At 36.1% G+C, this 288358-nt stretch overlaps 3 protein-coding genes and 4 long non-coding RNA genes across 10 annotated transcripts; 4 read left to right on the top strand and 3 right to left on the bottom strand.

Annotated features, from left to right (window-relative positions):
- The first annotated feature begins 64947 nt into the window (after positions 1 to 64947).
- Positions 64948 to 164243, top strand: LOC139971993 (N-alpha-acetyltransferase 40-like). The gene is made up of 7 exons (XM_071978861.1): positions 64948 to 64956; positions 157039 to 157142; positions 158820 to 158915; positions 160360 to 160518; positions 162048 to 162131; positions 163213 to 163290; positions 163874 to 164243. Exons 2-7 carry the CDS (start codon positions 157102 to 157104, stop codon positions 163992 to 163994), a joined length of 579 nt encoding a protein of 192 aa, XP_071834962.1. The 5' UTR covers positions 64948 to 64956; positions 157039 to 157101; the 3' UTR covers positions 163995 to 164243.
- Positions 99618 to 106365, bottom strand: LOC139970859 (uncharacterized). The gene is made up of 3 exons (XR_011794236.1): positions 106259 to 106365; positions 101147 to 101176; positions 99618 to 99639 (listed from the first exon to the last, which is right to left on the bottom strand). It is a non-coding gene; the product is annotated as an uncharacterized lncRNA (long non-coding RNA).
- Positions 164244 to 169170: 4927 nt separating the features above from the next.
- LOC139971988 (acetyl-coenzyme A synthetase 2-like, mitochondrial) lies at positions 169171 to 189866 on the top strand. Of its 3 annotated transcripts, XM_071978856.1 has the most exons (11): positions 169171 to 169347; positions 170479 to 170631; positions 172255 to 172402; positions 173112 to 173249; positions 174432 to 174524; positions 176791 to 176900; positions 178553 to 178652; positions 181463 to 181590; positions 182817 to 182880; positions 185942 to 186063; positions 187160 to 189866. In XM_071978856.1, exons 2-11 carry the CDS (start codon positions 170482 to 170484, stop codon positions 187325 to 187327), a joined length of 1221 nt encoding a protein of 406 aa, XP_071834957.1. In that variant the 5' UTR covers positions 169171 to 169347; positions 170479 to 170481; the 3' UTR covers positions 187328 to 189866. The 3 variants fall into 3 exon arrangements, with proteins under 3 accessions (XP_071834957.1, XP_071834955.1, XP_071834956.1); XM_071978854.1 differs by lacking the exons at positions 185942 to 186063; positions 187160 to 189866 and adding an exon at positions 185798 to 185895 and having other exon boundaries at positions 169213 to 169347; XM_071978855.1 differs by lacking the exons at positions 185942 to 186063; positions 187160 to 189866 and adding an exon at positions 185510 to 185601 and having other exon boundaries at positions 169213 to 169347.
- A 13277-nt stretch (positions 189867 to 203143) lies between these two features.
- On the top strand, positions 203144 to 209770 carry LOC139972120 (uncharacterized). 2 transcript variants are annotated; one of them, XR_011794590.1, is made up of 7 exons: positions 203144 to 203486; positions 204038 to 204127; positions 205000 to 205164; positions 205331 to 205521; positions 206667 to 206824; positions 207634 to 207752; positions 208378 to 209770. It is a non-coding gene; the product is annotated as an uncharacterized lncRNA (long non-coding RNA). The 2 variants fall into 2 exon arrangements; XR_011794589.1 differs by having other exon boundaries at positions 203146 to 203486; positions 207634 to 209770.
- A 1134-nt stretch (positions 209771 to 210904) lies between these two features.
- Positions 210905 to 234344, bottom strand: LOC139970417 (uncharacterized). The gene is made up of 8 exons (XM_071976071.1): positions 234309 to 234344; positions 234100 to 234102; positions 232573 to 232575; positions 232259 to 232261; positions 231832 to 231834; positions 230491 to 230526; positions 230094 to 230129; positions 210905 to 211135 (listed from the first exon to the last, which is right to left on the bottom strand). Exons 1-8 carry the CDS (start codon positions 234342 to 234344, stop codon positions 210905 to 210907), a joined length of 351 nt encoding a protein of 116 aa, XP_071832172.1.
- A 288-nt stretch (positions 234345 to 234632) lies between these two features.
- On the bottom strand, positions 234633 to 266260 carry LOC139971997 (uncharacterized). The gene is made up of 4 exons (XR_011794568.1): positions 266198 to 266260; positions 236940 to 237035; positions 236352 to 236387; positions 234633 to 235441 (listed from the first exon to the last, which is right to left on the bottom strand). It is a non-coding gene; the product is annotated as an uncharacterized lncRNA (long non-coding RNA).
- LOC139971971 (uncharacterized) lies at positions 245542 to 249216 on the top strand. The gene is made up of 3 exons (XR_011794544.1): positions 245542 to 245930; positions 246654 to 246827; positions 247231 to 249216. It is a non-coding gene; the product is annotated as an uncharacterized lncRNA (long non-coding RNA).
- Positions 266261 to 288358: the final 22098 nt, after the last annotated feature.

Below are 288358 nucleotides of genomic sequence, written 5' to 3'. Positions count from 1 at the left end.
CATGGGTGCTAAAATGTTGTAGTTCCAAGTTCATTTCAGAAGAATCATTTCATCTTCATTGACATTACCAGTAACAGAATCGATAATAGATAATAACACTGTTCCACAAACGTTAATCATGATAACTACTAACCGAATGAAAAGAAACGAACAGATAGAAAGAACGAAAGAACGAATCAATATTTAATAGAGAAAATAGTCAAAACACAAACACGGTGACTTTAAAATGTTACTTTATTACAATTGAAATAAATAGCTTTCCTTAGCTTTTCCGCTGTTTTCGGCCTTTAACCTTATTAGCTGATATTTGCAATAACTAATGGTAGAATTACAGATTTATTTAAAAACAATTGATCTATCTTCATTGATATATATTGCGATCCATGGGAACATTAAACATGTTATTGTCTTAGATTGTGCATAATCAATATTGTAAATATTACAATATTTCATTCAAAATTTGTAACTTATAAAGAATTAACAGGAATAGGTGGGTTTATTGAAAGGGGAATTGATAATAAAACGCATCTACAAATGTTAATCAAGAAAACGACTTACGTTCTGCAAAGAAACGAATATATAGAAAGAAGAAAGAACAAATCGTCACATAAAAGTTTTAAAAAAAAATGGAAAAAAAAACACAGTGAATGTGAGTTTATTACAGCTGATCCAACAAACTTTCCTTAGCTATTCCGTTTTCAATCATCACTTCACTAGATTATACCACAAATGGTTTAACGTTGTAGTTAAAATTTCATTTGAGAAGAATCGTTCTATCTTCATTTAGACATTGTCATTCATATAATTGATAAACGTGTTAATGATTTAATTGTACGTACTCAATGCTGTGTAAATTATAAAGAATTAACAGGAAGTAATGGTTTCGTTGACAGTGGAGTAGATAATGACATATATCTACAAATTGTAATCAAGAGAATACTTACCCCCTGCAAAGAAACGAATAGATAAAAGAAAAGAACAAATCATCATAAAAGAGGAACAAGAGTCACTGTGGAGCACAACCACAGTGAATGTGAGTTTATTACAACTGAACCAACTAGCTTTACTTAGATTTTTACTCATAACCTCACTATATCATACCATGGGTGCTAAAATGTTGTAGTTCCAAGTTCATTTCAGAAGAATCATTTCATCTTCATTGACATTACCAGTAACAGAATCGATAATAGACAATAACACTGTTCCACAAACGTTAATCATGATCAATACTAACCGCCTGCAAAGAAACGACCAGATAAAAAGAAGGAAAGAATGAAACAATATTTAATAGAATAAATAATAGAGAAAACTAGGCAAAACACAAACACGGTGACTTTCAAATGTTACTTTATTAAAATTGAAACAAATAGCTACAATTGAAAAACAGCTACAATTGAAACAAATATCTATCTTCCTTGAAATGGTAATCCATGTAAACAATAAAAAATTTATTGTCTTAGATTAGCGTTATAATTGGTAGTTATTTTTGAAATCGGAGAAGACATTGAAACGTATCTACAAACGTTTATTAAGAAAACGACTTACCGCCTGCAAAGAAAAGAAGAGATAAAATTAAAGAGAAAATCATCATATAATAGGGATAAGACTGGAAACATAAACACAACGGATGTGAGTTTATTATAACTGAACCAACTAGCTTTACTTAGCTTTTCACTCTTCACCTCACTATATCATACCATTAATGGTAAAATGTTGTAGTTCCAAGTTCATTTCAGAAGAATCAATTCATCTTCATTGACATTACCAGTAACAGAATCGATAATAGATAATCACACTGTTCCACAAACGTTAATCATGATAACTACTAACCGCCCGCAAAGAAACGAACAGATAGAAAGAAGGAAAGAACGAGTCAATATTTAATAGAAAAAAAAGTCAAAACACAAACACGGTGACTTTAAAATGTTACTTTATTATAATTGAAATAAATAGCTTTCCTTAGCTTTTCCGCTGTTTTCGGCCTTTAACCTCATTAGCTGATATTTGCAATAACTAATGGTAGAATTACAGATTTATTTTAAAACATCTGATCTATATGCATTGATGTATATTGCGATCCATGGAATCATTAAACATGTTATTGTCTTAGATTGTGCATGATCAATGTAGTGAAAATTACAATATTTCATTTAAATTTGTAAATTATAAAGAATTAACAGAAAGAGGTGGGTTTCTTTGAAAGGGGAATTTAACATACAACGTATCTACAAATGTTAATCAAGAAAAAGACTTACTTCCTGCAAAGAAACGAATATATAGAAAGAAGAAAGAACAAATCGTCATAAAACAGTGAAAAAAAAACTGGAAACACAAACACAGTGAATGAGAGTTTATTATAGCTGATCCAATTAACTTTCCTTAGCTATTCCGTTTTTCGCTCATCACTTAACTAGGTTATACCACAAATGGTTTAATGTTGAAGTTAAAAATTCATTTCAGAAGAATCGTTTATCTTCATTAAGACATTGTCGGTCATACAGTCGATAAACATGTGAATGATTTAATTGTACGTCATCAATGCTGTGAAAATTATGAAGAATTAACAGGATGTCATGGTTTCTTTGAAAGTGGAGTAGATAATGACACATAATTACAAACGTTAATCAAGACTAAGTCTTACCCCCTGCAAAGAAACGAATAGATATAAGAAAAGAACAAATCATCATATCATAGGAAAGAGACTGGAAACACAAACACAGTGAATGTGAGTTTATTACAACTGATCCAACTAGCTTTCCTTAGCTTTTCCCTGTTTTTCGCTCATCTCCTCAGTAGATCATACCATTAGTGTTTCAATGCTATAGTTTCAATTTCATTCAGAAGATTCATTTTATCTCCATTGACAACAGAATCGATAATAGACAATAACACTGTTCCACAAACGTTAATCATGATAAATACTAACCGCCTGCAAAGAAACGACCAGATAGAAAGAAGGAAAGAACGAAACAATATTTAATAGAGAAAATTAATCAAAACACAAACACGGTGACTTTAAAATGTTACTTTTTTGTAATTGAAATAAATAGTTATCCTTAGCTTTTCCGCTGCATTCGGCCTTTAACTTCACTAGCTGATAACTTCAATGGTTAATGATAGAGTTACAGATTTATTTTAAAACAATTGATCTATCTTAATTGATGTATATTGCGATCCATGGAATCATTGAACATATATTGTCTCAGATTGTGCATGATCAATGTTGTGAAAATTACAATATTTCATTTAAATTTGTAAATTATAAAGAATTAACAGAAAGAGGTGGGTTTCTTTGAAAGGGGAATTTAACATACAACGTATCTACAAATGTTAATCAAGAAAAAGACTTACTTCCTGCAAAGAAACGAATATATAGAAGAAGAAAGAACAAATCGTCATAAAACAGTGAAAAAAAAAACTGGAAACACAAACACAGTGAATGAGAGTTTATTATAGCTGATCCAATTAACTTTCCTTAGCTATTCCGTTTTTCGCTCATCACTTAACTAGGTTATACCACAAATGGTTTAATGTTGAAGTTAAAAGTTCTTTTCAGAAGAATCGTTCTATCTTCATTAAGACATTGTCAGTCATACAGTCGATAAACATGTGAATGATTTAATTGTACCATATCAATGCTGTGAAAATTATGAAGAATTAACAGGAAGTCATGGTGCTTTGAAAGTGGAGTAGATAATGACACATAATTACAAACGTTAATCAAGCCTAAGTCTTACCCCCTGCAAAGAAAAGAATAGAAATAAGAAAAGAACAAATCATCATATAATAGGAACAAGAGACTGGAAACACAAACACAGTAAATATGAGTTTATTACAACTGATCCAACTAGCTTTCCTTAGCCTTTCCCTGTTTTTCGCTCATCTCCTCAGTAGATCATACCATTAGTGTTTCAATGCTGTAGTTTCAATTTCATTCAGAATATTCATTTTATCTCCATTGACAACAGAATCGATAATAGACAATAACACTGTTCCACAAACGAGAAAAATAGTCAAAACACAAACACGGTGACTTTAAAATGTTACTTTTTTGTAAATGAAATAAATAGTTTTCCTTAGCTTTTCCGCTGCTTTCGGCCTTTAACTTCACTAGCTGATAACTTCAATGGCTAATGGTAAAGTTACAGATTTATTTAAAAACAATCGATCTATCTTAATTGATGTTTATTGCGATCCATGGAATGAATAAACATGTTAATGTCTAAGATTGTGCATAATCAATGTTGTAAAAATTACAATATTTCATTCAAAATTTGTAACTTATAAAGAATTAACAGAAAGAGGTGGGTTTATTGAAAGGGAAATTGATAATAAAACGTATCTACAAATGTTAATCAAGAAAAAGACTTACTTCCTGCAAAGAAACGAATATATAGGAAGAAGAGAGAACAAATCGTCATATAACAGTGAAGAAAACTGGAACCACAAACACAAACACGGTGACTTTAGAATTTCAGTTTATTATAATTCAAATAAACAGTTTTTCTAAGTTTTTCCGCTGCTTTCGGCCTTTAAATTCACTAGCTGATAACATCAATGGTTCATGATATAGTTACAAATTTATTTAAACACAATTGAAAATGTGCATTGACATGGCGATCCATGTAAACAATAAACATGTTATTGTCATAGATTGTGCGTTACCAGTGTTGTGAAAATTATATTTCACTCAAATTGTGAATGAAGCTTAGGGATTAACAGGAATTTATATCCCTGTTGGTTTTATTAAAAGGGGACTCAATAATAACACGTATTTATAAATATTAATCACAATAAAGACTAACGGGCTGCAAAGAAACGAATAGACAAACGAAAGAACAAATCGTCATATAATAGAAAAAAAAACAGTAAAAGCACAAACACAGTGACTTTAAATCGTAAGGTTTTAAATAAGTTAAACAATTAGTTTTCATTAGCTGTCCTTTTCGGGCCCAAAATCTGGTTCACTTATACCATTCATGTGTAAATATCAAAGTTACAAATTCATTTCCAAACAATCGGATTATCTTCATTAACATTTCAATTGAAGTAATCAATAAGTATGTTATTGTATTCAATTGTACATTCCTAATGTTGTGAAAATTGTCACATTTCACTTAAAAATAAAGAATAAAAAGGGATTTGACTTCCCTTGTTTCTTCTATGAAAAATGGAAAAGATCATTATATATATATCTACCAACGTTCATCATGAAAAAGACTTACCATCTGCAACGAAACGAATATATCGAAAGAAGAGAAAACAAATAGTTATATAATAGAGAAAAATGTAAAAACAGCAACACAGTGACTATAAATTGTTAGCTATATAATTGTAACAACTACATTTACAGAATGTGTTTCATGTTTTTGGCTCATCACACCACTAGCTCATATCTTCAATGGTTAAATATTATAGTGATAAATTCATATCACAACAGTCGATCTCTCTTTATTGACATTACAAATTATGTACTCGATACACGTGGTTTTAAACTTGTATTAAATTTCGCGTTACCAATGCTGTGAAAATTATAAAATTTCATTCAAATAGTGTATGAAACTAACGAATTAACATGAATTTTTAAATTCCCTTATGTCACAAGATAAAAACACTGTTTAAAAAAGTTAATCATGATAAATACGAACCACCTGTAAGGAATGGAACAGATGGAAAGAAAAAAAGTAATAACCAGTATATAATAGAGAAAAACAGTAAAAACACAACCACGGTGATCCTAAAATTTCAGTTTATTATTTGAAACAACTAGTTCTCATTAGCTTTTTTTGCTGCTTCTGGCTCTTAACTTCAAAAGCTGATAAAATGAATGGTTAATGTTAGAGTTACAAATTTATTTTAAAACAGGTGATCTATTTTCATTGATAGTTCATTTCATATTAGCGATAGACATGTTATTGTCTTAGATTGTGCGTTACCAATGTTGTGACAATTATTCACTCAAATTGTGAATGAAACATAAAGAATCAACAGGAATTGATATCCTTGGTGGATTCTTTGAAGGGGAATAATAATAATAATAACACGTATCTACAATCGTCAATCACGATAAAGACTAGCCCCTTGCAAAGAAACGAACAGATAAAAGAAAATAACAAATCGTCATGTAATTCCTTAGCTTTCCCCTTTTTTGGCTCGAAACCTGGTTCACTCATACCCTTCATAGTTCAATATTCATTCAGATTGTGTATGAAAACAAAGAATTTACAGAGGCATTCAATTTAAAATTTATTCTTTATGACATTGACGCATTCTTGTATAAACAAGAAATTACAAAGGGAGCATGTGATTTCTGGAATGACTAGTAAAGTTGTTATGGTCGGAATTTTTGTGAAATTTGATATTAGCAAGAGCGGATGAGTAGTCCGAGAGGTACAATTTAGATGGTGAACAGTACATGACACACAACTGAACCATATGGGACTACAAACGTAATGTTGAGAAGCGTAGACTGTTTTCCATTATAAAAAAGTGATTCAATTGTGTCTATGAGGTCAGAGTACAACTATTTGTGACAACAAATTAGCCAAAAATAGTAAAATTAATAGATGCATGTTCACCAAATATCCAGTCCCGTGTAAAATTTTGGTGTGATGTAGGTAATATCGCCTATTCGAAGGTACCTTCTCTGTGTAAACCATAGACACTGAACCAAAAAATGCTATTTTATGATGAATTGTGTAACATGTACTTGTTTTCATATGATATAATCCTACCTTCTTGAAAGCAACCAAAAGTGTGAATCGTAGTTCAACACATGTCATGGATGGTTCCTTCATAGACGTCATAATGAAATGATCTTTCCGCATCATTTGCATAACACAGCCAAAGGAGAATAATGTAGGCTGCTTTAGTTCCGCTTACCTACTTAAACTGCCACCTCTGATATCTCATAGCAACACATAGTTATGGTGTTAGAGGTGTGTGGGCAGAAGTGGGACTAGGACTGGGACTTGTGGTGCCCCGGACTCTGTACTTTTCTCAGACTCTGTCTCCTTTGGGTCCCCACGCAAACTTGAACAATGTATTTGACTCGACTTCAGCTCTGACTGATTAGCGTATCAAAGGACATGGTGTACATAGATTTTACATGGAAGATTAAACAGATAAAGTTGATGCAACTTACATGTACTGTTTTGAGGCTAAGGATTAAGAATAAAAAATAATAGGTTATTACACTTTAGTACAGGTACTGGTCTCAACCCAGGCTCTTCTTCCCCGCACAATTTTTCCATCAAACACATACATCCTGTACTGTAATGGGAAACTTTAATGTTCGATGTTTTTAATTTAATATTTCCACTTTTCCGTAAGTATTTACTCTTATACACTTAAAGTTCCTGCGGTGATGATCCTACAGTACTTTACATTAAGCGCTCAAATTAAAGTAAGCCTTTTCTACCGAAGAACTCAAAGCACACGACCGCTAACCTGCAGTTATGTTAGTTATATGGGCATTTTGCTAACCATGACCCCAAAATATATTTTTATATTCCTTGTTTGGAATATTCTATGTGCAATAAGGCACAGCTATTAAGTGTGACTAATATCAAAGAGTGACTATATTGTATATCATTTATAGATAGCACCTATTGTTTAAGATAATTGGGTTTTTTTCGACCCTCTACATGCAATACATGCGTTTCAATTAAGGTAAGAGATAAAATTCAGGAATTGCTCCCTACTCTCTCGTTTCCTTCTGCTTGTTTTCAGAGCAACTAAGAACGAAGGAGCAAGATCCATTTCGTTTCTCTTTTTTTCCCATCCATTGCCACTCCACTGTGTTAGCTCGTGTCAGAATAATTCCTCATTCACACGTGTCCAACGAGCTGACTACTCTGTGAAAAGTGCAATATGCTCCCCATTAGTGTACACAATTGGATTGGACGTGACAAAATGACTCAACTGACATCAAATGACAATTTATGTTACCTTTCATTTTAACAATTTATGTATTGGTTTACTTAAACGTATGTCACTATGGAAATTAATCTAAAACTTGAAAGTAAACCTCATGCCACATTGTGCATGGCGTCAACACTTACTCGTTTCCAGCCATGGTTTTATAGCGCTGTTTACCTGAAAAAAATGAGAAATTATAAGAGCAAGGTGTAAACATATTCGACATAATAAATGTAGTATGAAGTAAATTATTTGTATGTTATAGAACTGCCACATCTATTACACATCATTGACAGATGTTTTTCTTCAATCTTGGTGGTGTAGCTATGTCTTGCTATATAATTCAGTACACTGAACTATACTTTCCAATTGCTAGCACACACCAATTGGAGAGTTTTTTTCTTAATAACAATTGTCTGTAGGTTTTTCTCTCTCCCGTTTTGAGTACTATTCCGCGGCAAACAAAACAAAAGTCTCGGAAATCGGTGGCTTTAAAATTTACACAAGTGGAGAGAACGATTGTCTCCCTTTACATATATCGGTCCTAATAGACACACACACATGTCGGGCCTTTACAAAATATCTTCGGGCTACCAAAATCTCGTTCTCAAAAGCCAGACGGGCTAACACTTTCCATATATGTTTCGAGCACTTTAATGTATAGCCTACTGTCGAATTAGCTAAACTTAAATCGTTCATGGTTGAAAAGCAGGACATTTAACGCCCTTACCAAACAAGCATATATCAAATTGAGCAGCACTGCGGAGAAAAGTACCAGTTTCCTTGTGTAGCTAGTGTTTATATTCATAAAGTTATCGCCAGTAGCCTATTTAAGTTTGCGTTTACCTGCAATGATGAATTTAGGTCCATTTCCCTAGCTACCAATTGAAATTACATCCAATGCTGAGTTGCCGTTATTCAACATAACACCAAACATATAGACGAAGAATGGGCTGTATCTTTCTATCGTGATTTAGTCAAACATCGTCACATCACCTTTGCAGTATTTCCTTCTATCACAAGTGTATAAGTACAGTAACATAATTATGTGTACTGACTGTGTGTAAATCCCGCTACTAAGCTTAACGAGTACCCAGGACGCGGACAGGGTCTGAGTGCATGTATTTTACAGCCAATCAGCTCAGAATCACCCCCCCCCCCACCCCCACTCCTACATCTACTATGTAGCAAAATCTATGGAAGGAAAGTGCTTTATGCAGTTTACAATCGAATGTTTCAATTGCATGTAAAACATAATCAAAATAGTATTTGAAATGTTGTAGTCCTTGTGCGTTCTGAAAACACTTTAACACATTACATTGGTGACAAATATAGCTGAGACAAATCACCATGGGAATCCCGTTTCTGGTTATAAGCGGTGCAATTGGTAAAAATTGTGGGGTTTATATAAACAAAACAAAAATTAAAAATAACTCCCTCCGAACCAAAATAAATGTATAAAGTACAGTAATACACTTTTGGGCTACATCGTTATATAACTAGGTACAACACCCCCTCATTCTCCAAACTTAGAACATTGGGTTTGTTTTATTTCTTTAGGTGAAACAATTTCGGTATGAAAGAACATAATCAATGAGAATAATAAGCTTTTGGTTCGATAAACTCACACTTAATTTTATGTTGGAAAACATAGGAAGACGTTGAAGGAATGCGAACAGTTTCCCTTGCCTCTTTTAGTATATATATATATATATATATATATATATATATATATATATATATATATATATATATATATATATATATATATATATATAAATGAAAATCGTAATGAGTTGGAAAATCAAGAACAGTGAAAAAACTTCCAGCCTCCACCGGGATTCGAACCCGGGCCTCCCGCTTTGTACGTGGACACCCTAACCAACTAGGCCATACTTTATACTTTATATCATCAATTTGCCTCAGAGCTACAAAGGGAGAGTCATCATTCCAGTTAAATTTCCTCATGAATTATCCCATGTATAATAATTGTTTTACTGTTCGCCCAGTCTGATGTAGATTCAGAACGTTATGTTTTGTGACTATCATCCAATTTCATGTTTGGATTTTTACTTCATTAACTTTCTTTGAGCAAATTTATCTCTACAATAATGACCTATTTAAAGTGTGAGAAACTAGCATATTGCAACCTGCTCTGTCTCTTTGTTTTATTCTTTCATTTTTTGGCTTTGTTTTTGTTTCTTTTATGTTAGCACCTATCTTGAAGAGGATATCGTGTTTCCAAACAAACTGAACGTATTGGCTGTAAGTTAATGATAAATGAATATACACCCTTGGTCCCCGTCCTATAGTGAGCTTTATGCACTGATGAAATTTCATATTGGCTAGGCAACTCTCGTAGACGTATAAAGTACAGTCACGATAATTGCCAAATCTTACCCACTATGTGTTGAGAAAATACGGCTACAATGAAATTTGAACTCCTTTAAGTTCGTAATCTTTTACCTCTGCAATTATCATTTTTTGTTATCACATTATAAATAGGATATATGCAAAACACATAAGAGTTATAAAGCCTAAATTGCATGTACTATTTGTACAAGTAATAAATCAAATTTTAATGATGAATTAAAGTAGGTTTTGTGGAACAACAACCTGAATTAATATGGCAGCCTTATAAACGAATGAATTTGTAAACGTACAGTTCGAAATTTTGGCGTGATTGTCCTATTTCTCAAATTATAATTGGGACCAAAATGAATACTGCAAGCGGTGCGGCGCGATATTGTTTGTAACTTGTATATTTGAACGAAAAAGATACAAACATGAAAATCAAAAGGTACATACATACGGAAAGAAAAAAAGCAAGTAAAATGTTTAAATATATTAAATGCACTTAAAGAGGTATATAAAGGAAAATCAAAAGGTACATATATCGACGATCATGATACAAGACTATAAACCAAAAACACAGCCCTAAAACTTATGGTCCGAAACAAATTAGAGCCGTAACAATATTTAGGTTTCCGCCCAGTGGCGTCTGCACGATTTCATGGGTGGTTGGGCCATGTACCCAATTCCCCGACTGGCATCCCTCCCCCTCCCCCACCACTTCCTTAATTTGTATTTAAATTCCCCTGGCTGAGCCCGAGGTTGAGCGCGGCATGGCTATTGCCCCCATTTGCGCGGGCCCATTCCCCCCCCCCCCCAGAAAATGGTAGGCCTACAACATATTTTGGTCTAAATCTAAACATATTTTATTCGAAAATTGATTTGGCTAGAAACGATTTTGGTCCCAAAAAATGTGAATACCATCAAACTTCACAAGCACTGTTTGGGTCATAACAATCTTTGGGTCACATTTTCTTTTCGTAAACCAAATTTTGGTCCCAAAAAATTTGGGGTCACAAAACTACTTTTCTTGGTACAAACAAATTTTTGGATAAAAAAAAACTGCTCCGAATGTTTTTCCTTTTTGTCGGAACATAGAGACGTCGGAACATAGAGATGTAGGAACATATAGACGTCGGAACATAGGGATGTCACCATATAATGAACTTAGTTGCCTTTTGAATGTCGAATTCCAAAATTATGTGCGGGCAAAATAAACTATGAAGTATTTGCGGACATTTTGTACCAGGACATTTCGTCCGGCCGGACTATATTTGCTGTGAGGTGGGGTCACAATCTTCAGCAGATAATGTCCGACCGGACTAAATATGCTGATACAAAGCCTCCCAGCGGACATTTTGAACAGAGGGACACTGTACTGTCACAACGGTTTTCCTTGCCCTCTATACCCCCATATATGACAAAACGACGAATATGTTTACACTAAAATTACTACTTTTAAGAAATGTTTCGATCAGCAACAAATATGATAACTCAAAGTTCTATTTGTTATATTTTATATGGTGACAACCAGGGGCGGACTGGGTCTTAAAACCGGTCCGGGCATTTTCACCTAGACCGGCCCATTATTCATTGATATGTTACTTGCATAGTGATCGACGTCCTTGAGGGGGGTCTAAGGGGGTGTGATTTTTTTTAAGTTAACGAATGCCTAGATGCAGAATGGTGCGATTTTTCTCAAATTTTGTAGGTTACAAAAATCCTTTGAAAAAGACCGAAAAATAGTTTTCCAGAAGCGACACTTAATTAAACTGAGAAAAGTTCAAAACGTAAACAAAAATATATGTTTTAGACTGGATTTTATTTAGTTTTTCAAGCATTTTGTGAAAACATGCCTGAAAAAATGGAATAAAACCTACATAAAATCCACCAAAACATATATGTTCAATATTACGAGCACATGTCATGTCTATGAGAGTAGGAGACTACGCAGTTTGCTGCTTCTGGCAGCCACACCATCAATGATATTTTTAGTGTCAAGTTTGGCTAAGATCCTTTTTTCCACAGACATCGACATGAACGCCTCAAGATGTTCGTCGACGACTACCATTCGTCTAATTTTGATAACCAAACACCCTACTGCATGTGGGTCATTTTTATTTCATACATAATATCTCAGGAATTAGCTGAGTGATATCCAAATAACCTAATAGGATTTTACCATTTTTTACTTCGTTTTCTGGAGGACGAGGTGCAGAATAATTAAATCTGTATTCTCTGCAAATGCTATGTATATGTCAGAATGCATTGGTCATCGTACTTGTATATCTTATTGTCGTATAACTATAAGCACAGACAGGTTGCCAATTGCACGTTCTTTTGTTACGAACTAACAGACTAACTAACATGGTGATTTCATGAGCTGATTCCCACAGTTTAAAATATATTTCTACACAACCCGTCTGTATTATATTAACTACTGTGAAAATGAGCTGTAATTTTTACCAGGCTGCCCAGCCCACCGGCCCACCGGGCCCCTAGCCCACTGGGCCACCGGGCATTGCCCAAATGCCCGGGTGGCTAGTCCGCCACTGTTGACAACTTTCGGTACAAAAGATAATTACGATATACTAAAGCCAAAATGTGAAAACCTTTTGTGCGCGTTTTCTCAAGACTCACTTTTTGCACATTCGTCACTACGCCAGTACGGAACGATATCATAACAATTAACCGCAAGTACAGAGTTAACAACATTTCCATTAAAGAAATTCTCATATTAAAAATAGTCAATGGTGGTTTCCAATATTCCTGTGAATCGATAGGCTAATATCCCTTACCATTGTCTGTAAGCATTCTCACGTCTGTAGTGCTCAATGAACACAAAGGATGTTGTTTAAATGCAACACCATGTAACTATGGTAACCAGTCCAGCGCAAACTTCCCGCTGCAGAAAATGGCAATAATTTGGTTGCTGTATACTAGTTACAGCTTTCATCATTTGATGTTGTGTGCACATTATAGACATATCACTATATGCTACTGTACGTAACCATTAGTTGAATACGTATAGTATCTATATTCTTTCTTTAGTAATCACAAAACGTGCGATGCGAAGTGTGGGCATACAGCTAAACTGTATATTCCCCTTATTACGGAACGTACCAAAATGTGAATTATTTCTTACGTTGTTTCTAATATGAATGCATGAGGGAGGGGGGGGGGGGGGAGAAGGGGCGATACCAACAAGAAACAATGGCTTTGTTTCGACCAGACTTTGACTTTAAAGAAAAGGGATTTTCCGAGTTTTGTTCGAAGTGTTTAACAACCTAAGCAGTGTTTTAAATTGTCCGAAGTGATTTTTGGTCGTCTTGAACGATCGGACGACCCTTACGTTCCAACCAAGTTTTAATATCTAAATGTCATATTTAGAAAATATTGTGACAGCGTTCTCCAGCTTTCCTAGTGACTCAACATTTAATGTTATTAAAACATATAGTAATGTAAAAACAACAATATGCAAACATTTTCCTGATATTTTAAAACATAGTTGCTTTTGCTGGGTACAGACTGTGTAACCTAAATCCTACCTGAAATTAAAGTAAGTGATGCAAAGACAATTGATTTAAAATGGCGCCGGGAAGGTATAATAATGAAACTAACTATCAGCTGCTTCTGACGTATAAATAAAATGTGCGGGTGAAAATCCATATATAAGATCATTTAAACAATTTGTGCAGTTTTCTAGAAAATAAAAACGGTTCGTTGCAGTAGAAGACTGAAATTCAAATTTCAATTCAGAGTTCGGAATAAGATAAGAAGTGCGAACAGGTTTCAAGAACCAGTGTAAAAGAAAGTGTAAAATTAATAAGGAAGTACATTTACAGACTTACGACAAATTACATAAACTATGTGCGAAACTGGTAACTAGTACCTTCTACTGTAAAATTACATATTCTTTACTGATAAAAGAAATCATGCAGCAGGCTTTGAAAGATTTATCAAATAAGTATTTATTCAAACTAAACTTTAAGGCCGACTAAGATGGCGAAACAACGGTCATCAATAACAAACTGTGACTCAGTGTGAGTTGCAAGATGCACTTAAAAACTGGAATTTTCCACTTATTATGAACAAATGTTATTTAAGTAAGATAAATATATGAAATTGATATTGGATCCAGGTATATTTAGATCAGTGGTGCAGACTGGTGGTCGGCCTAAAGCTTAAACTGTTGCTAGCCTATACTATAACTTAAGTTAGGCCTATATGCCTTTTTACGTTAGGCTTATCAAACAGTTAAAAAGAAAAAAGTAGGCCTTCCATTATACCACTGGCAACATAAAGCTAACAGTATGCATATTATTGTGGTTAGTAAGAGCCATTTTGACGTCGATTGACATCACACTGAATCAGTTCTCATGCCTGAAAAGTGCAAGTGACCATTGGTACAACTAACAACAACCTAGTCAATGGTTATTAACGTTAAAGGGTGTGAAGACTCGCGCAAAAAGAAACTTCTAATGCCGGTACTTTGACTACACACACAGCCTGCTACCGTCGGTAATTAGACACTAGTGTACAGTCAGTACATACAGCTGCGGTCAATACCCACAGGACAGTATACAAACGATACAGCGATGGACATCTCAGGTCCAGCTAACGATAACAATTAAGGTATCACGTGTCATTACTATCTGCATTTTGTAGCGACACGAACAAAACGTCACTTGCAAGCAACAGAAAGTTAACTTTATCAGATGGCCGCACGCGGTTTGGGGCGAGTCTTCAATGCCTTTAAACCCGTACTGTACAGCCTACCACCTAACGTAACAATACCTATAACGTTAGGTTAACGCTAAACAATATTCGTGGACGACGAACTAATGTGTTGGAAATGTATTCCGCTCTGATTAAAAATTGCAAAATTAACCATAGGTTGCACTTAAAACTCAATCAAAAGCTCTTTATCGAAAATGATAATATTTCAAACGATAATTTAAGCCAAGAGGGAGGAGACAAATCGTATACTAACCTCAGAAGTTGTCGAAGAGCGTCGTTTTCGTTGTGCAGAGTACGAAATCAATTTATGCATTGATGCAGTCAGCCCAACGGTGCGAACAGTGCTTTCCTTTCTTGTAGAATATGCATGGAGTTTCATGACGTCACTCCTCATTTATATTTATTTAAGTAAAACTTATCATTTTCGAAGGTCAATATCTCAGTCGTTAACCAATTGATATGACTGGTAATAGTTGAATTTGTTAAAGGAAAGGCGTTTAATTCAATCGTTATTGACAAAAGACACGAACAAGGAGTGGAATAGGAATTTCGGCCGTATATTCCGAACATAAATTAACCACTTTCAGGGGCGTATCCAGGATTTTTCAACCCGGGGGGCGCGAATTACTATCTAAGCGGAGCGCCACCATCGGTTGGCGCGCAGCGTACAAGAAAATTTCGGGTTTTGATACCCCCAGATCACCGAAAATGGCACCTCTCGGGCTTGAAATGACCAACCAAATGTACACTTTTGCCTGAGAACCAAGAATTTCCGAATAGTTTTTTTTTCATCCATAACCATTTTGAAGATTGTCACCAGTCACACATCCTGTTCGACCTCATTGCATATCCTGTGGATCATTGCTTGTTGTAGGTGATTCTACGTCGCGGCCCAAAATACCCGTCAGCCCCACTTTTCAAGGTTTGAAGCCCATTATTTGTTCAGAATTTGAAAATTCACATTTCTCGTGAATAAATTCCCTTCAACACATACCCATGGGCGGCGATCAAGGGGGGGGGGGACGTATATGTATATATATATATATATTTATATATATATATATATATATATATATATATACATATATATTTTTTGTATATATATATATATAAATATAGATATATATATATATATATTAATATATATATATATATCCAATATATAAAAACCTCCATGAACCCTTAACAGACCGGTCAAAATTGCACGAGTACATCCACGTAGCCAGGAATTTGATTGATATGGGGGAGAGGGGGGTAAGGGGAGGGGGGAAATATGGTGAGACATTTTTGAACAATTGAAGGTTCTTAGATGCGATCTGGTGCAATGTTTTGCCAGTTTTATCATTATCATATGATATCATATTATCAGCAGATTTTGTTTCCGGTTTGATTCATTCTTTTACATGTTCTGATATATTATATCAGAAAGACAAACGTAGTGCTCTTTTACAATTTTTCCAGTAGGATGATTCTTGTTTATTGTCCAATGTCTGGACTTTAACACATTTGATGAACTTAACTGATGGACAATATAAACTTTCATAGTTAGCAGTGTAATAATTATTTATAGGAAGCGCGCATCACCTACGATTGCTAGCTTAGCTTCATTGCATGCTGTTTGTGCAACAACTTATGATGAATCATAGAAAGAATGAGAACGCACATTGTCGTCGTCGTTGTGCATACGGTTCGTGACACTCCATCGAGTGCGGTTAGGTAGGCTATATATATTTTATTACGCACTGGCAAAATGTAGGCTTGTAATAGGCTATAGGCTAAATTTAGCTAATTGCATCTACCAAACAAAGTAGCTGAATCAGTAGGCCTGAATGTTACTACGATTTTAATTTCATCGAGTTAACGTAGCTGACGAGTATTCAAGATCAAAAGAGCACTGACAACATACCATGCAAAAAAAGAACATTTTTTTTAAAAACATTTTAACCTGCTCCCCCTGGCTACGTCCCTGCACGAGTAGAGGGGATTGTGATGAAGAATGTTGGTCAGGGCAATTTAAAAAAATCAGACACAGTTAATTTATTAGTGTACAAATATTAAAACCCCTTATAACGGCTGTACTATAAAATCGCATGCGGAATTTATTTTTAGATTCATTGTACGAGTTACGGTACTAGGTTTGGGGTAACAATTAGCATTCAGGTCAGAGTGTATAACATTTTATCTCTGGATGACAGTGTTGCATCGATGATAGATCCTGGTCTAATACCAAAATGCGTCATGTTCGAGACCAGCCACAGTTGGTTTCATGGCACAGTTGTTCACACACGCACTCACGCACGCACACGCACACACGCACATGCACACACACACACACACATATATATATATATATATATATATATATATATATATATATATATGTATATATATATATATATATGTATATATATATATATATATATATATATATATATATATATATATATATATAAACATATATATATATATATACATTAGTGATGGAGGAAAACTGGAAACGTCAAAAATGGAGTTGTCGGTGTAAGGGGTAGGGTAAGACGCACGCCCCTTCCGAAATCCTCGATCCGTCACTGGCTACCCTGTGTATATAATAAGGATCAGCGCTGTATTTATGTCACTGTTCCTCTTTCTCTTCCCGGTGCCTTGGCGTTTTTCTTCTACTTTCTTCATTTCTCCTTTTCTCTCTTTCTTCTTTTTCTATTCCCTTCCTGCCTCTCCTTCCTCCAAAAAACAGAGTGTCTATTTTGCATATACCACACAGTGAAGGAGTTGCTTTTAGTTACATCAAAATACTCCTTGGAATAATACAGCGAATTGTTCACGTTTAGAAGAAGAAACTTAAAGCAAGGGTTTGGCATATATCCTAAGAAATCAACTACACATTTCATGTTTTCCCTGGTCGGATTTTTACACTTTTTATATTTTTTGACAATCTTTTTTTCACAATATGGCACAGTGACTTTGAAAAGGTATGAGTGTCACTTGCACTACAATCATTATTTTACATTAAGCTTTGTGTAATATGTTTTACTTCAAAACTTTCTTTACTAGCTCTGTCCTTTTCAATTTGAAGTTCTGGCTTTCTAGACCCATGAACCATCATACAATTGAGTGCCATTAGTGCTTTTAAATGCAAAACATGAGTTAAACCAAATAGGCCATGTTTGTTTACACAAAAGTGTTAGGTGGAGGAGTTGATGAATAACAGCAGTTAGGGCCTAAATGGTGTTTTCACTATGAATTGTTCAAAAGAAACAACAAATGTGATTTAGCAATTTCCTCAGAAATAGAGTTACTATTAACCATAAAATTAACTCTACCAATAAAGCATTATGGTGAAAAAACACTGTATTGTCAATTGAATCATACAATACTAAAATAGAATAATTAAATGTTTTTCCAGTATTTTAACATGCTCTTTAATGCTGCAGGGTACTCTGGAAATGAATTGTGGTGGTTTGATAGGAAACAAACGTATATCTTTAGTGTGTAACATCTAATGCAAAGAAACACTTCTTTAGAATATAAGATTTAGCAACCTTCTAACGGAACCTAGAACGTTATTGTCAGCGGAAAATACTGGGTTTTTTGAGGAGCAGAATGACTTACCGAACTTATTATAGGCGCATTGAAATGATTTAGGACGATGAAGGAGGAATCAATTTGGCTGGAATTATGCTTCGAGACTGTAGATACTTAGGATAGCTTAGGTTTAGAAGAGGATTGATGATGAAGTACAAGTGGCGGTGATAATTACTTTAGTTAACCAGCGCTATCTTATTTGGTTGTAGTTATCGATCTTCGTGAAAGAGATAATATCGAGATGTCATATGAAATGATTTGGTCTTGCTAAGTTTCATACTTTATGGAGTATCTCTTTTAGAAAGACCCAGATGGTTATACCAAGTGATGTATTCTCATTAACATGTTGTATTCTTTTGAAAAAATCAGGGCCAGAGCGAGAATATATATATGGCTATGTGTATATAGTAATTATCCCTAATTCTTAATTGGTATCAAATATTATTACACACAGATAAAGTCGGCGCCTACGACCTATACGTTGGTGGATTTCATGTATGGTGTTTTAATCATATAATTCATATCATCATTCAGTATATGTTTGTGAACTGTATCGCCAACGTTAATAACAATGGACGTAAACCCGCGAAATTAGAAGCAAGAATGGGAGGGGTGGGCAGTTTTCGATTACAGTTGGTACATTCCGCAGTAAAGTGCACCTGAAACTCCAGGTTTCAAATTAAAAACAGATTGGATACAAATGCTCTTGAACACTGTTTATTTTGGTAACCTCATCAGTACATTGGGTTGAATATATCTGAAATTATTTGTTGCTAGGCAAGTGCATGGTATTGGGGCAGGAGATAGACTACTATAGTTTGGTAGTGTTCTTGACCTTGTGTAATGTATTTGACGGGTCAAAATGGCTTTCAGGAGAACTTCAACAGCACCAAGGGCGGCGGAAGCACTTTTGATCTGGGGGGGGGGGCACCGACGTCGAAGGGCACTTTGCAGAAATTCGATTTGACTGATGTAGCCTGATATTTAGTACCCTTCATAACTCTTATGTATTATCTTATTTGCGTATACACATCACTCCATCAACGCCCCCCCCCTCCCCTTCAAGGAAAAAATGCATACTAGCACTGCAATTTCCAATGTGCAAATTGGGAAACAAGGAAAAGTTTTCTTTCGAGACAAAATGAGGTGAAATCATTATAAAGTCCAAGTCCCTGCACACGCAATCGATACATGCATGAAAGCAAATGAAATATGTTCAAAATACGAAAGGATGGGGTAGGTTATGGGATATTAAAACTATACTCATCATTCATAGTAGGCTATAAATGGCTTCAGCTTATTACAAAGTCACAATGTAATATCTCTTACTGAAATATCGCTGACCTAATAAGGTGATCAAGAGTACATTTTTTATGCCGAAAAAGGCCACATTGTAAACCTGAGGAAAAGTGGGGGGGGGGGCACGTGCCCCCTGTGCCCCCCGGTTCCGCCACCCTTGAACCGCACGATGGTATATATATTAATTCAGACACCAAAATAAGGGAAAGAGAGGTTTCTTAACAGTCTTATAGACTATTCACCAATAAAAGGAGTAAAATACACTTAATTAAGATAACTGGTAGCTGGAATAAAAGACACTTCTCTGTCCTTGTGTATTTCTATTTAAAATCAAAAGAACCTGTCTCCTAATGACATTCAAATGCAACAACAACACTAAACAGCCTTCCCTAGATTGTCATAACAGTATCATAGCCACCAGACTCTGCCATTCCATCCCTATTGTCTGTGAACTGTTCCCTTAAAAAGTTATGAAGAAATCAGTTTCAACCTTGGTGTGCATACTAAAAAGGACATTCTGTATAGCTTAACAGCGATGATATCAAGTATTGGAAATAGGTTTTGTTTCCTAGTTGAAAGCAATGGAACCTATGAAGTCAGGTCGGCATTTGTGTGTGTGACACTTAAGATTGTATGCACTCCACCAAGGAATGATTGATCAATAACTTACTTGGTGGGTACTTTACGAAACTGCCCAAACACCAAATGAGTTGGGAAATAGTTAACCATGGTTGAGCGCACTTGGGAACTACCCCCAAGGCCCTGCCCATGCCCTCTTTTCTCCCCGTAGGGACAGGCGAGGAGTTAGTTCCTGCTACCTGAAACTATATTGGTGTTCTTCATACAAATTGCCCAGGATCCTAGCACATGCCCGCTGCAACCTATTTGTATGTTCTGATATCCTTGACCCTCCAGTGCCTTCAATTTTCCCTCGGACACGATGATGCCACCCTGTAAAGGAACAAGTCAAAAAGCTATCAATATTATGGAGCAAATGTCTGCAATCACCTTTATTTATTAATGTAATGCAATTTTTAATACGACTATTAACTCTAGTAAAAAACTTTTATATCTCCTTTTTTAAAGGATATTAAGTATGAACTCCTATCATTTAATTATCTTCTACATCATTGTTTGTCCTGATGGACCTCCGATACATGCATCAGGTGCATCAGGTTTCCCACAGTCCATTGCCCATCCAGGCCTTCTGGATATAAGTGCACCCTGGATGTAGTTAGCCTAGGCCCATATACCGGTTACGGCGTCCTTTCGGATGCGATATGACTAAAGCCTAATGACTACAATTATCACTTCCTCATTTTACTTGAAACTGTATCCCTAACGATAAATGAACTTGCCAAAATAACATTGGATGACAGTTATGATGTCCTGGGCTTATTATATCACTAACAATGAAATACTACGCAAATAGGCTTAGTCTAACGCTTGGCTATAGTTGTAGCCTTGCTCTTTGTCTAACGTAGGATAGTGAAGGTCATAACTTAAGTCTAGAATATTTCAGTCTATTAACATATCTAGAAATAATATAATACTATTCAAACTCAACCTCCTTTTGCAAAATATTACCAACACTGTAAATGTGGCAAAAGGGTCTAAGCAGTACACGCCTAGCCAGTAATCTGAGTTTTGAGGTAGGCAAAGCCTAATCAACCTAGCCAGGACAAATTTACTAACCATGTTCGGACAAAGCTTTGTAGGCAAAACGACACATTCAAGCCACTAATCGTGCTAACGTTTCTTCCTTTGATGACTGTGACTGAATATAGAAATCCATCAAACTTTTTGCACTCTCACTTCATAAGGTGGGGATCTTCAATTCTGCATAAACTACTACCCACTCTTCAAAATTGACATGAAATTGAGAGCTGCATGAACAGATTACACAAAAGTAGGTGTGTGTGGGAAAAAGGGGGGGGGGGGCATTTCAAGGCATTTTCCAGGGACAATTATGACGCTATCTGAGTGGAGCACTGAAATAGTACAAGCAATTAAAATGAATTTGAATATGACATGTAATTCTATACGAAATACGTCCAAATATTGACACTCGTGTGTCTATTGTGCGCGAAAAGCTTGTATTCTCAAAGTGCGTATTTGCATGCCCTACTATAATGTACAATTTCCACATATTTTGCTAGTTTTCAACCGTTTGTCTTGCGCGCAAGGAGAGCATATTCTATGTTCGGCTTGAACGCTTCCATTAAATTGCTTGCGCATAAACGTTCCAATTCTATACAGCCAAGCATAAAATGTTCGCAAACATTTCCGAATAAAATTTGCAGGAAGGAAGAAACACAAATGTCAGCAGTGAGTTTCGTGGCTTTATTAAGCTAGTCCATGTTATGAAGTCATATAGCATAATTTTTGTTGTAGTCATTATTACTTGAAAGTTTCTCTATAATTTTGATTAAATAAATTAAGTCACTCAAATATTAATTAATTAATAAAAATATCCGACAGGAAGGGGATTTAACTGACCTAATTTGCATATTTGCATATATTAAATGGATGTTTTAAATATTTGGTTCTCATATCATTACTTTAGGATAAGTAACTTAGCAATCAACAGAAAAGTCGGGATCCCTCTCTTTATTTACTAGTGATACAGGGTTCAATAATTCCGTCATGTCGCATTCTCTAATTTCTCGTTAAAATCACCCCATAATTAGCACATTTCGCATGTTTTGGTAGAATTATTCCATTAACTTCATTTATACTCTTTAATATCACATATTCAGTTCACCAATTCGTAAGGCTTCATAACATGGCGCTTAGGTTGACCACTTTTGACTTTAGGCCCATCAGATAATGGGAGGCATTGTGTTGGATTTACGTCCAATTATATTCTGCCTGGAGAGAACAAATGGAGATAATTCTCAGCATGAATCAAACACATGTACGTGGGTGTGATCACTACAGATGACTTGATATCACATGAAATGCGGAGAGAAATAAAACGTAAACCTTGACATCTCAGTTGGTAGCCTATCAAAGAATTTGCGGTCCTTAATTCACTGTGTAAAACAATATCTCTGCTCTTTGAAAAAAATAAAAGCCAACATGTTTAACTAGTATATCTACTACATGAAGAAGTTGATTAATTATACCAGTGTTTGGTAAGCTCAATTAATTCTTCGACTGAATGCATGTATATGAGCGTTTTATTTTGAGAACTTGTCGCATGCATTTGGCTATTTTACAGAGTCACATCGTGGTAGTGAGGAAGACGATGGAAGTCAGATACTCTGTTGTTGTCTTGGTGTTTATCTTTGTGATCCACTGAGAGAAATATGTATCTCATCTGTCTTTTTTTCATACTTTTAGAAATCAAAGAAAACACATTTTAGAGATAACATTCACAATTTGAGGAGATATTCTGCTCAAAGTAAGTTACAACGGTTACAATGTAGTCAATCAAGTATGATAATTACGTCTTTTGTGAACACAATTTGGTACGATGGTACGTAGCATGATGAAAACAAATTTCGTTTTTTCCCTGCTTTCTGAGTTGCAGATCGCTTTTCAAAACTTAAATTGTATGTTGAATTCATTTCTAATTACCTAATTGTGGCTCCTTGACCAATTCAAAATATAAGTAAACATTAACGAACTCTGGACGAATCGAGCCCACGCCTGCTACATGCTATAGTAAAGTTATATCAAATTAAGTCTTGTAACACCGGTGTCCAGAAACCATGCTTTATGATGTCCCCCCTCCTTCACAAATTTCTGGATACATGCTGAATGTTTGTTTTATTTTAGTTCTTTTTTTTTTGCTCCTCAAAGTATCATCATATATATCGTTCATTTTGGTATTCCTTTCTTTTTCTACAAAAATAATGCTTGCTTTGTTTTCTCTTCTTGTTTCTTTACATGTGAGAATATACATTGGTTTTGCTTATTTCAAATAAACTCCAATGCACATAACAAATGCACATAACAAATACACTCAGCTATAGTGCTATATTTAAAGATTTGTATCGCTACACGGTTTTTCGTTGTACAGGTTTGTTACCTTGCTGTCATTGTAAGAACCATGTTGTCCATACCAAATTTTAGTTCTTAACTCCATCTTACAGAAGCTATTTTCTGTGTCACTATGGTACTTATATATATTTTGTTCGTGATAGCCACTCGTCATTCCCATTACAAAACCCTGTAAAGCTTCAAGTAAACAAACATGATTGAATTTCTTTCAAGATTCATCAAAAGGCGTAGAAAATTATATGAAGCTTAATGGTAGCACCTCATCGGTACCAATAGGCAAACATTTCAATACCTGCAGTCTCCCGCTCATTTTTGGTACTGTAAATACAAACAAAGAACTGAGATAAAATGAACATTTTAAAATAGAAGCAACACAGAAGCAACACGAATGCTTGAAAATAATTCTTTCAACCTTAAACCAGTTAGATACAAAAGATAGTTCAGAGTTAACGACACGAGCAGCACAATGAATATCAGTGTATGTAAAAAGAATACTTGTGTCGTCTACAAAGAGTGTCAAAGGATGTGAGAACAGTTTACACAAGTCATTTATGTAGAAAAGAAAAAGTAGTGTTCCAAGTACATAACCCTGACTGTACTGGTCTTAGAAGTTTGAACATTAATGCGTACAACATGTTTTCTCTTGAAAAGATAGCTATCGAACCAGTCATATGCTACCCCACGGATTCGATAATGGCTAAGTGTTTTAGTAAGATGTTATGGTTGACAGTTTCAAGTGCTTTAAACAGATCTAGAAGCAAACAAATAGTAAATTCATCGTAATTGAAGCCATTATCGATATAATGTACTTTATCTGCTGCCGCCATATAAATGGAAAGATTTTCACGCAAACCAAATTGACGTGATGAAATGACATTATTCTTGTCTACGAAAACTTTGAGCTTCTAATACATGGTTTTCTCGAGAACTTTAGAAATTGTTGAAAGAATCGAGATTGGTCGGCAGTTTGAAAGCACCGAGTGATCACCAATTTTGAAAATAGGCGTTATTCTAGCAACCTTCATATAACAAGGAGCAATACCACAAGAGAGAATGGTTGTAAACATAGGTAAGTGGTTCAAGAAGATTTTCGCAAGTACGAAGTATATTGACAGGTATACCGTCAGTCCCAGCCGTTGAACCTTTTTTTCCTTCAAATCCTTAATGATTGACGATATTTCCGTACAGTTTGTTGGAGAAATAATTGCTTTCTGACTTTTTTTTTCAGTTTTCCTCTTATTATGTGTTGGTGTGCTACTTCGTTTTGACAAAGTTTGGTTCATAGGTATGATTAGGTAAATTGAATCGGCGAGAAGATGGGGAGGGGGTGGGGGATGGTACTGGCAACAACTTTACAATCTGACATTTTGACAATTTTCATTTTATAATGTGCTTGTATGATACATAGTTTTGACAAAGTTTGCTCATAGTCTAGATGGGGTCAGCTCAAACGTTGGGGACTCTTTCCGGGATGTCTGGCCTCCATACACTCTACCCATAAACTCTGGGGTGCAGATGAAATATTTTTTGTGAAAGATTTGTTTTTTTTTTCTCGATATTTTTAAACATTCCGACCTTGTGGGTAAGACTGGGTGAAATATTCTGTCACTAGCCCACGACCTATAAAGAATGCTAGGCCCATAGTCACGTAACATGGACAATATAACATATAAATTGGTCTAAATATCACATTCTTGCATTAACGTTTCTTGGCAGGATGGCGGCAAGATCATATTCAAGTGTGCGTCTAAAGCCTGTAATTCTTTCGTTTCAAGTATGGGGCGTTTACCATGATCAAATGTTGACACAATTTGTCTTGTGATCATCTCCGCGAATTACGTACACCATGTACTATGTGTATGAGTTAACATACTTCATAACACTATGGGGGGGGGGGCTGCAACAAATATTTTTCCTGTGTTGTAGTACTCGAGTACTTCTTTGCAGGTACTCGGTACTCACACTCAGTGAAAAATAATCGGAACCCAAACTACTCGTCATTCAGTGCTCAGACTTTAGTGCTATTGTACTTGTTTCGATTTAAATAATATAACAGTATATACAGTATGTACTGTACTTCTCTGCTTCAGCAGCAAAATACATGTAGTATGGTGTGTTACCACGCACGTATTGGGTATGGGAAGACAGAGAATGTATGTTGCTAACGTACAGCACATGGAGTAGCATGGTAGCAGAGTTAGTATAAGTGTAACACCGATTTGAACATGACCGGAAGTTGAGTGCTACAGCCACTTGCATTTACACTGTCAGCAAATTTCTAGCATAATATTGAGACAATCTGAGTTTCCCCAATCAATATCAAAATCCGAGCAATTTTATCACCTTAAAATGTTTTATGATCATCGTGGAGCAACAGTAAGTATAAGGTTGTACATTACAAACACCATGAAAAATTGTTTTTTTACTGTGCAATGTTTTTGACAAAATGTCGACGATTTCCACCATTTGATATAAACTGTTGACCCCTTGAGCCAGTTTTCGTCCATTTGAGTTAACCCCTTGACGCTCAGAGAGAGAAACCATTTATAGTACACGGTTAAAGCAAGAGTATGCACTCTGAAGCAGATTTCACTACCTAGATCCAGTTATGTTTCATTGAAGACCTTTAGAGCCTTTCATAGAGCTGAAATGAACTGAATTTGACCAAACTATGTTCACCAAACAAAATCATAGCACTGGAGGATTCACAGATTAATTGTAGCTTTAATTTTGGAGTTATAATGCTTAAAAAGGTTTTCAGACTTTGAAGCCTGGTGAACTCATTGACCTTTGATCTCTACAAATTTCGATAGGTTCTTGCACTCACCAAGCTAAGTATTAAGTTTAAAATGATCAACCAACCTGTTTCACATCACATCCCAAATCTCTCATTTGAGAATTAAACATGTTATTGCCATTGACCAAATTGATTCTTGAAGAGGCAAAGGGGAAAATTAACATTTCAGAAAGGTAAATATAAGAACTACGGCACCGATCGGTTAAATATCAGATACGCCCTGCAGTCCCAGAGAAGTCGAAGCAATTCTTTTGAAGTTACGACTAAATGGAATTAAAATAATGCGACACTGAGTAGAATAACCATATTTTCTAAAACGTCTCCTAATCGAACAGAAATAGTAGGGTCGCATTGACTTCACTGCCATGAAGACACTTTGACGGAAATTTTGTTCTAGTACTAGTTTTTCAAACCCTGATTAACCTTTGTTGACCTTGGATCACACGACCGTTATGCTCGGAAACGATCCCTTACCAGAAACATGTCAGTAAGGACACAAACACAATGTACGTGCATTGTAAATGAAACAGCTAAGTCGCAGACATTTTCCACTGTTTTTGGTTCATCACCTCACTAACTCATATCTTTAATGGTAAATGTTATCATCAATGGTAAAATTGTAAAAGTTACAAATTCATTTCAAAACAATCGTTCTCTCTAAATTGACACTGCTACACAAATAATTGATAACTCATGTTAAAAGTATTACATTTTAGTGCATATGATATTTCTTACAAATTGTGTATCAAATATAGAGCGAACAAGAATTGATTTCCTAGTGGTGTTTATGAACTAGGAGTAGATAATGACACGTATCTCAAAACGTTAATAAAGAAAAAGACTTACCAACTGAAAAGAAGTATAAAGAAAATAGAAAAAGAACTGAGCGAAATATAATGGAGCAAAAACAGTAAAAACACAACACAATGACTTAAAAGTGCAAGCTTAGTATAGGCTAACTGTAACAACAAATTTTCTTGACATTTTCCCTGTTTTCTGTTAATCATATAACTAGCTCATATCATCAATGGTAATTTATAAAGTTACAAATTCACTTCAGAACATTCGTTCTATCTAAATTTACACTGCTATACATCAAATCGGTAAACATGTTACTGTATTAAATTGTGCGTTACCAATGTAGTGAAAATATATTTCTTTGTATGAAAATATAGAACTAACAGAAATTGATATCACTAGTGGTTTTTCTGTAAGGGGACGTGATTATGACACATATCTACAAACTTTAATCATGAAAAAAAAGCTTACCATCTGCAAAGAGATAAATAGAGAGACAAAAAGAACAAAGCGCAATACAGTCGAGCAAAAACAGTAAAAGCACAACACAATGACTTAAAAGTGCAAGGTTATTATAACCGCAACAACTAATTTTCTTAAAATTTATCCCTGATTGTCGCTCATCACTTTAATAGCTGATATCATATCATCAATGGTAAATGATACGGTTACAACAAAAATCATCAAAAGAAAACGTTCTTATCTAAATTTTCACTGCATTTAATCGATAAACATGTTACTCTATTAAATTGTGCGTTACCAATGTAGGGAAATTTACATTTCTTTCAAGTTCAACATGATATAAATGGGAGTAGATAGAAGACACAAAATCTACAATCATGACACAGACTTACCACCTGCAAAGAAATAGAAAAAAAACTATACTTAATATTGAAGAGAAAAAAACAGTAATAACACAAACACACTGACTTCAAGTAAAAGTTTATTTGAACTGAAACAACCAGGGGCGTAGGAACCGGGGGCTGGGGGAGGGGCGCCAGCCCCCTAGTGAAAAATATGGAGGGGCGGAAGTATCATTCCACCCCCCCCCCCCGCTTCGCAAGTCAGAAAACCCCTTTTTCATTTCCAAATGAGAAAAAAAAAATCTCATTTGGAGCACCAAATTGCATCTAAGGCCAGGTGAAAATGCAAAATTATATACAAAATGGAGTGGGTGGGTTTAAGTGTGCTATATTGCACTAAATTGCATCTGAGGCCACCTGGAAATGCCAAAAATTCCAGACCTCTCCCCCAGGCCGGCCATCAGTCTTCAGCCCCACCACTCAAAAGTACCTTCCTACGCCACTGTAAACAACTGATTTTCTTCTTCAAAATTTCTCATCGTGGTTGGTTCATCACCTCATTACATAATGTAATCAATGTTAAACTGATCATGTTACAAATTAATTTCATCGTTCTATATAAATAAACACTGGTATGTATGTTATCGATAAACATGCCACTGTTTTAAATTGTGCGTTACCAATTTTGTGAAATTTATATTTCTTTCATTTTGTATGAGATATAGAACTAACATGAATGGATATCCCTGGTGGTGTTTTTGAAAGGTGAAGAGATAATGAAACATATCTACAATCATGAAAAAGACTTACCGACTGCAAAGAGACAAATAGATAAAAAGAAAACAACAACAAACCATCATATTATATTGAGAAAACCAGTATTAATACAACTACATTGCCACTGCGTTTTGTATGAGTGCTTTTGTTATCATTTTCCTCTACAATTGATCGTTCGTTTTGGGGTTCCTTTCGTTATCTACTTTTAAGATTAAGGCAATCGAAGTATGCTTATATTACTTATACACTCAGATAGAGCTCCTGTATTAAATTGTGTTCACACCAAATGTAATTGTTGTTTTTCATCTATTTTCTGTTTAAGTATTATACTTTGATATATTTTGTTTGTAATGGTCACTCTTTTTTCCCAATATTTGCGTTTCTCTTCAAAAGCCCGTTTAGCTTCAAGCACCTAAGCGAGATGAAATGCATTAAAGATACATGAAAAGGCGTAAATGTTATATGTCACCCAAGGATACCCCATCATCGGTAGTAATAGGCAAATATTTCCATACCCGGTTCCTCCCTGACCCAACAATAAGACTGCCGGCCTGTAAAGTAAAGAAAGCATTGAGATAATATGAACACATGACAATAACATTACAGAAGTAATATCCAAAAATGTAGTTTATTTTTCGACTAGACGTAACCCGTGTATCTTATTTTATGTTTATAAACTGTCCCCCCCCCCCCCCCTTAGACACACATACATGATACCTTCCTGGTCGAAAGGGCTGCACACACACGCACCCACACACACGCACACACACACACACACACATATATATATATATATATATATATATATATTTATTTATATATATATATATATATTTATATATATATATATATATATATATATATATATATATATATATATATCTCCATCTCCAGTTCATAGCATTAATGGTAAAACGTTAAAGTTGCAAGTGCATTTTATCGTCCTTTCTGAAAAAAAAAAACACTGCTATGTATGTAATCAATTTATATACTACTGTATTTAATTGTGCGTTGCCAATGTTGTGAAACTTACATTTGTTTCATTGTTTATGAAATATAGAATTAGACATTAATTGATATCCCTGGTGTTGTTTTTGGAAGGTGAAGAGATAATGACACGTATCTACAAACGTTAATCATGAAAAATACTTACCGGCTGCAAAGAAACAAATAGACAGGAGGAAAAAACAACAAATCATCATATTAAATTGAGAAACCCAGTAAAAAAAAACACAGTGATAGTTTCCAGTGTTGTAGAAATTATAATATTTCATTCAAGTTATGTACGAAAGCAAAGCATTATTAATATAACTCAAACAACAAGTTTCATCGACTGTGAAAACAGAGATTTAACAGAAATGGATTTCCCTGGCAGTGATTTGATGGTAACGACAACATGACACGTACTTAAAAGTGCCACTGCGTTTTGTATGAGTGCTTTTGTTATCATTTTCCTCTACAATTGATCATTCGTTTTGGGGTTCCTTTCGTTATCTACTTTTAAGATGCCCTCCCTCTCTGTGTTCTCTTCCTTTTCGTCACAAGTAAAAATACACACGAAATTGTTATGCTTATTGATTTTGATATGCAATCATGTGTACAAATGAAACTGATCTCTTACCAAGTATTAAGGCAATCGTAGTATGCTTATATAACATATACACTCAGATAGAGATCCTGTAGTAAATGTTGCGTTACCAATGTTGTGAAACTTACATTTGTTTCATTGTTTATGAAATATAGAACTAAACATTAATTGATATCCCTGGTGGTGTTTTTGAAAGGTGAAGATATAATGACACGTATCTACAAACGTTAATGACGAAAAAGACTCACCGGCTGCAAAGAAACAGATAGAAGGAGAGCAAACAACAACAAATCATCATTTTAAATTTAGAAACCCAGCAAAAATACAATCACAGTGACAGTTTTCAATGTTGTAGAAATCATAATATTTCATTTAAATTGTGTAAGAAAGCAGAGCATTATTAAAATAACTCAAACAACAAGTTTCATCGACTGTGAAAACAGAGATTTAACAGAAATGGATTTCCCTGGCAATAATATTTATGGTTACTATATAATGACACGTACTTAAAAGTGCTACTGCGTTTTGTATGAGTGCTTTTGTTATCATTTTCCTCTACAATTGATCATTCGTTTTGGGGTTCCTTTCGTTATCTACTTTTAAGATGCCCTCCCTCTCTGTGTTCTCTTCCTTTTCGTCACAAGTAAAAATACACACGAAATTGTTATGCTTATTGATTTTGATATGCAATCATGTGTACAAATGAAACTGATCTCTTACCAAGCATTAAGGCAATCGAAGTATGCTTATATTACTTATACACTCAGATAGAGCTCCTGTATTAAATGTTGAGTTACCAATGTTTCGAAACTCACATTTGTTTTATTGAGTATGAAATACAGAACTAAACATTAATTGATATCCTTGGTGGTGTTTTTGAAAGTTGAAGATATAATGACACGTATCTACAATATATATATATATATATATATATATATATATATATATATATATATATTTATATATATATATATATATATATATATATATATATATATATATATATATATATATATATATATATCTATATATATATATATTTATACATTCGTCATTCCCATGTTCTTCAAAAAATATATATAGCCTCAAGAAAGCTAACGTGATTGAAATGCATTCAAGATTCATCGAGAGCGTAAATGTTACTTGTAACTGAAGGATATCCCGTTATCGGTAGTAATATGCAAATGTTTTATTACCCAGTGTCCCTCTTCCTTATTCATATCGTTGTCGCCCTGTAAAGTAAAGAAAGCATTGAGATAAAATGAACAAATGACAAAAACATTAAAGCAGTAATATTCAGTCAGACAACTGATAGCTTCAAGTTATGCTCCATAAATATATTGGCTCCTCGTCGGGATGACCGGGGATTATAGGGTTGTTGGTGTATTGTTCTTCTATCGGTGTATTCTCTTTTGCGTCCGTTCTGTTGATGGGGTTGTTTGACTATCTTTGGTGTTCGGTCACGTCTGCAGTACCTGAGGTCCCTGGTTCAAACCTCGGTGTCGACACTGACACCAATTTTCACCCCGCTCCTTTCTCGTGGTAGGAAAGTGGCTACACGTGGGAAGCGGTACTCACGTCCTTCGGAGGGGACGTTAAATTGCGGTCCCGGGAGCAGGACTACACACCCCTGCCTCGTTACTTCAGGGCACTATTCGAAAAGAGAAGGCGAGATTCGCCGGTGTCTTTCCACGCACAAAAACTTGGAACCTCAATAATTTCCGACTAAGGATTTCCTTAGTCTGCTGAAGCACCTTCGGGTGGAAGTGTAACACGAGGTATATGATATGATGATATGATTGGTGTTCGGCTGATGGTGTATTCTCTTTTGCGTCCGTTCTGTTGGTGTTGTTTTTTTTTTGCCTTTCTCCGGTGTTTGCTCCTTAGTCGTGTGTGGTTCCCTTGTCGGTGTTTGGTGGTTGGGCTGGAGTTGTTTATGTAGAACTTGTTTTCGTGGCGGCACTTCGATATGAGCTCTGGGCATTGGTTCAGGAGGGTCCGTTTGTCTGCGTTGATAATGGTGAGTTTTTCTGTGAGACAGAGGTTGCACCGCTTCGACTCGTTGTTGTAGGCTTTGGCTCTGCTGGCGATCGACCAATTGATGGTGAATGGCTGGTTGTTCTGCTTCAGCTGTCAGATGTGCTTCGAGAGTTCCGTTGCGTTTTGGTGCTTTTCGTGGTTGAACTTCATCTTGTGGTTACCATAGCTGAGCTTGAAAGGGGTTCCGTTAGACCTATGTATGTCTTGCAGGTGTCGGTGGTTTTCACTTCGGCCTTGTATATGACGTTTGATGCCTGTCAGTTTCCATTTAGTGGGCATGTGTCCTTTTTTCGGCAGTTGCAAGCTTCCTTTTCTATCGTTGGGTGGGTGGTAGATATACGTTTGTTGTGTCCTTTGACGATGCTGGCGATGTTGGGCATGCAGCTGTAACTGACTGTTTCTGTTAAATATCTTGTGCAGTTTCGATGTCTTCGGGAAGTGTGTGTTGATGAGTTTCAGTCATGTGCCTCCTATGTTCGTGGTTGCTGCTGAAAGGGGGGTTGAACCCGATGATGTTGCGCCTTCTGTTGCGGTTGTTCTTGGTTGGTTGGTGGGCGACGTATGAGAGGCCCTCGGTGTAGTTACTTGACTTGAGTGCTTCCTCGTAGGCTGGTGCGGCTTTGTTAAAGATATCCTCGTCGTGGGAGATGGCGGAGATACATCTGCTGATTGAGGCTGGTACGGACCTGGTGATGTTGGGTGGGTGGTTGACTTTTCTGCGGATGTACACTGGGTGGTCGTTGGGCTTCCTGTAAGGGTAGTGTTTCCCGGTGTTGAGGTTGAAGATTACGTCGAGGAACTTGGTGATCTTTAGGTTGCAGTCGATGGTGATGTTGAGCCCCAGTTCTTTGAATAGGCTGATCAGGTGTTTCCTTATCCGGTCTGCTTCATTCCGTTGGTGTTTTTGAGGGCTGCTAGACCGTCGTCCGTGTATAGACCGATGCATTCCTTCCCATATTCTCTCGCAAATGTGTTTAGGATGTAGGGTCCTACAAGCTCGCATAAATCGGCCCCGTCGTAGCTTCCCATGGTGACATCAAAGAGGTCGTTGTGCTCTTTCTTCATCCACGGTGTACCGTTGTCGAAAAGGAGTGACTTCCTGGAGTGCATTATGATCTGTACGTCTTGGTTGGAGATGTAGGTGTGTCCTTTAGTCATAGTTAAGGCTTTTTTCCAGTAGGCTTCTTCTTATGGAGGGGTAGAATTCAGCAATGTGGAAGTTGATGAAGGTGTATCTCTCTTTGTTTTGTATGTTCTTGAACCATCCGATGACGGATGACGTGGTACTCCATTGGTTGACTTTCGTGGCCGTTGGGGGATGACCTTGCTTATGAGTCCTGTTTCGCTCTTTGCCTGGTTGATGAGCCTGCATGGGAGGTTGTTCTCAAAGTTATCCTTGTGGTCTTTCAGGGAGATGAAGGCTTGTTGGTGGCCATCGATTCCATGCGGTTGTCGATCCCGAGTTTCTCAGTTATGGTTCTGGCTTCAGCTTTGATTCTGTTGACAGGTGCCATGGAGGTCGTCTGGTAATTCTTGGTGATGTGTTGCCTGAGGAGTCTTTCGTGTAGTTGGGTGTCTATCTCGTACAGGTTTCTGGTTTGTCGGCCGGGATGAGAAGTTTGGTAGATATCTTAATCCTGCTGACGTCTTTTCGGAGTTTGTCTTGGAATTGGTTGATGACTTTTTGAACTTCACGTTCTCGATCATACGGAGACAGTCGTCCTCGACCGGCCTCAGTTCTTCGGTCTGCGGTGGGCACTTCTTGCTTTTGAAGCCGAAATTCTCCGTGTGGGCTGGGTGGTGCTAGTCATCCTCCTCGTCTTCTTCCTCGTTGTCATTGCATGGTTTTAGGAAGAAGGCAGCTTTCCATCTCATACGTTTGATGACGTTTTCGACTTTTTTGATGAGTTTCTTCTTGCACGTGTTGGCAGTTGGTATAGGGATGTTATATATATATATATATATATATATATATATATATATATATATATATATATATATATATATATATATATATATAAATATATATATATATATATATATATATATATATATATATATATATATATATATATATATATATATATTTACACATTCGTCATTCCCATTCCCATATTCTTCAAAAACTGTATAGCCTCAAGAAAGCTAACGTGATTGAAATGCATTCAAGATTCACCAAAAGCGTAAATGTTATTTGTTACTGGAGGATATCCCGTTATCGTTAGTAATAGGCAAATATTTTATTACCAAGTGTAACACTTTCTTATTCATACCGGTGAAGTCCTGTAAAGTAAAGAATGCATTGAGATAAAATGAACACATGACAAAAACATTACAGCAGTAATATCCAAATAATGTAGTTCATTTTACGAGTTTCACGCGTTTTAGCGATCGTCAGACAACAGCAGTTGTCTGACGATCGCTAAAACGCGTGAAACTCCGAGTTACAACTACTAGTGTTCCACTAGTCTCAACTAGTATCAACACACACACACACACACACACACACACATATATATATATATATATTTATATATATATATATATATTTATATATATATATATATATATATATATATATATATATATATATATATATATATATATATATATATATATATATATATATATATATATATATATATATATATATATATATATATATGGTTAGGGTGTCCGCGTGGGTAAGCCAATTTATACGATTTAACACATCAGTAGAATCACTGGGGTCGAGTGGTACTGAATTCGGTTCGTGACACGAAGATCAGGGGTTTCGATTCATGCCATCGCCTGATGAGTCCCAAAGATATATATTTATAAGGTATAATTTTTTAGAAAATGTATTCTAATTTTTGGTCCCGCTGGGACCTACGTCGGAATACTTAGCATTCGAATGAAAAGTACAAAATGTGACACTTTGACGGTATAACGCTATATAAGTGTAAGTTGCATTGATGCAACTGGGGAATATTAAATGTGAAACTGACCTACCCTAACAAAATGAAGTCACCAAAGGTGCATTTTAACCTATTAGTCATAGAGCTGACAGTTACAACAGACATTCTTAATGCTTGGACAGTTTTCTTAGTCTGGGCTTCTGACTTTCTTTTTTTTTAGGTGACGTATAATACAATTTCATTCTATAAAGTATCACACAGTGCCAACATGGGCTTGTATATGAGACATAAAACTAAACATGAACAGAATACTGTACATTAATGCAGTACCTGCAACAATTGTTTCTTAAACTGCTGATATTACAGCCACAAAATGCAAAAGTATTGAGTATAATTTTAAAGGTTTTTCCAGAAGTGACTATCCCAGTATATTGCAGCTGACTTGACTGGACTCTGGCTGAAGTCTGTATCCATCTTAACCCTAGTCTAAGAACAAGAACCGAAAAGCAGAAAATCAGCTTGAAGTCCATAGTCTGGACTTGAGGATTCTAAACCTAGCGCTATTAAAGAATTAAATATATAGGTGTGTAACTGAGAAACAGAACATGGAAAATAGGAGTTTCACCCACTTGCTTAATTTTGAATGTTCTACAAAACAGCAACGAACATGGGCATGCCCTTCAACAATAGTACAGTTACATTCTAAAGGACAGGGCCACCAATTTTCAAAGTAGCAGTCTGAAACCCTGATACTAAGAAAATGTCAATGATTTTTCTAACTGTGCCAATTGGTTGATTATATTTAGGTGTTGTAGGTCAAGGTTTTGTGTGTAACACGATGACTATATAAAGTATTTTCCTCCTTCAAACTTGCATTAGACCACTAGCATACACAATATGAAAAAAAAAAACATTTAGGCTGACAGTAAAATGTGTTGTAACTTTAGCAAACTAGGCTATTGCTACGAATGCAAAATTTATTTAAATAATTAAAAACATGCACATTATGGCGACATATAATGTGCATTAAGCTATGAATATACTGTGACCCTCTAACAGCAGTGGGGGTAACAATGATGCATGGAATAATACTTAAGGTGTGTGACATGTATTCCATCAAAAGACTGCATGGAGGGTTCGTGATATTGAAAGAAGTGAATGCCTTGGACAATTTGTGGAGCTTGAGGTTAGTCCATGGTACTAGTACAGATTACTAATCTGTGACACATGCTGTGTTATCTCCATTCCCTATAGAAACCTACAAAGGAAGGGGGTTCGGGCAGGCACCATACATCTTCATTTTACAAATTACCTGCTTTAGCTCTGAGCCTCATAATGTAATATCACAACCTTTATTTCACTAAATTTCTATGTGGTACACCACCCCTGATGACAGAGCTCCACTGTTACCCATACAAAAAAAAAATCGCCCTGAACAATCCATTAACTCACACCAATTTTATTTGTGATTTACAGTGCTTCTGTGAAAGAGGGCCCCTTTAAAACATTTTTAGGCTAAAGGGGAGCAGTAAATAAATTTCACTAAAACAAATTATCAAATAGAAAATTTGCACATGCCCCTCCACTAACTTGGAATTCGCCGCCATGGAACTTTCCCTGGACACAGGTCACTACTGGGCACATGACGGGAATATACCTTTTCGACTCATTATACATTAGTGGCATGTAAAAGCAGGTTAACATTAAACTGGCTTATCTTTCTTACCCCACGCCTCCTCATCTTTTCCCAAACTATTATTCCATCTTTTGTTCCAAAACGTTAAATACTTAAAAGATAAAACAAACTTTTCTGCAAGTTAGACATTTTTGTAAATCTATTTAAAAATGCATAAAAAAGTGAATACAATATTTGAATTGTTATTATCCATTGTAGGGTGATACCAATATATCAATATAATAGAGCATTACATCATAATACCAAGCCAACATATGTTGCTGAAAAGGTCTGATTTTACTGTACAATAAATAATTCATTGATACACTGTTTGAAAACTACTTTATTTGTCACCTGATCAAAGACGTCAGAGCATGTGATTGCAGCTTTAACTAACACCAGTCATAACTTTAAGTACTTGATCGTGTTACATTGCTTCACCACATGTGTCGCAATCCAAATTTCTATTCAAAAGGTATATATCGTATATAAATGATGTAATGCAATTTACAATGCTTGATCCTGTGGCATTTTCACTGTATGCTATATAGTAAATGTTGTTCGGAACGTTTTATCTTTAGTTTGAGATCTACTTTATGTGATTACATGATTAAGAAATCAGTGTATTGCATGTGAGACAGTAGCCCGCACGTACAACGATAGTATACCGTAATCATAAGTCATAAACGAGTGCCTGCGCTTTTCACATGCAAAAGAGCTCCGCTGCGAATTTGCAGGAGAGAGTCCTACCGCGACTTCACAAGGGAGAGCCCTGATTGCAAACTGTATCAAAAAAAGATTCTCCTACTTGGCACAATTCCTGAAGGAATGCAGTTGGGGCGGATGGATATAGACGCTAATGGGTAAAGTATTCAAATTAAAAATTAATTTCAAAATAATTGTTTTATCGTCATTGACATTCCCATTGGTGGTTTCGTTGAATAAGTATTATAAATTGATATTTATCTACAAATGTAAATCATGAAAAGACTTACATTCTGCAAAATATGGGATAGGTACAGAGAAGAAAAGAGAAAGTACTCATATAATTGAGAAGATAGTAAACATACAAATACTTTGGTTTTAAATTTTAAGTTTATTATAATTATAATCAATAGTTAATTTGTACATTTATTCAACTGACACTGCCTTTCATATAATCGATAAACATGCTATTGTCTTAAATTGTCAATCTTCACTGTTGTGAACATTATAATATTTCAATTGAACCGTGTAATGAAAATAAGAAGTAAACAGGAAATGATTCCCAGAAGTTTTTATTTGAAAAGGGTTTAGATACAGATACGTATCTACAAACGGTAACCTTAAAAAGACTTACCGTCTATACAGAAACAAATGCATAGAAAGGAGAAAAGAACCATTGATTAATAATAATATAATAGAGAAATGAAGCCCACGAAAAGGACAAAAACGGCGTCTTTAAGATGTCAGTTAAATTTAAGTGAAACAACTAGTTTTCATAAGCGTTTTTCCTGATTGTGGCTTACTAGCTCATATCATCAATGATTAAATGTTTAAATTACAAATAATATTTTATTCAAATTGAGAAAAAGGATTATTATGATTTGAATTCAATGATAGTTTCTTTAAAAAGTTATTCGATACTGACAATTATACAGAAAGTTAAATCATGAAAAGACTTACATCCTGCAAAGAATGGAATAGATAGAAAGAAGAAACGAGCAAATCATCATTAAATAAAGACAAGGACAAACACGGCGTCCTTAATATGTCAGTTTAATTTAAGTGAAACAACTAGTTTTCATTAGCGTTTTTCCTAATTGTGTCTCACTAGCTCATATCATCAATAGTTGAATGTAAAAGATACAAACACTTTTCAACACAATTGTTAAATCTTCATTGACATTACCATTCAAATAGTCGATACACTATTTATTGTATGAAACTGCGAGTTACCAGTGTTGTGAAATTAGTTATATTTCATTGAAATTGTGTATTAAAAAAAAGGAATAATTATGATTTGAATTCAGTGATAGTTTCTTTAAAAAGTTATTCGATACTGACAGTTCTACAGAAAGGTAAATCACGAAAAGACTTACATCCTGCAAAAGATTTAATAGATAGAAAGAAGAAACGGGCAAATCATCATTTAATAGAGACAAGGACAAACACGGCGTCTTTAAAATGTCAGTTTAATTTAAGTGAAACAACTAGTTTTCATAAACGTTTTTCCTGATTGTTTCTCACTAGCTCATGTCATCATTAATTGAATGTAAAAGATACAAACAATTTTCAAAACAATTGTTCAATCTTCATTGACATTACCATTCAAATAGTCGATACACTATTTATTGTATGAAACTGCGAGTTACCAATGTTGTGAAATTAGTTATATTTCATTGAAATTGTGTATTAAAAAAAAAGGAATAATTATGATTTGAATTCAATGATAGTTTCTTTAAAAAGTTATTCGATACTGACAGTTCTACAGAAAGGTAAATCATGAAAAGACTTACATCCTGCAAAAGATTTAATAGATAGAAAGAAGAAACGAGCAAATCATCATTTAATAGAGACAAGGACAAACACGGCGTCCTTAAAATGTCAGTTTAATTTAAGTGAAACAACTAGTTTTCATAAGCGTTTTTCCTGATTGTGTCTCACTAGCTCATATCATCATTAGTTGAATGTAAAAGATACAAACAATTTTCAAAACAATTGTTCAATCTTCATTGACATTACCATTCAAATAGTCGATACACTATTTATTGTATGAAACTGCGAGTTACCAATGTTGTGAAATTAGTTATATTTCATTGAAATTGTGTATTAAAAAAAAAAGAATAATTATGATTTGAATTCAATGATAGTTACTTTAAAAAGTTATTCGATACTGACAGTTCTACAGAAAGGTAAATCATGAAAAGACTTACATCCTGCAAAGAATTTAATAGATAGAAAGAAGAAAGGAGCAAATCATCATTTAATAGAGACAAGGACAAACACGGCGTCTTTAAAATGTCAGTTTAATTTAAGTGAAACAACTAGTTTTCATAAGCGTTTTTCCTGATTGTGTCTCACTAGCTCATATCATCATTAGTTGAATGTAAAAGATACAAACAATTTTCAAAACAATTGTTCAATCTTCATTGACATTACCATTCAAATAGTCGATACACTATTTATTGTATGAAACTGCGAGTTACCAGTGTTGTGAAATTAGTTATATTTCATTGAAATTGTGTATTAAAAAAAAAGGAATAATTATGATTTGAATTCAATGATAGTTTCTTTAAAACGTTATTCGATACTGACAGTTCTACAGAAAGGTAAATCATGAAAAGACTTACATCCTGCAAAGAATGGAATAGATAGAAAGAAGAAACGGGCAAATCATCATATAATAGAGAAATCAGTAAACACACAAATACAGTGAATTTTAAATTGTGACTCTATTATAATTGGAACAATTATTTTCCTAAACCGATTTTCCGGCTTTGCTTCACCACCTCACTAGCTCATAACACAAATGGTAAAATGTTAAATTTAAAATTCATCTCAGAACAATCGTTTTTTCGTCATTGACATTCCCATTGTTGGTTTCTTTGAAGAGGTATTCGATACTGATGTTTATCTAACAAAAATAAATCATGAAATGACTTACACCCTGCAATAAAACAAAATGGAATAGATAGAAAGAAGAAAAGAGAAAGTCATCACATAATAGAGAGAGCAATAACCATACAAGTACAGTGAATTTTAAATTGTGATTCTATCAGAATCGAAACAACTATTTTTCTGAACTGATTTTCCTGCTTTTGGCTCATCACCTCACTATCCCGTACTACCAACGGTTAAATATAATGTTACAAATGTATTTCAAAACAATCGATTTCTCGTCATTAACTGTCCCATTGTTTGTTTCTTTGAAGAGGTATTCGATACTGATGTTTTTCAAAAGACAAAATCATGAAATACTTACAAACTGCAAAAAAAAAATGAAATAGATAGAAAGAAGAATAGAGAAAGTCATCATATATTGGAGAAAACAATAAACATGCAAGTTCAGTGAATTTTTATTTTGAATTTATTTTAACTGAAACAAATAATTTTCTGAACTGATTTTCCTGCTTTTGGCTAATCACCTCACTAGCCCACATTACCAACGGTTAAATATTAATATTACAAATTTATTTTAAATTAATCGATTTCTCGTCATTGACAGTCCCATTGTTAGTTTCCTTGAAGAGATATTCGATACTAATGTTTATCTAACAAATATAAATCATAAAATGACTTACAACCTGCAAAATAAAATGGAATAGATAGAAAGAAGAAAAGAGAAAGTCATCACATAATAGAGAGAACAGTTAACATACAAATACAGTTGTTTCCAAATTGTAAATTTATTTTAATTGAAACAATTGATTTACTGAATCGATTTTAGAATTTTAAATTGTGAATTTATTTTAACTGAAACAACTTATTTTCTGAACTGATTTTCCTGCTTTTGGCTCATCACCTCACTAGCCCATATTATCAACGGTTAAATATTAATATTACAAATGTATTTCAAATTAATCGATTTCTCGTCATTGACAGTCCCATTGTTGGTTTCCTTGAAGAGATATTCGATACTAATGTTTATCTAACAAAGATAAATCATAAAATGACTTACAGCCTGCAAAATAAAATGGAATAGATAGAAAGAAGAAGAGAGAAAGCCATCACATAATAGAGAGAACAGTTAACATACGAATACAGTGGTTTCCAAATTGTGAATTTATTTCAATTGAAACAATTTATTTACTGAACAGATATTCCTGCTTTTGGCTCATCGCCTCGCTAGCTCATAACATCAATGGTTTATTTGAAAAGTTCAAATTTCATTTCAAAACAATTCTTTTATAGTCATTGCCATTGCAAATATTCCATAAACATGTGAGTGTATCAAATTGCGATTTTCAAATGTTGTGAAATAAAAACAATCCAATCAAATTATGAATATTAATTAAGAAGAAACGGGAACTGATTTCGAATGTGGCTCCTTCGAAGATGGAATAGATAATGACTTGTATCTAAAAACGTAAATCATAAAAAGCTTACCATCCCCTAAAAAAGAGAATTGATAGAAATGAGCAAAGAAATGTGAATTTAAAATGGAAGTTTATTAAAACTGAAATAATTAGGTTCTCCAACCTTTTTTTCTGGTGTTGGCTCACTGGCTCATATCATCAGTGGTTGAATGTTAAATTTACAAACTCATTTCAAAGCAATCGTTTTTTCTTTATTGACATCGCCATTCTTATCATCGATAAATGTATTAATTGTGCGTTACTGATGTTGTTAAAATTTTTAACATTTTCAGCAAGTTGTGCATGAAAAAAATGCATGGACAGGAATTGATTGTCTAGTGTGTACTTTGAACAAGAAATAGATGATGACATGTATTACAAACGTTAATCATTAAAATGACTTACCAGCTGCAAAGATATATATAGAAAGGAGAAAAGAACTAAATGTCATTTAAAATAGAAGAAACATGAAGAACACAACTACAGAGACTTTATAATGTAAGTATGTTATAAGTGAAAAAATAGTTTTCTAAGCGTTTCCATTGTTTTGGCTCATAACCTCACTAGTTCATATCATTATAGGATCAAAATTTGAGGTATAAAATTCATTTTAAAACAACCGTCCTATCTTAATTGACATTGTTATTCTTATAATCGATCAAAATAAAGTTTATTTGTTTAAATTTTTTGTTACCAAGGTTGTGAAAATACTAATAATACATAGAAAAGTTTAAAAAAAGAAAAATTGACAGGGTCTGATTTGGGTGGTGGTTTCTTTCGTATATGAAAACGTCAACTATGAAAAAGACTTACCCCCTGCAAACAAACAAATAGATTATTAGAAATTAGAAAAGAAAATGTTAAAGTAATATAGGAGACAGAGTAAAGGCATAAACATAGTGACTTTTAATATTGAAGTTTATTATAACTATGGAGCTAGTTTCCTTAACTTTCCGTTTTTTGTCTCATCACCTCACTTGCTCATGTCAGCAATGGTTAAATGTAAAATTTAATTTTTTTTAAAATAATTCTGGTGGATATATTTCGTATCTACAAACTTCACGTTAATCATGAAAATGACTTACCGCCTGCAAAATTACAAATAATTAAGAATAAGAAAGAAAAAAATTATTACTTAATAGAGGAAACAAAACGCAAACACAGTGACTTTCTAATGGAAATTTATTACAATTGAGACAACCAGATTTTCTTAACGTTTTCCATGTTTTTTGACTCATCATCTCTCTAACTTATATTAGCACCGGTTGAATTTTAAAGTTACAAATCAATCGTTCTATCGTCAATGACATAACCATACATGTAATCGATACATATGCATTTATGCGTTGTTAAAATTCTGAATAAGTCATATGCCTTTCAACTTGTGTATGAAAAATAAATAATCAACACGAATTTATTTCCTTAGTGGTTTCTTTGAAGAGGGAATAGATGATGACAAGTGTCTACAAACGGTAATCATGAAAAATATTTACCAGCTGAAAAGTGAAAGATAGAAAGAAGAATAGAACTAAGTGTAATATAAAATAGAAGGAACAATGAAAACACAAATACAGTGACTTTATAATGTAAGTATATTATAAATGAAACAACTAGTTTCCTAAGCTTTCCCGCTGTTTTGGCTCATAAGCCTCACTAGTTCCTGTCATTAATGCATCAAATGTTCAAGTAAAAAATTCATTTCAAACAATCTTCCTATCTTCATTGACATTGTCATTCTTATATTCGATCAAAATGTACTTTATTGTATTAAGTTTGTGTAACCAATGTTGTGAATATAGTAATATTACATAGAAATATTTATAAAAGATGGTGGTTTCTTCCGTATATATAAACGTCAACTATGAAAAATACTTACTGCCTGCAAAAAAACAAAAAGATAGAAAGTAGGAAAGAACAAACCTTAATATAATATAGGAGACAGAGTAAAAGCATAAACACAGTCACTTAAAAGTGTAGTTTATTACATCTAAGGAACTAGTTTCATTAGCTTTGCCTGTTTTTTTGTCTCGTCACCCCACTAGCTCATGTCATCAATGATTAAAGGTAAAAGTTTCAATCTTTTCAAAACAATCATTCTGGTGGATTTATTTAGTATCTACATAATGAACGTTAATCATGAAGACGACTTACCGCCTGCAAAGTTACAAATAAATAGAAATAAGAAAAGAACAAATTATTACATATACGAGGACAACAAAAAACGCAAACACAGTGACTTCTCATGGAAATTTATTGCAACTGAGACAACGAGATTTCCTTAGCGTTTTCCCTGTTTTTAACTCATCATCTCTGTAGCTTATATCAGCACCGGTTAACTTTTAAAGTTACAAATCAATCGTCCAATCGTCCTTGAGATAACCATGCATATAATCCTTAAACATGCATAATATTTGTCGGTTTTAAAAGTTGTGAAAATTTATGATTTTGTTCAATTTGTGTTTGAAAATCAATAATTAACACGAATTAAATTCCCTTGTAGTTTCTTTGAAGAGGGAATAGATGATGGCACGTATCTACGAACGGTCATCATGAAAACTACTTACCGCCTGCAAATAAATAAATATAAAGGAGAAAAGAACTCAATGTCATTTGAAATAGAAGAAACATGAAGAACACAAACACAGTGAGTTTATAATGTAAGTATGTTATAAGTGAAACAACTCGTTTCCTAAGCGTTTCCATTGTTTTGGCTCATAACCTCACTAGTTCATATCATTATAGGATTTAATATTGAAGTATAAACTTCATTTTAAAATAACTGTCATATCTTCATTGATATTGTTATAGTTGATCTAAATGTATTTTATTTTATTACCTTTTTTTGTTACCAAGGTTGTGAAAATAATAATAATAATAATACCTTCGAAATGTTTATAAAAAGAAGAAATTGACAGGAACCGTTTTGCCTGGTGGTTTCTTTCGTGTATATAACTTCAACTATGAAAAAGACTTACCCCCTGCAAACAAACAAATAGACAGAAAGTAGAAAGTACAAATCTTAATATAATATAGGAGAAACAGTACAAGCATAAACACAGTGACTTTTAAAGTTGAAGTTTATCATAACTAAGGAGCTAGTTCCCTTAACTATCTCGTTTTTGTGTAAGCACCCCACTAGCTCATGTCAGCAATAGTTAAAATGTAAAAGTAACACATTTATTTCTAAAACAATCATTTTGGTGGTTTATTCCTTATGTACAACCTTAACGTTTATTATGAAAAAGACTTACCACCTGCAAAGTTACAAATAAATAGAAAAAGGAAAAGAACAAATTATTACATTTTCGAGAACAACAAAAAACGCAAACACAGTGACTTTCTCATAGAAATTTATTGCAACTGAGACAACGAGATTTCCTTAACGTTTTTTTTTCTTTTCTTATCATCTCTCTAGCTTATATCAGCACCGGTAAACTTTTGAAGTTACAATTCAATCGTTTTATCGTCCTTGAGATATACATGCATATAATCCTTCAACATGCATAATATATGTCAGTTGTTAAAGTTGTGAAAACTTATTTTTTTCTTTTAATTTTTGTTAAAAAATAATTAATTAACACGAATTAATTTCCCTGGTAGTTTCTTTTAAGAGGGAATAGATGATGGCACGTATCTACGAACCGTCATCATGAAAACTACTTACCGCCTGCAAATAAATAAATATAAAGGAGAAAATAACTCAATGTCATTTAAAATAGAAGAAACATGAAGAACACAAACACAGTGACTTTATAATGTATGTTATAAGTGAAACAACTCGTTTCCTAAGCGTTTCCATTGTTTTGGCTCATAACCTCACTAGTTCATATCATTATAGAATTTAATATTGAAGTAAAAACTTCATTTTAAAATAACCGTCCTATCTTCATTGATATTGTCATTGTTATAATTGATCTAAATGTATTTTAGTTTATTACATTTTTTGTCACCAAGGTTGTGAAAATAATGTTACCTTCGAAATGTTTATAAAAAGAAGAAATTGACAGGAACCGTTTTGCCTGGTGGTTTCTTTCGTGCATATACCTTAACCTATGAAAAGGACCTACCTACTGCAAACAAACAAATAGATTTTACAAACAGATAAAATAAATAATTAACACGAATTAATTTCCCTGGTAGTTTCTTTGAAGAGGGAATAGATGATGGCACGTATCTACGAACGGTCATCATGAAAACTACTTACCGCCTGCAAATAAATTAATATAAAGGAGAAAAGAACTCAATGTCATTTGAAATAGAAGAAACATGAAGAACACAAATACAGTGAGTTTATAATGTAAGTATGTTATAAGTGAAACAACTCGTTTCCTAAGCGTTTCCATTGTTTTGGCTCATAACCTCACTAGTTCATATCATTATAGGATTTAATATTGAAGTATAAACTTCATTTTAAAATAACTGTCATATCTTCATTGATATTGTCATTGTTATAATTGATCTAAAGTATTTTATTTTATTACCTTTTTTTGTTACAAAGGTTGTGAAAATAATGATAATAATACCTTCGAAATGTTTATAAAAAGAAGAAATTGACAGGAACCGTTTTGCCTGGTGGTTTCTTTCGTGTATATAACTTCAACTATGAAAAAGACTTACCCCCTGCAAACAAACAAATAGATAGAAAGTAGAAAGTACAAATCTTAATATAATATAGGAGAAACAGTAAAAGCATAAACACAGTGACTTTTAAAGTTGAAGTTTATCAAAACTAAGGAGCTAGTTTCCTTAACTATCTCGTTTTTGTATAAGCACCCCACTAGCTCAAGTCAGCAATAGTTAAAATGTAAAAGTTACACATTTATTTCTAAAACAATCATTTTGGTGGTTTATTCCTTATGTACAACCTTAACGTTTTATGAAAAAGACTTACCGCCTGCAAAGTTACAAATACATAGAAATAAGAAAAGAACAAATTATTACATTTTCGAGAACAACAAAAAAACGCAAACACAGTGAATTTCTCATAGAAATTTATTGCAACTGAGACAACGAGATTTCCTTAACGTTTTCTTTGTTTTTCTTATCATCTCTCTAGCTTATATCAGCACCGGTAAACTTTTGAAGTTACAAATCAATCGTTCTATCGTCCTTGAGATATACATGCATATAATCCTTCAACATGCATAATATATGTCAGTTGTTAACGTTGTGAAAACTTTTTTTTTTTATTTGTGTTAGAAAATAAATAATTAACACGAATTAATTTCCCTGGTAGTTTCTTTGAAGAGGGAATAGATGATGGCACGTATCTACGAACCGTCATCATGAAAACTACTTACCGCCTGCAAATAAATAAATATAAAGGAGAAAATAACTCAATGTCATTTAAAATAGAAGAAACATGAAGAACACAAACACAGTGACTATATAATGTAAGTATGTTATAAGTGAAACAACTCGTTTCCTAAGCGTTTCCATTGTTTTGGCTCATAACCTCACTAGTTCATATCATTGTAGGATTTAATATTGAAGTAAAAACTTCATTTTAAAATAACCGTCCTATCTTCATTGATATTGTCATTGTTATAATTGATCTAAATGTATTTTATTTTATTACATTTTTTGTTACCAAGGTTGTGAAAATAATAATAATATTTTAGAAATGTTTATAAAAAGAAGAAATTGACAGGAACAGTTTTGCCTGGTGGTTTCTTTCGTGTATATACCTTAACCTATGAAAAAGACCTACCTACTGCAAACAAACAAATAGATTTTACAAATAGATAAAATAAATATTTAACACGAATTAATTTCCCTGGTAGTTTCTTTGAAGAGGGAATAGATGATGACATGTATCTACAAACCGTTAACAGTAAAAAGGCTTACCACCTGCAAAGACAAATGATAGAATGAAAAAAATACATCAGGGTCTTGTAAAAGAAAAAATCTTATACATCACTTTAAACTGTAAGTTTATTTTAAATGAAAAAAATAGTTTTGCTTAACTTTTCCCATGTTTATCCCCTCTCTCACTCATATCTTCAATAGTTAAACATTAAATTGACAAATTCATTTCAGAATGATAGTTCTATATCCATTGACAATACATTACGTGAATTGTATAAACATGTTATTGTATTAAATTCCAATGTTTCTAATGTTGTGAAAATTATAATACTTCAGTCAAATTGTGTATGAAAAAACATTGAACAGGAATTGATTTGCCGAGTGTATTCTTTGAAGTAGATTTATATATTTTTTTATCATCTAAAACGTTAATATAAAAACTTACCGCCTGCAAAGATATCAATAAATAAGGAATAGAAAAAAATAAGAGAAATCATATTATAATAGAGGAAAAACATTTAAACAGGACTCACAGTTACTTTAGAAATGAGAGTTTATGTTAAGTGATACAACTTGTTTTCTGAAGTTTTTTTTTTCTGACCACACTAGCTCATATTTTTAATGGTTAAATTTAAAAGTGATTATTTACTTTCACAAAATTGTTACATCTTCATTGATATTGCAATTCATATAATGGATACATATATTCTTGATATTCAATAGTCCGTTATCAATGTTGTGAAAATTAGAATATTCGATGACAATTTTGTAAAACAATATAAACAAAATTCTGGAAATGATTTGCCTGATGGGTTTTTTGAAAATAGTTTAGAAAACCAGAGGTTTCTACAAACATTAATCATGATAGATACTTACAATCTTTAAAGAAACAAGTAGATTGAAAGAAGAAAGAACAAATCATCATATTATAGAGAAAACAATAAACATACAAGTAAAGTGAATTTTAAATTGTGACTTTATTTTATTGAAAAAAAAACTAATTTTCTGAACTGATATTCCTGCTTTTGGCTCATCACCTCACTAGCCCATATTACCAACGGTTAAAGATTAATATTACAAATGTATTTCAAGACCATCGATTTCTCGTCATTGACATTCCCATTGTTGGTTTCTTTGAAGAGGTATTCGATACTGATGTTTATCTAACAAAGATAAATAATGAAATGACTTACACCCTGCAATAAAAAATGGAATAGATAGAAAGAAGAAAAGAGAAAGTCATCATGTAACAGAGAAAACATAAACATGCAAGTAAAGTGAATTTAAAATTGTGAATTCATTTGAATTGAAACAACTAATTTTCTGAACTGATTTTCCTGTTTTTGGCTCATCACCTCACAGCCCATATTACCAACGGTTAAATAATAATATCACAAATGTATTTCAAAACAATCGATTTCTCGACATTGACATTCCCATTGTTGGTTTCTTTTAAGAGGTATTCGATACTGATGTTTATCTAACAAAGAAAAATCATGAAATGACTTACACCCTGCAATAAAAAATAAAAAAAATGGAATAGATAGAAAGAAGAAAAGAGAAAGCCATCACATAATAGAGAGAACAGTAAACATACGAATACAGTGGTTTCCAAATTGTAAATTTATTTTAATTGAAACAATTTATTTACTGAACAGATTTTCTTGCTTTTGGCTCATCGCCTCGCTAGCTCATAACATCAATGGTTTAATTGAAAAGTTAATATTTCATTTCAAAACAATTGTTTTATAGTCATTGACATTGCAAATATTCGATAAACATGTGAGTGTATCAAATTGAGAGTTTCAAATGTTGTGAAATAAATGACAGTTCAATCAAATTATGTATGTTAAAAGGATTGTCTGGTGGCCCAAAGAAGTTAGCTTAAAAAATAGTAAATCATTTTCCAAACATGTTGTCAAAGTATGAGAACGCTAATGTTGCGTTTGACAGAGAAACGATTTTTTAATCGTTATGGATAGACATTTCAAATATGATTTGAACAGTACAATACGTGACGTCAGCTCTGCCATAGCAGATTGCGTCATAACCCACCCTCCGCACAGTACCTATACGGTAATCACAACAAAAACAGCGTTTGTATACAGATAAATTTCTTCCTTAATTTCCGGTGAAATTTCTTTAAATTTAGATATGTTTTCAAAATCTCCTTAAGCCGCCATGTACTTGATCGGGGTTCCGTGGTCTTTGTGTAACACAAGGTAAATTTTAACAGCAGACTCTGAGTTGTTCAGGCTATACATCGCGCTATCCAGCTCCAACGCGAAAAATGTTCGCATGTAGGCTATACTCAAACGTTGACAATCGGACAGTTCTGCGAAGCCTAAGCTTCTCATTGCTACATTCTGCTCTGACAACGATTCGATCAATTTCTTCAATAATTTCCGGTGAAATTTCTTATAAATTAGATATGATTTAAAAAACTCCTTAAGCCGCCATATATGTAGTAGATCGGTGGTTTCGTGGTCTTTGTGAAACACAAGATCAGTTTTAACAGCAGGCTCTTCGTTGTTTACACATCGCGGTATCCAGCTCCAGCGCGAAGAATGTTCGCGTGTATAGGCTACTATAACGTTTACAATCGGACAGTTCTGCGATGGCATCGATTCCGCCAAGTTTCATCTTTCGGTTTAACGAATACTTTACAAGTTTCCTTTTACTGTTAATTTGATCCGTGAATTTTATTTCAGCGATTTCGAAGAACAGTTAATGAACTGTGGTTTGAGTGTGAGTGTACTATGTGTAACGCTATACAAGTACACCAACTGAGCATCGTAGTATATACGTTCGCGAGTATGTACGTTATATATATGAGGCAATCCAATGTGCTTACACGTGAGTTTATTTGCTGCGGAATTGGGAGTGCTAACTTCAAGTCGCCTGTTTTGCCTATCTGCAACCACTACGTCAATCACCATATTGAAGCGTTCGAACAAACGGTACTTTTGGTGAGAAACTGGTGAATTTGAAAACCAGATTTCGACAAGAAGAAAACGTCGAATGGGGACAATTTTTACATGGTTAGAAAGAGAAAAATAATAACTACAAAGACAATGTATCAAAATCTTCCACCAGACAATTCCTTTAAAGAAGAAATAACAGGAACTGATTTCCATGGTGGCTCCTTCGAAGATGGAATAGATAATGACGTGTATCTAAAAACGTAAATCATAAAAAAAAACTTACCAATCCCTAAGAAACAGAATTGATAGAAATAAGCAAAGAAAAAAATCATATAAATGATAAAAAGCAAAAACAAACAAAAACCAAACAGTGAATTTAAAACGGAAGTTTATTTAAACTTGAAGTAAATAGGTTCTCAAACTTCTTTTCTGGTGTTGGCTCACTGGCTCATATCATCAATATTTGAATGTTAAATTTATAAATTCATTTCAAAACAATCGTTCTTTCTTTATTGACATCGCAATTCATATAATCGATAAACGTATTAATTGTGCGTTACTAATGTTGTTAAAAATTTACACATTTTCAGCAAATTGTGCATGAAAATAATGAATGTACAGGTTTTGACTTGCCTAGTGTGTACTTTGAACAAGGAATATATGATGACATGTATCTACAAACGACAATCACGAACAATACTTACCAGCTGCAAAGACATATATCGAAAGGAGAAAGAAACACGAAGAACACAAACACAGTGAGTTTATAATGTAAGTATGTTATAAGTGAAACAACTCGTTTCAGAAGCGTTTCCACTGTTTTGGCTCATTACCTCACTAGTTCACATCATTATAGGTTCAAATGTGTAAAGTATACAATTCATTTTAAAACAACCGTTATCTTCATTGATATGTTATTCTTATAATCGATCTAAATGTATTTAATTTGTTAAAATATTGTGTTACCAAGGTTGTGAAAATACTAATAATACATAGAAAAGTTCATAAAAAGGAAAATTGACAGGGTCTGATTTGGGTGGTGGTTTCTTTCGTATATAAAAACGTTAACTATGAAAAAGACTTACCCCCTGCAAACAAACAAATAGATAGAAAGTAGCAAAGAAAATGTTAAAGTAATATAGGAGACAGAGTAAAGGCATAAACACAGTGACTTTTAATATTGAAGTTTATTATAACTATGGAGCTAGTTTCCTTAACTTTACGTTTTGTCTCATCACCTCACTTGCTCATGTCAGCAAAGGTTAAATGTTAAAGTTAAAAATTTATTTAAAAAAAAAATATTCAGGTGGATTTATTTCGTATCTACAAACTTAACGTTAATCATGAAAATGACTTACCGCCTGCAAAATTACAAATAATTAGGAATAAGAAAGAAAGAAATTATTACTTAATCGAGGAAACAAAACGCAAACACAGTGACTTTCTAATGGAAATTTATTACAACTGAAACAACCAGATTTTCTTAATGTTTTCCATGTTTCTTTACTCATCATCTCTCTAGCTTATATTAGCACCGGTTGAATTTTAAAGTTACAAATCAGTCGTTCTGTCGTCATTGCCATAACCATTCATGTAATCGATACACATGCACATTATGCGTTGTTAAATATCTTAATTAGTAATGTGCCTTCCAACTTCTGTATGTAAAATAAATAATTATCACGAATTAATTTCTTTTGTGGTTTCTTTGAAAAGGGTATAGAAGATGAAATGTGTCTACAAACGGTAAGCATGAAAAATATTTACCAGCTGAAAAGAAATAAAAGAAGAACTAAGTGTAATCGACAATCATGAACAATGCTTACCAGCTGCAAAGACATATATAGACAGGAGAAAAGAACTAAATGTCATTTAAAATAGAAGAAACATTAAAAACACAAATACGGTGACTTTATAATGTAAGTATGTTTTAAGTGAAACAACTCGTTTCCTAAGCGTTTCCACTGTTTTGGCTCATTACCTCACTAGTTCATATCTTTATAGGATCAAATGTTTAAAGTATACAATTCATTTTAAAACAACCGTTATCTTCATTGATATGTTATTCTTATAATCGATCTAAATGTATTTTATATGTTAAAATTTTGTGCTACCAAGGTTGTGAAAATACTAATAATACATAGAAAAGTTCATGAAAAGGAAAATTGACAGGGTCTGATTTGGGTGGTGGTTTCTTCGTATATAAAAACGTCAACTATGAAAAAGACTTACCCCCTGCAAACAAACAAATAGATAGAAAGTAGAAAAGAAAATGTTAAAGTAATATAGTAGACAGAGTAAAGGCATAAACACAGTGACTTTTAATTTTGAAGTTTATTATAACTATGGAGCTAGTTTCCTTAACTTTCCGTTTTTGTCTCATCACCTCACTTGCTCATGTCAGCAAAGGTTAAATGTAAAAGTTAAAAATTTATTTAAAAAAAATATTCAGGTGGATTTATTTCGTATCTACAAATTTCACGTTAATCATGAAAATGACTCACCGCCTGCAAAATTACAAATAATTAGGAATAAGAAAGAAAAAAAATTATTACTTAATCGAGGAAACAAAACGCAAACACAGTGACTTTCTAATGGAAATTTATTACAACTGAAAAACCAGATTTTCTTAACGTTTTCCTTGTTTTTTGACTCATCATCTCTCTAGCTTATATTAGCACCGGTTGAATTTTAAAGTTACAAATCAATCGTTCTATCGTCATTGCCATAACCATACATGTAATCGATACACATGCACATTATGCGTTGTTAAATATCTTAATTAGTAAATGTGCCTTCCAACTTGTGTATGTAAAATAAATAATTAATTTCCTTAGTGATTTCTTTGAAAAGGGAATAGATGATGAAATGTGTCTACAAACGGTAAGCATGAAAAATATTTACCAGCTGAAAAGAAATAGAAATAAAAAAAAAACTAAGTGTAATCGACAATCATTAACAATACTAACCAGCTGCAAAGACATATATAGAAAGGAGAAAAGAACTAAATGTCATTTAAAATAGAAGAAACATTAAAAACACAAATACAGTGACTTTAACATGTAAGTATGTTAGAAGTGAGACAGCTAGTTTCATAAGCTTCCCCTCTGTTTTGGCTCATAGCCTCACTAGTTCATGTCATTAATGCATCAAATGTTCAAGTAACAAATTCATTTCAAACAATCGTCCTATCTTCATTGACATTGTCATTGTTATATTCGATCTAAATGTATTTTATTGTATATTGTTTGTGTAACCCATTATGTGAAAATAGTAATATTACATAGAAATATTTATAAAAGAAAGAATTTACAACTGATTTGTCTGGAGGATTCTTTCGTATATATAATCGTCAACTATGGAAAAGACTTACCGCCTGCAAAAAAAAATCAAATAGATAGAAAGTATAAACAACACTAAGTGTAATATAATATAGAATGAACATTAAAAACACAAAAACAGTGACTTTATAATGTAAGTATATTATAAGTGAAACAACTAGTTTCCTAAGCTTCCCTTCTGTTTTGGCTCATAGCCTCACTAGTTCATGTCATTAATGCATTAAATGTTCAAGTAACAAATTCATTTCAAACAATCGTCCTATCTTCATTGACATTGTCATTGTTATATTCGATCTAAATGTATTTTATTGTATATTGTTTGTGTAACCAATGTTGTGAAAATAGTAATATTACATAGAAATATTTATAAAAGAAAGAATTAAAAACAACTGATTTGTCTGGAGGATTCTTTCGTATATATAACCGTCAGCTATGGAAAAGACTTACCGCCTGCAAAAAAATCAAATAGATAGAAAGTATAAACAACACTAAGTGTAATATAATAGAGAAGGAACATTAAAAACACAAATACAGTGACTTTATAATGTAAGTATATTATAAGTGAAACAACTAGTTTCCTAAGCTTCCCTCTGTTTTGGCTGATAGCCTCACTAGTTCATGTCATTAATGGATCAAATGTTCAAGTAACAAATTCATTTCAAACAATATTCCTATGTTCATTGACATTGTCATTTTTATATTCGATCAAAATGTATTTTATTGTATTAAGTTTTTGTAACCAATGTTTTGAATATAGTAATATTACATAGAAATATTTATAAAAGAAAGAATTTACAACAACTGATTTGCCTGGTGGATTCTTTCGTATAAAAAAATGTCAACTATGAAAAAGACTTACTGCCTGCAAAAAACAAATAGATGGGAAGTAGAAAAGAACAAACCTTAATATAATATAGGAGACAGAGTAAAAGCATAAACACAGTCACTTAAAAGTGTTGTCTATTACATCTTAGGAACTAGTCTCATTAGCTTTCCCTGTTTTTTGTCTCGTCACCCCACTATCTCATGTCATCAATGGTTAAAAGTAAAAGTTACAATTTCTTTCAAATCAATCATCTGGTGGATTGATTTCGTATCTACAAACTGAACGTTAATCATCAAAATGACTTACCGCCTGCAAAGTAACAAATAAATAGAAATAAGAAAAGAACATATTATTACATATTCGAGGACAACAAAAAAACGCAAACACAGTGACTTTCTAATGAAAATGTATTGCAACTGAGACAACGAGATTTCCTCAACGTTTTCCCGTTTTTCTTATAATCTCTCTAGCTTATATCAGCACCGGTTAAAAATCACTCGTTCTATCGTCCTTGAGATATGCATGCATATAATCCTTCAACATACATATTATGTGTCAGTTGTTAAAGTTGTGACAATTTATTTTTTCTTTCAATCTTTGTTTGAAATCAAATAATTAACAAGAAAAAATTTCCCTGGTAGTTTCTTTGAAGAGGGAATAGATGATGGCACGTATCTACGAACCGTCATCATGAAAACTACTTACCGCCTGCAAATAAATAAATAGAAAGGAGAAAAAAACTAAATGTCATTTAAAATAGAAGAAACATGAAGAACACAAACACAGTGACTATATAATGTAAGTATGTTATAAGTGAAACAACTCGTTTCCTAAGCGTTTCCATTGTTTTGGCTCATAACCTCACTAGTTCATATCATTGTAGGATTTAATATTGAAGTAAAAACTTCATTTTAAAATAACTGTCATATCTTCATTGATATTGTCATTGTTATAATTGATCTAAATGTATTTTATTTTATTACCTTTTTTTGTTACCAAGGTTTTGAAAATAATAATAATAATACCTTCGAAATGTTTATAAAAAGAAATTGACAGGAGCCGTTTTGCCTGGTGGTTTCTTTCGTGTATATAACTTCAACTATGAAAAAGACTTACCCCCTGCAAACAAAAAAATAGACAGAAAGTAGAAAAGAACAAATCTTAATATAATATAGGAGACACAGTTAAAGCTTTTAAAATTGAAGTTTATGATAACTAAGGAGCTAGTTTCCTTAACTCTCTCGTTTTTTGTATAAGCACCCCACTAGCTCATGTCAGCAATATTTAAAATGTAAAAGTTACAAATTTATTTCAAAAGCAATCATTCTGGTGGATTGATTTCGTATCTACAAACTTAACGTTTATCATGATAAAGACTTACCGCCTGCAAAGTTTCAAATAAATAGAAATAAAAAGAACATATTATTACATATTCGAGGACAACAAAAAACGCAAACACAGTGACTTTTTTAATGAAAATCTATTGCAACTGAGACAACGAGATTTCCATAACGTTTTCTTTGTGTATGACGCATGATCTCTCTAGCTTATATCAGCACCGGTTAACTTTTAAAGTGACAAATCAATCGTTCTATCGTCCTTGAGATATCCATGCATATTATCCTTCAACATGCATATTATGTGTCAGTTGTTAAAGTTGTGAACATTTAACATTTCTTCCAAATTGTTTATGAAAATAAATATTAACAAATTAACACATTAATTTCCCTGGTAGTTTCTCTGAAGAGGGAAGAGATGATGACATGTATCTACAAACCGTTAACATGAAAAAGGCTTACCACCTGCAAAGACAAATGATAGAATGAAAACAATAATTGAGGTTCTTGTAAAAAAGAGAAAATTAAAAACATATACATGACTTAAAAATGTCAGTTTATTTTAAATGAAAAAAGTAGTTTTGCTTAACTTTTTCCCTGTTTTGGCTTATCCCCTCTCTCACTCATATCTTCAATAGTTAAACATTAAATTGATTCATTAAATTCATTTCAAAACGATAGTTCTATATTCATTGACAATACCATACGTGAAATGTATAAACATGTAATTGTGTTAAATTCCAATGTTTCCAATGTTGTGAAAATTATAATATTTCAGTCAAATTGTGTATGAAAAAAATTTAACAGAAACTGATTTGCCCAGTGTATTCTTTGAAATAGATGATATGTTTTTTATCTATTTTATAATCTAAAACGTTAATATAAAAACTTACCCCCTGCAAAGTACAAATAAATAAGGAATAGACAAAAAAAAAGAGAAATCATCATATAATAGAGGAAAAAACATTTAAACAGGACGCACAGTTACTTTAGAAATGAGAGTTTATGTTAAGTGATACAACTTGTTTTCTTAAGCTTTTCTCTCACCACACTAGCTCATCTTAAATGGTTACATTAAAAGTTATTATATTCTTTCACAAATATGTAATTTTTTTTTTAACAAATCATCATGTTTTAGAGAAAACAATAAACATACAAATACAGTGAATTTTAAATTGTGACTTTATTTTAATTGAAACAACTAATTTTCTGAACTGGTTTCCCTTCCATTTGGCTCATGACCTCACTAGCCCATATTACCAACGGTTAAATATTGATATTACAAATTTATTTCAAAACAATCGATTTCTCGTCATTGATATTCCCATTGTTGGTTTCTTTGAAGAGGTGTCCGATACTGATGTTTATCTAAAAAAGATAAATCATGAAATGACTTACACCCTGCAATAGAAAATGGAATAGATAGAAAGAAGAAAACAGAAAGTTATCATATAATGGAGAAAACAATAAACATGCAAGTACAGTGAATTTTAAATTGTGAATTTATTTTGATTGAAACAACTAATTTTCTGAACTGATTTTCCTGCTTTTGGCTCATCACTTCACTCGCCCATATTAGCAACGGTTAAATATTAATATTGCAAATTTATTTCAAAACAATCGATTTCTCGTCATTGATATTCCCATTGTTGGTTTCTTTGAAGAGGTATTCGATATTGATGTTTATCTAAAAAAGATAAATAATGAAATGACTTACACCCTGCACACAAAAAAAATGGAATAGATAGAAAGAAGAAAAAAGAGAGTCATCATATATTGGAGAAAACAATAAACATGCAAGTACAGTGAATTTTTATTGTGAATTTATTTTAATTGAAACAATTAATATTCTGAACTGATTTTCCTACTTTTGGCTCATCACTTCACTCGCCCATATTAGCAACGGTTAAATATTAATATTGCAAATTTATTTCAAAACAATCGATTTCTCGTCATTGATATTCCCATTGTTGGTTTCTTCGAAGAGGTATTCGATATTGATGTTTATCTAAAAAAGATAAATAATGAAATGACTTACACCCTGCACACAAAAAAAATGGAATAGATAGAAAGAAGAAAAAAAAAAGTCATCATATATTGGAGAAAACAATAAACATGCAAGTACAGTGAATTTTAAATTGTGACTTTATTTTAATTGAAACAACTAATTTTCTGAACTGGTTTCCCTTCCATTTGGCTCATGACCTCACTAGCCCATATTACCAACGGTTAAATATTGATATTACAAATTTATTTCAAAACAATCGATTTCTCGTCATTGACATTCCCATTGTTGGTTTCTTCGAAGAGGTGTCCGATACTGATGTTTATCCAAAAAAAAAGATAAATCATGAAATGACTTACACCCTGCAATAGAAAATGGAATAGATAGAAAGAAGAAAACAGAAAGTTATCATATAATGGAGAAAACAATAAACATGCAAGTACAGTGAATTTTAAATTGTGAATTTATTTTGATTGAAACAACTAATTTTCTGAACTGATTTTCCTGCTTTTGGCTCATCACTTCACTCGCCCATATTAGCAACGGTTAAATATTAATATTGCAAATTTATTTCAAAACAATCGATTTCTCGTCATTGATATTCCCATTGTTGGTTTCTTTGAAGAGGTATTCGATATTGATGTTTATCTAAAAAAGATAAATAATGAAATGACTTACACCCTGCACACAAAAAAAATGGAATAGATAGAAAGAAGAAAAAAGAGAGTCATCATATATTGGAGAAAACAATAAACATGCAAGTACAGTGAATTTTTATTGTGAATTTATTTTAATTGAAACAATTAATATTCTGAACTGATTTTCCTACTTTTGGCTCATCACTTCACTCGCCCATATTAGCAACGGTTAAATATTAATATTACAAATTTATTTCAAACAGTCGATTTCTCGTCATTGACATTCCCATTGTTGGTTTCTTCGAAGAGGTATTCGATACTGATGTTTATCCAAAAAAGATAAATCATAAAATGACTTACACCCTGCACAAAAAAAATGGAATAGATAGAAAGAAGAAAAAAGAAAATCATCACATAATAGAGTGAACAGTAAACATACAAATACAGTGGTTTTTAAATTGTGACTTTATTTTAACTGAAAAATTTATTTTCTGAACTGATCTTCCTGCTTTCGGCTCATCACTTCGCTAGCTCTTAACACCAATGGTTTCATTGAAAAGTTAAAATTCCATTTCAAAACAATTCTTTTTATAGTCATTGACATTGCAAATAATCGATTAACATGGTTGTGTATTAAATTGAGAGTTTTAATTGTTGTTGCGAAATTAATAACATTTCAACCAAAATATGTATATTAAAAAAGAATTAACTAGAATTGATTTTCATTGTAGTTCCATCTAAGATGGAATAGATAATGACGTGTATCTAAAAACGTAAAGCATAAAAAAGCTTAGCATCCCCTAAAAAAGAGAATTAATAGAAATAAGCAAAGACCTCATTGGCTCATATCATCAGTGGTTAAAGGTTAAAATTACAAATTTATTACAACAATTGTTCTAACTTATTGACCTTGCCATAAATAATCGATAAACATGTTATTGTATTAAACCGTGCTTAACGAATACTGTGGAAAATCGAATATTTTATTCAAATTGTGTACAAATATAAAAAAAAATTACCAGTAATTGATTTCCCTCTTGCTAAAATATAATATCACTGTTCTACGAACGTTAAGCATAATAAATACTTACCGACTGCAAAGAAATGGACAGATGGAAAGAAGAAAGAACAAATTATTATACAAAAGAGAAAAACAGTAAAACACAGACACAGTTACTTTAAAATATCAATGTCATTATAATTCAAACAACTAGTTTTCCTTTGGCATTTCTGCTCAATAGGTCTTAAAATCAATGACTAATGTGGATTTAAAAATTCATTTAAAAACAGTTGTTTATCTTCATTGAAATTGCGATCCATGTAATCGATAAATACAATTTTTGAATGAAAATTTGGATTTCTAAAGTTGTAAAAATTACAATATTTGATTGACATTGCTTGACACTGTTTGTTTGCTCATCACAACACTAGCTCATATTTTCAATTGTTGAATATGAAAGTGACGAATTCCGTTCAAAACACTCGTTCCAGCTTCATTCACATAGCCATTGATATGGTCGATAAACATGTTGTTGTATGAAAATGATAATATTCTTTACGAATGCTGTAAACATAATAATATTTCATTCAAGTTGTGTATGGAAATAAAGAATTAACAGGAATTAATTTCCCTCGATTTCCCTAATAGATAATTACAGTTCTAAAAACGATAATCATGCTAACTACTTACCGACTGCAAAGGAACGAACAAATAGGAAGAAGAAAAGAACGTATAAATATTGATTATAGAGAAAACAGTAAAACCACAAACACGGTGACTTGAAAATGTCAGTTTACTATAATTTAAACAAACAGTTTTCCTTGGCTTTTCCACTAGTTTTGACTCGTATCATCACCATCACATGGGAAAATTATAGTATTTGACCGGCATCGTTAATAAAAAGAAAGAAAACAGGGAAGTGACTTCCCTGGTGGTTTTCTTTGAACGAAGGTTAGGCAATGACACGTATCTACCATCGTTAAAGGTCTGGCGACACGTGATCACAAAAATCTTGTCATATTTTATAAACCTTAGGCCAATCCTGACTCGTTCATGAAGGTTTCCGTTACTAAACTATACATAACATATAATCAATGGTTAAAGGTCAAAGTTACAAATTAATAACAACAATCGTTCTATCTTTATTGACATTGTTATCAATAATCGATAAACATTTTATAGTACTGAATTGTACTTGAATGTTGTAAAAGCTCTAATATTTTATTCAAATTGTGTACAAATATAAAAAATTACAGGAATTGATTACTCTCGTGCTAATATATAATAACACTGTTCTGCGAATGTTAAGCATGATAAATACTAACCGACTGCAAAGAAACGGACAGATGGATAGAACAACGAACAAATTATAATACAAAAGAAAAAAAACAGTAAAACACAGACACAGTAACTTTAACATGCCAATATTAATGTCATTATAATTTAAACAACTAGTTTTCCTTTGGCATTTCTTCTCAATAGATCATCACATCAATGATTAATATGGGATAAAAATTCATTTAAAAACAGTTGTTCTATCTTCATTGAAATTGCGATCCATGTAATCGATAAATACAATTTTTGAATGAAAATTTGGATTTCTAAAGTTGTAAAAATTACAATATTTGATTGACATTGCTTGACACTGTTTGTTTGCTCATCACAACACTAGCTCATATTTTCAATTGTTGAATATGAAAGTGACGAATTCCGTTCAAAACACTCGTTCCAGCTTCATTCACATAGCCATTGATATGGTCGATAAACATGTTGTTGTATGAAAATGATAATATTCTTTACGAATGCTGTAAACATTATAATATTTCATTCAAGTTGTGTATGGAAATAAAGAATTAACAGGAATTAATTTCCCTCGATTTCCCTAATAGATAATTACAGTTCTAAAAACGATAATCATGCTAACTACTTACCGACTGCAAAGGAACGAACAAATAGGAAGAAGAAAAGAACGTATAAATATTGATTATAGAGAAAACAGTAAAACCACAAACACGGTGACTTGAAAATGTCAGTTTACTATAATTTAAACAAACAGTTTTCCTTGGCTTTTCCACTAGTTTTGACTCGTATCATCACCATCACATGGGAAAATTATAGTATTTGACCGGCATCGTTAATAAAAAGAAAGAAAACAGGGAAGTGACTTCCCTGGTGGTTTTCTTTGAACGAAGGTTAGGCAATGACACGTATCTACCATCGTTAAAGGTCTGGCGACACGTGATCACAAAAATCTTGTCATATTTTATAAACCTTAGGCCAATCCTGACTCGTTCATGAAGGTTTCCGTTACTAAACTATACATAACATATAATCAATGGTTAAAGGTCAAAGTTACAAATTAATAACAACAATCGTTCTATCTTTATTGACATTGTTATCAATAATCGATAAACATTTTATAGTACTGAATTGTACTTGAATGTTGTAAAAGCTCTAATATTTTATTCAAATTGTGTACAAATATAAAAAATTACAGGAATTGATTACTCTCGTGCTAATATATAATAACACTGTTCTGCGAATGTTAAGCATGATAAATACTAACCGACTGCAAAGAAACGGACAGATGGATAGAACAACGAACAAATTATAATACAAAAGAAAAAAAAACAGTAAAACACAGACACAGTAACTTTAACATGCCAATATCAATGTCATTATAATTTAAACAACTAGTTTTCCTTTGGCATTTCTTCTCAATAGATCATCACATCAATGATTAATATGGGATAAAAATTCATTTAAAAACAGTTGTTCTATCTTCATTGAAATTGCAATCCATGTAATCGATAAATAAATTATTGAATTGAAATTTGCGTTTCTAAAGCTGTAAAATGATAATATTTGATTGACATTGCTTGACACTGTTTTTGGCTTATCACATCAATAGCTCATATTTTCAATATTTCAATATGAAACAGACGAATTCAGTTCAACACAATCGTTCCACCTCTATTGACATAACCATTTATATAGTCGATAAACATGTCATTGTATAAAACTAATAATATTCTTCACGAATGCTGTGAAAATTATAACAATTCATTCAAGTTGTGTAGGAAAATAAAGAATTAAAAGTAATTGATTTCCCTCGATTTCCCCTAATAGATGATAACAACAGTTCTAAAAACGATATTCATGCTAACTACTTACCGACTGCAAAGAAACGAACAAATAGAAAGAAGAGAAGAGTGCATTATAAGTTATTATTGAAAAAAGGTAAAACCACAAACAGAGTAACTTTAAAATGTCAGTATAATTTAATTTTAAATATACAGTTTTCCTTGGATTTTCCACTGGTTTTGGCTGTTACCCTCACCATCAATGTGAAATTGTAATATTTGATTGGCATCGTTGGTAAAACATCAAAAATTCACAGGGAAGTGATTTCATTGGTGGTTCTCTTTGAACGAGGGATAGGTACTGAAACGTATCTAGCATCGATTAAAGGTCTGGCGACACGTGATCACAAAAATCTTGTCATATTTTAAACACCTAAGGCCAATCCTGACTCGTTCATGAAGGTTTCCGTTTCTAAAATATACATAACATATCATCAATGGTTGATGGTTAAAGTCACAAATTACTAACAACAATCGTTCTATTTTTGTTGACATTGCCATAAATAATCGATAAACATGTTATTGTATTAAATTGTGCTTTACGAATTCTGTGAAAATTCTAATATTTATTCAAATTGTGTACAAATATAAAGAATTAACTGGAATTGATTTCTATCGTGTATATATATAATATCACTGTTCTACGAACATTAAGCTTGATAAAACTTACCGACTTCAAAGACACAGACAAATGGAAAGAAGTAAGAACAAAATTATTATACAAAAGAGAAAAACAGTAAAACACAGACAGTCACTTTGAAATGTCAGTTTTTTTTAATTTAAACAAACAGTTTCCTTGGCTCTTCACTGGTTTTGGCTCTTACCCTTACCCTTTAATGTGAAATTGTAATATTTGATTTTCATCGTTGATGAAACAAAAAGAATTAACAGGGAATTAACCCCTTACTTTAATTATGTTACACACTTACCTCCTGACAAGAAACGAATAGATGAAAGAAAATAACAAATTTTTAAATAATGTAGAAACAATAGTAAACACACAAACACTGGGAGTTTCGAATGTTAGTTCATTATAGCTGACACAAGTAACTTTACTTAAGCTTTTTCCCGTTTTCGCTCATCACCTCACTAGCTCATATCATCACTGGTTAAAGGTTAAAGTTACAAATTAATTACAACAATCGTTCTATCTTTATTGACATTGACATACATAATCGATAAACATGTTATTGTTTAAAATGTGCTTGACCAAGTTTATTCAAATTGTGTACAATAATAAAGAATTAACATGAATTTATTTCCCTCTTGTTAATATATAATAACATTGTTCTATGAACGTTTAGCATGATAAATACTTACCGACTGCAAAGAAACGGACAGATAGAAAGCAGAAAGAACAAATTATTATACAAAAGAGAAAACAGTAAAACACAGACCAATTAATTTTAAAATGTCAGATTGTTTTAATTTAAAAACACACAGTTTTCCTTGGCTTTTCCAATGGCTCTGACTCTTACCCTCACCCTTTAATGTGGAATTGTAATATCTAATTTTCATCGCTGATAAAACATAAAGAATTAACAGGGAATTAACCCCTTACTTTAATTATGTTACACACTTACCCTCTGAAAAGAAAGGAATAGATGAAAGAAAATAACAAATCGTTATATAATGTACAAACAATAGTAAAGTCACAAACATCACTAGCTCATATAATCAATGGTTCCAGCTTCATTGACATAACCATTTATATATTCGATAAACATGTTTTTTTTTATAAAAATAATAATATTCTTCACGAATGCTGTGAAAATTCTAATATTTCATTCAAGTTGTATACGAAAATGAAGAATTAACAGGAATTGGTTTCCCTCGATTTCCCTTATAGATGATAACAACAGTTCTAAAAACGATATTCATGCTAACTACTTACCGACTACAAAGAAACGAACAAATAGAAAGAAGAAAAGAGTGTATTATAAGTTATTATTGAAAAAAACCCAGTAAAACCACAAACAGATTAACTTTAAAATGTCAGTTTACTTTTATTAAAAAATAACAGTTTCCCTTGGCTTTTCCACTGGTTTTGGCTCTTACCCTCACCATCAAAGTGAAATTGTAATATTTGATTGCCATCGTTGATAAAAAAAAAAGGATAACCAGGGAAGGGATTTCCCTGGTGGTTTTCTTTGGACGAGGGATAGGTAATGAAACGTATCGTTAAAGGTCTGGCGACAGAGTGATCACAAAAGTCTTGTCATATTTTAAACACCTAAGGCCAATCCTGACTCGTTCATGAAGGTTTCCGTTACTAAAATATACATAACATATCATCGATGGTTAATGGTTCAAGTTACAAATCAATTACCACAATCGTTCTATCTTTATTGACATCGCCATAAATAATTGATAAACATGTTATGTATTAAATTGTGCTTTACTTATGCTGTGAAAATTCCAAAATTTTATTCAATTTGTGTACGATAATAAAGAATTATCAGGAATTGATTTCCTATGTATCAATATATAATATCACTGTTCTACGATGGTTAAGCGTGATAAATACTAACCGACTGCGAAGGAAGGAACTGATGAAAAAGAACAAAATACGTACTATTATACAATAGAGAAAAGCAGTAAAACACAAACCACGTAACTTTAAAAAGTCAGTTTTTTTAAATTAAAACAAACAATTTTTCTTGGCTTTTCCACTGGTTTTGACTCTTACCCTCACCCTCTAATGTGAAATTGTTATATTCGATTTTCATCGTTGATAAAATATTAAGAATTAACAGGGAATTAACCCCTTACTTTAAATGTGTTACACACTTACCCTCTGTAATAAAACGAAGAGATTGGGAAAGAAATCGTTATATAATGTAGAACCAATAGTAAAAAACACACAAACACAGGGAGTTTTAAAGGTAAGTTTTCCTTAGCTGACGCAAGTAGTTTTTCTTGAGCTTTTTCTCCGTTTTCGCTCATCACCTCAATATCTATCATCAATGGTTAAAAGTTAAAGTTACAATTAATTACAACAATCGTTATATCTTTATTGACATCGCCATAAATAATCGATAAACATGCTATTTTAATATTTGATTGGCATCGTTGGTAAAACATCAAGAATTCACAGGGAAGTGATTTCATTGGTTGTTCTCTTTGAACGAGGGATAGGTACTGAAACGTATATAGCATCGATTAAAGGTCTGGCGACACGTGATCACAAAAATCTTGTCATATTTTAAACACCTAAGGCCAATCCTGACTCGTTCATGAAGGTTTCCGTTTCTAAAATATACATAACATATCATCGATGGTTAAAGGTTAAAGTTACAAATCAATTACCACAATCGTTCTATCTTTATTGACATCGCCATAAATAATCGATAAACATGTTATTGTATTAAATTGTGCTTTACAAATTCTGTGAAAATTCTAATATTTTATTCAAATTGTGTACAAATATAAAGAATTAACTGGAATTGAAATCTATCGTGTATATATATAATATCACTGTTCTACGAACGGTAAGCTTGATAATCACTTACCAACTTCAAAGACACGGACAAATGGAAAGAGGTAAGAACAAAATTATTATACAAAAGAGAAAAACAGTAAAACACAGACAGTAACTTTGAAATGTCAGTTTATTTTAATTTAAACAAACAGTTTCCTTGGTTCTTCACTGGTTTTGGCTCTTACCCTCACCCTTTAATGTGAAATTGTAATATTTGATTTTCATCGTTGATGAAACAAAAAGAATTAACAGGGAATTAACCCCTTACTTTAATTATGTTACACACTTACCTCCTGAAAAGAAACGAATAGATGAAAGAAAATAACAAATTTTTATATAATGTAGAAACAATAGTAAACACACAACCACTGGGAGTTTCAAATGTAAGTTCATTATAGCTGACACAAGTAACTTTACTTAAGCTTTTTCCCCGTTTTCGCTCATCACCTCACTAGCTCATATCATCACTGGTTAAAGGTTAAAGTTACAAATTAATTACAACAATCGTTCTATCTTTATTGACATTGACATACATAATCGATAAACATGTTATTGTTTAAATTGTGCTTGACGAAGTTTATTCAAATTGTGTACGATAATAAAGAATTAACATGAATTTATTTCCCTCGTGTTAATATATAATAACATTGTTCTATGAACGTTTAGCATGATAAATACTTACCGACTGCAAAGAAACGGACAGATAGAAAGAAGAAAGAACAAATTATTATACAAAAGAGAAAACATGTGTAAAAGTAAGTTGGCCTGACGTTTCGATCCTAGCAGGATCTTCTTCAGAGGCTAAATGACAAGTTACAGTAACAGAGGGGACAAAAACACGCACAGAATACAGACAGGTTAATGAGCACGGTGAACACAATGAGATGGATGAAAGGGGATTATAAATAGAAAGCAACAGGAGAAGAGGAGAGGAAGGAGATAAACTGTGGAGGGACAAAGAGAGGATTAAAGGCACAGGGTGAGGAATAAACTGGAGAGGGACAAAGACAGAAAGGTGTGAAGAAAAATGGAGGGGAAGAGAGCTGTAAGAGGAAGAGTGAAAGGGGGGGGGGGGAAAGAGAAAACAGTAAAACACAGACCAATTAATTTTAAAATGTCAGATTGTTTTAATTTAAACACACAGTTTTCCTTGGCTTTTCCAATGGCTCTGACTCTTACCCTCACCCTTTAATGTGGAATTGTAATATTTAATTTTCATCGTTGATAAAACATAAAGAATTAACAGGGAATTAACCCCTTACTTTAATTATGTTACACACTTACTCTCTGAAAAGAAACGAATAGATGAAAGAAAATAACAAATCGTTATATGATGTACAAACATTAGTGAAAGCACAAACACAGGGAGTTTAAAATGTAAGTTTATTATAGCTGACACAAGTAGTTTTACTTAATCTTTTTCCATGTTTTCGGCTCATCACTAGCACACATCATCAATGGTTCCAGCTTCATTGACATAACCATTTATATAGTCGATAAACATGTTATTGTATGAAAATAATAAAATTCTGCACTAATGCTGTCAAAATTATAATATTTCCTTCAAGCTGTGTATGAATATATAGAATTAACAGTAATTGATTTCCCTCGATTTCCCTAATAGATGAAAATAGCAGTTCTAAACACGATAATCATGCTAACTACTTACCGACTGCAAAGAAACGAACAGATAGAAAGAAGCAAAGAACGTATTCTCATTTATTAGAGAAAAAAACAGTAAAACCACAAACAGAGTAACTTTAACATGTCAGTTTACTTTTATTAAAAAAAAACAGTTTTCCTTGGCTTTGGATTGGTTTTGGCTCTTACCCTCACCATCAAAGTGAAATTGTAATATTTGATTGGCATCGTTGATAAAAAAAAAGGATAACCAGGGAAGGGATTTCCCTGGTGGTTTTCTTTGGACGAGGGATAGGTAATGAAACGTATCGTTAAAGGTCTGGCGACAGAGTGATCACAAAAGTCTTGTCAAATTTTAAACACCTAAGGCCAATCCTGACTCGTTCATGAAGGTTTCCGTTACTAAAAAATACATAACATATCATCGATGGTTAAAGGTTAAAGTTACAAATTAATTACTACAATCGTTCTATCTTTATTGACATCGCCATAAATAATCGATAAACATGTTATGTATCAAATTGTGCTTTACTTATGCTGTGAAAATTCCAAAATTTTATTCAATTTGTGAACGATAATAAAGAATTATCAGGAATTGATTTCCCATGTGTCAATATATAATATCACTGTTCTACGAACGTTAAGCGTGATAAATACTAACCGACTGCGAAGGAAAGAACTGATAAAAAAGAACAAAATACGTACTATTATACAATAGAGAAAAGCAGTAAAACACAAACAAAGTATCTTTAAAAAGTCAGTTTATTTTAATTAAAACAAACAATTTTTCTTGGCTTTCCACTGGTTTTGACTCTTACCCTCACCCTCTAATGTGAAATTGTTATATTCGATTTTCATCATTGATAAAATATTAAGAATTAACAGGGAATCAACCCCTTACTTTAATTGTGTTACACACTTACCCTCTGTAATAAAACGAAGAGATTTGGAAAGAAATCGTTATATAATGTAGAACCAATAGTAAAAAACACACACAGGGAGTTTTAAAGGTAAGTTTTCCTCAGCTGACGCAAGTAGTTTTACTCAAGCTTTTTCCCTGTTTTCGCTCATCACCTCACTAGCTCATATCATCGATGGTTAAAGGCCAAGTTACAAATTAATTACAGCAATCGTTCTATCTTTATTGTCATTGCCATAAATAATCGATAAACATGTTATTGTACTTAATTGTGCTTTACTAATGCTGTGAAAATTCCAAAATAGTATTCAATTTGTGTACGATAATAAAGAATTATCAGGAATTGATTTCCCTCGTATATATATATATATATGTATATATATATATATATATATATATATATATATATATATATATATATATATATATATATATATATATATATATATATATATATATATATATATATATATATATATATATATATATATATAATATTACTGTTCTCCGAACGTTAAGCATGATAAATACTAACCGGCTGCGGAGGAAGGAACTGATAAAAGAACAAAATACGTACTATTATACAATAGAGGAAAGCAGTAAAACACAAACCACGTAACTTTAAAAAGTCAGTTTATTTTAATTAAAACAAACAATTTTTCTTGGCTTTTCCACTAGTTTTGACTCTTACCCTCATCCTCTGATGTGAAATTGTAATAATGTATTTTCATCGTTGATAAAATATTAAGACTTGAAAATGTCTGTTTACTATAAATGAAACAAACAGTTTTCCTTGGCTTTTCAACTGGTTTTGGGTCTCAACTTCACCATCAATGTTAAATCATAATATTTGATTGACATTGCTTGACACTGTTTTTGGCTCATCACATCAATAGTTCATATTTTCAATAGTTAAATATGAAAGAGAAGAATTCAGTTCAAAACAATAGATAGCTATTTATATAGTCGATAAACTTGTTATTGTATAACAAATAATGATATTCTTCACGAATGCTGGGAAAGTTATAATATTTCAATCATGTTGTGTATGAAATAAAGAATTAACAGGAATTGATTTTCTTCGATTTCCCTAATAGATGATAATAACAGTTCTAAACACGATAATCATGCTAACTACTTACCGACTGCAAAGGAACGAACAAATAGGAAGAAGAAAAGAACGTATTAATATTTATTAGAGAAAAAACAGTAAAACCACATACATTGTGACTTGAAAATGTCAGTTTACTATAATTTAAACAAACAGTTTTCCTTGGCTTTTCCACTGGTTTTGGCTCGTATCATCACCATCACATGGGAAAATTATAGTATTTGATCGGCATCGTTAATAAAAAGAAAAAGACAGGGAAGTGACTTCCCTGGTGGTTTTCTTTAAACGAAGGTTAGGTAATGACACGTATCTACCATCGTTAAAGGTCTGGCGACACGTGATCACAAAAATCTTGTCATATTTTATAAACCTTAGGCCAATCCTGACTCGTTCATGAAGGTTTCCGTTACTAAACTATACATAACATATCATCAAATTTAAAGGTCAAAGTTACAAATTAATAACAACAATCGTTCTATCTTTATTGACATTGTTATCAATAATCGATAAACATTTTATAGTATTGAATTGTACTTGAATGTTGTAAAAGTTCCAATATTTTATTCAAATTGTGTACAAATATAAAAAATTACAGGAATTGATTACTCTCGTGCTAATATATAATAACACTGTTCTGCGAATGTTAAGCATGATAAATACTAACCGACTGCAAAGAAACGGACAGATGGATAAAACAACGAACAAATTATAATAACAAGGAAAAAAACAGTAAAACACAGACACAGTAACTTTAACATGTCAATATCAATGTCATTGTAATTTAAACAACTAGTTTTCCTTTGGCATTTCTTCTCAATAGATCATCACATCAATGATTAATGTGGGATAAAAATTCATTTAAAAACAGTTGTTCTATCTTCTTTGAAATTGCGATCCATGTAATCGATAAATAAATTATTGAATTGAAAAGTGCGTTTCTAAAGCTGTAAAAATGATAATATTTGATTGACATTGCTTGACACTGTTTTTGGCTTATCACATCAATAGCTCATATTTTGAATAGTTCAATATGAAACAGACGAATTCAGTTCAACACAATCGTTCCACCTCTATTGACATAGCCATTTATATAGCCGATAAACATGTCATTGTATTAAAATAATAATATTCTTCACGAATGCTGTGAAAATTAAAAAAATTCATTCAAGTTGTGTACGAAAATAAAGAATAAAAAGTAATTGATTTCCCTCGATTTCCCTAATAGATGATAACAACAGTTCTAAAAACGATATTCATGCTAACTACATACCGACTGCAAAGAAACGAACAAATTGAAAGAAGAAAAGAATGTATTATAATTTATTAGCGAAAAAAAGTAAAACCACAATCAGAGTAACTTTAAAATGTCAGTTTAATTTAATTTTAAACATACAGGTTTCCTTGGCTTTTCCACTGGTTTTGGTTCTTTGCCATAAATAATCGATAAACATGTTATTGTATTAAATTGTGCTTTACGAATTCTGTGAAAATTCTAATATTTTATTCAAATTGTGTACAAATATAAAGAATTAACTGGAATTGATTTCTATCGTGTATATATATAATATCACTGTTCTACGAACATTAAGCTTGATAAACACTTACCGACTTCAAAGACACAGACAAATGGAAAGAACAAAGAACAAAATTATTATACAAAAGAGAAAAACAGTTAAACACAGACAGTAACTTTAAAATGTCAGGTTATTTTAATTTAAACAAACAGTTTCCTTGGCTCTTCACTGGTTTTGGTTCTTACCCTTACCCTTTCATGTGAAATTGTAATATTTCATTTTCATCGTTGATGAAACAAAAAAGAATTAACAGGGAATTAACCCCTTACTTTTATTATGTTAAACACTTACCTCCTGAAAAGAAACGAATAGATGAAAGAAAATAACAAATTTTTATATAATGTAGAAACAATAGTAAACACACAAACACTGGGAGTTTTAAATGTAAGTTCAGTATAGCTGACACAAGTAACTTTACTTAAGCTTTTTCCCCGTTTTCGCTCTTCACCTCACTAGCTCATATCATCACTGGTTAAAGGTTAAAGTTACAAATTAATTACAACAATCGTTCTATCTTTATTGACATTGACATACATAATCGATAAACATGTTATTGTTTAAATTGTGCTTGACGAAGTTTATTCAAATTGTGTACGATAATAAAGAATTAAAATGAATTTATTTCCCTCGTGTTAATATATAATGACATTGTTCTATGAACGTTTAGCATGATAAACACTTACCGACTGCAAAGAAACGGACAGATAGAAAGAAGAAAGAACAAATTTAATACAAAAGAGAAAACAGTAAAACACAGACCAATTAATTTTAAAATGTCAGATTGTTTTAATTTAAACACACAGTTTTCCTTGGCTTTTCCAATGGCTCTGACTCTTACCCTCACCCTTTAATGTGGAATTGTAATATTTAATTTTCATCGTTGATAAAACATAAAGAATTAACAGGGAATTAACCCCTTACTTTAATTATGTTACACACTTACCCTCTGAAAAGAAACGAATAGATGAAAGAAAATAACAAATCGTTATATGATGTACAAACATTAGTGAAAGCACAAACACAGGGAGTTTAAAATGTAAGTTTATTATAGCTGACACAAGTAGTTTTACTTAATCATTTTCTATGTTTTCGGCTCATCACTAGCACATATCATCAATGGTTCCAGCTTCATTGACATAACCATTTATATAGTCGATAAACATGTTATTGTATGAAAATAATAAAATTCTTCACTAATGCTGTGAAAATTCTAATATTTCCTTCAAGCTGTGTATGAACATATAGAATTAACAGTAATTGATTTCCCTCGATTTCCCTAATAGATGATAATAGCAGTTCTAAACACGATAATCATGCTAACTACTTACCGACTGCAAAGAAACGAACAGATAGAAAGAAGCAAAGAAAGTATTCTCATTTATTAGAGAAAAAACAGTAAAACCACAAACAGAGTAACTTTAACATGTCAGTTTACTTTTATTTAAAAAAAAACAGTTTTCCTTGGCTTTGGATTGGTTTTGGCTCTTACCCTCACTATCAAAGTGAAATTGTAATATTTGATTGGCATCGTTGATAGAAAATAAAAAAAATACCAGGGAAGGGATTTCCCTGGTGGTTTTCTTTGAACGAGGGATAGGTAATGATACGTATCGTTAAAGGTCTGGCAACAGAGTGATCACAAATATCTTGTCATATTTTAAACACCTAAGGCCAATCCTGACTCGTTCATGAAAGTTTCCGTTACTAAAATATACATAACATATCATCCATGGTTGATGGTTAAAGTTACAAATTTATTACCACAATCGTTCTATCTTTATTGACATCGCCATAATTAATCGATAAACATGTTATGTATCAAATTGTGTTTTACGAATTCTGTGAAAATTCTAATATTTATTCAAATTGTGTACAAATATAAAGAATTTACTGGAATTGATTTCTCTCGTGTATATATATAATATGTCACTGTTCTACGAACATTAAGCTTGATAAACACTTACCGACTTCAAAGACACAGACAAATGGAAAGAGGTAAGAACAAAATTATTATACAAAAGAGAAAAACAGTAAAACACAGACAGTCACTTTGAAATGTCAGTTTATTTTAATTTAAACAAACTGTTTCCTTTGCCCTTCACTGGTTTTGGCTCTTACCCTTACCCTTTCATGTGAAATTGTAATATTTCATTTTCATCGTTGATGAAACAAAAAAGAATTAACAGGGAATTAACCCCTTACTTTTATTATGTTAAACACTTACCTCCTGAAAAGAAACGAATAGATGAAAGAAAATAACAAATTTTTATATAATGTAGAAACAATAGTAAACTCACAAACACTGGGAGTTTTAAATGTAAGTTCAGTATAGCTGACACAAGTAACTTTACTTAAGCTTTTTCCCCGTTTTCGCTCTTCACCTCACTAGCTCATATCATCACTGGTTAAAGGTTAAAGTTACAAATTAATTACAACAATCGTTCTATCTTTATTGACATTGACATACATAATCGATAAACATGTTATTGTTTAAATTGTGCTTGACGAAGTTTATTCAAATTGTGTACGATAATAAAGAATTAAAATGAATTTATTTCCCTCGTGTTAATATATAATGACATTGTTCTATGAACGTTTAGCATGATAAACACTTACCGACTGCAAAGAAACGGACAGATAGAAAGAAGAAAGAACAAATTTAATACAAAAGAGAAAACAGTAAAACACAGACCAATTAATTTTAAAATGTCAGATTGTTTTAATTTAAACACACAGTTTTCCTTGGCTTTTCCAATGGCTCTGACTCTTACCCTCACCCTTTAATGTGGAATTGTAATATTTAATTTTCATCGTTGATAAAACATAAAGAATTAACAGGGAATTAACCCCTTACTTTAATTATGTTACACACTTACCCTCTGAAAAGAAACGAATAGATGAAAGAAAATAACAAATCGTTATATGATGTACAAACATTAGTGAAAGCACAAACACAGGGAGTTTAAAATGTAAGTTTATTATAGCTGACACAAGTAGTTTTACTTAATCATTTTCCATGTTTTCGGCTCATCACTAGCACATATCATCAATGGTTCCAGCTTCATTGACATAACCATTTATATAGTCGATAAACATGTTATTGTATGAAAATAATAAAATTCTTCACTAATGCTGTGAAAATTCTAATATTTCCTTCAAGCTGTGTATGAACATATAGAATTAACAGTAATTGATTTCCCTCGATTTCCCTAATAGATGATAATAGCAGTTCTAAACACGATAATCATGCTAACTACTTACCGACTGCAAAGAAACGAACAGATAGAAAGAAGCAAAGAACGTATTCTCATTTATTAGAGAAAAAACAGTAAAACCACAAACAGAGTAACTTTAACATGTCAGTTTACTTTTATTTAAAAAAAAAACAGTTTTCCTTGGCTTTGGATTGGTTTTGGCTCTTACCCTCACTATCAAAGTGAAATTGTAATATTTGATTGGCATCGTTGATAGAAAATAAAAAAAATACCAGGGAAGGGATTTCCCTGGTGGTTTTCTTTGAACGAGGGATAGGTAATGATACGTATCGTTAAAGGTCCGGCAACAGAGTGATCACAAATATCTTGTCATATTTTAAACACCTAAGGCCAATCCTGACTCGTTCATGAAAGTTTCCGTTACTAAAATATACATAACATATCATCCATGGTTGATGGTTAAAGTTACAAATTTATTACCACAATCGTTCTATCTTTATTGACATCGCCATAATTAATCGATAAACATGTTATGTATCAAATTGTGTTTTACGAATTCTGTGAAAATTCTAATATTTATTCAAATTGTGTACAAATATAAAGAATTTACTGGAATTGATTTCTCTCGTGTATATATATAATATGTCACTGTTCTACGAACATTAAGCTTGATAAACACTTACCGACTTCAAAGACACAAACAAATGGAAAGAGGTAAGAACAATATTATTATACAAAAGAGAAAAACAGTAAAACACAGACAGTCACTTTGAAATGTCAGTTTATTTTAATTTAAACAAACTGTTTCCTTTGCCCTTCACTGGTTTTGGCTCTTACCCTTACCCTTTCATGTGAAATTGTAATATTTCATTTTCATCGTTGATGAAACAAAAAAGAATTAACAGGGAATTAACCCCTTGCTTTAATTATGTTAAACACTTACCTCCTGAAAAGAAACGAATAGATGAAAGAAAATAACAAATTTTTATATAATGTAGAAACAATAGTAAACACACAAACACTGGGAGTTTTAAATGTAAGTTCAGTATAGCTGACACAAGTAACTTTACTTAAGCTTTTTCCCCGTTTTCGCTCATCACCTCACTAGCTCATATCATCACTGGTTAAAGGTTAAAGTTACAAATTAATTACAACAATCGTTCTATCTTTATTGACATTGACATACATAATCGATAAACATGTTATTGTTTAAATTGTGCTTGACGAAGTTTATTCAAATTGTGTACGATAATAAAGAATTAAAATGAATTTATTTCCCTCGTGTTAATATATAATGACATTGTTCTATGAACGTTTAGCATGATAAACACTTACCGACTGCAAAGAAACGGACAGATAGAAAGAAGAAAGAACAAATTTAATACAAAAGAGAAAACAGTAAAACACAGACCAATTAATTTTAAAATGTCAGATTGTTTTAATTTAAACACACAGTTTTCCTTGGCTTTTCCAATGGCTCTGACTCTTACCCTCACCCTTTAATGTGGAATTGTAATATTTAATTTTCATCGTTGATAAAACATAAAGAATTAACAGGGAATTAACCCCTTACTTTAATTATGTTACACACTTACCCTCTGAAAAGAAACGAATAGATGAAAGAAAATAACAAATCGTTATATGATGTACAAACATTAGTGAAAGCACAAACACAGTGAGTTTAAAATGTAAGTTTATTATAGCTGACACAAGTAGTTTTACTTAATCATTTTCCATGTTTTCGGCTCATCACTAGCACATATCATCAATGGTTCCAGCTTCATTGACATAACCATTTATATAGTCGATAAACATGTTATTGTATGAAAATAATAAAATTCTTCACTAATGCTGTGAAAATTCTAATATTTCCTTCAAGCTGTGTATGAACATATAGAATTAACAGTAATTGATTTCCCTCGATTTCCCTAATAGATGATAATAGCAGTTCTAAACACGATAATCATGCTAACTACTTACCGACTGCAAAGAAACGAACATATAGAAAGAAGCAAAGAACGTATTCTCATTTATTAGAGAAAAAACAGTAAAACCACAAACAGAGTAACTTTAACATGTCAGTTTACTTTTATTTAAAAAAAAAACAGTTTTCCTTGGCTTTGGATTGGTTTTGGCTCTTACCCTCACCATCAAAGTGAAATTGTAATATTTGATTGGCATCGTTGATAGAAAATAAAAAAAATACCAGGGAAGGGATTTCCCTGGTGGTTTTCTTTGGACGAGGGATAGGTAATGATACGTATCGTTAAAGGTCCGGCAACAGAGTGATCACAAATATCTTGTCATATTTTAAACACCTAAGGCCAATCCTGACTCGTTCATGAAAGTTTCCGTTACTAAAATATACATAACATATCATCCATGGTTGATGGTTAAAGTTACAAATTTATTACCACAATCGTTCTATCTTTATTGACATCGCCATAATTAATCGATAAACATGTTATGTATCAAATTGTGTTTTACGAATTCTGTGAAAATTCTAATATTTATTCAAATTGTGTACAAATATAAAGAATTTACTGGAATTGATTTCTCTCGTGTATATATATAATATGTCACTGTTCTACGAACATTAAGCTTGATAAACACTTACCGACTTCAAAGACACAGACAAATGGAAAGAGGTAAGAATAAAATTATTATACAAAAGAGAAAAACAGTAAAACACAGACAGTCACTTTGAAATGTCAGTTTATTTTAACTTAAACAAACTGTTTCCTTTGCCCTTCACTGGTTTTGGCTCTTACCCTTACCCTTTCATGTGAAATTGTAATATTTCATTTTCATCGTTGATGAAACAAAAAGAATTAACAGGGAATTAACCCCTTACTTTAATTATGTTAAACACTTACCTCCTGAAAAGAAACGAATAGATGAAAGAAAATAACAAATTTTTATATAATGTAGAAACAATAGTAAACACACAAAAACTGGGAGTTTTAAATGTAAGTTCAGTATAGCTGACACAAGTAACTTTACTTAAGCTTTTTCCCCGTTTTCGCTCATCACCCCACTAGCTCATATCATCACTGGTTAAAGGTTAAAGTTACAAATTGATTACAACAATCGTTCTATCTTTATTGACATTGACATACATAATCGATAAACATGTTATTGTTTAAAATGTGCTTGACGAAGTTTATTCAAATTGTGTACGATAATAAAGAATTAAAATGAATTTATTTCCCTCGTGTTAATATATAATAACATTGTTCTATGAACGTTTAGCATGATAAATACTTACAGACTGCAAAGAAACGGACAGATAGAAAGAAGAAAGAACAAATTATTATACAAAAGAGAAAACAGTAAAACATAGACCAATTAATTTTAAAATGTCAGATTGTTTTAATTTAAACACACAGTTTTCCTTGGCTTTTCCAATGGCTCTGACTCTTACCCTCACCCTTAAAGGTGGAATTGTAATATCTAATTTTCATCGCTGATAAAACATAAAGAATTAACAGGGAATTAACCCCTTACTTTTATTATGTTACACACTTACCCTCTGAAAAGAAACGAATAGATGCAAGAAAATAACAAATCGTTATATAATGTAGAAACAATAGTAAAGTCACAAACATCACTAGCTCATATAATCAATGGTTCCAGCTTCATTGACATAACCATTTATATATTCGATAAACATGTTATTGTATTAAAATAATAATATTCTTCACGAATGCTGTGAAAATTCTAATATTTCATTCAAGTCGTATACGAAAATGAAGAATTAACAGGAATTGGTTTCCCTCGATTTTCCTAATAGATGATAATAACAGTTCTAAAAACGATAACCATGTTAACTACTTACCGACTGCAAATAAACAAACAGATAGAAAGTAGAAAGGAACGTATTCATATTTATTAGAAAAAGAACGGTAAAGCCAAAAACAGAGTAACTTTAAAATGACAGTTTACCTTTATTTAAAAAATAACAGCTTTCCTTGGCTTTTCTACCGGTTTTGGCTCTTACTCTCACCCTCAATTTTAAAATTGTAATATTTGATTGGCATCGTTGATGAAAAATACGGAATTAGCAGGAAATTAACCCCTCACTTTAATTATGTTACACACTTACCTCCTGAAAAGAAACGAATAGATGAAAGAAAATAACATATCGTTATATCATGTAGAAACAATAGTGAAAGCACAAACACAGGAAGTTAAAAATGTAAGTTCATTATAGCTGACACAAGTAGTTTAACTTAATCTTTTTCCATGTTTTCGGCTCATTACATCACTAGCTCATATTATCAATGGTTCCAGCTTCATTGACATAACCATTTATACAGTCGACAAACATGTTATTGTATGAAAATAATAAAATTCTTCACGAATGCTGTGAAAATTATAATATTTCCTTCAAGCTGTGTATGAACATATAGAATTAACAGTAATTGATTTCCCTCCGTTTCCCTAATAGATGATAATAGCAGTTCTAAAAACAAAAACCATGCTAACTACTTACCGACTGCAAAGAAACGAACAGATAGAAAGAAGCAAAGAACGTGTTCATATTTATTAGCGCAAAAACAGTAAAACCACAAACAGAGTAACTTTAACATGTCAGTTTACTTTTATTTAAAAAAAAACAGTTTCCCTTGGCTTTTCTACTGCTTTTGGCTCTTACCCTCACCATCAAAATGATATTGTATTATTTGATTGGCATCGTTGATAAAAAAAAGGATTACCAGGGAAGGGATTTCCGTGGTGGTTTTCTTTGGACGAGGGATAGGTAATGAAACGTATCGTTAAAGGTCTGGCGACAGAGTGATCACAAATATCTTGTCATATTTTAAAGACCTAAGGCCAATCCTGACTCGTTCATAAAGGTTTCCGTTACTAAAATATACATTACATATCATCGATGGTTGATGGTTAAAGTTACAAATCATTACCACAATCGTTCTATCTTTATTGACATCGCCATAAATAATCGATAAACATGTTATGTATTAAATTGTGCTTTACGAATGCTGTGAAAATTCCAAAATTGTATTCAATATGTGTACGATAGTAAAGAATTAACAGGAATTGATTTCCCATGTGTCAATATATAATAACACTGTTCTACGAACGTTAAGCATGATAAATACTAACCGACTGCGAAGGAAGGAACTGATAAAAAAGAACAAAATACGTACTATTATACAATAGAGTAAAGCAGTAAAACACAAACAAAGTAACTTTAAAAAGTCAGTTTATTTTAATTCAAACAAACAATTTTTCTTGGCTTTTCCACTGGTTTTGACTCTTACCCTCACCCTCTTATGTGAAATTGTAACATTTGATTTTCATGAGTGATAAAACATTAAGAATTAACAGGGAATTAACCCCTAACTTCAATTGTGATACACACTTACCCTCTGAAATGAAACGAAGAGATTGGGAAAGAAATCGTTATATAATGTTGAATCATTAGTAAAAAACACACACACTGGGAGTTTTCAAGGTAAGTTTTCCTTAGCTGACGCAAGTAGTTTTTCTTGAGCTTTTTCTCTGTTTTCGCTCATCACCTCAATATCTATCTTCAATGGTTAAAAGTTAAAGTTACAAATAATTACAACAATCGTTCTATCTTTATTGACATTGCCATAAATAATCAATAAACTTGCTATTTATTAAATTACGGTTTACGAATGCTGTGAATATTCCAAAACTTTGTTTAAATTGTGTACGATTTGTTTGTCTGTTTATTTTATTTGCACACAGATTGTTCGAAATACAAAAATATTACAAAGACGTAATAGACAAATAGGATGGAATTGAAAAGAACAAACAGAGTAACAGGAACTAAACCCATTTGGCTGACAGAACTTCGGCCTATTTCCATGGAAGCCCTATAGACAAAAAATTGCACTTTCAATGGTAAATACTAATAAAGAATTAACAGGAATTGATTTCCCTCGTGCTAACATAGGATAGCACTGTTCTACGAACTTTAAGCATGCTAAATACTTACCGGCTGCAAAGAAACGAACAGATGGAAAGAAGAAAGAGCGAACTACTTTACAATAGAGAAAAGCAGTAAAACGTAAACAAAGTAACTATAAAATGTCAGTTTAGTTTAATTTAAACATACAGTTTTTCCACTGGTTTTGGCTCTACCCTCAACATCATTGTGAAAATTATAATATTTGATTCAAGTTTTGTATGAAAATAAAGAATTAAACAGGAATTGATTTCCCTCGATGTCTCTAATAGATATTAACAGTTCTAAACACGATAGTCATACTAACAATTTACCGACCGAAAGGAAACGAACAGATAGAAAGAAGAAAAGAACGTTGTCATCGTTGCCGGTGTGTGCTATTTGCTTAGCGTGACCAAAGGGAAATTTCCGCTTGGTCGAGGTCGGACAAAGGTCAATACTGCCCTTTACTGGTTGCCTTTTATATCCACCTCCTCGATTTACATACTTATAATCGATGTACCATTACGTAATCGATGTATACTTGCATATGTTGTGAGGTACACATGCTTCATTCATCTCCTGGTTCAGAGAGGCGTCACATGTGTTCCTATAGCACTGTTCCTTAGCATGTAAGTATTCTAAATGTTTTATAAGTATTAAGGGGCTTGATATTGTAATTGTATATCTCTTTTAATATCGTATTATAGAGATTTGCTTTTAATGTGATTTTGCTGTATGTTTGTGCCTGTTATTTGATTGCCTTTTTGTGTATTTGTTGTTTGCTTATTTGTAAGAGTCTGGAGTAGAATATCTCGTCAGAGGTTATTACTTCTGTTGGTATTCTGTATATTCTCCAGAAAGCCGCCGTTAACCCCAGAAAGCCGCCGTTAATCCCAGAAAGCCGCCGTTAATCCATGTAAAGCCCTGTACACCGCAGTTTGTCGTGCTGTTGGTTTTGTTCGGTAACGATTGTAAGTTAAGTTATAAGTTTCAAGAATGTAATTGTCGCCAATCTTTCTCTATGTTTTGTTTCATGTTACCAAATGCTATTTGTCATACTTCTTCCTTTCGTGCATTATTTATAGGGAGAAATATAATGCATTGTTATGTTATTATTGATTTGTGCAAATTGATATGTTTGTTCACCAATGTTTGTATATTGATGTTTTGCTGTCTTTACTTTAGAGTTTTCACCGTGGTCATGTGGAGCCACACGTGTAATAAATGGGTTAAACAAAACACAGTAAAACCATAAGCACGGTGACTTTAAAATGTCAGTTTACTATAATTAAAACAAAAAGTTTACCTTGGATTTTCAACTGGTTTTGACTCTTACCCACACCCTCCGAAGTGAAAATTATAATATTTGATTGGCATCGTTGATAAAACATAAACAGTTAACAGGGAATTAACCCCTAACTTTAATTATGTAACACACTTACCTCCTGAAAAGAAACGAATAGATGAAAGAAAATAACAAAACGTTATATCATGTAGAAACAATAGTAAAAACACAAACACAGGGAGTTTAAAATGTAAGGTTTCCTATAGCTGACATAAGTAGTTTCACTTAAGCTTTTTCCCTGTTTTCGCTCATCACCTCACTAGCTCATATCATCAATGGTTAAAGGTTAAAGGTACAAATTAATTACAACAATCGTTCTATCTTTTCGACATTGCCACACATAATAGATAAACATGTTATTGTATTAAATTGTGCTTTACGAATGCTGTGAAAATTCCAACAGTTTATTCAAATTGTGTATGATTGTTTGTTTGTTTGTTTTATTCGCACTCAGATTATTCAAAATACAAAAATATTACAAAGACATAATAGACAAATAGGACGGAAATGAATATACAAACAAAAAGAGTAACAGAAGCTAAACCCATTTGGCTGATAGAACGTTGTCTCATTTCCAATGGGGCGCTATAGAAGAAAAATTGCACTTTCAATGTTAATACATACTATAATAAAACATTCAAAGGAATTGATTTCCCTCGTGCTAATAAATAATAACACTGTTCTACGAACATTAAGCATGATAAATACTTACAAACTGCAAAGAAAGGAACATATGAAAAGAAGAAAGAACGAATTATTATACAATAGAGAAAGCAGTAAAACACAAACAAAGTAACTTTAAAATGTCAGTTTATTTTATTTAAACATACAGTTTTCGTCGGCTTTTCCACTGGTTTTGGCTCTAACCCTAACCATCAGTGTGAAAATTAAATATTTGATTCAAGTTTTGTACGAAAATAAAGAATTAACATGAGTTGATTTTCCTCGATTTCCCTAATAGATAATAACAGTTCTAAACACGATAATCTTTCTAACTACTTACCGACTGCAAAGAAACGAACAGATGGAAAGAAGAAAAGAACGTATTAATATTAATTAGAGAAAAAACAGTAAAATCAAAAACTCGGTGACTTGAAAATGTCTGTTTACTATAATTGAAAAAAACAGTTTTCCTTGGCCTTTCAACTGGTTTTGGCTCTAAACCTCACCATCAATGTTAAATCATAATATTTGATTGGCATTGCTTGACACTGTTTTTGGCTCATCACATCAATAGCTCATATTTTCAATAGTTAAATATTGTATATTGTTATATTGTATAACAAATAATGATATTCTTTACGAATGCTGGGAAAGTTATAATATTTCAATCAAGTTGTGTATGAAATAAAGAATTAACAGGAGTGATTTTCCTCGATTTCCCTTATAGATGATAATAACAGTTCTAAACACGATAATCATGCTAATTACTTACCGACTGCAAAGGAACGAACAGATAGAAAGAAGCAAAGAACGTATTCATATTTATTAGAAAAAAAACAGTAAAACCATAAACACGGTGACTTGAAAATGTCAGTTTAATTTAATTTTAAACATACAGTTTTCCTTGGCTTTTCCACTGGTTTTGGCTCTTTGCCATAAATAACCGATAAACATGTTATTGTATTAAATTGTGCTTTACGAATTCTGTGAAAATTTTAATATTTTATTCAAATTGTGTACAAATATAAAGAATTAACTGGAATTGATTTCTCTCGTGTATATATATAATATCACTGTTCTACGAACGGTAAGCTTGATAAACACTTACCGACTTCAAAGACACGGACAAATGGAAAGAACAAAGAACAAAATTATTATACAAAAGAGAAAAACGGTAAAACACAGACAGTAACTTTAAAATGTCAGGTTATTTTAACTTAAAGAAACAGTTTCCTTGGCTGTTCACTGGTTTTGGCTCTTACCCTTACCCTTTAATGTGAAATTGTAATATTTGATTTTCATCGTTGATGAAACAAAAAGAATTAACAGGGAATTAACCCCTTACTTTTATTATGTTACACACTTACCTCCTGACAAGAAACGAATAGATGAAAGAAAATAACAAATTTTTATATAATGTAGAAACAATAGTAAACACACAAACACTGGGAGTTTCAAATGTAAGTTCATTATAGCTGACACAAGTAACTTTACTTAAGCTTTTTCCCCGTTTTCGCTCATCACCTCACTAGCTCATATCATCAATGGTTAAAGGTTAAAGGTACAAATTAATTACAACAATCGTTCTATCTTTATTGACATTGCCATACATCGATAAACATGTTATTGTTTAAATTGTGCTTGACGAAGTTTATTCAAATTGTGTACGATAATAAAGATTTAACATGAATTTACTTCCCTCGTGTTAATATATAATAACATTGTTCTATGAACGTTTAGCATGATAAATACTTACAGACTGCAAAGAAACGGACAGATAGAAAGAAGAAAGAACAAATTTAATACAAAAGAGAAAACAGTAAAACACAGACCAATTAACTTTAAAATGTCAGATTATTTTAATTTAAACACACAGTTTTCCTTGGCTTTTCCAATGGCTCTGACTCTTACCCTCACCCATTAATGTGAAATTGTAATATTTAATTTTCATCGTTGATAAAACATAAAGAATTAACAGGGAATTAACCCCTTACTTTAATTATGTTACACACTTACCCTCTGAAAAGAAACGAATAGATGAAAGAAAATAACAAATCGTTATATGATGTACAAACATTAGTGAAAGCACAAACACAGGGAGTTTAAAATGTAAGTTTATTATAGCTGACACAAGTAGTTTTACTTAATCTTTTTCCATGTTTTCGGCTCATCACTAGCACATATAATCAATGGTTCCAGCTTCATTGACATAACCATTTATATGTCGATAAACATGTTATTGTATGAAAATAATAAAATTCTTCACGAATGCTGTGAAAATTCTAATATTTCCTTCAAGCTGTGTATGAACATATAGAATTAACAGTAATTGATTTCCCTCCGTTTCCCTAATAGATGATAATAGCAGTTCTAAAAACAAAAACCATGCTAACTACTTACCGACTGCAAAGAAACGAACATATAGAAAGAAGCAAAGAACGTATTCTCATTTGGGGAAAAACAGTAAAACCACAAACAGAGTAACTTTAACATGTCAGTTTACTTTTATTTAAAAAAAAAACAGTTTTCCTTGGCTTTTCCATTGGTTTTGGCTCTTACCCTCACCACCAAAGTGAAATTGTAATATTTGATTGGCATCGTTGATAGAAAATAAAAAATTATCAGGGAAGGGTTTTCCGTGGTGGTTTTCTTTGAACGAGGGATAGGTAATGAAACGTATCGTTAAAGGTCCGGCAACAGAGTGATCAGAAAAGTCTTGTCATATTTTAAACACCTAAGGCCAATCCTGACTCGTTCATGAAGGTTTCCGTTACTAAAATATACATAACATATCATCGATGGTTGATGGTTAAAGTTACAAATCATTACCACAATCGTTCTATCTTTATTGACATTGCCATAAAAAATCGATAAACATGTTATGTATTAAATTGTGCTTTAGGAATGTTCTGAAAATTCTAATATTTATTCAAATTGTGTACAAATATAAAGAATTAACAATATTTAATTTCCCTCCTGTTAATATGTAACAACACTGTTCTGAGAACGTTACGCTAGATAAACACCTACCCACTGCAAAGGAAGGAACAGATGGAAAGAAGAAAGAATGAATTATCATACAATTGAGAAAAGCAGTAAAACACTAACAAAGTTACTTTATGTCAATGTCATTATAATTTAAACAACTATTTCCCCTTGGTCTTTCTGCTCAATAGGTCATAACATCAATGACTAATGTGGATTTACAAATTCATTTAAAAACAGTTGTTTATCTTCATTGAAATTCGATCTATGTTATCGATTAATACAATTTTTTAATGAAAATTTGGATTTCTAACATGTGAAAATTCCGTTCAAAACAATCGCTCCAGCTTCATCGACATAGCCATTGATATAGTCGATAAACATGTTGTTGTATAAAAATGATAATATTCTTTACGAATGCTGTGCAATTTATAATATTTCATTCAAGTTGTGTATGAAAGTAAAGAATTACAGGAATTAATTTCCCTCGTCCTCCCTAAAAGATAAAAAACAATATAATAATGCTAACTACTTACCGACTGCAAAGAAACGAACAGAGAGAAAGAAAGAAGAAAAGAGCCTTTTAATATTTATTTGAGAAAAAACAGTAAAACCACAATACGGTGACCTTAACATGTCAGTTTACTATAATTGAAACCGTTTTCCTTGGCCTTCCACTGGTTTTGGCTCTAACACACCCTCAAATGTGAAAATTATAATATTTGATTGGCATCGTTGACAAAAATAAAGAAATACCAGGGAATTAACTTCCCTTGCGGTTTTCTTTGAACACGGGATAGACAATGACACGTTTCTACCATCGTTAAAGGTCTGGCGACACGTGATCACAAAAATTGTTGTCATTCTTTAAACTGCAAAGGCCAATCCTGACACGTCATTGAAGCTTCCGTTACTAAACTCATCACTTTTGCGGCATTAATAGTCACTTTTTGTGCCATTAATTGAACTGTTCTTTCGTATGCAAATTTGAAGACGTGTAGTGTTGCAGTGCAGATCGGTCCAAAAGTAACACTGCTGCGCAGCATTGAAACCAAACACGAAATTAGACAGCCATGTCAGTGCCGTATTTCCTCTCTGATTGAGAAAGTAGGCTTAGAATCTGATGAAATTCCATTGTCTGAAACGGATGTGGATGGGGAAAGGGATTAGGATTTCGAATTTACACCTCAAGGAGAAATAGAACCCTATATGTTTGAGCCAGAAACGGATGAACCTGACGAAGATGACAACCAGGCGGAAGCAATGACGTATACTGCCAGCCAATCGCTTGGAGAATCTGGACTGGTATGAAACAAATTATCCGCAAATTTGTTAGCATAAAGCGCCATGTGCAACCGTTTTTGACTCCTTTAATTGCTCCTTCCTTCGTTATGTTTTGATTCCTTTGAGCACAACTAGAGTGTTTTAGTGACCGTGCACTTCCGGTGAGCCTGAAAGCATATAGATCATTGGCTTTTGTAGCCAAATTGCTCAATCGCGTGTCTGTTGTATAACATGCACTAGTTTTGCGACGTTCCTAGTTTATCGCACAGTGCAGTAAACTGTTTGTGATATGGCTCACAGGTACGTTAGTAATAGAATACTGTGTAGTATATAGTACACCAGTTTTGTCTAGGCATTCAACACATTCATAATGTCGCATTATCATACGTTCACAACGAGAGTCACTCTGTACACGTCACGTAATTTGCATATAGTGAAAGATCAGTCGTTTCGTAGGTGAAAATGCACGTTTATATTAGCTAATTATAACGTAATTAAATAATATTTGGGGCTTAAACTTTTTGAGTGTATTGAGTTACATCCCAGAATAATTTATGCAACGCAAATGAGGGGGTTTCTTCTCGTGTCCCTATGACTTTAATAATGTTACAACTTACAAACTTACCCTCTGACAAGAAACGAATAGATAAAAGAAAATAACAAATCTTTATATAATGTAGAAACAATAGTAAACATACAAACACAGGGAGTTTCAAATGTAAGTTTATTATAGCTGACACAAGTAGTAGTTTTACTTAAGCTTTTTCCCTGTTTCCGCTCATCACCTCATTACCTCATATGAGCAATGGGTAAAGGTTAAATTTACAAATTAATTTTAACACTCTTTCTATCTTTATTGACATTGCCATACATCATCGATAAACATGTTAAGGAATTACCAGGGAATTAACCCCTTTCTTTAATTATGTTACACGCTTACCTCCTGAAAAGAAACGAATAGGTGAAAGAAAGTAACAAATCGTTATATTATGTACCGACCGAAAGGAAACGAACAGATAGCAAGAAGAAAAGAACGTTGTCATCGTTGCCGGTGTGTGCTATTTGCTTAGCGTGACCAAAGGGAAATTTCCGCTTGGTCGAGGTCGGACAAAGGTCAATACTTCCCTTTACTGGTTGCCTTTTATATCCACCTCCTCGATTTGCATACTATGTAATCGATGTACCATTACGTAATCGTTGTATATTTGCGTATTTTGTGAGGTACACATGCTTCATTCATCTCCTGGTTCAGAGAGGCGTCGCATGAGTTCCTATAGCACTGTTCCTTAGCATGTAAATATTCTAAATGTTTCATAAGTATTAAGGGGCTTGATATTGTAATTGTATATCTCTTTTAATATCGTATTATAGAGATTTGCATTTAATGTGACTTTACTGTATGCTTGTGCCTGTTATTTGATTACCGTTTTGTGTATTTGTTGTTTGTTTATTTGTAAGAGTCTGGAGTAGAATATCTCGCCAGAGGTTATTACTTCTGTTGGTATTCTGTACATTCCCCAGAAAGCCGCCGTTAACCCCAGAAAGCCGCCGTTCATCCCAGAAAGCCGCCGTCAATCCCTGTAAAGCCCTGTACACCGCAGTTTGTCGTGCTGTTGGTTTTGTTTGGTAACGATTGTAAGTTAAGTTTAATTACCAAGAATGTAATTGTCGCCAATCTTTCTCTATGTTTTGTTTCATGTTACCAAATGTTATTTGTTAAACCTCTTCCTTTCGTGCATTATTTATAGGGAGAAATATAATGCATTGTTATGTTATTATTGATTTGTGCAAATTGATATGTTTGTTCACCAATGTTTGTATATTGATGTTTTGCTGTCTTTAGAGTTTTCACTGTGGTCATGTGGAGCCACACGTGTAATAAATGGGTTTAACAAAACACAGTAAAACCATAAACACGGTGACTTTAAAATGTCAGTTTACTATAATTAAAACAAAAAGTTTACCTTGGATTTTCAACTGGTTTTGACTCTTACCCACACCCTCCGAAGTGAAAATTATAATATTTGATTGGCATCGTTGATAAAACATAAACAGTTAACAGGGAATTAACCACTCACTTTAATTATGTAACACACTTACCTCCTGAAAAGAAACGAATAGATGAAAGAAAATAACAAAACGTTATATAATGTAGAATCAATAGTTAAAGCACAAACACAGGGAGTTTAAAATGTAAGGTTTCCTATAGCTGACATAAGTAGTGTCACTTAAGCTTTTTCCCTGTTTTCGCTCATCACTTCACCAGCTCATGTCATCAATGGTTAAAAGTTAATGTTACAAATTAATTACAACAATCGTTCTATCTTTTCGACATTGCCACACATAATAGATAAACATGTTATTGTATTAAATTGTGCTTTACGAATGCTGTGAAAATTCCAACAGTTTATTCAAATTGTGTATGATTGTTTGTTTGTTGTTTTATTCGCACTCAGATTATTCAAAATACAAAAATATTACAAAGACATAATAGACAAATAGGACGGAAATGAATATACAAACAAAAAGAGTAACAGAAGCTAAACTCATTTGGCTGATAGAACGTTGTCTCATTTCCAATGGGGCGCTATAGAAGAAAAATTGCACTTTCAATGTTAATACATACTATAATAAAGCATTCAAAGGAATTGATTTCCCTCGTGCTAATCAAAAATAACACTGTTTTACGAACATTAAGCATGATAAATACTTACAAACTGCAAAGAAAGGAACATATGGAAAGAAGAAAGAACGAATTATTATACAATAGAAAAAACAGTAAAGCACAAACAAAGCACCTTAAAAATGTCAGTTTATTTTAATTTAAACAAACAATTTTCCCTGGCTTTTCCACTGGTTTTGGCTCTAATCTCACCATCAATGTGATAATTATAATATTTTTTATTCAAGTTGTGTATGACAATAAAGAATTAACATGAATTGATTTCCCTCGATTTCCCTAATAGATAATAACAGTTCTTAACACGATAATCATGATAACTACTTACCAACTGCAAAGAAACGAACAGATGGAAAGAAGAAAAGAACGTATTGATATTTATTAGAGAAGAAACAGTAAAACCACAAACACGGTGACTTTAAAATGTCAGTTTACTATAATTGAAACAAACAGGTTTTCTTGGCTTTTCCATTAGTTTTGGCTCTAAACCTCACCATCATGTTAAAGAATAATATTTGATTGCCATCGTTGATAAAATATAAAGAATTACCAGGGAAGTGATTTCCCTGGTGGTTTTCTTTGAACGAAGGTTAGGTTATGAATGTATCTACCATCGTTAAAGGTCTGGCGACATGTGATCACAAAATTCTTGTCATATTTTACACACCTCAGGCCAATCCTGACGCGTTCATGAAGGTTTCTGTTACTAAATTATACTTAACATTAATCGATGGTTAAAGGTTAAAATTACAAATTAATTGCAACAATCGTTCTATCTTTATTGACATTGGCATAAGTAATTGATAAACATGTTATTGTATTAAATTGTGCTTAACGAATGCTGTGAAAATTCCAAAAATGTAATCAATTTGTGAACGATTATGAGGAATTAACAGGAATTGATTTTCCTCGTGCTAATATATAATAACACTGTTTTACGAACATAAGCATGACAAATACATACCGGCTGCAAAGGTTGTAACTGATGGAAAGAAGAAAAAACGAATTATCATACCATAGAGAAAGCAGTAAAACACAAAAATGTCAGTTTATTTTAATTTAAGCAAACAGTTTTCCTTGGCTTTTCCACTGGTTTTGGCTCTACCTCACCCTCTCATGTTAAATTGTTATATTTGATTTTCATCGTTGATAAAACATAAAGAATTAACAGGGACAACACCCCTAACTTTAATTATGTTACACACTTACCCCCTAAAAAGAAACGAATAGAAGGAAAAAATCGTTATATAATGTAGAACCAATAGTAAAACACAAACACAGGAAGTTAAAAATGTAAGGTTTCCTATAGCTGACACAAGTAGTTTTACTTAAGCTTTTCCCTGTTTTCGCTCATCACTTCACTAGCTCAAATCATCAATGGTTAAAGGTTAAAGTTACAAATTAATTACAACACTCGTTCTATCTCTATTGACATTGCCATACATAATCGATAAACATGTAATTGTATTAAATTGTGCTTTACGAATGCTGAAACATTACAAAGACATCATAAACAAAAAAAGGACGGAATTGAAAAGAACGTTTAGAATAACAGGAGCTAAACCCATTTGGCTGACAGAACGTCGGCCCATTTCCAATGGGCGGTATAGAAAAAAAATCACTTTCAATGGTAAATACTAATGAAGAATTAACAGGAATTGATTCCCTCGTGCTAATATATAAAAACACTTATGTACGAACGTTAAGCATAATAAAATCTTACCGACTACAAAGAAAGTAACAGTTTGAAAGTAGAAAACACCAATTATTATACAATAGAGAAAAGCAGTAAAACACAAACAAAGTAACTTTGAAATGTCAGTTTATTTTAATTTAAACACAAAATTTTCCTTGGCTTTTCCACTAATTTTGGCTTTTATCACAACATCAAGGTGAAAATTATAATATTTAATTAAGTTGTTTACGAAAATAAAGAATAAACAGGAATTTATTTCCCTCGATTTCCCTTATACATGATAACAGTTCTCAACACGATAATCATGCTAATTACTTACCGACTGCAAAGAAACGGACAAATGGAAAGAAGAAAGAACAAATCATAATATAAAAGAGAAAACATTAAAACACAGACACAGTAACTTTAAAATGTCAGTTTATTTTAATTTAAACACAAAATTTTCCTTGGCTTTTCCACTAATTTTGGCTTTTATCCTTACCATCAAAGTGAAAATTATAATATTTAATTAAGTTGTTTACGAAAATAAAGAATAAACAGGAATTTATTTCCCTCGATTTCCCTTATACATGATAACAGTTCTCAACACGATAATCATGCTAACTACTTAACGACTGCAAAGAAACGGACAGATGGAAAGAACAAAGAACAAATCATAATACAAAAGAGAAAAACGGTAAAACACAGACACAGTTACTTCAAAATGTCAATGTCATTATAATTTAAACAATAGTTTCCTTTAGCATTTCTGCTCAATAGATCATAACATCAATGATTAATGTGGGAGTTACAAACTCATTTAAAAACAGTTGTTCTATCTTCATTGAAATTGCGATGCATGTAATCGATAACTAAATGATTGAATTAATATTCACATTATATAATATAAAACATGAAGAATTAACAGAGAATTAACCACTCACTTTAATTTTGTTACACACTTACCTCCTGAAAAGAAACGAATAGATGAAAGAAAATAACAAATCGTTTTATAATGTAGAACCAATACTAAAAACACAAACACAGGGACTTAAAAATGTAAGGTTTCCTATAGCTGACACAAGTAGTTTTACTTAAGCTTTTCCCTGTTTTCGCTCATCACCTCACTACCTCATATCATCAATGGTTAAAAGTTAATGTTACAAATTAATTACAACAATCGTTCTATCTTTATTGACACTGCCATACATAATCGATAAACATGTTAATGTATTAATCTGTGCTTTACGAATGCTGTGAAAATTCCAAAATTGTATTCAAGTTGTGTACGATTGTTTGTCTGTTTGTTTTATTCGCACTCAGATTATTCAAAATACAAAAATATTACGAAAACATAATACACACATAGGACGGAAATGAAATAAAACACAAAGAGTAACATAAGCTAAACCTATTTGGCGAATAGAACGTTGCTCCATTTCCAATGGGGCCCTATAGGAGAAAAATTGCACTTTCAATGGTAAATACTAATGAAGAATTAACAGGAATTGATTTCCCTCGTGTTAATATATAATAACACTGTTGTTCGAACGTTAAGCATGATAAATACTTACAAACTGCAAATAAAGGAACAGATAGAAAGAAGAAAGAACGAACTATTATACAATAGTGAAAAGCAGTTAAGCACAAACAAATTGACTTTAAAATATCAGTTTATTTTAATTTAAACAAACAGTTTTTTTTTTTTTTTGCTTTTCCGCTGGTTTTTGGCTCATACCTCACCATCAATGTGAAAATTAAAATATTTGATTCAAGTTGTGTATGAAAATGAAAGAATTAACAAGAATTGATTTCCCTCGATTTCCCTAATAGATAATAACAGTTCTTAACACGATAATCATGATAACTACTTACCGACTGCAAAGAAACGAACAGATGGAAAGAAGAAAAGAACGTATTAATATTTATTAGAGAAGAAACAGTAAAACCACAAACACGTTGACTTTAAAATGTCAGTTTACTATAATTGAAACAAACAGGTTTCCTTGGCTTTTCCACTAGTTTTGGCTCTAAACCTCACCATCATGTTAAATAATAATATTTGATTGCCATCGTTGATAAAATATAAAGAATTACCAGGGAAGTGATTTCCCTGGTGGTTTTCTTTGAACGAAGGTTAGGAAATGAAACATATCTACCATCGTTAAAGGTCTGGCGACATGTGATCACAAAATTCTTGTCATATTTTAAACACCTCAGGCCAATCCTGACGCGTTCATGAAGGTTTCCGGTATTAAAATATACATAACATTAATCGATGGTTAAAGGTTAAAATTACAAATTAATTACCACAATCGTTCTATCTTTATTGACATTGCCATAAATAATCGATAAATATTTTATTGTACTAAACTGTGCTTTACGAATGTTGTGAGAATTCTAATATTTTATTCAAATTGTGTACAAATATAAAGGATTGACAGGAATGGATTTCCCTCGTGCTAATATATAATAACACTGTTGTACAAACTTTAAGCATGATACATACTTACCGACTGCAAAGAAAGGGACAGATGAAAAGAAGAAAGAACAAATTATTATTCAAACGAGAAAAACAGTGAAACACAGACACAGTAACTTTGACATGTCAATGTAAGTATATTTTAAACAAATAGTTTCCCTTAGCATTTCTGCTCAATACATCATAACATCAATGATTAATGCGGGAGTTGAAAATTCGTTTTAAAACAGTTGTTATATCTCCATTGGAGTTGCGATCCATGTAATCGATAAATACATTATTGAATTAATATTTGCATTTCCAAAGTTGTGAAAATTATAATGTTTGATGGACATTACTTTACACTGTTTCTTGCTCATCACATCACTAGTTCATATTCTCAAAAGTTATATATGAAAGTGACGAATTCAGTTCAAAACAATCATTCTAGCTTCATTGACATAGCCATTTATGTAGTTGATAAACATGTTATTGTATAAAAATAATAATATTCTTTACGAATGCTGTGAAAATTATAATATTTTATTCAAGTTGTGTACGAAACTAAAGAATTAACAGGAATTGATTTTCTTCGATTCCCTAATAGGTAATAACATTTCTAAAAACGATAATCGTGCAAACTACTTACCGACTGCAAAGAAACGAACAGATAAAAAGGAAATAAACACGTATTAATATTTATTAGGAAAAAAAAAACAGTAAAGCCACAAACACGGTGACTTTAAAATGTCAGATTACTATAATTGAAACAAACAGTTTTCTTTGGCTTTTCCTCTAGTTTTAGTTCTTTTCCTCACCCTCAAATGTGAAATCGTAATATTTGATTTTCACCGTTTATGAAACATAAAGAATTAACAGAGAATTAACCCCTAACTTTAATTTTGTTACATATACCTCCTGAAAAAAAACGAATAAATGAACAAAAATAACAAATCGTTTTATAATATAGAACCAATAGTAAAAACACAAACACAGGGACTTAAAATATAAGGTTTCCTATAGCTGACACAAGTAGTTTTACTTAAGCTTTTTCCCGTTTTCGCTCATCACCTCACTAGCTCATATAATCAATGGTTAAAAGTTAATGTTACAAATTAATTACAACAACCGTTCTATCATTTTTGACATTGACAAAAATAATCGATAAACATGTTGTTGTATTAAACTGTGGTTTACGAATGCTGTGGAAATTCCCAAATTGTATTCAAATTGTGCACGATTTGTTTCTTTATATGTTTTATTCGCAACCAGATTATTCAACATACAAGAATATTACGAAAACATAATAGACAAATAGAAGGGAAATGAAAACAAAACAAAAAGAGTAACAGGAGCTAAACCCATTTGGCTAATAGAACGTTGCCCCATTTCCAATGGGGCTCTATCGAAGAAAAATTGCACTTTCAATGGTAAATACTAATGAAGAATTAGCAGGAATTGATTTCCATCGTGATAATATATTATAACACTGTACTACAAAAGTTAAGTATGATTACTACTAACCCACTGCAAAGAAAGGAACAGATAGAAAGAAGAAAGAACGAACTATTATACAATAGTGAAAAGCAGTTCAACACAAAAGAAATAACTTTAAAATGTCAGTTAATTTAAATTAAAACATAGTTTTCCTTTGCTTTTCCACTGGTTTTGGCCCTCACCTCACCATCAATGTGAAAATTAAAAAATTTGATTCAAGTTGTGTATGAAAATAAAGAATAAACATGAATTGATTCCCTTGATTTCCCTAATAGATAATAACAGTTCTTAACACGATAATCATGATAACTACTTACCGACTTAAAGAAACGAACATATGGAAAGAAGAAAAGAACGTATTGATATTTATTAGAGAAGAAACAGTAATACCACAAACACGGGGACTCTAAAATGTCAGTTTACTGTAATTGAAATAAACAGGTTTCCTTGGCTTTTCCACTAGGTTTGGCTCTAAACCTCACCATCATGTTAAATAATAATATTTGATTGCCATTGTTGATAAAATAAAAAGAATTAACAGGGAAGTGATTTCCCTGGTGGTTTTCTTTGAACGAAGGTTAGGTAATGAAACATATCTACCATCGTTAAAGGTCTGGCGACATGTGATCACAAAATTCTTGTCATATTTTAAACACCTAAGGCCAATCCTGACGCGTTCATGAAGGTTTCCGGTATTAAAATATACATAACATTAATCGATGGTTAAAGGTTAAAATTACAAATTAATTACCACAATCGTTCTATCTTTATTGACATTGCCATAAATAATCGATAAACATTTTATTGTACTAAACTGTGCTTTACGAATGCTGTGAGAATTCTAATATTTTATTCAAATTGTGTACAAATATAAAGGATTGACAGAAATTGATTTCCCCCGTGCTAATATATAATAACACTGTTGTACAAACTTTAAGCATGATACATACTTACCGACTGCAAAGAAAGGGACAGATGAAAAGAAGAAAGAACAAATTATTATTCAAACGAGAAAAACAGTAAAACACAGACACAGTAACTTTAACATGTCAATGTAAGTATATTTTAAACAAATAGTTTCCCTTGTAATTTCTTTTCAATACAGCATAACATCAATGATTAATGCGGGAGGTAAAAATTCATTTAAAAACAGTTGTTCTATCTTCATTGGAGTTACGATCCATGTAATCGATAAATAAATTATTGAATTAATTTTCGCATTTCTAAAGTTGTGAAAATTATAATGTTTGATTGACATTGCTTAACACTGTTTTTTTTTTGCTCATCACATCAATAGCTCATATTTTTAATAGTTAAATATGAAAGAGAAGAATTCAGTTCAAAACAATCATTCTAGCTTCATTGACATAGCCATTTATGTAGTCGATAAACATGTTATTATATAAAAATATTAATATTCTTTACGAATGCTGTGAAAATTATAATATTTTATTCAAGTTGTGTACGAAAATAAAGAATTAACAGGAATTGATTTCCTTCGATTTCCCTAATAATTAATAACAGTTCTAAACGATAATCATGCAAACTACTTACCGACTGCAAAGATACGAACAGATATAAAGAAGAAAAGAACGTATTCATATTTATGAGAGAAGAAACAGTAAAACCACATACACGGTGACTTTAAAATGTCAGATTACTATATTTGAAACAAACATTTTTCCTTGGCTTTTCTCCTAGATTTGGATCTTTTCCTCACCCTCAAATGTGAAATCGTAATATTTGATTTTCATCGTTGAAAAAACAAACAATTAACAGGGAATTAAACCTAACTTTAATTTTGTTACACACTTACCTCCTTATAAGAAAGGAATAGATGAAAGAAAATAACCAACGTTATATCATGTGGAACCAATAGTAAAAACACAAACACAGGGGGTTCAAAATGTAAGGTCTCCTATAGCTGACAAAAGAATTGTCCCTGTTTTTGCTCATCACCTCACTAGCTCATATCATCAATGGTTAAAGGTTAATGTTACAAATTAATTACAACAATCGCTCTATCATTTTTGACATTGCCATAAATAATCGATAAACATGTTATTGTATTAATGTGTGCTTTACGAATGCTGTGGAAATTCCAAAATTGTATTCAAATTGTGTACGATTGTTTCTTTGTATGTTTTATTTGCACTCAGATTATTCAAAATACAAAAATATTACAAAGACATAATAGACAAATAGGACGGAAATGAATATACAAACAAAAAGAGTAACAGAAGCTAAACTCATTTGGCTAATAGAACGTTGTCTCATTTCCAGTGGGGTCCTATAGAAGAAAAATTGCACTGTCAATGGTAAATACTAATGAAGAATTAGCAGGAATTAATTTCCTCATGCTAATATAGAATAACACTGTTGTACGAACGTTAAGCATGTTAAATACTTACCGACTGCAAAGAAAGTAACAGATTGAAAGAAGAAAAAATCAATTATTATACAATAGAGAAAAGCAGTAAAACACAGACACAGTAACTTTTAAATGTCGTTTTATTTTAATTTAAACAAACAGTTTTCCTTGGCTTTTCCACCTCATCATCTATGTGAAAATTATAATACTTGATTGGCATCGTTGATAACAAAGAAAGAAATAACAGGGAAGTAATTTCCCTGGTGGTTCTCTTTGAACGGGAGATAGGCAATGAAACATATAAACTGTCGTTTAAGGTATTTCGACACGTGATAACAAAGTCTAGTCATAGGGGCGCTTTTGACACTATCTAAGCGGAGCGCCACCAGGTTGGCACGGAGCGTACAGACATATTTTGACTAAAGATACTCTCTAGATCGCCGGAAATGACCCTTTCCGGACCTTGCTTATTTGCAGATAAACGAAGAATAAATAGGTGTCATTGCCATTTTGTCAGAAAATTACATCAACAAAATGTGACAAATGTCAATAGGTAGATGAGAGCCAATTATCGCGAATAAGTAAAAAGTGGTAAAAAGCTGAAAACGGCGCCAGTAGTCCAGTTGAGTCTGCCGGGGGGGGGGGACATCCAACCCTGACCATACGGACGCTCCGCCACTGTCCTGACTCGTAGATGAAGGATTCCGCTACTACAATAGAATCAATTCTAACATTTCGCGGTATCTGAAGTCACTTTTTGTGTCATTAATTGCATTGTCCTTTCCTATGCACATTTGAAGACGTGCAGTTTTGCAGTGCAGATCGGTCCAAAGGTAACACTGCTGCGCAGCATTGAAACACACAACACGAAATTAGACAGCCATGGCAGTGCCGTATTTTCCTCTCGCGATTGAAACAGACCGCTCAGTATCTGATAAAATCCCATTGTCTGAAAGGGACATGAATGGGGAAAGGGTGAGGATTTCGAATTTCCAATACAACCCTATATGTTTGAGCCAGAAACAATAATAAAGAAATTAACAGGAATTGATTCCCTCGTGTTAATATATAATAACACTGTTCTACGAACGTTAAGCATGATATATACTTACCGGCTGCAAAGAAACGAACAGATGGAAAGAAGAAAGAACGAATTAATATACAAAAGAGAAAAACAGTAAAGCACAAACCTGGTGACTTTTAATGTATGTTTACTATAATTGAAACAAACAGCTTTCCTTGGCTGTTCCACTGGTTTTGACTCTTACCCTCACCCTCAACAATAAAATTTAGAACAGATCAAAATTTTGGTCAATGCTTTGGGACCCCACACAAACTTGGGCTCGTATGTTTTTAACTCGACTGCAGCTCTGACTAATAAGAGTATGAAACAACTTGGGAAAAATTGATGCAACTCACATTTAATGTGAAAAATTCATTGCTGCAAGTAGGGATGAAGAATAAGAAATAAAATGTTTAACATACTTGATACAGGTGCTGGGCTAAACCCAGACTTTTCTTTCCCGTACCAATGTTCCTTCAAACAATTACATTCTGTACTGTAATGGAAAAACTTGTAATGTAGTCCAGGTCAAACTTTCGTTTTGGTATTTTAATGGGAACATAATCTAAGCATTCAAGTGATATTTGCATTTATACCTATGTACCGTTTTTGAGATATTGACAGTTGAAGTTATTTGATATTCTACCAAAAGTGAACTTGAAGCAAACAGGTGTGATGTCATAGTTGCAAACTGACAAATAATGTTTTGTTTTTTTCTTTATTTTCAGTCTATTTATTTGAACCTTGGATTGGATTGGAGTGGGTTACTAGTTTGTCTAAAGGGGATGTGAAGTTTAAAAACATACCAATACCTATGGAACATTCACATTATGGATGCATCCAATTGTGGAGTATAAAATTAGAGGTATATTTTGAATGAAAACATAACATTATTTATTAGGGGGCAAATTCAACTGTCAATATCTCAAAAGCGGTTCATTGGAATTGAATGCAGATTTCACCAGAATGCTTGGAATATGTTCCTCTTTAACATATCAGATAGAAATTTCGACCTGGATTATTCTTCTAATAAAAACAGTTCTGATTCCTATCTTCACCTACATTTTCAGTAAGCGTTTAATATTTCACGTAAATCTCCCTGCAGTGGTGATCCAACAGTAAGCGCATTATATTAAGCGCTCAAATCAAAGTAAGCCTGTTTTACCGAAGAAGCAATACTAATCGCACGTGCGCTAACCAGTTTGTTAATTACAGAGGCTCTTTTTCTAACTATGACCAAAGATATTTTTAAGTTGCTTGTTTGGAATATTTTATGTGCAATCAGACGCAGCTATTGATGAGAGACTTTATTGAATATCATTTAAAGCAAGCACATATTGTTCAAAAGACTTAGATTTGACCTTCTACATGAAATACATGCGCTTAAATTAAGATAAGAGATACCACCCGGAATTACCTTATACTCTCTTGTTTCCTTCTTATTGTATTCAGGACAACCAATAACTTAGGGGCAAGATCCATTTCTTTTTCTCCTTTTTCTATTCATTACCAATCCTCTATGTAAGCGTTTGCCGGGAGAATTCTTACTTCACACGTGCACCTTATTGCGTCCACATTACAGATAAATAGATATTTATTCAGCCAATGGATAGAATATTTATAATGGAAATTGGATGTAAACAGGCGCTCAAACGAAAACAATGAATCGATTAAGACGATTTATGCTACCCATCGGTATACACAATTGCATTGGACGTGAAATAAGGACTCAACCTACAACATAATATAATTAATGTTACCTTATATTTTAGTTATATATGTATTGGTTTTACTAAGTAGTTTATTAGACCTCTATAACTATGGACATTAATCTTAAACTTGAAAATACACCTCCTACTACTTTGTGTGTGGCGCCAATACTTACCTGTTTCCACTCATTTTGAAGGCGGATTAACTGAAAAATCAGAATTTGCAGTGGTAATATGTCAACATGAACGACTTAAATCATGTAGTATGAAGTAAATTATTGTGGAAAGTTGTAATTCGATGTCAATATAAACCATATTCAAGCTTTCGACATATTGTTTGGTTTCTACTAATGTTTTCGTTTTACCTTTGTTGCTCCCATCTGAGGCCTAAACACAATACTAACTGAACATCGCAAAAAAATTAACCATTAGAAAGCATGTCAAGCTTGATATAAATTATATATGCGCAAACTCATCGGGCAACATGCTGATGTAACCCTGACTGGTTAACAAACTACCGAAAGAATTGATTCATCGAGCATATAGGAGTGCTTTCACATTTCTTTCACATCAAGTCATTTCCGGTGTAGAACTACCGCATCTATTAATCAGGCAGATGCACACCAATGTGGTTTGGGATTTGATTGTTCATTTAATAAAAAAAATAAGAACTTGAAGAAAATATGCAATGGCTTCTATCTATCTTTAATCAGCACATGAAATGTCAGAAAATTTCTCTGATGTGAATTGTGACGAAGAAGGCCTTAACGTTATGATGTGTGCACAGTCACGTTATGCTGGGAACAACGATTTTCGAACTTAAGTAAGGCCACCAGTAAGCAAATTTCGATAATGTAGTTTGTTTGCATTTGGACACGAAAATAGGACAATGCTTAACAAATTTTAAGTGCAGTCGCAATATGTTTACGTTTTTATAACACGGTTGCAAACTGCTCATGGAACCCTGATGAGAAACACTGTTGCGAACGCTAACTAAACACACTAAATGAAAGCGATATTTTACACAATGGAAGTTAACGGATTACAAAGCATCTATCTTCCCTTCGCAACTTTTGTCCAGTGAAAATCATGTAAGCAAATAGCGCAAACAAGGTGGCATGTAGAAAATGCCTCAAGAAATAATCTAGATAATGTTTGGCCACGCTAAGTGTATTCGTATTTTGACACAACACTTTTTATCACGTTTTTGAGTTGAAAAACGGAGTAATATTATACCGTTGTTAGTGTACGGCACAGCAAAAACCTATAACCAACTCGGTATTGGAGGGAAGTTGTCTTGTAGAAATGAGACAACAAGGACAACTAGATGTTTAGAACGTGACTTCTTGCCCCTTCCGTCTGCTCATTTCTTTAGGACAGTGATCACTCGCGTTTTTAGTCATATCCTTAAATTTTGTTATATATTTTTCTATATGTATAGATATATATATATATATATATAGATATATATATATATATATATATATATATATATATATATATAGATATATAATGGATGGATATATGGATAGATGGATAGATGGATGGATAGATGGATAGATGGATGGATGGATGGATGGATGGATGGATGGATGGATGGATGGATGGATGGATGGATGGATGGATGGATGGATGGATGGATGGATGGATGGATGGATGGATGGATGGATGGATGGATGGATGGATGGATGGATGGATGGATGGATGGATGGATGGATGGATGGATGGATGGATGGATGGATGGATGGATGGATGGATGGATGGATGGATGGATGGATGGATGGATGGATGGATGGATGGATGGATGGATGGATGGATGGATGGATGGATGGATGGATGGATGGATGGATGGATGGATGGATGGATGGATGGATGGATGGATGGATGGATGGATGGATATATGGATGGATATATGGATGGATATATGGATGGATATATGGATGGATATATGGATGGATATATGGATGGATATATGGATGGATATATGGATGGATATATGGATGGATATAGAGATTGAGAATGGATGGATGGATACAGAGATTGAGAATGGATGGATGGATACAGAGATTGAGAATGGATGGATGGATTAGAGATTGAGAATGGATGGATGGATATAGAGATTGAGAATGGATGGATGGATATAGAGATTGAGAATGGATGGATGGATATAGAGATTGAGAATGGATGGATGGATATAGAGATTGAGAATGGATGGATGGATACAGAGATTGAGAATGGATGGATGGATATAGAGATTGAGAATGGATGGATGGATATAGAGATTGAGAATGGATGGATGGTGATGGTGATATTGTTTGCACAAATGGCTCACACGACAGCTAGTTCCGGTTAACTTGTAGGTAAAGGTAAATTTACCAACACGTCAGGTTTTGATGATATAATTTCAGAAACTTACATGTAGGCAAGCAAATTATTTATATCTTTAGCTCAGTGTTTTTTTGTTTTCCAAGCCATCTCTTAGTTATTTTATTCTCTGACTGTGTTTATCTAATTCATAATTGTTGCACCGCATAATCTTGGGCATGTAGTGTTTACAATGACTAGAATACTGCTAGTGTTCATACATACAATTTTTCAAATTTGCTGAATGGTTATATTTGATTATACTTCTTTATTGATAAGGTAAGGGTTCCTATTACAGCAATTCTACACAAAAAATGCTTAAAATACATATCAGAATTTGTTAAAATTTATCTCAGATCAAGGTGGGCTTCAATGTGCGAAATGTTTGAGAGGGACGGGATGTTAAAGACTATTTAATATATCCATGACCAGTTGCCAAACATTTATGGGAAATGCACAGTACATTGGATGGAGATGGGGAGATTGATGATTGGCAAATGACCAGAAGTTATGAAATGTTTTCCATGAAAATTATAAAGACAAGTATCGCGAAGTATTTTCAATATACTTGTTCGCATAGGGGTATGCAAGGCTCCGATCTACTGTCATGGAAAGCGCTCCCTGTTTAGTTATTTAATACTTTATTACCTTGGGTAGACTTGACATGATAATGGACATGTGTTTCAAAATAGCTGGCGAAACGTCATCACGAATGCAGACTCTCCTTCTGATCAATTTTATGGGACTGATGATATATTCTATGTTGTACATACTATCCCTCACCGAAATCCCAGATCTAGCTCTATATATGGCTTTATCTGGCCATATAAAGCCTTCATCTGGCCATATCAAACCAGATATAACTGGATATAGGGTCAATCCAGATATTCAGATATAGTTTTATCTGGCTATATAAAGCCAGATATTACTGGATATAGATTCAATCCAGATATGCAGCTAAAGGTTCATCTGGCCATATGAAGCCAGATATAACTGGATATACAGTCAATCCAGATATTCAGATACAATTTTATCTGGCCCTATAAATCCAGATATAACTGGATATAGAGTTAATCCAGATATGCAGATAAAGTTTTATCTGGCCCTTAAAGCCAGATATAACTGGATATAGAGTCAATCCAGATATGCAGCTCAAGGCTGATCTGGCTATATAAAGCCAGATATAACTGGTTAAAGAGTCAATCCAGATATGCAGATAAAGCCTTCATCGGGCCATATAACGCCAGATAGAACTGGATATAGCGTCAATCCAGATATGCAGATAAATTTTAATCTTGCCATTTAAAGCCAGATATAACTGGATATACATGTTAGACTGTATGCTCTTACATAGTGTACTTTCATAGAGATTTACATTGACCTATATTGTGGTACTGCACATGCATATATATTTTCAATGGTAAAGCACTTACATTGCACACTAAGTCAAAGGAGGGGCTTTATATGTGTATTGCTACTCTGGGAGTAAGATAGGAAAGGGAGTGTAGATATGGTGGGAGTAGAGAGCAGAAGAAAGTTTAATAAAAGGATTGGTATATTAAGAAAAGGTAACGGAGATTCGTAAAAAGTATCCTTTTGATGTCAGGACATTGGCATAGGATTCTATAGTGAACTGAACAGTGAGAAGTAAGGAAGACATTTTTTGAACGGATGGAAACAAGGAACATATTTTGGGACTGAACTTCGATACTGAATGGAACATATATCGCCCTCCTGGAACTTATTTATTAAAGCAAATATATTAAATAAAAGAATAGCACAACGTAATGTGGTATCAACATATACAGGACCACAGGAAAATATAGAACTGAACCTTCGAGTATTATTTTTAAGTGTACTAGTGGTACCGCGTGATGCCAGTAATTTAAGTAATATGATTTACCTGGGCCCAAAATTTGAATGTACATGTACTAAACATCAGTTTGCAAATGTTTTGGTAAGGTATAATGCTAGGTATAGTGTAATGTGCATGCACATCACACATTTCTACTATATTCCAATGCAGTTGAGTTCTGTGTTTATATTTCGCGTGTGTCCTGCTCTCTGTATGTGTCTCCGTACCAGGACAGGGATAACTACTGATCAAGCTGGAAAATAATTCTCAATGCTAGTGCAGTTATCGACATAACTGGCTTACATACAGTTATTCCAGATATGCCATATAAAGCCAGATATAATTGGATTATCTGTATTTTTTTTTTTATCAACCAGATAAAGTTTTATATGGCCCGGATATGGATGCAATATAAGGGTCATATTAAACTTCATTTTATAAAAAGTTATATTTGCCCAATTTTGTATCTGGCCAGATATAGATTTCAGATCTGGAGCAGATCTGGCCCAGATTGAAATTCCAGATCTGGCCCAGATCTTGATATATATATCTAGCCCAGATGTGGGATTTCGGTGAGGGATGTTTTGGGAAATGGCCGCATGTTTCTCATACAAACATTAATGTGCAACATTAACGCTTGGGAGCAACTGGTTTGAGAAAACAACATAAACAGAAGTGCCAAGGAATATTTAGACTGCATATTGGTATTATAACTAATCAAGCAAGTAATGTAAAGGGTTAACGTAAAGAGAATGACGATCAAATGAGACGCGAATACCGTAACTCACTCATCGTTACGATAGATCTTTGCATTTACTTGCGTTTGTTAGTATTTTCTGTCTTTCTTCCATTGTTAAAGTTAATAATAATAATCATCGCAATTGATTTAGCAGTTCATGCAGTCCTAATTATCGACGGAAAAACGTAATAAATATACTTCTGGGAAATGCATTATAATGGTTTCACTCTGCAGATGTTTCCTGTAGGTAGGTGTCCTAAATATGTTTAGTCTGAAACTATTGCTTTCGAAAACTGTTATATCATAAAATGTCTTTCAACACAATCTTACCTACAGTTATATCAGACTTGGTAATCCCTCTTTGTCGCTTGTGGTCTAATAGTATGTTAATGATGAGGAAATGCTGTATCTGTTTCCAAATGAGTGATGTGTGCGAGCCATTCAATCCTGTTATGAACATAACGTGGTATGATGCACGCAATAACGCTATATACCACGGTAAGACTTTGTCATATTTTATTTACATATATATGGAAAGCTATGCAAACTTTCTGTTTAAAAGCAAAGAAAAGACTGCACAAACAAACAACTAACAGGCGTTTGCGTAATTGTCTATAAATATGAATACTTCTTTGTCACGCCATGCCGTACTTTCGTTATGCTTTGAAATCATTCAAAATAACGTTGTGCGGTTAGGAAGTTTGTCTACTTGAAAAGTACGATCTGAGATCAGGTACAGCAAAAGACGTCACTTTCCAGCGTGAGGATAAAAAATATAGAAAATCTGTACTCTCACACGAGACACGGCGTCCTTAAAACGGCACGTTATCTTTTACAAATCACGAAATTTAATTTACAACATCATTTTTCAAAATGATATTACTTAAGCGAATAATTAACTACAACCGTACATATTTAACCTAGAGGTTTTTCTTAGAAAACTATTAGGGTACAATAACTTACATGAACGAACATCATATTTTATTATAAGGATTAAAAGGCTGCTCTGAATTTCGAAACCGCGTCATGTCCCAGGACTTAAAATGATCAACATATGAATTCATATAATGGATGGAACGCATAGAATCAAATAGATAGTGACAAACAGAGCATAATCGTTCAATGTTGAAAGACAAAATGCAACATGATTAAATCAAATGAGCGTCAATCGTTATTGAATTAGTCAAACACGGGACGTATATTATATTGTATTTGCGTGTAGCGAAATGTAGTGAAATGTACGGAAGTATGATGGTATACTTAATTATAGTATAAATGTAATTCACATGGTAACACTTGGTATACCACAGAACAGGTTGAGTATCTCGCCTACAATAGTAAGAACAGTCAGTTCTGTTAATGAAGATATTACACTGTCTGATATATCTCTTAAGCCATCAGTTCTGACGGTAACAATAAACCAAACAAATTAACATATAAAAGGGAATAAGGCCGAGTGAACCACTTGCATCTCACAATGTGTTTTTTTGCTTATATATTTGTTTGTTCACTTAAATATTTACAATGTTTAGGGAAGTCTCCTGAAAATGCAACAAAGAAAACTTCCTAAAAAGTAGAAAGAAGAGAGAAAAAAAAGGTGAAAATAATGATAATAATATTTATATGTTTCAGTTACTACTTAATCATAATTGATAGGAAATACTAATATCTGTAATAAGGCTTTTCTAAATATTGAGCTTAATTTATAAGTTTTTACATCAGTTGATAGTGAGTTCCACGTTTTAGTTGAACGGTTTCTTAGACTTAACATACCATCAGTGCGTGTCTAATATGAGTTATAATGTAAGTTGCTAACCGGTCTTGTATTATTATTATGAAACTCTCTGTTGCCATAAATACAATTTCGAAAACCGTTTGTTAATAATCCATTCCAAGCTTTGTACTTATATGTGCAATATTACCTTTTATAAGATTATCTAATTTCAATAAATTGAGTTTCTTAAAAAAAAATGGGCTTGTTAGTTCACGCGGTGCTGCGTGAGATAAATGACGTATTGCACTCTTCTGTAGTATATTAAGGTGGTGTAATTGTGACCTGCCTGTACCCAAATAATCAAGCACTAATATAAATATGGTGCTATTGAAGTTTGATAAATCATTCTGAGTATATTCTGGGAGAGGAAACTTTTAAGCTTTGCTACAATTCCTAAACCTCTTGCGACGCTGGTGCAGACTTTTGTGATATGATCACCTCATAAAGGTTTACTATCAATATTAATCCCTAAAAATTTAGAAAATGATACTAGCTTTATTGTTTTACCGTCCATTAATATATCATTACTCCAATTAAGTGTTCTTCATCCATTAAATACTATACAGTTAGTTTTTTTCTACATTAAGTGAAAACTCATTAGCGGCATATCAGTACGAAAAAATGTATTTAATTCAGTAGAGACAGTATTATGTATTACACGTTTTCGAACTCGAAGAAAATATTGGTATCATCTGCAAACAAGATAGTAACAATTTTTTAAACTTGGCAAATGTAATTTACATATATAATGAATATATATAATATTGAGCCCTGTGGGACACCGCGACGGGTTTCAACAAGTTTATTGGATGATATTTATTGCTATCTATTTGATCTATAGCTACTTAATCAGGCAAGGGTTGTTCCTCTTACGCCATAAAAAGATAACGTACTTAGCAAATATGGTATGGTCAATAATATCAAATGCTTTGGAGAGATAAAGGAACACTCCAATTGATATTTTATTATGATCAAGATCAGTATAGTTGTTCAATAGCATTTGGACGGAACCCATACGTTTCATTGCACAAAATATTATACTATGTTAGAAAATTAAGAATACGATTGCTCATACGTTTTTCAATAATTTTTGAAAAACATGATAGCAAAGAAGTAGGACGGTTAGCTCCGTATGTTTGAGTAAATTTTGTTTTTTAATTGTTATTACCTTTGCATTGTTTTGTTTATCTGGAAATTTACCAGAAGTAAAAGATAAATGCAAAAAAATAGTCAATGGTTTGGCCACAAATGAATAACATTTGTTATCATATATGGTTAAAAATCGTCATGCCATTCTGAATGTCTTGGTTTCAGTCTGGAAATAGCGACTATTAAAAGTTCTTCCAATCGGACAGGATTAATGAATATCCATTGACTGTTTCTGGTTTATTATGTTTTATTATAAATAAGATGGTTTTCACTGCCTTTATTTGTAATATTTTTGATAAATTTCTGGTAAATTTCCAGTCCCTAGCAATATATTATTAATATATATTATATATATTACTATATTTGAATATATAACTATATATATATTACAATATATATGACTATATACTATTTACTATTTATATCTATCTTTGTGTCTATTTATATATATATATATATATATATATATATATATATATATATATATATATAAACATACATTATATTTATGACAGCCTTAAAATCTGTCGCATTCATAACCAGCAACCCGGGTATGAGTAATTTATACTACAGAGCCTCCATCTGTGGCTTTTTTAGTAATTATTCCCACCACTTAGTAATTATGGCGTTATCTCTTAACAGACTTTTTTTCCGGGCGCGATGTGTTTAGGAGTGGCATTGGATGTTCGTTCAAGCTTCGGTGATAATTGATTAATGACGTGTAAATAGAATTAAACATTGTGGTTAGGAAGCAATTAATTAAGTTTAATACCAGTAGCATATTTCTGTAAAAGATTTTATAGGGGAGTTCCAAGTCATGCATTTATTATAATGTATATGTATGTATATGTTTTTATAAATTCTGCACCCCCCCCCCTCCACCTCCACTACGGATCGACTCCCCCGAGAGCCACTTAAGTCCAACAAGTCCTTTGACAAAGTAATTGTAACTGGCATAAATATTCCCGTGGTTAGTATCATTGAGACAGCAGTTTGACAGGTCTCTCTTTCTTAGCATTTCTTTATCGTATTAGAAATAATTTGCAAGTTAATGAAACGAATAATCTGGCATGAATTAATCTTTGTAACGAATTTACTTGAATCGAAGCTTTAACGTAAAATATCTGAGGAATATGCTGACTTAGCTGTACACACATCCTATGTACGGTATTTTGTTCATCGTATACCCTCTCCTAGAAACAAGTCATTATATAAGGGTAAATTGCTGTCTCTCTAAGAGAGAATAAATCTTCATAAAGTAGCCTGTGTGACTGTATCATAAGGTAAAGACGTTTTGCGTTTTTGACGCGGTGCGTTTCTTTTTGCGTTATTGACGCGGTGTGTTTCTTCTAGCGTTATTGACGCGGCGCGTTCGTTTTGCAGTATTGACACAGTGTGTGCATTACGTTGAGTATTATACTGAACTAGTTATATTAGGTCAAGACTGAATACATATCCTCAGCTGGTACTGTATAACAAATAATGCATTATAGTCTGTTTCTATTATTTAATCCGTTATTACGCTTGTTCATTGAATCTGTACTTTGATTGCATTAATCTGTTCAGACAAATCACAAATAAATCCACTGTCTTCTTCTCTGTCTGTGCTTCATATGAAAAACAAGGGGGACGTTTAGCCACGGGCAAATGCGACGTCTTGGGGCGGCCGGCGTTACAATACCAGTTTTCATCTCAGCCTCGTCATCCAATGTTTTCTCAAAGGGGAGGTGACTTTCTCCCTTAGACCCTCTTCAATACGGATGTGACCTAAATGCTGTGTCCTGTAAGTCAAAATGACAGATGGTAGAGTCGGTATTATGTCATGAGAGTTCACATTAGTGCAAGCGGTAATAAATAATAATAATAATAATCGTCAGGAACAGTTGGCTTTACGGCCACAACACTGATTGCCACGGGTAAGGTGAAACAATGTGACTGGACAACACCAAGATTCGAGTGACTGCCTTCGATATTAGTGGCTTTAGTTAAGTCTTCGTACCAAAACAAAACCTGGAATCCGGCTTTTTACAGATATCTGCAGGTCCTTTAAGACAGGTATCCTTAAGCCATATAGTACAATGAATTCACCAGCGGGGAACCAAAGTTGCCCCTACATATACTTGGAAACCCACGATCCTGATAGTAAAATACTGCTTGCGGGTTACGTCGCCCAACGGACATCGCGCCCAACTGCAACGAGTTACTGCTGTGGGGCACTCAGCACCCCTTGCACCAAGTAGTACAAAATAAGAATATCATGCACTAACCTGCTTACCTCGCCTATTCATACTTACCCTTTATCTGCATTTATACAAAGTAATCTTAACAAAGACTTACATAAATTCAATCAGAAATCAGTGAATCAAACAAAGCATACTAGAATGTCGAATGTTACCAATGCGAATTTCGTGAGCAAAACAGAAAACTTATGAATATTCATGGCAACTGTATACAGCTGCATGGTCGTTTGACTTGTATCAAGCATACTCGTGACACTGATGTGTATCCTTAGTGTGTTAGTATTGAAGCCCCATACTTATAGTGTTGCGCTATTTTATATAGTTAACTTCATATATCATAGTTCAGTTCGAAAAATTACATTAAAAAAAGCCCTAAAAAGCCTCATTTTAACTTTTTTTTCTACGAGATGTTTGGAAATGTGTTTTGTTCTTTCTAACTAGACCAATCTATAATGGTGTAATTAAGGACCAAAGCAAAATTGTTGTCCCCATTGTGAGGCAGTTTGGGCTTTAATTAACGTCTATATTGATAGACTTATCATTACACTTTAAAGGCTGAATTCGAATTTGAGTGGGTTGAGGATGGCAAGGCCCCAATTTCGATAAAGTCCGTTCTGAGAAGGGATCTTAGTGGACGGGGTGCCATCTCCCCCACTGGAAAAGAAAAACTGGTTTCGCTAAGAAGGCCTGGATGCAAAATGATGCAACCACCACCCCGGGAAATTAAGCTTCAATAACGCTTGCATCGATATGACTTTCAAAAACACCATATAAGCTCGACCCTCTGTTACGACAGAGGGAAGGGGGGTTGCGGACACATAATTTGCTGACGCCCTTTTGGGTAGAGTTTTAAGTGAAGAAGGGACCCTCCCCTTTTTGAGAGTGTTTTGGTCATGGGGTTTAGATACAAAATGTGTCTATCAATTAACTACATTTGTGCATACGAGTTTACATATGCGTGTGTTATAAACATTTGCTGTTTGGAAGAAATTTGGGAGTGGGTAAAAAAGGGGTGTTTCCATGCTCTCAGTGACCACGGCTGCTAATAAATAAACGATTTTAAAACTTAGAAACATAATAATAGTAATGTGGGTAGCCATACGCATGTACATTATATCTCTATACTGACCCGAATGGAGATGACATGTGTTTTAGCGCAGGAAGTAACATTAGTCCATCATGATTCGTCAGTGTCTTGACTGCTTCATATTTTACAGAATCAACGTGCATTAAGCACTGTATATTTTCGTGTGTCGGAGACTGACTAGCTCCCGTCCCAGGAAAAAATTTACCTCAAATTTACCGCGGTAACATACCACACTTTTACCAAGGTAGAACAGGGGTAAAAACGCGGTAAATTTGTTGTACATTACCGCGGTGTTTTGGCCCTATGGACGCGGTAAACCGCGGTTTACCGCATGTAAATTACCACAAATTTACCATGGTTTTACTTCACTTTTACCCCAATTTTACCGCAATTTACCACAGTGTTACCGTACTTTTACCGCGCTTTAACTACACTTTTACTACGCTTTTACCCCAAATATACCACCGTTTTACCGTTCTTTTACCCCAATTTTACCGCAATTTACCACAGTGTTACCATACTTTTACCGCGCTTTAACTACACTTTTACTACGCTTTTACCCCAAATATACCACCGTTTTACCGTTCTTTTACCCAATTTTACCCTAGATTGACCACGCATTTACTACACTTTTCCCCTAAATTTACCGTATATTAACCAAGCTTTTGCCTTAGTATTACCTCAATTTACCATACTTCTACCACGCTTTTACCCCAATTTTACCGTCGAATTACCACGCTTTTACCTTAGTTTTACCTCAGTTTACCATGATTTTACACTTATTGTAGGACAGTTTTACCTCACATTGAGCATTATTTTGTCCTAATTTCAATAAGCATGTACACCATATATATTTCTTTGAATTTCACCCATCAGTGTACTGTATCATAATTTGGCTATATGCTTTTACTCTTATTGCAATGGTTGTATGCCTGACATGTAAGTGCACAGTTGTAGCATGCAACAGTTTTTATCAAATCCATGGAGGTTTCAAACATAAGAAAGCTTTGTTGAATTTCAATTACCCTAGATGGTATGATTCCTGACTCTCTTCTTTGACTTAATTGGTAGTCCAGATTGGACTTCTGATCTCCTATTGTCCTAAAGACTTGTTTTTAATGAAAAGAGTACTCTGATTATCATCATCATATCATATACTCTGATTATAGATACATAGACTTGTCAAGTCATTTAATGGACGTACCTGACAGAGAATACCCAAATCTGAGGACACTGATTGGTCAATTTCGTGTGCCACAGTGTTGAGGCACAGAACCTATGCCTTTTGTGTGCTAGTTTATATTGTTCTTTTTTTTTTAAAGGCTTTTAGGTTCTCCCTAATAATGAAAAAAGAATTAATCTCCTCTCAAATATATCAGGGATTCCATGAAGGAATTTTCTATGTATCTATCCTCTGTTTGTTTTGTTTCTTAGGAAAAGAGATGCATACTATAACATATAAGAATAGCATTTTGTCCCTCTTCTTTATTCAACTCATATCCACAGGTAATTTATATTGCAAACATTAAGATATGAGTAGAACAAAAGGTTTGTCATATCAGCATTGCAAAAATATGGGACAAAATCATGGAAAAATTGCTTCAAATGTACCATCATGTTTCATAGTGTGACCCATATATGTTCTACTGTGGTAAAATCATGGTACAATTATGGTAAATTTACCATAGTATATTTGCAACGTATAGTTTTACCCTATTTTTACTGTGGTTAATCATAGCACAATTGTAGGAATTTCACCTATGTAGTTTATGTACCATATAAACTTACCCTACTTTTACTACAGTAATATCATGGTAAAACTATGGTAAATTTACCGTAGTAAATGTACCACACTTTTACCCTACTTTTACCGCGGTAATTGCATGGTAAAACTGCGGTAAATTTACCGCAGTAAATGTACCGCACTTTTACCCTACTTATACCGCTGTAATATCATGGTAAAACTGCGGTAGATTTTCCGCAGTAAATGTACCGCACTTTTACCATACTTTTACCGCGGTAATACCATGGTAAAACTGCGGTAAATGTACCAGGGTTGATTTTACCACAATTTTTCCACACATTTACCATAGTTTACCGCGGTAAAATTAGGGTACATTTTTTGCTGGGTTGGGAGTCGCCATGCTTGTTGTTTTCTACAAAGAGTGCATTCAGAACTCAAGGCTCATTGGACAATTCATATCACATGATACAGATATCTCACTGGCGCACGACTTTTGAACGTAACACGGCAAGTTTATTAACATACGCAATATAAACTATAGTTAGATATTTCGAGCGGCATTGCAAATAAATGCAGGGAAGTACATGGAGAACTGTTGGATCATTAATCTTCGTTAATTTATGTATTCAATGCTGTAGAGAAATTTTAGTCCCACAGTTGCTGGAACGAAACAGGCGAATTTCGACCTTCAGCTGATGGCCTATTTATCAAAGACGACAATCCAAAGCCATACTACGCACTGAACTGTAACTAGAAGTGTCAATTACTGGATCCAAGTTAACTTGTACAGAGAAATCTCGCTCTATGCTTAGTATGGCTAATTAAGTACACATGAGGAGCAGATTGCACAAGTAACCTATCAAGTATCATATATTATAGATATCTTTGTTTGGCTTTTTCTTCTTTCTTTTCGTCAATTCTTTGCCCTCTCTATCCCACTGACGTAAATATATCTATGTCTCAAATTCTCTCTCTCTGTAGTCGACAGAAGTTGGAATCATGTTGAGATTTGCCCATTTATTTCTGTCCCTCATCAAGTTAGGAAGATCAGTTTGAAGCACCCCGATGACCCTAGCAACTACATCTATATAGCTGAGCTTATGTTTTTCCCTATTTCTCCTTCCATGTTTTGGTGTCCACATGAAAAGTTGAGAGACTGGTTCCTTGGTGTTCCTGTATGAGTGCCCTGCTAGTTTGAGGCTGCGTTGTTGTATCTTACAGGATAGTTTTGGTTCATTGCCATACAGTTCAGTATTTGTCATATGTTGACTCCAATGTACATTTAAACATTTCCGTAAAAGTCTTGTGTAGCACCCATCTAGTTTTGCTTCCAATTCCTTCGTAACTGTCCATGTATCGGAGCCATACATGATGACAAACTGTACAGTTGATTTAAAAATGTCTAGTTTGGTCTTTCTGTTGAGGCCAGATTTCCACACAGTGTCCATTTTATTACAAGCAGACCATGCAATGCCAATTCTTTTGTTGATTTCACTTTTACTATCTCTCACAAGGGAACCAAGGTACTTGTAGTTGTCAACTTCATTCAGTTTTGCACCACTACTTATTTTGATGTCGATTTTGTCCTGGGTTTTGATGTTGACTGTGAGATATTCAGTTTTTGACTCATTAAGTCTAAGGCCCACACTTCTAGCATGTTTTTCAACCTTTTGCAGTAGCTCTTGACCGTTGTACTGATCATCGCTACATAGGACAATATCATCCGCAAAATCTAGATCACATAGGACTTCTTTTGGATATCTTGAGCTTCTTCTATGGTTGAGTGTGAAGCCTAGTTGCTCTGCATTTATGGTTGACTTCCTCATTATGTAGTCTAGTAGGAAAATGAATAAAAATGGGGCCAGAGTATCGCTCTGTAGAACTCCTGCTTTGATTTGGAAAGGATCAGTGTCACCGTCGGGTGAAAGAACGATGGCTTCGGTGTTTTTGTACATAACTTGGATGGCACTGACCATTTTTTCCGGTATTCCATAAGCCCTGAGTATTTTGAACATTTTTCCTCTATGAATCGAGTCGAATGCCTTGCGGAAGTCAACGAAGGTTGCCATTAGGGGGAGATTGTGAATATCTGCTTCCTCTGTTATGCGCCTCAATGCTAGGATGTGTCCAACAGTACTCCTACCCTAAAAATCTATGTCTCAAAGTAAAACTGGATCATTCTTCTTATTTTAGCTATCGTTATATTGTTTGGGCAAATAGCTATCCATAAACCATTTTTTCTTTACGAAAAGGTGATGAGTTTGTCTAGACTTCTCACATCAGTATCTCAATAACTGCTATTGTAAAAGATCAATGTGCGAAAGTATTTTTTTTTATTTGGGGAGAGAGGCTTCAGCTGGACCTTGAGCTATAGTCTATCCACTCTTGCTAGGAATATATCGTATGCTTTGTCGAGCGTGTTGCCAACCTTCGTGATATGAGGTACACTTTAAGGGTCAATAAATTTAATTTTAATCATATATAATAATATACCGGTGTTGCGGCCGAGTGGCTAAAGGCAGTGGTATTTGAAGCAATGAGGCATAGCAATCGGGAGGTTCAGGCTTTGGTCCCCGGCCGGGTCATGATAAATTGTGTTTTTCATTCAAAAACAATCTACGGTTTTCCCATCTGAAATGACTTTCCAAACTGAAGGGATTCCAAGTTTGAGTCAAAAATGTTGAATTGGAAGCCACCCGAAGTTTAAGTTGTAATCCATAAGCCCTTGCGGGTTTCTCCCACCTTTGTGGTTACTTACGCGTCGTTTAGAAATAACTGCTGATAGTTATTATGGCAATGCTGCATTAGGTCAACCGAATGAAGCAATGCCTTATTTAAAATACAAAGCACATCTGTACACATACACACACTTACATGTAAATGCTCTCAATCGGGGACCATGTGTTGATACTATGCAAGTGTGGACGTCTTCGTATCAAGTTAATTTATACATGTTACAAAGCGCACTTCCTTGATTGTTAATAAAACATTATGTAATAAGTGATTTGTTTATTTTTGTGATCATTTACGATCAATTACCATTATGTTATTTTCCCGCATGCCACCGTGTGGAGAATTTATTCGTGGACACACAATTGTGTGTACATTCCACATACCAACTGTGGATGGAAAGGGAATTCTATCCGACAGTGGACACACTGGTATGGGGATTTACCAATTCTAACTGGGGACATATGTTAATAGCATATGTATATGCCAGGTCCTTGCAACACATGACAGCTCAAACCACCACCCTATAACTTCCGAACACAAACATTAGGATTATTCATCATTTATGATCAAATACCAATATGTGATATTCCACAATTCAACTGTGGACATCATGGGAATAACGGGCTATCCAATCGTGGACAGGGTATAGTGTGGGTAAACACATATTAATTGTGGACACAACGGGAATCCAATCCAATGCTGGACACACTGTAGTATGGAGTTTCCCCAACTCTAGCCAGGGACATGTGGAACAACCTCCATGCCAGATATTTTTAACATGTGACAGCTCAAACCTCCACCCTACTGTTAAAGGCATATTTTCTGTATATGTAATTAACAGACAAGTGCCACATAAACATCATAATTAGTCATCATTAGTGATCAACGTGATTTTTCACATCTCAACTGTTGAAATAATGTGACTGAATTTCGTACTAGCCAACCGAGGACACGGATGCCTATAGTGTGAAGTTTCCATTTATCAACTGTGGAATTTAATGAATACTTTCCAACTGTGGACACGCTGTGTCTTTAGTGTGGAGTTTAAATACATCAACTGTGGAATTGAATGAATACTATCCCATTGTGGACTTGATGTGTCTATAGGTGGAGTTTTCCCATGTCAGCTGTGGAATTGATGAATACTATCCCAATGTGGACTTGATGTGTCTATAGAGTGGAGTTCCCCATATCAACTGTGGAATTGATGAATACTATCCAACTGTAGGCAAGCGCTGTGTCCCTAGTGTGGCGTTTCCATATATCAATTGTTGAATTTAATGAATTCTATCCAACTATGAACATGCTGTGTCTTTAGTGTAAAGTTTCCATGTATCAACTGTGGACTTTGATGAATATTATCCAATTGTGGTCGTGCACACTTTAGCAGAGAGTTTCCTAAAATATAAGCGGGACGTGTTTGCACAACCGGTTGGATATCACAGCTATGTGTACATATGGCTGCCTAAAGCATCCTAAAACATCGAATTATTGCCCTAATAAAAGATTTATTTTCTGTACATATATGTAATAGATAACCATTTGTTTGTGTCTAAACTATATTGAGCTGTAAATTTGTGTGTAGTTTAGAAAGACAAACAAAATAGCTAACCAGTGAACCCTCAACAATTTTGATGACACAATCAGTGGCGGGGTCCAAGTCTACACGATTTTAAGCTCAGTAGGTAATAAAACATTTCATCGGAATTGGCTGATAGGTTTAAGCTTTACGATGTAGACCTTTACGATGCAAAGAATAATGACATAATACAGCAGATCTACAAGTTGCAGAAATTGACTTGTGGTGCAATATGCCTTCACCATTGTCTCATGACCTTTAGCTATTTTATGTGAAAAATTCATTATAGGCCACAACAAGTATAGGCCTACCAACAACCATAAAGGAGTAGGAGACATTATTAGATATGCCATCTATTCAAGCAAATACATGAACAAGCTCAGATACAATTTCCCTTTAATATCTAACGAAAGTGAACATCATCAACAATCAGCTATGAATGTAAGGTATGTCAATAAATCCTTGCTCAGGTTGACAATTCATCGGCACAAGCCCCACTTTTATTTATTATTGAAGTAATGAGATGCACTACCACTTGCAATCATGTTATAGAACGGGGTATGGTAACCACATACTAGGGCTATACTAAAACGCCACTTAATGAAATAAAATTAAAGTATGCAACAACAAACACAAAAGTTTAAACATTGATAACAACAAAATCAACATGCTTTAACTGATGGGTAGTTCATGCATACACTCCTCACTGGTAAAACTTAAAAAGGAAGTCACACGAGGCATGTACACTGTACATATAAGCTCAAAGCAAACTGCATGGTGAAACTAAGGAAAGTCCATATCATAGGATTACATAACAAACTATAAATCTGTTCTTGTAATGATATCAACCGCACTGTAAAATCGAATGGAAATCTAGAATAAGGTTAAATGTTAAAATGTGTGAAGAAAATTGGTGAACTTTATAACACTAAGCTTCATTTTAATAAAACCAAGTCTGCAACTATTAGAATAAAACTCTCAACTCCCTCACTTCTCCAAACCCCTCCCCCTCACACCCTTCTTGGTACACCAATCATATTGAAGGGATGATGCAACTGTTTACAAATTCAACTAACCAAAGTCCATATCATAGGATTATGCAAACAAACTACCTGTTCTTGTATTAGCAACAACATTTCTGTTAAACTGAAAGGAAATCTAGAAAGATGACTGGTGAAATGTGCAAATTAAACAACTTGCTTAACTTTAAAACACGTTATCTTTAAAACACATTATGTTTAACTTTAAAACTATATAAAAACTAAATAAACTTTAATAAGAGTAAAGCACCTACCTCTCTCACTTCTCCCCCCCCCCCCCCTCACAGTCTTCTTGGTTCACCCATAATATTGAAGGGATGATGTTCATATCATAGGATTATATCACAAACTATTTGTTTTTTTTTATTGACAACAGCGTCACTGTAAATTTAAAAGAATATCTAAGACAAGTGAATGTTAAAATTTTACTGGTATATACTCCAACCATCATTTTACTTATACATAACTTCAAATACTCTAATTGATTAACTAAACATAGTGTATAACAAAGTCATCATTGTCACCAACTTTTTCTACCGCAACTGATAAACCCTAAATGCACCTCAATGAATGCATCAAAGACCTCAATTACTTGCATGTTAAATTTTGGAAGGTCTTCCACAATATTTTTCTCTGGGATTGAGAAGGGACAAGTAGTACTTATTTGAGTCAGTGAGAAAAGGGAAGTATAAGTGTAGTAGTAACAGTAATGCAAAGGCCATGATCAAAGGTGGTATAGTGTCAAAAATTCAATGGATCGCTTTTCCTATTTTGGTTCCAGATGAAGTCTTTAATGCAGTGGCGTAGCCAGACTTTTCCATCTGGGGGGCCAAGGGGGGGGGGGGGCGAAGGGTATGATTGGTGGGGCAGACTAAGCTAGTACAAAAGAAAAACCAAACAGTTTGCATGACAAACTGTGGCAAATCGGGTTTGTGTCAGCAATGTAGGGTACAGATGGTCACTCTAGTTAGCTGACGTTTAAGTTATTTCCACATTTACGATAAAACAGATCACTGAAAAAGTCATCGATAATCTCTTTAAAAATCTGAATAGACTATGCTCTTTCTGTCAGTATTCAAAAATGATCAGCATGATAGCTGACTTGCCTGGGAGTTTAACCACCCCCCCCCAATCAACAAAAGATGTTATCATCCCTCCCCCCTTCAGGCCCTTCTTTTGCCCTTTCTAGAGTTCACTCAAACAGTCTAGCGAAGGTTAATTCGCCTATTCTGATGACTGTCTGCGATCTTATCGACGAATTTCGCGACCTATTACAGACTTTTAAGGTGACCATATTTTCGTGAATGAAATCGGGGACATTTATTGCGTGACTGATATGGGGGAGGGGTTAAAGGGAGGGGGGATATTTTCAAGTGCCTAAGGTGCTTAGATGTAAAATATTGATACTTTGAAACACTTTTTAAATCAATTTTTATTTCCAAAAATTGTAGCTTTATCTTAAATGAAATCCACTTACTTTACGTGGTTATTTAAGAGCTTGTGATTTGCTCATACTCACAATATAAGTGTCGTTGTGTAGCCGTAGTTGCCATTTATACGGTCGAAAGAGTGCTAGGCTAGATCGATCTAGCATATTTTTAACAGTGTTTCCACTTTTCACTGGCCCACCTGAAATACTGGTTATAAGTTCCGTTTTGCGACTGCACACTTGACTAAATTTGTTTTTACAATTATTTTACTAATAATGTGGGATATTTTCGAAATTCCTGAACATTTTGACGAATCGGGTACATTTTGTGGGACACTTGTTCATTGGGGACGGCACACTGTAATCGGGGACTGTCCCCGGAACTCGGGGACGTCTGGTCACATCGGGCCTATGAGCTCACTAAGGAAACACAAACGTATAGACTACTAGGCTGTTCTGTGTTGAATGCACCTAACCCAAGAAACACATCGCGATTGGTCGCGTAGGCGTAGCAAAACATGTTAGTTTCAGTCAAAATGCAAATTGTTTCTAAATACTGTGATATTCATTCTGCCATACACGTCACTCACGTGTGAATCATTTCGGAACACAATCCAGGGATCAGTGATAACCATGTGAACATAAACTGAACGTAGCCTCCGCTTGTGAGTGCCGCGGAGACCGTTTAATTAAATTGCCAACCCGTTTCCACATTTGACAATACAGAGACAGTGGCGTTTTTTGCGCTGCTGCTTGGGTCACACTCTTTTTCAAGGCAATGTTCCCATGGAGGTGATTTTTATTTTGGCCATCCAATTTCGCAGATAGAGAATTTGGTAAAAGGTAAAGAATAAAAATTGCATAAAAACCATGGTAATATGCACAAAGGCCCAGCAACATATTTAGTGTGCATTCAAGTTTTTTTTTCTCAGTCAATAATTCCATTTGGGGGGCAAGTGGGGGCGAGCATTTCAACTGGGGGGCTCCCGCCCCCTGCCCCCTTCCCCCGCTGGCTACGCCACTGCTTTAATGTTCCTCCACGTCCTAGACTGAAGTGTCGGCTCAGCATTTCTAGCAGTCATGATCTTGTCTTTTCCAAGATATTAGTTTTTCAAAAAGCAATTCTTGAATATTATTCCTACTACTTGCTTTTCCTCTAGTCCATGGCTTATTCGTTGCGGTCTTTTTTTGTCTTCTTTACACCTGATTAATTAAATAACAAGTATGTATAATGAGATAAGTAATAGATTGTTTAAAAGATTGTTTAAAAGTTCATTAATGCTCTTGTTGCAAATTGAAGTTCTCAGACATTACAATAGACAGCTTGTAATAACCTTTAATATTCACAATTGATAGTATTTGCATACCTTCCCTTGCTTTGACCTTGGAGTCTGTGTAATCAGATGCAGTGGATAACACCGCACTAGTACTGTTATCATCTTCAACGCTCTCATGAAGTGGGACCCCTGGAAAGTGGATAATTGTTATCAGTTAGCACATCATCATTAGTACTGTTTGGCAAAGAATTTAATTCAAATTATTTACAGTTTATCAAGTGCTCACTCTGCAGATACAGTTTGAATACTGCTTAGGAAAAAATGTGAAAGCCGTCATTAGCAAGTCTGTTCCTTAGACAAAGATGCAGCTTAAAGCTGAAGTGTTTCAGTATCATGTTAAAAGGTCATCACTTTTATGAGCTACAGTACCACTGACGACCGGGACTGTGAGTGGTCTAAAAGGAGGAGGATTGTCGAGCAAAGACACGCACTATGCCAGACACACAAGGGTGTCCAGTGATCTCAGACTCCTAATTCAACAATTTATGTAATTTGACATGTTTTAGCTGCTTGAGAATTCATAACGAAGACATCTAATCTAAAAAACAAAAGAAGAATAAACAGCATATTATCTTCATGCTAATGTTCCCAGAGCAAGTGTCATGTTAAATCTTTCTCCCGGTCATTCATGTTCTATGAAACACTAGTCGATCCCTGCTATAACAATGCATTTGGTTCATGAAAGTCAGCGAACAGGAGACATCCTTATTATGAAGAATTCACTGTGATGTGGTGTGTTTAATTAGACACTGTAACATTGTTATAACTGTTTTAAATTAATAATTTATTTCCCACTCCCAAGTGATACTGTGATAAATTGTGATTCGTGCGTGCGGTTACACACGGACATCGACCCTATGGAAACTTGTGTGAAGACTACTTTTAAGTACTAGGAATCGTAGAACCGGGTCTTTGAAATTACAAAACGATGCCAGAAGTAAGTCCACTGCTTCAGAAAACTAAAAGACGCTAAGCTATGACTGAAAAGGCAGAAACTTGTAGGAACGCTGAATTATCACGTTCTTGGACTACACATTTCAGTCCTATACTAACAGATACATGATAAGCATTATTGCAGGTGGATGAATTTGTGTTCAGATTAATTAGATCTCTCCAGCTAATGTACTGATGAATAATTTACTGGACAATAATCGCTCTTCCTCTTACTACTTGTAATGTACAGCATTTATTAAAAGAAAACAGTCTGCTGCTTTTCCGGCTAAAGACAAGAAAGTGTTAGTACCTTCATCAGGCTGTAGTTGGATTTCATCCATGCTCTCCAACTTTATTTTGAAGGTGCCATTCTCTATGTTGAACAAGACTTTGGACACTTTTGCCACTTGCAACAGTTAATGTAGTATTCTCCGTGGGTCTGATGTCACGTCCCATGAAACGAGCAATGATGTCAAGTTCATTGTCTTTAAGTTCAATATTTGGCAAAATGTCGCAATGTGCTTGCGAAGGCTTGTCGATGTTACATTCTCAGGATGGATAGCCGCACAATTCTTGGCATGTGTTCTAATCACATCAGGTCGTCTGATATGACCTTCATTGTGCAATATTGCACATACATATTGATTTTTCGCCCAACACCAGCCTCTCTTCTACTCTAGTAGAGTAGATCCCACGGCTTCCTTCAACTTGCTTGTCATTAACACTGGAACAGTTCTAGTTTTATTTCCGATTATCTCTATTCGCCACAGTACTTTGCATAGCTCCTGTTCCAATTTCGATAATCCTTCTACCGCAACTCCATTGCCACCCATTGTGCATTTGGTTAGGTCTGATTCCGTAATTTTTGCAACTTCACCTGATCGCTTTCTTTTGAACACCATCAAGGAGGACATGGTCGCTTCAGTTAGGTTTTTCCAGGTATGTTTTACGTCACTTGATTTAATTTTTGACTCATTCTCCAGTACATTCACTCCACATGCAACTTTGTCATTGAGGTACTTGGTTACTTTGACAATATCACTTGAGACTGGGAGGTACTTTGGTTCATTTCTTTTGTTCTCATTTAGAGTTCTCAAAGCATGTCTTGAAACAAGCTCTTCCCACTTCATGTTGTACAGCTCAATAAAGGCTCTACGTCGCTTTTCAATGTCAAAATCACCTTTTATTAAATTAGAGCATCACATTTTAATATTTCTTCAGGCTGTGACCAATATTCAGCGCTAGACTTGGTGTCTCATAAAGGTGGCTATCAGCATCAAAGCATGATGTCTGACGTGTGGCGTTTACAACAGCTACAAACTTCTTTGGATCGATCAATGATGCGTTACTTTCACCAGTCATGTATTGAACTACCATGCGGCCAACTTCTCTTAATTTCGTTCTAACATATGCATACTGGTCTTTATCATGACCAAGTTTCAAGGAAAGCTTTTCTGCCAGCTGTCTGGTTAACGTGTCTGCTTTAATGAAACGTGCAACGCCAATAGCCAAAGCAATTACTGCATGATAGGTAATCATTTGGTCTGCTGTGAAATTGGCCGGAAACTGGAATCAAAACTTCTTGGTTTTCTTTCCTTACTTTTGCATTGTGTACGAAGTTTCCACAATTTCTCATTTTTGTAAGTCTTTCAGCCTTCAGCTCTGGGTCTTTAGTTGCCAGCCATTGAAAAACTTCTGGCCTATCCTAATGTTTCTTACATTCAGAGAGATGTCGAGGCAATTTTGCTTGGCTTGTTTGGCAAAATGTACAATATGCACTCTTATCATATTTTCTTTTTCTGCCACATGATTTGCTTGATGATGATGAGTTACGACTGGTGTTTTCTTGAGGGCATTGGCTGTTCATGTCTGATGAGCTGGATACACAAACAGTTTCTTCTTCAGAGTACTGTTTTATATTGTGAGATGAACATTTTCTGCTTGGAGAGCTAGATACACAAACACTACTGTGAATGAATCGGGGTAAGGGTATGTCATAACTTTCTCCATCCTCAGAATAATCAGATTCAGGCAAATAGTAGTCACTACTAGAAGACTCCGATTCTGACTCACTGGTTGAGGCATCACTTTCAGATACTTAATTGTCCATGATTAAGGAACATGTTTAAGGCCCTTAAGCAGGTATGTCTTGAGTCATGAGTTATGAATCAACGGTTGAGGCATTGCATTCCAAGGAGTCCTCAGCTTCCATGAGCAGGGAACATATTTCAGATCCTATGGCTGACATATACTTTTCCAGAGAAATTGGACTCTATTCATTGAGTACTTGAGATGCATATTTTAAAACGTTTTCAGTTTCCAACTTCAGAACCAAAGAGCTCACTTCAATATGCTTCATTGGAGTCTCTTTCATCAAAATCTTTGGTGCAAACTTTATATCATCAGCAGTTATGGGTTGTGAATCAGATGTTAAAGCAGAGCTGTCTGAGGGGTCTTCAGTGTCCATGAGTAATGAACATATTTCAGATCCTTCAACAGATATTTCCTTTTCTGGAGATGATGATCCTTTTTCATTTCGTCCCTTAACAGTCATGGGTTTTGAGTCAGAATTTAAGGCCTTTTAACTGATATGTCCTTTTCCTGAGATGATGATCTATCTTCGTTTTGTTAATTTGCATTCACACATGACACATTGCCATTTGAGGGTTCCTTAATGTCCATCACCAACGAAAATGTTTGAAGCCCTTCAGCTGATATATTTATGAGAGATGATGATTCCTTCTCATTTTGTTCACTTTCAGTCATTGGTTTGGGTCACCGGTTAATGCATTGCTCTCTGGTAAGTCCTCTGTGTCTATGACTGACGAAATTAACTCAGAGTGTTGATATGAAACTCTCTGTTCTAGTGATGATGATAAAATGTCCTTTTCGAGAGATCCTGATATCCCTGTTGCAACAGATGATGTTGATCCATTTTCATTATGTGCCTGTAATATTCAGCAAAGTTACTATATCTCCTTAAGTCCGAGTAATGTGAGTCCTTTTAATGATGATAATAGTTTCAAACATAGTTTAACCTAATTGAAAATCTTGGTCTGAGTTGATAAATCAGTCAGAACTACTTAATGCTGAATATGAAATGAAGTCAGATAACTTAAGAAACAAAACTCAAGTAGGTTGTTTCTTAACCTTCTGTTCACATTACCTGAGCACATTTGATGTTATATTAATGTAAATAGATATATTTATGTTTCTTCCTCTCCTTCATATGCTGTGTTCATTTTATTCTTTATAAGTAGTATAGTTAGACTTTGAAAACATTACTTTCTTTGTTCTGCCTGTTTGCTCAGTCTGTACTAAACAACTTCCTTACTTCCTGCCTTTTTTTAGAAAACAGGGTGTCCATTATTAGTATGTAAATGTAGTATTGGGTGGTTAAACCTGATTCGTTCTAAGTGTTGCTCCTGGTACCAAGAGTGTAGTTGCGCCAATGAGAGGAGCTAAGTTGGCCACATGTTTAATTGCTGTGGTTTAGGAACTGCCTTCCATGAGTCTTAGAAAGAGATGCTGGGTTTTTTTTTGTGAGCCAGTCACCAGGGCATGAGTAGTGTCTGGTCACTCTTGGTCAAAGTCTGTCCACTGTGTAGATATACAGAGTTGTTGTTAACTAAGCTGTCAACCTTGTTTGATAAAATGTTTCTTAACTTTTCGGAAGGAATTATTTGTTGGAGTATTAATTTTTAAATTGTAAACATCTTGTTCACTGTGCCTATTCACACTTATGGAATTGATGGAACGGAGAGCTGCCGTCACTGTTTTAGTAATATTGTACCTGGACTTTCTACTTTCCTTGGGAAGGACACCATGGGAACTGATTTGTTATTTACTGGAGGTTCATCGATCGCTATCGCCCACCGTCCCTTTTTGTACTTGCAGTTATCTGCCGGACAATCATTGACCCTTTTTATCATTTATGGTGCATACCAGTCATCGGGTGTCTACCGTTTAATTTATTTTACCATTCTGTAGGATTTATTCACATGGTCAAGAGGTTTCTAGCCAGCAACAATAAAGCAAACGAGTTAATATAGTTACACACTGAATCTAACAGTCAGTCTCATTTTTTATTTAGCCTGCTGTGTTCAAAATATAGTGGTTAGCTGTCCCCACACTTTGTAACCACTAGGGGATATCCCAACAAGCCTGCTGGTCAGCTAGCTGCTGACAATAACCCCATATCCCGCAACTCTTACATAAACACAATCAGCATACATACACAGCAAACATCATAGATTATAATGAGAGAAATGCAACTAAATGAGTATTTGAATATCCTAGAAATTCAAGTAAAAAGTGAAAGACGAGTTGCAAACGTTGATTGGTTCCATATTTGCTCCACTACTTTGCTGTATGAATGTGCTAAACACAAAGGCATATAGCATATTATAATATGGCAATACTATGAAGTTATTACTTTGGTGAGAACTATGTACAAAGTTACCTATCTCACAGTTGAGCTGAGAATAGCTTCTTCATTATAACGTTATAGTAAATACAATAAACAAAACAAACTGACATGAAAGTAAAATTCATATGTTACTTCAAGCAACAACAAGAATATTAAAGAATAGCAAATGTTTTGAAACATTCACTTTCATGAAGTAGAAGACTACTGGGTTGCATTTTATTCATAGAAAAGCGAAGGATTCTCTTATAAAGGTATTCTAGATTTCAAGTTGCAATGTGAAGCGTTGGACACTTGTTTCATTCTCATGATTAGAAGTAATAGAAGTCTTCCTTATGGTATAACCTCCATTTTTACCTAAACTTGCTGCTTTCAGGGTATATTAGACACACCGTAGTCGTATAGCAGCTCCTCACCCTCTGCAATGTCCGTGCCGGAGGGCAAAAAGGCATATTACTGGTGTGCCTTCAAAATCAAGAATAGATGGCTTCATGTATACTTCATGTTTCTCCCGTGGTTTACCAACCGTCCCAATATAGCCATGTCTCTTGTTCTTCTGTTGCATCAATACCATAGGCGGCGATCATGGGGGGGGGGGGGCGGGGGGACATGTCCCCCCAATATTTTAGGTGGGGGATATAGTATCTAATATCCCCCCAATATTTGGTGGCATCGTTCTTTTTGTGTGGCTATAAATAGAAAATAATGCGTGAGATTATTTATCCAAATCATATTTGGCGGCGGCGGCGGCGCCACAGGCGTAGGAGCCTAATTTGATTTGTGGGGCTGTAATGACTTGCCCGAAAAATATAACCAAAATTTTTGCGCGCTCCGCGCGCGTTCAACGTGTTCATGTGCATATCATATAGGTATTCATCGGTTAGTACATCATATGCCAATAACATACAATCACTTTCCGTGTTAATACCCATCCCTATTGATTAGAATTATTGGGGAAGTCGTAACAATAATAATGATATAATAGTAATATAAGTTTAACCATTTAAAAACACATTGCAAAATTATTATTCTTTCAGTAGGTGCCCGAAAAATTCTCAGCATATTGCCCGATTTTTTACAAACACTTTTGGGCTGCAGTCCCCCGCCTCGATCCTACGCCTATGGCGACCGCCCCCCCCCCCCCCTCGAGCATATTTGTTTTTATGATATCGCTAGTAATTTCAAAATAGAATATGCTGAGATGCAACTTACAAGGCCTGCAAGTGCCATTTCCAGCAATCTGGGAGGCATTTTCGACCAAAATATTCTTTTACGCTTCGCGCCAATCCATGGTGGCGCTACGCTTAGATAGTTTGCTTACAATCTTCGCCCCTCCCTTGGCAAAATCTTCGCTACGCGCCTGATTTTTAGTTGAACTCAAGAACTATTTGGACCGGGCAAGATGCATTATGGCACCCTTCTACATAGTCATTAGTTTAGTTTAGTTTAGTAGAAAAAAGGATCAGGAGGGACACTTAAGTCCCCATCAAGGACCCTATAGAGAGAAAAAGAACTGAAGACACAAACACTCAGACCCGATTAGAAAGCTTAAAGTGCTTGTCCAAAGCATTCTTAAACCCATTGACACTACTTGCAAGTACAACTTTCTCAGGCAAACCATTCCACTCATTCACAACCCTATTAGAAAAAAGTTATGCCAAATATTAATCCTACTATGTGACTTTTAGAGTTTAAGACAATGACCTCTGGTACAACCACTGGCGGATCCAAGGGGGGCCAAGGGGGGCCATGGCCCCCCCAAAGGTGAGCCAAAAAATGTTTCCGAACATCCGCTAAATCATATGATTGGAAATTTAAAAAATCGAGAGGAATAGCAGTGGTAGACTAGTCTAAACCTTTTCGTTTTCTGGTTTAAAACTAAATGCAGAGCTCCCAACTGACCCGCAATTCGCGGGAATTAGACCCGCATTCTAACACCCAAACCCGCTGACCCGCACAAGCGTCCGAAAAAACCGCATTGTAATTGTCAAGTATACATAAAAAAATTTGCATCAAATTTTGACTTAGCAACCATCATTTCTTTAGCATTGAGCATAATAGAGTATAAAACCTCTTTTACAGCATCATTTGAACCTCAAATTAGCCTATAATTCTTTTCATTGGGGTGAGCAGCGAACATTTTCATGCCAAGGGAAAGAATGAATTATCACCTACTATTCAATTTATTGATGTTACACACAAAAAAATGCATATTTCTCAGAGGTGAAAAAAAGCCTTTCTAAGTGCCACCATTTTACATGTAGGCATCACCAGGATTCCAAAAAAATTCGACACCCCCTCCCCTTATCCCCCTCCCCCAGGACGGCGATTCGTGGCATGGACCAGCATTTGCCTTCTCAAGAGTTGGGAGCTATGTAAATGTATGAGCATGAGGATTTACAGTTTAACACCATTTTGCAGTTACAGGCTGGTTGTAAGAAATTTATAACCTATGAGAAATAAAATTTCTTGAGAAAGATGATCCCAACTTTGTTTTATAAATATTTTAGAAAATTACACCTGGGAAACATTTTTTTAGAAGTAAATTAACATCACCATTGTACACTTTTGTCGCACCAAATTGCATCTGAGGGCATTCAGCAATAGAAAATTTTCCAAAGGGGAGGGGGCACCCCCTTAGACCCCTCCCCCATATCACTCTTATGCCACTTTGGCCCCTCCCAAACAAAGGCCTTGGATCCGCCATTGGGTACAGCTACTGTTAGCAAACATGAAAAAGTCAGTAAAGGATAAATTGTCGAAACCATACACAATCTTGAAAACCTGGATCAAGTCCCCACGTAACCTCCTAAGCTCCAGTGTGGTGAGATTCAACAGTTGTAACCGCCTATAATAAGGAACGCTCTTTAAGGAACTAATCATCCTATAGTAGCCCTCCTCTGGACCTTTTCAAGTACTTCCTTATCCTTAGCAAAATATGGGTTCCAGGCCTGCACAGCATACTCCAGATGAGGCCTAACCGACTGTTTATAAAGCCTAACTACGATGTCCTCTTTCAGAAAACTTGTAGGGTCCTAGCTTATTTATCCTATCTTTGGCCAGTCTTTTGTACTTGCTGGCATTTATTAACCGGTGTGAAGTTAGATACTTATTCCCCGTTCCTCGTTCGATATTCGCGAATGAGTAACTGAGCTGCCTATTCGGTTACGTATTCGACAATTGTATCGACGTAACACCTGTGGCAAGACAAAAGCTTTCTTACAAGATGTTCAACATTTGGTCGTGGAAAGAGGTTTATCTATGGCCCATGGGTCATATGAACTCCGATGACTATGTAGAAGGGTACCATAATGCATCTTGCCCGGTCCAAATAGTTCTTGGCCAACTAAAATGACCAGTACTTCATCAGTTCTTAAATTAATGTAAAAAATTACATTAGGCCCTAATCAAGACTAGCACGCCTTGGACCACCTTACCAATGGGTCATATGAATTCTTGACACATTGTAGAAGGATACCATAATGCGTCTTGCCCGGTCCAAAGAGTGCTTGACCAATTAAAATGACCATTATATCAACATTTATTTTAAATAAATGTAACGGGAACTGAAATAAAAACATGAGGGCCCTAATCAAGACCAGCACGCCTTGGACCGCCCAACCAATGGGTCGTAGGAAGTCTAAGGATCTTGTAGAAGGGTAACATAATGCGTCTTGCCCGGTCCAAAGAGTGCTTGACCAATTTAAATGACCACTAAATCATTACTTTTTTAATGAGTGTAACGGGACCACAAAAAAGCTTTGGGCCCTAATCCATGCAGCACGCCTTGGATCACCAAACCGATGGTTAACATGAACTCTAAGGACATTGCATAAGAGTACCATAATGCGTCTTGCCCGGTCCAAAGCGTGCTTGACCAACTTAAATGACCACTAAATCATTGCTTCTTCCGATGAGTGTAACGGACCACGAAAAAGCTTTGGGCCCTAATCCATGCAGCACGCATTGGACCACCTAACCAATGGGTAACATTAACTCTAAGGATCTTGTAGAAGAGTACCATAATGCGTCTTGCCCGGTCCAAAGCGTGCTTGACCAATTTAAATGACCACTAAATCATTACTACATCATCGAGTGTAACGGGACCACGAAAAAACTTTGGGCCCTAATCCAAGCAGCACGCCTTGGATCACCTAACCAATGGTCAACGTGAACTCTAATGACATTGTAGAAGAGTACCATAATGCGTCTTGCCCGGTCCAAAGCGTGCTTGACCAATTTAAATGACCACTAAATCATTACTTCTTCCGATGAGTGTAACGGGACCACGAAAAAGCTTTGGGCCCTCATCCATGCAGCACGCCTTGGACCACCTAACCAATCGGTAACATGTACTCTAAAGGCATTGTAGAATAGTACCATAATGCGTCTTGCCCGGTCCAAAGCGTGCTTGACCAATTAAACTGACCTTTAAATCATTACTTATTAAATGAGTGCAAAGGGACCACGAAAAAGCTTTGGGCCCTCATCCATGCAGCACGCCTTGGACCACCTAACCAATCGGTAACATGTACTCTAAAGACATTGTAGAATAGTACCATAATGCGTCTTGCCCGGTCCAAAGCGTGCTTGACCAATTAAACTGACCTTTAAATCATTACTTATTAAATGAGTGCAAAGGGACCACGAAAAAGCTTTGGGCCCTCATCCATGCAGCACGCCTTGGACCACCTAACCAATCGGTAACATGTACTCTAAAGACATTGTAAAAGAGTATCATAATGCGTCTTGCCCGGTCCAAAGCGTGCTTGACCAATTTAAATGACCACTAAATCATTACTACATCATCGAGTGTAACGGGACCACGAAAAAGCTTTGGGCTCTCATCCATGCAACACGCCTTGGACCACCTAACCAATCGGTAACATGTACTCTAAAGACATTGTAAAAGAGTACCATAATGCGTCTTGCCCGGTCCAAAGCGTGCTTGACCAATTTAAATGACCACTAAATCATTACTACATCATCGAGTGTAACGGGACCACGAAAAAGCTTTGGGCCCTCATCCATGCAACACGCCTTGGACCACCTAACCAATCGGTAACATGTACTCTAAAGACATTGTAAAAGAGTACCATAATGCGTCTTGCCCGGTCCAAAGCGTGCATGACCAATTTAGATGACCACTAAATCATTACTTCATCATCGAGTGTAACGGGACCACGAAAAAACTTTGGGCCCTCATCCATGCAACACGCCTTGGACCACCTAACCAATCGGTAACATGTACTCTAAAGACATTGTAGAATAGTACCATAATGCGTCTTGCCCGGTCCAAAGCGTGCTTGACCAATTAAACTGACCTTTAAATCATTACTTATTAAATGAGTGCAAAGGGACCACGAAAAAGCTTTGGGCCCTCATCCATGCAGCACGCCTTGGACCACCTAACCAATCGGTAACATGTACTCTAAAGACATTGTAAAAGAGTATCATAATGCGTCTTGCCCGGTCCAAAGCGTGCTTGACCAATTTAAATGACCACTAAATCATTACTACATCATCGAGTGTAACGGGACCACGAAAAAGCTTTGGGCTCTCATCCATGCAACACGCCTTGGACCACCTAACCAATCGGTAACATGTACTCTAAAGACATTGTAAAAGAGTACCATAATGCGTCTTGCCCGGTCCAAAGAGTGCTTGACCAATTTAAATGACCACTAAATCATTACTACATCATCGAGTGTAAAGGGACCACGAAAAAGCTTTGGGCCCTCATCCATGCAGCACGCCTTGGACCACCTAACCAATCGGTAACATGTACTCTAAAGGCATTGTAGAATAGTACCATAATGCGTCTTGCCCGGTCCAAAGAGTGCTTGACCAATTTAAATGACCACTAAATCATTACTTCTTCAATGAGTGTAAAGGGACCACGAAAAAGCTTTGGGCCCCAATCAAGACCAGCACGCCTTGGACCACCTAACCAATAGGTCACAGGAAGTCCAAGAACATTGTAGAACGGTACCATGATGCGTCTTGCCCGGTCCAAAGAGTGCTTGACCAATTTAAATGACCACTAAATCATTACTTCGTTAATGAATGTTAATGGACCTGCAAATATGTTTAGGCCCTTGTGAAGACCAGCACGCCTCGGACACCCAACCAATTGGTCTTATGAATTCTAAGGACATTGTTGAAGAGTTCCATAATGCGTCTTACCCGGTCCAAAGAGTATTTGACCAATACAAACGACTAATGCACATTGCACAATCATTATCCAGTAGATTCATCAATATCTTCTTTTTTGAATTTCAACTCTACGTCTGTACCAGTGTGGTGATACAAAACAAAAGCAACACCTTTGGCTCGCAAGTTTAATGCTTATTGGTGCTTTACAATCATCAGCATACAAAGTTTCCTTCCCATTCCGGAGAAACACACGCGCACTCTTCTTTTTTTTTTTGGGGGGGGGGGGGAGGGCCTTAGCGCAACTACATTTTCAGAATGAAGTGATTTCTGTAGACTGGCAACGAACTGAAAACGTTTTTGTTTTAATTATTCGTTTATAGAACTTAATTTTATTTCTTTTATTCATTTCACCCGTCAACCCTTCACATATTTACAGATTTAAAGAACAAAGAAGTGTTCTTGCCTCTCTTCTTGAAAGTGGTTTTGAACGCTTTAACCCCCTTCGTAGATTCTGAAAGATTCCACTGCTACATTCTAGAGCTGACCATGGAGCTATAAACAGACAATCAGTCATCTCGGGTCAAGCGGAGATAAACTGACTTTAATAGTTTATTTAGCAAAATAGTCTTCAAGTGAAATAGGTCTACCCAGACATATATTTTATGCCGAAATCCCTTTCTGATTTATTTATGATCTCCATTAGCCATAGTTGGTAATGAACCATCCAAGTTACCCTATAGTGCCATTCTATGCATTTTGATTTTATCGTGTTCCAATGCATGTGCTTGTTCTTTCTCTTAGCGATTTTTCAATAGAAAGTTACTATTGGAGTGTAGAAGGCAGATCCACCATAAGAAGTCTCACTGGGTTTATTCCAACTAAACATAAACCAGAGTTAGTGTGATTTTTTAGTTGATTTCCTTTCATTCATTTCTACCTAATTATTAATTATAACGTCCATAATCTAGCCAGGGACGTCGCTAGAGGGGGGTGTGGGGTGCCTCATCCCCCCCCCCAATCTTGGTAAAACTGACGAAAGTTGGAAAATTTTTGTGCGACAGTCGGAATTTCCGACTGTCGCACTCGAATTTTTCCGACTGGCGCACTCGAATTTTCAAATATTCTTGTAGTGACCTAAAATTTTCGGTCAAAATTGACCTTGAATCAGTCATATTTGCTACGATTTCCTTGTCACAATGAGAAATTGTATGTCGCGATCTTTATACTCCACCATACAAAACTTCGTATGATTTTGAATACTCTAAAAAAAATGCCGAATAGAACTACTGCACAACATATACTATTAAAACGCTCAATGCTAATCTACGGAAGCTTAAAAATGCCATCAACATAAGAAAAACTTTGCCCCATAAGGTGAAATTTTTCTGTAAATTGTTTAGATAACAAGATAAAATGTTATCAAAAAACAGAAAAATGTTGCATTGCTTACTTGCTTTAAATGAGTAATTGAACAATTTTGTGAAAAATGTTTAATTGAAAACTAATCAAATCTCGTCAATTAGTCATTTTTTGCTGCAAAATGTTCATTTGTTTACTTCATTCCATAAGAACAATTGAAAAACTTTTCTGAGAAATGTTTAATTGACAACTTATCTTATCTCGTCAATTGGACATATTTGGCAAAATGTTCAATTGTTCACTTCATTCCAATTGAGCAATTGAAAAAAATTTCTGCAAAATGTTTAATTGACAACTTATCGTATAACGTCAACTCAACATTTTTCTGCAAAATGTTTAATTGTTCACATCATTCCAAATGCTCAGTTGGAATGAAGTGAACAATGTTTTTTTTTATTCATGTGAGTGATAAATAGCCCCACCCCCACCCCCAAGAAAATAATATTAAGCCCGCTAGGAAAAAGCACTGTATTTTTGGGTAATTCACTATGTCGTCGAATATATTTTTCGAAAAAAAGTTTCCACTTTGTTACATTAACATAGCTTTTTTAGTCAGTAGTCTATGTAGCTTATCAAGCAGATAACTTGTACTCAGTTGCTTACTCGCTTAACCAGAGTGATTGATAAGTTTGTAAAGTGAGGGCCAGTGGTACAAATGTACCGAGAAAAGTTTGGAACAAAAGTGCAGTCGCGAAAGATAGGGTGTCTGACTGACACTGACCGTATCGTTGACGAGTATAGTGCGGGGGGGGGGGGGGGTACAAGGCAGCAGTCGGAATTTTCTGGCTCCAAAACCCATCCAGTTGGAATTTCAGCCACTAAACCCCCAATCATCATGCATTAGCTACGTCCCTGTATCTAGCTATACAAATTTTACACAATACACAAAACACATTCAATCCATTAGCAAAAGTGCTAGATTTAAGGTCAATTTCGCGTTTGTTAATTTACGTCAAAAATACACTTTCTAATCACTTACAATTGTATTTAATGTATTAATTCTTCGGTAAATATCAATTAGGCTATATGCTGAGTCAATTATGGAAGTATAGAAGTCAGGAGATATGTAACATGCTTAATATCCACCCCCCCCCCCCACGCCTCCCCATTTATTCTCTGATTGGATTGAAATGTACTTGCAGAAGAAAAATTTTCATGCCAAATTACTTTAATCTGGTAAAATTGATACACTTTTACCAATCTATGTGCAAAGATGTTCCATACACTATTACTCAATACTTCATAAGATAAATTTGAAGGAGCGGAATAAAGGACCATGCGTTCTGATTGTAATTGAATGATTCATTCAGGATGTTTCCTAGAAGTTTTCTCTCGTAAAAGAGCGCTTGAACATTAGGCTCGAACTAATTGATACCGATGTACGAGCTGACTGCCTACCGTCATTTAACGTCCATGGAATACCTTTAAAAGGCTGAGAGTTCATATTTATCATAGCGTGATTGCTCCCTTTGCATCGAACCATTAAAATTGATAGATAACTGAAATAATCTGCAGCATGTTGACAGTTTAACTGCTTTTTTGCATTTGTATTCCCAAATGAATGAAATATCGGTATATCTTTCCTTCTACGAATGTCTCTGACCCACGTTAGGAGAGTTAAAGTGATATTGTTCAATGTTTGAACGTTACTGCATGTACCATTAATTCATGGTACTTGGTAGGCCTATATAGGGGATGGTTTATTTCTTTGATTGTTTCTCCGGCTGTAAGCTTCATAAGCTTCATTGGACTATCATGACAGTGCAAGCCTGCTACAAGCCTGCTACAGCCTTGCTACGGCCTTGCTACAGCCAAGATGCTGTCGCTTTATGCCATCGTGTTCAAATATCTGCCACATTGCAATTTTTCCCTTTTGATTAGGCTGAAATTTCGTAAGTGATTTGAGTAATTTAAAGTGTTATATGCTAACATATCGATGAATTCGGAAGTCATTTAGAGGCTTTTTTAAATTGTAAAAACTTTCCGACAGAATTTGGCCATGTATATAGACATTCTGCCATTAATTGGAATGCACTTAAAACGAGTTCTCTCTTTTTCATTCCTTGAGGGTCCAAAGTGCAATTTGTAATGCTACCGGTTGACACTAAACGCACGATACATAACATATGAGATGGACACTCATTTAAGAAGTGATGATGTAGTGGTCATTTAAATTGGTCAAGCACGCTTTGGACCTGGCAAGACGTATTATGGTACTCTTCTACACTGTCTTAAAAAATCATATGACCCATCGGTTTGGTGGTCCAAGGCGTTCTGGTCTGGATTAGGGCCCAAAGCTTTTTCGTGGTCCCTTTTCGCTCATTAAAGAAGCAATGATTTAGTGGTCATTTAAATTGGTCAAGCACGCTTTGGACCGGGCAAGAGGCATTATGGTACCCTTCTACAATGTCCTTAGAGTTCATGTTAACCATCGGTTTGGTGGTCCAAAGCGTGCTGCATGGATTAGGGCCCAAAGCTTTTTCGTGGTCCGGTTACACTCGATGATGAAGTAATGATTTAATGGTCAGTTTAATTGGTCAAGCACGCTTTGGACCGGGCAAGACGCATTATGGTACTCTTCTACAATGTCCTTAGAGTTCATGTTAACCATCGGTTTGGTGGTCCAAAGCGTGCTGCATGGATTAGGGCCCAAAGCTTTTTCGTGGTCCCGTTACACTCGATGATGAAGTAATGATTTAATGGTCAGTTTAATTGGTCAAGCACGCTTTGGACCGGGCAAGACGCATTATGGTACATTTCTACAATGTCCTTAGAGTTCATGTTAACCATCGGTTTGGTGGTCCAAAGCGTGCTGCATGGATTAGGGCCCAAAGCTTTTTCGTGGTCCGGTTACACTCGATGATGAAGTAATGATTTAATGGTCAGTTTAATTGGTCAAGCACGCTTTGGACCGGGCAAGACGCATTATGGTACTCTTCTACAATGTCCTTAGAGTTCATGTTAACCATCGGTTTGGTGGTCCAAAGCGTGCTGCATGGATTAGGGCCCAAAGCTTTTTCGTGGTCCCGTTACACTCGATGATGAAGTAATGATTTAATGGTCAGTTTAATTGGTCAAGCACGCTTTGGACCGGGCAAGACGCATTATGGTACATTTCTACAATGTCCTTAGAGTTCATGTTAACCATCGGTTTGGTGGTCCAAAGCGTGCTGCATGGATTAGGGCCCAAAGCTTTTTCGTGGTCCCGTTACACTCGATGATGAAGTAATGATTTAATGGTCAGTTTAATTGGTCAAGCACGCTTTGGACCGGGCAAGACGCATTATGGTACTCTTCTACAATGTCCTTAGAGTTCATGTTAACCATCGGTTTGGTGGTCCAAAGCGTGCTGCATGGATAAGGGCCCAAAGCTTTTTCGTGGTCCCGTTTCACTCATTAAAGAAGTAATGATTTAATGGTCATTTCAATTGGTCAAGCACTCTTTGGACCGGGCAAGACGCATTATGGTACTCTTCTACAATGTCCTTAGAGTTCATGTTACCCATTGGTTAGGTGGTCCAAAGCGTGCTGCATGGATTAGGGCCCAAAGCTTTTTCGTGGTCCCGTTACACTCGATGATGAAGTAATGATTTAATGGTCAGTTTAATTGGTCAAGCACGCTTTGGACCGGGCAAGACGCATTATGGTACTCTTCTACAATGTCTTTAGAGTTCATGTTAACCATCGGTTTGGTGGTCCAAAGCGTGCTGCATGGATTAGGGCCCAAAGCTTTTTCGTGGTCCCGTTACACTCGATGATGAAGTAATGATTTAATGGTCAGTTTAATTGGTCAAGCACGCTTTGGACCGGGCAAGACGCATTATGGTACTCTTCTACAATATCCTTAGAGTTCATGTTAACCATCGGTTTGGTGGTCCAAAGCGTGCTGCATGGATTAGGGCCCAAAGCTTTTTCGTGGTCCCGTTACACTCGATGATGAAGTAATGATTTAATGGTCAGTTTAATTGGTCAAGCACGCTTTGGACCGGGCAAGACGCATTATGGTACTCTTCTACAATATCCTTAGAGTTCATGTTAACCATCGGTTTGGTGGTCCAAAGCGTGCTGCATGGATAAGGGCCCAAAGCTTTTTCGTGGTCCCGTTTCACTCATTAAAGAAGTAATGATTTAATGGTCATTTCAATTGGTCAAGCACTCTTTGGACCGGGCAAGACGCATTATGGTACTCTTCTACAATGTCCTTAGAGTTCATGTTACCCATTGGTTAGGTGGTCCAATGCGTGCTGCATGGATTAGGGCCCAAAGCTTTTTCGTGGTCCCGTTACACTCGATGATGAAGTAATGATTTAATGGTCAGTTTAATTGGTCAAGCACGCTTTGGACCGGGCAAGACGCATTATGGTACTCTTCTACAATGTCCTTAGAGTTCATGTTAACCATCGGTTTGGTGGTCCAAAGCGTGCTGCATGGATTAGGGCCCAAAGCTTTTTCGTGGTCCCGTTACACTCGATGATGAAGTAATGATTTAATGGTCAGTTTAATTGGTCAAGCACGCTTTGGACCGGGCAAGACGCATTATGGTACATTTCTACAATGTCCTTAGAGTTCATGTTAACCATCGGTTTGGTGGTCCAAAGCGTGCTGCATGGATTAGGGCCCAAAGCTTTTTCGTGTTCCCGTTACACTCGATAATGAAGTAATGATTTAATGGTCAGTTTAATTGGTCAAGCACGCTTTGGACCGGGCAAGACGCATTATGGTACTCTTCTACAATGTCCTTAGAGTTCATGTTAACCATCGGTTTGGCGGTCCAAAGCGTGCTGCATGGATTAGGGCCCAAAGCTTTTTCGTGGTCCCGTTACACTCGATGGTGTAGTAATGATTTAATGGTCAGTTTAATTGGTCAAGCACGCTTTGGACCGGGCAAGACCCATTATGGTACTCTTTTACAATGTCTTTAGAGTACATGTTTCCGATTGGTTAGGTGGTCCAAGGCGTACTGCATGGATGAGGGCCCAAAGTTTTTTCGTGGTCCCGTTACACTCGATGATGTAGTAATGATTTAGTGGTCATTTAAATTGGTCAAGCACGCTTTGGACCGGGCAAGACGCATTATGGTACTCTTTTACATTGTCTTTAGAGTACATGTTACCGATTGGTTAGGTGGTCCAAGGCGTGTTGCATGGATGAGAGCCCAAAGCTTTTTCGTGGTCCCGTTACACTCGATGATGTAGTAATGATTTAGTGGTCATTTAAATTGGTCAAGCACGCTTTGGACCGGGCAAGACGCATTATGATACTCTTTTACAATGTCTTTAGAGTACATGTTACCGATTGGTTAGGTGGTCCAAGGCGTGCTGCATGGATGAGGGCCCAAAGCTTTTTCGTGGTCCCGTTGCACTCATTTAATAAGTAATGATTTAAAGGTCAGTTTAATTGGTCAAGCACGCTTTGGACCGGGCAAGACGCATTATGGTACTATTCTACAATGTCTTTAGAGTACATGTTACCGATTGGTTAGGTGGTCCAAGGCGTGTTGCATGGATGAGGGCCCAAAGCTTTTTCGTGGTCCCGTTACACTCGATGATGTAGTAATGATTTAGTGGTCATCTAAATTGGTCAAGCACGCTTTGGACCGGGCAAGACGCATTATGGTACTCTTTTACAATGTCTTTAGAGTACATGTTACCGATTGGTTAGGTGGTCCAATGCGTACTGCTTGGATTAGGGCCCAAAGTTTTTTCGTGGTCCCGTTACACTCGATGATGTAGTAATGATTTAGTGGTCATTTAAATTGGTCAAGCACGCTTTGGACCGGGCAAGACGCATTATGGTACTCTTCTACAATGTCCTTAGAGTTAATGTTACCCATTGGTTAGGTGGTCCAATGCGTGCTGCATGGATTAGGGTCCAAAGCTTTTTCGTGGTCCGTTACACTCATCGGAAGAAGCAATGATTTAGTGGTCATTTAAGTTGGTCAAGCACGCTTTGGACCGGGCAAGACGCATTATGGTACTCTTATGCAATGTCCTTAGAGTTCATGTTAACCATCGGTTTGGTGATCCAAGGCGTGCTGCTTGGATTAGGGCCCAAAGCTTTTTCGTGGTCCAATTACACTCATTAAAGACGTAATGATTTAGTGGTCATTTAAATTGGTCAAGCACTCTTTGGACCGGGCAAGACGCATTACGGTACTCTTCTACAATGTCCTTAGAGTACATGTTACCCATTGGTTAGGTGGTCCTAGGCGTGCTGCATAGATTAGGGCCCAAAGCTTTTTCGTGGTCCCGTTTCACTCATTAAAGAAGTAATGATTTAATGGTCATTTAAATTGGTCAAGCACTCTTTGGACCGGGCAAGACGCATTATGGTACTCTTCTACAATGTCCTTAGAGTTAATGTTACCCATTGGTTAGGTGGTCCAATGCGTGCTGCATGGATTAGGGCCCAAAGCTTTTCGTGGTCCAATTACACTCATTGAAGAAGTAATGATTTAGTGGTCATTTAAATTGGTCAAGCACTCTTTGGACCGGGCAAGACGCATTATGTTACCCTTCTACAAGGTCCTCAGACTTCCCATGACCCATTGGTTGGGCGGTCCAAGGCGTGCTGGATTTGATTAGGGCCCAAATGTTTTTATTTCAGTTCCCGTTACATTTATTTAAAAAAATGTTGATTTAATGGTCATTTTAATTGGTCAAGCACTCTTTGGACCGGGCAAGACGCATTATGGTATCCTTCTACAATGTGTTAAGAATTCATATGACCCATTGGTAAGGTGGTCCAAGGCGTGCTAGTCTTGATTAGGGCCTAAAGTAATTTTTTTATATTAATTTAAGAGCTGATGAAGTACTGGTCATATTAGTTGGTCAAAAACTATTTGGACCGGGCAAGATGCATTATGGTACCCTTCTACATAGTTATTAGAGTTCATATGACCCATGGGCCATAGATAAACCTCTTTCCACGACCATATGTTGAACATCTTGTAAGAAAGCTTTTGTCTTGCCACAGGTGTTACGTCGATACAATTGTCGAATACGTAACCGAATAGGCAGCTCAGTTACTCATTCGCGAATATCGAACGAGGAACGGGGAATAAGTATCTAACTTCACACCGGTCATACCGGTGTGAAGTTAGACACATATTCCCCGTTCCTCGTTCGATATTCGCGAATGAGTAACTGCTATTCAGTTACTTATTCGACAATGGTATCGACGAGGTTTATCTATGGGTCATATGAACGAGGTTTACTATCTATGGGTCAGTTTGTAGTGACCGAGCAGTAACAGAACAAACCAAAACACATGCAACCAACAAAGAATGACACAAGACAAGTTGACAGCTTGGATGCTGGAGGAGCTCTGGTTTGTATTATCCTCTTGTAACATCATCTCCAACATACATAACAAATTAACACTCACATAAACCAACACTCTAGTATAATACAATCCTATTGGTAGGTGGAAGACCACTGACCACTCCCACTAGGTCATTCCATCTCTCACAAACATCTACACCTGTATAACATGTGATATCACACCAGAGTGTGTGCACCTGGGTACTCTCCAATTGACCTGGCTATGACAACTTCCAAACATAACTCAACTTACAGTGTAAACAATAGACAAAATACCAACAATGCCATAGATGGCTATCCTCAGTGGACTAGACCAAACAGAATAGTCTAATAAATGACCGGTGTGAAGTTAGATACTTATTCCCCGTTCCTTGTTCGACATTCGCGAATGAGTAACTGCTACCGATTCAGTTACGTATTCGACAATGGTATCGACGTAACACCTCTGGCAAGACAAAAGCTTTCTTACAAGATGTTCAACATATGGTCGTGGAAAGAGGTTTATCTATGGCCCATGGGTCATATGAACTCTAATAACTATGTAGAAGGGTACCATAATGCATCTTGCCCGGTCCAAATAGTTTTTGACCAACTAATATGACCAGTACTTCATCAGCTCTTAAATTAATATAAAAAAATTACTTTAGGCCCTAATCAAGACTAGCACGCCTTGGACCACCTTACCAATGGGTCATATGAATTCTTAACACATTGTAGAAGGATACCATAATGCGTCTTGCCCGGTCCAAAGAGTGCTTGACCAATTAAAATGACCATTAAATCAACATTTTTTTAAATAAATGTAACGGGAACTGAAATAAAAACATTTGGGCCCTAATCAAATCCAGCACGCCTTGGACCGCCCAACCAATGGGTCATGGGAAGTCTGAGGACCTTGTAGAAGGGTAACATAATGCGTCTTGCCCGGTCCAAAGAGTGCTTGACCAATTTAAATGACCATTAAATCATTACTTCTTCAATGAGTGTAACGGGACCACGAAAAGCTTTGGGCCCTAATCCATGCAGCACGCTTTGGACCACCTAACCAATGGGTAACATTAACTCTAAGGACATTGTAGAAGAGTACCATAATGCGTCTTGCCCGGTCCAAAGAGTGCTTGACCAATTGAAATGACCATTAAATCATTACTTCTTTAATGAGTGAAACGGGACCACGAAAAAGCTTTGGGCCCTAATCTATGCAGCACGCCTAGGACCACCTAACCAATGGGTAACATGTACTCTAAGGACATTGTAGAAGAGTACCGTAATGCGTCTTGCCCGGTCCAAAGAGTGCTTGACCAATTTAAATGACCACTAAATCATTACGTCTTTAATGAGTGTAATTGGACCACGAAAAAGCTTTGGGCCCTCATCCATGCAGCACGCTTTGGACCACCTAACCAATGGGTAACATGAACTCTAAGGACATTGTAGAAGAGTACCATAATGCGTCTTGCCCGGTCCAAAGAGTGCTTGACCAATTGAAATGACCATTAAATCATTACTTCTTCAATGAGTGTAACGGGACCACGAAAAGCTTTGGGCCCTAATCCATGCAGCACGCTTTGGACCACCTAACCAATGGGTAACATTAACTCTAAGGACATTGTAGAAGAGTACCATAATGCGTCTTGCCCGGTCCAAGGAGTGCTTGACCAATTGAAATGACCATTAAATCATTACTTCTTTAATGAGTGAAACGGGACCACGAAAAAGCTTTGGGCCCTAATCCATGCAGCACGCTTTGGACCACCAAACCGATGGTTAACATGAACTCTAAGACATTGTAGAAGAGTACCATAATGCGTCTTGCCCGGTCCAAAGCGTGCTTGACCAATTAAACTGACCATTAAATCATTACTTCATCATCGAGTGTAACGGGACAACGAAAAAGCTTTGGGCCCTAATCCATGCAGCACGCTTTGGACCACCAAACCGATGGTTAACATGAACTCTAAGGACATTGTAGAAATGTACCATTATACGTCTTGCCCGGTCCAAAGCGTGCTTGACCAATTAAACTGACCATTAAATCATTACTTCATCATCGAGTGTAACGGGACCACGAAAAAGCTTTGGGCCCTAATCCATGCAGCACGCTTTGGACCACCAAACCGATGGTTAACATGAACTCTAAGGACATTGTAGAAGAGTACCATAATGCGTCTTGCCCGGTCCAAAGCGTGCTTGACCAATTAAACTGACCATTAAATCATTACTTCATCATCGAGTGTAACGGGACCACGAAAAAGCTTTGGGCCCTAATCCATGCAGCACGCTTTGGACCACCAAACCGATGGTTAACATGAACTCTAAGGACATTGTAGAAGACTACCATAATGCGTCTTGCCCGGTCCAAAGCGTGCTTGACCAATTAAACTGACCATTAAATCATTACTTCATCATCGAGTGTAACGGGACCACGAAAAAGCTTTGGGCCCTAATCCATGCAGCACGTTTTGGACCACCAAACCGATGGTTAACATGAACTCTAAGGACATTGTAGAAGAGTACCATAATGCGTCTTGCCCGGTCCAAAGCGTGCTTGACCAATTAAACTGACCATTAAATCATTACTTCATCATCGAGTGTAACGGGACCACGAAAAAGCTTTGGGCCCTAATCCATGCAGCACGCTTTGGACCACCAAACCGATGGTTAACATGAACTTTAAGGACATTGTAGAAGAGTACCATAATGCGTCTTGCCCGGTCCAAAGCGTGCTTGACCAATTAAACTGACATTAAATCATTACTTCATCATCGAGTGTAACCGGACCACGAAAAAGCTTTGGGCCCTAATCCATGCAGCACGCTTTGGACCACCAAACCGATGGTTAACATGAACTCTAAGGACATTGTAGAAGGGTACCATAATGCCTCTTGCCCGGTCCAAAGCGTGCTTGACCAATTTAAATGACCACTAAATCATTGCTTCTTTAATGAGCGAAAAGGGACCACGAAAAAGCTTTGGGCCCTAATCCAGACCAGAACGCCTTGGACCACCAAACCGATGGGTCATATGATTTTTTAAGACAGTGTAGAAGAGTACCATAATACGTCTTGCCAGGTCCAAAGTGTGCTTGACCAATTTAAATGACCACTACATCATCACTTCTTAAATGAGTGTCCATCTCATATGTTATGTATCGTGCGTTTAGTGTCAACCGGTAGCATTACAAATTGCACTTTGGACCCTCAAGGAATGAAAAAGAGAGAACTCGTTTTAAGTGCATTCCAATTAATGGCAGAATGTCTATATACATGGCCAAATTCTGTCGGAAAGTTTTTACAATTTAAAAAAGCCTCTAAATGACTTCCGAATTCATCGATATGTTAGCATATAACACTTTAAATTACTCAAATCACTTACGAAATTTCAGCCTAATCAAAAGGGAAAAATTGCAATGTGGCAGATATTTGAACACGATGGCATAAAGCGACAGCATCTTGGCTGTAGCAAGGCCGTAGCAAGGCTGTAGCAGGCTTGTAGCAGGCTTGCACTGTCATGATAGTCCAATGAAGCTTATGAAGCTTACTGCCGGAGAAACAATCAAAGAAATAAACCATCCCCTATATAGGCCTACCAAGTACCATGAATTAATGGTACATGCAGTAACGTTCAAACATTGAACAATATCACTTTAACTCTCCTAACGTGGGTCAGAGACATTCGTAGAAGGAAAGATATACCGATATTTCATTCATTTGGGAATACAAATGCAAAAAAGCAGTTAAACTGTCAACATGCTGCAGATTATTTCAGTTATCTATCAATTTTAATGGTTCGACGCAAAGGGAGCAATCACGCTATGATAAATATGAACTCTCAGCCTTTTAAAGGTATTCCATGGACGTTAAATGACGGTAGGCAGTCAGCTCGTACATCGGTATCAATTAGTTCGAGCCTAATGTTCAAGCGCTCTTTTACGAGAGAAAACTTCTAGGAAACATCCTGAATGAATCATTCAATTACAATCAGAACGCATGGTCCTTTATTCCGCTCCTTCAAATTTATCTTATGAAGTATTGAGTAATAGTGTATGGAACATCTTTGCACATAGATTGGTAAAAGTGTATCAATTTTACCAGATTAAAGTAATTTGGCATGAAAATTTTTCTTCTGCAAGTACATTTTAATCCAATCAGAGAATAAATGGGGAGGCGTGGGGGGGGGGTGGATATTAAGCATGTTACATATCTCCTGACTTCTATACTTCCATAATTGACTCAGCATATAGCCTAATTGATATTTACCGAAGAATTAATACATTAAATACAATTGTAAGTGATTAGAAAGTGTATTTTTGACGTAAATTAACAAACGCGAAATTGACCTTAAATCTAGCACTTTTGCTAATGGATTGAATGTGTTTTGTGTATTGTGTAAAATTTGTATAGCTAGATACAGGGACGTAGCTAATGCATGATGATTGGGGGTTTAGTGGCTGAAATTCCAACTGGATGGGTTTTGGAGCCAGAAAATTCCGACTGCTGCCTTGTACCCCCCCCCCCCCCCCGCACTATACTCGTCAACGATACGGTCAGTGTCAGTCAGACACCCTATCTTTCGCGACTGCACTTTTGTTCCAAACTTTTCTCGGTACATTTGTACCACTGGCCCTCACTTTACAAACTTATCAATCACTCTGGTTAAGCGAGTAAGCAACTGAGTACAAGTTATCTGCTTGATAAGCTACATAGACTACTGACTAAAAAAGCTATGTTAATGTAACAAAGTGGAAACTTTTTTTTCGAAAAATATATTCGACGACATAGTGAATTACCCAAAAATACAGTGCTTTTTCCTAGCGGGCTTAATATTATTTTCTTGGGGGTGGGGGTGGGGCTATTTATCACTCACATGAATAAAAAAAAAACATTGTTCACTTCATTCCAACTGAGCATTTGGAATGATGTGAACAATTAAACATTTTGCAGAAAAATGTTGAGTTGACGTTATACGATAAGTTGTCAATTAAACATTTTGCAGAAATTTTTTCAATTGCTCAATTGGAATGAAGTGAACAATTGAACATTTTGCCAAATATGTCCAATTGACGAGATAAGATAAGTTGTCAATTAAACATTTCTCAGAAAAGTTTTTCAATTGTTCTTATGGAATGAAGTAAACAAATGAACATTTTGCAGCAAAAAATGACTAATTGACGAGATTTGATTAGTTTTCAATTAAACATTTTTCACAAAATTGTTCAATTACTCATTTAAAGCAAGTAAGCAATGCAACATTTTTCTGTTTTTTGATAACATTTTATCTTGTTATCTAAACAATTTACAGAAAAATTTCACCTTATGGGGCAAAGTTTTTCTTATGTTGATGGCATTTTTAAGCTTCCGTAGATTAGCATTGAGCGTTTTAATAGTATATGTTGTGCAGTAGTTCTATTCGGCATTTTTTTTAGAGTATTCAAAATCATACGAAGTTTTGTATGGTGGAGTATAAAGATCGCGACATACAATTTCTCATTGTGACAAGGAAATCGTAGCAAATATGACTGATTCAAGGTCAATTTTGACCGAAAATTTTAGGTCACTACAAGAATATTTGAAAATTCGAGTGCGCCAGTCGGAAAAATTCGAGTGCGACAGTCGGAAATTCCGACTGTCGCACAAAAATTTTCCAACTTTCGTCAGTTTTACCAAGATTGGGGGGGGGGATGAGGCACCCCACACCCCCCTCTAGCGACGTCCCTGGCTAGATTATGGACGTTATAATTAATAATTAGGTAGAAATGAATGAAAGGAAATCAACTAAAAAATCACACTAACTCTGGTTTATGTTTAGTTGGAATAAACCCAGTGAGACTTCTTATGGTGGATCTGCCTTCTACACTCCAATAGTAACTTTCTATTGAAAAATCGCTAAGAGAAAGAACAAGCACATGCATGGGAACACGATAAAATCAAAATGCATAGAATGGCACTATAGGGTAACTTGGATGGTTCATTACCAACTATGGCTAATGGAGATCATAAATAAATCAGAAAGGGATTTCGGCATAAAATATATGTCTGGGTAGACCTATTTCACTTGAAGACTATTTTGCTAAATAAACTATTAAAGTCAGTTTATCTCCGCTTGACCCGAGATGACTGATTGTCTGTTTATAGCTCCATGGTCAGCTCTAGAATGTAGCAGTGGAATCTTTCAGAATCTACGAAGGGGGTTAAAGCGTTCAAAACCACTTTCAAGAAGAGAGGCAAGAACACTTCTTTGTTCTTTAAATCTGTAAATATGTGAAGGGTTGACGGGTGAAATGAATAAAAGAAATAAAATTAAGTTCTATAAACGAATAATTAAAACAAAAACGTTTTCAGTTCGTTGCCAGTCTACAGAAATCACTTCATTCTGAAAATGTAGTTGCGCTAAGGCCCTCCCCCCCCCCCAAAAAAAAAAAGAAGAGTGCGCGTGTGTTTCTCCGGAATGGGAAGGAAACTTTGTATGCTGATGATTGTAAAGCACCAATAAGCATTAAACTTGCGAGCCAAAGGTGTTGCTTTTGTTTTGTATCACCACACTGGTACAGACGTAGAGTTGAAATTCAAAAAAGAAGATATTGATGAATCTACTGGATAATGATTGTGCAATGTGCATTAGTCGTTTGTATTGGTCAAATACTCTTTGGACCGGGTAAGACGCATTATGGAACTCTTCAACAATGTCCTTAGAATTCATAAGACCAATTGGTTGGGTGTCCGAGGCGTGCTGGTCTTCACAAGGGCCTAAACATATTTGCAGGTCCATTAACATTCATTAACGAAGTAATGATTTAGTGGTCATTTAAATTGGTCAAGCACTCTTTGGACCGGGCAAGACGCATCATGGTACCGTTCTACAATGTTCTTGGACTTCCTGTGACCTATTGGTTAGGTGGTCCAAGGCGTGCTGGTCTTGACTGGGGCCCAAAGCTTTTTCGTGGTCCCTTTACACTCATTGAAGAAGTAATGATTTAGTGGTCATTTAAATTGGTCAAGCACTCTTTGGACCGGGCAAGACGCATTATGGTACTATTCTACAATGCCTTTAGAGTACATGTTACCGATTGGTTAGGTGGTCCAAGGCGTGCTGCATGGATGAGGGCCCAAAGCTTTTTCGTTGTCCCGTTACACTCGATGATGTAGTAATGATTTAGTGGTCATTTAAATTGGTCAAGCACTCTTTGGACCGGGCAAGACGCATTATGGTACTCTTTTACAATGTCTTTAGAGTACATGTTACCGATTGGTTAGGTGGTCCAAGGCGTGTTGCATGGATGAGAGCCCAAAGCTTTTTCGTGGTCCCGTTACACTCGATGATGTAGTAATGATTTAGTGGTCATTTAAATTGGTCAAGCACGCTTTGGACCGGGCAAGACGCATTATGATACTCTTTTACAATGTCTTTAGAGTACATGTTACCGATTGGTTAGGTGGTCCAAGGCGTGCTGCATGGATGAGGGCCCAAAGCTTTTTCGTGGTCCCTTTGCACTCATTTAATAAGTAATGATTTAAAGGTCAGTTTAATTGGTCAAGCACGCTTTGGACCGGGCAAGACGCATTATGGTACTATTCTACAATGTCTTTAGAGTACATGTTACCGATTGGTTAGGTGGTCCAAGGCGTGTTGCATGGATGAGGGCCCAAAGTTTTTTCGTGGTCCCGTTACACTCGATGATGTAGTAATGATTTAGTGGTCATCTAAATTGGTCATGCACGCTTTGGACCGGGCAAGACGCATTATGGTACTCTTTTACAATGTCTTTAGAGTACATGTTACCGATTGGTTAGGTGGTCCAAGGCGTACTGCATGGATGAGGGCCCAAAGCTTTTTCGTGGTCCCGTTACACTCGATGATGTAGTAATGATTTAGTGGTCATTTAAATTGGTCAAGCACGCTTTGGACCGGGCAAGACGCATTATGGTACTCTTTTACAATGTCTTTAGAGTACATGTTACCGATTGGTTAGGTGGTCCAAGGCGTGTTGCATGGATGAGAGCCCAAAGCTTTTTCGTGGTCCCGTTACACTCGATGATGTAGTAATGATTTAGTGGTCATTTAAATTGGTCAAGCACGCTTTGGACCGGGCAAGACGCATTATGATACTCTTTTACAATGTCTTTAGAGTACATGTTACCGATTGGTTAGGTGGTCCAAGGCGTGCTGCATGGATGAGGGCCCAAAGCTTTTTCGTGGTCCCTTTGCACTCATTTAATAAGTAATGATTTAAAGGTCAGTTTAATTGGTCAAGCACGCTTTGGACCGGGCAAGACGCATTATGGTACTATTCTACAATGCCTTTAGAGTACATGTTACCGATTGGTTAGGTGGTCCAAGGCGTGCTGCATGGATGAGGGCCCAAAGCTTTTTCGTGGTCCCGTTACACTCATCGGAAGAAGTAATGATTTAGTGGTCATTTAAATTGGTCAAGCACGCTTTGGACCGGGCAAGACGCATTATGGTACTCTTCTACAATGTCATTAGAGTTCACGTTGACCATTGGTTAGGTGATCCAAGGCGTGCTGCTTGGATTAGGGCCCAAAGTTTTTTCGTGGTCCCGTTACACTCGATGATGTAGTAATGATTTAGTGGTCATTTAAATTGGTCAAGCACGCTTTGGACCGGGCAAGACGCATTATGGTACTCTTCTACAAGATCCTTAGAGTTAATGTTACCCATTGGTTAGGTGGTCCAATGCGTGCTGCATGGATTAGGGCCCAAAGCTTTTTCGTGGTCCGTTACACTCATCGGAAGAAGCAATGATTTAGTGGTCATTTAAGTTGGTCAAGCACGCTTTGGACCGGGCAAGACGCATTATGGTACTCTTATGCAATGTCCTTAGAGTTCATGTTAACCATCGGTTTGGTGATCCAAGGCGTGCTGCATGGATTAGGGCCCAAAGCTTTTTTGTGGTCCCGTTACACTCATTAAAAAAGTAATGATTTAGTGGTCATTTAAATTGGTCAAGCACTCTTTGGACCGGGCAAGACGCATTATGGTGCTCTTCTACAATGTCCTTAGAGTACATGTTACCGATTGGTTAGGTGGTCCAAACCGTGCTGCATGGATTAGGGCCCAAAGTTTTTTCGTGGTCCCTTTGCACTCATTTAATAAGTAATGATTTAAGGTCAGTTTAATTGGTCAAGCACGCTTTGGACCGGGCAAGACGCATTATGGTACTATTCTACAATGTCTTTAGAGTACATGTTACCGATTGGTTAGGTGGTCCAAGGCGTGCTGCATGGATGAGGGCCCAAAGCTTTTTCGTGGTCCCGTTACACTCGATGATGTAGTAATGATTTAGTGGTCATTTAAATTGGTCAAGCCCGCTTTGGACCGGGCAAGACGCATTATGGTACTCTTTTACAATGTCTTTAGAGTACATGTTACCGATTGGTTAGGTGGTCCAAGGCGTGTTGCATGGATGAGAGCCCAAAGCTTTTTCGTGGTCCCGTTACACTCGATGATGTAGTAATGATTTAGTGGTCATTTAAATTGGTCAAGCACGCTTTGGACCGGGCAAGACGCATTATGATACTCTTTTACAATGTCTTTAGAGTACATGTTACCGATTGGTTAGGTGGTCCAAGGCGTGCTGCATGGATGAGGGCCCAAAGCTTTTTCGTGGTCCCTTTGCACTCATTAATAAGTAATGATTTAAAGGTCAGTTTAATTGGTCAAGCACGCTTTGGACCGGGCAAGACGCATTATGTTGTATTCTACAATGTCTTTAGAGTACATGTTACCGATTGGTTAGGTGGTCCAAGGCGTGTTGCATGGATGAGGGCCCAAAGCTTTTTCGTGGTCCCGTTACACTCGATGGTGTAGTAATGATTTAGTGGTCATCTAAATTGGTCAAGCACGCTTTGGACCGGGCAAGACCCATTATGGTACTCTTTTACAATGTCTTTAGAGTACATGTTACCGATTGGTTAGGTGGTCCAAGGCGTACTGCATGGATGAGGGCCCAAAGTTTTTTCGTGGTCCCGTTACACTCGATGATGTAGTAATGATTTAGTGGTCATTTAAATTGGTCAAGCACGCTTTGGACCGGGCAAGACGCATTATGGTACTCTTTTACATTGTCTTTAGAGTACATGTTACCGATTGGTTAGGTGGTCCAAGGCGTGTTGCATGGATGAGAGCCCAAAGCTTTTTCGTGGTCCCGTTACACTCGATGATGTAGTAATGATTTAGTGGTCATTTAAATTGGTCAAGCACGCTTTGGACCGGGCAAGACGCATTATGATACTCTTTTACAATGTCTTTAGAGTACATGTTACCGATTGGTTAGGTGGTCCAAGGCGTGCTGCATGGATGAGGGCCCAAAGCTTTTTCGTGGTCCCGTTGCACTCATTTAATAAGTAATGATTTAAAGGTCAGTTTAATTGGTCAAGCACGCTTTGGACCGGGCAAGACGCATTATGGTACTATTCTACAATGTCTTTAGAGTACATGTTACCGATTGGTTAGGTGGTCCAAGGCGTGTTGCATGGATGAGGGCCCAAAGCTTTTTCGTGGTCCCGTTACACTCGATGATGTAGTAATGATTTAGTGGTCATCTAAATTGGTCAAGCACGCTTTGGACCGGGCAAGACGCATTATGGTACTCTTTTACAATGTCTTTAGAGTACATGTTACCGATTGGTTAGGTGGTCCAATGCGTACTGCTTGGATTAGGGCCCAAAGTTTTTTCGTGGTCCCGTTACACTCGATGATGTAGTAATGATTTAGTGGTCATTTAAATTGGTCAAGCACGCTTTGGACCGGGCAAGACGCATTATGGTACTCTTCTACAATGTCCTTAGAGTTAATGTTACCCATTGGTTAGGTGGTCCAATGCGTGCTGCATGGATTAGGGTCCAAAGCTTTTTCGTGGTCCGTTACACTCATCGGAAGAAGCAATGATTTAGTGGTCATTTAAGTTGGTCAAGCACGCTTTGGACCGGGCAAGACGCATTATGGTACTCTTATGCAATGTCCTTAGAGTTCATGTTAACCATCGGTTTGGTGATCCAAGGCGTGCTGCTTGGATTAGGGCCCAAAGCTTTTTCGTGGTCCAATTACACTCATTAAAGACGTAATGATTTAGTGGTCATTTAAATTGGTCAAGCACTCTTTGGACCGGGCAAGACGCATTACGGTACTCTTCTACAATGTCCTTAGAGTACATGTTACCCATTGGTTAGGTGGTCCTAGGCGTGCTGCATAGATTAGGGCCCAAAGCTTTTTCGTGGTCCCGTTTCACTCATTAAAGAAGTAATGATTTAATGGTCATTTAAATTGGTCAAGCACTCTTTGGACCGGGCAAGACGCATTATGGTACTCTTCTACAATGTCCTTAGAGTTAATGTTACCCATTGGTTAGGTGGTCCAATGCGTGCTGCATGGATTAGGGCCCAAAGCTTTTCGTGGTCCAATTACACTCATTGAAGAAGTAATGATTTAGTGGTCATTTAAATTGGTCAAGCACTCTTTGGACCGGGCAAGACGCATTATGTTACCCTTCTACAAGGTCCTCAGACTTCCCATGACCCATTGGTTGGGCGGTCCAAGGCGTGCTGGATTTGATTAGGGCCCAAATGTTTTTATTTCAGTTCCCGTTACATTTATTTAAAAAAATGTTGATTTAATGGTCATTTTAATTGGTCAAGCACTCTTTGGACCGGGCAAGACGCATTATGGTATCCTTCTACAATGTGTTAAGAATTCATATGACCCATTGGTAAGGTGGTCCAAGGCGTGCTAGTCTTGATTAGGGCCTAAAGTAATTTTTTTATATTAATTTAAGAGCTGATGAAGTACTGGTCATATTAGTTGGTCAAAAACTATTTGGACCGGGCAAGATGCATTATGGTACCCTTCTACATAGTTATTAGAGTTCATATGACCCATGGGCCATAGATAAACCTCTTTCCACGACCATATGTTGAACATCTTGTAAGAAAGCTTTTGTCTTGCCAGAGGTGTTACGTCGATACCATTGTCGAATACGTAACTGAATCGGTAGCAGTTACTCATTCGCGAATCAGGGCCATTTCCTAAGTTAGGATGTAGCTACAGTAGGCCCTAGGCCTACTCTTGATGTGTGTGTTTTGACAAGTTGCGAGAGGCTAGGCCTATATTAACGACTAACGTTAATGTTATCTCTTACTTCTTAGTCTTACTCTTAGGTAAGGTTGCTATGGTCATTTAACTATTTCTACAAAGTCTGGGACTCTATGGTTGTCCGCAGAAAAATAATCCAGGGGGCCAAGAACACTGGTTTTCATTAAATTTTGAGGACGTGATTTCCTTTGATTTCCCATTTTGGTTGGCAGTTAATCGTCATCATCATCATCATCATCAACTTCGAGGCTGTTGGCCAAAGGCCATTTCATCGCTCCACAGAAAATTAAACTCCACAAATTGAACTCCAGAAGTTACTGTTGAAATAATTGATCTGGTGTCGCATCGCAAAATGAGAAAGCATAATCGTCAAATTGCTGTACAAGACCCATAGATGTACATAGCAGTTTTTTACACAGGAACCGTAGTAGGCCTTAGACTGAAAAGTATAGTCTAGAGAAAGACCCTGAGACAGTGCCATAACTAGGCCAATGCAGCAAGTGTGCCCCTGAAAAGGACCGAGGCCAATGCAGCAAGTGTGCCCCTGAAAAGGACCGAGGCCGGCCAAATAAAATTTCTTAACAAAATTCTCTCCCTATAACATCAAGGGTACAATTCTAGTGTTAAAATATTGGGTAGCAGTTTTGAAGGCAGGTATATAGAGGTTTAGGACTTGTAGGTGATATAATTGCATGGGCGATCAGAGTGTGCATATGGTGGGTGTGTTCTCTTTGCAGCTCTCACTATCCTTCTTGGTCCCTACAATATGTTGTAGCCGAGTTTTTGCCGAGTTGAATCCCTTTCATCTTTTCAAGGAATAAATAACTTGAATGTGATATGTTGTCTTGCTTTGCAGTCGATGAATGCTCACTGTAGCTCATCAGAAATCTGTGCTTATGTAGCCTAAAAAAAAACCAAACCCTCAATTTTGTGCTGAATACAGTAATAAACTAATACTCTCCACCGATTTGCATATTATTGTATTAAAACCTTAATAAGAATATGTATTGAGATCTAAAGAAGGATTCTAGTCATTACAATCATGATTTTACGTTGGAGAAATCATAACATGTAAAGTACAGTATCACAATTGAATTTGTTATGCTTTGTGTTTTCAGAAAAGATCTTTGAAGGGTAAAGAGAAGAAACAGAAGAGAAAGGAAGTAAGTAAAGAGTTACAACTTGAAGACTAATATCCAGCTTAATATTCATTACTGCAGTTTTATTGTTTTGAATAATGAATATTCATAATAGTGCTGTAAGGGGTGGGGGAGGGGGATGTCCCGGAAATGCATGGGTATCTGTGAAAACTTATTCTTAAAGCAGCATTTTGCGTCCTTTTCTATGATTTTTCTCAACCTCACTGACTCCACTATGCCATAACGACATACATAACTAGCTTATCTTTTTATCTTTTACTTCAAATGGTGGCATAAAAGTCGAAAAAATTGCAACTTTCAAACTTTGTTGTTCTCCAAGATATTTTTCGTTGGGAACCCAATAAACCTCGCCCATAATATGAATATTTAAACACTACGAACGTCATTGACAGATACGTAATATAACACCACGCTTGATTTGTGTACAGTCTATATGACAGTTGTACCAGGCAGTTGCATAACAACTCCCTAGTTGTACCAACGCAAAGTCTTGAATCTATTTTTAGCAACGGCTCATAACTAAACCTGCATCTCTGATTGGTTGAATTCAAACTAGTGGGTTTGGGAACTGAATGCGATTAATTTTGTATGTGGAATACTCGCCAATTAACGTTTTTGGCAGGGAAAAACTTGGCTAATATCTTAATTTGCTGTTTTGTGATTTGATGTATGTAAAAAACTCGATGGACATGTCAAAAAAGTAGAAAACGGCGACCAAACGCAAAATGCTCATGAATAAACATACTATTCACTGATTGGTGGAATTCAAACTAGTGGATTTGGAGATATGAAAACTTTGTCGAGGACACTTTTACTCGTTATCGACATAAATCGTTAATTACTCGCTAATTAACGCTCTTGGCAGGGTGAAACTTGGATGGTATCTTAGTTTGCTGTTTTATGATTGATACATCTAAAAAAATCGATGCACATGTTAAAATGGTGGAAAAAAGCGACCCAACGCAAAATGCTGCTTTAATAACACCATATTGCTAGATAGGACCTCATAGACATACTTCAAATGGTTCACTAAATGCACAAAATTTTGTTTGCTGGACTTTCCTGGTAGATGTCAAAGGACAGATCTATGTGTTCAAACTTTGGATAAATCTGGTTTCTGTGTACCACATCATGCCACACTTTTCTTTATATTTATACTGTTTGATCTCTTTCAAATTCCCTACAATTAACACAAACCCACATCACATTCCTGGCAAATGATGATATAATGCCTCAAGGATTGTAACTGTAAGAACTACACTTTTGAGGCAAGGGTGGCCTCTTTCCACATTCCGTATTAATCTGTTTTAAGTACAAATTATAGTATTGACAACCTATGCAGCAGTTAATACCAATCAGGAAGCCATTGTCTTGATGCTCCATTGAAAATAGTTGATATGAACTTGAACTAAGAAACAAAGTCTGCTCAAATTAATTTCTAGTTTTGTTGTATTTCCATTTTAAACTCCTTCTGGAACAAGTTAAGTTAGCTGCATCACAGGTACTTGTGGATGCAGCCAATGCACTGGAAGATCCAATGTCACTGGTTGTACCATTCAAGAAATATGACAGAAATGGGTGAGCATATTGTCTCTTTGAAGCAATTTTTTATTCTTATTTTCCTACTTGCTGTAGACAGGCAAGTAAACTATACAGTCAAGTTGGTTTGCAAATGTTCATGTGTATCATAACTACCATTATATTGTTTGAATGTGTGTGTGTGACAGAGAGAGAGACCCTAGCTACACCCTATAAAGGATGGTTTGTCAAGGAAGGGTAAGTTGACGAACGTCTTACTTGGGCGTCTGGCTTGCCCATAATGAGTACAGGGTCCCTAATATTGTGTTTGTGGGGTCAAACTTTTGAAAGCTCTGTATCTGAAGAATCACAGCTTTTGAGAATGTCTGTACATGTGTGTATGCATAACAGATTGGCCCTCACAATGTGGAAGTCAGCAGTTGGAAGCTATTTGTGTATATATCACAGATTGGCCTGTAAACTGTGCACTAGCCATTGTTCATTTTTACTTGTAGGAAGTTTGTACAGGCATAGTTTTGGCAGTTTGGCCATATAAAATACGATCAATCAGCTTTTCATGTTTGTGGAGGTCAGAGGTCATTTGCGTTGAGTAGCAGTTAAGCAGAAGGGAACATAGACAAGTGCCTTGGCATGCGGCTTTCACACCAGTGAAATATTTTAAGTGGGAGTTAAAGGTCAGCTTTTGTAATATATGTCAGTTAGCAACATGGAAAGTATTTATTCTGGTCTCATATTTAATGTATGTTTAAGCCTACAGGTGCCTCTCAACCTTTCTCTCCAATTCCCACCTGGATAAAAAAGCATTTCCTGATTCCATCCCCCATATATAAACCCATACCATATATCTTTTTAATCACTTTCTTTCACATGATATGATGGCAAACATTATGATTCTATCAATGTTCTTGTTATCTGTCATGATTCACTCTACAAAATACAAAATGAAATATAAGGGACTCTTGAGCATGAAGCTTTTGAACAAGTGCCTTACTGTTAGGATTTAGCTTTGTTCAATTTAAGACGTAAATTGCTGCGATGTGATATGTGCAGGCTACCACATTTCTTGGTTAGAATATGTAGTTAGAATGCTGAAACTAGATAGAATGAAGGCCATTCCTCCCAATTCCCCCTTTCTTCTCAATTCACCCCCCCCCCCAGACTTGTCAATTGCCCCTTCCCCTTCGGGGTTTACATGGACCCTGATTGATAAGCACTTGTTTAAACAGATAACAAAATTAAATTTGAATGAAAGTCAGACTTTAAAGTTGTGGATGTTTAACACTGTTCTCTCCCTAAAAAAATATAATTTTTTAAAATAAATATAAGTTACTTTTAATCTTTGCATACTCCCTAGAATAATATTTTGAGACATGGTGTTTTGTAAGGCATAATGGAGACTATAAGTAAGGGCTATAATTGGGTAAAATGTAAGGTTGTATTAACAACCGGCTGCCTCATTGCTATAACTATGTATTAAGACGTACTTCATTGTGTTTTAATGGCAAATATAAACAAAACAAACAAACAAACAACTACTTTTGCATTTTCATGTAAAGCTAAGAAAAATGGGTGGATGAGGGATATATATATACCCCAACACTTAATCCTCCATGAAGCTGCCTTTGTCCCCGCATAGATACAGCAATTGTCTTGGAATAATGTTAAAATTGATCAGTCTTTCCTCAAAGTTATTTTCTTTCGTTTCCTTTCTGTCAGATTAACAGTTTCGATTGACTGTCATAAGATGCCGGAGTGTACTCGAGACACTGTAGACTGGGCGTTGAGTCTGCTGAGTACAAATATGAAGAGTTTGTGAGTACTGAAGAAAAAAATCTACTCTTTATTTGAACCTTTCTTCTTACTTGTGAAATAAAGACCCGATATGAAGAAAACCGGACACATAGTTTGGTGGCTATGCTCTTAAACATTTCTTAGGTTTTTGTAAGTAAATTAACACAGAAAACTGACTGGGAAATTATGAAAAGAAAAATAAAGGGGCAAATGAAATTATTGACCAATTTTGGATTGAAATCAGCAACCATGCAGGATTTTTATTTCATAATTCAATTGTAAGACTGAAGTCCCTGGTTGGAATACCAACATATCCAGTAATTTCTTTGTTCCTTTCAACTTACTGTATTATATCTGTTGAGACCTCTGTTTCCACACTGTATATCGTGAATTTGAAAGCTTAATCACCTAGGACTATTATATGCATGCGTTAATGTATAGAGTTGTTGTCTCCATCAAACGAAGCAGGAGAGCCTTGTTACTTTGTTGTAAGAATGTTTACTGTGCATGTAAAAACACATCAAAATAGAGCGCTTGATTGGAGTTGCCTGCGTATTTACATAACTCCTGTAGTTTAACTTGTTTTGTTGTGTTTGAGATGTGTATTTGTAATTTTGCTGACGGTGGACCACATGCTGTTGTTATACTCACCCTGATTTATGCTTTTGTTTGACTCCTCTTAAATGAATACTTTCAATGGAAGCAAACAAAATTCAGCAGGATATAGTAAAGGAGTGTTTAGCTTATTAATATACAAGCTTCATTCAATCAACCTACTCTCAAGCTATGTAGTTGATACTTCCTAAGATAAAGTAGTGTTTTACTAATCAACATACAGGCTTCTTACAGTCAACCACATATCAAGCTAGGGACTAGATGCTTCCTGAAGTTGAGATTTTAAGAAGTGTTTAGCTTATCAATATACAGGCCACATTCAGTCAACCACATCTCAAGCTAGGGAGTAGATACTTCCTTACGTAAGGTGTGTTTAGCAATCAACGTACATGAGGCTTCATACAGCCAACCACATCTCGAGCTAGGGACTAGATACTTCCTAAAGTAAAGGAGTTATTAGGTAATCAACATATTGTACAGGCCACATTCAGTCAACCACATCTCAAGATATGGAGTAGATACTTTCTAAAGTAAAGGAGTGTTTAGCTAATCAACATTCATGCCACATTCAGTCAACCACATCTCAAGATAGGGACTAGATACTTCCTAAAGTAAAGGAGTGTTTAGCTAACCAACATTCAGGCCACATTCAGTCAACCACATCTCAAGCTAGGGACTAGATACTTCCTTACGTAAAGGAGTGTTTAAATAATCAACACACAGGCTTCATTCAAGCCAACCACATATCAAGCTAGGGACTAGATACTTCCTAAAGAAAAGGAGTGTTGTTACATATTCTACCACTAGAGTATCCCTTTGATGGCATTTCTCCATTCTAATTTTACAACAGGTACGAACAGAGCAGCTGGGGCTGGAAAGAAAGAGAGAAGCGTGAAGAGATCACAGATGACAGAGTGCTGTTGCTGGTTGCTAGGGGAGAAGACCAAAATCCAGTTGGATTTGTTCACTTCCGTTTTGATATGGACTTTGATGATGAAGTGTTATACTGGTGAGTTCATTGGATAATGGAGACACTCTCATGTGATTCTTGTATTTTCTGTCCTTTTTACATCTAGATGCTAATGATTAGATGGTAGTGAACTGAGGTTCAGAAGCAGAAAGTCAGAAAATGCATAAATGAGTTGTGAAAAGAGAGAAGGGAGTGCTGGTAGTAGAGATATAAAAAAATATATAACAATTACAAAATTAATATAAAAAACAGAATAAGAATGGAAAAACTGAAGAACTTGACAATTACCAAATATAAGATTGCATCATTCCAAACAATAAACAATCCTGCCAGATTTTCTTATTCATGGAGTAAGTGTTAGGCTGAGTTCAAATTGATCCCATTCAACGCTAGAAATGTTTTATCTCAAAAGACCATTTCCATATTTGGTGTTAGCACTAGCAACAGGGATTGTTGATATTCAAAATGGTTCCCATTCTTTTTGCCTTGGTGTAGGAATCTATATAGTGTGGTAAAAGCCCTATCATTTACAGTTTGTAAAGTATAAGAAAGATTTGTGGTGAGTCAGTACTCATATACTAACACAATCACCTGTCCTGGTTCTCATACCAAGAGAACTTGTGCTTGTACTCATACTCATACCAAGAGGTCTTCTGCTGGAGTTCTGGTACTCATACTCATGCCAATGGGTCTTCTGCTTGTACTCGTACTCATAGCAACAGGACTTCTGCTCGAGTGCTTGTCCTCATACTCATACCAAGAGGACTTCTACTGGTACTCATACTCAAACCGAGGGGACATCTTTATGTATTCATAATCATGATGTTGCACTCATACTTCAAGTTAACAGTATACTTCAAGTAATACAAATTGAAATAATATTTGGTAGAAATTTACTAACTGCCCTGTATGCAGTAAGATTTCAATCTTTTAGTGCATTACTACATCAATCTGTACCTCTGCTAGCAACTTTTTGCAATAAAACAAATAGGGATGTGTTCAGTCAGTGTCTACCCTCACACATTACACTAATGGTGCATTCCATTCAATACACTATACAGGTGGTTTCCACACTACAGGTGGTTTCCACACAATACACTACAGGTGCAACCCATACAATACACTCCAGGTGTATTCCAGGTTACTTTAATTTACTAATAACAAGGTTTTATAACCTTTCACTGAATACATGACTAGTGCTGATGAGTTCAACATGGTATTTCACTGTCAATTCAACCCATTATTTGGAACTCACAAATGTTAGATATCATACTCCAGGGACAGCTGTAATGGCATCTTAGGTACATTTGATTTACCCCACCCCCCCCATTACCCAACCCAATCTTACTTCATCAATGTGTTACTATGTCTTTTATTCAGAAAGTGATCAGTGGGAATGAATCATAAGTAGTATGCAGTATCTGAATTCTTCGAAACATAGAAATTTAGATTTGTTTCCACCAAGGATCTTCATTGGCTTTAGTTCACAAATATGTGTCTCCTTTTGCCCTTTATTTAATTTAATTCCTATTAAGACAAACTCATTCATTTTCTCATTTATTTTACAGCTACGAAATTCAACTTGTTGAAGAAGTTAGACGCAAGGGTCTTGGAAAGTTCTTGATACAGATTCTGGAGATGCTAGCGTACCAGTAAGACATATTCTTTACTTATGGAAGTAGAACACTTACTGCTGTCTTCTGTTTCAGTTGTTTGCGATATTTTACTTAGAAAATGTTAGTGTCATTGTCTGGTTTTTGGTTACTTGCCAAAGGCAGGCAAGTAACCTGTGCAATCAAGTTGGCATGTGTAGGTTTGTATGTATGTATGTGTGTATGTGACGCCCTAGCTGCATGTACACACGATATCTCGAGATAGGTAACCTCTGTAATTCTCATATTTGGCATGTGGCTTCCTCATAATTAGTCCATTGGTGGAAGTCAAAGGTCATTTGTGGTCTACAGAGGGCAAAATGTGACATCTTCAAAAATGCTATATCTTCTGAACCTGTGCATCAAAGGTCATACATGCGTATTAGGATAGCCTTATGTAGTGTAAAGTTTTGACAAAATTTGGTGTAGGTCAAAGTTCACATACGGTCACCAGGGGTCAAAACTTTGAAGGCATGTAACCACTGGAAGGGGTTTCCCTCCGATCAAATTATTCCCATTCATAATTGGAAGAAGTTTAAATTCACTTGTGACAATTGTTCTTGTAGAAAAATTTCAGCTAGATCAGCTAGAAGATTTTTCCTGTGCAAGAGGATTTCTCTGTTAGGAGTGATAGCCAATGTTTTTTAAAGGACCTTTATTATATTACTATATTTTGAGTTGCAAATGGCTACTAGCAGTTAATTTAGAAATCTAACGTCAACATAGCTCTCTCCCACCACCCAATTCTCCATCCCCCCCCCCATAACATTTTCACCCATATCATTACAAATATGCTGGCAAGGCATCCCAGCAATGTTTCATTTAAGTAATGAACATTAATTTTTTCAAAAGTAGTAAGAATTTATTTCAAAAAGGCCTTTTTTGAGGAAGGAGCTTATGGGTGACCTAATTAGTTAGGAAAGCATGGAAGTATCTATTGTACCAATGTTAGGTTTCTAATCTGATAGTTTTAAGCTTTGTAGAAAATTAATTATCAATGATAACAGTGTTTGGGTATAGGCTAATGAATAAAGTACCTGGCCTAACATAGTGTTCTACATGCTATTCTTTTTCCTTTCAGAACACAAATGAAGAAGGTGATGTTGACAGTTTTCAAGCATAATAAAGAGGCCAATTCATTTTTTGTCAATCAGTTAAAGTAAGTTTACAGAGGCTTTTTATAAATCTCAATAAAGTTAAAAAGTTCAAGTTATCGATATCAGATTCTATCCCAAATTTATTAAATAAACAAACTCCAATATTAAAAACAAATAATGGGATGATATCTCACTGGTAAAGATTTTGTGAGATTTATCAAATATTTATTGAATAATTTGTAGTGTGTTGTAGATTAATGAGTCTCAACTTATATGTACTTCAGTCCTACCTGTAATCTAGGAGAGGTTTTATGCATAGGCAATCTTGTTTATAGAAAAACCTACTCTGTATGTATCCAGTCCTGAATGTAGGTATTTAGTAATTTTTTTCATATACTACCAAATGTATTTGCTTGTGCTGGACCATTCATAAGTGTACATCCATGTATCTTAGAAAGTATATTTGATTGTGTGTGTTGTGTAGTGTTTTCTTTTTCAGTTGCATTTTGCGTTTGTATTTACCAGTGCTGCACCTATCATACATGTGGTTACTGATATACTTGTATGTGACACAGAAGTTATGGAGACTGTTCGTCTTTCTCTGGAAGTTGTTAATGAAATTCTTTCATTTTATTTTACAAACAGATATGAAATAGATGAGACATCTCCCAGTGTTTATGAGCCCATGAATCCTGAGGATTATGATTATGAGATTCTTAGCAAACCGATCAAAAAGAAGAAGACCATAGCAACCAAGAGTGAATGAAGAGAGACTAATTCTGCTTCAATAACAATCAGTTATGGAATCCAGCATTGTCATTGCTTAGCTCTGCCTGTGATCATTGACAGCCGTTCTATCATGCTGGACAAGTAACACAGTGTTGTAGGTACCTGTTCAATCTACTTTAATTCTGGACAAGTAACACAGTGTTGTAGGTACCTGTTCAATCTACTTCATTCTGGACAAGTAACACAGTGTTGTAGGTACCTGTTCAATCTACTTCATTCTGGACAAGTAACACAGTGTTGTAGGTCAGGGTTGGCCGGTTTTTACCGGGCGGTTTTTACCGCCCCGGTAAAAACAAGTTTTTTACCGGTTTTTACCGGGAGGTTTTTCCCACCTATAAGTGGGAAAAACTGGGAAAAACCGGGAAAAACCTCAAATTATATAGAATTCCTAAAAACTCATGTGGAACTTGTGGAGGAGCATAGAATCTACAAGAAAATGACATCTTATGGTAGGGGGTTGGGTTACATCCAAAGAACAGAGCTATGATCTATAACTTGTGAGTTTACCGATTAGACTATTATAAATAATTCAAATAAATAATATATTGGATGCTCAAATCAACCAACTTTATTTTCCTATCGAGATGCATAATTCCATTATCTAGAGAATGGACTCGTATCAAACTGTTGGTGCCTCCTAGGGCTATGGTTCGTCATATTATACATGCCACATTAGTCCGCTCAGATCCAAATGATGATTCACATCCAAGAACGATCACTTCATGTCTGCGATAAATTGTACTCTGTTCACACTTCGCACTAGGCACTGTACTATGCTTATATTGCTTATAGGCACTGTACTAAGTGACTGTTGTGACATCAACTAATTTGAGAATAAGTAACAATTGGAACAGTTACTTGTGTTGTTGATACTCCTACCTCTTCAGTTAGCCTATACACAGGAAGTGCCCAGTATCACCTCACCTGTCCACCTCAAAGTGTTTAATCACTCATGCATGAAGTTGTATAATAATTGGACCATGTTTGCATCAAGGTAAACAGTTTGGTTGTGTGAATGGCTCCATAGGGCCATTATGCGTTTAATACTTTAATTGGGCCCATGTGCCTTACAAAGTTTCAAAGCAGTTTCTATTGAGCCCCCTGGATTGAAGTTCACCTCAATAAACTGTTGCCTACTGTATTAATGGAATGAACTGTCTGAGCACATAATATTATATTATTATATGGTTCCTTGTCCCTTTGAGGCTTTGGATGCCATGGTTCGCCACTTCGTTCTATCCTCCGCTGTTCATGCCACATAATAGGCCTGAAGAATTTAGGAGGGGTGAATGTCCCAGTGTAGACCTATAATGGTTTGGGCAATAGGCAATGCATACTGCTAAAGAGATCGTGACAGAATAACTATACATGTGCAATACGAAAAATACTCTTTTTTTCCACAAAAAGTAGAATAAGAATGTGATAAAATAGCTCAAAATGAAGCTAAGAAACTCCCATATTCAATAAAATATGCCTGTCATGAAACAATATCGTGCCTACTGATGACCCTGCATTTTACGGACAATTAATACTAGTTTTCGAGACGGAGGCGGTTTTTACCGGTATTTACCAGTTTTTCCCGGTTTTTACCTGGTATTTACCGCTTAGTGGGAAAAACATGTTTTTCCCGGGAAAATGCCAACCCTGTTGTAGGTACCTGTTCAATCTACTTCATTCTGAACCAGTAACACAGTGTTGTAGGTACCTGTTCAATCTACTTTAATTCTGGACAAGTAACACAGCGATGTAGGTACCTGTTCAATCTACTTCATTCTGGACAAGTAACACAGCGTTGTAGGTACCTGTTCAATCTACTTCATTCTGTACAAGTAACACAGTCTTGTAGGTACCTGTTCAATCTACTTTAATTCTGGACAAGTAACACAGCGATGTAGGTACCTGTTCAATCTACTTTAATTCTGGACAAGTAACGCAGCGATGTAGGTACCTGTTCAATCTACAGTACTTCATTTTGGACAAGTAACACAGTGTTGTAGGTACCTGTTCAATCTACTTCGTTCTGGACAAGTAACACAGTGTTGTAGGTACCTGTTCAATCTACTTCATTCTGTACAAGTAACACAGTGTTGTAGGTACCTGTTCAATCTACTTTAGTCTAGACAAGAAACACAGCATTGTAGGTACCTGTTCAATCTACTTCATTCTGAAGAAGTAACACAGTGTTGTAGGTACCTGTTCAATCTACTTCATTCTGTACAAGTAGCACAGTGTTGTAGGTACCTGTCCAATCTACTCCATTCTGGACAAGTAACACAGTGTTGTAGGTACCTGTTCAATCTACTTCATTCTGGACAAGTAACACAGTGTTGTAGGTACCTGTTCAATCTACTTCATTCTAGACAAGTAACACAGTGTTGTAGGTACCTATTCAATCTACTTCATTCTGAACCAGTAACACAGTGTTGTAGGTAACTGTTCAATTTACTTCATTCTGGACAAACAAGTAGCTCAGTGTTGTAGGTAACTGTTTAATCTACTTCATTCTGGACAAGTAACACAGTGTTGTAGGTACCTGTTCAATCTACTTCATTCTGAAGAAGTAACACAGTGTTGTAGGTACCTGTTCAATTTACTTCATTCTGGACAAGTAACACAGTGTTGTAGGTACCTGTTCAATACATTAACTCTCAGAGGACCAGTCTGCTGAGAATGGGAACAATACATTGGCAGGATCATTTGGTCATCTGGTGTGGTAGGTTTGGTCTGTTTTCGTTTACATGAATACTTGGGTCAAGAAGAAATCATAGACTTGCTTAAATTTACCCAAATCATGTTAAAATCATTACATGTTTGGTTTTGGTTTGCAGAGTATTCAATTTGATTCGATTTGACAATTTCTGTTATTATAGTGATTCCAATTGACATGAACATTAGAACCCAGTGCAAGTTGACAAATGATGCGGCGACTGGAAACTCCAGCCCCATTTCGCCCTATGTTTCAGGATAGAATACCCCTCATTTGTTCGAACCCATGACAACTATAACAATCTGTGAATAAATTTACTTCGAAATGGGCACATTATATTGCACCAAGTCGGTCAAGGAATGACCCCAGGGTGTTGGATCTGTCATCGTTGTATCAAAAGTGCGGTTATTTTAATGGATTTAGAAGTGACACAGAAACGACATTTCTCCGAGGGAATGATCAACGAACTCGTATATTTTAACAGTAATAGTATATAAAAACACGTGGCTTGGGAGCACACAACTAACACCCCCACTTGCTCTCATCATAATAAACATCATGGTATGAAAATTACTTTACAGCAATATGCATAATGTAACTTCTTGTGTACAGAGTGTTTAAATGTTAAATACATCAGTTACCAAACAAGAATCGCTTGAACTTGTTGATCATTTATTTTGTTGCTGATTTTATAAAATTATCTGCAACCATATCCTCTGTTGCGCAATATGTAATGTTAACCTTACCCTCATTGACCATTGTACGAATAAAATGGTACTTAACATCAATGTGTTTTGATCTTTGTCGATGTACAGGATCTTTACTCAATGAAATAGCACCCTGGCTATCTTCGAGAATATTAGTACTGTAATAAAGTTTCTTGTCCATACCATTCAACAACTGAGTTAAGTACAAACTTTCTTGTGTTGTAGCTGCCAATGCCATGTATTCAGCCTCACAAGTGGATAATACAACTTTGGGTTGCTTCTTAGATTTCCATGAAACAAGTGGACCATCCCCAGTCAAACTAAAACAATAACCAGTTGTATTTCTTCTATCCTCCACTGAAGATGCCCAATCTGAATCACTATAAGCAAGTAGCCTTAAGGGTTGACTTGATTTCTTGAAGCATAATTTGTGATCAATTGTACCTTTTAGGTACCTTAGAACATGTTTGGCATATTCATATTTTCTGCTTTAGGTTCTGACAAATGCTGTGACAATCTACTTACCACCCAACTTGGGTCTGGTCTAGTGCATGTCATGGCATAAATCAAACTACCAACTATTTCAAGGTAATTCTTTGGATCAACAGCAGCACAACTGTTATATTCCGATTTCTGTTCACATGGAGTGGAATTGGGCTAACAGTTTACCATTCCAAATCTTTCTAGCATTTTGCTGATATATTTGCCCTGGCTCATCTTGATTTCTCCCTCTTTTTGCTCAAAATGGATACCAAGAAAATATGATATCTTACCCAAATCTTTCATTCTAAATTTCTTCTGCATAACTTCCTTGAACTGATCTAGCAACTGTGTGTTACTAGCTGCCATAATCAGATCATCAACCCAAATAATGACTATGATCATGTCATTTTTAATCTGCTTCTTGTCGACAATGATCTGATGAAATTTGAACAAAATCATTTTCAACAAGGTTCTCATGTAATGCTTTATTCCAATTTCTACCCGACTGTTTCAACCCATTCAGTGATTTCTTTAACTTATAAACCAACTTTTCTCCTGTGTCTGATAAAACTTCAAAGCCTTCTGGTTGCAAGTATGATTGTGGTTATCAAAGTGGAAAGGTATTCTCATATCCTTGCTTTCAGTTTAATCCATTGTCTTGTAAAATTCTGTTAGCATGCAATCATTTAAAACTAGTTCTATGTAAATGTACCAACAATATTAATTTGTACATGATGTGTACATGTGTATAAACTTTGCATTGTGCATTGTGTTAGTATGATAATATAGTACAAGACAAGTACCTTCTTCAGTGTTAAATTACTACTTGTGTACAGTGTATGAGCTGTTGTGTATTTTAATTTAATGTATACATTGAAGCAGAATGTAAAATGGTGGACAAGTAAATTTGATGCAAACAATTTAGTGTTATTAATTTTAATTTATTACTAAAGAAATTCAACATTTATGAGATGCAAATTAAAGTAACTGAAAGAATGGTATACTTATTCAACTTAACAACTGCAGTGCAGTCATTCAGGACTTATGACCCCAATGTGTACAAGACCTCATCAGAACTCTTGACCCCGACGTGTACCTCATCAGGTTTACATTAATTATTTATTAATTAATGAAGTTCAATAAATAAAGTTCTTGACTGGAGAAACTTCATCGTAAATCCCTTTCAGATATGAGTTATCACTTTAAATCACTTTTTTTCTTTAAATACTGTATTATTTTCATTTTTTTCCTGTAGCTGGTGCAGAAACGAAAACATTACCACAGACCAGGGAGTCCGAGGAGGCAAACTTATAGAGCTGAAGAAGACGGTCAACGCTGCCCTGGATCAGTGTCCAGGGGTCAAGAGAGTGTTTGTATCCCAGAGAACTGGAAACCAGGTCCCGGCTCATCAACTAGACATTCCGTTAGAACAGGTTGCCCGTAGCAAAAGTTATGGTATTAATATCAGAACGACTCATTAATTCCAGATAGATTGAACACAATCGCTTTGCTCTGGTACAAAAGAAATTTAAGAAGCAGATAAGAGGAGATAAAAGAACTGTGGAGAGCTTTAACTGCCTGATGTTGGAAGTACTATTATCTTCTTCCATGGTAAAATTATTTATATTGATCAGTTTATTCACCCTTGTGGTTTGTATGTTTGATGTTAATGAGGATGGTAACCTTGGCTGGGTATGTGATGTTCTTGATATCGTTTTTACATTATAATGTCTCTTAATTGGTGAATTAATGAATCCAGTCCTGATTGTTAGACTATGTGAAGCCAGAAGAGTTAATATGGTGTTTAATTTCACATTTAGTGAAAAATATGAAAAAGGAAATAGGAAAAGGAATTAAACAGAGTTGCATAAAGATGAAAATTGGTGAAAGGTGTAAAGTTCACTTTTAACTGACGTTCCCCTAATTTAATACCCTTTAAGTTGCTGTTATTGATACCTCTGAGAATAACAATAATAATAATAATACATAATTTTTACATAGTTCCAAACAAACTATGAAATATTGCTTGTCTGTGATTTGTCATTTTTTGGTATCAGTTGGGTCCAATATCTCTCATTTCAATCTTCATATAGACCTATTCTAACTTTAGAGGCCAGATCATGATAGCATGATAGGCCAAAACATACCACAGTGTGTAAACAGGCTGTCATATATCTCCATATATGATATTTATTAGTTTTGCTCATAAATGAGAAAATGCCCAAATTTATCCCAAGAACGACTCCATGGTGATTCCATCCATTCGTAGCTACCGAATAACTAGCAAGACACATGATGTAGCCAGCCTGCAGGTCACTATGCATTTGGAGGATTTAAAAGCTTTCCATTTGGTATTATTAAAAGACTTTGTTTGTGTAACAAACAATGCTTATTGTTATACTATGATTGCTTTGTTACAGGCATTTGTTTTAATCTCTTGATTGTTGTACATCTGATTATTCATGTAATTTTGCTTTCAGAAAGTTGCCTTAATTGATCCAATTTGGTGTCATTTCAAATACTATTTCATCCATGCATTAAAGATATGAATATTTTATTAACAGGCAATGGCTTCTGAATCAACTGAGTGTCCTCCTGAAATTATGGATGCTAATGATCATCTCTTTATGCTGTACACATCTGGTTCTACAGGATCACCTAAAGGGTTAATCCACGCCCAGGCAGGTTATCTACTACATGCTATGATGGCACACAAGGTAACTTGACCCTGTAGTGTAATCAATAATGCTTGATCCAGTACCAAGCTAATCCACACAGGCAAACTATTTGTTATGTGCTATGACAGCACACTTGATGCAATATGGTTTATATTACTACATGCTATGATGGCACATAAGGAAACTTGATGGTATGTATATTACTACATGCTATGATGACATTACTACATGATTAATGCTATATATATTGCTACATGCTATGATAACAGAAGGAAACCTGATCCTATATAGTGTTATATTACTACATGCTATGATGGCATATGGAGAACGTGATGCTATAAAGTGGTATATTACTACATGCTATGATGGCATATGGAGAACGTGATGCTATATAGTGGTATATTACTACATGCTATAATGGCATCCAAGGAAACTAAATGCTATTTATAATGCTACATGCTATGATGACATTATTACTACATGCTTAATGCTATATATATTGCTACATGCTATGATGACATAAAGAAATCTTATCCTAAATAGTGGTATATTACTACATGCTATGATGGCACACAAGGAACTGAATGCTATTTATATTGCTACATGCTATGATGAAATTATTACTACATGCTTGATGCTATATATCAAGCTACAGGATATGATGACATAGAAGGAAACTTGATGCTATGTAGTGGTATATTACTACATGCTATGATGGTGTATGAAGGATGTGATGCTATATAGTGGTACTGTATATTCCTCAATGTTATGATGGTGCACAAGGAATCTTGATTCTATAGATTACTAAATGCTATGATGACATAGAAGGAAACCTGGTGCTATATACCTACCTGTAGTGGTATATTACTGCATGTTATGACACTTGATCCTATATATAATGTTATATTGCTACATGCTATGATTATATTGATCAAATTTTGGCAGTCAAGTCATTTGGCCAATTCAATGATGCTTGGTCTAAGGCCCTGTAACAGGTTGTTATCGATGTTATAAGGACAGCTATAGCTGCTATTATTATGTTGTGTACCAGCCATAGCTCCCACCTAACAATGCAGCGCTGATACTTACAGCAAAGTGTGGCTTTATGGTCACCTTTTCTTTGTTGACAGAGTTTAGATCATTCTTATAGATCAATTGGAGCATAAACAGACAATTCTTTCACATGGAAACTGGAAAACCCCTTGTGTGATTGCAAAAACTAATCAAACAAGTCATATTTTACAAGTGATTCCATTTTCAAAGTTAAAAACACCTAACCATAATAACGTTATTACTACAGATCATACTTCCTCTTAAAATAGTTTTCCAGTCTTCTAGTATGATTCTCACTCACAAATTAATCAAGATTTATGACATTTCCTTGTACACTCAGCTATTGTCACTGCCTAGTGCCCAACATGCCTTGGTAGGTGCAAGGTTTTCAACACACTAAGCTATAGAATAGAAAGGCAGCAATTGTTTTGAAAAATGTCTTATCCAGATAGAATTGTCACCCAGATTAGAAATATCCTATGGACAAGTTTATGGATCTTTGCTTCAAGCTAAATTGCCCTGAATAGTACATATTTCAAAGCAGGTAGCATTAAGCTTTAAAAGTAAGCCATGTGTTGTTGTACATATTTTTCTTTTATTTTTTGTCAGTTTGTTTTTGACTATTGTCCTGGAGATATCTATGCCTGCGTGGCTGACGTTGGTTGGATAACAGGTCACAGTTTTGTCGTGTATGGTCCCCTCTGCAATGGTGCTACTTCAATACTCTTTGAGAGTGTTCCAACCTATCCAGACCCAGGTTAGTTCTGTTGTTCTCATCACCATAACAACATCATACTACTGACAGCCAGTGCTAGTTGGCCACAGTTTATGGCAGTTATTTCCATTCCATGGCCACATTTCACTCCCCAACAGATTCACTCAAGTTGCAATGGTCTGTGCTAACTATAAAGTACTTCTTCTTACCGCAGGAGTTGAAAATAATTATCCTCAGTTATAGCTATAATGAAACTAACAACTTTAGCCTTGATTCTAATATGCAAAGTAGACTGTTGTTTGTGGTTGATGTTATGGCCGCAAATGTTTGCGAGATATCACAAGTCCTTTGTAGTCGTTGTTATGCAGGAATGTGGGTTGCACAACAGCGCAACATGCTGACCATGCATTGGCGAGAGTTCGGAGTTAATCTGTGCGAGCGGCTCGCAAGGTTAAAGATCCTGCAAAACTTGTATAAATGGGTTGGCTATTACCCCTAATAAAATCTGATATGTATAAATGGTAGTTCAGTAATGAAATTACTGATGTTTGTTTGAGGCATCTACCAACTCTTTCTACATTTACAGCATTTTAACAAAAAAGGTGTAGCAAAAGTATATGACTATGCAAATTTACACAGTTCTTTGTAGCTTTTCCATGTTTTTGTTCTGTCTACATGTTATAGATGTGTTCTTTAAATGTTTCGGTCTTTAAAGCCATCATTATTTCTTTTTGTCTTCTTATATTTGTAGGTCGTTACTGGGAAATGGTTGAGAGGTTTAAAGTGAACCAGATATATCTTGCCCCAACAGCCCTGAGGCTGCTGTTGAAATCCGGGGACACTTTCGTTAAGAAGTATGATAGGTCCTCCCTACGGACATTAGGATGTGGTAAGTGGAGCTGGTGTAGACTACTCGGAAATTTCAGAGAGTAGCAGTTTAACTTTAATAATTATTTAAGTAAGTTTATTTCTTTGTTGTCATGCAGTACCAGTTTTAAGGGACTGTTTAAGTATCAGACTGTCTGAAGAGGTTGTTCAAGGTGAGGACCCTCCATAAATTTGTACCTGGTTGAAATGTCTTCATAGATATATTATACTATTTGAAAATTTATGTATTTTCCACACTGATTTAGGTAGCAATGATGTACCAGTGGAGTCCCACACTCTTACTTTGCTAAAGAATAAGTTATTTGATCATCATCTATTTGCCTCACTTTTGTGTGACATTTTAAATACTAATAGAATTCGAAGGAGTTTCTTTGAAATGTACAAAGTGTTTCGTGAGGTCATCTTCTAGCTCATTGAAAGATATTTCTGAACATTGCACAATGGGATAAACTTCTCATCAGTTAGTTGAGGGAACAACTCTTCACATTAATATTGTTACATATTTGCATGTAGGTTTCATCACAGTAAAGAGATAAAATTGCTAATAGATCGATCAGTTATTTCTATGTATTGCTAAATGCATTCATCTAATTAGCTTACTTTAACTGACTAGCACATAGTGCTATAGTCATAGGTTTTATGGTATGTCATGTACCCATACAATTGCACATGTTCAAATTTATATATGTATGGAATTTTATATACCAATAGGATTGTATAATAGTCCAGTTCTAATATGTATGGCATTTCATGTACCTGTAAGAGTGAATGAAGTCCTATTGTATAGTTACACGTATGGCATTTCATGTATCTATAGGATTGTACAATAGTCCAGTTTTTCTAATATGTATGGCATTTCATGTACCTGTAAGAGTGCATATATAGTTCTACAGTATAGTCACACATATGGCATTTCATGTATCTATAGGATTGTATAATAGTTCGGTTCTAATATGTCTGGTAGTTCATGTACCTGTAAGAGTGCATATAGTCCTACAGTATAGTCACACGTATGGCGTTTCATGTACTTTATTCTTACATCCACGAAGGCTAAAACAGGATAAACTTTGGTTTTCTATGCAAGACATCGAATCAATCATATTTTGTGATGAAACGTGACAGTGGAGAAGGTTGCAACATGTATTCATGAGCAGTACAAGGCTGTCTTATTGTTTAATTTTAGTGGGAGAGCCATTGAACCATGAAGCTTGGGAATGGTATCATGATGTCGTTGGTGACAAAAGGTGTGATCTGGTGGATACTTGGTGGCAAAAAGGTAAGATGTACATGCTTGGTTTCAGGTAAAGAATGTTATTATTAACTGGTGGATAATACCAAAAGAACAGCCACATTGAGCTCTTTAAATCTTTCTTGATGATCTGTTACACAAAGTGGAAAAATAACTATTTGCAGCCTTGTTTGTCTTACTGGCAGAAACATGTTGACTCTATCAGATTGATACCACATATACAGATATATATATGCATAAATATATATGCAAATATCAGATTTTTACTGTGTTGTAATTATATAGATGACTATGTTTATACTGCATGGTTTGAAGAAATGGTTCCAAGTCATATTAGGTCACACATTTACTTTGTTTCCTTGCTGCACCTGTCTCCTCACACTCATGCACTCTTGTACACAATGGTGTTGAAAAGCTGTACATGAGGGCAAGAGGAATATGCCAACACTGCACATTAAGCTAAGCTTTTGAAACCATATAAGGCTTAATCTCACTTCTTGGTCTGTTTGACTGTTTGTTAAAAATTCTTGAGAGACTCTTGTGTCAGTCTGTGTTTCTCAGTATTCCACACATTCACCCCATGTGCAGATCACATGAGCGTAACAACTCACAATTATGTTATGTCAGTTTTCACCAAACCTAAGAAATAATTTTCATGCAAACACCATTTGATAGTATTTTCAGTTCTTCAAGAGTGATAAAATGCCACAGTCTCTCTCTAAGGATCAAATCCCTCTTAATATTTAGTATCTGGAGTGATTCGTTATTCCTATTTGACTTTCTTCCTCTGGTGATTTTCTCATTGTCAATCCAAAGCCTAGATCTGTGTATATATTTAGCACCTCTTACTCTGAGAAGATTGTTGTATGGGAATTTTGAAACCATGAAGGATTATAAAAATAACTGAGAGATTAGAAAGCAGGGAATAAATTTGGGAAAATTGGAAATTAGATTGTAGGTGTAGAGGCATCTATATACATACAAGTACCTAACTTATACTACTCATCAATATTAAAAATCTATTTTAATAAATGGAAATTGCAGACACACAATTGGTTTCAAGAAGATTATTACTATAACTCTCTTTATTTCTTTGAATAGTTTAAGGTCTAGGGAGCACCTATGAACAACATTGTCCTAATTACTCTTAAAGACAGTAGAAATCATGAAAATAGCTGCAACTCCCATCAAATTCAATTGAAGATTGACCATTTTACAAGTCTTTTCTTAATTCTAGTTTCATTTATGAATAAACATTAGCTAATTATGCATGTTGAAGATATAACAGGAGGGGCTGCCTAATTTTATCCTTTGTTTTTACAACCTTCGTTTCAAAGACACTGAACACAGGTTTGTGGCCTAAGGTGATATTTTCAATTATTTTGTCTTCCTTGAAAAGAAGAACATCTTGTTATTCAAATGACATATGTGGGCTTGTAATTAGGGGTTAACTTATTAAGGCCTAAAATAAGAAATGTTGATGAGTGCAACACTTCATGTTAGTTTGCAAATATTTAATGAGTTTCCCAGATTGATCAAAGTTCAAATGTGCATATCTTGGAAACAAAAAGAGCTTTTCAAAAAATGTCAACAGATTTTGAATGAGATTATCACACACAACAAATGTACTGAATATAGCCAGGGCAAATTGGCTAGGTGTCTGTAGGAATTTAGAAGTAGTACATGTATCTTTGCTTTCCTAAACACAAGTTAAAGACTCGCATAGCCTATCACACTATGATAGCAAAGACAATTAGCATAGTCTGTGCATGTAATTCATGAACCTAAAGCTGCTTAGTCCGTATAAATTGCTCTGTGGCTTTTTGTATGACCTTTGAAAGTGTCTTTGTTTTCTTTATAATCTGTCAGTCATTTATCCATAGAGGAATAGAATATTTCCACAAGAGAGATACATACATAGAGATACATACAAAAAATTGATAAAATGATTTTGTACAGAGAACTTTGACAGGTAAGCAAACATTCCAAATGTATCAGACTTCATGGATAAATCAACAAGAAGATTATATAATAGCCTAAGCAAAGCTTTCAATGACATCACAGACCCCTACTGTGATCCAACTTCCTGGAGTAGTTGAAGGTTTAGCCAGTCAGAAAAGGTCGCATTCAATCAAAAATATCTCTAGTTAGGGGCAAGATATTGAGATGGGGTTTTCAACTAGCAGTGTGGAATATTTTTCTCTCAAACATAACGGTTTGACATTGTTTGTCACCAGAAAATCCTTTTAGGCTTTTTATTAATATATTCTATGTCTTTTGCCTTTTCTTCCAGAGACTGGTGCTATTTGTATCAGCCCCCGATCCTCGGCTCCCAACGCAGAGATCAGACATGGCCCTATGAGGCCTTTCTTTGGCATCAATCCTCAGCTTTTAAATGAAGAGGTAAATATGTGGATCGTTTACACTATTGTGTGGTATCTATTGTAGCTGTAACCAGTCTCCAGAATGTTTGTTTGGTATCTATTGTAGCCATATCCAGTCCACAGAATGTTTGTGTGGCATTTATTGTAGCTACATCCAGTCTCCAGAATGTTTGTGTTGTATCCATTGTAGATATATCCATTCTGAGAGGTGCGTGAACTTATGCAAACAACAAAATCTTAATTCATATTTAATTAACGAAATTGCATGCATGCATGTCACGTCTATCCGTCTATCAGTGTACAAACCAATCCATTGCCAAGTGATTGTTCACTAAGGGAGGGATGGCATGAATAAACTTATTGAGGATTGTCAAGGCTGATTGGCTTCTTTGCTTTTCCGAAACAAATCTGCCAAAATCAAAGCAAAACATAAGATAGCTTGTGAGAAATGTGCAAGACCCTAGTATCAATAAAGCATTGCCAAGGGCGTTCTCTGAGCAGTACAGCAAATTGATACGGGAAAATAGCTTTGTGAAAAAGAATGGTACACTACGCTGTTCAAAATAGGGTCTTAACTAGACTATATTGCAACAAGCTTTGTGTACATTTATTTGTTTTCAGATATTATCAACATAATATATATTAGTAAAGAAAAATAAAAACAAAAATAAAATAAAACTGGTATAGTAAAGAACAAAATAAAGGCATGTAGTTAACTTGATTCAATCCATTCAGGCGCTATTATATTGAAGAGGGTTGTATTATGTGCAATAGAACCAATAAGTACAATCTAGGTAATCCTAATATCTAATTGCCAACTTTTAGAATTATGCTTTTTAAGAATTCATTTTTCTACAGGGCAGCCATTTATATTCAAAATGAGTTCTTAGAATCTCTGTTATAATCCTTTTAATTTTCAACCTTCTAATCCTCCATCTTATTTCCTATTTGTTCATGCTTTCATGATTGTACATTTTTACGTCTTTTATGTGTGTCCTATTTATAAATTTTGTAATTTAGACTGGAATAAAGAAATTGAAAAACATATTGAAATTATGACACAGACCGTGGTAGTCTTTCAAAGAAACATCAAACTTTCCTATTAAATTGTCACCTATGGAATTAGTGTTAAGCAATAAGTTTAAAAAAAAGTTAAAATCAGCACTGCCATATGATCATGGTACACTCTTAGTAATTTGGCAAATAATAAGGAAACTAACAAAGGACAGCTGAGGTTTACAAGGTCGCATGCACCACATCATCACATTAAAGGAAGGGTGCGATACAAACAACCAAATCAAAGAACTGACGAGCACTGCAAGGTTAGGTACACCACACTATCAGCAGATAAAATATCAGACTATTATTCAGAGCAAAGTATGCAACACAATACATGTTAGAATATTTGATAGCAACCCAAATGCAGTCTATTAAGTCACTTGATTAGAGTAAATATTATCCATCTCTTCTTTTGAAATTTATTCATAATACTGTTTATTGGATTCATCAGTATTTACTGAAGCGGTTTGGCTGGTTGTCTTTTCCATTAAAAAATAATCATACAGCAGTGATTTTTTTTTACACTTTTGTCAGTTAAGAATCTGTCTCCTACAAAGTGTAAGAAAACTGCCCTCATTGATTGAAGTTGTTTGTATTTTGTTTTCTCCATAGAAACAAGAAATCCATGGCAACAATGTCTCTGGTGCTCTGTGCATAAAACAACCATGGCCAGGTCTGGCCAGAACTACTACATATCTCAAAGATTTTCCAGGTGAGGTCACAGGTCAACTGAGTCTTGGAGTCTTATAGCAGTAACGAGAGAGTTAACACATCAATGTGTTATTATTCTCATACGGTGATAGATGTCAGAATAACTCGATCATCAAGGGAAGAGTGAATCTTGCTGAATCGGATTGTAACAGTAAAGGACCCTGTCTCTTTACCAACCCGCAATTTAGTCACACTCACTGCCAAATGTGGAAATGACAAGTTGCAATTAAGTCACACACACTGCTTAATGTGGAAATGGCAAAATTGCATTGCAGGAAAAGTGACTTGTGGAATTTGTATTTGATATTTTGTATATGGATGCTAAATAATAGTACCTCCTGCTGAGTTGTGACATGATTGTTGAGTATGGTAATTGCTAGTGTTTGCACGGGTTATCCGGGTACCCGGGTACCCGCCCGACGCACTACTACCCGGTTCCTAATTTATTACCCAAATCCTACGCAAAGTGTGATTTAAAAAAAAAATTGCAAATCTACGGTTAGGCAGATTGCCCATTGACTTAGTGTGGTGTTAGGCTACCATGTGGTTGAAGATAACAGCAATAACGAAAGTATTCCATGGATATCTTATAACTGCGTCACAATTTCAGCTCATAAACAAATGGCTATGCTAGATTACCCCATTGACTTAGTGTGGTGTTAGGCAACCATGTGGTCGAACGTAACAGCAATAATGAATGTGTTCCATGGATATCTTATAACTGCGTCACAATTTCAGCGAATAAACAGATGGTTAGGCTTAGCTAGATTTCTCATGCATTGACTTAGTGTGGTGTTAGGCTACCATGTGGTAGAAATTATTATTTATTCATTCGTTAATTTCATAGAAGGAAAGGCTGACAAGGAATTTTACGACATGTTTATGGATTATAGACGGGATAACTAATAAATAATAATCGCAAGTGGCTTTTTACTAATCGTGTATTCCAAATGCGATCCAATTGCGCGAATCGCGTAATCTCGCAGCTAATGCGAACCCTGGGCCTGCATAATAGATAGTAGTATTAACAACTGAGCTAAAGGGATATTTTATGGTATGATCCAATAGAGGTGGAGAGCAAGCAAAAGCAGTGGCGGCAGTGCGATGTTAACAACATAACTACTAATTAGTAGTAATATTAATTATATTAAGTAATTAACAAGTTTATATGACAGAAAAAAAGCAAATAGAAATTATTGAGGAAGGTTTTATACCTTACCTTACACATACGTTTTTGAACATGAAAACATTGTCATTAGAGAATATAATTAGTTTATTATAGCATTTAATATGTAATTTCTTGAAAATCATGATACACGAGGGTAAACAATTTTTTCCCGGGTACCCGGATACCCGACGGGTAACGGCTCTCGGGTACCCGGTTCCCGATTTAAACACTAGTAATTGCATAGAGTAACATTTGAATTTTCAAAGCAGATTATACAAAATATTTGAATTAAACTGCAACCATAGTAATACCCAATTTTAAACTAGTTCACATCGAAATGAAGAAAATCTCTCACTGGCAGTTGCTCACTTGATTATTGTCATACTCATACACGTTTTGATGTGACTAAAATTAAATTTGTTCGTGTGACTGATATCTCTACCATATTACCTATCTTAGATACAATGCTGCCTCAAATTTTCCATCTTTGTGTGTTATGCCTACAGGGCAAACCCTACTTGTTAATTTGCCTGTTCAGTAAATTGTACTTGTAGATATATTTAAATCATGATCAAGCTTGATACCAACAATAGCAAGGAACTCTATACGATTGTGTATGTAGTAGAGATCCTCCCACCACCCCTCCACCAACCCTCCTCTCCCCTCCCCAAAAAAACAGGATTTGACCTTTTATCGTAATTATGAATACTGTGAAAATCACTGATTAGGAAATTGATAGAATCATATTCTTGTGACAATGCACATCAAATTCATAGCTGTTGTTATTTATTACCTGTTAAAATTTTGTTCTCCATTGATAACAGAACGATGAAACATTGTTAGTTTCTTAGTCACCTGACATGATACGTTTATGGTTTAGTTTTTACATTTCAAGTTTCTAGTGCTTTTTCAAGTTTGGTGTCCATGGAAAGGATATGTAAACCATTTTATGAAATAGGTTTGTATATATGCAAAGCTATCTGTGTGAATTTTCCCTTCATTTAACCAACCATTTGAACCATTTTGAGTTGAAACGTTGATAGAAGGCTCACATAACTGTCTATGAGTTTTAAAAGTAGCTTAAATTTTTCATTACTAGTGTACTGATGTAACAATGGTTGCTTGTCGTAGTCACACCTGATAGGTTTTCACTGAAGATGGGGTTTACCAAAAACAGATATGAATATGGAATTTATCATCAATTTAAAAATGAAATGTCAAAAGTCAACGGTAGACCTGTTTACTTTTATCAGTCTGTTAGGTTATTATTTCTGCACTGCAGAAAAGGTTCACCCACATAGAGATTCTGTAAAAGTGAATGTCATCATTGAGAAATGTGAAAAGTATCATCACTTTAAAAATGTCATCATCAGTATGTTTGGATATTGTCCTTTTGTTTGCATATGCAATTTGTAAGATGTGGCAGTGACTCAGACAGAGATGTGACTGTAGTTATCAGCATTTTAGAAAATGTTATTATTACGGTTGAGCTATGTCCTGCTAAAAATTTGCTTTATGTTAGGTTATTACTGCACTGGCAACTGGACTGACCTAGAAAGGGATGAGAATGGAATTATCATCCATTTAGCATAAAACGTTCCATCATTATGACTAAGGAAGGTACATCTTTTTGCATATGTTAGGTTACTACAGCACTGGGAATGGGGCTCACAGAGACGCTGATGGTTACTATCACATCACAGGACGGATGGATGATGTCATCAATGTCACAGGTCATCGACTCGGAACAGCAGAGGTGGAAGATGCAATGGTAAGAGATCCTCATGTGAAATATAACAGCAGAGGTGGAAGATGCAATGGTAAGAGATCCTCATGTGAAATAAACCACTTGTGGTTTTAATGTATTCATTGTGCAGATGCCGAAAATGCAATGGTAAGAGATTCTTGTGTGAAGCATAACACCACTTATAAATACATTCATTGTGGATGTAACCAGTTGAGCGATGCCTTTACACTCCTATAATGCATTTGATCTTGAAAGAACACAACGTGATTCCTGATTAGTGATGCAGGCAATATGGGAATTGGCATTTGTATGTTTATGATGGAATGGTGAAACGGAATTTAAAGTGGTATCATAAATGGTTACAACTTTGCAGGTAAGGAAGAAAAGCAATGAATATTCATGTACAAAACTCACATAGAATTTATCTTGTGCTATTTATGATGAAACAGGATTAACACATGAGTTGTTTTGTGAATTAAAACTTCCTTTAAAGATGTATGAAGGCTTTGTAAAGAAGGCTTAATGGTATGAATGCCATTTCATACTGGTTAGCTTCTTAAAACTACGGAAAAGTAATACTGTTCAGATACTTGATACTAATACTTAAACACTGTATATCTCCAGTCTTCAGTAATATTATGTAATAATGTTGAGCTTCAAGCTTAGTGATTTAATACTGAAAATTAAAGAGAGAAAACATTGTATCAATTTCAAACACCCTGTGAAGGTAAAAATATGAATGTAATAGGGCTTGACTTCTCAATCATAACAGCATCTTCTACAGAAGCTTTAATACTGACGCAAACAGAAGAATGTTAGCTTAAAATGTTAAGGTTTTTCAAGCTCAGAATGGTAATTTTTTTTATCTCTTTCGAACACATATGTTCACATGTTCATTGCTTAGCTTTTCAAGTTATTTTATCTAATACATCCTGCATTATAGCTGTAAGTTTTGTAGCAGTGTTTAGCTTTTGAAAGCTAACTATGTCAAACTTCGTATATTTTAAAGGTAATTATGTTATATTGTGTAGCTTCTGAAATCTAGTTATGTCATACTGTGTAACTTTCTAAAGCTAACTTTGTAAAGAAACACTATGATGTCCTATATTTAACATTATTTCCCATTTATACTAATTTGAAAAAGATGGAGCTGGTGCTCTCAGAAATGGATAAAATATGTTGCTGGAAACTTAGTTAGCCTGACTTTTCATTTTAATTGTGACCTTTAACCTTTTCTATTTTGTTTCTAGGATGAACATGAAGCTGTGGCAGAGACCGCAGTGGTTGGTTTTCCTCACGATATTAAAGGAGAAGGTAAAGGAACTAAAAAAATAAAGAAAAAAAAAGAACATTTGTTATTTTGTTTGGTAAAGCATCAGATCATGTTAATCTTTAGAATGAGCTGTGGAGAAAACTCCTTACTTGAGTTTAATTGATCATGTGAAGGACAGGAGCTGATTAGGAATCTGCAGGCCATATTGATTTGATTTATTGCTCTCTTAAAGTTAAGTTATGGTTGTTGAAAAGTAACAAACTTGGTAGGACGAATGAATGCTGGGATGAATGGTAATATTTCTGTAAAATTGGTATATTTGTTCAAACGAGCAGCTGATATTCTGACTTCAAGTCTTCACCAAGGTACAATTTGTGTTTGGGTAATGGACATGGCAATTTACCAAAAAGACCTGTTGCCTCTTTATTGAAGTAACAATGTCACCTATTCCCTGTTGCCAGATCAGAGGTACTCTCATTAAAGGGAAATAAAACTCTCAGTTATAAAATATGTGTATTCCTCCAACAGATGAACTAGCTGTAGAGTAGTGGGTTTCTGTTCAGTTCAGGCTTGATTTGAAATAATATATTTGAAATTGTTCTATTCCTGCCACTGAGGTATTACTTTGACTAAGTTGTTTGATAATATTGAATCATGCAGTGACATATAGGGAGGGTATGAAACAAAAAACAGTCGTTGACAGTGGCATAGGGAGGAGCAACCTAGCACCTTGTGCAGTCATAGAAATTGGACCTTAAGGAGACTCTATGTTCCATGTTGAGTTTAGATTTGACAGGCATCTAGATGTGGCCCTCTAAGGCTTTTTCTGTTGAAGACTGGCTTTATTTTGAATTCCCATGATGGTGGGATTTCGAACAGAAGTTTATGACTTTAAGAGGTGTCTTCAGCCTATTGATGTTTATATTATTTGGTCATTGACAGTGAGGCCTTCTGTGGACCATGCTCTGGAGACCCAGCTGACCTAGTTACGGCACTGGTCTTGGATGTAAATGAGATATAGTTTGTTATAATTCTCACCTCAGTTCACTACAGAGTCTTAATCAAAGGTTACTATGGGAATACATAAATCAATAGTAGCAGCAATTGTGAAACTTGTTATTTCTTGCTACTGAGGAATATATGCACTAGGTAGTTTGTTTACATATTTGAATTATAGTCAGCCACATGTCTATTTAAACTAATACAGTTCTTTTGTAGCGAACATGAGACTTTGTGACACAAAGAACCTGATATTGTTATGAACGTTGACTTTGGTTTAGAAATGATATGAAACTTAAAGTAAATATTTAAACCACACAATTGAAACAACGAATGTAGGTTTCCTTTGAAATCACTGTACTAATAGTATCAGCAAATGCCAAGGACAGTATTAAATCATTTTCAAAAGACGTTGTGAAAGAGTTGTTGACAGATTTTGTGAAATCATTGTGCAATGCTGGATGATATTAAGTTGATACAATTTTAGTGGTTTGGTCTGGTGTTTGTACCTTCCAATGTTGTCAAGTTGTAACATAAACTATAAATTTTCCAGAAAGATTGTCGTGCTTGGAAAAGAGCATCAAAACCATTTGCCATATCTAGCAGCAAGCCAAACATGTTGTTGTTTCTTTCATGTGGTGTGCTATTAAATCCTGCACTTGTTTTGCCTTGTTTTCCAATGGAGACATCTGTATATTTGCAAGCCTCATGTTTTGGCTAGACTAAAGTTTTTTTTTATCTCTTTGAAACACATACATTGATCAGTAGCTGCTTAGCTTTTCAAGCTATATTATTTAATATACCTTGCATGATAGCTTCTACTGGCTGAGTTAAGTAGCATTGCTTAGCTTTTGCCAGTTTTTGTTGACAGATTCACCTCTTTACCTGTTTTTTTTACCAAAGATGTTAAATTCCTTTTCTCAACTGCACATGCACTTGCAAACACTGTGATGTCATACACCTAATATTCAGGATGAAACCTCTATTCTCTATTTTCTCTATTTTTATTGTGCCTGTGTTGTCAGATCCACAGTATATAGCACTTTTACTACTGTTTGTTTACGTCTAAGCAATAAGAAAGGCAACTAGATGTAGATTAAAGTGCTGGACCCGGCTGCTGTTAAGATTATAATAAAACAGCAGTGATGTAGAATTACACAACTTCCTTAACAACCAAAACTTGACAATACATACATGCCGTTATTCTAGATTGCTCAAGGTTTGTGGAAGAGGTGTGATGAATAAACAAGTATTCAAAGTGTGGACATAACATATTTCATAGACACTTGTTCTGTGTGCTGAATTTAGTCGTAAAGTTATTGTTCTCAAATAAGTTTTTGTCTGAAAGTGGACAAGTAAAGAGAAAAACATCATAGCGATGAAAAAAATGTGGATTTGTAAAATAGTGTGTTACCTGATGATAGTGAGAAAAGTAAAGGACTTTTGATGTTGTGGCCAGAGGGGAATCTTATTCAGAAGATGCTTTGAAAGTTATTTAGCTCATAAAGGGTTGTTGTGTCATACAAACTGCTGTTAATATCTTTTTGTATTAAACCAGCTTTAGGCTAACTGCAAATTGTGTTTAGTTTGTTTGAGTGTGTAATGGTGCATATCCTACAGGTTCTCTATATAGCATGTATTGTTCCTGTCTTCTTTCTGTAATTATTGCAGGTGTCTATGCTTATGCAATCCTGAAAGATGGTATAACAGATCCTGAAGATCAGATAACATCAGAACTTGATACTTAGTACAGCTGTCATTAACATCCTTTATATTTCTTGTAATGATTTTGCATTGTGTTTGTAATTATTGCAGGTGTCTATGCTTATGCAATCCTGAAAGATGGTAGAACAGAGCCCAAAGAACAGATAAATTCAGAACGTAATACTTAGTACAGCTGTCATTAACATCCTTTATATTTCTTGTAATGATTTTGTATTGTGTTTGTAATTATTGCAGGTGTCTATGCTTATGTAATCCTGAAAGATGGTATAACAGAGCCCAAAGATGAGATAACTTCAGAACTTAATACTTAGTACAGCTGTCATTAACATCCTTTATATTTCATGTAATGATTTTGTATTGTTTTTGTAATTATTGCAGGTGTCTATGCTTATGTAATTCTGAAAGATGGTATAACAGAACCTGAAGATCAGATAATTGAAGAATTAAAAGCAATGACCAAAAAGAAGATAGCTGGCTATGCTGTACCTGAAGTTGTACTGGTAAGTGCATGGAGGCTGTGAGTTAGGGTCAAAGGTTACCTGAAGTTGTACTGGTAAGTGCATGGAGGCTGTGAGTTAAGGTCAAAGGTTAAATTAAGTTGTACTGGTAAGTGCATGGAGGCTGTCAGTTAAGGTCAAAGGTTACCTGAAGTTGTACTGGTAAGTGCATGGAGGCTGTCAGTTAAGGTCAAAGGTTACCTGAAGTTGTACTGGTAAGTGCATGGAGGCTGTCAGTTAAGGTCAAAGGTTACCTGAAGTTGTACTGGTAAGTGCATGGAGGCTATCGGTTAAGGTCAAAAGTTAAATTAAGTTGTACTGGTAAATGCATGGGGGCTGTCAGTTAAGGTCAAAGGTTAAATTAAGTTGTACCAGTAAGTGCATTGAGGCTGTCAGTTAAGGTCAAAGGTTACCTGAAGTTGTACTGGTAAGTGCATGGAGACTATCGGTTAAGGTCAAAAGTTAAATTAAGTTGTACTGGTAAATGCATGGAGGCTGTCAGTTAAGGTCAAAGGTTAAATTAAGTTGTACTGGTAAGTGCATTGAGGCTGTCAGTTAAGGTCAAAGGTTACCTGAAGTTGTACTGGTAAGTGCATGGAGGCTATCGGTTAAGGTCAAAGGTTACCTGAAGTTGTACTTGTAAGTGCTTGGAGGCTGTCAGTTAAGGTCAAAGGTTACCTGATGTTGTACTGGTAAGTGCATGGAGGCTGTAAGTTTAGGTCAAAAGTTACCTGAAGTTGTACTGGTAAGTGCATGGAGGCTGTCAGTTAAGGTCAAAGGTTTATCAATGAAGGTTTGAATAAAGCCATTGGGTGATCATAACTTAACGTGATTAAACAAATACAAAACAGATGGCGTGGAAATGAAGGAAGCATCACTTAAATGCTTAAAATAATAGAGTTGTGTTTCATGTAAATTATTGGCAGTTTATGAGGTATTTGTTGTTGAGAGTTACAAGGGTTTGCTGTATCTTCGAAAGAAAAGTCTCAACTTTCTGGAAGAAAGCTTGCTCCTGCTGTTCTCATTGGTCGAATTACCCAGCTGTAGGTTGCGTTTGTCTGTATAATAATCATACTTTGTTTTCTTATCATGGTGACAGATCACTCCAGGACTACCAAAGACTCGTTCTGGTAAAATTATGAGAAGGATACTAAGGAAGATTTGTGCTGGAGAGAAAGAAAGCCTCGGAGATACTTCTACCCTAGCGGATCCTTCCATCGTGGAAACACTGATTGAAAAACATGAACAACTGACTAGTAAACACTAACATAGTAAGAGGAGATGGTAAAGATAAAAGACTGAAATAAAATTAGATCGTTGAGTGTATTCATCAAGGTCAACATTAATGACACGCAGGTATAGATTGATGGATTAAAAAGATTTATTTTTGGAAAATAAGATAAAATCCTTGTTATGAAAATGATAACAAAATATTGTTGAGTATTGCCAGATTTGAGAAAGTATCTATTTTAAAGAAACGAAAGGACTCAAATGGTTAAAGGAATTCATGGAAGGAAAATATTTGTAAGTGATGATTTATTCTCTGAAACATATCGGTAAATTAAATATATTGATGTAATAAAGGACAATTAATGATGATTGCCAATTTAGTGAAATTTTGATGTCAATACGTCAATATTGTACCCAAATATGCTGGAAATTTAAATAATTAGTAGGTCATTTGAGCTTTATATTGCATCACTTCTGCCGTCAGCGTAATTGCATCGTTCACCATTGAGCTCTTCTAAATGTCTGGCATTTTCCTTACATTTAAAAGTTAAAACTGCCTTGTTTCATCAAGTTTTACCCTGATTTCATATGTGTGGGTTACACTGTTGAAAGGTAATGGTTTAAATTGTGTATTGGGGTATCAGTCATTTAGAAATGTTTTTTAACAGGATGACAAACAAAGTTATGGTTGATCGTTACATTCTGATCATGGTATCCATATATCTGTAAACTGCCGAATAGGTGCTTTATTTAACTTGAACGTTATAACAAGTTACAGTTGTCAGATTGTAGTGTCCAATTCAGATGAAATTATATAAATGTAATTTGGAAATTTCTTTGTAGTATCATCCTGCCATGTTATATGTTTTTCCCCCAAAAAAGTTGAAATGTTAATTTCTTCTTCTTTGTAGAGTTTGTATGTGAAGTCCTACTTAAACTATGGTGCCTAATTGGGGGTTAAACGGGTGCTTATTTTGTTAAGATATGTTTACTTTCATTATCCTTCCAAACAACAATTATAAATATATGACAAGAAATAGTCTCAATTAATGTCAGCTTCTGCTTAATTAGACTCTGTCCATGTCCCTAAATATTAGTACTAATTTAGTTTAATAAAAGTACTTTTGCCTATTACATTGCATTATCCGTTAAGCCTTTACTGCAGAGGCTTATATTTTATAAGGTATTGATGTGTAAATTGCAATGACTATTTTTTGATACTAATGCCATAATTATAAACAGTAGGATGATGGTGCAGATATAAGAACTACAGTTTTAAGGATGACAATTTATTTAAAGCAATTAAACAGTAATGTTTGGTAATCATTCATTTTTACTTTGTTTTTACATTAAATTCATGAAGGGATCTGCATTTTAAGAATCAAGTCTTCTTGATTAAAGTATAGTAATATCTTATGCACAAAAACAAAAGATGTTTTTCATGCAGCATTGTACTGTGTGTGCATATAAGACAAGCATTAGTAAATGTAAAGAATGGTAATAAAAATGTATATTAAATGAGTACAATTGTCATGTAACCTCATAGGTTAACAACTACACGTGAAAGGCTTTGGACAGCCAAGTAGGCCATTTAATTCCATCCAATCAAAACGTTTGATACATTTAACTTGGATAATTGACACAGCATAAGTCTATTTTACATTGTATCTGTTGTAACAGTTGTCAAACTGCAATAGCTTATGGGAAAACACTTTGTAAGCAATGTGCCCTCCTAATAAAAAAAATGGACATTTATTAGATTATAAAGTATACCTTAGTTTGTTTTATTCTTTTATTTTCCTGTTGATCTTGTTGTGAATTATGAATGTTTTAATTATTTCATTTTCATAACAACATAGAGGGGTATAAAACCTTAATGAGATATTAATTTATCCTATGATTCCATATCTAATTTGTGAATATGTGTGGATTGGTGTTATTTGGTTTGAAATACTAATATATGACCATTGATTGGAAGATTTGCAGAACAAAACAGTTTAAGTGGAACTAGTTGTCAGTAATTATAAGCTGGAGTGGGATATAACGTATTAATGGATCATAATGACCACATGTAAGAGTTGTACTCAGGTATATACATTTTATCACACCAAGTATGTTATTAATATATATCACAGGTATAGAAGAATGAAGATAAAAAGTACATCTTTTTCATGAAGCGTATTGTTTTATGGAGCATTTCATCTTATGCTACTCGCCCACTTCCACGATGTTAAACAGGATGTATAACGAGCTCTGGTTGATCGTAGTCACTAAGAGAATCCAAGAAATTCCTGTACATCTAATATGTGCTACTAGTAAAGCCCGAGTTCACCAAGAGTACAATACGAACTTTGTTCGAGCCTACCACGAGCATGCACGTTTTGACTACGAGACAGCACGACATTGAAACAACCTTAACACGACCTTAATACAAGCTTAGTACGCACTCTCTACGACCAAGGCACGATCTATACGTTTTTGATACGTTCTCTGCGGACCCGGTCTTTCAACGGGCCTAAATTGGCGTACCCTTTGGTATATGTGACAAGCTGGCAGTTAAAGCCACAAAACAGTGGGCATACCAGGGGCGTATCCAGGATTTTCTGACCCGGGGGGTGCGAATTACTATCTAAGCGGAGCGCCACCATCGCTTGGCGCGCAGCGTACAAAAAATTTTTCTGGTTTTGATACCCTCTAGATCACCGGAAATGGCACTTCTCAGGCTTAAAAATGACCAACCAGATGTAGACTTTTGCCTGAGAACCAAGTATTTCCCAATAGTTTTTTTTTTATCCATAACCTTTTTTAAGTTGTCACCAGTCACAAATCATGTTCGACCTGATTGCATGTCCTGTGGATCATTGCTTGTGTAGGTGATTCTACGTCGCGGCCCACAATACCTGTCAGCCCCACTTTTCAAGGTTTTCCCCATCTACACAAGACATTTCGTTATTTACATTAGCATCCCGCGGTATACTGCGCAACTTCACGGATCGTAAGGTACACGATGGCATACGATGTAATAACCGCTGGTGGCTTATAAGGTATTGACATTAACATGTTGAACGCGCGCGTAGCGCGCGAAAATTTTTGGTTATTTTTTTCGGGCAAGTCGTTACAGCCCCAAATCAAATTGGGCTCCTACGCCCATGACTTCACACATAGACAGTTTTGAGGCTGTTCATCTTTGAACACCATTTTCATGCTCATTGATATAAGGTGATATCTGCTGTTTGCTTTACAAATTCGAGCAGGCGCGTAGCGAGGAGTTTGCCAAGTGAGGGACGAAGCCTGTTGGCAAACTATCTAAGCGTAGCGCCACCATGTGTTGGCGCGAAGCGTACAAGAAAATTTTTGGCCGAAAATGCCTCCCAGATCGCTGGAAATGGCACTACCCAGGACCATTTGTTGGCGCGAAGCGTACAAGCAAATTTTGGCCAAAAATACCTCCCAGATCGCTGGTAATGACACTTCCCCGGCCTTGTATGTTGCATTTAAGCATATTTTATTTTGAAATTACTAACGATATCATAAAAAAATATGCTCAAGGGGGGGGGGGGGTGGGGGCAGTCGCCCCTTCCCGAAATGCGTCATGTTCCCCGACGATACGGTCGAGGTCGAGACCAGCCACAGTTGGTTTCATAGCAGGTTTCATATACACACACACGCGTTATGATAGACCATATATAGTATATATGTACATATACATTATTGAGAGAGGACAAAATGGAAACGTCAAAAATGGAGTTGACGATGTTAGGGGTAGGGTGAGGCGCACGCCCCTTCCGAAATCCTTGATCAGTCACTGGCTACCCTGTGTATATAATAGGGATCAGCGCTGTAATGATGTCACTGTTTCTCCTTCTCTTCCAGGTGTCTTGGCGTTTTTCTTTTACTCCCTCCTTTTCTCCTTTTTCTCTCTTTCTTCTTTTTCTTTTCCCTTCCTTCCTCTCCTCCTCCTCTTCCCCCCCCCTCTTTTCCCCTTTTTTCTTCTCTTTTTTTTTCTCTCCTCTTTTTCTTACCCGGGGGCGCGCGCCCCCAACGCCCCCTGGATACGCGCCTGCATACACTAGACAGCAACATGACAGACCCACAGCTTACTGCTGACCTGCAATTCAAAACTGCTGTAGTCACGGCCGTTACGGCCGTCACCTTGCTCACACGAGGAGAGGAGCAACACAGGTTTAAGATCAAACGTCAGATATGGGTGAGGACGTGGCTCCTTCGGCGGCCGGAGCATGGCTTCTATGAGGCGTGGATGCAGGATATGACGCGGGAGGACAGGTCTGGATTCCAGAACCTCCTGCGGATGGATCCGACCTCGTATTATGTACGCACCGAAAATCGTTCCACGAGGGGATCGCGTGCACTGCACGAGCAACACGTATCAAACACGATGTATCACGAACACAGCACGATGGTTCACGAACACAACAAGTGCATATTTAGCTGACACAGGATGTCGCCAAAAGTTTTGAGCATGTTTAAAACTTTTGGGATGTTCGCCAACAAGCACGATCTGTTCATGATGTGTCACGACGTATGCCGTGCTTATCACGAGATTGGTACGTGCTTGGGGCGATATTTCAAGAGCTCAGGAACTCTTTATACATCGTGTTAAACACCGTGGGCGAGTATCATAAGCCAGATTTTAAACTAACGAATGGGGGACTCTACAAATTGTATGTCGGCTTAGATTATCAGAAATTTTTGTGCCCTAGTTTTCCTTGTAACGTAACGAAATCAAAATGTTTTTATGTGTTTTTGAAAAGAAATTTTGAGAACTGGTTTGAAATTATCTTACATGAAAGAGAGAAAAAGGCAGTTGCACAATATCAACTTGTGAGACAATGTGCATTAATTTCTTATGAATGATTGCAATTTTGAGCAATCTCATCTTTCATTTTTACAAATGGAGAATTCTTGAGTATTATCTTCCTCAATTGTACTTTTCAACATTTATCATGTTGCATTTAGCTCTTCCTGCTTGCATGCCAACCATGAAGAGGATATTCTTTCTCTATTCCAATTATGCGTCATTATCTGTTTGTGTTATTTATACCTGTATTACGTTTGAAATATATCCAAACCAGAAAACGATGTCAATCGTAGATTTGTGTAAAAGTTATCATCTCATCGCTTCGTTTTCTACTTTTCTACAATGCTTGCTTTTTTTTGCTCTGCTTTTTCCTTAAAGGTGAATATAAACAGTTAATGTTAGCTAAATGTGCATCTTTCACAAATGACAAGCCCTACATTTTGTAATTGTTCATAGCATTTAGTCATACTTATATGTACACCGAGTTGTCTGAAATTTGCATTATGTTCACACCTCAAAAACGTATTTAATATGTTCAAAAACAGAGTGTTAATTTTGCATATAGCACACAGTGGAGGAGTTGCGTTTAGTAACATACAAATACTCCTTAGAATGATACAGAGAATTGTTTACGTTTAGATGAAGACACTTAAAACAAGGGTTCAGTTTTTATCCTAAGCAATCAACTACACATTTCATGTCTGCCCTGGTCGGATCAAAACTGGTTGATGTCCCAATCTGTCAAAGTGATTTTGAAAAAGTATGAGTGTCACTTGCACTATAATCATCATTTGGGATCAAGCTTTGTGTAATAACGTTTTACTTCAAAACTTTCTATACTAGCTCTGGCCTTTTTAATTTGACCCATGGAACATCTTCAATTGAGTGCCATTAGTGCTTTCAAATGCAAAAAATGAGTAAAACAAAATAGGCCTATTAAATCATACAATACTGGAATAGAATAATCAAATAACCAAGATCTGTACTATGTCTTTCCATTATTTAACATGTTCTTTAATGCTGCGGGGTACTCTGGAAATGAATGGTGGTGGCTTGATAGAAAGCAAACGGTTATCTACAGTGTGTAACATCTAATGCAAAGAAACACTTCTTTAGAATATGAGATTTAGCAACCTTCTAACGGAACCTAGAAGTACAGAATGCATGAAGTATATTACAGTCCCGTGTACCAGATCACAACTAGTATATGGCAAATAGTTTGGTCCTTTGTTACCATTGACTTTCTTATTTTGAAGAAATGCATGTTTTGCATCCTTCAACATGTCTCCATGCAACACTTTTGGCCCCTTAGGATATTGAATTTTAAATTGATAAGGTCATGTGTGGCATCTTGCAGTTTGTACAGATTTCCATTTTGTGGTACAGTAGCAATGACCAAATGCCTTATTAAACTGTACCATGCTCAGCACCATACATCTTGGTGGCAGATCACATGTACCACATCTTTGCCTTAACTTTAATTGGTGAACGGTGACCGTGAACATTGATATTTACACCTTCTTTCAGCTGCTGCATTGAATGATGAAATGGTTTTAAAAAAGAAGTGATAACTGGTTTCCCAAACCATAAACCTCCATAAATCAAATTGTATTTCTTGAACCTCAGCTTGTATGGAAGTTAGTTCACAACAAAGTAACTGGGCCATACACTTTACTTTATAAAGATTTCAAAAGTGGCACCCCTTCAACATACCACATAACAATTATGCTATTTCGTTCATACAAAACTTCCCTAGTTGACAGTGTTTCTTGTATTCGTCTCCATCGTATATTTCATCAACATGATTTGCATGTTCTTTTTCCTGTTGAATATTTTCATAGAAACCATCCCTTTGCATGAAGCATGTCAACTGCTGAACAGCAGTTATCTCAATGAAGAAAAAGACACATTTTCCTTGCATGCAAGTGGTTTATGGCGTATCTTGTATTTACTACTTGAAGATATTTTCTCAGCAATGAGATTCATGCAATCCATCCTATCCATTACTGCAAACAAGCACCGCGTCAATTTCTTTAAAGTCTACAGGACCCAGCTCTTCATGGAGACAACCAAACCTCTTTTCTAGATAATTCTCTGTTGAGCCATCATTGTTGATATCTTCAATGTATAACAACCCCCGCCCCTGAAAACACATTAAAAATATTAAACAATAGAAACCTGTCTATAGAATATAATAATTTAAAACTACACGCTCTTCTAATACTGCTAACGAAGTGACAGAATTAAGGGTCCCATTATTCTCCGCTCACGGTACTTTCCTTTACAACGTTTTTTTGTCAGCACAAAATACTGGTTTTCTTGAGGAGCAGAATGGCTTACCGAACTTATTATAGGCGCATTGAAATGATTTAGGTCGATGAAGGAGGATACAATTTGGCTTGAATTTTACTCCGAGACTGTAGATTCTTAGGATAGCTTAGCTTTACAAGAGGATTGATGATTAAGTACAAGTGGCGGTGATAATTAATTTAGTTAACCAGCGCTATCTTATTTGGTTGTAGTTATCGATCTTCGTGAAAGAGGTAAAATCGAGCTGTCGTATGAAATGATTTGGTCTTGGGCTAAGTTTCATACTTTATGGAGTATCTCTATTAGAAAGACCAAGATGGTTTTACCAAGTGATGTATTTTCATTAACATGTTGTATTCTTTTGATAAAATCATGTCCAGAGCGAGAATATATATGCCTATGTGTTTATAGTAATTATCTCTAATTCTTAATTGGTATCAAATATTATACATATATAGATACATTCGCAACTACGACCTATACGTTGTTGGGTATCGTGTATGGTGTTATAATCATATAATTCATATCATCATTCAGTATATGCTTGTGAACTGTATCGTCAACGTTAGTAACAATGGACGTAAACCCGCGAAACGAAAAGCAAGAATGGGAGGGGTGGGCAGTTTTCAAAAACAATTGGTACATTCCGCAGTAAAGTGCACCTGAAACTCTAGGTTTCAAAATACAAACAGATTGGACACAAATGCTCCTGAAACACACTTTATTTTGGTCATCACATCTTTACATTGGGCTTGGATAGAGTGAAATTGTATTTGTTGTTAGGCAGGTGCATTGTATTGGGGCGGGGGATACTATAGTTAGGGTTCTTAGCCTTGGGTACTGTAATTGATAGGTTAAAATGGCTTTCAGGAGAATTTCATCCGCACGATTGTATATATCACCAAAATAAGGGGGAGAGAAGTTTTTTAGCAGTCTAAAAGTATATTCGCCAATAAAAGTATAATACATCTAACTAAATAACTGGTAGCTGAAATAAAAGACACTTCTCTGTCCTTGTGCATTTCTATTTGAAATCAAAAGAACCTGTTCCCTTATAACATTCAAATGGAACAACAATACTTAAATAGGTATCCCTAGATTGTCATAACAGTATCATAGCCCCAGACTCGCCATTCCTCCCCTTTGTCTGTGAAGTGATCCCTTAAAATGTATGAACAAATCAGTTACAACCTTGTTGTGCACACTATGAAGGACATGCTGTATAGCTCAACAGCGATGATATCCATTATTGGAAATAGTTTTTGTTTCCTCGTTGAAAGCAATGGAACCTATGAAGTCAGGTCGGCATATCTGTGTGTGACACTTTAGTTTGTATGCATAATAACTGAACGATGGAATGATTGATCAATAACATACTTGGTGGGTACTTCACGAAACTGCCCAAACACCAAATGAGTGGGGAAATAGTTAACCATGGTTGAGCGCACTTGGGAACTACCCCCAAGGCCCTGCCCATGCCCTCTTTTCTCCCCGTAGGGACAGGCGAGGAGTTAGTTCCTGCTACCTGAAGCTCTATTGGTGTTCTTCATACAAATTGCCCAGGATCCTAGCACATGCCCGCTGCAACCTATTTGTATGTTCTGATATCCTTGACCGTCCAGTGCCTTCAATTTTCCCTCGGGCATGATGTTGCCACCCTGTAAAGGAACAAGTCAAAAAGCTATAAATGTTATGGAGCAAATGTCTGCAATCACCTTTATTTTTTAATGTAATGCAATTTTTAAAACGACTATTAACTCTTGTCAAAAACTTGTATATCTCATATTTGAAAGGATATTAAGTATGAACTCCTATCGTTTAATTATCTTCTACATCATTGTTTGTCATAATGGATCTCCGATACATGCATCAGGGGCATCAGGTGCCCCACAGTCCATTGCCCATCCAGGCCTCCTGGATATAAGTGCACTCTGGATGTAGTTAGCCTAGGCCCATATACCGGTTACGACGTCCTTTCGCATGCGATATGACTAAAGCCTAATGACAACAATTATCACCTCCTCATTTTACTTGAAACTGTATCCCTAACGATAAATGAACTTGACAGAATAACATTGGATGACGGTTATGATGTCCTGGGCTTATATCACTAACAATTAAATACTACGCAAATAGGCTTAGTTCAACTAATGGATATGGTCGTAGCATTACTCTTGGTCTAACTTAGGCCAGTCTAGGTCATAACTTAAGTATACAATCGTTCAGTATGTTAACATATCTAGAATTAATATAATAATATTCAAACTCAACCTCCTTTTGCAAAATATTCCCAACACTGTAAATGTGGCAAAAGGGTCTAAGCAGTACACGCCTAGCCAGTAATCTGAGTTTTGAGGTAGGCAAAGCCTAATCAACCTAGCCAGGCCTAATTCACTAACCATGTTCTGACAAAGATTTGTAGGCAAAACGACTCACTCAAGCCACTTATCGTGCTAACATTTCTTCCTTTGATGACTGTGACTGAATATAGAAATCCATCAAACTTTTTGCACTATCACTTCATAAGGAGGGGATCTGTTATTCTGCATAAACTACTACCCACTTTGCAAAATTGACATGAAATTGTGAGCGACATGAACAGATTACACAACAGTAGGTGTGTGGGGGGGGGGGGGGGATTTCAAGGCATTTTTCAGGGGCAATTATGACGCTATCTGAGCGGAGCACTAAAATAATTCAAGCACTTAAAATGATTTTGAATATGACATGTAATATATACGACATACGTCAAAATATTGACACTTGTGTGTCTATTGTGTGCAAAAACTTGTATTCTCAAAGTGCGTATTTGCATGCCCTACTATAACGTACAATTGGCACATATTTTGCTAGTTTTCAACGGTTCGTCTTGCGCGCAATGAGAGCATATTCTATGTTCGGCTTGAACGCTTCCATTAAATTGCTAGCGCATAAACGTTCCAATTCTACAAAGAGTGCAGAAAATGTTCGCAAACAATTCCGAATAAAACTTGCAGGTGGGAAGAAACACAAATGACAGCAGTGAGAGTTCGTGGCTTTATTAAGCTAGTTCATGTTATGAAGTCATTCATCATCATTTTTTGTAGTAGTCATTATTACTTGAAAGTTTCTCCATAATTTGAATTAAAAAAACTTAAGTCACTCAAATATTAATTAATTAATAAAAATATCCGACAGGAAGGGGATTTAACTGGCCTAATTCGCATTTTTGCATATATTAAATGGCTGTTTAAATATTGGTTTTCATATCTTACTTTAGGATAAGTAACTTAGCAATCAAGAGAAAAGTCGGGATCCCTCTCTTTATTTACTAGTGATACAGGGTTCAATAATTCCGTTATGTCGCACTCTCTAATTTTTCGTTAAAATCACCCCAGAAGTAGCGCATTTTGCATGCTTTGGTAGAAAAAATTATTCCATTTTACTTCAGTTATTACTCTATAGTATCACATAATCAGTTCAGCAATTCGAAAGGCTTCATAACATGGCGCTAAGGTTGACCACTTTTGACTCTGGCCCATCGGATAATGGGAGGCATTGTGTTGGATTTACGTCCAATTAAATCCTGCCTGGAGAGAACAAATGGAGATAATTGTCAGGAATAATCAAACACATGCACGTGGGTTATACATGAAATGAGAAAACTAAAACTTGGGCCTGGACATCTCAGTTGGTAGCTTATTAAAGAATTTGCAGTCCTTAAGTCACTGGGTCATAAAATATCTTTGCTCTTTCAAAATCATAAAAGCCAACAAATTTTGCTTTTGTATCTGCCACATGTAGAAGTTGACTAATGATACCTGTGTGTATGATTCACCTCATTTAATATTTCGAGTAAGTGCACGTGTGACCAAATTTGTTTTGAGTACTTGTCTCATATATTTGGCTATTTTACAGATACCCCCAGAGTCACATTGTAATAGTGAAGATAACAATGGACGTCAGATAACCACAGAGTCACAATGCGGTATTGTGGAAGACAATGGAGGAGAAAATTACAGTCATATACTACAGAGTCACATTGCAATAGTGAGGAAGACAATGGAAGTCAGATGACACAGAGACAAATCTAGTTTCCTCCCTGCGTTCTTAGCTCAGCGATTGCTTTTCAAAATAACGTCACGGTTATGTGTACAGAATGTGTATACAGTTTTCAATATTCACATCTGAGAAGCACCACTTTTGATTTGAATAATATTGTTCCAAATTCGTTTGTACTTCAGGAATCAGATCAACGCATTTTCTAGTTTACATGCCCAATATGATAAATTTTTGTAGACAAAATCCATACAAAGCCTTCAATCTAACATTAAAGGTATGAGAAAAATTCCTCATTACAATCATTACAAATTGAGAAAAGTCAATGCCTCCGAGTACATTATTCGTTTATATATTGCGTAATTTAAGAAACTTCTTACCCTCTATCGCTTCATGCATTTACAAAAAGGACTCGCCCCAAACTAATTATTAAGTTTCAAAATGAGTTGAAATATCACTGTAAATGTTCATATATTTGAAACTCCAAGATTAAATAAATATGGTGGTATAGATACCCGTTTTTAAACTCTCCCCATGTATTGCGAATTGCGCATTTTGTTCAGGTATCCAGAAAACTTGATTCATCCCCCCTACTTGAGATATATCTGGCTACGCGCCTACATGATCACCACTATGCACATGCCTTCCATCCATGCACCTCCCCACCCCTCCCCTCCCGGTCATCAACTCCACCTACACTACTTCCATAACACCACAGTGTCTAGAACCCATGCCTTATGATTCGCCCCCCCCCATTCTTGACAAATTTCTGGTTACGCGCCTGCATGGTTAACACTACGCCCATACTTCCCATCCACACCCCTCCTCGCCCGCCCTCTCATCAAATCCACCTACACCACTTCCATGACACCCGACACCACAGTATCCAGGAATCATGCCTTATGTTTCGCCAGCCCCCCTCCCCTCCTTCTTGACACATTTCTGACTACGTGCCTGGATGATTACCACTACACCCATACCTTCCATCCATGCCCATCGTCCCCCCCCCCCCCCGATCATCATATACACATACACTACTTCCACGACACCACTGGAAGAATGTTATTACAGCTACTTATAAGTTTGACTTTGTGATATTGCTAGTCCATATATGTGGATATGCAAACTGGAATACTACCTATATCTCCCATACGTAATAACACTATAATGTGCCTGTGTTAACATATACCTCATAGATAGATAGATATTTATTCAGCCAATGGATAGAATATATACAATGGAAATTGGATGAAAACAGGAGCTCAAGCGAAAACAATGAAACGATTAAGACAATAAATAAAAATGTAAACAATTCGTATGACTAGGTAAAGGCTATAAAAGGGTACTATGTATACTGCTCATGATATAAAAAGAGTATTCAGAGGTAAAAAAGTATAACAAATATAGCATATTACACAATAAGAAGCAGTGGCTAAAACGTGAAGGCAAGACTAGAACCAATCAGCGGGCACTATGTGTATTACATATCTGTACAAGCTCAGGATAATGACTATTTGTGAGCCTCTTTGATCCCCTGAATGTACGCAACCTTTTACCAGAGGGCAAGAACTGGAAGTACTGATGAGCAGGATGTGAGTCCTCGTCCAGTACATTATCGACTCTCTTGAGTGCACGCTCCTGGTACAGAGAGTGGAGAGATGAAAGGCCCAGGCGCGGCGGAACGGGAAAATTATGGGGGGGGGGGCTAATGTGTGGAGACTATCTAAGCGGAGCGCCACCACCGGTTGGCGCGGAGCGTACAAGAACATTTTGGGATTTTCAAATCCCCAGATGGCCGTAAACGGCACTTCCCGAGTGTTTTATGCTGCGAATACCTAGCACTAAAATATGGGTCTCAAGCCTGCAATTTCTCAGATTGCACGTAAAAATTTGTAAAAACATTTGTAATTTGTATATTCGATGGTGTTTTAAGAGAGTAGCTAATACTCGTAGTGTACTCGCAAAGACGTTTTTGAGTGTAGTAAGGTGATGTTGGAGAACTGGCTGAAATGAGGCAAGTCATTGGCCTAAGACGAAGTTGTGTTGCGCTTACCGGTACTCACACTCACTGCTTCCACATTTCACAGGGCGTGAAGACGCGGTTGGGGTGACAATGTGGTTTATAGCCAGGGGACGGGCCGAGGGTCCCCCAGCATTTACTAAAATTATTACACCTATATAGTATACGTGTGCATCGGACAGATCGACAAGTATGCATTGAAAAATGGGCAGATGCACGTTCGGAGCCTTGGTCAATATTGGGGGGGGGGCTTATCGTGCAGTTGCCCCCTCAACTTTTTCATTGGGGGGGGGCTGAGCCCCCCAAGCCCCCCCCCCCCCAAGCCCCCCGGTTCCGCCGCCACTGGGAAGGCCCGTACCAATAATACGCTCAGCATGTCTAAGTACTGATTGCAATTTCCGAAGGTCACTCTGACTTACACGACCAAACCAGACTAAAATGTTAGTAGTTAAATTGCTTTCTATAATTGCACGATAAAAGTTGTTAAAACATTTGCACTGACCCCATAAGATTTAAGAACACGTAAAAAGAACAGTCTCTGGCGTCCCTTTTTTTTAGTATTTCTTCAGTATTAATGTTCCATGATAAATTGTCCTGTAAATGTACCTAACAACTTGAATGTGTTCACCTGCTCTACCACCATTCCATCGATAATGAGAGGACCCATTGTGTTTTTATTTCGTCTGAAGTCCACAATTAATTCCTTTGTTTCACTAATGTTTTCTTTTGTTTTACTAATGTTTTCCCCTTTTTTCACGTATGTCACATGTGGCAAACCAGACAGACACGGGTGGTGCCTCTGAAGGGATGTTGCCACTAGAGAGAAATGGTCAACCTCTGCATGTAGATGAACAACTCGCAGTTGAAGATGACCAACTCCGAGTCGAAGATAATCCACCCCTAGATGCGACTGACCAACCATTAGGCAGAGATGCAGATGACCATCTAGGCAAGACGCGATACCATTTGTAGATGTGTACCCAATGGGGAACATGATGCAGAACCTCCTGCACAACAGATGGGACCATCCAGAAGAAGGGGACCCAGGACTATTCTCACTTATGTCAATCTTGGTGTGCCGATATACGAACAGCTACACCCACAAATTAACAGTGTATCGGGTGATCCTCTCGCTCTGTACACCCGGAAAAGTGCATGGTGCTATCCGACAGCACCCAGGCAACCACATTGGTCTGGTTCTGTGACTAACTTACATCCGTCGGCTATGAGAGGACAAAACTTTGTGGTATCCTATGCTTCAGGGAATGGTAGTGTGATACTATAAGATGCCTCATAGACATTTTTCAATGGGGGTGGGGTGGGACAGGTACTGTTTAACTGTTGGAAAGTATTAACGACTTGAACGCTGTTTTATTGAAACAGATCTATGGTGATCCGCATTACAATTGACTTATCTCATAGTTGGACACAAGGGTGTTGGTGTAGTCGGTGTAAAAGGAAAAATATGAAGTTTTCATTTAAATATTTCATATAGCTAGGAGAGGACACTGCCACTTGTGTTGTTCTTTTACCAATGTACTAAACGATCACTGATCGTAATATGAAGTTTATCTTATAAGGAGATGATCATTTACCGGAAAGTAGAAACTTCACTTCTTCCAAGATTTGTCACATATACTTGCAAGTGGTGAGTTGTGATTAATATAGCGTGATTGCGTGGAGGAGGAATTCAACATGTAATGTACAGGTATAACTACTACATTTCTCTAGGAGAATTCAATATGTTTGCTATGGAGAGAACACGTTTTCAAAACAAAATGGGTTTTATATATGCAATCATTTATATGCAATGAAGTATGAGGTCTTACGTGCAGTCATTTTCCAAACATTTACCATATCATCATTTAAATTGTGTTTCTATCATTTTCAATTCATATAGTTTTACAAGTAGCAGTAGATATTATATTCTTGGATTATGTTACAGATCCGTAGCTATTTTCCAATGTCGGGACTACATCTTGTAAAGACGGAAAGAGTTTAACGGGGTCGATTTATCACCCCCTATGAAAATTAGCTATAAAGTATTTGTTATTAGAGGGCGCGCAACGATAATAAATTTGTTGATGTATAACGCCTAACGACACATCTCTACGTTATCGCTCTCTCCTACTTTACAGGTAAATTGATCAATATTTAGGGTCATTTAGCAAACAATAAACTAATCATGAAATGTTAAATATGTTACTATTCTAACTAATGGTAAATCAGAGTCAAATACTCTCAACTGTAGTATATATCAGGATAGAAGTCAAATTCGCTATTAGTAGGCCTAATTTTATAAGCTTGTGTGCATGTTAGTATAGCCCAAGAGGCGACGATCGCCTGCACTTTCGTCTGATATATTTCATAATTGTTCAGCCTTTTCATTTGTTGTTCTTATGATAACCCAGTGTTACGGTGCTTCGAGGTTAATTTATGACATGTGTGTCTTACCTGGATGCAAAATTACGTGTTTAACCAGAATTATTGCAACAGCTATAAAAGTTAATTCAAAATGTTGTGAATGAACATGAACGAACGGTTGAGCGCCGGTTGCTATACATTGTTATGCGCGTATGCAGTCAGTATTAACTATGGAACCCCCTTATTATTGTCTTCTTACACTCTTAAAACGTTGGTTAAAAAAAGAATGGTATAGGACCCCCGCGCACTTAATTGGTTAGTGTGTACCCTTAAGTTGGTTAACTGGCAGATTTTGGGCCATTCCAATAAGTATGTACATTTCACAGCCCGACGTTTAACCAACTTGTTTATAACTTTACCGCTCTCTGAGTAAAAAATTCGCGCGTACACATATATGTACACTGTACGTACATCAGTGCAGCATCTATAACACACACTACATAACACGTCATGCATAGTACGATCCCTGACAGGGTGGCTTAGTAATCAAGATTACAGCTAACGCCATGGCAGATATCGAAGACAGTGCTGTCTTGATTTTCTTGAAAAAATACCAGGTCGAGTCTCTACATGAAACTTTTATCGGTAAGTGTAGTTTAACATCGGTAAAAAGTATGAACTTATGTGGGCACTGAGACCCCCAGTGACAGTATAGCGTTAGGCTCATAGGCCAACGTTAGGCTTATACTAGGCTAACGTTAATACTAGTACTATACTAGTATGCCTAAACTAACACTAGTAATATTAGTAACAGTATACTACTAAACTGCCACTGAGTTTAACACAGTGCTTTAATCGATGTTAAATGTTATGAATCTTGTTCGTGTTTTTCACCATATATTGTTGTTCGTGTAAACGACATAGGCCCAGGCCTAATTATTAATGAAAATGTTGTATCCTATTAAAGTCCAAATAAAAAAACTTCGACCTAGGCTACTGTCTATAGCCTAGCCTAGTGTATACACCCTATTTTCAAGTGCCCTGGAGACCAAGAGATACTTTTAATAGAATTTATAATAAAAATTATTCAATATGGTTATGTTTCTGAATGGATTGTTTCAATTGTCAATAGATAGGCCTAGGATACAATTTGCTTTATAATATCAACATTTTACCTATTTCCTTTTAATCTACAGGCCAATCTCCTTTATTAAGGCAGCGTTAGCAGCTCAGCAGTTGTTGATTTGTTTCCCTTTCTGAAGGATCCAGAATCTCCCTTGGGTTATGTAAGCATGTTTATGTTCTAATATCCCTCGGCTTAGTTGTCATTAGCCATAGTATAGACCACTTTCGTTGTTGTGTTGAGGTGACTAGTTTCCTTTTCCTGCCCTTTCAAAATGTCTCTAAAATGTGGACCACAACACACTGCCCACAATATCACTACTTTTTGTCATCTGTAGTCAAGTAATATAATCTTCTGTGGGTTCTACCAAGTAATTTGTTCATCTCATAGAGGACTGTGATACTGAAATCTATTTTCAATACTACCAGGATTATATAGGCATCATTTAACTGAATAATTTCTAATTGAAGTCAGCACTAGGGTGACAAGGCATTTAATATGTTAAAAATATCAAAATGGTTGTTCAGTTGTCACATTGGGAAATCCAAAAACTGTAACATAGGCACTGGTTTTCAGTGGGCTTCATCTCTCAATCTAACCAAGGTATTAATGAAGTTTGTTGTTCAGTAGGTACCCTCATTATTCCATAAAATATCAGAATTCTGCAACTTATTGATTATATGTGCAATTAGGGTCAAACCCATTACTTTTAGGCTTATCACTTAAAATCAATTGTCATAGTGTCCCCTGGGACAATACTGTTTCATCAGTAAGCTTACAATATTATGTGAGGACAGTATGGAGTGCCACAGTGTCCTTAGTCATAGCGTTCATATTGTTACCGTGCAGTTGTGGACATGTACAAGACATGTTTGTAGTTTGCTGGCTAAAAGCCTATGTTCCAACCAGCTAGGAAGTTTTAAATGTTGGTGTACAACAGCTTTACATGTAGATCAATAGGTCTTTTTCTGAGTTGACTTGAATTTTGCTACCATACTTCAGTTTGATAAAAGAGTATGCTGATTTCATGTGCAGGAACCATGGTATTGCAAAGGTGCTGCAGGACGACTGGCGACAGGGTATCTAGAAGAGCACCTACGCTACGTACGTAAAAAGAAGATTGCCATGGTGAAAGATTCCCCGGTGCATCAAGTCCACCTACTCCTTTGACTAAAGTGTCCACTCCACCAAAATTGAGAGGTGTGTAATAGGTTTTACCAACTATTCTCAGGATTTGACTTATCTCTCATGCTATGACAATGATCAAAGACTGGGTTATACCTATCACAACCATTGGTAACTTCAAAATTTGATGTTAAGGCATCTATGTTTAGTAGGAAATATATGTTTTTATTGTCCTTGCCAGAAGCTGATCTGGAGAACAAAGAGGAATTGGTGATGATGACTGAGTGGCTGAAATGTAACATGGAACCAAGAGAGAAAGTATTGGACTTTATGAGGCAAACTGCAGTTTACAGACAACAGCAGATCAAAGACCACTCAACTAACATTTCAGATATTCTGAAAGAGTATCAAAGGTTGTTAGACCGTGGAATGGTAACTATCAAATTTGATTTTTTGCTGCTTAATTAAAGAGAAATACATAGGTGATTTTGCATCAAAAATACTAAAGAAGTGAGCTTTGAATACACATATTACGAAGATACTATTCAAGACCATATCCTTTAACTCTTGAAAAAGGAAGTGGAAAAATTACTAGCAAGGTTTTGATTTAGCAGAAACACTGAAATTAATTAAGTGACTAACCTCACTGATGAGTTAATACTATATTTCACTTTGAAGCCTATTTGGCCAACTTAAAAACAGTACTTTGATTGTCTACATATCTAGTTTGATTGAAAAGAACTAGTTTCACTGCTTTTCTTAAATGATGGCATTATATTTTAAATCTCTTTTAATTTATGTCTGGAAGTTTATGACAGTTATCAGCCACACAGTGAAGAAATGTGACTGACTTTTAATTTAACCCTAGGCATCTGGCAGATCAGTATGCTTTATAAAGACCAGATTGGGAATAAATATTATTTTTGGATGAAAATCTTGCTTTATTCAAGGATATAGCTAGGATTTTAAGAAAGGTTGCTGATGTTGAGTGTAAAAAAAGGTACAGATTCAAGCGGTATAATATGGTTTACAATTTGTACAAAGTTTTTTTGTTTTAATATGGTGTCTTTGCCATTCAGTGCTATGGTTTTATGTGCAATATTTGCTCTGCATTTCTTGCAATTGTGTACAAATCTAACAACTTGTCTATCATCTTGTTATAGGGAGACAAGATAAATTATTCCCATGAATATGCTTATGTTCAGTAATGATATCACAAATGTTAAATATTGAATTTTTGCAATTTAAATTTTCCCCCCACCACATTAAAAAAATATTTTGAAAAAAATATATTTTTGAGCTGTATTCTGAGATATTTTCAAAGCATGTGTCAATAAATGTTAAATACTTACTTTTCTTTCCCAGATGTTTTCTAAATGTTATTAAACTAGCCAAAGGTATCAAGCAGTTGGATTTACCACATCCAGCTTCAACAATACTTAGTGTTTGTATAGATGCATGGAACCAGACTTTAACAAATTCAGTGAGAGGGATTTTTTAATGGATCCTAGCTGAGGATCAAAAAAAAGAATACGCTTACACACATTAAAGTATTCTATTTCCCTTTGCTCTTTCAGATAGAACAAGATTTTTCAGTGCTTTGGCCTGAGCGTGAGGATCACCTGTATGAGAAATGGGACTTGTACTACAATGGGATATAGAATATGGCAAACAGGTTGAAAATTGGCAAGGCCTCTTGGATTGGAGTACGTTGACCTAGAGAGTTTGTCTATTGGTAAGAGTGCTTCTTATTTCAGTGCACATAGTTGAGCTAATTTAATTTTTGTATGTTGATCATTCCTTGCAACCTTTTACCACCATCACACTAGGAACTTCTGAAAGATCAGGTTTGACCAATTATCTGTAATATATCTGATCTTGTTCTCAAAATAGCCTTAGTTTACTTTTTGTAAAGACAACAACACTTCCTTTTCTTTTTTTATAAAAATAAACTGAAATTGAACAAAAAGCATCAATGGGATCTGGTTCAGACAGAAACCAAGTTGGGTTGGTGCAGATATATTCCCTTGCTTAGACTCCATCTGACCCATTTTTGGGATTTCATTTAAGCCAAAAGCTAGTGACTACTATAGAACAATAGAACACAAAATATGTCAAAGGTTCATCAGTGTTTTGAGATCTGAATATATAAAAAAATATAAAGAGTAGATAACTTTGCAAACAGGTTGTGATAGCAGCACAACATTATGAATGTGGGCTTTTAAAGGAGACATGTATTATTGAAAATAAACATACACAAAATACCAAACAGATGCTAACTTATCTCATTACATTCTCATGATATGCTATTTTCTCATTGCATTCCCATGATATGCTATTTTCTGATAAAAATGACTTGAAGGACTTCTAGTGTTAGAGACAAATAAAGGCAAGGGAAAATACAAATAATTTGTGCGGGTACTGTACGTGATAATGACAAGTTATATGTTAAGTGGTCATTAATTGTGTTATAGTTCTATGCACAAGGACTTTGTGAACCTTGGAGGGAAGATTATCTTTAGTTATGTTTTGTCACTTTCACAGATAAGAAGGAAACATTGGCATTTTTTCTTCTTCCAGTCATCATGAGAGGGAAAGGAAAGGGAAAAAAAGGATTGTGTTCAGTAAAAGAGGCAATCACCTCCTTCGTGGACATTCAACCAGTAGGTGTTTAAGCATTCATTTGTCCACTTGTTGAAGTTCATTGACAACATGCTTATGACATATGTTTTGTAGTTTGTAATGGATTGCTTGTAAAAGTGGAATCTCAACAATTATGCTGGATATGTGTCAATGTACATAGATGCTCCCAAGCACATGAACCATATTCCATTTGGTTCAAAATGGATAATTAATATTCATCGGTGGGCAGGGCCTACGTGATATTACTTAAATGTTGATTTCACAACAACAATAGGCTTGTCAAATTTTGCTCAATTTGGTAAATGACAGTAGTAGGATATGGGTCACATGTGAAGCTGATTTAAAGGAATAAATTATGAGTTGGTGATAAAAAGTCAATGATAGTAAAAGTATCTTCTAAACATGATAACTAAACAGTAAATTTCAAATGTATCAAACGTTCATAGTACTTATTTTTAAACTAGCATGTCATTGTAAGCATCGATATGGGTGGTATGAAGTTTGGCTGTGCCAAGTATAATTTCATATAAAGTTATTTCTAAGTACAAATCTGCTAGAATGGAGGGCTTTTTGCTGTCACAACTTCATACTGATTGACAAAGACCAGCTTGTGATAATTTTCATATTTTTCAATTTTTCTCACAGGAAGTGGCTGATATTCTACAAATTTCAAAGGCTATTGATGCCACATAAAAGCCGCAGCCATTTGTTGTATGCAAAGGAACTCTCTTGGCACCAACCCAAACATTTGTTTTTCTAGAACGGAGGCCAGTCCGTCAAGAATCACTACTGAAAGCTATCGATTTCTGTTTCAAAGCAATGTACATTTTGGACATGGCTTACCAACCTTCATGCTGTCTTGTGTGGCAGTTCATTCAAAATGTGATTTATGAAATCAAAGAAGCACATGTGCCAAGTTGCATAAGAGATCGTAGATCATTCTTGGCCTTTAAAAGTAATTAGTGGCTTAAAAGGAAAGAATTGTAAGCAAAATATTCATGGCTGATATTCTACAAAGTTCAAAGGATATTGATGCCACAAAAATACTGCAGCTACTTTTGTATGCAAGGAGCCCTCTTGGTACCAACCCAGATATTTGCTATTTTAGAACAGGGGTCAGTTTCTCACAAATCTCTTCTATAAAAGCTGTCTATTTCTGTTTCATGGCGAATGTGCATTTTGGACATGGCTTATCGACCCTCATGCAGTCTTGTTTGGCAGTTCATTCAAAATGTGATTAATAAAATCAAAGAAGCACATATGCCAAGTTGTATTATAGCATTCTTGGCCCTGAAAAGTAAGAAGTGCCTTAAAAGGAAATTGTAAGCAACAAGCTCATATAATAATTGTTAGCAAGAAGTTTGTATAATATTACTATTTTAAAATTCACACACCAGCATCAGGTGCAGATAGCATCATCTTGAAGGGACATTTAATTAAAACTCATGATATGACATATTTTTACATACCATGCTGGTACAAATCAAAACTTTCATTACTAATTTTTATTGGAATCCCGATCTGATCAACTGATCTTTTATGAGTGAGTAAGGTTTAATGTAGCTAAATTTCACCTACACATGTATCTCTATATGTGTTGAAGATATATACTATACATCCAAATACTGGAAACGAACAATGCACTGGCTGCAATGTACTGCATATATCATAAATATGTCTCTAAATGTAATCATGTACACCACATATGTATGTGATACTCAATGTAATTCTTAATTAACTGTATGTATAGGTAAACCTTGATTAATCAGATCATGATTGATGTTTAGATTCATAGATTGTTTATACATCAATTGATCTATAGTTACATATGTGAGATATTTAGTGTTACAAGTTTTCTATGAATACGGTTCTTCTTGAAGAGTAGAGGATTTTGTGTCACCTTAAAGGTCTGATAGAGCACAGCTAAGAAGTTGTTACATCCAAGCATATTTATGTGTTGTTTTGTTTTGTTTGTATTTTATTCACATGCATGGTTCAGCTGGTTATTGTTTTCAATAAAAACAAGTTCTCAAAATGTCATCCATCTGGCTTCTGTAATGTAACTGTTTGTTAATTTCTCAATATTTTTCAAGGAATTGTTTACTCTTTGCATTGCCATATTCAGCTGATTGTTGCAAACTAGGTCTGCATGAACAAAACTTGTGAGGAGTCTTTCAACTACGTTAAGTAAAATTCACTGAGGATCTTATCCATCACTGTCCAATATATTGCATTCGCCAACATATATTGGGCAATAAAGGCTCATTTAACTGCCCAACCCTTTTGTAATGGTAAAAGCCACTGCCCAATTTAAATATAGTAATTGCCCAATAAAATGATTTTTAATTCCCCAATTTAATGATCCCTACATTTGTAAGTTCACCAATGATGGGCATAATTTACACAATTAATTTAACCAACAACTGTTGGGTACAAACTTATAGTTATTTTATTGGTTAAAAATGTTACCCAACGGCTGGTTAAAGCCGTTAACCAACAGGTGTTGGTTAAAATATCACCAATAAGTCGAATTTGACATACGTGCCCAGTGTTGGTTAAGGTATTGGTTAATTTTTTAACCAACTGTTTTTAGAGTGTAGGAATTCCTCCTTCAGGGACTGTCTGAACAGTTGTGTTATTAGTTTGTATTGTTTTGGGCTCATTTTACCTACGGATTTAAGGTAAGTGTAATTTATTTAAGAAGTTTTAACATTGTTTTTCTATCATTTCTTTCCACTTTAATAATATGCGAAATGGAGACCGAGATAAGAATGAGCTACGATGATGAACTGGTTGCTGTTTAACGCCTAACGACAAATCTCTACGTTATCGCTCTCTCCTACAGGAGTATAGGATCCTGGCCACCCTGTTACACTTGATTGGGTAGAAGTCAATTAGCCTGCAAGAGACAACACAGTATGAAAAATCAGGCAATTATATTAAATCATTATGGATGCTTCGGAAACGTCTGCAGCAGGATAAGTTCCTAGTTTGCGCCATCCGTCCAGCAGTGTTTCAAATCCTTTCGGGTAGAAATGTGATAAAGAAAATACCCACAATACAATTTTTAAGCTACTGAAATTAATTGATTTTAACCGCTCCTTCCTCAGTATTGAACGAGAGGTGTCTTGCTGTATAAATGCTCACGTAACTAATAATTTGTAGGACTTACTCACCCTTCTACAAACTCTGCTAGATCAGTTCTGCATGCTCTCCTGAGACCTTCAGCAAGATTCTCAATATTGGCATTGCTTCCGTTGCTTCGAGCCCAATGAAGAAGCATTTGATACGCAGCTTCCTGAGTGGTGCTATTGTTGTATTGGAAGTCGTAGAGAGTAGCCTCTCCTATACCGAGGAATCTTCCAAGACTCTTCCAACTTCCCCCTAATTTACCCGAAAGATCCTGCGAGGAAATATGACATATACTGACATAAGTGTTAAATCCAGGGGGTCACCTACGATGAAACGACAAACAGATGCATAAATTTTGGAAAAATGTTTGAGATCAGACAGAAATCTCGAGATTCACTGAAGAGATTTTTTTTGGAGGAAAGTCTTTCCTTAGTAGCAATTGATTTAATAATTCCATTGGTACTCCAATGATTGCGTTTGCGTGACCCGTTGCCGGCAGTACGTTTAATTGGACAATGTTTGTTGTAGATATCACTTACTACACTAACAAAGAAATTACAATCATCATTTACATCTGTTTTTGTGTACAGTTGATACCATTTGAAGTCGTTGAGCTCAGAGGAAAACCTATTGTAATTGCCCCTCGACTTGTCTCGTTCCATGACATAAATGGTAGTACAATGTGAGCAATTTGAAGAAATGGAACGCAGCTGAACATATAATAGGTAAATGGTCACTTATAGCAGACAGAAGGATGCCAGGCAAATTGAAGAGACTGACGTCATTACAGAAAATATTATCAATTAAAGTTGAAGATGAATCAGTAATCCTGGTAGGTTTTTTGATAAGCGGCGTGAATGAATCAGAGTACATATAGTATATTTTATTGGACTACAACAATCGGTTACAAGGATTATTTTAACCCATCAGTATATAACCTATCAGTATACTTATCAAGTGATAATTTGCCAGTAGGCTTATTTTCAAGGTAAGTTGTCCCATTTTTTTTTAATAAAGTGAGTTATTTGTGTCAAGTGGAGATGCATTCAGTCGACTGGGAGCGGGGGTGGTGGGGGGGGGGGAGGGAGGTCCGCTTTTCAATCTGACCTTTTTCTCAGTTTTCCTTTTTATTATGTGCTGGTGTGCTACTTTGTTTTGACAAGGGTAAGATGAGGTAAATTCAATCGACTAGGAGATGGGGAGGGGTGGGGGATAGTTATGACAACTTTACAACCTGATATTTTGTCAATATTTCATTTTATAATACGCTTGTATGATTCATAGTTTTGACAAGGATTGGTCATTGGTCATGGGGTAAGTTCAAACGTTGAGGACACTTCCCGGGGATGTCTGGCCTCCATATACGCTACCCATAAACTCTGGGGTGCAGGTGAACAATTTGTTGTGACAGATTTAGATGTTCTCAGTAATTTTAAACAGTCAGACCTTGTGGGTAAGACTGGGTGAAATATTCTGTCACTAGCCCACTACCTATAAAGAATGTTACGCCCGTAGTCACTGAACATGGACAAGTTAACATCTAAATTGGTCTAAATATCACATTCTTTGAAGGGTGGCGGCAAGATCATATTCAAGTGTGCGTGTAAGCCTGTAATTCATCTGTTTCAAGTATGGGGCGTTTACCATGATCAAATGTTGACACAATCTGTCTTGTGATCATCTCCGAGAATTACTTACATCATGTTCTATGTGTATGAGTTAACATAGTTAATAACGCTAGGGGGCTACGATGCAACAAATACTTTCCTGTAGTTTAGTACTCGAGTACTTCTTTGCAGGTACTCGGTACTTACACTCAGTGAAAAATAATCGGAACCCAAACTACTTGTCATTCAGTGCTCTGACTATTTTACTTTTACTCGATTTAAATAGTATACCAGTATATACAGTTGTATACTTCTCTACTTCAGCAGCAAAATACATGTAGTATGGTGTGTTACCACGCACGTATTGGGTATAGGAAATAGATAATGTATGTTGCTAACGTACAGCACATGGAGTAACATGGTAGCAGAGTTAGTATAAGTGTAACACCGATTTGAACATGTCCGGAAGTTGAGTGCTACAGCCACTTTGCATTTACACTGTCAGCAAATTTATAGCATAATATTGAGACAATCTGAGTTTCCCAATCAATATCAAAATCCGAGCAATTTTATCACCTTAAAATGTTTTAATGATCATCGTGGAGCAACGGTAAGTATAAGGTTGTACATTACAAAACACCATGAAAAATTGTTTATTTACTGTGTAATAGTTTTGACGAAATGTCCACGATTTCCACCATTTGATATAAACTGTAGACCCCTTGTGCCATTTTCGTCCATTTGAGTTAACCCCTTGACGCTCAGAGAGAGAAACCATTTATAGGAGTTTAAGTACACGGTTAAAGCAAGAGTATGCACTCTGAAGCAGATTTCACTACCTAGATTCCAGTTATGTTTCAACGAAGACCTTTAGAGCCTTTTATAGACCTAAAATGAATTGAATTTGACCAAACTATGTTCACCAAATGAAAATCATAGCACTGGAGGATTCACAGATTAATTGTAGCTTTAATTTTGGAGTTATCTTGCTTAAAAAGGTTTTCAGACTTTGAAGCATGGTGAACCCATTGACCTATGATCTCTACCAATTTCGATAGGATTCTTGCACTCACCAAGCTAAGTATTAAGTTGAAAATGATCAACCAACCTGTTGCACATGACATCCCAAATCATTCAATTGAGAGTTAACGTGTTACTAGTTGCCATTGACTAAAATGATTCTTGAAGAGACAAAGGGGAAAATGAACATTTCTGATAACTAAATCTAAGAAAAACAGCACCGATCGGTTTAAAAAATCAGATACGACCTGCAGTCCCAGATAAATCAAAGCAATTCCTTTGAAGTTACGACGAAATCGAATTGAAATAATGCGACACGGATTAAAAATAACCATATTTTCCAAAACGTCTCCTAATCCAACAGAAATAAATAAGTCGCATTGACTTCACTGCCATTCAGACACTGTTCTCTTTCAAAAGTTTCAACTTCTGCCACTATTTGTCGTCATTCCGCCTGTGGAACCCAACAAGAAAACCACTAGCGCCAAAACGACAACTATAGCCATCAACTATAGCCATCAACCATCTACTACCATCGTACCATCCAAGATCTTTGTTTTTTTTCAAATGAAGTATGCGAAGATCCTTAAAGCTAAATTTGGGAACAACATCGGCCTCTACAGTCACGATGGGCTCGGCGTCATCAACGAAGCACCAAGGGAAATAAACTATATAAAGAAAGAAAGGGTTTACATGTGAGACTACAACAAAGACAACAACCTAAAGATATAACAGCAGGAGCTAACAAGAAAACAGTAGATTACCTGGACGTCATCCTAGACCTGTCCACATCAAGCCACAAACTATACTTGAAACAGAACAACACTCCATTCTACGTAAGTATCAAATCTAACCACCACCTCAGGTTCTGTAAAACATACCAAAAGGCATTAACCAGCGCCTGTCGGCAGGAAATATCCTCATCAGAAGCAGAATTAACGCAGCTAAAAACAATATATCAAAAAGGCATTGAACGATAGCGGATACGAACACAACCTTATCTACGAACAAGGAAGATAAAACCAAGAAGAAACAGACAGCGAAGTATTACGTACGTGTTATACAACCCACCCTACTATAAAACATGCAGACCAATCAATACAGGCCACTAATTCCTACAGATCGTCGACAAATGTTTCCCAAACACCCACCCCTTCATAAAATATGCAACAGATAACGGCCTACCATCAAAATCTCATACAGTTGTATGTCAAACATCAAAACCATTATTCAGGGATTATATGAAGAAAATAAACAAAGAGATGAAAGGTAAACTAGCGCAAAAGGAGAAGGGAAATTCAATTTCAGAACAAAACACAACTGCCCCTTAAACAGTGAATGCCTACAGTCAGGGGTCATCTACCAAGCAGAGGTCACAAGTGAAGATAACAAAGAATCTTACATTGGACTCACCGCAACTGAATTCAAGAAAAGATGTACCAATCATTAAAAAAGTTCATTCAACGACGAGAAAAAGAAACCAGTATGCAAAATGCATTGATGTTTCGATGACTTCAGTGCACTAGACTTCTGGTTGTACGTATAACCAGAACTAGCTGTTACAATAGAAATTGCCGGAACCACCCAGTTTGATACCCAACACTATGGCTTGATAAACACAGTCAGGTCAGTCTACTGTACGTGGCTTTACACCAAAACAACAGGGTTCTTGTACTCAATTTTATGAATTCACAACAAGTATTAGATGTATCCATGATTTCGATCGTTAGATATCATGTAAAAGGTTTTCAGAGTTTGACATCTGGTGACCTCAAAGGAGATTTGACCTCACAAGCAACAGATTCTTGTACTCAATATGGCAAATCCATACACCATGTATGAAAAGCATCCATGATTCATCTAGAGAATTCATGTTTTCAAGGTTATCAGGCCTCGACAAATATTTTTAAAAGTACTCGCTATTTGGCGACCGTGACTAGAAATCTACTCGCCAAATTTCACTCGCCACTAGGCCTAGGATTGCTGTTCAAGTCTCAGATAGTACAGATGTACAACATCAATACTTTCTGTGTATAAAAGATTAGGCACTTACGCAAATGCATGGTGCTACGTAATTGCACATTGGAAAATTATGTTTCTGTGCAGTATATGTAATTTAACCCTTTTCCACCAAAAGTAGGTGATGAACAAGTAAAACGTGACGCAGAATCATAAATAAGCAACTAGGCCTGTAAACAATTAAAAATACAAAATCTGTAAAACTACCTACGAAGATAGCTTGGCTTCTGTTACATCAGGGCTCCTCTATTGTACTAGGCATATGCTATACAGTAACTTGGAGTCCTAAACATATACAGTACCTCACTGCTTCTTTGAACCGCTACTCGATTCGAGCGACTTCGTACATTTGCCCAATTATTTATCTTGTCTTTTAGCTGCAGATTGATGCACGAAAAATATCGCTATTACCTCATTACACTGCCTAAATCAAAGCGATGTTTTACGCAATGGAAATCTGAGGTTTTAAGAGGATTTATCTTCCAAAAATCCTAGCAGCAACAACAGCAAACTTGTCTCAAAACTCTTGAAATTGTTCTATACTTTGCAATTATGACTGATAGCCAGTAGGAAATTGCCTTAAGAAATAATTAAGGAGAGAGATGGTTTGCCATCTTAAGTGTATTAGTAGTCTGACTAGTATTGAACCTATTCTACCCAAACCGTTGCTGACCTAGACAACATAAAATTGCTCACAGACCTAGCCAGATTTGTTCAAGTTGTCCCATAATCATAAACGTGACGAAAGTCGAACTTTACTTTTAAGGCCTAGCTATGCTGAAACTGGTGGAAGAGACTACACAAATTGAGATCAACAGCCAATCCAGACGAAGGCTCGTGAACTCACTGCTATACTAATACCGTTTTATACAGTTATTTCGCATAAAGATTGGTCATAGTAAAAAATCTAACTAGACGAACTGTTAAGTTTCATAAACGCTGCCTGGTCACAACGAAACTATACATCCAACCTGAAATAAATACGACGGAAAACATCCAATAGAACCTCTGGACTGCAAAGAGTGAACCTTTTTGCCTACAAAGTCAGGCTTCCGAGCGGCACGTTGAAGCCAATGCAAATATGTTCGAGTTTTCGGTTTTGAGTTTTAGATTATATGGATGCACCTCTTTCCAATTGCCAATAGCCTCCTGCGCGTATGAGGCGTAACGCACATGTTATCTGATAGGGTAGCTTATAACACAAGGTTTCCACAATTTGGCGTCTGGTAACTCCAAATGACATTTGACCTCAATAAAATCTTGAACTGAAAGTTGTCACAACTACATACTAAATTTAAGATTCGCCCAATTTTCCCTTTTTGAGTAATCGTGTTTACAAGTTTCCACAATTTCACCTCTAGTGACCCCAAATGGACTTGGACATCCACCAAAAACAATAGGGATCTTGAACTGTGGTACTCCTTCACACGAAATACGAGATTGATCCAAGCTTTCCTTCTTGAGATATCGTGTTTACAAGGTTTAAACAATTTGACCCCTGGTGACCCCAAATGACCTTTGACCTCCACAAAAACTAAAGGCTTTTGCTCCTAAATGTGGTCCTTCTATTCACGAAATATGAGATTGGTCCAAGCTTACCGCCGTGAGTTATCGTGTTTACAAGGTTTTCAATATTTGGCCCCTGGTGACTCCAAATGACCTTTGACCTCCCCACAAAACAATAGGGTTATTTACTTAATGTGGTTCTCATATACACCAAATATTAGATTGGTCCAAACTTTCCTTCTTGAGATATCGTGTTTACGAGCGAGTCGTCACACACACGCACACACACGCACACACACATGTTGGTTTTACATTCCAACCGAGGACCCCATTGTATTTTCCATTGTTCATATCCACGTACCCTAACCTTAACAATACCCCACACAATAGAAATTCTTCCGAGGACGTGGTGATTCTTTAGAATTAAACCGAGGACCTGGAATTCTTTTGTTCAAGTCCTCGGTCAGATAGAAAAACAAACGCACATGCATACCCACCCATACACACACTCTCCGCCTGCATGAAGGCATATGTTAGGAATCGAAACTAAAAACGCAACAAAATTAAGCAAAGACATCTGGGAATTGAGGAATGACTAAAACAACTACAACATCAAGTGGAGGATTATCACAAAAGCCAGTCCGTACAACCCCGCAACGAAAAAATGCAACTTATGTATAGTCGAGAAGCATTTTTTTCTACTGAAGCCAGGCATGTGTACCCTAAACAAAAGAAACGAATGGCCAAATGCAGACATCAAACAAATACTCAATGAGTGCAGTGCCATAGATCCTTTAGTTGGTATGCACAGTCTTACTATAGGCACTGACGAATGCACACGTATATTGTACGAACGTATGTCTGTCTGCCATTGTAGGTTGGCTGTTTAGTCCAGACAACACCATCGTTATCATTATCAAGATCCATACATATATATATATATATATATATATATATATATATATATATATATATATATATATATAGCAGGTCTGTAAAATGGAAGAAAGTACTCAGATAAAATGAACAATAAAATTTACAGCAAAAAAAAAAATAAATGAAAAAAATAACTAGACACACACACCTTCTCCCTTTTAGGGTATAGGGTTGTATAGATAGATGGTATATAGTAGAGAAACACAGTCGAAGCATAAAGATATATATATATATATATATATATATATATATATATATATATATATATATATATATATATATATATATATATATATATACATATATACATATATACATATATATATATATATATATATATATATATATACATACATACATATATATATATATATATATATATATATATATATACACGCAAAAAATGGAGTATTGGTTCGAATATTTCAACTCATTACGATTTAATTTATATATATATATATATATATATATACATATATATATATATATATATATATATATATATATATATATATATATATATATTTATATATATATCTATTTATATATATAATAAAGAAGAAAAGAACAAATCATGATATAATAGACCGAAAACATTAAAAGCACAAACAAAGTGATTTACAAATATAAGCTAAATAAAACTGAAACAACTAGTTTTCCTTAGCTTTTAATATGTTTTGGTTCATCGTCTCACTAGCTCATATCATTTATGGTAAAATGTTATAGTTAAAACTTCATTCCAAAACAATTGTTCAATCTGATTTTACACTGCTATACATATAATCGATAAACATTTAACTGTTTTGAATTCTGCGTTACCAATGTTGTGAAAAGTGTAATTTCTTTCAAATTGTGTGTATAAAGTATTGCACTAAAATAAATTGATTTCCCTGGTGATTTTTTGAAACCATATCTACAAACGTTGATAATGAACCAGAATGCAAAATGCATTGAGGTTTCGATGACTTCAATGCACTAGATTTCTGCTTGTTAGATAACCAGAACTAGCTTTTACAATAACAGTACGGCATGCTTACACAGGTCAGTCTACTGTACGTGGATATACACACCTCCATCAAATACTAGAGGGGTCTCGTTCTCAATGTTATGAATTCACACACCAAGTGTAAGAGGTATCCACGATTTCCATCGTTACATATCATGGCACTGGAGGTCAAAGGTCACCCAAATGCAGGTCGACTATTGGATTACAACAGCGTAACCCAACCTTGATGGAAATTTGGTTATAAAGTTATTCCAAAAACACTAGCTTTTTACCCTTATAGACCTTGTTGACCTTGGATCATATTACCGTTATGTTTGGAAACGTTCCCTTACCCCATTCACAACTAGTCCCAAAATATCAATCATATTGGACCGAGTCAGTGGTGGATTCACATATCGACTCATAAATGACCTTTGGTGACCTTGGATCACATCACAGTTATTTTGGAAAATGTGCCCCTACTTCATTCACAACTTGTCCTAAAATACCAGCTATGTCAAGATACGTGACTAGAAGTTGTTGCCAAAAGCTTAGTATAGGCTAACTGTAACAACAAATTTTCTTGACATTTTCCCTGTTTTCTGTTAATCATATAACTAGCTCATATCATCAATGGTAATTTATAAAGTTACAAATTCACTCCAGAACAATCGTTCTATCTAAATTTACATTGCTATACATCAAATCGGTAAACATGTTACTGTATTAAATTGTGCGTTACCAATGTAGTGAAAATATATTTCTTTGTATGAAAATATAGAACTAACAGAAATTGATATCACTAGTGGTTTTTCTGTAAGGGGGCGTGATTATGACACATATCTGCAAACTTTAATCATGAAAAAAAGCTTACCATCTGCAAAGAGATAAATAGAGAGACAAAAAGAACAAAGCGCAATACAGTCGAGCAAAAACAGTAAAAGCACAACACAATGACTTAAAAGTGCAAGGTTATTATAACCGAAACAACTAATTTTCTTCAAATTTATCCCTGTTTTCCGCTCATCACTTTAATAGCTCATATCATCAATGGTAAATGGTACGGTTACAACAAAAATCATCAAAAGAAAACGTTCTTCTCTAAATTTGCACTGCATTTAATCGATAAACATGTTACTCTATTAAATTGTGCGTTACCAATGTAGGGAAATTTACATTTCTTGCAAGTTTAGCATGATAACTAACGGGATTTGGTTTGATTAAAATGGGAGTAGATAAAAGACACAAAATCTACAATCATGACACAGACTTACCACCTGCAAAGAAATAGAAAAAAAAAAGAACTATACTTAATGTTGAAGAGACAAAAAAACAGTAATAACACAAACACACTGACTTCAAGTAAAAGTTTATTTCAACTGAAACAACCAAGGGCGTAGGAACCGGGGACTGGGGGGGCGCCAGCCCCCCAGTGAAAAATTTGGAGGGGCGGAAGTATCATTCCGCCCCCCCCGCTTCGCAAGTCAGAAAACCCCTTTTTCATTTCCAAATGAGATTTTTTTCTCATTTGGAACATTTGGAGCACCAAATTGCATCTAAGGCCAGGTGAAAATGCAAAATTATATACAATATGGAGTGGGTGGGTTGAAGTGTGCTATATTGCACTAAATTGCATCTGAGGCCACCTGGAAATGCCAAATAATTTCAGACCTCTCCCTCAGGCCGGCCATCAGTCTTCAGCCCCACCACTCAAAAGTACCTTCCTACGCCACTGTAAACAACTGATTTTTTTTCTTCAAAATTTCTCACCGTGGTTGGTTCATCACCTCATTACATAATGTAATCAATGGTAAACTGATAATGTTACAAATTCATTTCATCGTTCTATATAAATAAACCCCGATATGTATGTTATCGATAAACATGCTACTGTTTTTAATTGTGCGTTACCAATTTTGTGAAATTTATATTTCTTTCATTGTGTATGAGATATAGAACTAACATGAATGGATATCCCTGGTGATGTTTTTGAAAGGTGAAGAGATAATGACACATATCTACAAACGTTAATCATGAAAAAGACTTACCGACTGCAAAGAGACAAATAGATAAAAAGAAAACAACAACAAACCATCATATTATATTGAGAAAACCAGTAATAATACAACTACATTGCTACTGCGTTTTGTATGAGTGTTTTTGCTATCATTTTCCTCTACAATTGATCGTTCGTTTTGGGGTTCCTTTCGTTATCTACTTTTAAGATGCCCTCCCTCTCTGTGTTCTCTTCTTTTTCGTCACAAGTAAAAATACCCACGAAATTGTTTTGCTTAATCATTTTGATATGCAATCATGTGTACAAATGAAACTGATCTCTTACCAAGCATTAAGGCAATCGTAGTATGCTTATATAACATATACACTCAGATAGAGCTCCTGTATTAAATGTTGCGTTACCAATGTTGTGAAACTTACATTTGTTTCATTGTGTATGAAATATAGAACTAAACATTAATTGATATCCCTGGTGGTGTTTTTGAAAGTTGAAGATATAATGACACGTATCTACAAACGTAAATCATGAAAAAGACTTACCGGCTGCAAAGAAACAAATAGACGGACAGAAAACAACAACAAATCCTCGTTTTAAATCGAGAAACCCAGAAAAAATACAATCACAGTTACAGTTTTCAATGTTGTAGAAATTATAATATTTCATTTAAATTGTGTAAGAAAGCAAAGCATTATTAATAAAACTCAAACAACAAGTTTCATCGACTGTGAAAACAGAGATTTAACAGATATTTATTTCCCTGGCAATAATATTTATGGTAACTATATAATGACACGTACTTAAAAGTGCTACTGCGTTTTGTATGAGTGCTTTTGCTATCATTTTCCTCTACAATTGATCGTTCGTTTTGGGGTTCCTTTCGTTATCTACTTTTAAGATGCCCTCCCTCTCTGTGTTCTCTTCTTTTTCGTCACAAGTAAAAATACACACGAAATTGTTATGCTTATTCATTTTGATATGCAATCATGTTTTCAAATGAAACTGATCTCTTACCAAGCATTAAGGCAATCGTAGTATGCTTATATAACATATACACTCAGATAGAGCTCCTGTATTAAATATTGCGTTACCAATGTTGTGAAACTTACATTTGTTTTATTGAGTATGAAATATAGAACTAAACATTAATTGATATCCCTGGTGGTGTTTTTGAAAGTTGAAGATATAATGACACGTATCTACATTGTATATATATATGTATATATATATATATATATATATATATGTATATATATATATATATATACATATACATATATATACATATATATATATATATATACATATATATATATATATATATATATATATATAAATATATATATAACGGAAAAACTGTTAAACAACTATGCTGCAATTAGAGAAAGGCTGGATCTCGAGCGAGATACAATAATTGAATTAGGTAAGTGATTGGAAGTAAAACAGCCAATGTTTGGTTTTTGCAGAGCTTTCGTGCAAAACTAGCTCTTCTTCAGTGCATGATCACCGAAAGTGACAAGGAGTAGCAGGAATTGAAACTATTTTATAGAGAAGATGTCGGCATGGTTGTAAAGGCAAAGCGACTTACTGATTCCTGCTGAATTGAGTAGAAGTTTTAGAAATTCGGATTATTTTTTAGAAATTCGGATTTATATAATATATATATATATATATATATATATATATATATATATGTATATATATATATATTTATATATATATATATATATATATATATATATATATATATATACACTCAAAAAATGGAGTGTTGAAAAGTAATCGATAAGTGTCATATCAAACACTTCAGTCTAGCTCGTACAGGGACAACACCAGCCTTGCTAATTTTACACTTTCCGAGTGTTGAAAATCTAACACCTCTCTGGTGTTGAATTTATCAACACTTGCAGGTGTCATTGTCACACCCAGTCCCCTAAATGGAGCTCTTCAAAGGTGTTTATTACTCAGTTGATGGGAGCGCTGAAGTAACACCACATGTCTGGCTATTCTTACACTTTTTGCGTGTTGAATATAGCCAACACCTTACTGACGTTCAATTGACACTTGCAGGTGAAATTGCAAACCCCTATTCTATAAATAGAACACTTACACTGAGAAAACGTTTTACACAGGTTTGGTAAAATTTTACTTTAAGTAAAAATTACTTAACTGCTGGTCTGTAAAGTTTTACATGTTTATTATGTAACGCAAATACAATACTGTTATGTAAAATTTTGCCAGAAAAGTTTACATCGCACCCGTTTAGTAAATATTTTATACAGGTTTTAGGTTAATTATTACCTAGTAATTAGGTAAACAATATGGATGCATGTTTGAATCGCTCACAGCAGAAAGGTACATTTAAGAGAGAGCAAAAAGCAATGACAACATAAACAATTCAGAATGTGCGACTTTCAGCAATTAAACACCCTACTACCTTCCTATTCCAGAGGTCCATTTATTATATCCCATTAAATGTAATATGAACAATTTAGCTATAAAAGTATTGTCTTGTGGAATTAAGTCAACTTAAAAGTGCCAACATTTTCAATTGCTACAGTGCAGTTACTTGGTCTTTATTTTTTGCACATGCCTTTTGGTATTCCAGATTAAACACAAAGAAACAACTCTTCCCAAAGTCAATTTCAAATTAGCAACAACTTTAGAAAATTCTGATCCATGGGATGAGAAAACATGGAGTGCTGTGCAGTGTGTATGATGACTGCTACACTACAGTGACTATGTCTTTGTTGTTGGCAAATGCCTATTGGTATTCCAGATTAACACAAGAAACAACTCTTCCCAAAGTCAATTTCAAATAAGCAACAACTTTAGATATATGCTGATCCGTGGGATGAGAAAACGTGGAGTACTGTCTATGATGACTGCTACACTGCAGTTACTTTGTCTTTGTTGTTGGATCGTGCCTTTGGTATTCCAAATTAAACACAAAGAAAAAACTCTTCCCAAATACAATTCCAAATAAGCAACAACTTTACATACATTCTGATCCGTGAGATGAGGAAACATGGAGTTCTGTCTATGACAACTGCTAAACTGCAGTAACTTTGTCTTTTTTTGTCGGCATGGTGAGCATAAAAATCTCGAATCTGGTTGCGCTTCACACTACCAGGCAACTTGTAGACAACTTTTTGGAAAAATTCCCAGGCACCGAGACTTGCAATTTGGTATAATTTAGATTTAACACATAGAATAATTTGAAGCAAACATCAATGGCTTCATAAATGTCCTCTGGGGTAGGGCATGTCTCTGGATGATCACAAATGACTGCTTGGGATGTATTTTGCTTCCTCCAAGAAGTAACACATATTGCTGAGGTCTTTCTGAAATCTTTTGCAAATAGAATTCCAAGTTGATGCTTCCTAACTAACAGCAAAGAAAAGAAAAGAAAATTCCCATCATAATGAAGTTGTGTTCAAACATTCTTGGAGCATAAGCAGTTATTTACATGTTCCCCTCACAAAACATGAACATTCCTAAAGAAAATGACCACAATTTAATCAGTTGTGATTCTACCTTCTTCAAGTACGTTTGAATCTAGAAAGCCAGATGGCCTATAGTGATTCCTTGTCAAAACAGGAACTTGCATTAAACTTTCATCAGACAATGTAGGCATCTTTTACAACCAATGCATCATGTTAACAATGCTTAAAACAATGCTCACTCCCACTGTATGCAATTGTGTAGATTGCTATGAATTATAACAGCTATATCACTTCCATAATATAGCTAAATTATAGTTGGGCCTAGGTTTAAATGTATCACCAATCCACATCAGCTTTGGCCTACTTGCTGCAACTTACAAGCTAAAATGGCAATTAGTGGTAATTATATATTGCATTACATGAATATATGTATATCCCATATTAAACATAGTACCAGCGTAACTATAGGCCCATGCCCGATGCTATTTAAAATGCATTGTCTTGAAATAGCCTAAGTATACCCTACTAGTACTAGGCCTAGTAGTAGTACTACTTAAAAAAGTGACTCGCAGGGTATACGAAGTAACGGTGAACGCCCAAAAAGGAATAGAATGCACTAGATTACAATAAAGGCCTAGACCAAAGTCCTCCGTCCGTCCGTAGGCAATTCCGTTTAATGTTTACTTGTATGTAGGCTACACTGATTCGTTGACAATTATGAGTTGACTATGACAAACAGCAGCTAGCCTATTATATTAACTTATTGTATGACTTTAACGTTAGGTCTACGTAACCCAAGCGATTCAAATGCATTCGTCTACCCAGCTTAGTCGTGCATATCTCGTTCTTGTCACGTTCACTTACATAATATCAAAACATACCTTCGAATTTTTCAATCAATTCTTCCAAGGCCCCAGTCTCCTATAACGTCATTTTCATGCCGTTGTAGCTCGTTATCGCACACTGAGTACGTAACGATTTGTGGCTTGAACATATATATGGCCGTGGTTACTATAGTACATTTAGTAACGAAAAATGTCGACAAACTGTTGCAAGTACTGCTAGGTACGGTAAATGGGTGGTCACGGTACGGTGGTACCGTTTAAACACTTAACTTGCACTAAGAATCCAGCTGACGGGAGGTTTGACCAATCGGAATGCTCGAACTGAAAGTACACTTTCTGCAGGTGTTAAAAAATCCACGCTACATAAATTATGTAACCCTACTCAGGGTCAGAGTAACCCTTCAGGTGTAGGGTGAACGGTTACAACACCTGGAAAGTGTTCATATTCAATACTCCATTTTCTTTGCGTGTATATGTATATATATATATATATATATATATATATATATATATATATATATATATATATATACATATATATATATACATATATATATATAAATATATATATATATATATATATATATATATATAATGGAGTATTGGTTCGAATTTTTCAACTCATTACGATTTAATTTATATATATATATATATTTATATATATATATATATATATATATATATATATATATATATATATATATATATATATATATATATATATATATAAATTAAATCGTAATGAGTTGAAAAATTCGAACCACGGGCCTTCCGCTCTCTACGCGGACACCCTAACCACTAGGCTATGGACGCTGATTGTATGTCCAGTCCAGAGGTTCGAAACCGGTAAGGAAGGTCGTAATTCTACTGTAGGCGTTTGTCACCTGTATCGAACAATACTAGTTCTGTTTTTGGTGACATATTTTGCCTTACTCTACAGATCAAACATGATGCTAACCAACTCGAAATCATTTGCGATTCCTAAAGCCGGGTCTCGAAATAAATACTTTGAACAGACTTTATGTTAATGCAATGGAGGTAAACGACAAAGGCAAATGAATAGATAAATGAAAATCGTAATGAGTTGGAAAATCAAGAACAGTGAAAAACTTTCAGCCTCCACCGGGATTCGAACCACGGGCCTTCCGCTCTGTACGTGGACACCCTAACCACTATGCTATGGATGCTGATTGTATGTCCAGAGGTTCGAAACCGGTATATATATATATATATATATATATATATATATATATATATATATATACACACAATCATAACATGTATAATCACAAACATAACAAGAGTGGTTATTCTCTGTAAAATTGTCAGATTCAAAGTACCAGGGGTGCACTTTGTACAATAATCATAACACTTGGGTAATACGCCCAAGGGATAAAAGAGATCACCGGCATGAACATCTGCGCAGCTCACCGATATGCCCAGGATAGAAGTGCATGGTTGGAACGTCATCATCAAAAGGGTCACAAAGGGTCAGTCATGACTCATAGGACGACGACGAATACGCCCTTAATGACAGTTATTCAAAGCCAATTTATACGCTTTAACACATCAGTAGAATCACTGGGGTCGAGTGGTACGGAATTCGGTTCGTGACACGAAGATCAGGGGTTTCGATTCATACCATCGCCTGATGAGTCCCAAAGATATATATTTATATATAACCAGAGTAATAGGATATGGCTCATAATTGACAAATAAGAGGTAATTTTTTACAAAATATATTGGAATTTTTGGTCCCCCTGGGACCTACGTCAGCAATACTAAGCATTCGAATGAAAAGTACAAAATGTGACACTTTGACAGTATGACGCTATAAAAGTGCAAGTTGCATTGATGCAACTGGGGAATATTAAATGTGAAACTGACCTACCCTAACAAAAGGAAGTCACCAAAGGTGCATTTTAACCTATTAGTCATAGAGCTGACAGCTACAACAGACAATCTTAATGCTTGGACAGTTTACTCAGTCTGGGCTTCTGACTTTCATATTTGGTAGGTGACATATAATACAATTTCATTCTATAAAGTATCACACGGTGCCAACATGGGCTTGTATATGAGACATAAAACTAAACATGAACAGAATACTGTACATTAATGCAGTACCTCCAACAATTGTTTCTTAAACTGCTGATATTACAGCCACAAATTGCAAAAAGTATTGAGTATAATTGTAAAGGTTTTTCCAGAAGTGACCATCTCAGTATATTGCAGCTGATTTGACTGGACTCTGGCTGAAGTCTGTATCCATCTTAACCCTAGTCTAAGACCCGAAAAGCAGAAAATCAGCTTGAAGTCCATAGTCTGGACTTGAGGATTGTAAACCTAGCGCTATTAAAGAATTAAATATATAGGTGACGTGTAACTGAGAAACAGAACATGGACAATCGGAGTTTCACCCACTTACTTAATTTTGAATGTTCTACAAAACAGCAACGAACATGGGCATGCCCTTCAACAATAGTACAGTTACATTCTAAAGGACAGGGCCCACCAATTTTCAAAGTAGCAGTCTGAAACCCTTATACTAAGAAAATGTCAATGATTTTTCTACTGTGCCAATTGGTTGATTTTATTTAGGGTGTTGCAGGTCAAGGTTTTGTGTGTAACACGCATGACTATAAAGTATTTTCCTCCTTCAAACTTGCATTAGACCACTAGCATACACAATATGAAAAAAAAAACAAAAAAACATTTAGGGTGACAGTAAAGTGTGTTGTAACTTTAGCAAACTAGGCTATTGCTACGAATGCAGAATTTATTTAAATAATTAAAAACATGCACATTATGGCGACATATAATGTGCATTAAGCTATGAATATACTGTGACCCTCTAACAGCACTGGGGGAAACAATGATGCATGGAATAATACTTAAGGTGTGTGACATATATTCCATCCAAAGACTGCATGGAGGGTTCGTGATATGGAAAGAAGTGAATGAAATGGACAATTTGTGGAGCCTGGGGTTAGTCCATGGTACTAGTACAGATTACTAATCTGTGACACATGCTGTGTTATCTCCGTTCCCTATAGAAACCTACAAAGGAAGGGGGCTCGGGCAGGCACCATACACCTTCATTTTACAAATTACCTGCTTGAGCTCTGAGACTCATAATGTAATATCGCAACCTTTATTTCACTGATTTCTATGTGGTACACCACCCATGAATACACAATGTGATGATGCTGGGGTTACATTTACTTGCATACTATCACCATCAAATTCCATACCGAATGAAACAATGCTAACATTTGCAAATATGTTAAACATAACACCTTCACCAAACACAAGAATGATCATCTTCTACCAATGACTTAAACCAATATAAAAACTGTAGTATCAATTTGATGAGTCCTTCTGGAGAAATAGTGTTCAATTAGATTGCTTGGTGGCACACTTACACAAATATAGGCCATATAGCATATGTTCCAAGGCTTACTTATGACAACAGAACCAAAACATTGTTTTGTTGTTTAATTCATCTTCTGAAAAAAAAAGCTTTCTGGATCCGGATCTGGATCTAGCAATGAAATACACAAGCGGTAAGATAGTTTACTGAAAGGTTAAGTTTAAAATTCAAAGACAGAGCTCTACTGTTACCCAGACAAAAAAAAATCGCCCTGAAAAATCCATTAGTTAACACCCATTTTATTTGTGATTTACAGTGCTTCTGTGAAAGAGGGCCCCTTTAAAACATTTCTAGGCTAAAGGGTAGGAGTAAATAAATTTGACTAAAACAAATTATCAAATAGAAAATTTGCACATGCCCCTCCACTAACTTGAAATTCGCCGCCATGGAACTTTCCCTGGACACAGGTCACTACTGGGACTACTAAATCAATAAAGAATAACACACCAGAAAAATTCCACTTCACGACCGGTTTCGTCCTTTTTTGGGGACTCATCAGGCGAAGGTAGGAATCGAACCCCGGATCTTCGTGTCACGAACCTAAGCCCGTACCACTCGACCACAGTGATTCTACTGATGTGTTAAAGCGTATAAATTGGCTTTGAATAACTGTCATTAAGGGCGTACTACCCAAGTATTATGATTGTACAGAGTGCACCCCTGGCGCTTTGAATCTGACAATTTTTACACAATTTTACACAGAATAACCACTCTTTATAGGCACGCCAAGCCGTAAATAAGAATTGAATGTGTAGCAAGTGGTATGACAGATATATAGTCAATCAATAAAGAATAACACGCAAGAAAAATTCCACTTCACGACCTGTTTCGGACTTTTCTTGAGATTTTTTTTGAGACTCATCAGGCGAAGGTAGGACCGAAACCCGGATCTTTGTGTCACGAGCCTTTATATTTATATATTTATATATATATATATATATATATATATATATATATATATATATATATATATATATATATATATATATATATATATATATATATATATATATATATGTATATATATTAATATTTACCATCAAACATACTTAGTATGCTTACATTACAAATACACTCAGTTAGTGCTATATTTAATATTTGTATCACTAAACAGCTTCTCACGGTTAGGCTCTTTCTCTACCTTGCTATTATTGTAAGAATCATAGTGGTCATACCAAGTTTAATTAACATATCTTCATCTTACGGAAGCTATTTTCTGTGTTACTATGATTTTTGATATATTTGGTCGTATTGGTCATTCTTCATTCCCATTATTTGCGTTTTCTTGAAATGCTTGTATAGCTTCAAGCAAACCAACATGAATTGAATTTCATTCGAGATTCGTCAAAAGTCGTAAAAGTTATATGTAGCTAAAGGATATCACCTAATCGGTACCCTTAGGCAAACGTTAGAAATACCTGCAAAATCTTTCTCCCAGAAATATAGTCTTGGGTCTGTAAAATTGAAGAAAGCACTGAGATAAAATGAAAATATTACAATAAAATTACAGCAAAAAAATCTAAACAAGGAAGCTCAATTTTCAACTAGACACACACACCTTGGTGGTCATACCAAGTTTAATTAACATATCTTCATCTTACGGAAGATAATTTCTGTGTTACTATGATTTTTGATATATTTGGTCGTATTGGTCATTCTTCATTCCCATTATTTGCGTTTTCTTGAAATGCTTGTATAGCTTCAAGCAAACCAACATGAATTGAATTTCATTCGAGATTCGTCAAAAGTCGTAAAAGTTATATGTAGCTAAAGGATATCACCTAATCGGTACCCTTAGGCAAACGTTAGAAATACCTGCAAAATCTCTCTCCCAGAAATATAGTCTTGGGTCTGTAAAATTGAAGGAAGCACTGAGATAAAATGAACATATTACAATAAAATTACAGCAAAAAAATCTAAACAAGGAAGTTCAATTTTCAACTAGACACACACACCTTCTCCCTTTTAGGGTATAGGGTTATATAGATAGATAGAAGAAAAGCACAAACCATTATATAATAGAGAAACACAGTCAGGCATAAAAACAATGACTTTACAATGTAAGCAAACAATAGGAAATCAATCCTAGCCTTTTCTGCTTAGAGAATATCGTTTTGCAGTACCCTCTTTTCGTCAGAACCTCAAAAATCGATTTAATTGTCACCCATGGCATTCGCCATATTTTTATGAATTCCGGCTATTCGTGACGTAAGCGAGCCACATATCGCATTTCAACAGAAATCGCGTTACCAATTCCAAAAATTATTAAAATTGCACAAGCAAAAGAAAGAAAAAGATGGTATGAAAGTAAGGGGTTGACTTGAATCAATTCGAACATGAATACACAGTGGAGGAACTGAGGCAACGAGACCTAGAGCTTGCTAAACAGACCGCATCCATTGCCGAGACTGGCAGTTATTCTGATGCTAGTACTGCCGACACTAGTAACAGTTATGCGAAGGAGGGGTAAGCCTGGTGCTTTAGTGCGTTCTCTTTTCTCTGGATACCATTTCCTGGCAAGAATAACATAATATCGTTTCCCTTCCCTGCTCCTTCATCCGCTCTCCTGTTTACAACCACCAACCACCAACTTCCAAACATTCTCCGAGAATAAGTGTAGAGATGCAGAGAGCGGAATTGTGTAACTTACGATGTGGCTTGCTGACGTAATTTTTGAAGCTCCCTCGTTATTAAAATGAATTTAATGGCCCCCAACACTGTAGGTGTAAACAATTAATTACACAATTCCTGGAAATTCGGGTAAAGGTGGTTTTGACTGGTTATTTTACAGAGGGTGTAAGGAATATTAGTCTCTATTATGAGGTCACTGCAAAACGCCAGGGTTTATTCTCATTTAATAAAACTGAAACAACTATTTTAAATCAGCTTTTACCCTGCAGCTCATCACCTTACTAACTCATAATTATCATCAATGGTTAAATATTACAGTTCTTCACTGACACTGCCATTCATATAATCGATAAACACGCTATTGTATTAAATTGTCAATCTCCAATGTTGTGAACATTATAATATATCATTTAAACTGTGTAATGAAAATAAGGATTAAACAGGATATGATTCCAATAAGGTTTTCTTTGAATAGGGATTAGATACTGATACGTATCTACAAACGGTAACCTTTAAAATACTTACCGTCTGCACAGAAACAAATACATAGAAAGGAGAAAAGAACCATTGATTATATAATAGAGAAATGAAGCCCACGAAAAGGACAAACGCGGCGTCTTTAAAATGTCACTTTCATTTAAGTGAAACAACAAGTTTTCATAAGCGTTTTTCCTGATTGTGGCTCACTAGCTCATATCATCAATGGTTGAATAGTAAAGTTACAAATAATTTTCAAAACAATTGTTCAATCTTCATTGACATAACCATTCAAATAATCGATAAACTATTTATTGTATTAAACTGCGAGTTACCAGTGTTGTGATATTAGTAATATTTCATTCAAATTGTGTATGAAAAAAAGGATTATTATGATTTGAATTCAATGATGGTTTCTTTGAAAGTTATTTGATACTGACATTTATACAGAAAAGTAAATCATTAAAAAACTTACATTCTGCAAAGAATGGAATAGATAGAAAGAAGACCGAGCAAACCATCATATAATAGAGAAAACAGTAAACATACAATTACAGTGAATCTTAAATTCTGACTCTATTATAATTTAAACAACTATTTGTCTGAACTGATTTTCCGACTTTTGGTTCATCACCTCACTAGCTCAATTCACCATTGGTTAAGTATTAAAATTAAACATTAATTTCAAAATAATTGTTCTATCGTCGTTGACTTTCCCATTGGTGGTTTCGTTGAAGTGTTATTAGATACTGATATTTATCTACAAATGTAAATCATGAAAAAACTTACATTCTGCAAAAAATGGAAAAGATACAGAGAAGAAAAGAGAAAGGCCAATCCTGACTCGTCCATGAAGGGTTCCGTTACTAAAATTCTTCAATTCTAAATTTTGCGGTATTTGAAGTCACTGTTTGTGTAATTGGTTGCATTGTCCTTTCGTATGCAAATTTGTAGACGTGCAGTTTTGCAGTGCAGATCGGTCCAAAAGTAACACTGCTGCGCAGCATTGAAACTAAACACGAAATTAGACGCGATTGAGACAGAAGCCTTAGAATCTGATGAAATTCCATTGTCTGAAAGGGATGTGGATGGGGAAAGGGATAAGGATTACGAATTTCCACCTCAAGGAGAAATAAAACCCTATATTTTTGAGCCAGAAACGGATGAATCTGACGACGATGACAACCAGGCGGAAGCAGCAGCCAATGACGTATACTGCCAGCCAATCGCTTGGAGAATCTGGACTGGTATGAAACAAATACGCAAATTTGTTAGCATTTAACGCCATGTGCGACCGTTTTTTACTCCTGTAATTGCTCCTTCATTTGTTATATTTTAATTCCTTTGAGCACAACTAGAGTGTTTTAGTGACCGTGCACTTCCGGTGAGCCTGAACGCATATAGATTATTGGCTTTTGTAGCCAAATTGCTCAATCGCGTGTCCGTTTTATAACATGCACTAGTTTTGCGACGTTCCTGGTATATCGCACAGTGCAGTAAACTGTGTGTCATATGGCTGACAGGTAGCAAACGCTCATTAAAAGCCCCATTGACTTACACACTAAATCACAAAAGTAATGTGGTCTCTAAGTCTAGATAGAAGTTTTCACTAGCCAAACGCTACCCATCACCGGATAGCTGACAAGTTGGCCTTTCATGGCACCATCAATTTTCCGTATCATGACCATCTAGATTTTTTGCCATCCGAGCCGGAAGTTTTCGTCACTTGTAAACAAACCTCTTCACTCAGTGGTAAACAAATTTCCTACGCTGCTCCCTGGGAGGCCTAAAGGGGTCTAAAATTGCCTCAATTGACCAAATTTTCTCACCACATGTACTTCCATTCATGCTCTTCAACATGCAAGCCACAAAAAAACTAGATTATGATTGATAACAGGTCACAAAAGATGTTCTCCTGCTGCTTTTTGGCACTTTCCCGAAGGAGAACAATCGAGCGGATTGATATAGACTCTAATAGGAGTATGCCACCTTACAGGTACGTTAGTAATAGGATACTGTGTAGTATAGTATTCCAGTTTTGGCTAGGCATTCAACACATTCATATTGTCGCATTTCCATACCATTCACAACGAGAGTCACTCCGAACACGTCACGTAATTTGCATATTAGTGAAAGATCAGTCGTTTCGTAGGTGAAAATGTACGTTTATTTTAGCTAATTAGAACGTAATTAAATAATATTTAGGGTTCAAACTTTTTGAGTGTATTGAGCTACATCCCAGAAAAAAATTTTGCAACGCAAATGAGCGGAAATTCGTCGCGTGTCCCCATGACTTTAATTATGTTACAAACTTACCCTCTGAAAAGAAACGAATAGATGAAAGAAAATAGCAAATCGTTATATAATGTAGAAACAATAGTAAAAGCACAAACACAGGGAGTTTAAAATGTTAGTTTATTATAGCTGACGCAAGTAGTTTTACTTAGGCTTTTTCCCTGTTTTCGCTCATCACCTCACTACCTCATATCATCAATGGTTAAAGGTTAAAGGCACAAATTAATTACAACAATCGTTCTGTCTTCATTGACATTGCCATACATAGTCGATAAACATATTATTGCATTACGAATGCTGTGAAAATTCTAACATTTTATTCAAATTGTGTACGATAATAAAGAATTAACAGGATTGACTTTCCTCGTGTTAATATATTATAACAATGTTCTACTACCCTAAGCATGATAAATACTTACCGGCTGCAAAGAAAGGAACAGATGGAAAGAAGAAAGAACGAATTAATATACAAAAGAGAAAAACAATAAAACAAAAACAAAGTAAGTTTATAATGTCAGTTTATTTTAATTTAAACAAACAGTTTTCCTTGGCTTTTTTACTGGTTTGATTAGCTAGTATCCTCAACAGTTGATAACATCAATGCATTTTCTGGTGGTTTATGTGAAGATGGATTATATTGAATTTGCCAATTAGCATTTAAGAATTGAAGATATGAGTTTGTGACGTGATGACCAGAATGAGTTAAAAAGCACAGGAGCTTTAACAGGGAATGTTGAACGGCCAGCTGGGACAAGGTTCCATTTTGTTTGGTTGCGAAGATTCATTGTAGCTGAACGAAGGGAGCAGTCAAAGAACCAGGCTGGGTTAAGTTACAAGGATAAGGTGGAGCAGGATATTGCGAAATTTGTAAATAGTAAACGAAAGTTCACAATCAATATACGATATGAGACGAGCAATCAGTGAAGTGCTGTTAAACTAGAGATCTGAATTGCTACTTTTTGTGCTACTGCTGCATTGTTCTGAGCATTCTGCAAGACCTGTAATAGCACGGGGCATTACAACAGGGAGTGACAATAACCCAGCGTAGATGATATGACTCCATGGGCAATAGTTGAGCAGAATACGAATAAATGAAACGAAGTGTACCGTTTGTTGTGCTGCTAAAAACAATGCTTGCCATGAAAGGTGAAGCCAATGCTTCTTGCTGCTGAAGTCGGTGCTATGATCAGAACTTGGGTCCTGCTTTGGGACCCCACACAAACCTTGACTCGTATGTATTTAACTCGACTTCAGCCCTGACTAATTAGAGTATGAAAGAACTTGGTGTACTTAGATATATATTACTTAGAAAATTGAACGGAAAAAGTTGATGCAACTCACATTCCCTGGGGAATTTTCATCGCTGCAGGTAGGGATGAAGAATAAGGAAGAAAATGTTTTATACACTTTATTTCAAATACGATACAGGTATAATGGGCTAAACCCAGACTATTCTTTCCCGTAACAATGTTCCTCCAAACAAGTACATTCTGTACTGTAATGGAGAAACTTGTAATGTAGTCTAGGTCAAAATTTCGTCTTATATATTAAAGAGGAACATAATCTAAGCATTCAAGTGAATTTTGCATTAATAACCATGTCCCGTTTTGAGATATTGACAGCTGAAGTTGCCACCTTTCGTACCATGAGTGAACTTGCAGCAAACAGGTGTGACGTCATAGCTAAAAACTGACAAAACGTGTTTTGCTTTTCTTCATTTTTTAGTATATTGATTTGACCTTGGATTGGATTACTAGTTTGTCTAAAGGGGATGTGAAGTTCATAAAATACCAATACCTATATATGGTACATTCACATTATGGATGCATCCAATAGTGGGGTATAAAATTAGAGGTACATTTTAAAGGAAATCATAACATTATCTATTAGGTGGCAACTTCAACTGTCAATATCTCAAAAACGGTTCATAGGAATTGCATGCATATTTCACCAAGAACTTAGAAGCAAGTTCCATTTCTTTTTTCGCTTTTTCTATTCATTAACAATCCACTTTGTTAGCGTTTTCCTGGAAAATTCCTACTTCACACGTGCACATTATTGCGTCCACATTATGCTCCCTAATGGTATACACAATTCGATGGACGTGGCATAAGGACTGAACCTACAATATAAGACAATTTATGTTACCCATTATTTGAGTTATATATGTATTGGATTTACTAAATAATTTATCAGATCTCTATTACTATGGAAATTAATCTAATACATGAATATACACCTCACACTACTTTGTGTGTGGCTTATTCACTTACTAGTTTCGATCCATTTTGGTTTGTAGCGCGGATTGACTGAAAAATCAGAATTTGCAGTGGTAATATGTCATCATGAACGACTTAAAACATGTAGTATGAAGTAACTTATTGTGGAAAGTCGTTATTCGATGTCAATACAAGCCATTTTCAAGCTTTCGACATATTGTTCGGTTTCTACTAATGGTTTCGTAATACATTTGTTGCTCCCATCTCAATCAATCAATCAATCAGAAGACATTTACATAGCGCCAAAGTCAACAGAAATTGTTCAAAGGCGCTATTAGCCTTGGTCATAGGTAACTTGTTACACCTACACACCAAAGTGTGCACAATTCAATCAGATAACTAGGTCCAACACCCCCTTCTTTCTCGAAACTTACAAAATTGGGTTTCCTATATGATGACCAGGATGGCTACTTCTTCAGGTGGAACAACTTCGGTTTAAAAGACCTTAATTATGATGATAATAGGCGTAGTGTTCGATAAATTTACACTCAATCTTATGTTGGGAAACAGAGGAAGACATTGAAGGCCCGCGAAAAGTTGCCCTTGTCTCTTTAAGTTAGGACACGTTTACACAGCTGTTACCTGTTACAATACATATATCCAAGCATGTAATGAGCAGAGTATGATGGGATGTCTCGGCTGGTGTGCTGCAATGTTCAACAGTTCACAAAATTGGATCTAAATGTAAAGTACAAATGGAAAAGTATAAGTAAAATGGTATCGATTTGCAACTTAACTTCAATGTGCCCCATAAGATTTGTTCCGAAGGCCAAAAATATATATATATTCTTTGTATAAAACAAATAACACTTTATCACTTTAGCTGTTACAAATTGGGGGTGCTGTGTGCAACCTGTGACACCCGTTTAGGAAAACGCAGACGTGTTAGTCCTACATGAAATTTGAAGAATTAAGTTGCATACCTCACACTTATCAATCAGAGAGTCAATTTGTAAATACCCACATTGCCGAACACTGCATATTTAATGCAATTTTGAAACTTCGTAATAACCACCGGTACAGATTTGAAGAATATTTGCTAATATAAAGTTGAAAAGTCCACAACTCTTCTATTTCTATACTATGAGGACTGTTAATCGTTTTGAACTAGAACTTCACGATGTATTACCAGAATGGCCCTATAGGTATATTAACAAAAAATAGAAATCGTATATCTATCACTTAGACAAAACCTCACTTTCTCTTGCGAATATTGCTTATGCATGGGAATGTAACCACAAAGGTTACTTGTATCGTATGTATATCCCAATGAATTTCAACACTTGATTCACAAGAAGAAAAAAAACATGTTCAAACGTGTGGGTTTATTGCCTTTATCATTCTGCTACCTCATAACGATCTGCAGTTGTGCAATCTTTTATCCAGAACGGGGTACGTGGTTAAAATCAAATTTGGTAAAGATTTGCCCTAAAACAAGTAAAAATACTACGTTTTAACCAGTTTGATTGTAAAAATGTGATGAGTTGTTCAAACTTGCCTGTAAAGTTATATGTATACAGAAGTCGAGTTGTAGAATGTACGGACTCCTTAACAAATCTGGCGAATTTTATTCAGCTCAAATTGTTTAACGACAGATAACTCAATAAAAAAATGATGATAAATATGAAAATTGCATAGAAGTGTGGTATTTTTATTGAGCTTTTAGGGCAATAAACTGGGAAGGTCGAATATCAAATTTGGTAAACACACATTGACAAGGGCGGCGGAAGCACTTTGAATCTGGGGGGCACCAACGTCGAAGGGCACTTTGCAGAAATTCGATTGGACTGATGCAGCCTGATATTTAGTACCCTTTTAACTCTTATTGTATTATCTTATTTGCGTATACACATCACTCCATCAACGCCCTCCCCCCCCCCCCTCCCTCAAGGAAACAATGCATACTAGCACTGCAGTATCTAATGTGCAAATTGGGAAACAAGGGAAAAAAACAAAATGAGGTGAAATCATTATAAAGTCCAAGTGCCTGCACACGCGATCGATACATGCATGAAAGCAAATGAAATATGTCAAAATACTGAAAGAAAAGTAATTTTCTATGTGTTTTTCAATGGTTAAACTGATATTATTATGATCATTATTATTGTAACGACTTTCCCAATAATTATAACCGATTTGGAAGGGTTATAAAACGGCAAATGATTGTATGTTATTGGAATGCGATGTAATAACCAACGCATGCCTATATGATGTGCACATTAACATGTTGAACGCGCGAAGCGCGCGAAAAATTTTGGTAATATTTTTCGTCGTTAGAGCCCCCCAAATCAAAATGGGCTCCTACGCCTGTGGTAGTAAACATTTAAAACTTCCCGAAAAATTTCATTTGACGTGGGTTTCGCTTTGGGTTTCGCTTTTTTATTTAGAAATTTTTATGTAGAAAAAGGGCACATTTTTAATCTGAGGAAAAGTGGAGGGGGGCACGTGCCCCCTGTGCCCCCCGGTTCCGCCGCCCTTGCACATTGAGACTTTAAGCGTGTATGGTTTGAAGTTGTGTGCCGTGTGCTACGACGTTAACAGACAAGCGCTTTATGATACTGCCTGGGTACAAAGTGCGAAGTATATATATACAGGGGCGTATCCAGGATTTTCTAACCCGAATTACTATCTAAGCGGAGCGCCACCATCGGTTGGCGCGCAGCGTACAAGAAAATTTCTGGTTTTGATACCCCCTAGATCACCGGAAATGGCACTTCTCGGGCTTGAAAATGACCAACCAGATGTACACTTTTGCCTGAGAACCAAGTATTTCCCAATAGTTTTTTCCCCATCCATAACCTTTTTGAAGATTTTCACCAGTTACACATGCATCATGTTCGACCTGATCGCATGTCCTGTGGATCATTGCTTTTGTAGGTGATTCTACGTCGCGGCCCACAATACCCGACAGCCCCACATTTTAAGGTTTTCAGCCCATTATTTGTTCCGAATTTGAAAATTCACATTTCTCGTGAATAAATTCACTTAAAAACATACCCATAATGTTGCAAAAAATGTCAACTATGGACAACCAATATAGAAAAACCTCCTTCAACCCTAACAGACCGGTCAAAATTACACCATTAGTGGGAAGTATGATTAAGAATGTTGGTCAGGTAATTTTCGAAAATAATTTATTGGTGTACAAATATTAAACCTTCTTATAACGGCTATTATTAAACTTGGTTGAAGGAAATGAAAAAATAGCAGATATTTCCGAAACCGAACACAACACACATAGGCGTAGGATGCGGGGGGGGGGGGGGGCTACTGAAAGAAAAATAAATTGCAATGATGTAGCTAAAGGAAATGAATCTCCTTGATAATTAAAATAAAGTTCTATAAGCTTGGTCGACTTATTCGCCATTACTAATGTAAAAGAGAATTTGACATAATTTGACCTCCATGCTTTTACTACATCTACATAAGACATTTCGTTGTTTACATTAGCATCCCGCGGTATACTGCGCAATTTCCACGGACCGTACGGTACACGATGGCATGCGATAATAACCGATGCTTGCTTATATGATATTGACTTTAACATGTTGAATGCTCGCGGAGCGCGCGAAAAATTTAGGTCATATTTTTCGGGCAAGCCGTTACAGCCCCCCAAATCAAATTGGGTTCCTATGACTACACACATCGACAATTTTGAGGCTGTTCAACCTGGAACCGCCATTTTCATGCTCACTGATATGATGTCATATCTGCTGTTTGCTTTACAAATTCGAACAGGTGCGTAGCCAATAATTTGCCAAGGGACGGGCGAAGCCTGTAGGCAAACTATCTAAGCGTAGCGCCACCACGAGTTAGCGCGAAGCGTACAAGAAAATTTTGGCCGAAACTGCCTCCTAGATCGCTGGAAATGGCACTTCACCGGACCATGGGTTGGCGCGAAGCGTACAAGAAAATTTTGGCCGAAAATGCCTCCCAGATCGCTGGAAATGACACTTCCCATGCCTTCTGAGTTGCATCTAAGCATTCTCTATTTAAAAATTACTAGCGATATCATAAAAAATATATACTCGGGGGGGAGGGGGGGCGTTCGCCCCCTTCCCGAAATGCGTCATGTTCCCCGACGACTCGGTCGAGTTCGAGACCATCCACAGTTGGTTTCATAGCACAATTGTTTAAGGCGTCCATACACACACACGCATTATGATAGACCATATAGATACATTAGTGAGAGAGGAAAAATGGAAACGTCAACAATCGAGTTAGGGTAGGGTGAGGCGCACGCCCCTTCTGAAATCCTCGATCTGTCACTGGCTACCCGGCCATGTGTATACAATAGGGATCAGCGCTGTAATTGTCACTGTTCCCCTTTCTCTTCCCTTGGCGTTTTTTTTCTTTTACTCCCTCCTTTTCTCCTTGTTTCTCTCTTTCTTCTTTTTCTTTTCCCTTCCTTCCTCTCCTCCTCCTCTTTTTCCCCCTCTTTTTCCCTTTTTTCTTCTCTTTTTTTTTCTCTCCTCTTTCTCTTACCCGGGGGGCGCGCGCCCCCAACGCCCCCCTGGATACGCGCCTGATATATATATATATATATATATATATATATATATATATATATATATATATATATATATATATATATATATATATATATATATATATATATATATATCCCTTCAAAATGTCATTACACACAGGACGAAATGGCAGTTTGAATGAATGTTTTATTAACGTTTTTTAATGCGTTTTAACATAACATATCAAAGAAAATGAGATCAGTAAAATTCAAGGCTCATATACTTGAGTTTTGTCATAGTGATGCCCTCACATTGGTCATATATATCTACATTTTAAGATGAGATCTACTCCGTATAGTTAGCTATGTATTCGCATTGTATTACAACAACTGTGTATACAGGAAGCACTGTGTGTCTGTACATCACAATATTCCTATATATAACTGAGTACAGCCTATAACTGCTTTACATAGTGAATCGTAAATCCAAAAATAGTGATAAGAATAAAGAAATTACACTATGCTATACAGTCTATATCACAAACGTTTCTAATCTAAGTCCTGTAGTTATGACACTGATATTCAGTAATTACAATATACTTTCTACAGAATGTGTAACCAAAATCATACTGACATTAAAGTAAGCGATGAGGAAACAATCGGTATAAAAATGGCGCCGGGAAAGTTTAATAATGAAAGGAACTGCTTGTGACGTATAAATAAAATGCGCGGGTGAAAGGTCATATATAAGATCACTCCAATAATGTCAGCAGGTGTCCCTCCACAAAACTTGACACGGCTTACTGCATTAGAAGACTAAGTTTCAAACTTCAACTCAAGAGTTCGGAATAAGATATGAAGTGTGAAGAGGTTTTCAAGAAGCAGTGTAAAAGAAAGCTACCCTGTCACCCCCCCCCCCCACCTTATCGGAAAAGCTTTTTAAGTGTTAACCGATGTTGTAGTGTTATGCATAGAGGGGAAGCCACCATGGGCCTCAATCCTTGGGGGGAGGTGGCAGTGGGATAGGAGGACATATTTTCCCCCACTTTTTTTTATATAGGGGGACACAATATAAAATGTCCCCCTCCAAATAGTGCACATTTTGAAACCACCCACGTATTTTGGGTCATAATTTATATTAATAATAACTCTTACATTCCTTCCTCTGTAAAATTCTTAAAGATCGCGAATTCAGTCAGTCGACAGGAATTTTGTGACTTCTGTACATGTTTGATGGATTTGAAACGCTTGCGCTGTCCAAAATGGCTCATTTGGCTATGCCACAAGCACGCGATTTGTATTCTATTTAGCACAAACAATATGCATACACAGTGTCTGAGTGATAGGCTAACAACACGTTCGTATACTTATTCTGTTGTATAGCTATAGCAGTGAGAGAAAATGGTAAGTCTGAACTTTTTATTTTATTGTTAGGCTTACTTGGGTGATAGAACTTAGATGTAGTATGTGCATTGAGCCTGCTGGCGAACGGGGTGCAAATGTGTTGGGATAGCCCGACCCGACCGTCTGCATTGCTATTGGTAACTATGTCAGAAACACTGACCAACGGGGACGTGTTCAGCTTCCATTGTCACGGTTGATGACCAAGATGGAACTTTTCTTGTATTCTCTACCAAATACCACAGGCTTCTTCTACTCAATGTGGTACACCTTCAAGCCGTACATTAAGCAGGTACCGACAGATCTGTACCCACTGGTCCCCACGATTTGCCTCGAAAGTATCTAACTAAAAAAACAGTGTATTTTCGTAAACGGCGTCTGGTCATTTCCACAAAGTTACAACATCCAAACCCGAAGTTTTTATTGGCACTGAATTTCGACAATTGCGAAATACGACGGGGAAAAGATATCATACCGATGATTCACAGCCCTCTAATAGCAACGTTGTATGTACCAAGTTCATCACACACATTTGTGCATTGGCATGTATGCAGCCTAGAAACGTACATAGCAACTCCAAAAAGTCAATAGAGATTTGGTCGAGACTTCTGATTGTTATCTACGGATGCCCTTAAGCTAATTTCCAATTGCCAACAGCCTCTTCTGTGGAGGCGTAACGCAAATATTATGTAATAAGCTGGTCGGTGGGAGAAACGGTAGATCATTATACAAGGTTTCACAATTTGACCCCTGGTGACTCCAAATAACCGTTGACTTCCACAAAACACAATAGCTATGTTGTACGTAACGTGTCAAAACTATATATTAATATTAGCAAATTAACAAATATTAGGTTAGTTCAAGCTTCCGGTCTTGAGATATCGCGTTTACAAGATTTTCACAATTTGACAACTGGTGACCCCTTATAACGTTTGACCTCCACTAAAAACAATCGACTCATTTGACTGAATGTGGTACTCCTACACACCAAAAATGAGATTGGTCCAAGCTTCTCTTCTTGAGATATCGTGTTTACAATCAAGGTGCAAACACATACACTTACACCCATCTGCCTTCATGACTCAAAGGTTACGATTACCATCGAAACCATAAAGGGTACGAAACAGTTTTTAAAAGATTACGTGGAAAAATAAAAACTATGTATCGGGTTGTTTCAAGTCGGTGGATAACAACATAAGGATCCCGCATATAACATGAGCCAGAAACACAGCAAGAAAGAAATTATATTCTTTCAAACGTATTCCAATTCCACTTGTTTCAAAGATTGATTCCTAATACATGCAAAACATAAACTCGTAATATTTTCATATTTTCATACCTTCATACCTTAAAGAAGTAGAATTTTACATTCCTTTTTGAAGTTGCTTATCAAAGTTTTGTTTGCAACGTGCTTTGGTAAGCCTCTTATCTTTCATCTGTCTTATAATATTGGCTATTTCGTTCGGTTTTGAATCTATACAGGGGCGTAGGAACCGGGGGGGGCTGGGGGCGCTGGCCCCCCAGTGAAAAATATGGGGGCGGAATTATCATTCCGCCCCCCGCTTCGCAAGTCAGAAAACCCCTTTTTCATTTCCAAATGAGAAAAAAAATCTCATTTGGAGCACCAAATTGCATCTAAGGCCAGGTGAAAATGCAAAATTATTTACAAAATGGAGTGGGTGTTGAAGTGTGCTATATTGCACCAAATTGCATCTGAGGCCACTCAAAAGTACCTTCTTACGCCACTGATCTATAGGGCATTGTGTTACTCTTTGGAAAGTTGCCAATTTACAGCAATATTCTTCCTGACTTTGAAAGAACAAAAAGGTCATATAATATCTCTCTGGCTTGAGGTTTTATCACAGGAGTATATATGGGCAGACGCAAGTTTTTATCTGCTACATTCAAACTTTTTCGAGTAAATGCGTCCCTGTAACGCAAGTTTTAAAAGCCTAGTAAAATTCTTGTTCGTGACTGGTTCATGCGATATCAGATTACGATATTACGAGTATTTTTTTCCTTTCTATCTCCTTTCACCTCATTTTTGTTTGAGTTGTAACACTGATAATGGTTTTTAGACCAGTTGTAAAAGTTGACGCTTAAATTTTTTCATTTAGGAGCCAATGGCTACTAATGTTCGCTTCTGTACAGCAATGGTTATTAATGTTTTATAACTGGGTGGGATAAGCCGGATTGAACATTAGTTTGTGGTTATTTGGGCCGGACAAGAAAATGGGCGTATATAATATCATTTATCTACAAAATAATACATGAAAAATGCCAAATGAACTAAAAGTATCTAATTTTTAAATGGCCAAGTACATTTTGATCTCTGATAGCAAATAGCATAAAGTACGAACACATTTTACAAATGTTACAATGTGATTTGATCCTATACAACACGTCTACCAGCCTAGATCAGTATATTGCATATGTGACCCGAAAGTTTTTTTTATTATTCAATAATTCCCCAGTATTATCTGTAAGACTAATGCCATATGAGATACATACAAATTTACTTAATGTATTTCTGATTTTAAAAGAATATTTACATTGCGTAGCTGACATAAATAGGCCCGTTGTTATGATCATTGAGACAACAGTTTGATAGGTCTTGCTTTCTTAGCATTTCTTTATCGTATATGAAATAATTTGCAAGTCAATTAAACGAATGATCCGGCAAAAATTAACCTTTGTGAAGAATTTACTTAGGTCTAAGCTTTAACGTAAAATATCCGAGGACTAGGCTGACTTAACTGTACACACATCCTATACTATAGTACAGTACTGTGTTCATCGTATAACCTGTCCTAGAAACAAGTCTTAATACCAGAGGAAATTGCATTCTCTCGAGTAGAGAATACATCTTTAGAAAGCAGTGGCGGAGATTTCTTGTCAGAAGTGGGGGGGGGGGGGGGTTGCAGGACATTGATGAAATAAAAAGTCATAACTGCTGGCTCACTATCTAAGTGGAGCACCATAAGCACCATAAGTTGGCACGAAGTGCACAAGAATTTTTTGGCAAATATTGCCTCCCAGATTGCAGTAAATGGCACTGCCCAGGCCTTGAAAAGCTGCATTTAACCAGGGGCGTATGCAGGATTTTCTAACCCGGTAGGCGCGTATTACTATCTAAGCGGAGCGCCACCATTGGTTGGCGCGCAGCGTACAAGCAAATTTCTGGTTTTGGTACCCCCAGATCACCGGAAATGGCACTTCTCGGGCTTGAAACAGACCAACCATATGTACACTTTTGCCTGAGAACCAAGTTTTTTCCAAATATTTTTTTACTCATCTATAACCTTTTACACTGTAAAAAACACCTGGGTCATTTTGTGTGACCCATCTGCTGAGTCAGCCATACTGTACCCAGAAATGGGTCGTATTGGTTGAGTTATTACGCAAGATTGTTTGAAATTGTGAAATAGCTCGATGAAAGTTTGACTTTTTGCACTGGGTCATTCTCAAAGACTTCTCTCATTGGATAAGTTATGTCATGTGACCACTATCAGCGTTTTTGCATGACGCCTTTCGTAGACAACAGCTGAACACCGTCACACAAATCTACAAACCATACGTAAATTCAGGACCAAGAAGGCAGTCTTAGTTGAATCAAAAACTTTGATGGGCTCTGAAAATGGACACGTTTGTTAGTTCCATCCTTGATGACTGGGGTTTGCCAATGTAAATACCAATATTCAAAGGTAAATATACGCCAAAGTATGCTGACTAGTTCAGGCCACAGGCGCTCGCAACGTTAATTAGTTAAATACTATATTATAGTATGCCATTGTAGATATGATGATAGGCTAGGCCTAAGTAACATGTTATTAGTGCTGCGAGCGCCGTGGTTCAGACAAGCCCATAAATACCCTGATACAGTGATAGTGATACTGATACATAGATAGCTGTAATGTTAGACCTAACGTTTGGTCTTTGATAAAGCATAGGCCTAACCTCACTACGTAAGTTTAACTAAATATAACGTTAGAGGCTAAGACTAGTATAATGTTACTTGTTAATAGTTATCTTGCTGAACAGAGAGTTAACAGTGTGCTGTTAAATGTAGTAAAACAGTAGTATAATCAGACTTTTTAGTGGGGGTGGGGGAGAGCTGAAGGGTAGCAAGGAGTCTGTGCAATGGGAGGGGGACAAGATATGGGGAAGGGGTGTAAGGGGAGGGATAAAATTCCTGTATTTAAGGGTGGACAAGATGTAAAATGGTTCATCATTTCTATCTTACTAATTTACTTGTATGTCGATTTGGGTGGATGGGGGTGACCAATTGGGGGCTTTTCCCCTACTGGTTATGCCACTGCAGTAAAATATGATATACTCCAACAAACAGTCTTTGCCAAGACTATAGTCGGTGTAATTGAACAATTGAAGTTAACTATATATGTCCTATTTTTATCTGTGGACTATAGGTAGCATGGTACCCAAAAGCCCATGGGAAACATCCTGCTACAGGCTATGCAACAGACTATCTTGAGGAAAGATTGCCCGAAAACGATCCCATGCCTTTAAGAAACAAGAAGCAACACCGAAAGAAGTAAAGAAGCCTACACCTGTAAAGTTCAACATAAAAACAGATCCAAAAGGTACTAATACCATTATCTTGAACAGTCTACATACAATATACTCAGTAAGGGATATAGGTCAATTTCTTTTAACTGTGTAGGCTAAGTAACTGATATTCCTACATCCTCAGTCATTCCTACTGGTATGTAATTAAATCGCATAAAATGTCATGATGATTTTTCACTTATAACAGTCAGGTGCCAAGTTAAGTTGCTTGAACCTTAAACTTAGTATGTAGGTAGCCCTCTGTGAGTAGATGATCCCTCTATTTTTTCATGGAGGTCCAAGATCATTTGAGGTCAACAGAATCTTAAATCTGCTATGGTAATGATTCAAGTGAAAAGGATTTGCTAATTATTTAAATTAGTGACAACAGAATTAAGTGTACATTGAAAGCAGCAATTTATTTTCTTTCTTCCAAAGGTTGGGACCAATCTTCCTCAATTCATGGAAGATGAGCTTAAGCAAGATAGAACCCGAAAGCAGCCATCGTCCTTGCATTTGGTGATAGAAGGTATCCGACTCAGTCATTTGTGATCATCGAAGGGGTTGCTCTGCCAGCAACATATTTGATTGCAGCTTTTGATATTTCTTTCAAATCATTGTACTTGTTTGACATAGCCTACCCCTGCCAGTGTCAAACAACCTGGGAATTTATACACAAATTCCTCATTAAGGTTAGTGAAGGGAAAGGAAAGGTTTCGACATCCCCTTCAGTAAGAAGCCTACATGCTTTTTTAAGTAGTCAGTAAGAGAAAAAAAAGGTATGTAAACAACTTTGTCAAAAGTAGTGTTTAATATGATTTATTTGGTTTTTTATACATTGTAACCTTTTATCGTATAATTTTCTCAAAACACATATAAGGGATATGAACATATCTCCTGTAAACCTTGGGCAGTGCAACATTAGGTTAACACTTAGTTCATGGTCATTAACATGATGGGATGATTACATGAGGTTTTTTAATTTACATAATGTGACAAAGTTGTTTGCTATTTATGTTTGCATGTTATATTACCTTGAACAAGTTTTAAGTTTCATTGGTATTTGTTATTGTTAAGTTTAGAGTGACTAAAGAAGCAGAACTGCCTCACAAACAATGGGGCAAAACTAGTGTTCCACCATACATCATACATGCACAACTAGCCAAAAGCATGACTGATGTACATTTTTTGCCTAAGCAACTGAAAATTTAATACATATTGTAACATATTGGTGGTGCAAAAATATTTATTCACAGTGTTTCCATTTATTGATGACTTTTCAGTGATTATAAGTCTTGTACTGTATGTTATAAACAGCTTTTCCTCATTCAAATCTAATGCTGTTTTGGTACAAGAACTACTGAGGAAATTATCACCTTTGGGATATGCTTGCAAGATTTTATTAATTGGCAGCTGGCCATAGGGTTTGTCTTGCCCCACCAACCCACTGCAAAATATGTTTGATATTGTCTTTGACTTTTGACCATGACAAAGCCCCCACCAAACATTGAGCTTTCCAAAATATTTGATTTCTTACAGCCACCATTGATGTACTACATGTCTTCTTTGTATACCTAACATTTTATACAATTGATAACTATGGAATGTTGTTTATTTATATTCTTTAAAAACAATTAGAAATGCTAGCTAATAATCAAATTACTACAGTGACTAAGGATACAAGTAGAGAGTGAGTGCATGCTCCAGTCTTGATTAACTTAATATTACAAACACTGCAGCAAACCGAGCTGTGTGATCAACAATTAAAGTCTTTCAAGTAGCGCAGAACATATTCCTCAGTGAACTAAAGTTTGTGCACATGAATAAATGATCAGTTGTGTTAGTTAAGTATGTCAGGATTTTAAGGAACATTGCTTAGTTTCCAATGATTCTCAATTGGTACATTAGCCTTAGCCTATGTTCTTGTGTTCATTGTTTGTTTAGTTTTATGGGTATCACATTACTCTGATTTTTACTGTTACTATGATGTTCTAGTTGGAATAAAACAAAATGAATATCGATAATTATATGTGAAATAGAAGAAATTGCATGCTTTATTGTAACACCACTTTGTGACTTGAGTAAATTAATTTATCATTAGGAATCAAAGTCTTATGTCATTTCTTTTATAGACTTCCTGCAACTGCAAATGTAAATTCAGCTTTGACCCATTTACGTGGTCAATTTTCTTGACCCAATCTGCTGGGCTGGTGGAGATTGCACTAACCACTGGGTCAAAAGCTGGGTCAAAGTAGCATATGGGTCAAAGTAGCGTATGGGTCAAAATAACCCAGTTTTAGGTCAGATGTCAAATGACACAGATCCTTGGTCAAATTGACCCAAACCTGGGCTGGTGGAGATTCCACTAAGTTGCTGGGTCAAATTTGGGTCAAAAAATGACCCAAGTGTTTTTACAGTGTAGAAGATTGTCACCAGTCACACATCATGTTCGACTTCATCACATATCCTGTGGATCATTGCTTTTGTAGGTGATTCTTCATCGCGGCCCACAATATCCGTCAGCCCCACTGTTCAGAATTTGAAAATTCTCAATTCTCGTCAATAAATTCACTTCAAAACATACCCATAATGTTGCACAAAATATCATCTATGGACAACCGATATAGAAAAACCTCCTTCAAACCCTAACAGACTGGTCAAAATTGCACGAGTATGATGAAGTATGACAGTGGCGGCGGAACCGGGGGGGGGGGGGCTTGGGGGGGGGGGGGGCTCAGCCCCCCCAATGAAATAGTTGAGGGGGCAAATGCATGATAAGCCCCCCCAATATTTACCAAGGCTCCGAAACGTGCATCTGCCCATTTTTCAATGCATACTTGTTGATCTGTCCGATGCACACGTATACTATATAGGTGTAATAATTTTAGTAATTGCTGGGGGACCCTGGTCCCTCGGACCGTCCCCTGGCTATAGACCACATTGTCACCCCAACCGCGTCTTCACGCCCCGTGAAAAGTGGAAGCAGTTAGTGTGAGTACCGGTAAGCGTAACACAACTTCGTCTTAGGCCAATGACTTGCCTCATTTCAGCCAGTTCTCCAACACAGTGGCGGCGGAACCGGGGGGGCTTGGGGGGGCTCAGCCCCCCCAATGAAAAAGTTGAGGGGGCAAATGCATGATAAGCCCCCCCAATATTTACCAAGGCTCCGAAACGTGCATCTGCCCATTTTTCAATGCATACTTGTCGATCTGTCCGATGCACACGTATACTATATAGGTGTAATAATTTTAGTAATTGCTGGGGTCCCTCGGCCCGTCCCCTGGCTATAGACCACATTGTCACCCCAACCGCGTCTTCACGCCCCGTGAAAAGTTGAAGCAGTGAGTGTGAGTACCAGTAAGCGTAACACAACTTCGTCTTAGGCCAATGAATTGCCTCATTTCAGCCAGTTCTCCAACATCCCCTTACTTAGTGGCGGAGCGTCCATATATACAGTCAGGGGGCGGATGCCCCCCCCCCCCTGACAGACTCAAATGGACTGCTGGCGCCCTTTTCAGCTTTTCACTATACTTTTTACTTATTCGCTATTATTGACTATTTTATTGCGCTCTCATATACCTATTGACATTTGTCATATTCTGTTGGCGTAATTTTCCGGGACAAACTAAAACGAATGACAGCGAATGACCGAATGACAATTGACTTTGTACAGGGTTAATTATCACTTGCGAATGACAGCGAATGACATCGAATGACAGCGAATGACATCGAATGACAGCGAATGACAACGAATGACAACGAAGGACAGTGTTGAGTGGAGATAGAATGATTAACGGAGTGGAGTTATTGGTTTTCTGGGCAAAAATGATTTGAGGAAAATCGCATGGTTATAGGGTTTTGGTGTAATTTACGGATAGAAACCACAGGAAAGATTTTGTTTGAGAATGCGCTTGAGTGCTGTGCTTTTTACCTCTGTAGATTTATATAGAAAGATAACTGAAGCCGTTTCAAGATTATAGTATTGTTAGTTTCTAACAATTAATATCGGAAAAATGACGTTAAATTTACTTTTTAAAATCAGACTTACAATTTCGCTTGCTATAAGGTACGTTTTTATCTTGTCCGTATTATACTAGATCTAGATACCTGCACGAAGTCTGAACTGTGATATCCAGTTGAAGCAAATGTCTGTGCTGTCATTACTGTCATTCGTTTTAGTTAACGCAATTTTTTAGTGTGTACAACATATTGTCATTCGTTACGTGTAACGCAATTGTCATTCGTTTTAGTAACACCCTAATTTTCCGACAAAATGGCGACGACACCTATTTATTCTCCGTTTATCTGCAAATTAGCAAGGCCCGGAAAGGGTCATTTCCTGCAATCTAGGGAGTATCTTTACTCAAAATTTTTCTGTACGCTCCGCGCCAACCTGTGGTGGCGCTCCGCTTAGATAGTGTCGAAAGCGCCCCTACAGACCATTCTTGCCCCCCCCGACCAATACCCCTAGCTCCGCCACTGCCCTTACTACACTCAAAAACGTCTTTGCGAGTACACTACGAGTATAATAGCTACTGTACTCTCTTAAAACACCATCGAATATACAAATTACAATGTTTTTACAGACTTTTACGTGCAATCTGAGAAATTGCAGACTTGAGACCCATATTTTAGGGCTAGGTATTCGCAGCATTAAACACACGGGAAGTGCCGTTTCCGGCCATCTGGGGGTTTGAAATAACCCAAAAATTTCTTGTACACTCCGCGCCAACCGATGGTGGCGCTCCGCTTAGATAGTCTCCACACATTAGCCCCCCCAATAATTTTTCCGTTCCGCCGCGCCTGCTCCAACATCCCCTTACTTAGTGGCGGAGCGTCCATATATACAGTCAGGGGGCGGATCCCCCCCCCCTCCTGACGGACTCAAATGGACTGCTGGCGCCCTTTTCAGCTTTTCACTACTTTTAACTTATTCGCGATTATTGACTATTTTATTGCGCTCTCATATACCTATTGACATTTGTCATATTCTGTTGGTGTAATTTTCCGACAAAATGGCGACGACACCTATTTATTCTCCGTTTATCTGCAAATTAGCAAGGCCCGGAAAGGGTCATTTCCTGCAATCTAGGGAGTAACTTTACTCAAAAATTTTCTGTACGCTCCGCGCCAACCTGTGGTGGCGCTCCGCTTAGATAGTGTCGAAAGCGCCCCTACAGACCATTCTTGCCCCCCTGACCAATACCCCTAGCTCCGCCACTGCCCATACTACACTCAAAAACGTCTTTGCGAGTACACTACGAGTAATAGCTACTCTCTTAAAACACCATCGAATATACAAATTACAATGTTTTTACAAACTTTTACGTGCAATCTGAGAAATTGCAGGCTTGAGACCCATATTTTAGGGCTAGGTATTCGCAGCATAAAACACTCGGGAAGTGCCGTTTCCGGCCATCTGGGGGTTTGAAAAAACCCAAAATTTTCTTGTACGCTCCGCGCCAACCGATGGTCGCGCTCCGCTTAGATAGTCTCCACACATTAGCCCCCCCCCCCCCAATAATTTTTCCGTTCCGCCGCGCCTGAAGTATGATGAAGAATGTTGGTTAGGGAATTAGGGAAGGAAATAAAAATATACCAGATATTTCCGAAAAACCGAACACTACACACATCGACAGTTTTGAGCATGGGCGTAGATCAGTCTTGGATAATGGTGGTGACGCGAGTCTGTTCTATGACACTATCTAAGCGGAGCGCGACCATGGGTTCGCGCGTAGCGTACGATTTTTTGGGGCAAATATACCTCCCAGATCGCCGGAAATATCACACTTCCCAGACCTAATGATGCTCCTAAATCTCCTTAAGAGTTAGATCTCATGGCTTAGAAATTTAGTTTGGAGAAATACATGGGCGTCTGCAGAAAGAAAATCAGGGGACAAATAATCCAAGTAGACTTTTGTATATACGATGGGTCTGGGGTCCTCTTCCAGAAAACAAATATAGACTGCCGCAAATGCGATTTCCGTCCTATATTTAACAACTATGGATAAAATACAATAAAATGAGAACTGCTGCATGTCATTTGCACAATGCTGGATCAAACTGCGCCAAAGTTCAATACAGGGGAACTTGAAATGCAGCTATTGGTCAAGACAAATTGGTGGGGATACGGTATATCATGTCCCCACTACTGAAAAAGTTGGTGGGGACGCGTCCCGCTGTCCTCACCAGGATCTGCGCCCATGGTTTGGAGGCTGTTTATCGTGGAACGCCATTTTCATGCTCACTGATATGATGTGATATCTGCTGTTTGCTTTACAAATTCGAATAATTTTGTCACTGTTCCTCTTTCTCTTCCCGTTTTCTTGCCGTATTTTCTACTCCATCCTTTTCTCCTTTTCTCTCTTTCTTCTTTTTCTTTTCCTTCCTTCACCTCGTTGAAGTTGGCAAGTGTATACAGTTCCAAAGCTATTCAACAGCAACAAAACTTTATTTTGTGTATGTCTGTTGTGGGGTGAAGTTAGCGATATGAGCTACAAGTTCCAATGCGCAAGGTGGGGGAAAGGGGCTAGAAATAATGTGTGGGTCAATTCTAACTCGGTTTTCGGTCGTTAATTGTTGATGTAGCCTACCAGGTAAAAGGTTGAAATGACTTTAACAATTTCAAATTTAATAATTTGATTTATTATGCCATTTGGAGCACATAACATAGGCTATAACAGAACAATACTGGCAAAAACTAGGGGGGTTGATTGTGTGGGCCAACCCCCCCTCTTCAAAAACTGGGGGGGTTAAAACCCCCCAACCCCCCCCCCCCCTGTTTCTCCGCCACTGTTAGAAAGTAGCCTGTGTGACTGTATTCTAATTTAAAAACGTTTATAGACGCGGTGCGTTCGTTTACGTTATTGACGCGGTGCGTTTTTATTGCGGAGTGTATCGCCTAGTGGTTAACGCCGGCGTCTCCCAGTCATGAGATCCCCGGTTCGATTCCCCGCCGACAGCAAGGTGTGTCGTCTGGCAAGGGTGTTGTTCAATAACAACTTCCCGACATGGACGTTAAATGGATGTGTGCCGAGAGATTGGCTTCGGCCAGCTTGCGAGTCTATAAGCCTCCATGGCTTCTTTCGCGAGTTCCTGCTTGCGGGAAGATCACATATACATACATACATACATACATTGCGGTATTGCCGCAGTGCGTGCATATAGCATCTTTGGTCGGTTCAGTGTGTTTACATTGCGTTGAGTATTATACTGAACTAGTTATATTAGGTCAAGACTGCATACATACATATACTCAGCTGGTATAACATATAATGCATTGGTCTGTTTATAGTATTTAGTCCGTCATTACGCTTGTTCATTGAATCTGTACTTTGACTGCATTAATCTGTTCAGACAAATCACATATATACCCACTGGCTTCTTCTTTATCTGTGCTTCAAATGGGAAACAAGGGGAACGTTTAGCTACGGGCAAAGGAGACGCGTCTTGGGGGCGGCGGGTGTTACAATACCAGTTCTCATCTCAGCCCCGTTATTAGTTTTCTCAAAGGGGAGGTGGCTTTCTCCCTTAGACCCTCTTCAGTACGGATGTGACCTAAATGTTGTGTCCTCTCAGTCAAAATGGCAGATGGTAGAGTCGGTATTGCGTCATGAAAAGTCACATCAGTACAAGCGGTAGTAATGAACATCGCCAGGCACAGTTGGCTTTTCGGTAACAGCACTGATTGTCACGGGTAAGTTGAAATGATTCGATTGGACAACACCAAGACTCGAGTACTCGAGACTTGATATGGTAGGCTTTATTTAAATCTTCGTATCAAAACAAAAACCGGAATTCGGTCAGTTTCCGGCTTTTCACAGATATCTGCAGGTCCTTTAAGACTGGTATCCTCAAGACATATAGTACAATGAATTCACCAGCGGGGAACTAAAGTTGCCCCTACATATACTAGTTCACCCACAATCCTAAGATTAAAATACTGCTTGCGGGCTTACGTCGCCCAAAGGTCATCGCGTCCAACTGCAACGAGTTACTGCTGTGGGGCACTCATCACCCCTTGCACCAAGTAGTACAGAATAAGAATATCATGCCCTAAGCTGCTTACCTGGCCTATTCATACTTACCGTTTACCTGCATTTTTTGCAAAGTAATCTTAACAAAGACTTACACAAATTCAATCAGAAATCAGTGAATTAAACAAATCATACTAGAATGTCGAATGTTACCAATGCGAACTTCGTAAGCAACACAGAAAAAAATAAATATTCATGGCAACTTTATACAGCTGCATGATAGTCGTTAGACTTGTGTCAAGCATACTCGTGACACTGATGTATATCCTTAATGTGTTAGTATTGAAGCCCTATACTTATAGTGTTGCGTTATTTTATATAGTTAACTTATTGTATCAATGTTCAATTCGAAAAATTACATTAAAAAAAAACCTCATGTTAACTTTTTTTCTACGAGATGTTTGAAATGTGTATTGTTCTTTCTAACTAGATTAATCCATAAAGGTGTAAGGACCAAAGCCAAATTTATGTCCCCATTGTGAGGCAGTTCGGGCTTTAATTAACGTCTATATTGATAGACTTATCATTACACTATATATATAGGCTGAATTAGAATTTGAGTGGGCTGAGGATGGCAGGGCCCCAATTGCGATTACGTCCGTTCTGAGAAGGGATCTAAGTGGAGGGGTGCCATCTCCCCCACTGGAGAAGGAAAACTGGTTTCGCTAAGAAACCACCACTCCGGGAAATTAAGCTTACATAACGCTTGCATCGGTATGACTTTCTGAAACACCAAATCGGCTAGACTCTCTGTTACGACGGAGGGGAGAGTGGTTGTGGACACATAATTTGCTGACGTTCTTTTGGGTAGTGTTTTTTAGTGAAGGAGGGACCCTCCCCTTTTCAGAGTATTTTCGGTTATGGGGTTTCGATACAAATTGTGTCTATCATTTATCTACATTTGTGCATACGACTTTACGTGTGCGTGTGTTTTAAACAGAAAACTGTTTGGAAGAAATTTTGGAGTGGGTGAAAAGGGGTGTTCCCATGCTCTCCGTGACCGTGGCAAAAACATGATATCTCCTTCATCTCTTTAAAGGTGATCATATTGGCATAGATAAACCAGACAACATATTATGTCTAGATTCTATTGGAAAACTATCAACGTTGATGTAACAAGATATATGTTCAACATAGGTCCTGTAGACCTATGAACAAGTCTCCATAGCATTCCTGTAACTCTATGATAGAGACAGGTAAATTTTCAAGCTGTCTTAATTGTACAGATTGTTTAAGTTACGTTTTCATGTATGCAAGTTAAAAATAATTGGCCTAAATCCACCAACACCCTGTTTCGATCAGATATCCCACTATTTTTTATCTATATCTGTGTAAAGAATGAAGCAATGGAAATAGAACAACAGTCATGACAAAGCGTGCAACTGGTAAATGTTTTTGAAATTAGAACCTAAATGCTGTCGTCTTTCTTAACAGGTTGGTGTTGATCATTTTGGTCCTCTGCCAGTGACAGCTGTCAAAGGACTATACACAATAAGACTGTGTGACTTTCATTCCACGGTGTGACTTCTATTCAAAGTAGCCTGAGGCTAAGGCAATGCCTGAAAAGACTACAGCATCAACTTCTAATTTCATTACTAATGTGATGATGAGGTAAACATTTCTAAAACATTTAATAATATTCTTTAGTTAGTACCAGTAATGAATGGCATCGAATTTCTTATTTTTACCGTGCAAATAAATGATAGTGCATGGCAGAACGGTCAACACTGTTGTGTTTGAGTATAACTATTTCCACATAGGTGTAAAGCATACAGAAAGGTCATGAAAGTAGGTGAGAAACGAGGAAGTGTAATGTAATTATTTGCAGGTTTATTCCCCATTAACAAGTTTATCTGCAAGTAGTTTCTGTTCCTATATAAATTTGCAAAGGTTCCACCTCTGGTTCTTATGTAGCATATACCCAGACAATTGTCCTCATTTTGTCTACATCCCCCAAAAGAGATTTTGCCAGGACCTGTATCACTGAAGCAGACACAGTTTATTTGTTCAAATAAATGATGAGTAAATAATTAATACCACATTCTACAGCTAGACAGTGTGCTGTTTTCAAAAAAAGTGTTGGACAGTTGTTTATAGTTACCACTGGGAACTTCTGTTTAGAAAGTGTGAACCTATATCTACCTGGCTGTTTTGACATGAACTTCAACAAGGTAAGAGTGATAATGTATCAAATGAGTTTCATTTCTCTGTTAGGTCCCATGAGGAAATTGCTATGTGTTAATGTGTGTGTGTGTGTGTTTGAAGGGGATATTTCCTGAAACCTATGAGAGGTTCCCCTTTTTCTTTGGCAAAATAAGGCAATTTTTTGGTCTCCTGATGCAAAATGATGAATAATAGTACATTTCACTATAATTGTTAGCTAGCAATATTTGTTTTTGCGTTATTTTGGTTTTGAATTTTGGTCATACAGAGGGTGTTTTGAACCCCCATGGATCCTGATTCAGGACAATTAATGTTTGATTGGCATTAAACAGTCAGACCATGCACACATGTATCAATAGAGCCCCAAAATGCATCAAACTTCTGTTATATCCTATACTTACTCTAATTTGATAAATGTGTGATATATAATTAAATTAATATGTCAAAAATGTTGTATTGGCTCGTACGGTTAAACATTTTCAGTTTTTATATTAAACTGTGTGATATAACGCCAAAATATTACATGCAATCTCCAATAAAAAAGAAATTGAACCAGTAATCCCATAAACATGTAGGTGTCACAATAAAATATCATTCAATTAACTCAATGCCTAAGCATAGTTCAATTGTACACTATACAGTCTACACTTAACCAATATGGTGAATGTTAATCATCTTTGTAGTGGAACTTAAACATAAACCTTTCAAGATGATAATTTATTTTATATATGACTTACAGTGTGTCATTCACTACTCATAATATTGCTTTCAACTTTTATTTTGCACAGATTTGGTTGTACTGATATCTCATCTCTGATCACCAATGGAGGGAGTATGTATGAAGTTAACGGAAGACATGTCTAGACGATTGTCTTAGCAGTTAACTTGTTACCGACAATATTCTTGTCTTTCACTCTAACATAGCATGAGAGCAAATTTCGTCGGTTGCTGCACATTTAAGCAAACAGGCCATTGACTTTACACTGCCAATCGTTCGGGGGAAATCCATATATTTGCAGTTCAAGTTGACGGGATGTGACGCTCAAGATTCTTTATCACCTCATACTTTATGAAATAACAAATAAGAAGGCGTGTTTATTGGGTCTGGAAATTGTGTTCAAGATAAGATCTCATAGTAAAACATATAACCGACCATATTCTGCTTCCTGTTATAACTTTTGCTGTTATGAAGTTCTGTGTAAGTCTTAAAGGTATTGAAGACTGGCCCTAAACCGCGTGCGGCCATCTGAAAAAGTTAACTTTCCGTTGCTTGCAAGTGACGTTTTGTTTGTGTCCCTACAAAATGCAGACAGTACAGTAATGAAACGTGATACCTTGTTATCTTTAGCTGGAGATGTCCATCGCTGCATTGTTTGTACACTGTGCTGTGGGTAATGACTGCAGCTGTATGTACGGACTATACTCTAATGTCTAATTACCAAAGGTAGCAAGCTGTGTGTGTATTTTCTGGGGTACGAGATGGTGGTGTCTACTACTTCTGTTACACCTCATTCGAAACTAGGTCAGATTACCGGCATTAGACGTTTCTTTTTGCGCGAGTCTTCACACCCCTTTAACGAAATACCCGTTGGATACATGAGAATCGGCCATTTTACTTGTAATTTACGATCAAGATTAAACTTTTGACGGTATCAAATTGCACATTAAAGCATTATATAGGCAATCCTACTGTTTGTGGAAAGCAGTTCAAGAAGGGAATTCTGCAGGGAAACTTCTGCATGGTTTTATGGAGGTCTTTACCAAACTCAAAAGAGGATGTTCTTCATGTGGAGTATAAGAGTTTCAAGTACATAAGGTCTGAAGAAGAGTGATAGTAGTATCTCATTCTAATTAAGAAACACCTCCCTGCCTGAAGGATGATCTAGAAAGCATCGATTATCTTTTGTTGGATCAGAGCTACAAAGGGAGAGTCATCATTCCAGTTAAATTTCCTCATGAATTATCTCTTGCAAGGGGGTTGGAAGTGAGGGGTGGGCACACGACATCAGAGGGGCACTTTCTCATTCCACAACCACCACTCGTTATGCTATAAACCGATACACACCGGCCATATCACTTAAATATGTATGATGTTTTAGTATGCTATATACTATTTATTGAGATTGTTTATTGTTAACCGTGCTACAAAAAGATATGGGATGCCATTTTAAAAATAGCATGTACAGACAGTGACCCCCCCCCCCCGCTCCTACCCCCCTGATCCCACGTATAATCATTTTTTACTCTTTGCCCAGTCTGATATATATTCGGAATATTGTGTTTGTGCATGACTATCATCCAATTTCATGTTTAGATTTTTACTTCATTAACTTTCTTTGAACAAACTTTTCTCTACAAGAATGACATATTTAAAGTGTGAGAAACATGATGAGACAAAAAATCTAGCATATTGCATCCTGCTCTGTCCTATTTGATTTATTCTTTCCCTTGTTGGGCTTTGGTTTTGTTTCTTGTATGTTTGCAGCTCTTTTGAAGAGGATATCGTTCTAATATATCTTTTCTAATTTGAACCACTTTTGTCCAATAAGAAAAATTCATAATAAGAAACAACGAACCATTATCACTGGAATTGCCTGGAATGCCATTTGTCTATACAAATAAAAATATGCTTCATGCATGGCCATCACAACGGGGTTTAGGGGGCAGGGGTGGGGGATGGCCCTCCACCTTGTTGGGAGGGAGAAAACCTTGACTCGACGATTGAGTGACAAAAATAAGGAAGTGTAAAAAAAAGTCAATAGTAATGAAAGTCAATAAATGGGTGTCAGGCCCGCACGGAGAGGGGTTGGGGCAGTGATGTTATTTTCAAGGTCAGAGAAGTCTCTTCCAGCTACTTCAGGGTTGTTATTAGCAAACAAAAATATTTTGGAACTCATCACAGATAGGTTACGGACTTTAGAAGACAAATCGATAACTTGCCATCACAACTCCTGCCCCCCCCCCCCCCCTCATCCTTGCGTTCAAAAGTATGTGTATTGGCCTGAGTGTTGTATAAAGCATTGCCGATGTCGTTTAAGATGTAACTTGAAAAAACCTTCGGTTCCCGTCCAATAATGAGCTTAATGCACGGATGAAATTTCATATTGGCCAAGCAACTATCGTTGACCTATGAAGTACAGTTACCATAATTGCCAAATCTTACCCATTGTGTGTTGGGGAAATACGGCTACAATGAAACTTTTAACTCCTTTAAGTTCGTAATCTTTTACCTCTGCAATTATAATTTTTTTTATAGCTGTTGCCTGCCCTATCCCGTACCCGCCCTCCGTTGGGGAGGAAGTTAGGTTAATGCGATCTCTCCCTCTGTAAAGATGACTATGAACGCAATGTAGTAGCCGAATACAACATGCAACATATGCGGAGGAAAAAGTAGCAGCAATCACAACAAAAACATGATTAACATCTTTTACAAATGGAAGACTTATTACATTTTCTTCTTTTTTCCCCTTCTATTTTTGTTTTGCAGCAACGCACAACGTCTCATTTATTTCCTGTAACATTTAACTCTGATGTATGCATCTGCTCTAATTATTGATATAATGAACTTAATTGCCTTTTGAATGTCGAAATGCCTAAATTTTATGCGGGACAAAATATGCTATGAAGTATTTGCAAATATTCTGTACCAGGACATTTCGTCCGGCGGGACTATATTTGCTGTGAGGTGGGGACACAATTTTCAGCAGATAATGTCCTACCGGACTAAATATGCTGATACAGAGTGTCTCCGCGGACACTTTGTACAGGGGGACACTCTATACTGTCACACCGGCGTACACCACTGAGCTAACACTCCCTTTCTGTGTGATGTCAGTGCCACTTGGGATTGTGGGGTGGGGGGGGGCATATAATTTAATTCTCTTGGTTTCTGTTTCCTTTTCAATGTGAATGCAAACAGTCCAATAAACAAATAGGCTACCAGTATTATGACAAATGAAAACATACAAACACCAGCTCATTACCACTTGAGCATTCTTCCAGTCTTCAGTTTGATATAAAAATGCAGCAAATGTAACATCATCCTAAAGAAGAACGTCTTCTCTTAGCTAATGGTGGCTTTGCTCATCACAAGCATTACTCTAGCCTTAGTTATAACTACCTTAATCTGGCTTAGTAATACCTAGTTGTATAGTTTAACTTTGACATACTTTTACATGAAACTTTAGAAGGTACTAGCATATAGTTACTATAGTTACTATGCTACAATGGACGAGGGGCGTTTAGACCAAATTACTAGAAAATATGTAAAGCAACTTTCAGATTTGAGAGAATCTTGGATGTTTCTTCCACGGTCTCAGTCGACCAGGGTCATACGGGAAGTTATACCAGACCTTTTGGAAAAATAAACCAAGTCAGAACATTGACACACAAACCAAGTCTATTATCTGCTATATTTTTTACTATATATATACTGATGAAATTAGGTCAAACTCACACATTTCTATTACAAAATATGCCGATGGTACTGCTGTAACATGCACAGTTTCTAACAGCTCTGTTGAAACTGAACAATTAAAATATCATTTTTTTGTAAATGAATTAGTTTCAACATGTTACCGCATGCCTTTGTAACGTTACCCCAAAACATAAAGGAAATTTGCTTTTGAAAATAAAAACAAAACATGAAGGTCTCATTTTATCAAAATCGAAATGTATTATTATTGAGGAATCTGGGGTGGCTACAACCTCCAAAACTGAGTACTGGGAATATACATCAACGCCAGTCTGACCTTTTCCTGCAATGTATCAAAGGTATCTAACGGTGTGTAGAGTCGCGCCAAAAAAAAAAAACGTCTAATGCCGGTGATCTGACCTAGTTTCGAATGAGATGTAACAGAAGTGTTAGACACCACCATCTATCCCAGAAAATACACGCACAGCTTGCTACCGTCGGTAATTAGACACTGGTGTACAGTACATACAGCTGCGGTCAATACCCACAGCACAGTGTACAGTGTACAAGGCAGCAGTCGGAATTTTCTGGCTTCAAACCCATCCAGTTGGAATTTCAGCTACCACCCCCCCCCCCCCCCTAATCATCAGACCTTAGCTACGTCCCTATGTGTAGTCTCCAATAATGCTAATGTTTTTTGGCCTTCTTAGGAAAGCAGTGCTACATGAATAGTGTTCAATCGGAATCGGAATCGGTACGATTACTGCAAAATCGGAACATAATCGGAATCGGTAAAAATTACGTGGAATACCAGTTATGTCACACCGATTATTCAAAAACATATAGAAGGTGAAAATATCATTCAAAAACACATTGAAGGTGAAATATCAACTGATATTCTAGGTTTGTTCTTTCATTAAATATAGACACCTTCTATACGTCTTTCAAAAGGTAATTTCATCAAATTAGGCTGCCAGGGTCGCCGATTTTGCTTCCCTCGTGATTAGTGACTTCATATTTCTCTGCACAGTAAGCATGGTAACAATACCAATTTCGCGAATTAACGAATGTCAGTGGCGGCGGAACCGGGGGGGGGGGGGCTTGGGGGGGGCTCAGCCCCCAATGAAAAAGTTGAGGGGGCAAATGCATGATAAGCCCCCCCCCCCCAATATTTACCAAGGCTCCAAACGTGCATCTGCCCATTTTTTAATGCATACTTGTCGATCTGTCCGATGCACACTTATACTATATGGGTGTAATAATTAAATATGATAATTGATTGTCTGTATCATGCCTCATCGAAAATTAGTGTTTTAAATAAGAGGGTAATAAGCTAAACGCTACACTCATCAACATTTGCGTTTACACTACGAGTTCACGCAAGGCGTGGAACATGGCTCTATGTTTAAACGCAATCAATTATTACAAAAAGACAATATTAGCATTCACCTGTACTGTATAGGGTACATGCATTCATGACATGATGACAGTGCTAGGTCATAGAAATTTGTTGGCAACTGCACATGGTTTTGGAATTACCCATTTGTTGACATTAAGAAATGCTTTCTGTTTTTTCTTATGACATTTATTTAATTCAGGGGCGTCGGAGCCGGTACGGGCAGGTCCGGCGAACGCCGGACCAATATTCACGACGCAAATAAAGAAAAGAAAAAAAAGTAGGACTAAAAAATGGAAAACAAAAAATCTCGGAGGTATATGTTTCAATAATTTTCAATAATAATGACGGCAAGTAGGCTAAATGTGACTACTCTGGCATGGCAGGGGTCTTGTTTTCAAGCTCGGGAAGTGCCATTTCCTGCAATCTGGGAGGCATATTTTCAAAATCTTCTTAATTACGCTACGCGCCAACCAAATTGCTAAATGTGTTTGTGTGTGTATTGGTGGAGGGATATTTTCTGAAACCTGGGCGAGGGTTCCCTTTTTCTTTGGCAAAGTAAGGCAATTTTTAAGTCTCTTGATGCAAAATGGTGAATAATAGTACATTTCACTATAATGGTTAGATAGCATTATTTGTTTTGCATTATTTTGGTTTTGAATTTTTGTCATACGGAGGGTGTTTTGAACCCCCATGGATTCTGATTCAGGACATTTAATGTTTGATTAGCATTAAACAGCCAGACCATGCATCAATAGGGCACCATAATGCATCAAACTTCTGTTATATCTTATACTTACTCTAATTTGATAAATGTGTGATATATAATTAAATTAATATGTCAAAAATTTTGTATTGGCTCGTATGGTTAAACATTTTCAGTTGTTGTATTAAACTGTGTGATATAACGCCAAAATTATGACATGAAATCTATAATCAAAAAAAGTTGAGCCATTTGTAAGCCCATAAACATGTAGGTGTCATAATAAAAGATCATCCAATTAACTCAATGCCTGAGCATAGTACAGTTGTACACTGATAGTCTACACTAAACCAAAATGGTGAATGTTAATTATTTTTGTAGAAGAGCTTTAACATAAACCTTTCAAGATGATTAATTAATATTGCATCCAACTTTTATTTTGCACAGATTCGGTTCCACTGGTATTCTCATCTCTGACCACCAAGTGAGGGAGTATGTATGACTCCAGAAGACATGTCTAGACGAGTTTCTTTACAGTTAACTTGCTACCGACAATAATCCTGTCTTTCACTTTAACATATGAGAAAAAAATGTTGTCGGCTGCTACACTTTACCAAACTCCAATGAGGATGTTCTTCATGGGGATTATGAGAGTTTCAAGTGCATATTGTTTGAAGAAGAGTGACAGTAGTATCCAATTCCTGCTTGAAGGATGTTCTGAAAGCATCGATTATCTTAAGTTGCCTCAGAGCTATAAAGGGAGAGTCTTCATTCCAGTCCAATTTTCTCATGAATTATCCCATGTATTATCATTTTTCACTATTTGCCCAGGCTGATGTAGATTCAGAATATTAAGTTTGTCACTCTCTTCCAATGTCTATATTTGCTGTGAGGTGGGGAAACAATTGTCAGCAGATAATGTCCGACCGGACTAAATGTGCCGGTACAGAGTGTCCCCATGGACACTTTGTACAGGGGACACTCTGTACTGTCACATCGGCTCTCCTTGCCCTGTATGCCCTCATATCTGACATACCATATAACGACGAATAAGTTTACACTATAATTACTACTTTGTAAGACATTTTTCGATCAGCAACAAATATGAGAACTCAAAGTTCTATTAGTTATATTTCATATTATGACAGCTTTTGGTACAAAAGATCATTTTTTAATTACGATATACTAAAGTCAAACTGTGAAAATCTTTAGAGCGCGTTTTCTCAAAACTCCCTTTTTGCAAATTCGTCACTACGCCACAACGGGACGAAATCATAACAATCATTTGCAAGTACAGAGTTAACAAAATATCCATTACAGAAATTTTCATGCTAAATATAATCAATGGTGGTTTCCGAATTTCCTGTGAATCGATTGGCTAATAGCCCTTACCATTTACTGTAAGCATTCTTGTCTAGTGCTAGGCTATGATATGTACTACACTAGATAGGCTACTTGTTTTTGTAGCACGGTGTGATCTGCTATTCAGGTAGACCTCATTAGCCTAAGCATAGAATGAGATCTCTCCTAGCAAGTTGCCATTGATTAAGTAATTGAGACCTTTAGCTATAGTTCCGTGCGTCGTATGGAATTTATTGTCAGGTTTAATATAAAAACACATTACCATTTGCCCATTTGCCCACTAAACAGGACCGTAGCCGCTGCATGGGAGCATGAGGACAGGTGATCTCCTTAGCTTAATCCTCAAACATATTTTCCAAATGGCTTTAATTTAATAACACATGCAAGCACAGTTGTATACAAAATGTATTGTTAAAATGATGGAAACGATAATACCATTTTTCATATCAGCCTCGGTAACTAGACATTTGTTTTTTCAACGGGGAGGTGACATCTTCTTTTAGACCTTTTTTAATTTCTCAGTTGGAATGAAGCGAACAAATAAACATTTTGCAGACAAATGTTGAGTTGACGAAGATACGACAAGTTGTCAATTAATAATTTTGCAGAAATTTATTCAATTGCTCAGATGGAATGAAGTGTACAATTAAAAAACTTGCAGAAAAATGTTCAATTGCTCAGTTAAAGCAACTGATCAATCCAACATTTTTTCTGATTTTTGATAAGATATTATCTTGTTTTCTAAACAATTTACTGAAAAATGTCAACTTATGGGGCCAGATTTTTCTTTTGCTGATGTACGATAGCCTAAGCTTCCGTACTATACAATTTTAGAATGGATCCGGGTATGTTTAGATCAGTGGTGCAGACTGAAGGTCGGCCTTAAAACGTCAACTGTTGCTTAGCCTATATTATAACTTAAGCTGGCTTAGCAAAACAATCAAAAAGTAAACTGGGAGGCCTTTACTCTTACACTGGCAACATAACACTAACAGTATGCATATTATTGTTGTGAGTTAGAGCCATTTTGACGTCGATTGACATCACACTGATTTAGTTCTCATGCCTGCAAAGTGCAAGAGACCATTGGTACTTCCAGTGCAACTAGCAATATAGTCAATAGTAACGTTACACCCGTACCTTACAGCTTACCTCCGAACATAACAATTACTATAACGTTAGAAATGTTGAGAATGTTCTCCGATCTGTTTATAAATTTCAAATATAATCATAGATGGAACTTAAAATTCAATATAAAGGTCTTTATTCGAAAATGGTTATATTTCAAACGATAATTTAAGCCGATGAGGGGAAAGAAATCATATACTTACTTCTGTTGCAAAAGCGAGATGTTTTCGTTGTGCGAACTACAAAAGCAATGCCACACATGACAGGGCGTATCCAGGATTTTCTAATCCGGAGGGCGCGAATTACTATCTAAGCGGAGCGCCACCATCAGTTGGCGCGCAGCGTACAAGAAAATTTCTGGTTTTGATACACCCCAAGATCACCGGAAAGGGCACTTTTGGGCTTTAAATGACCAAAAAAATGTACACTTTTGCCTGAGAACCAAGAATTTCTCAATAGTTTTTTTCCATCCATAACCTTTTTGAAGATTGTCACCAGTCACACATCATGTTCGACCTCATCGCATCTCCTGTGGATCATTGCTTTTTGTAGGTGATTCTATACGTCGCGGCCAACAATACCCGTAAGCCCCACTTTTCAAGGTTTTAAGCCCATTATTTGTTCAGAATTTGAAAATTGACAATTCTCGTGAACAACTTCACTTCAAAACGTACCTATATTGTCTCACATGTAAACAGTGGTTCGTCCGCCCTCTATTTAAGATAGAGTAATAGCCCCTAACGCAGAAGAAATAAAGACACAAAACCCAAGTTATTTAATTGTCCCAACACGTACTGAATTTAAAACGTTCAGGGTACTCAACTATTGAGACGGGAGAGAGGATTCCCCCCGTTTGAATACGGTCTGGAGAGCTGCCAATTAATCAGTTACAGAAGGTCTCACAATAAACAACAAAACACCAGCTGATAAATTGTACCAGCTAAACTATTCCTCACAGAGGACAGCAAGGCTAAAGAGGCTGCACGGGCAAAGATGGCTACCAGGCAGCAAAAACTTATGTGCAGTGGCCATAGAAATTGATAAGGATAGAATGACGTCATGCGACATACACTGAAGCCACTCATAAAGTGGGGGCGCTTTCTGTGTACGGCAAGAAGGAACCGGCGCGTAATACAAACACTACGTGTTTGACTAAACTAAAGTGATAAAGTTGACATAAATTACTCGAAATGGTGATATCGCGTGTTGCATTTGGTTGCAAAATCGTCGAAAATGTCGCAGTGGACTGTAGTTTCACTTTGTAATTCTTAGGAAGCGATAAAAGAAGCAATTACATAGGAAACTTAAATAATTTACTAGTGTCGTCTGCTAATTTTTTGTATTGTTATTCACGGGACCCGGGATATAGTAAGCCTAGACCGGCCACGGTTGTCCTTAATTAGGATGCGATATGACAAAATCCTAATAACAAAAATATTCACAACCTCACTTTTCTTAAAACTGTATCCCTAACGATAGATCCACATGCCAGAATAACATGGGATGACTGTTAATGTCCTGGGCTTAGCCTATCACTTCAATAATAGGGACATAGGCTAGCCTAACTTAGGCTAGGCCTATGTACGTAGACGTAGCCTTACACTGGTGTAACTTAGGTTAGCCTAGATCATAACTTAAGCCTAGAATATTTCAGTCTATTGTACCAATATTCAAATGCATTTCTCCATTGCAATGTACTCCAAACACTGTAAATTGTGGCAAAAGGGCATAAGCAGTATAGCATATAGCCAGATATCCAAGTTTTGAGGTAGGCCAATCGCCTGATCAACCTAGCCACGTATGCTGTGATGGACAGTAAATCTATAGGCTATTTTGTCTAAATTGACTCAACTATGATTTTAAGGTCTAATGATATTCACTTACCATGCATGGACAAAGCTTTGTACAGTAGGTAAAACGTTAAAACAACACTCAAGCCACTACTCGTGCTACTGTAGCATCCAGTCCTTTGATGACTGTGACTAAATGTAGACATCCATCAAACTGTATGTACTCTCACTTGATAAGGTGGGATATGATATGCTGCATAAACTACTACCCACTTTGCAATATTAACATTAAACTGGAAACTGCATGCACAAACTAATATGGAAGTATTAAACAAAAGTAGCTATGTGTTAGAAGGGGAGGGGTTGCTTTTCCACAGCATTTTCCAGGGACAACTATGACATAATCCAAGTGGATGGCACTAAAATAATACAAGAAAGAAAAATGTTTGCCATGAGCCTCTCAGATACAAGAAATGACACTTTCCAGACATTAAAAGTTGCATAAAACAAGAGCCGGTTGTATAATGTTCCAAGGATAATTGAAAAATAAGTCAACACACAAGATTACACTGTTTTCTAATCTATTAGACTTCTTCTCTCTACTGCTACCAGGATGTGAGTGACCACATAAACAAACAGCTCTCTAAGTAGTGATAACCTCTGACCCTTTCTATGACTTACTGTTATCTTACCAGTGAGAGGAGTAATAGACAGGACTGATTGTCTCACTAGGGGTGATTAATATACATGTGATCAAAGGAGATAGACATTCAATATAGCACTGTTTGAACAGAACAGACTCAAAAGGGGAGGATTGAAACCCATCCTCTGTATCTGCCCATGTTATCTTGGATATTCTTGAAAGTAGGTTCGATTCCTATGTTAATATTCTCACAGATGGTGAACAGACCAAAATTATTTTCAATAATGATAAAAATGGGTACCACCTTGTCATTTTTAAAATGTGCAGAATCATTATTTGAATCCATCTCTGACAGTGCTAAAGACCATCCATATTCTGCTGTGAATGTGCAAAGGTATTCACTGCTGCTAAGATGCAAGGACAGAAGAGGATTAAAAGTGCCATCATCAAGTGTTTTCAGAGTTGTCCAATTCAGTGATTTGTTGTTCAGGAACTTCAGGTACCATAGCAACATACAATAACATTCCTTCATCACAGTGAATTCATTTCAAACAAGACTTGCTTATGGATTACTATTTTACTCCAGATCCCATCCAGCTCTTTCAATCTTTGATCACAAAATAGCTAGTTTGACCATATAAATCCACACAGTAGCATAAGTTCATTGTTCCCAATACAATTCAGAATTCCTCGACTTGGGTCTGGAGAGAAAAAAAACAGAAAATCTCAAAATTAGCAAGTAGAACAACTTGATTTTAATCTCATTATGACACAAACTGATGGTAATCTCCTTCCAAGAAATAATTTGTTAATTCTGTTTCCAGAGTTACTTGCTGAACACCATCTGCGCAGATATCACGTGATAATGAAGATTGAGGAGAAATTTTCAACCTACGATTGTTCTATTATGGAAAGCTCTTTCCATTAGCAGATCATTTTCCAACACATAAGCCACTGTCCAAGATTTTAGTTGCAATGGGTTTAATGTTGGTCTACTTGAATACTTACTAGGCCTACAGTAGAGCTAGTATTAGAACTGTAGTCTAGGCTGTGGAGAGGGGGCTATAGCGCTTTCGAGGGCTAAATCTCTGGAAAAACGACCAAGTCCAACAACACTGAGAGGTTGACAAAGTTTTTCGCCCCCCACGGGAAAACGCAACATTTTTACGCCCCCAAATTAATACAACATGAAGAGGGTACATACGAAATTTATCACAACCCCTTCATCGGGCTATGTCGCTCGTTTAATGGGGGCAAGGGGCTCGTCAAGCATGTCAACTTTGCCAATTTTACACCCATTGACTTAGCACGTAAAACGATTTTCAAAAAAAACGTAAGTCCAACAACACTGAGAGGTTGACAAATTTTTCACCCCCACGGAAAAACGCCACATCTTTTCGCCACCAAATTAATACAACGTTTAGAATGTGAATACGAAATTTATCACAACCCCCCTAACCGGGCTAATTCCCTTGTTTAATAGGGGCAAGGGGCTCGTCAAGCAAGTCAACTTTGCCAATTTTACACCCATTGACTTAGCACCCTACTTCCCTTGTTTTCTGGGGGCAAGGGGCTCGTCAAGCAAGTCACCTTTGATCGATTCCGTGTTGTCGACCAAAATTGGTTGGTGATTGACACAGCAGCATACCCCAAGTTTAGACACTGGATTCACAATAGATTATTTTACTTTGCCAGAATTTATAATAATTCTAAGAAGAAAATCGCCAAATTTTTTTGTTTCAGCCTTGATTCTGCAAGGTGGCACAAGACATTTATGACATTTCAGTGGCGTAAATCCTATGGGCTCGGAACTTGCTGAGCCGTAGGCCCCGACCAAAAGGGGGATCCCGCTTTTCTGATGCACAGAAAAGGGTACCTCTTTGGATGGGGAGGGCCCGTTTTTACTGGGGAAGAAAAACTCATGCAAGACTGAGCAAGACAATACACATATTTTCACGTGATACGGAATACGGACATCATGATCAAGGTCTCATTGGGTATTAATGTCTGTATCGAGCTAATTGTGTTATTTATTTTTATAATGAAAACAAAGGATATAACTTAAAACCCAATTCCAGCCAATGTTGTACTGAGTAGAACATCGAGACATATGATTATTTGAAAAATACTAAAACGATAACCCAACACCCCACAGACTTGAAACTGCGTTCATTTAGAAATATAATAATAAAATGTTAGAATAAAGATGCCTTCGATGTATCTGGTAAGTAAAAAAAGCACAGGAAATTAGGCCTAGATGTAGACAAAGTTTCAGTCGAAATTAGGCCAGTGCCGCATTGGTTGTCATTATCATGATGGATTTTGATGTATTTAGCATTACAACATATTTGTCAGCTGGAAACAATGTGTACATGCCAAATGGCCATTCAAATGTTCTAAACTAAGCCCCCTGCATTGATCCTGCAAAAATCAATGGACCTTGAACCCATGGACGTCCGCGGGGAAGGGCAAGAGGTGCAACCCCCCCCCCCAAAAAAAAAAAAAAAAATTGATAAAAATTTCACCCAACCAACAGTTCTCTAGTTATGTTCATTGCATACGGACCCATAATGCATTACAGAAATTATTGAAAGTCAAAATCCTATAGTACATGAGATCTCAAAATAACCGATGTGTAAATGCAACTTGAAACACACGGGAAGTGTCTTTTCCGACGATCTATGAGTATTTTTTGGCCAAAATAAATTGTGGTACGATCCGCGCCAACCGATGATGGCGCTCCGCTAAGATAGTATCAAGTTTTGTGTTACACCCAGTGGCGGACTGGCCACACGGGCATTTGGGCAATGCCCGGTGGGCTGGTGCCCCGGTGGGCTGGGGAGCCTGGTAAAAATTACAGCCAATTTTCACAGTAGTTAATAGAATACAGGTGGGCTGTGTAAAAATATATTTTTTACTTTGGGAATCAGCTCATGAAATCACCATGTTAGTAAGTCTGTTAGTTCGCAATAAAAGAACGTGCACGCTTAAGGCAACCAGTCCGTGTTAGTATTTTTACGACAAGATATACAAGTACGGTGACCAATTCATTCTGACATTTACATAGCATTGGCAGAGAACACAGATTTTATGAATCTGCACCTCATCCTCCAGAAAACGAAGTAAAAAAGGTAAAATTTTATTAGATTATTTGGATATCACTCACTGAGAGATTATGTATGAATAAAAATGACCCACATACAGTGGGGTGTTTGCCACTGTTTGGTTATCAAAGTAAGACGAATATTAGACGTCGACGAACATCTTGAGGCGTTCATGTTGATGTCTGTGGAAAAAAAGATTTTGGCCAAACTTGACACTAAAAATATCATTGATGGTGTAGCTGCCAGAAGCAGCGTACTGCGTAGGCTCCTACTCTCATAGACATGATATGTGCTCGTGTTATTGAACATATAGTTTTAGTGGATTTTATGTAGGTTTTTTTTTTCTTTTTTTCAAACATGTTGTCGCAAAATGCTTGAAAAAGTAAATAAAATCCAGTCTAAAATATATATTTTTGTCTATTTTTTGTTACGTTTTTAACTTTTCTCGGTTTAATTAAGTGTTGCTTCTGGAAAATTATTTGGGGTCTCTTTTAAAGGATTATTGTAACCTACAAAATTCAGAAATATCGCACCATTTTGCATCTAGGCATTCCTTAACTTCAAAAAATTATCAAAGGGGAGGGGATCCCCCTCCCTTAGACCCCTCCCCGGGACGGCGATCACTATGTAAGTAACATATCAATGAATAATAGGCCGGTCTAGGTGAAAAATGCCCGGTCCGGTTTTAATACCCAGTCCGCCCCTGGTTACACCAACATGTATATTCCTCCCCCCCCCCCATGTGAACATTTCTGAGGCACCTTTGCTTGGAACTCCTGATAGGGGGCCCCTTTGGGCCAGGAGCCGTTCATGTTCATCGATACGCCACTGTGTCATGTTACTGTTTCTTTTATGTTATAATATGAAAGTCTACTTTTAAATTAAACTCAACCCAGTCCCTAATATGTAATGTTTGCATTGTTTCCTATGTACCGTTTTTGAGATATTGAAATTTGAAGTTATTGCATTTTCTACCATAACAGACTTGATGCAAACAGGGGTGATGTCGTAGATGCACACTGACTAAAATATGTTATATATTTTTATTTTTCAGTGTGTTATTTTGACCTCGATGGGATAGGGCTGATGGTTTACCTGAAGGTGATGTGAAAATATTGACAATGATGAAGTCACAATATGGATACGTTATATTATATATTGGAAAACAAGGTGCAAATTTTATAGAAAAACAGAACATTTACTTGTGAATGTAAATCGATGACATCGCACCTGTTTGCTCTTTTTCACTTTTGGGTTCTGTAGGATACAATTTAAGCTGTCCGTATCTTGAAAACGAAAATATTCAAGTTTCACAAGAATGCTTATAGAATATAATCCTCTTTCGTACATCAAAAATAACTTTGAGGTCTGAAAGTTGAACGGATGACTCCTAAATGACATATGGCTTAATGTTCCTGAACATCACTGATAATTTTGATCAACTGGAATGCTAACATAAGGTTTATGTCTCTCAAGCACACGTTAGTATAACTAAAAAAAATACAAGATGAAAAGATGAGTTGACATCGTTTCTGCTACTAAAACGTGTTGCTTGATCCTCTGGAAAGAGTTGTCACTATTGCATCACCCTCTTTGGGGAAGGGTTTGACGGAGCAAACCTAAACATGGTTTTACTTTGATATGAATAATAAATGAACATAACTGAACTGAGCGCCGTTGATATATGGTTCACCAGGGACTCTTCACAAACTGGAGCGATATTATTATGTGTTTTTTCTTAATTATATGTACAACCATAAACATTAAGGAGGAAGAATACCAATAAGCGAGGGAGAATAGCAATTGGCGATTCGAGTTACTGGTTCTTGCGAACAAAATTATATAGGAAGGTATATATATATAGCGCAAAAAACCACAACATAAAACGAGCCATAGCAAATTAACATTATTCAACAGCCAATATATAATTACGGGCAAACAATGAACATACAGGGCATCCATACATCCTCCCCACACCTCCCCCCCCCCCTCTTTCCTCCAGTTATTTCAGTTGGATGACTGGGCTGGGATGTCAAGCATACATTTGACCGATAAAACCATATCAATTGAATCTTTGTATCAATCAAAGAAGCTGATTTTACCAACTTAAATTGAAGCTAATCCGTTTACTGATTTTAGTGAATAGCTACGGCTGCGTGCAACTTTTTCTTCTGTACATGAAGTTATAAAAACCACAATTATAATTGGTGCAGTAGTAGACTAAACCGTTTTAGATTGAAAAGCGATTTAGCTTCTTTCTATACTCTCTGAGGTTATGTTGATTGACATTACAATATCCGGATAAACTACCAGAACACGATGTTTTTTGGGGACATAAAACATTCTAGGCAACGCTGTATATTTTATCGATATCGCATAAGAACCACGTAATTGACAAATAGGTTATTTAATGCACAGGGGCTCGGGTGGAGACGGGTTAACATAATTATGAAAGGATGATCATTATATACGCGTTTTACTTTCATTTTTGAGAATCTGAAAAATCTTACTAGCTTAAAGTAAAATTCAAATGAAAACAATGATATATATGCGTGACGAATAGGCAATTTCTAATAGTATGTATCAAGTATGTATGGGGGTAAGGGGTTAGGCTTGGCATGTGTACGGTATGACTGTCAAGTATGGAAAAGCTTTAGTAAATTCGCCGTTTTAATTTGGCTCTGCTGGATATACACAATCCTTTTGGCTGCTTATATACTAATTTGCCTACAATATTCTTATTTGTGCTGTATAATCTTTCGGGACTGTCGTTTCTCTGCTTCTTTCTTCTGGATGAAGATATTCGTGATTAAAGAATCAATTATATCTTTCAAAATAAGACATTTTCTTTGGCTGGTGTGAAGGTGAAATACATCGATAAAATTTCCTTGTTACACATTTGAATTTTTACACGTATTATTGCAGACTAAATAATCGCAAAGCATATGTTTTTAGTTATATTCAGGTTTGTAATTACATTTAACATATACATATAACAACAAGCTAGACACCCACCGGTGAAAATATACACCAGAATTATTCAAATTCATTTTTATTTGTTACTAAAAAACATGTTAAATCACATACAATCTGAACAATCGGAGAAAATATAAAATAAAAATGATAATAAAGAGCCAAGGGCAGGGGGGGGGGGTGGTCGGGGTCAATCCCTACATAGGTTTTGGGATGATCAACCTACCTACATCACTGGAATAAATTTAACAAATGAATTAGTTCGATCACGCCATTGTAGAATGATTTCACAGCTTTCAATTTTTTTTTTCATGGGAAACCAACCGATTGAATTTCGTTCCCCAAAAAGGTTTTTTTTTAAAACTTTGACGGTGAGAGTTGGAGTAAATATACAATTTTCCCAATCAAGACTGATAAAGTTATTGAACTGAATGTGGAAGAGCATAAGCAAAACTTACTTTTACATATTTTATTACATATTAGTGGATAAGCAGTGTACTAACATGTTTTTGTTTTACTTTTTTTCAAATAATGATTTGATCTCGTCAATATATTGGTTATCATTATTCCTTTTTGTGTACAAATGACTCGATATCTGCACTAACAGCATTAATTAAAATATATTGCAAAAACATATAAATAATGAAAGGTTTATTTTTAAGTAAAAATATGGTAAAACTGGAATCACACAAACGTGCACCCACCAACAATTCTTTTAGGAGTATTGAGTATATTGCAAACAAATTATATTCTTTCAGAAGCCGACTATAGTCTTTTCTAACATACTTTCAACAACAAAAGTATAACCAAAACAAATCAACAATCTTTAAAGTTTTAACAATTGACGTTGCAATAAACAAGCAATGATAGAGTCAAGAAAGAAACAATGTAAATCTTAACGAACAAAAGGTAAATCTTCTTGCTCTGCAGCTCTCTGCAATACAAATGCAGCATGATATTAGAATGGTTTTACGATAAGGGGAGGGGGAGGGGGGTGGGGCCAAAACTTTGTCAACCTCGCAGTGTTGTTGGACAGGTTTTTTTTAAATCGTTTTACGTGCTAAGTCAATGGGTGTAAAATTGGCAAAGTTGACATGCTTGACGAGCCCCCTTGCCCCCATTAAACGAGGGACATAGCCCGATGAAGGGGGTTGTGGTAAATTTCGTATACACCCTCTAAACGTTGTATTAATTTGGGGGCGTAAAAATGTTGCGTTTTCCCGTGGGGGGCGAAAACTTTGTCAACCTCTCAGTGTTGTTGGACTTAGTCGTTTTTCTTGAAAATCGTTTTACGTGCTAAGTCAATGGGTGTAACATTGGCAAAGTTGACATGCTTGACGAGCCCCTTGCCCCCATTAAACGAGGGACATAGCCCGATGAAGGGGGTTGTGGTAAATTTCGTATACACCCTCTAAACGTTGTATTAATTTGGGGGCGTAAAAATGTTGCGTTTTCCCGTGGGGGGCGAAAACTTTGTCAACCTCTCAGTGTTGTTGGACTTAGTCGTTTTTTTTTAAAATCGTTTCACGTGCAGTCAATGTGAGATTTTGGACACAGTCGAGATTTGTGTACTACTGCTTGAGATTTAGCCTCTGTTAGCGCTATAGCCCCTACTGAGGCTGTGGGATTTAGGGTACCTAAGTTGTGTATCTGGGAGTATTATTATATAGGGTACATATGATATGATATTATTTTAGTATTTATGCATTTAGGTGTCTATTAGGAACATGCTAGTAAATGGATTTAGGGAATTCGCACCTGACTGAGGCTAACTGCAAATTCCCGGACTGGTGGTAGCATCATTTTGCATCTCAGCCTCCTTAACGAAACCATTTTTGGTCTCGATGATAATCGTTACCTATGTAGTCATGCAGGCGGGTGTGTGTGCGCGCGCGTGTGTATGTGTGTGTGCGCGTGTGTGTGTGGCACTTTGTTTGTATGCACTATAAGTATAACTCAACAAGGGAATGATTGATCAATGCCATACTTGGTGGGTAGGTGTTACATATTGAGTTAATGAATCCTATAGATTTCGGTGCTCATATAATGAATATCAATGAGGTCACAGGGTCACACCTCAACATCTTAAAATTGTAATAACTTGGCAACCACAAGTTGGAGTTTCTTCAAACAAGGTATGGACATATTGGCAGACCACTTATACATGCTGATCTGTCCTTAGTACATGCATATTTATGAGGAGGCGGGGCTGAACGTTATTTTTGTAAAAGAGGTTTGTATGCACAATAACTGGACAAGGGAATGATTGATCAATAGCATACTTGAGGGGTGGGTGGTCCATAATGACTTAATAAACCTTATTGACTTTGGTGCTCATATAATGAATATTAATTAGGTCAAAGGGTCAAACGTCAAAATCTTCAAATTGCAATAACTATAGACAATCATAAGTCACAGTTTCATCAAAACGTGAGTTTGATATTTGTAGATAGCCTATAGTACACATTGTGATGTGTGATGCAATTGATAACATGTGTTTTCATGAGGAGGCATGTGGCTTTGCATTATTAATGTTACAAGTTTTATTTAATAACTTCAAAAGGCAATTTTTAATCATTAGTAGGTGGACCTAATTGTTTTTGGTGCTCATGTCTAACTAAAGATGATCAGTTTGCCGGGTGAGGGATTATCAACTTGCAGTTACCTATGTGGAAACCATATGTTTGATCTTCAAATTGGATAAGTGACATTTGTAGATAGCAGACACACGCTGATGTGTGCTGTAAATTGTTATGCATATTTATGAAGGGCCCTGGCTAGCATTTATTTTGGTAACAAAGGTTTGTACACAAATCTTAAGGGAATACCTATCATTACATACTTGAAGTGTTCCCTGTTAATCAAATGAACGAGCAGCATGAAATATTTTCATTGTGGTTATTGTTTGGAATGTTTGCTGAACAATAACAGTTTCTGATACATAATCTCAAATCTGAACAATACTTTTGATGTGACTATGACTTAAAATCTTCTTTTGTTAATGGAATTATCCACTGGAACATACAATTGTGATACTATAGACGTGATATAACATTTGACATGTCCATAGACTCTGAACATCAGCCCAGCAGATAGATTAACCATTAAGGTAGTTAATTTCCTTTGATTTATACTCGAGCTGCATCTCATGGTCATAGCCATGTGCACAAGTTTAACATACCTAAACTTACAGAGTGCTTCACTTGTAGAAACATCAGATGGTGTGCCCCTCCCCTCATGCAGTGATATTTCCATACATGGTATTCATATTAGAACGATATTCATACAATAGGGATTTCCTCTTAATTGTGCATTTTCAAAAGAATATTTTACAATGTTGTATCAAATTCTTGGATAAATATATTTTAACTTGGCTGATTCTTAATAAATGTGGGGTCTCAGCAAATACAATAACTGTTGCTTTCTGATATCTTTAATTCTCAGTGTGTTAAGTGTCAGATTTGCGACTTTTCAAAGGGAAGTAAAACTGTGCAGTATACCTAAATAATTATTTATATTATTACATCTATGTTGTGTACATGCTCGTTACCCGTAGGCTACACAGTGGCGTCGTGCCCATTGGGGCCCGGGGGGCACAGGCCCCCCAAATTTTGTCAAATGTGTCATAAAATGTTGTTTTCGAAAAGTAGACTAAATAGTCAATTGCTCTTTGATGGTCGTTGCGGATTTCCACACACAAGGGCGGCGGAACCGGGGGCACAAGGGGCACGTGCCACCCCCACCCCACTTTTCCTCAGGTTAAAAATGTGCCCTTTTTCTACATAAAAATTGAGGTGTCTCAAGTTAGCAAGAGGCCAGGGAACCAGAATGAACACTCGGCCGTTTCCGGCCATCTGAGGGGTTTGTAAAACCAAAATTTTTTTTTATACGCTCTGCGCCAACCGATGGTGGCGCTCCGCTCAGATAGTCGTGCATACAACTTTGCAAATCCTGGCTACGCCCCTGACTTTTAACGAATTTCTGTGGGTCAAACTCAAAGCTATTTCGAATGGGAAAAATTTGTTAAGATATTAACATAATCCTTGTTTCCCAATTTGCACATTGGATATTGCAGTGCTAGTATATATGCATATTTTCCTTGAGGGGGGGGGGGGGGCGTTGATGGAGTGATTTGTATATGCAAATAAGATAATACAATAAGAGTTATAAAGGGTACTATATATAAGGCTGCATCAGTCCAATCGAATTTCTGCAAAGTGCCCTTTGATGTCGGTGCCCCCCCCCCCCCCCCAGATTAAAAGTGCTTCCGCCGCCCTTGTCCACACACCTCAAAGACGACATATCGGGATTATCGAAACAGTTAAATAATTACTGGTTGATAACTTATGAACCAAATGTGCCATCAACGCTGCCATCGTTGAACTATATTATATATACGTAGTCCCAGCAGAGTAAGTGCAACCCGTTACCTTTGCCAAAGTCAGTCAATTTTCCATGAAAAAATGGCAAATTTTTAAATTGTTTTCTAAGCCTGTAGCAATGTTCGGAAGGTTAAGATAAATGTAGTGAACAGAGATTATGGGACTCTATGTGAACTTCTTCTCAAGTAATGCAATCAGTTCGCTGAAAGGTCCACCAGGATAAATTTTCCTCATGATCTGATAGGAAGTTTCGAATAAAAATGAACAATAATAATCATTTCAAATACAGTCACAATTAACCTGGAAAATAATCACTTCGTTATCGCACGTTTTACCTTAGGTTTCGCTACTTTCGCTTTTTCTGCCCATGTTTTCAAACGGCATAGCGTTTTCATCACCCAGTCACCATTTCTCACGGGCATGGGCGGCGATCATGGATCAGCCAACACAAAAATATTTCGATTTCTTAAGATTTGGGAGCTTCTGGGAGACGAGGAATTGGTCAACTGGGGAATAAATGGCGATCACTTCCTTCGAGAATATTTCCCAAAATAAAAAATTGCCGGATATTGTTATCAATTTTAGGGGTTGTTGCTTACTGCCATAAGACACGGGAAGTGCCGTTTCCTGCAATCTGAGGGGTCTGCCAGACGAAAAATTTTCTTGTACGCTGCGCGCCAACCTGTGGTGGTGCTCAGCTTAGATAGTCATCACCTGCTCACGGCCCCCCCCCCAAAAAAAAAAAATTATATTCGCACGACGCCCCTGCCCGTACATTACGTATCCTTTACACTTTATTTTAGGTAGGAGAAATACTTCATTCTGTATAGTAACTTACATTATACACAAGTTGTGTAGCTATCACTACACGAGATTATATAATTGAATACCCCAATTAGGCTACATGTGAACGTTTACCGTGTTAGATCGTAGAGAACACCGGTTTATTGCAAGCCTTCACTTTTCGATAAGTTTCCAGAGGATAATAATGATGATGATGATTATGAAGATGGCGATGGCGATGGCGACGAGACGACGTTGACGGTGACGACGACGACGACGACGACGACGACGACGACGACGACGACGACGACGACGACGACGACGATGACGATGACGATGATGATGATGATGATGATGATGATGATGATGATGATGATGATGATGATGATGATGATGATGATGATGATGATGATGATGATGATGATGATGATGATGATGATGATGATGATGATGATGATGATGATGATCAGCAGTTATTTTTACGACGCTTATAATCGACCACAGATGTGTGGAAGCCCACAATGACAACTTACACGGCTTCCAATACAACATTTTAACTTTCATTTGGATTCTTTTCAATTTAGAAAGTTATTTCAGATGGGAAAACCGTACATTGCTCTTGGATGAAAATCCCACCTTACTATGATCCGGCCCTGCAGGTATCAAACCCGGAACTTCCCGATTGCTGAACCCCATTGCTTAAAATGTCACCGCCTCTATCCACTCGGCTACAGCATCGATAATGAGGCAGGGGGTGAATTCGCGGGGGACCGCCTTTTAACGTTCCCATCCGACGGACGAGAGTGTATACCACGGCATAGGATCACTTTCTCAAATAGCAGGCGCGTATCCAGGATTTTCTAAATAGGGGGGCGCGAATTACCATCTAAGCGGAGCGCCACCATCGGTTGGCGCGGAGCGTACAAGAAAATTTCTGGTTTTGATACCCCCCAGATCACCGGAAATGGCACTTCTCGGGCTTGAAAATGACCAACCAGATATACACTTTTGCCTGAGAACCAAGTATTTCCCAAAAGTGTTTTTCCATCCATAACCTTTTTGAAGATTGTAACCAGTCACACATCATGTTCGACCTCATTGCATGTCCTATGGATCATTGCTTTTGTAGGTGATTCTACGTCACGGCCCACAATATCCGAAAGGCCCACTTTTCAAGGTTTTAAGCCCATTATTTGTTGAGAATTTGAAAATTCACATTTCTCGTGAATAAAAATCACTTCAAAAAATACCCATAATGTTGCACAAAATTCAATCTATGGACAACCAATATAGAAAAACCTCCTTCAACCCCTAATAGACAGGTCAAAATTGCACGAGTAGAAGAAAGTATGATGAAGAATGTTGGTGAGGAAATTTTCGAAAATTCAGACACAGTTAAATTTATTGATGTACAAATATTAAAACCTCTTATAACGGCTATTATAAAACTTCGTTGAAGGAAATGAAAAATACCAGATATTTCCGATATCAGGTATATCGAAACCGAACACTACACACATAGGCGTAGGTCCCGTAGGAGGCGGGGGCTGCAGCCCCCCCCCCCCACAACCAATTTTTTCGGGCACCTACTGAAAGAAAAATAAATAGCAATGAATAGCTTAAAAATGATCTCCTTGGTAATTAAAATAAAGTTCTAAGCTTGGCCGACATAACTACTGTAAAAGAGAGTTTTGACATAAATGGATCTGTATGGTTTTTCTCCATCTACATAAGACATTTCGTTGTTTACATTAGCATCCGGCGGTATACTGTGCAACTTTGACGGACCGTGCGGTACACGATGCCATGCAATGTAATGACCGATGCTTACTTATATGATATTGGCATAGATATGTTGAACGCGCGCTTCGCGCGCGGAAAATTTCGGCTTTTTTTCGGGCAAGTCGTTACAGCCCCAAATCCAATTGGGCTCCTACGCCTTTGACTACACACATAGACAGTTTTTTGAGGCTGTTCATCGTGGAACATGCATTTCAATGCCTCACTGATATGATGTTATATCTGCTCTTTGCTTTACAAATTCGAACAGGCGTGTAGCGAGTAATTGCTAAGGGAGGGGCGAAGCCTGTAGGCAAACTATTTAGCTAAGCGAAGCGCCACCATGTGTTGGCGCGAAGCGTACACGAAAAATTTTGGCCGAAAATGCCTCCCAGATCGCTGGAAATGACACTTCCCAGGCCTTGTAAGTTGCATCTAAGCATTGTCTATTTTGAAATTACTAGCGATGTCATAAAGAAAATTTGCTCGGGGGGGGGGGGCCGGTCGCCCCCTTCCCGAAATGCGTCATGTTCCCCGACGACTCGGTCGAGTTCAAGACCAGCCACAGTTGGTTCCATATAGCACAATAGACAAATGCGGTTTCGGAAGTCACGTGACTTGAATTGGGTGTTTACATTTTGTTTAATTTTCGCGGAACCGGTCGCCCTGCTTGCCGAACTGTGTTAGACAAATGCAATGGCGTCGAATTGTAGGTGTTGCAAACTTCATTTTGATTGCTGTATATGTTGGATAAGTAACGACCTTAATTTCACAAAATGTTTTTCAGAAGTACCTCAGTTCGTTCCCGCAACATGGGCCGATTGGATTTCCACAGCTGGTAAGGGTGATACCGGTAACAAAAGTTGGAAGTTTTTTAAAGAGGGCTACATCCATGATATTTACGTAGGCCTACGTGATTTAGGCCAAGCAAGTGGTAGTACTGTTACTAACGTTAAACCTAACGTAATTCGCGCAAGATGCCATAGGTCGATGAAGAAAAATGAAGAGCCTCATAACGTATAGATCTCGTTCGAAAAGGGAAAAAATCGTGCAAAATTAATCTCTGGACATTGCTCATGTAAAGCGGGGAGTGGTGGGCATTGTAATCATGTGTTTGCCTTACTGTTTCAGCTTAATGATTTTTCATCATATGGAATTAGCGAAATACCTGTGGGTTCAACCTGTACAAGTAAACCACAGCAGTTGCATATACCTCGCTCTACAAACATTACGCCATTGCCAGTAATGGCTACTCATTTTGCAAATGCTGTAACTGATAAAAAGGACGATAGTAGGAAGAAGGACCCTGTTCGATGCAAACTCTATGATGCTCGAGGTTTCAATGTATCTGATGGACTGTCTGCTTCAGAGGTTGATGCCCATATTACATACTTTAAAAAGCTGGCGAAACCACCCCCTTTTTCATACCTTTTGATGGAACAAGATACACCAAAAAACATAAAAACAGTCTTTGGAAATGTACCCGTAGGCTCTTGCCTGTCATATCAACTCTTTGACTGTGCTAATCTCACAACACAATTTAAGCACTCGTTAGATTTCTTTCCAAATTTCAGTGATATTGATAACCAAATGTGTAAGTCATTTCCAAAATTACCTCCTGATGACTTAACTATTGTTACATTTAAGCTTTTGTGGCGTTCCATACATGTATTTGTTTACATCTCACTCTCGCAAGATCCTTAGTACGACGTATGTCAAGTCAATACACCACAGTTTCTGTTTTACATCATATCCCTTTGTGTTTGTTATTATTATCTAAAATCATTAACAAGAACATATCATGGTGACCCTGCGACGTGATTCTCATCGCGAAATCGTCGAATACGTGGAACATTGTGGCTAAATCGCCGAATGAAACCAGCGATCGTTGCACGTGAATACCGGAACTGAACACTGGTAACGTACGATAGGCTGCTGTGTTTAGGTGTGAATATAAGCTTTACTCCGTTGTACTGTATCATAGCCTTTGCTCAAAACATGGCATATTCAATTCCGCCACCGTCACCGATGGTTTGCGCGGGGAACCTGGAAACAAACTGGACTGCGTTTAAAGAAGCCTGGCTGGATTATAGGATAGCTGTTGGCCTAGACCAGAAAGAACAAGCTGTCCAGGTAGCCACACTCAAAACTATAATGGGCATGGAATGCCGAAAGCGCCTAAAATCACTAACATTAACAGACGCAGAAAGCAAAAGCCATGATAGCATAATCAAGAAACTTGATGAACACTTTAAGCCAGCACGGAATGTCTTATATGACAGACATAAGTTTTTCCTATCATCTCAACAACAGGAGGAGACAGTCGACCAATATTACATGCGCCTGACGCAATTAGCAGAATACTGTAAGTTCGGCGACATAGAACAAGAGATGATTAGGGATAAACTAGTCATTGGGTGCACAGACGCAGCAGCGAAGGCAAGACTTTTCCGACTCAAAGAGTCAGACGCAACACTAAAAACAGCACTAGAAAGTTTGCGTATAAGCGAAGCGACCAATTCACAACTCAAATCAATGAGCGGAAAACAACAGAGCCTGGTTGCCGATACCGAAACAGTAAATACAAAACGTTACAATCCTAGGCAAGCGCAATATCAGCACAACCGCGAAACAAGTGCTGGACCAAATAGAGAATGTGGCAACTGCGGGTTAGTTCATAAATCGAAGCAGTGCCCAGCGTTCGGCCAAACTTGCAATAACTGTGGCAAGCGGAACCACTGGCGGAAGAAATGCCGGTCGAAACCGAGTGTAAACCGCGCGGCAAACAAACAAGCACATGAAATCTATGCTAACGCCGGAGACGTCGACTCGGACAATCCGGACAGTTATGGGTTTGATCTAGAAACCATCGAAACTGTGAACCAGCATAACACGGAAGGAGTGAAATACGCGGTTGCCAGGGTGAAAACCCAGCAGCACAAGAGTTTGCGCCTCAAAGCAAAAGTGGACACAGGTGCAAAAGTGAACATCCTCAATTTCGATACCTATCGGACACTTTTCGGGCCACAGCACACCCTTAAGCCATCACCAGTACGATTAAGCGGCTACGGGAATAAACCAATCACAAATCTTGGAAGCGCAACTGCGATTAGCGTCCAGCATGGAAAAAAACGTGCTGACAGCGTTAGTTTCTACGTGACAGAATCAGGTAACAACCTGTTCGGTTTGGATCTATGCAAAGAGCTTGGCATTGTTCGGTTTACATGTGATGAGCGCCAACAATGCTGCGCCTCCTACGACATTCATGAAGCATGCATGCACGGTCGGAAGGAAGACATCATTAAGGAAAACGAGGATGTCTTCACCGGAATAGGCAAAATTGCTAGCGAATATCACATCGAGCTAACATAACAAGCAATGCAGAACCAGTGGTGAAACCAGCTCGACGAACACCAGATGCGCTTAAACAACCGCTACGTGAAGAGTTAGACCGGTTACTCGATCTGGGCATACTTCGCGAGGTGCGGGAACCAACTGACTGGGTCAGTGACATTGTTCTAGTGACCAAGCCCAACGGTTCACTGAGACTGTGCCTTGATCCTCGCGAGCTAAACAAGTTCATCAAGCGCCCACACTACTACGCAAAAACCCTAGACGACATCTTACCAGAACTACGAAACACAAAGATCTTCTCAACGCTTGACCTACGCAGTGGGTATTGGAACATCCCACTGGACACATCATCGCAAACACTCACCACGTTCAGTACCATCTATGGGCGTTTTTGTTTTACACGGCTACCATTCGGGCTAATCTCATCTCAAGACATCTTCCAGCAAGACCTAGATGGTATCCTAGGAGGAATCGCCAACGTCTTCTGCATCAAAGATGACATACTGATTGCTGCTGAAACCCAAGAGCAGCATGACATAGCGCTTCAGAAGGTATTCCAAGCCTGTAGGCAAAACAACATCAGGCTAAACTCCGACAAGTGCTACTTCAACCAGGTCAAAGTGAAATTATTTGGTCACATCCTAAGCGCCGATGGGATAGCACCTGACCCTGCAAAAGTGTCTGCAATCAGGAACCTCAAAGCGCCATCTACCAAGCAAGAGCTACAATCGCTTCTCGGGCTCGTTCAGTACCTTGCAAAGTTCGCAAAAATGAGCCAGCTAACGGAGCCCCTCAGAAAGCTCCTTCAGAACGACGCCGCATTTGTCTGGACAGAAAACCACGATGCAGCGCTGGATAAGATCAAGTATACAATCACAAAAGCACCTGTTCTTGCATACTTCGACGCGAGCAAGCCTATCGAAATACAATGCGATGCATCTATGAAAGGATTAGGAGCAGTTCTGGTGCAGGACGGGAGACCGGTACACTTCGCATCAAAAGCCCTCACCAGAGCTGAAGCTAACTACAGCAACATCGAGCGAGAGACATTAGCTGCAGTATGGGCAACCAACTATTTTAAGTACTATGTTTTCGGCCGCAAATTCATCATCTGCTCTGACCATAAACCGCTGGAGGATATCGCGAAAAAAGACATCAGCAAAATGCCAAGCCGTCTGCAGAGACTGATGCTGCAGCTGCAAGGATACAATTACGCCATCAAGTACGTATCTGCGCAGAACGTCCCCATGGCTGACTGTCTTTAGAGATGTATAGCAACAGACCGCGAGCCCAAACCGATCCCTCACATAGACGTACATGTTCATGAGATAACTAACATGAAACCATTCATTATCGACAGAATCCGGGCAGCCAATGCATCTGACAGTAACTTGCAATCTCTGAAAGGCCACATCATGAAAGGATGGCCTTCAGAAAAAAACCGCTGCAATGAAATAACTTTCGCGTATTGGCAGCACCGTCACGAGTTGGCAATACATGATGGGTTGATTTTGAAAGGATCCAGGATCTTGATCCCCGACACAATGAGACCCAAGATCCTAAGCGTTCTACACCAGCAGCACCAGGGCATCGAGAAGACTCGACTACGTGCCAGACAATCGGTGTACTGGCCAGGTCTAAACAATGATATTGAGCGCATGGTTCAATCTTGTGTCCCATGCCAAACACATCAGCGAAGCCAATCCAAGCTGCCAGTGAAACCCATACAAACCTCGCAAGCAATGGAGATCATCGGTATCGATCTGTTCGAATACGGGAGCCAGCAGTTTCTCCTAGCAGTCGACTACTTCACCGGATTCGTCTGGGCAGACCCTCTGCCAAACACGCGAAGCGAAGCAGTCCTCGACAGGCTGGACTCCATCGTCACCGACTTCGGCCGTCCAGCCAAACTGATCTCGGACAATGGTCCTCAACTCACCAGCGAGGCCATGAAAGAGTTTTGCCAGGAACGTGGAATCGCCCACGAAACTAGTGCACCTCACCACCAACAGGCCAACGGGCGAGCCGAAAGGAACATCCAAACCATCAAGAACATGTTGAAGAAGGCAGATAGTGGAAGCAGTAAAGCTTCTCTCAGAGATATCCTTACAACCTTAAGGGACACCCCCATATCCTCTGAAATCCCCTCTCCCTACACCCTCATGTTCAAACGTAAGGTAAATGCTCACCTGCCTGTTGTTCAGTTTTCCACGAGTGAGAGAGAAGAGAGTATTGTGGAAAGGAAGCAAAAGCACACTGAATCCTATGCCACCCATCATCGGGAACCACCCACCCTTAACCCTCAATCAGAGTGTTGGTTCAAAAAATCACCAGAATCCATCTGGCAAGAGGCAAAAGTTGTCAGCACACAGTCTGACAGGAAGTACACTGTACAGACCCCTGACGGCGCACAGTATCAGCGTGACCGTAGGCACATCAGACCATTGCCCACTTCAGTTTCAAATGGTCTTGATGATGGGAAACTCCCAACCCCCTCGGAGAGCCACGAGGAGGACCCCTTTCCAACCCCGGCTACTAGTGTTGCCAACACCCGCCCGGTTAGAAACCGGACGCCCCCCTCTCGGTACAAAGATTATGTGATGGAATGATGGCTCATGCAAGGTTTCTTGTGCTGTTGTTTCTTGCCATGTACATATATATATTTTATCACTACACCTGTATGTTAGCATTAGAGTTAAGCTTTGGGAGAGAACATTTCAGGTATACATGTCATTTGTTTTGTTTTCCTTTTTGTTTTCAGTTCTACCTGATATATGGACATTTCATCTTTATGGACATTCAAGTGTATTTGTATACTTAAGAAGGGGGATGTTACATTTAAGCTTTTGTGGCGTTCCATACATGTATTTGTTTACATCTCACTCTCGCAAGATCCTTAGTACGACGTATGTCAAGTCAATACACCACAGTTTCTGTTTTACATCATATCCCTTTGTGTTTGTTATTATTATCTAAAATCATTAACAAGAACATATCAACTATACATTTTGATCTGGATTGTGTGTCCTGTGTTACACAAAAGGATTGGTTTAATGAAAATATATCCATTTCCATTGAGGATTCTCATAACTTCAGAAAAGGACAGTCATGCAGTATAAGTCTGCTGAATGGCAGTCAGCACGTAAGAAAAGATTAACAGTGTCAAACTTTGGCAAAGTTCTTGCTCGAAAAAAACCTCCCACAGAAGCCATGTTCAAAGACATTTATGGTACAAAGGATTTGAGTAAAGTAGCTTCAATTCAACATGGATTGTCAAAAGAAAAGGAAGCCTTAAGTATTTACATTAAACAAATGAAAAAGAAAATTCCAAATTTTTGTGTCTTTGATTCCGGACTTGTTGTAAATCCCAAGCACCCACACCTAGGATGTACCCCTGATGGAAAGGTTTTTAACCCAGCTCTCAAGCCTTGTTTCGGATTACTTGAAATAAAGTGCCCAATGACGCAACGAGGAAAGAAGGTGGAGGAGATTGTGAAATCCCATGACTTTTATATTGAACTTAAAGACAACAGTGAGGAATACATTCTTAAACGTG

Source organism: Apostichopus japonicus, chromosome 8, assembly GCF_037975245.1.
Source record: "Apostichopus japonicus isolate 1M-3 chromosome 8, ASM3797524v1, whole genome shotgun sequence".
Classification (NCBI taxonomy): domain Eukaryota; kingdom Metazoa; phylum Echinodermata; class Holothuroidea; order Aspidochirotida; family Stichopodidae; genus Apostichopus; species Apostichopus japonicus.
The sequence above is the reverse complement of the archived record's forward strand: the minus strand, read 5'-3'. Positions and strand labels throughout refer to the sequence as shown.

Bases quoted from the DNA above. Each gene is read 5' to 3' on its own strand.
- LOC139971993 (XM_071978861.1), top strand. From the start codon at position 157,102: ATGTCACTGGTTGTACCATTCAAGAAATATGACAGAAATGG. The intron at 157,143-158,819 runs GTGAGCATATTG...CCTTTCTGTCAG, and splicing joins AAGAAATATGACAGAAATGG to ATTAACAGTTTCGATTGACT. The intron at 163,291-163,873 runs GTAAGTTTACAG...TTTTACAAACAG, and splicing joins TTTTTTGTCAATCAGTTAAA to ATATGAAATAGATGAGACAT.
- LOC139971988 (XM_071978856.1), top strand. From the start codon at position 170,482: ATGGCTTCTGAATCAACTGAGTGTCCTCCTGAAATTATGGATGCTAAT. The intron at 173,250-174,431 runs GTAAGTGGAGCT...GTTTAATTTTAG, and splicing joins CCTACGGACATTAGGATGTG to TGGGAGAGCCATTGAACCAT. The intron at 178,653-181,462 runs GTGAGGTCACAG...TGCATATGTTAG, and splicing joins ATATCTCAAAGATTTTCCAG to GTTACTACAGCACTGGGAAT.
- LOC139970417 (XM_071976071.1), bottom strand. From the start codon at position 234,344: ATGTATGGCAATGTCAATGAAGACAGAACGATTGTT. The intron at 230,130-230,490 runs GTATTTCTAACG...TCAATTTTACAG, and splicing joins CTGGGAGAGAGATTTTGCAG to ACCCAAGACTATATTTCTGG. The intron at 211,136-230,093 runs GTATTTCTAACG...ATTTCCTCGCAG, and splicing joins CTGGGAGAAAGATTTTGCAG to GATCTTTCGGGTAAATTAGG.